The sequence below is a fragment of the Scardinius erythrophthalmus genome, assembly GCF_964197995.2.
Source record: "Scardinius erythrophthalmus genome assembly, chromosome: 18".
NCBI lineage: Eukaryota > Metazoa > Chordata > Actinopteri > Cypriniformes > Leuciscidae > Scardinius > Scardinius erythrophthalmus.
In genome coordinates, this window is record NC_138238.1 from 34601583 (window position 1) to 34877641 (window position 276059).

General features: G+C 37.0%; 15 protein-coding genes across 26 annotated transcripts; 4 read left to right on the forward strand and 11 right to left on the reverse strand.

Annotated features, from left to right (window-relative positions):
• Positions 1–7759: 7759 nt before the first annotated feature.
• slc35g1 (solute carrier family 35 member G1) lies at positions 7760–15818 on the reverse strand. 3 transcript variants are annotated; one of them, XM_081392094.1, is made up of 5 exons: positions 15585–15818; positions 14577–14658; positions 14227–14477; positions 11117–11291; positions 7760–10260 (listed from the first exon to the last, which is right to left on the reverse strand). In XM_081392094.1, exons 3-5 carry the CDS (start codon positions 14414–14416, stop codon positions 9513–9515), a joined length of 1113 nt encoding a protein of 370 aa, XP_081248220.1. In that variant the 5' UTR covers positions 14417–14477; positions 14577–14658; positions 15585–15818; the 3' UTR covers positions 7760–9512. The 3 variants fall into 3 exon arrangements, with proteins under 3 accessions (XP_081248220.1, XP_081248219.1, XP_081248218.1); XM_081392093.1 differs by lacking the exon at positions 15585–15818 and having other exon boundaries at positions 14577–14759; XM_081392092.1 differs by lacking the exon at positions 15585–15818 and having other exon boundaries at positions 14227–14759.
• Positions 15819–16635: 817 nt separating this feature from the next.
• lgi1b (leucine-rich, glioma inactivated 1b) lies at positions 16636–27435 on the reverse strand. Its single transcript, XM_081392253.1, has 8 exons — positions 26874–27435; positions 26633–26704; positions 25808–25879; positions 25645–25716; positions 24544–24615; positions 24279–24448; positions 18557–18721; positions 16636–18012 (listed from the first exon to the last, which is right to left on the reverse strand). The coding sequence occupies exons 1-8, from the start codon at positions 27062–27064 to the stop codon at positions 17195–17197; spliced, it is 1632 nt and encodes a 543-aa protein (XP_081248379.1). The 5' UTR covers positions 27065–27435; the 3' UTR covers positions 16636–17194.
• A 960-nt stretch (positions 27436–28395) lies between these two features.
• fra10ac1 (FRA10A associated CGG repeat 1) lies at positions 28396–43484 on the forward strand. The gene is made up of 14 exons (XM_081393404.1): positions 28396–28528; positions 29926–30005; positions 30545–30637; positions 30717–30762; positions 30941–31017; positions 31167–31250; positions 31347–31431; positions 32221–32266; positions 38663–38776; positions 41415–41457; positions 41540–41676; positions 41968–42012; positions 42862–42946; positions 43076–43484. Exons 1-14 carry the CDS (start codon positions 28490–28492, stop codon positions 43116–43118), a joined length of 1017 nt encoding a protein of 338 aa, XP_081249530.1. The 5' UTR covers positions 28396–28489; the 3' UTR covers positions 43119–43484.
• A 1186-nt stretch (positions 43485–44670) lies between these two features.
• Positions 44671–57258, reverse strand: pde6c (phosphodiesterase 6C, cGMP-specific, cone, alpha prime; the record flags this gene model as incomplete). The annotated part of the gene is made up of 22 exons (XM_081393405.1): positions 44671–47272; positions 47604–47757; positions 47963–48046; positions 48159–48233; positions 48320–48383; positions 48469–48576; positions 48667–48767; positions 48848–48935; positions 49023–49132; positions 49214–49321; positions 49967–50113; positions 50223–50288; positions 50366–50509; positions 50595–50744; positions 50971–51018; positions 51286–51352; positions 53083–53147; positions 53230–53304; positions 53387–53527; positions 53607–53696; positions 54538–54690; positions 56791–57258. 22 exons carry the CDS (start codon positions 57256–57258, stop codon positions 47211–47213), a joined length of 2568 nt encoding a protein of 855 aa, XP_081249531.1. The 3' UTR covers positions 44671–47210.
• Positions 57259–58448: 1190 nt separating this feature from the next.
• Positions 58449–63949, forward strand: rbp4 (retinol binding protein 4, plasma). 3 transcript variants are annotated; one of them, XM_081393407.1, is made up of 6 exons: positions 58449–58585; positions 61253–61372; positions 61453–61589; positions 61676–61782; positions 61857–62069; positions 62189–62389. In XM_081393407.1, exons 2-6 carry the CDS (start codon positions 61271–61273, stop codon positions 62206–62208), a joined length of 579 nt encoding a protein of 192 aa, XP_081249533.1. In that variant the 5' UTR covers positions 58449–58585; positions 61253–61270; the 3' UTR covers positions 62209–62389. The 3 variants fall into 3 exon arrangements, with proteins under 3 accessions (XP_081249533.1, XP_081249534.1, XP_081249532.1); XM_081393408.1 differs by having other exon boundaries at positions 58467–58498; XM_081393406.1 differs by lacking the exon at positions 58449–58585 and adding an exon at positions 61112–61168 and having other exon boundaries at positions 62189–63949.
• Positions 63950–64972: 1023 nt separating this feature from the next.
• On the reverse strand, positions 64973–72887 carry cep55l (centrosomal protein 55 like). Of its 2 annotated transcripts, none has more exons than XM_081393409.1 (9): positions 72776–72887; positions 72404–72617; positions 71948–72208; positions 68753–68797; positions 68510–68660; positions 68152–68414; positions 66890–66961; positions 65617–65742; positions 64973–65516 (listed from the first exon to the last, which is right to left on the reverse strand). In XM_081393409.1, the coding sequence occupies exons 2-9, from the start codon at positions 72596–72598 to the stop codon at positions 65307–65309; spliced, it is 1323 nt and encodes a 440-aa protein (XP_081249535.1). In that variant the 5' UTR covers positions 72599–72617; positions 72776–72887; the 3' UTR covers positions 64973–65306. The 2 variants fall into 2 exon arrangements, with proteins under 2 accessions (XP_081249535.1, XP_081249536.1); XM_081393410.1 differs by having other exon boundaries at positions 64990–65516; positions 68519–68660; positions 72776–72850.
• Positions 72888–76872: 3985 nt separating this feature from the next.
• Positions 76873–86114, reverse strand: prrt2 (proline-rich transmembrane protein 2). Its single transcript, XM_081392542.1, has 5 exons — positions 86000–86114; positions 84750–85035; positions 79642–79949; positions 78439–78568; positions 76873–77079 (listed from the first exon to the last, which is right to left on the reverse strand). Exons 2-5 carry the CDS (start codon positions 84976–84978, stop codon positions 77063–77065), a joined length of 684 nt encoding a protein of 227 aa, XP_081248668.1. The 5' UTR covers positions 84979–85035; positions 86000–86114; the 3' UTR covers positions 76873–77062.
• A 2262-nt stretch (positions 86115–88376) lies between these two features.
• Positions 88377–107707, reverse strand: kif22 (kinesin family member 22). Of its 2 annotated transcripts, XM_081392553.1 has the most exons (13): positions 107549–107707; positions 107107–107302; positions 104862–104989; positions 104552–104706; positions 101785–101994; positions 100511–100904; positions 100305–100425; positions 94864–94984; positions 94407–94584; positions 93429–93517; positions 90260–90481; positions 90083–90142; positions 88377–89082 (listed from the first exon to the last, which is right to left on the reverse strand). In XM_081392553.1, exons 2-13 carry the CDS (start codon positions 107298–107300, stop codon positions 89053–89055), a joined length of 1902 nt encoding a protein of 633 aa, XP_081248679.1. In that variant the 5' UTR covers positions 107301–107302; positions 107549–107707; the 3' UTR covers positions 88377–89052. The 2 variants fall into 2 exon arrangements, with proteins under 2 accessions (XP_081248679.1, XP_081248680.1); XM_081392554.1 differs by lacking the exon at positions 90083–90142 and having other exon boundaries at positions 88781–89065; positions 90255–90481.
• A 458-nt stretch (positions 107708–108165) lies between these two features.
• arhgap27 (Rho GTPase activating protein 27) lies at positions 108166–147171 on the reverse strand. Of its 4 annotated transcripts, none has more exons than XM_081393601.1 (19): positions 146899–147171; positions 143023–143941; positions 124706–124756; positions 119756–120223; positions 118141–118347; positions 117901–117981; positions 116235–116342; positions 115572–115643; positions 114222–114289; positions 114016–114103; positions 113833–113934; positions 113637–113735; positions 113438–113540; positions 112357–112482; positions 112153–112251; positions 110569–110646; positions 110047–110175; positions 109348–109453; positions 108166–109251 (listed from the first exon to the last, which is right to left on the reverse strand). In XM_081393601.1, exons 2-19 carry the CDS (start codon positions 143860–143862, stop codon positions 109077–109079), a joined length of 3000 nt encoding a protein of 999 aa, XP_081249727.1. In that variant the 5' UTR covers positions 143863–143941; positions 146899–147171; the 3' UTR covers positions 108166–109076. The 4 variants fall into 4 exon arrangements, with proteins under 4 accessions (XP_081249727.1, XP_081249726.1, XP_081249729.1 ...); XM_081393600.1 differs by having other exon boundaries at positions 114222–114298; XM_081393603.1 differs by lacking the exon at positions 124706–124756 and having other exon boundaries at positions 146899–147160.
• A 3963-nt stretch (positions 147172–151134) lies between these two features.
• plekhm1 (pleckstrin homology domain containing, family M (with RUN domain) member 1) lies at positions 151135–172883 on the reverse strand. The gene is made up of 13 exons (XM_081393167.1): positions 172705–172883; positions 171233–171321; positions 168094–168338; positions 165910–166542; positions 164422–164932; positions 163942–164110; positions 160771–161682; positions 159439–159584; positions 157334–157527; positions 157168–157231; positions 155196–155353; positions 152821–153779; positions 151135–152005 (listed from the first exon to the last, which is right to left on the reverse strand). Exons 2-12 carry the CDS (start codon positions 171284–171286, stop codon positions 153671–153673), a joined length of 3195 nt encoding a protein of 1064 aa, XP_081249293.1. The 5' UTR covers positions 171287–171321; positions 172705–172883; the 3' UTR covers positions 151135–152005; positions 152821–153670.
• Positions 172884–177985: 5102 nt separating this feature from the next.
• On the forward strand, positions 177986–179845 carry ifnphi4 (interferon phi 4; the record flags this gene model as incomplete). Its single annotated transcript, XM_081391965.1, has 5 exons — positions 177986–178255; positions 179158–179235; positions 179332–179475; positions 179589–179669; positions 179756–179845. 5 exons carry the CDS (start codon positions 177986–177988, stop codon positions 179843–179845), a joined length of 663 nt encoding a protein of 220 aa, XP_081248091.1.
• A 1512-nt stretch (positions 179846–181357) lies between these two features.
• cd79b (CD79b molecule, immunoglobulin-associated beta) lies at positions 181358–187565 on the reverse strand. Of its 3 annotated transcripts, none has more exons than XM_081392259.1 (6): positions 187343–187565; positions 187062–187238; positions 186301–186597; positions 186095–186213; positions 185621–185674; positions 181358–182555 (listed from the first exon to the last, which is right to left on the reverse strand). In XM_081392259.1, exons 2-6 carry the CDS (start codon positions 187210–187212, stop codon positions 182442–182444), a joined length of 735 nt encoding a protein of 244 aa, XP_081248385.1. In that variant the 5' UTR covers positions 187213–187238; positions 187343–187565; the 3' UTR covers positions 181358–182441. The 3 variants fall into 3 exon arrangements, with proteins under 3 accessions (XP_081248385.1, XP_081248387.1, XP_081248386.1); XM_081392261.1 differs by having other exon boundaries at positions 187391–187550; XM_081392260.1 differs by having other exon boundaries at positions 187385–187549.
• Positions 187566–199282: 11717 nt separating this feature from the next.
• scn4aa (sodium channel, voltage-gated, type IV, alpha, a) lies at positions 199283–251211 on the reverse strand. Its single transcript, XM_081392604.1, has 26 exons — positions 251088–251211; positions 233340–233643; positions 231849–231971; positions 231657–231742; positions 231177–231305; positions 230119–230210; positions 229603–229857; positions 228665–228728; positions 228380–228521; positions 228099–228293; positions 227759–227917; positions 218916–219060; positions 217624–217862; positions 216532–216705; positions 215991–216347; positions 208453–208818; positions 207778–207904; positions 207497–207651; positions 206535–206708; positions 206309–206431; positions 204319–204597; positions 203883–203936; positions 202471–202608; positions 202266–202370; positions 201842–202112; positions 199283–200926 (listed from the first exon to the last, which is right to left on the reverse strand). Exons 2-26 carry the CDS (start codon positions 233589–233591, stop codon positions 199626–199628), a joined length of 5505 nt encoding a protein of 1834 aa, XP_081248730.1. The 5' UTR covers positions 233592–233643; positions 251088–251211; the 3' UTR covers positions 199283–199625.
• Positions 251212–254427: 3216 nt separating this feature from the next.
• Positions 254428–260740, reverse strand: ghrhr2 (growth hormone releasing hormone receptor 2; the record flags this gene model as incomplete). Its single annotated transcript, XM_081391966.1, has 13 exons — positions 254428–254520; positions 254610–254651; positions 254997–255126; positions 256749–256840; positions 257739–257805; positions 257906–257966; positions 258055–258208; positions 258317–258449; positions 258559–258656; positions 259290–259399; positions 259541–259639; positions 260471–260588; positions 260684–260740. 13 exons carry the CDS (start codon positions 260738–260740, stop codon positions 254428–254430), a joined length of 1254 nt encoding a protein of 417 aa, XP_081248092.1.
• Positions 260741–263102: 2362 nt separating this feature from the next.
• LOC308706373 (myosin light chain 3, skeletal muscle isoform) lies at positions 263103–267650 on the forward strand (the record flags this gene model as incomplete). Its single annotated transcript, XM_081391967.1, has 6 exons — positions 263103–263369; positions 265431–265458; positions 265541–265690; positions 266896–267069; positions 267202–267279; positions 267565–267650. The coding sequence occupies 6 exons, from the start codon at positions 263103–263105 to the stop codon at positions 267648–267650; spliced, it is 783 nt and encodes a 260-aa protein (XP_081248093.1).
• Between the last annotated feature and the right edge of the window lie 8409 nt (positions 267651–276059).

The window sequence follows — 276059 nt, forward strand, 5'->3', positions numbered from 1 at the left end:
ACATTGTTTGATTTCCTGTTTTGCCGAACTCGATTAACTGTACATTTGCTTTACAATCTCAAAGTGATGCTGGCTGTTTACATGCAGAAAATATTATATTTATTTTGGTCGTTTTTTCTTCATGTTTATTATGCTTTTGTTTATGCATGGTAATTCACACCTAAAAAGTCCAGACAGAGAGAGGGCTTGTGTCCCAGTCCCTCCCACCACTTCACTCATTAAAAAAAGAACCTTAGGGAATATAAAATGGGCTATTAGGCAGAGGCTCATATAGACAAATGCCAATGCATATTCACTTTAACCATGTGTTTGTGTTCTTGGCAGAATAGCAGTGATTTTCCGAATTCTCAGTCTACAAGGAGGGAACTCTTATGCCATCCAGAAAGAATGTGCAATTCTTCCACTCCCAGTCAATCTGTCACATGTAATCCTTCAGCATCTGGAACTATTGCTTTCCAATTGCAATTCATTTACAAAACCACACAAGTAATCCTTTGTATGTTGCAGTTCAGTATGACAGTCTTTTATGTTTTTGTTGTGTATTTGGATTTCGTACAAAGATTTCTGATCATTCATTGTGATCGCACAGCTGGCTGTGGAACTATGAAGGCATATTTTTGTGTTTTTATGTCATGTGTCTGATAATGTTTTGGAGTAGATTAATAAGGTTTCATGTAATTGCAAAGATTCAAATGAGTCTGGCACTGGTTTGTACAAAAGTGATTGTATACTTCATAATCTGTCCCTCTGTGGACTTTTTGTTTTGTTGGAACATCCACAGCTTTTACATGTTTTTCCATTTAAACACCTGCAAGTGAAGGTTTTCATGAACTGAAGTCTCAACAGTTAAATGTGTTGTTGATCGTATCGTCTAAGTTGCATAAACTGCTTAGACTAGTCTTACAAGTTAGTCATCTAATCTTCAAGACTGGTCATTCATTTTTAAGTCAGTTATATAAAGGTAGATAGGTCCAATTTGTAAAAGTAGAACTGATTAGCCCTAACTAATTGCTAGTTGGTCAGACTAGTTCTTAAGCCACGGTCTTAAAGGGATAGTTCACCCAAAAATGTACGTCCATAGTATTTTATTCACACTATGGAAGTCAATGGGGGACCAGAAACTTTTTGGTTACCGATATTTTTCCAAATATCTTTTTTGTGTTCAACAGAAGAAAGAAACTCATACAGGTTTGAAACAACACGAGGGTCAGTAAATGATGACAGAATTATCATATTTGGGTGAACGATCCCTTTAACAGAGAGACTCCGTTCATGTCACTCGCCACTGAACTGTTACACTGCTGCCCTCTACTGGATTGTAACGTCAACTGGCCACTTAATAAATAGATGCAGACAAATCAATTTTGAATATGCTCACTCAAAGTGACTAAGCACTTTTAAGAAATGTAATCACATCTAAGCAATAAGCGTGTTTGTTTATTCGCTTTCTATTTATTTATTAATCTCTGTAACATCTGTGTTATATGTTCCTTTGCACAAACGTTCTTATGATTTCCATTATATAATTTCTTTGGCTCACAGTTGCTAAGTGGCAGAATGTCTTAATTCACTGATAGACTGCTTTTTTAATGCATGCTTGACATGTGACAAACATCAGGGTCAAAATGTCAAACAAAATATAAATAGTTATTTTATAAATTTAGACAAAATATAAATAATATTCTGATACATTCTGATAGATATTTTCTAAAATAATTACTGTCAAAATAATTAGCATTCAAAAAATGTCATACCACGTCCATAAAACAATATACAATAACTTTATAAAACATTTGCCTACTTAATACAAGTAGATATAAACATAAACATTTAGATCGTATAGGCCTACATGATATACCTGAACTCATTTAGTTGAACTAAGTTACAAATCAATATACAGAAAAACAGATTTCTAAAATAAGGTATAGGCCACAAATATGTGAGTTGGTTACTGTTTTCAAAACTGAACAGGCGATGTTGTGTAATAGGCTATTCAGTTAGCCTACTGTAAGAAACCGTTCCAGCGGGTGGAGTTACTGTAGGCCTACTGGATATTACACGTCACCTGTGTATACTCCATTAACTGGTACAGATTTTCACTGGAACTGAATATTACATCCAAATATTGTATTGTAATGTAATCAATCCGCATATTGTTGTGCAACTTCACCTATTGGAACAGCATTTCACAATTTTTCACATGAACTGAATATTACAAACAACTATTGAGAAAGAACGATTTACAAAAAAAATGGGTGTGAAATACGGGAGACTCCCTGGGAAAACGGGAGTGTTGACAGGTATGGATATATTTAAAGCTATAAGCTATGAAGCCCTAAACTAAAGTAATGAGCCCTTAAGGGGCATACCTGTCAACATTTGGGATGTTGGGAAATACGGGAAATCTGAATCCCCTGGGGGGGGGGGGCGCAGATATTAACATAAATAAATACATACATACTATTCAATTAAAATAAACATAAGACTTATTCATGTTTCTTTCTTTATTTTTATCAATTGCAAGAATTAACTACATTAATTAATCACGATTAATTGCCATTAAAAAAACTTACATTTTATAATGTAATAATTTCACAATTAATCTCCAAATTAATGTAGAAAAACATAAAACAGTATATTTTATTTGTCTAACAGGTAGGAAAAATATACAGAAATTGAAGTTATCAAACAGTTTCTACTGCATACAATTTAAATTGTACATAGATTAATCCTTATTAAAGTAAAAAAAGATCTTTAGTCAAGAGCAGTGAGTGCTTTTCTCTGTTACCTTTGTTCTTTGATTAACTTTACTGACAGAAAGCTTTATTGGCTACTGTCTCTTTAAAAACAGCCGCTGACGGATCTCACACGCGTCTCATTCTCTCACAACTCTTTACTTTCATTTACAACTTTTTTTTTTTAACTAATAGACTGCTCAGACTGTTCTTATGAGGATACTCGACAAAACGGACATTTTGACATAATTGCGTGTGTTAATGCCATCTCTCTCATGTTCATCCATCCTCGGATGCTGCTGTTCTTTGCGCGATTTTTTCCCCCAAACTACTTCAGTGGAAATCCCGCCCTGCAGCCGATTCTAAAGATTTTATTGGTCATGTGAATCACAGTACTGATTGCCTACACCAAACACTGACCCCTAAACCCATAGACATAATAAATACATAGACGCCCTACTGACCGCTTTGGAACGTTGCTGCGATACGTCAACGCGTCCGCCATTTTGCGGAGGGCAAGACTGCGCTGTAATCAAATGCAAGTAAACAGGTGAGCTGCGGTTTTTCTGTATAAAAAAACAAAAAAAAAAATTACATTTATCAACCGATTTCGCGTGGTTTGTATGTGGTGTACAAAAAAGTTCCATCTGTAGTTATTTAAACTCTCGATAGTTAGACTTATAATATATATTTTTTTTTAATAAGGAATGGCCAAAGCTCAGGCTTGTCATGTATTTGGCTTTTCATTCTTGGATAAGAATTGTGAACACCCCCATACTGAGATATAATTTAATTTTCACATTAAATTAAATAAATTTTTCTTATTGTGGGAAAAGCATATTCTGTCATTGACCCGATTTTAGCAATAACAAAGATAACTGATGGATCCTTTATGGTAATACACATGGTACAACTACAGTGCAATGCAAAGTAAATATAAGCTAAAGTGAGAGGTAGGCTAATAGTAAATAGTTTAGTCAATAAAATAAACAAACAGTATACAGCAAATAAAATAGTAAAGAAAAGTATAATTATATAATATCATAAGTACTAATATAATAATAATAATAATATATTGATAATAGCATATAGTTTATGTATAATACTATAATAATAGCACTAGAATATGAAATATCAATTACAGAATATAAAAAATAATGATACAATGAATAGTAAAATAATTTAACAGCATAACTATAATAGATTGATAATCGCAAGTGGTATATTATTATAATAACAATAATAAATAATGTAAATTTATACATTTTAAAATATTATTACATAGGCTATATAAAATAAAATGACGCAACCCTGTCTCTTTTTGTTAAATTTCAGTTTTTAAAAGGTAAAAGAAGCTATACAAGTCAAGAAATAAAGTAAACGATTCAGTCAAACATACAGCAGGCTACACCGTTAAAGTTAAATAAGCCTAAATAAAGTTATGAAACTTCACTTTGCCCTCAGCCACAACAATCTGCCAAGGAACAAATTATAGATTAATTAAACCAAAGATTGCCCGTTAGATATACACAAGACGAATTATTCTCACTAGCCTGACAGGAGCGAACGTCAGAACGGCACTAGCCGAGGCAAAGCTGTTCTCTGCGGGGTACGTGAGCGCTGAGCGCCCGGTGATCCCTGGATCTCACAACTCCGAAACCGTCAGATAACATTTTTAAAAAGGCGCTATCTTTATAAATAAACCACAGATTTGAGCTTTAAACAACTTCATTGTCGACTGGAAAACTCTTAAAACTACATTTCGTGACACAGTAACAGTAGTATTTTTAAATTTCGCGGCCTTTCTCCTCTGAAAATAAAAATAGTAAATGAAATACAACCAGAAACAAATTTTCAGTTTTGCTTGTGAAAGGTAATTCCCTGAGACCTGTTTTCAATTGTGTGGCGATTTGTAAATCCCCAAGCAGCACAAGAAATAGGCATTTTTCTCAATTCTCGTTATGAGAGGTATGGGAAAGTTGCCCTCCGCAGTATGGCGGCGCCGTTGACGTACGATCCAGCGGCCAATAGGGCGTCTATGTATTTATTATGTCTATGCCTAAACCTACCCGTCATTGTAACCTTAACCAATGAAATTAGCTGCAGGGCGGGATTTCCGCTTAACTGGTTTGCGCCCTTTGGGATTTTTTAAAAAAAGTTATAGAAAGATTAAAAATACGGGAGAAATACGGAAAAATATTTAAACGGGATGATAGCGGGATAGCAATGTAAAATACGGGAGAATCCCGGGAAAAACGGGAGGGTTGACAGGTATGATTAAGGGGACATATACATGGGTTTCTCGGCGACGTCATCACTGCTTGCGCACGCAACCAGGAGGCAATAGACCCGCGGTCTTCGTATCGGAGTAAAGGGTGGCTAGTAGCATAGTGGTGGTGTTGTCTCTAAGTCAAAATGCAAAGAAGTTGTTGCGTAATTTATTTATATGCAGGCCTATCTGTTGTGTTTTATCTGCTCATTTAAATTATACATGTTGCAAGTAATTCCAAATTTAGGCAAATGGAAGAGTGGGACAGAAGAAGGAAGTATGTTATAGGCTATTCTTTCTATTCATAATTTGACGAGCTGCACATGACCACATAGCACGTAGTTGTATGCATCAATGGATTTGTACGCTCTAATCATTTATTTTGTATACACACTTGGTGTCTGAATAAGATAATTATATAGCCTATATCAGGCCATACAATTGCTGGCCACTATTTGTCATCCGCAATCCAAAGATCGTCATGTATTGCGTAGGGATCCGGCAAGATCTCACCATTGCTGAGAGTAAGTTTTTTAATATAATCGCCACGGTCGGAGGTACTAAGGCTACATAATCCATCGTCAAATCTTTGATTTACACTAATGTAACGTTATATGTGCAGTCATGAAATGCTGCAGGTCGTAAAGTAACGTAACGTAAACAAGGTTAACTTATATAAAAGCAAATGCTGCACTGCTAACATTACATTACTAACTTAGTCTAACATGATAATTCATACATGCATCACAGTATGTCCGGATTCGTAAACAGTTGGACGTTTTACATATGTTATAATAATATGAAACACAAACAAACAGATCCAACTCTGAAATTGCAGTTTATTATTAAGTCAACAAGAAATTACAAACAATGGGAAATCTACGTTAATTACAATATCTTTACAGAATTCGGCATAACAGATAGCGGGTTTTTTGCCTCCTGGATGCGCGCGCATCCGGTATTGTTTGTATACAAGAAACCCGTGTATGGTGGTGGAAAAAATATGAGATACAGTAGATGAGATGAAAAATATATATATTTCTACGGAGCCCCTAAGGGTAAACGGTGGTGGAAAAAAATATGAGATGGGAGTAAAAATACATATTTTAATGTTTTTGCGTTCGCTCGCAAAACTTTTGCGTTCGCAAGAAACTTTGCGTTCACTCACAACTTTTGTGTTCTTTAAGAGCGAACTCAAAGTTTCTCGGGTGAACACAAACATTTTAAAAGCGAACACAAAGTTTCTCAGAAAACGCAAAACATTTGCGAGAGAACGCAATTTATTTATTTTTTGACAAATATGCACATTTTTCCTCCCATCCATTTTGTCCTTCAGTCTATGTCCCTTTAGGGGCTCCGTAGTAGGCTACTAATGATTAACTTTTTTTGTTTGTTTTTATTATTAAAAAAAAAATCACAGTCCGTTCATTCTGTACTGATAATGAGCATGAAAATGAGCAAATGAGCATGTAAAATATTAAATATGAATGGACTCATAAGATTATTTTAACATATTTGGCAAGCTCCGATAACTTGTTAGATGTTACAGCAGATTCTCAGAATTTCATTGCATTTGAATCCTGTTTCAACGAATTTGTAATTCAAAATACAACCCCACGTCGTTGCTATAGCCTACCGGTTTGTTGTGTCTGTTTGCTGCAGTTCACACTGCTCTAGCCGCAACACGCTTGTTGTGGTTTTAAAGTAGGCTAATAGCCCAATTTTAACAAAGCATTCATTATACCCGACATAAGTGGCTGTGATTTAGAATGCTGTCATTATTCTGATGATCACGTTCTTTCTTTTGATTAGCCTACAGCACATTTAACTAGTTTCTATTGAACTTTTCTTTTTTAATTCAGCATACAGATTTATCCAAAGCTATTTACGAAAGTAATTTATCACATATCCAGCACTATTCTAACAATATTAAATCATATGAATTACGTTTTTTTCATAAAAGATTTACATTGATTCATTATGATAAATACTGAATACGTGTATTAAAGACTATCTGTCTTATAAAGGCGTGTAAACATATAAAATGGAAACTGCTTCCCATATCTTTTGTTGATGTCAAAGGTTGTGTGCTCAAACAAATTAAATGGCTTTCTGGGTTTTGATTACGCCAGTCACGATCTTTTACACCAGACTCACTTAATCATTTGTACTGGTGCCATCCAACCAGGGAGTTCAGGACGACCCATTCTACTGAAAATGCTTGTTTGAGGAGATTAGAGTATAACTGAAATACCCAAATCACTTATTTAGATGGGTGGGTGTGTGTGTGTGTTTATTGAATCTATGCTGATCTATCATTAACACCAGCTGCTGTTATCTGTTGATGAATGTACTGCATTGGAAAATGTTCTTCATGTCTACTTATCAAACAGTTTTTTGGGGGCCTTTTGTTTGAGGATAAAGGGCAAAACAGCCTGTTTTTGTTAGAAGGTCAAAACAGTCCAAGACCATGGGCTGAAAACTACAATTTAAAATCTTAATCTTAACTGATGCTGTGTATAGCATTTTACAGAGCATCCCTAAATATAGCCTACAGTGTACACAAAGCATGAAGTTTGAATTAAAATGATGACAAAATAATGAGAGAAAGAACAGAAAATCCACAAGAATGCAGCTGTAATCCTTCTTAACCACTCGGCAGGGGTGAGAAGCACATGATTACCACCTTGTAGTCTACAAAGTTTAAATCTTGGTTAGCACTTCCAGAAAAAAAGACACTGCATTCAACCAGGTAAGAATCTTTCATTTATTTAAATGGCTAAGTTCAAAAGTCGTATAAATATGCAAGGTGAAATCTACAGCAGGCATTATTCAAATCGACAACCTTATTCAATAAATAATATGGAGGGATCTGCTCTTACATAAACGGATATGTCTTCAGATAAAATACATTTAAGGCAGCATGTCTTTCAGTAAACAGTTAAAAGTGCCTTTAATCAAGATAAACTGACACAACAAGTCAGTGTAAAGTGCTTTCAGGTCAGTTTACACAAACAGGTTTAAATAAAAATGTCAAATTAAAATAATAAAGAAAAGAAATGTAAAAGGGAAAACAAATGAGATCCAGTTCAGCTAACTGCAGAAGAACCGAGTCACGGCCTCTTGTAACAAATCAAAATAACTCATCTTAGTGCCAAAGCACATGTCCGATAAATAAACAAGAGAGACTCGTTCTATATCAGGCTAATATTTGTGCAGTGTGTACATCTAAGGTACACAAGGACAGAGTTCAAATCTTTGGTTCATTAGGGTTCAGAACATATGACTTATTTAGCTTTAAGCACATATGATTCAAATTTTTCTAGAACAAACTTAAATTTGAGCACGCAAAAATATTCAGACAAACTGTTGACCCTGTGTCTTCCTCTTAAAAGTAATGCAAGTTACAGTAGTGGTCTGAGCTGTCGACATGACAGATCTCGTCACAGTTGTTGGTGCGTCCTACGATGTGAACAGAGGCCGATCCTCGAAGCACAAGGCCGGCCACAGGTGTCGCACATAAACTGGCTAGATGTTGTTATTTTTAAGGTATTGAGCTTTCGGTGTCATTGTTTGTCTACAGCAACGGTGATCCAGCTGAACTCAAAGGAGTGTATGGCAGTATGGCCATCTCTTGCGACCATCTCTTCAAGCTCATTTGGGTCCATGTTGCATAGTTTCAAACTGGCTTCGAGACCGTCCTTGTAACGTCTCTGGAGCTGGCCAGTTACGGTATATTGTCAGTGACAAAGTGCAAAGGGTTTTAAAGGCATATTTCCCATAAGGTTATGTCATTATTTACTCATCCTCACATTTTTCCAAACTTTCTTCCATGGAAGAAAAATGGAGACATTAGGCAGAATGGTCACGCTGCTCTTTTCCATACAATAAAAGTGAATGGGACACAACAACCAATGACGTTTGACGTCATTCACATCATGTGGATGATGACGAATGGGGTAAATTCAGCAAATAACTTAAATTTCAGTGTTGTCCTCAAACAAATTTATTGTTTGGCTTGGAATAGAGTATGTACGCCATATGTACTCATTTTATGGAGTTTTTCCTTTCCTAAACATCTCATTTCAAGCTCCATGGAAGAGAAAAATGATAAAGGTTTGCAATGGCATGAGGGTGAGTAAAGGATGACAAAATTTACATTTTTGGTGATTTTTACACTCACCAAGCTCAGGTTCTGACCAGCAGTCTATTATTATGTAGTTTACAATAATCTCTATATGATAAAGCAGTATTGTCTCAACAATATTATCTCGATTAAAAAATATCTGTAGCATCTTGATTAACAGCCCACAGTTGGGGTAAGAATATCTACATTAAGAAACTACAAAACTACTGAAAATACTGTAATAAACTGTACATACTGCATACAGTAAGGTCCTAATGGAAACAAATCAGACTTCTGATTACAGCAAATCAGCTTCTTTGGTTATCTAATGCAGCATGTAGGAAACATAAAAAATCTCTTGTCATCTCACTGTAATGCGAGATCAGCTTTTATTTCTCGAGCTGTTATACCACTTCCTAATGGCCACCCCACTAGTGCTGCTGATGACACACAGCGCTCCTCCCAGACTCCACCATGTGGGTGTGCGGTTGAGGAACAGGAACTGCAGGATGAAGGCCAGGACCACATCCATCGTCCTCATCAGTGCAACAGGTCCTGCTTTCTCAATCTGCAGGGCTTTGGTGAGGAACGTCTGTCCGGCTATACCGAGCAGCCCGATGGCCATGAGCGTCCACCTGTCCCAGCCGCAGGACGGAATGGTCCATTCGTCCAAGATGAACAAAACAATGATGCACTCGACGAGTCCCAGGACTGCATAGTACCAGACGGAGAGGTAGTAATGAACACTTTTACCTATTTTTCTCAGAATGACCATAGTGCAAGCTGCTCCGACCGCCCCGGCGAAGGCGGCCGACGTGCCTTTGATGTGATTGGTGTAGTCTCCTTCGATCCCAGACAGCTCACCACCAAAGAGGAATGGAGGTCTGGCTATCAGTATGACGCCCGTAAGCGTAAACACAGTAAAAACGACGTCCAATATTGTGCACCTTTCTTTGAGGAAAATCCAAGCCAGCAAAGATGTGAAGACTGGATTACTGAACATTATAACCGTGGCATCGGCTAGCGGCATCTGCAGAACTGCATAATACAATAAGATCATGGCGTTGGACCCCAGGAACCCTCTGAGGAACAGGTAGATTCGCATACCTCTTGGTCCCAAAAAGCCTGTTCTGAAAAATGAAAAGGTTATTCCAACATTGCTGAATCAAAATAATATTGGATCCAATCACAGGGTCAAGAAAGTCATACTTGTAATATAATGTAGCTGAATAATATAAGGAACCCTGAATATAATTTACATAACTATGTTTTCAGTGGTGTATAAAGACCTTACATAATTAACCGTTATGTTTTAATTACCTTAGAGTGAGCCATTTCTATCTACATACACTGCGGGTCCCCTTACATTGAAATGGCCATTTTGCGCCGCCATATTTCTACAGTAGCCCTAAATAGACAAACTTCTCTCTGCAAAGAAGCTAGCTAAAGTCAGCGAATAAAATACTGACAAAAATACAACAAAATACTGGTTACTCTCTGCTTATCTTTTCCTGTCGGCCACCGTAACTTCTGTTAGTTGCAATTCGCAACCTAACCACTAGATGCTGCTAAAATGTACACACTGCACCTTTAAATATTAATAGTTGTATTAAAGATTCATACTTGTAATATTTCATAAATTCAAACTTGTATGATAGCTTCATCCTTGTAATATATCGGATTTCTACTTTATATTATAATATTTATAGTATTATAAATTCATACTAGAAATATATCATAGTTTCATGCTTGCTTTATAGATTCTTGATGTGTATCAGAATCATACTTGTATTATAGAAACATACTTGTATACTTGTACTTGTAATAAATCAGATCCATACTTGAATTATAGATCCATGCTTGTAATAAATCAGATCCATACTTGTATTATAGATTCATACTTGTAATATCAGATTCATACTTGTATTATAGTTTTATACTGAAAATATATCTGAATCATTCTTGTAATGTATCATAGATTCATACTTGAAATATATCATGGCTGGTAAGACGAACAGCATCTGGAAGAAGCACCGAATCGCACTGATTTGGATGGCGTGTATCCCTTCGATTTTCTTCACAAGAAGAGCTGCAGCGGAGAAGAAGACGGATGCTAACAAGCTATACAGGAGGCCCAGCCCTGGACAAGCTGGTTTCTTTTCTGTGGATGAATATAACAAAACAGCTTAACATCAGACCTGTCAGTCATTTAAACATGTTGAGCAAATTAATTAAATGGTGTGCAAATTGATTAATTAACTGTTTTAACGGCATTAATAAATATTTGCTGAGAAAGCCCCCTAAATGAAAATCTCTATCTATCTATCTATCTATCTATCTATCTATCTATCTATCTATCTATCTATCTATCTATCTATCTAATAAACTTCCAAACCTCAATTTTTATGTTTACTGAACAGAATTGACAATAATCTTTGCTTTTAGGTACTTTTAGGTTAAATTGTTCCTGTACAAGGTTAAACTGTATTATATTTTTCTCTTTTCCACCATGTTTATTCATTGGAGCACCATATGACATCACTTTTTTATCACAGTCTTTGTAGACAGACCGTCTGCACAAACAATGGAAATGAGACATGAGAAGTACACAGCATGATTTGGCTTTTTAATGTATGATCTGAATTTTGATCTTTGGAGTGGAGTGAGATGGAAAAAAAACAGCATGAATCTCAACACACTGTTGATGATTGTGTTTCACTTTGACACTGAAATGATATCAAATGTGACGGCAATTATGATGCAACCAAACGCAACTTTACTACCTGTGGGTGAGCTGAGCTGAGCCATGCTCAATCAGGTTGTGTGGCTGCCAACATTGGACAAACACCAAATTGTATCAAATGTCCCATGAGGACCTGGGCTGACTCAAAGATCATGGGCCCTGGAACATAACACATACCCAACAATACGGGTTTGGTTTAAAATAAACAACTTCACCTGAGCGTTTAGAGAGAACAGAATAGACAAAAGGACATTGTTTCCTGGTGTGATGCAAACAGTTTTTCACATAGATCCAGTATTGCTCATGATGATTAAGCATTTCATGTTATCTTCTTGCTGAGAAATTATTTTATTCCTTTATTTCCTTTGTGTAAAAGACAAGATAACAACTTCAAATTTCAAAGGTACTTTGAAACAAAATACCATTGGATATGTACTTGCCTAGAATGAAAAACAGCCTAATTAGATACAGTAAAAGTGTTTCCCTTCCAAAAGTTACCATGGTCACCACAGTTTCCAACAACATACAATGGACTGCTACAGTCTGAATTCAAAATCCCATTCATTTCCACCATAAAGGAATCTGTTTTTGAACTAAATCAAACTTTAAATGTAGGCCACTTTTAATTTAACCATGTAATTCGCAATGCTTCATAAGATACTAGTTCTTTACCTCATTGAAGCCGTTAAATACACCGTTTTGTACTTTTGTCCAAAATACTTTTTTGCTTCAAATCAAAGTTTGTGATATTGTGATCCACCTTGTAACTGGTTAGTTTGGTTCATGGATTACAACACTTTAATGAACACTTCTATAAATTGCCTACGGGAAAAATACTTCTGGAACAAGTGCCGCAGAAAAACTAGACTGGACATGTTGCAAATTTATTGTACTACTACAGTATACACACTGTGGTAACTTGGAATTAGCCACCACTGTAATATAAAAATACATAACTAAATCCCATATTAATGTATAAGAATTCAACAGATAACACTTTTTTGGATGACAAGTGGCTATAAACCAAGATACCGCAGTTTGTTTTAAACGGAAACAATGGTTACAATGGTAACTGTATGTAAAGGACTTGATACAATGTAACTGTTCTCGTCAGCTATAAAAAGGAGTTACCATGGTAACCCTGCCATTCATTCCACAATTACTTCAGTTAATAGGTTACTGTAAAATCATGAAAAAATTATAAGAGATTTCCTTCAAACAGTTTAAGAAACAATCTGAAATCTGATGTATACATTTTTTATTTATTTATTAGTTAACTTTTTTATGGCATGTGGCTAATACAAAGTTACTGCAGATTTACTGTACTATCGAAAGTATTTAAAAAAAGAAAGGTTTGATACAACATAACTGTTCTCGTCAGCTTTTACAGAATAAACTCTTAAAAAGTTACCATTATCAAAGATAATATAGCTATAATTAAAACTGTAAAATCATGGCAAATCAATATGGGATTAAGTTGAACAAAGTTACTGCAGTATCGATGGTATTTTAAAAGAAGAAACGATGGTTACCACCATGGTGAATGTCCAGTATGTCACTGGTTTGTTACAACATAACTGTAACGTAACGTACCATGGCAAACCTGCCATTTATCATATTATTAAAATTGTATAGTAGGGATGCACAATATACCATATCGGTATTGGCCGATAAATGTTCATTTTTAACGTTATCGTTATCTGCCCGATAAGAAAATCTGGCCGATATATTAAAGCCGATAAATGGATTATTTCCTTCAGCTGAGACTCTACAGATGGTTTTGAATTGCTTGAAATATGATTGAAATCACTTCCAAAAGGAAAATACAGTAAAGTGCAACATGTTCAGAACAAGTCTGTCATATAGCCTAGGCTACATAAAATCATAATGAGAACATTATAATTGTGTGGTTTGAACATGGCTTTTAATGGTGAGACTTTTGTTTTTGTAATCAGGCTCTCAAAAAGTATTTAAAAATGTGGATATGTCGGCTATCGGCTTTCAAATATAAAGAATTATCGGTATGACCAAAACTTTTAAGTCATATGGTAAACTGATATGTTGTTTTGTTAGAACAGTTAAAGATACGATCAGAATGTTTCTTACAGTAGCTGTTTTTAATTTTTATTTATGATACCAAGTAGCTATTATAGTAGCAGTGGTGGTGTTATATGCGGAAACGATGGTTACTACGGTACTTTAAGGGACTTGTAACTGCTCTCGGTTACTTAGCTGTAACACTAGAGTCACGCAGAAGGTCACACAGGTGTAGAAATATACATGAACAGAACAGAAATAAATCGCTCGGAGATCAAATCGAGGCCAACTAGTGTTAGAGTTGAGATCAGTTTACCTTTCTCAACAGTTTTTGCCCCCGTGTCCTCCTCCTCACAATCATCATCATTATCCTTATCCTCATCGCGGTCAGAGTCGCTTCTCTTACAGCAAACCGGCACACACACCCGGTAAAAAGACCCTCCGTTGCCCCGTCGGCGGTCCTCAGCGTCAGCATCCGTATCCCGCACTTCTGGTCGAGTTCGCATCTCGATTTCCTCCCCATCGACCCCATCGTCAACTTTCTGATAAAGCACTCTGTCGTCCACTCTACAAGGGACGACAGATAAATCGGTGTCATTATTACCTATAGAGCCATTGCGCTGTCTAATATCCCCCATGACAGAAGAGAACAGCTGCTGGGCATACCTTAACCACGACCCTGGACACGCGCTTGACTTCGGGGAGGAATGGTTACAACCGAGCAAGAGCAACAAGTTAAATAATTAACCTTGTACAAAGAAAGAGTTTGTTTAGCGTTACTCTGCCGCTAGAGGAAGACAAAATGCATTTGAAGAGGGGCTGGACAACAATGACGTTTCAAAGAGTTGATTCTACCGAGTACAATTCATTTTGAATAAAAATTATATTGAGTTACTACTTGTGTTGAAAAATAGTAAAAGCAAAACGCACTAGGTCTATGTGTGAAGCTTTTACGCAATTTGTATGAATTAATGTACCTTTTGTTGTTTTATTTATTATTTTATTGCTTTCATTTACTTGTATTATTTTATACTGTATTCTCCTTTTCTGTTTCTACACTAAAAATTCCAAAATTAATGACAATTAAGTTATGACAACATATGTTTTTGCATTGCTTTAACGCATAAAAATAAGTTAAGCAATTTTCATCTTATTTTATAAGTTATACAATATAAGTTTAATGTAATTTAAGTTGAAATGACAAACATCCAAGTTGATTGTTTTAAAACTTTAAGGCAGCAACTTAATTTACAGTGTAGGCTATATTTGTTTAATATTTTTACACTGTTGGAAATGTGACTGCATTTAAATACTATTCAAATAATTTTGAATTTGATCATTTAAACTAGTTAAACATGTGGTCTATGCAACAAAGATGTTTCCTCACAAACAAAGTAAAAGAAATAACTTCCCTGTCAAATCTTTTCTGAAGAAAACTTTTCGGATCTGATTTTGACACTAAACGTTCCTTTTGTCAGAATGACACTGAAACACTTCTCATTTGTTTTAGTCATGCACTTATAGCTCTGGAGAGATGTTAGTTTGTCTATCTGTTATGGAACAGAGACAATAATGGTAGAGGTGAGAAACAGGTTTGACAATATGAAGCAAATAGCAGTAGCGGGAACCTTTAAAGGTAAAGGTCTATGAGTAATGATGAACGGAGATACTGACAGTCTTTCCTGTTTAGATGGTTGAGGAGGTCATGTAGGAGACTATAGGAGACTCTAGGAGACTAGGAGACTAGGAGACTAGGAGACTAGGAGACTAGGAGACTAGGAGACTAGGAGACTAGGAGACTAGGAGACTAGGAGACTAGGAGACTAGGAGACTAGGAGACTAGGAGACTAGGAGACTAGGAGACTAGGAGACTAGGAGACTAGTCCTTACTCATGTACAAGACCAGACAAAGTGCCAGAGTGAGGTGTGTGCTTTTAAGTGTTTGTGGTGATGAGCAGATGGTGTGCAGGTGCTGGTGATTAACACTCAGGTGACAGTGATCGTTGTGATTGGATGGTAATGGAGCCTGGCTGATCCCTGACACTATCTCAAGTATCTTACAAGGCTTGTTATTGTTAAACAATCTGTTATTTTTGGATTTTTTTAAGCGGATCCAAATGCTTTGTAATAAACCTAATTCTCTTTCTATGTAGATTTTATATTCTAAATGTACATTTTCAAATTGAAAACCTAATTTGTTTTTGTATTTTTACAAGAGATTAAACATTATTTACACCTGCTTAACAAAAAAGCTCTCAGAACAACTTTTTACTGTATTCAATGTGTAATTTTTATTAATTTGTGTAATGCCCTTTTCTTTTCTTCCTTTTTTAGTTACTGTCTGTTTCTGCTTTGAGCTATTGGTTGTTTATGTTTTCTTTATTCTCTCTATTGGTGTTATTCTTAATTATTATGTTCCAATTTTGTTGTACCATAGTGTAAAAAATAATAAAGCATAAAAAAAATATTTTGAATTCGGTGAATTAATGATCAGACACTTATGCTTATATGACATGGGAGCTTGAGTCTTAATGTTCAGGTCATATTTCACTAATACAGCTTAATGAAACCGACACATTTTAGGACCATATCTTGTTTCTTTGATCTTAATGAAAAATATAGCCAAAGACATAATTTTGCCAAGTTACATGCATGCGATTTACCCTCATAAGCTTCCCACTATAGCAAAATACATGCATCACGACAAAACAGGCTCATATTTTTTTAAGGTTTTATTAGTTCTAACATTAAAAAAAAACAAGTACTGACAACTAACCTTTCTTCCCACAGTTACTTTTCCTCAAGAGTTGAGCTAAATCTAAGTTTATTGCAATCTCATCAATAAAAGAAGTTGTTGAGTCAAGACAAGTTTCAAATCCATCACATCCAATGTGGTTAAACTGGTCGTTTTTGTTTAAAAAAGTTAAAAATGGCTTTTTACATCACTTTAAAAATGTAAACAGTTTATTTGGCAGATTGTTATCACGTCAACAGCTAACTGATTTGACCTTTGTTGTTTCCTTGTTATACCTCTTTAGTGACTACACGGCAAAGCATGAGAATACGTTAACAATAGCTTTTGTTGAAAAGGACAAAAAAAAAAAAAACAGGAAAAAGTAAAAGTGCAGAACAGATGGTGACAACAGAGAAAGACACAAAGGGGCGTTTCTAGAGAGGCATTCATCTGTAATTATTATTATTAGCGCTAGGCTAGATCATGCATGTGTTTTCACAACAGGCTCGGCTGAGCCAGGATCTGGTTCTCTGCGCTTTCAATTGGCACACTAACTGCTTAGGTCGATCATCAAGTGCTCGTAAATCTGTGTCTTCCCTTTAAAGCTGGAAGCCAGCAGGAACTCTCTGTTGTCAATGGACACCAGCGAGAATGCCCTCGGCGCCTGGACGTTGAGCTCCTGGAAGTGCACGAACTGGCTCTTCTTGGGGTCCCACTGATAGACCTGGGTTAGAGAGTAGTCGCTGCCTAGGATGGCGTACTGCCAGTTGCCGATGGAGACGGGCTGGAAGATCATGGAACCCCGCGAGGGCATTGTCTGTATCTCTGTGAACATAGCGCCGTCCCACTTCATCACCTTGGAGTCGCCGATGAAGCGCGTCAGACAGATAAACAGCTCCCCCTTCACCTTGAAGTGTTTGACGGCATAGACGTCCTCCATCTCTGGAATGTCCGTCCGTCTGTCGAACTGCATCTGGCCTCTGCTCCACTGGTAGATAACGGGCCGCTGTGAGCTGCTAGACAAAATAAGATGGGGTTTGCCGGCGATATCAAGGTACTCGACGTCCGTGTCCCGATACCAGGGATGGAGAGACTGGTGCGAGTAGAAGCCATTGCCGTTCCACTTGTACACCGTCGTGGAGCCGGCCTTCGAGCTGTCCGCTATCACGAAGAAGAACTCGCCTTCCACGCGGAAAGTCTCAATGTCGTTGGGCTTCCTGATTTTCAGGATGTCGATGTCCTGGATTTTGATGAATTTATTGGCAGAGCTGTCCCTTTTGTAAATGTGAGAGCCACCGAAAAGTTGAGCGACTATAATGAAAAGGTGGTCTTCGATGACCATTGGCTTGCACACGACCGTGGAAGTGCCTGTAATGACAAAAATGCATTTAAGTTCACCCAAAAATGAATGAATTCTGTCATTAATTTCTTACCCTCATGTCGTTTCAAACCCGTGAGACTTTCGTTCATCTTCGAAACACAAATTAAGATATTTTTGATGAAATCTGAGAGCTTTCTGTCCCTACATTGACAGCTACGCAACTCTCACTTTGACACTTCAAAAAGTTCATAAAGAGATCGTAAAACTAACCCAAATTTTCTGAAGAGACACGATCTGTAGCTGTCAATGGAGGGACAGAAAGCTCTCAGATTTCATCTAAAAGATCTGTTTTCAGAAGATGAATGAAAGCAAGTCTTGTGGGTTTTGAATGACATGAGGTGAGTAATTACTGACAGAATTTTCATTTTTGGGTGAACAAACCCTTTAAAATTCAATTCATTCAATCAGTCTCTAAATTCAAGTGGACATTTGTAACCACTTTTTGTGGCTTCGCGATTGAGGCATGTGCTGGTGCTGTCGGGCCAGAACAGCATTGCACTCTGGGTAGGAGGTGTGATGTGTGATGCTCACTCTCTATGGTGTCATAAGCTCTGAACTCCATGTTGACGTGGTCCCATTCCAAAAAGCTGCATTTTCCAGAGAAAGGCTGGGCATATACGACATACTGATCATTCCCAAATGTAAAGGACTCCACAGACATGGACTCAAAAACAAGGGTTTTCTTTAAAGCAAACTCTGCAACAAACAAACAAAGATTAAGACAAAGAAAAAGCTTTTCTTACTTATCTCCATAACTGAAAAATGTATTAATAACTGCTTCATTGTTTATATCGTTGCCATATGTAAACCATCCTGTCTCCAAGCTGCTAAATGAGGACAACTATACATTTAGCTATAATAAACCTTAACATCATGATTTTCTGTAAAGCTGCTTTGAAACAATATCTATTATGAAAAGCACATAAAACCAACTTTGGCAGTCATTCATTCATTTTGTTTTGTGGCTTTTAGGTCATGTTTCCCAGCCTTTCCATATAGCCAAAGATGTATTAATAATTCCAACTTGCAATATACTATAAATATATCCAGTGCTATCCTCATACATACTGTACAGTCCACTCACACAAAGCAATAAATACTGCAGGATATAGTAATTACAGTTTTTTACAATCACTTTGTTTCTATTTTCAGAACCTTGATGTCATTTTTCACAACTCTAGACACAAAACTCACAACCAATGATCAAAATGCACATTTTTCAAAACTCTAACCCTTTTCTCATTTGCTTGGATACAATACACATAAAACTTAGATCATTTGTTCATTCAACATAAATCACCTGTTCAATATGACACAACTTAACATCAAAGTACTGCTATTTCAAAACGCAATTCACACATTACATTTCAAAAGAGTGTCTATTCATTTCCTTACAATGATCTAACTATCAATTGATACAACTGCTCAAAATGATAAGTAACTATTGCATTACTCTGAATGCATAGTTGTATGGAAACTGACAAACCATCTTCCATGTTTACTAAATCATGAAAGTTTCAAGATAACGAGATTCATTGTCACCAATATCCATGGATGTAGCCTATAATATTTGATCATAATGCTTCATCAGACACTGTGTCTATGGTCCCAAATACTGTACCACCTTTTCAGACTATGTACAGTATTGACAGCACTGCACTGTACAGATCATCACTCCTGATCTGTTTCTTACAGTACAAGCAAGTTGAGGAACACTGCATTTGATGTTTTACAGTCTTTTCTATTTCATAGCTAATTATTTTTGCTTTGATTCAAATAAACCTATGTTGTGATTGTACTGTAGTGTTTTGCATCAATATATTACAAACTTTGTTCAATGATTCCACTGTGTCTGTAGTATTCTCTCTATTTTTACAGAGATGTGTTTACTGTACATGTAGTGCCATAATGAAACCTGTATCAACTATTTTGTTCTACAATATTTAATGATTGTACGAACAATGACACAATGAAACTATCGGTTGCTTGTGTGTGGGTGATCTATAGTTATGTTTCAATGGTATTTCACAGTAAATTTGTTTTTTGAACCAATGATTGTGCAAGTGCAAGATTTCTTTAAAGATGTGAATGCACAATGAGGTGTTTTGAACATTAGACAGCCTGTGTTACAAGTGATAACCGTTTTGAGTTTTGTGTCTAGAGTTTTGAAAAATTACATCAAGGTTCTGAAAATAGTAGCAAAGTGATTGTAAAAAACTGTAATACTGTTTTGAAACAATGTGTATTGTGAAAAGCGCCATACAAACTAGATGTACCGCATGGCGGTACAAAATATGACCGCCACTCAGGCCTGCACTGGCTTTCCACAAAAAGAAATGACGTGGAACAATTTGGCTGTATTGCGTGTTTATGTATATACCTAAAAAAAGTAGTAGTATGTGCATGTCTGTCTGTGTGTGTGTGTGTGTGTGTGTGTGTGTGTGTGTGTGTATGTGTATGTGTATGTGTATGTCTGTGTGTGTGTGTGTGTGTGTGTGTGTGCGTGTCTGTGCGTGTATGTATGCGTGCGTACATGTGTGTGCGCGTGTGTGTTTGTGTGTGTGTCTGTGCATGTGGATTTGTATGTGTGTGTGTATGGGTGTGTGTCTGTGCGTGTGGATGTCAGTGTGTGTGCATGCTTGCGCTTGTTTGTATTCCTGCTTGTGTGTGTGTGACAGTTGGGGTTGCCAACTTCAGAAAAGGAAAATGCGGGACAATCGTGGTTATTTATAGGAAAATGAGGGACACTCAACATATTTGTACTGTATCACACATTGTACGTCATTTCAGTGTCTGCAGTTAAGTTTGTGTTTAAAAGGTTATCAGACATAAACACATTTGTATTGCTTAACCTATTTATGTATTTAATTCTAAAAATAATTTTAATGTCATACATGAAAAAAGTCACATTACAAACAAACCATAGTTCAAAATAACACCATTTATCTAAAATAGAAAGCTTTTTTAACATTATACACTAGGCTTACAGTTCAAAAGTTTGGGGTTAGTAAGATTATTTTTTGGGAAAAAAAATAAAGAAAGTAATTGCCTACTTTTATTCAGCAAGGATGCATTACATTAATCAAAAGTGAAAGTTAAGATAATGTTACAAAAGCTTTCTATGTACTTTCTAAAAGCTTTAAAACATTAATAATAATCAGAAATGTTTTTTGAGCATATTATTTCCTCAGGTAGATTACATGTTTTCTTGCGTGGCTGGATGTTAGACTCATGAACAATAATCACGTTGTTTGCATTCGCCAAAATTGATTAGCCGAAATCAAAACGTGGACAGTAAAAGGAAATTACCGTTAGCGTGAGACGAGTCCGGCTTGAAGCGGAAGCGACCAGACGGCAGAGGATGTTCGCAAATCAAACAATGATTTGTCTCAAAACAGTGATTTAAAAAAGCTGTGATTGGATGATGACATGTGTCGGTGATCATTCTCAAGTGTCGTGGTCAGCACTGCTGCTGTTGCTGTTGTATCAGTCAGTGGTTTATCAGCTTTATCAGCAGGTCACGCACGGGACAAATAAATTAGGCCCAAAATGCGAAAATGAAATTTTTCCGTAAAAGTCTAGTGGGGCTACATGCCCACCAAATTTCATGTTCCCTGGTGTTTCGGTGTCCCTGGTATCGTTGACGAAAAATTCAGTAGATGACAAAAAAAAAAAACTTTGAGAATCCCTATATGACCGCTTTCGCTAGCTACGCTAGCGGCGGTCATAATAACATGTTTGTTAGCGTTGAGGCTAATGGACGATATATTAGCCAGGCCAATTAATCACATGATATTTGGTCATTCTGTGATTAACAGCCTATAACTGTATAATAATTGACATTCAATGTTTTTGTGAAATAATTATTTACAATTTGCAGTGTTGGGGAGTAACTAGTTACATAGTTACGTAATTTGATTACAAAATAAATGTAACTGTAATCAGTTACAGTTACAAAGAAAAAATGTGTAATTAAATTAGTTACTTATGAAAATGTTAACGATTACAAAGTATAATAAATATTTTCTGTAAAAATCTAGGATATGTTGAATAATATTCATTTGTTGCTTTGCCTGTTTTTGATGTGCACGATGCCTCCTGCTATTTATGACCGCCGCTAGCGGGATTGTCAAAGTTTTTTTTTTTTTTTTTTCTATCATCTAACTGAATTTTTCGTCAAGGATACCAGGGACACCGAAACACCGGGGAACATTAAATTTGGTGAGCATGTAGCCCCACTAGACTTTTAAGGAAAAATTTTGTTTGGTCCCCGGGGGCCACTCCCCCCCCCCCCCCCCCCCGCGCTGGGCCCCCCCAAACCCAAAAAATGCAGTTTTTCCTAAATAACTACCTGAACCGTGGCACCGAGGATGAAGAATTTTTTATGGTATGTTGGTCTACTAGACTTTTACGGAAAAATTTCGTTTGGTCCCCGGGGGCCACTTCCCCCCCCCCCCCCCCCCGCGCTGGGGCCCCCGTGAATTTTTCGTCAACGATACCAGGGACACCGAAACACCGGGGAACATGAAATTTGGTGGGCATGTAGCCCCACTAGGCTTTTATGGAAAAATTTAGTTTGGTCCCCGGGGGCCACTCCCCCCCCCCCCGCTCTGGGCCCCCCCAAACCCAAAAAATGCAGTTTTTCCTAAATAACTACCTGAACCGTGGCACCGAGGATGAAGACATTTTTATGGTATGTTGCTCTTAAGGGCCCACATCAGCCTAGCCAATAATCACTCATTTGTGATTTGCGCCCCTCCCATAAAAAATGAAAATGCAATATTATTCTGCTTTAATCGCCCCTATCTTCAGTTGAGATGTTCAGAACTGCACCATATTTCATGTGTATGATTAACTTGACATCCTCTGGGGGTATGCTAAGTTTTGTAGAATTTCATCCATGGGGGGGTATAAAATAAATTCATTTATGTGCACATTTAGTGACTGTACACTCATCGGCCTGTAGATGGTGGTGTTGAGCGAAGGGTTGCTGGTTTAGGATGATACTGTCACACACACACATGCAGGAATACAAACAAACGCAAGCATGCACACACACTGACATCCACACGCACAGACACACACCCACACACACACATACAAATCCACATGCACAGACACACACACACAAACACACACGCGCACACACATGTACGCACGCATACATACTCGCACAGACACACACACACACACACACACACACAGACACACACTATGAATACATTTCATCAGCGTTATGGACATAACATGAAATACACACACTTTACAAGTGTCCTACAAACTCTGTGAATTATTAAACAAACTGCCGATGTAGCATGAAAAAGACTTGCTTGAACCTATTTTTTACAGTCTATGGCTTGAACACAATAAGTGTGTTTTTGAAACTCATTTTTGTAATACATTATGTAGAGAAAACCACTGTTATGGATGTGACGTGTTCACATTATGGATGTTAAGTGTCTAAACTAATGACTTTTGATATAAAACTTAAATAGTAATGGCAAATAATTACAAAACTCTAAATTATCCATGATCCACAGGAATACTCCAGACAGTCTTTTAAAATATACAACTTATATACATAAACACGCAATACAGCCAAATTGCTCCACGTCATTTCTTTTTGTGGAAAGCCAGTGCAGGCCTGAGCGGCGGTCATATTTTGTACCGCCATGCGGTACATCTAGTTAAAGGCCGTTTAGTAAAGCGATGCAATTCTGATGCTTTTGATTGGTTGATTGGAAGAGTTGCCACCATGGCGAGTGATAAAAATGCGCACCAGTGCTGGAAATTAGAAAAGTAATCAAAAAAGTAATCAGTTACATTACTTCAATAAAGTATTAAAAATAGTTATATTACTTATTACATTTTAAAAAGGGTAACTTGTAATCCGTAACCTATTACATTTCCAAAGTATACCTTCCAAAAAATGACAATTTGCATTTAGCAGTTTAGCACACATTTCACTTGTTATCAATGAACTGCACTGCAAAAATCAGCCACCCTGCTCTCTAAATACATCTCAATCACCAATGGCCACTATTTGAAGCTTTTGAGATCTAAACATTCTCTTGTACTTACACATTGCCAACTTTACATTCACTGTCTTTCGGGAAAATTAAAATTGCTGGGGAATTAACAAATGTTGAATATATAATGCCTTTTTATTTATCCATAAGCATTTCAGCAGACATGAGGGATCAGCTTATTTCAAAAGCCAGAATCTACTGAGGAGAGCCCAGTGCACAATTACCTGCTGTAATGCAGTCGAAGGACTGAGGCACTAGGTCGTTGATCTTCTTGCCTTGATGGGCTGAAGGTCCACTGCAGTGTATCTGATCCACCGTTGCATTAGTGCTGTACATCCATTCCACCAGCCACTTCAACTTACAGTCACAGCTGAACATGTTTCCTCTGAGATCCCTGCTCAATGGATTTACAGATGACATTTCAAATCACTTTTTTTTTCTGGTATATTATATTACAAGAATGATGAACTTGAGTGGTAAAATACATACACTTTTGTTAAGGCATCCATTCCTTTGAAAATATTTTTGGGCAACGTCTCAAGATTATTATAGGCAAGACTCCTAAAAAACAAAAACATTTGTTAACACAACTACAGCACGTATTAATCTTAGTTCATTTTAATTTGAACATTTATTACTGTATTTTTAAGATCAAAAGTTGTATCTGTTAACATTAGTTAAAGTCCACATGAAATCAAAATTGACCATATTTACTTTGTTTGCCTAAATTGATCATTTTGTGGTGAACAATTCATCCATGCAAGTCAATCCACACAAAAAAAATTTTGGCTTCGTAATCTTTAATCAAAATCTGAAAATGCCCCTCCCCTCTGCATTGGAGGACCTTCTCTGATGACGTAGGTTTGAGGAATTGGTTTGGGAAACGCTTAACCACTCCCCTCAAACCGTTAGTCTGTTATAAGCAGAGATGGAGAGGAGGAGCGCTAGAGTAAAACCCTGCCCTCTGTTCAATATTCCTTTTCAATGGGAAATACGTCACAACACTGGAGAAAAGTCGTTTGCAACTTCTGGTTCACGCGGACTTTAATGCACTGTGAACTAACATAAACATTATTATGTTAATTTATGCATTAATTAATGTTAACAAAAGAGAACATATTGTACGATTACGGTATTACGAACTCTAGAATAATACCATATATTTAAATAAAACAATAATATAGTAATGTATACACTACCGTTCAAAAGTTTGTGCGATTTTTTTATATTTTGAAAGAAGTGTCTTATCCTCACCAAGGCTGCTTTTATTTGATACAGAATACAGTATAAACTGTAATATTGTGAAATTCCTATTCCAGTTTTAAAGAACTGATTTCTTTTTGAACATATTTTAAAATGTAATTTATTGCTGTGAAGCAAAGCTGAATTTTCAGCATCATTACTCTGATCTTCAGTGTCACATGATTAATCAGAAATCATAATATATTCAAATATAAAACAATTCTTTTCAATTGTAATAATATTTCACAATATTACTGTTTTTACTGTATTCTGGATCAAATAAATGCATCCATAAGAGACTTCTTTTAATATACATACATATATAATAAAAACTTTTAATATACTCACAGGTGTATGAGAGATTTCAAACCTCTAAAGGCATGGGGTGAAATCGACTCAATTTTGTTGTTTTCAATAAATCTGAAATAGAGTGTTGCATTTACAGTAAATCAGAGTGATAATGTAAAATGATTGAATGATGAGAGTTTCGAACACAATAAATCAAACTCACAGATATTCCAGATGTGGCAGGCCTTGGAAGGCATCTTCGTCGATGAAGTCAAAAGAATTGGCTGTAAACAATCTAGGAAATCATGGAACACACAAAACAATTTCAATGGTTTCAGAGTTTGAATCTCTGCATATTAAGCGATGTTTCACTTCTTAACACAATAACTACACCCACAAAACCTTTATAAACACAGATATTTTCAAGCCCAGTCACATAATTAAATGTGTACATGACAATCAGTTTCATCCAGATGAAGACAAAATTACAATAGCATTCTTTTCCTCCATGCATACATTTCTGTTTTTAATTATATTGCTGAAACACCACTTTAGTCTAGCATATGAAATGATACCCAACCAAAAGACTGGTATTTTCAGTCAGACTTAAGACAGGGTGTAAAAGATGAAAGACTGGTCATATTTTGCATAATAGTGGCAAATCCAGCAGTCAGATTTGCATTTTCTTTTGTGTGAGTTTACATTTGCATAGAAACGCATTACTTTCTGCCTTCAAGCCTTTTCCGATGTTCATTTCTAAGGTTTTGTGTTTTATAAACTTGGAGCGAGACGGTGGGATATTAGAAGACCGAGATTTTCTTATTTGCTCATCACGAGGACAGAGCCATGTCCCTCACAGAGCAGCTGCATTGCATAATATTCACAGCAATTTAAAGGCTTTGAGAAATTAGACACGCTGAAGAATGTCCCCAAAATGGGGGGCGGGCTGTAATTGCTTACAACAAACATTGGACCACTTAACATGGTGATCACCCCATCCTAATAAAGAATCCACAACAACAACAACTTGACACTAAAAGAAACTCACAGAAGCTGAAGAGATGGAGTGTGGAGAAAGCTTCCCCCAGCAATCTCAGTGAATCCAGACTTCACAAATGATCTGTTAGGAAAAGAATCAAGAACTGTGTGAGCAGGACAACGATTATACAACAACACACACACAAAGGTTCAGATAGTATATGCATATTCATTATATGCAAACGATTTGTATCTGCATCGTAGTAAATGAATCAGTGCTGCACTTGAATATGAATGTAAACTGTCCTTACAGCGAGACGACATCAGGAGGGAAGCTGTGTGGCACAGATCTCACATTATCACACAAGGCGTTATCTTTGGTGCACGTGCATCCAGAGGGGCATCTCGGCTGTTTGCCTCTTCTGCTCTCCACTAACACCAGCACTGTGGCGACCCACAGCAGAAAACCGTATCCTCTTATGCTCCTGTGTGCATTTCCCATTCTGTCCCGGTGTGTTCCTGAGTGCCGTGGTGTTTTCGCTGGTGATAAGTGCTGGTCTGCTGGACTGACTGGTCGACTCCCCTCAGTTGTGTCCGTGTGATGAATGTCTATGTCTCAGTGTGGCAGGCGCTCATCCAAGCGATTCGTTCTGCTATAAGGAAGATATCCGAGCGGGCTCAGATTTGCTCTAAGTTACATGCCGATTTGGAAATTAAACCATTTTTTGTCTAAATAACCGAGAGAGGTAAAAAAAAAAAATAATGAACAGTACAAAAATTAAAGTGGGGGAAAAAAAAATCACTTGGCGACGCGGGCTCGTTCAGATCCTGGGAGAATCCCTGTTTTGCATCATGATGTACCAGCTGCTATCCAATGGTGTTATTACTGTGAACGCGCATGAACCAAACCCATGAATAAGTGATAGTGAGAATATTCATGAGGCTTTAGAGATGCACCTGCGCCCCTCAAGCAATCAGAGAAAGACATACTAAATGCTGTTCTTTCATTACGCATATGTTTTATTATTATTATTTCATAGTATTACATTTAATAAAATGTATTTTATTCAAGCACTATGGATTGTGCATTATAATAGAAACCTGTATTATAATATAGGTTTATATTATGCACAATCCATTGGATAAATATAAAGTGCTTGAGTAATGCTATATTTAAAATACATTTTATGAAAAGTAATACTATTACTTTTACTATATATTACATTATATATATATATAAGAGAGAGAGAGAGAGAGAGAGAGAGAGAGAGAGAGAGAGAGAGAGAGAGAGAGAGAGAGAGACTTAAGCTTACCTATACAGTATATTAAAAGTGTTTGTGCATATACTGTATATAATGACTTAAAATAGATCAATTTGTTGCATTCTGTGGATTTTTCACATAGCCATTTGGGAACAGTAAAATTCCTGTCCTGATCACTGCAACTCTTTCAGTGCTTTCATTTTTAGCATTTTTCTGAATAAAAGACCAGTTGTTCTTTTTCTGTGAGAAAATGGCACTTCGCCCCCTTACCCCCTCTAATTTCCAGTCACTGAATCTTTGCCAATTTGTGATGTAAACAGTTGTGAATTATGATGCGAATAATAAAGTCTGTTTGAAACAAAGAACAACTAAAATCATATAGCCTACCCAAATCCTGTCTCTTTTATAAGCTATTTTAACACATTCACATTTAGATATATAGTTTTATTCCTAAAATATATAAATAACTATTATTCAGACTCCATTGTAATATGATATTCACACAAATTGAGACAAAAGGATTGGCCTTGATAGTTCCCATCAAAAGCAGCACAACGTAACCATGCATTGTGAACACGGGAAGACGGGTCTACCTTTGTTTTTACCACGTGGTTTACACGTCATCATTTCGCGCCCGTCGGAGGATCAGCGGCATGTAAACACAGATGAGCGGCTCGGACAAACCAGCTCTAGACCTTGTTAAGGTAGTTTAGAAGTCACAAGTTATGTACAGGAATCTGAAGATTTGGTTTAATTTGCGTGCATTGTTGTGTTGTGGCAGCTTGTCATGCGTGACGTGAAAGTAACAGTTAAAGGTTATATTTACTCATGTCGCACAGATGATCCATGGCACATCTTTTCCCTGTATTAATTATACAACTGAAATGCTCGTGCTTTAAAATGTAGATTGTATAACACTAATAATTAGTGTTAAATGTGGTTTGTTACCTTGAAGAAAAACATATTTATTCGTTTGCGCAATAAACCTTGTAAAGCATGCCATATGAAATAAGTCAGAAACGATATTGTACCTTTAATATACATATATATATATAGCATGCATATGTTGCGGATGTTGTTATTTACATGGGCACAAATTACAATTATTTTAGCATATAACTGAAATCAAATCAAATGATTTTCATAAAGGTATAACACAGTTCTTACACAAAATGCATATAAATATCATTTATTAGCATAATAACGATCAGCAATTAGCATAAACTATATCTCCCAATAACATGTTTTATAAAGAGAATATATACAGATCATTGTGGGGGCAAAACATATAATACCATGCAATACAACGATGATTGACTAAAATTGTTATTATAATTTAAATAAAACTTTCTATATTAAATAACTCACTATATTATAACTAAATAATTATATTATAAATACTATATTAATAAAACTGTGTTAAATGTCACTGCATATTTTTGTGATATGCTGCTCATAAGCATATGTTTGCTATTGTTGTTGAATTAGATCATGTTCAAAATAGTTTATTGCAATGATTTTCCTTTTCAGTCTCTGTTGAAAAGCTCATAAGGATGTTTCTTTGTTGCATTCTATGGATTTTTCACATAGCCATTTGAGAACAGTGAAGTGCCTGTCCTGATCACTGCAACTCCTTCAGTGCTTTCATTTTTACCATTTTTCTGAAAGAAAGACCAATTGTTCTGGATTTCCTGTCACTGATTCTTTACCGATTTCTGATAAGAACAAGTGTGGGTTATGACGCAAATAATAAGGCGGTGCCAGAACTGCCCCTCACGTGTTGTGTCCTGCTGCCGTCGACTCCGGGTGTTGTGTTTCCTGCGCTGTGCTGAAGTGGCATCATGGCAGCTGACTCAGTGTATCAAGCACAAGTACTTTCCATCTTTGCTGTGGTCAGCTGGCTCATCTGCCCTTTTCCTCCTGTACTTGTTTAGTATATCACCAGCCACAAATCACCATGTTGGCATTTCACAGATTAACAAATATGTTTAATTGTTGTCCTTTAAGACCAGGTTAGTAACCGGCAGACTACGTAACGGTTGGTGATTCTATGCATTTTGTATGATCAGTGTCCCTTTTTTGTGCTATGATGATGTTTTAGGTCCATGGAGGCGGAGGGTATGACTCTGACTTCAGTGATGATGATGGTGGTGGAGGGCAGTCCAAATATGACGAGAAAAGGTGACATTTTGTTTAATATCACTAACAAAAAATGGTTTTGGGTATCATATTTTTCAGCATGGCATAATGGTAATACCTTGTTTTTGAACATGTAGATCATGTAGAAATCATGTTTTTTAAAGTCTCCTCTGCTCACCAAGGCTGCATTTATTTAATGAAAAATACAGTAAAAACAGTAATATTGTGAAATATTATTACTACTTAAAATAACGTTTTTATTTTTAAATGTATTTTAAAATTTAATTAATTCCTCTTTATGGCTAATCAGCATATTAGAATGATTTCTGAAGGATCATGTGACATTGAAGACTGGAGTAATGATGCTGAAAATTCAGCTTTGCATCACAGGAATAAATTACATTTTAAAATATATCACAATAGAAAACAGTTATTTTAAAATGTAATAATATTTCACAATTTTTACTGTATTTGGTGAATTTATATACATGTAAGCAACAGCAAATAACGGAATATAATTAGAGAGAATGTAATTAATTAGCATTTTAAGTGCTGATCCTCTTGTGTGTTTTTGGCTTTAGGGCCGGTGAAGATGCGCTGTTACAGAAGCCATTCCAGAAAGGTCGACACACCAAGGTGGCCCATAAAAATGTTGCTGCCCATGAATGGGACAGGTACTGCTTTTGTCCATCAAAGTATATTGTAAAAATATCAAAGTATATTGTATGCTGAAATACATTTTTTTCCTGACAGAGAGGAAGCCAGAAACCGACGGCAACACCTGATATCAATGAACGCTGTATCCTGTCAATGGGTGTTTTTCACAGAATTGTGTGGCTTTTGAAAAGCTCTGCATTTCTTTGTGGCTCATTTTAAATTCTATGATTTCATCTCGTTAGATTGACAGACCGAATGAGACTATGTAATCAAGTTTTGATTAAAATGCATCGTATAAATCCTTAACAGTATTTTGTCAGTTTGAACGTCACAAGAAGTTTGTCAGCGACTACATTCTGTATTATGGAGGGTCGATGGAGGACCTCAGACGATCCACGTGAGCAATTTACTCATAGAAACACTCTCACTCTCATGAAAACTAATGAACATTTGAAGTTTGCAATTTTTCTAATATGAAATATATGATGAATACAGTTAAGTGGTGCACACTTCAGCTTTAAGTGAAGTGTGTGTTTCCATACGCAGGTCTAGAGATAAGACAGATCTGGATGTGGTGAAAGAGAACCACCGTTTCCTGTGGAGAGAGGAGGATGAGGAGGATATGACATGGTAATGTCTGCTTATCTATTTATTTATTTTAATCTTGAACATTGTTCTTGACCTCTGCACAGTCACTCTAAGACAAATTTTCTGAACTGTTTTTAGGGAGCAAGAGCTCGCAAAGAAGTACTACGATAAGCTCTTCAAGGAGTACTGTATCGCAGACCTTGGCAGATACAAAGAAAATAAGGTTTGCCTTTTCTTTTTTAACCCTGTAAAGCCTGATGTATGACATAATAGTCAGAAAAGTCTGCATTACTGTAATGTGTTTTATGTTGTGTTCACACTTCAATTCAAAAACACCTCAATTTTATTCAGAGGCCAAAAGCAAAAATATGCAATTTGATGCAGTTGTTGTTGTTGTTATTTATATAGACAAAAATATAGAAAATATAAAAATAAATTTATATAGATGAAATTCTGATAGCTTGTAATGTGAATGAATTCGATTTTTTAACACTCTTGCCTCCAGATGATATGTTTTAAGATATGATAAGATATTTAAATGCTTAGTTTTATGATCAAAGCTTTGCAATTTTAATTCTGGAGGCAAAACATATGATACAATACAATGATGATTGAGAGATGAATAAATAAACGTTCCCCGAAAGCCTTTTGTATGATATTTGATTCTCATATTTTAACATGATTTTTTTTTCTTCTAAATAATATTTCTCATTATAATCAAGTAAATCTAAGTTGCTTCAGTCCAGTAAGTGTTCATCTTGAAATATTACTAACAATATAAAAGTTATTTATATTATAGCCTTTAACTTGCTAAAATAGTATAAACTATCAATCGTGTGCTATAGATTGTTCATGTTGATAATTTTGAGGCATTAGAAAGTCACAGATCAAATATGATACCACAGGGTTCAATGTTTATAATGTTAAATACTTTTCTGGGCATGCTATCTTTTAGTATCTTAAATGCTCTTTCATTTCTGTATTTACTGAATTAAAACTTTTCTGTTACTAGTTTGGATTTCGGTGGCGCATTGAAAATGAAGTAGTATCTGGAAAAGGTAATTCAAAAACATTTTTCTACTTCTATACTTTTATATAAAACTTTTAGGCCTGGTTACACAGACAGGGCTTAGATAAAGCCAGGATTAGGCCTTAGTTAAACTAAGATGTTTAAGTAGCTTTAATAAACGTGCCTTAAAAAACACCATTTCTGGTGTACATCTTGAGACAAAACAATTGCATTGACATATTTAAAGATCTGTCAGTGCAAGTTGCTTTCAGTTAAAACAGCTCAAACTTGCATTTTAGTCTCCGACTAGGCTCAAGCCTTATCTGTGAAACCGAGCATTAATAGGTTCACATATGTGAAGTATTCTGGTTACATAAAGAACAAAACAGGTCTAAAATTCAGAGCAATATCAAACCAATACTGTTCTCAGCCACTAGGTGGTGATGTGGTTTTACCTTGTGGAAAATAACATCCTGATCGTGATCCTGACCAAACCAGGGATGGACTGGGACTGAAAAAAAAACAGCTTTAGTTTGCTGATAAATAGATGTTGCAGAATTGCATAAAGAAAGCACAGTTAATTTACATAATAAATAAATTATTAAACTTTTAAGTCAACTGACCAGATGGTGAAGGCTTGACCATAAATACACTTATTTCCCCCTTTAAAATAGATATGGGGCACATTTGATTACATTTTTATTTAATTTGAGTTAGTAATAAATGTTGAATATGCTTCATGAATTAGCTTTTTTTTTTTTTGTTAAATGTTGACATGTCTTTCCAGAGTCATTTAATTTTAGATTATTATTGTTTAGCATATAGACATGTCTATGACAGTGACCTAATTGTAAGGTTGTGTTGGGTTTGCCTATGTCATAACAAAAATCAATGATTTTGTTGTCCATGGTTCATGGTTCACGGTTATGTTATCTTAGTAGGTAAACAAGGGTGAAGTACGTGTAACAATCATCAAAATACACAAACAAATAGGCAGATCCATGAAGAGGTCCTTAAACGACTGATCATATGGTCACATGCTGTCTGTCACGCTTGTATGTGAGAGACTAGCAAAGTGCTTTATTTTTCTGACTGTCATGGACCATCTGCCATCATTCGCACCCTGAGCCACAGCTTAACCACTGCAACACACACACACATACACTCACACCTGGTTTCCATGTTTTATGGGGACTTTCCATTGACATAATGATTTTTATACTGTACTAACTATTATTATGATTTATAAGCTGTTTCCTCATGGAGACTAAAAAAATGTCCCCAGAAGGACAAGGATTTCGTATATTGCCATCTTTGCGGGGAAATTTTGTCTCCGTAATGTAGGTTTTACTCACCCTCAAGCTATCTTAGGTGTATATGACTTTCTTCTTTCAGCCAAACACAATTGGAGTGTTAAAAAAATATCCTGGCTCTTTCCAGCTTTATAATGGGATTTAATGGTACCATTTTTTGAAGCTCAAAAAAGCACATCCATCCAACATTAAAGTAATCCATACGACTCCAGGGGGTTAATAAAGGCCTTCTGAAGCGAAGCATTTTTGAAAGAAAAATATCCATATTTACAACTTTATAAACCATAATACCTGACTTCCGGTAACAGATGTAAGCGAGTCGAGTTCTGGCGGAAGAGTGACCTCTGACCCGACGCATGACGTATTGAAAAACGTGGAGGCCCAGATGATAGAGCAAAACAAAACACCAGTCATGAATTAAAGTCTAAAAAGAGAATTTTTAAGAGAAATGTCGGAGGAGCTTGAGTTTGTTGCTCAGTCCTATTCGTTTGAACCGCGGAGGCATCTACTCATACTACGTCATACGCCAGAACTCGACTCTCTGATGAACGAGCTGAAGGACGTTACCGGAAGCTAGTGATTACAGTTTATAAAATTATAATTATGGATATTTTTCTTACAAAAATGCAGCGCTTCGCTTCAGAAGGCCTTTATTAAACCCCTGGAGCCGTGTGGATTACTTTTATAATGGATGGATGCTCTTTTTTGGGCTTCAAAATATTGTACTATTCATTATTTCATTCCCATTATGGAAAAGCCAGGATATTCTTTAAAGGGGCCCTATTATGCCTTTTTACGAAGTCTCGATTTTGAACGGATTTCATGCACAGACTTTACAAGCATGGATTTCAGAGTGGTATGTTTTTTTGTTTTGTTTTTTGTAATTTTCTTATACATTTTAGATGCATTATACACTATTTAATCACGATATTTGTCAGAAAACTATGGTAATACAAACAGTAATTGATCACAAAAGCATGGTTAATTTTCCTAAGGGGTGGTGAACAGTCAAAAGCAAGAGCTTACAAAAGCTACAGTAAACACTACATCAATACTAATAGTTAGCAGCCAAGCAGAGGCAAAGTTTGCCCTTTGTTTAAATCTTAGCAACTACATAAATCTTATAAGTGGAACTTTTAATGGAAAACACAACTACAAATAATAAGACATACTTAGAAGTTGTGATCCATAAACACCAGATTGTCCCAACAAAGTGGGAACTGCTCCATTTCAGGAGAAGCTAATGTGCGTAACCTGCATTGTACTCTATAAGTTCCTGGAAGCTGTTCTCCGTAACGTGTGCTGCACACCGATAAACATTTGGAAAAAACAGTGTCTCTTTGACAGCGACCACACTGTCTTCTCTAGCACAGCTCAACCAGGCCTCGTCCGCTTTACTGCGTATTCAGAGGGCGGGGATTATTTACATGAGGATCATTATGATTTCGCAAAGCCCGAAAAAAACGCATTTTAGACCAAACGAGTCGATCGTTGTAGTTCTTGGAAAGTGGATTCTGTTAAATAAAATATCTCTTTTTGGATTGGACTTTTAGCTTTGTAACCTTGGCAGATCTTTTTTTATGCTGTCCTTTTTTTAAAGTGAAAAAGCATTATAGGACTCCTTTAACATAACTCCGATTGTATTTGGCTGAAAGAAGAAAGTCATATACACCTAAGATGGCTAGAGGGTGAGTAAATTATGGGATAATTTTAATTTTTGGGTGAACTAACTCTTTAATAAAATTGTCTTGATAACTTTAGGGCGAATTTGGCTGTGGATTTTTAGTTCCCAGCATGCTTTGCATAGGACTGGATAAGGAGAATAAATGTTGAAATTAAGTATTAATTTACTTGTTTTTTAGTGAAGGGAACGACTCTTTAGTGTTTAATGCCGTTATGTTTGACATTTTGACAAAGAGTTTCTGTAATGTTGAAATTTTATACCATTGTGTTGAAGAGTAGACTACAATACATGAAGGTAAACACTATTGACTCTAAGCAATGAATAATATCTTACTTATTCTTTAAATATACATGCTAAATAAGTTACATTTAACATGCACTGTAAAAAAAATAATCAGTCAACTTAGATGTTTAAGTCATTTCAACTTGAATTATATTAAACTGACTTAAAAACAATGAGTTGAATCTTGTATAACTTGTATAAAAGAAGTTTAAGATTGCTTAACTTATTTTGATGAGTTAAAGCAATTTAAAAACACATGTGTTGTCATAATTTATTTATCATATAATTTTTACAGTGTGTGCTATGAGACCTGTGGATTTAGATAAGATTAACTGGTTCCAGGGCACTCACTGAGTTTTTATTACTTGTTCTTTTTTGTTAAACCAACACATTTTTTTAGAGTGAGTGGCATCGAAATGAATGTCAAGCTTTAAAATATTTTTTGCTGAATATTAAATGGCTGAGGAATCTGGGACCCACATGAATGATACCTTGAATCTTAATGGGGAGAGTTTTGTGAAGATTTCATCTTACCAGCCACCCACACCATCTTTGCATCATAGTGGCAAGTTTTGCATTGGTAAACACCACTCGCATTTTCTTTAGAGAATATGAAACTCATACAGGTCAATGCACATTTCGTTAATATCACTACCAGCTTGTTTTCTCTGCTGCTGAGGGACATTCTAACAGGTCTCTTTAGGAGTTTGTCATGAGGAGTTCCCATCTGCTGGGCATTATTTCACAGTTTAGCATAATAAGGGCTTCCCTGAGACTCCTAATGAGGGCTAACCGTGATGCGTTTTGTCATTTCTCCAAAGACGCTGTTTGTCAGCTTCACTGGCTTTAACAGCTTCAGTGCTGCTCACATGAGCTTAGTTGCAGAGGCATGTACGTCATCAGAGAGACGGGGTAATTGGGCATCGCATTAACCCTTTTACTTCCAACCCTAAAAACCCTTATTTTCTCTTTAAATTCTTATTATTGGACCTCAGGCTGTTTATATCAAAACATGAGTTTATATCTAGAAGGTATCTTAACTGCTCGTTCACACAAATATCTAATCAGCCAACCACATGTGAGCAGCTCAATGCATTTAGCCATGTAGATATGGTCAAGACGATCTGCTGAAGTTTAAACTGAGCATCAGAATGGGAAAGAAAGGTGATTTAAGTGACTTTGAACCTGGCATGGTTGTTGGTGCTAGACGAGCTGGTCTCAGTATTTCAGAAACTGGGAACCCTATAAATGGTTGTGCATGAAGATCCCAGTAGATCAGCCGAGAAGTGTCCGAAAAACAGAAAATATCCAGTGAGCGAAAACTGAAAAGTCCCGTACCTCTATGCCAAAAGCATGGTGAGTATGGAAGCTTGTTTCCACAATGGAATTACAAAATTAAAAACGATAACTGTATCTCACAATTCTGACCTTTTTTTCTTTTTTAAAACTTGCAATTATTTTTCACAATTCCATGTTTATAACTTGCAGTTCTGACTTTTTTTCTCAGAATTGTGAGATATACCTTAGAATTATGAGAAAAAAAAGTCAGAATTGTGAGATATACAGGTTTTTTTTTTCAATTGCGAGTTTATATCTCACAAACTCTCTTTCTCAGAATTGCTTAGTTTATATCTCACAATTCATAGTTTATAACTAACAATTGCGAGTTTCTATCTCATAAAAATCTGAAATAAACTTGAAATTGCAAGAAAAAAGTCAGTATTGTGAGATTAAAAAGTCGCTATTACCTTTTTATGTTTTATTCTGTGGCAGAAACAAGCTTTCATAAGTGGTCCATTTTAGACCTGTAGGAATATCTCTCCCTTTTTACAGATTTTTCCCCACTCAAAGTAAGGTCCATCATACGGCTGAGACATCATTTAAGGGGTTAATCTGCATGTGCAACGTGAGGATGATACCTCAGTGACTCTCTGCCGCAAGATCATCTGCCAGCTACGTCAAAGCTCAAGCCTTTCTCAAAGTTGCAACATGACATAATCATTCTAAACAGAGCCAATTTGTTTTGCTTTTTCACAGTGCAAATTGGACACATTTTATCAAAGGTCTGGAAATTGCAAAAACATGCTTCCTGTTTCGGAGTCACTTCCAGGATAAGAGATTTTCTGCAAAAACATTTTCCAAGAAACTCATTCACAGAAAGGGTTTTCCATACAGAACATACCTGGAAGATTTAATAATATCAATCTCAGAAATGTGAGTGTTGTAAACATTAAAGCAGTTCACTTGCAAACAGAAGTGTTGTCAGGCTCAGGGCGATTGGCCAAAGCCAATCCAGACAGCACACGGTGTGGGAAGCCTGTCAGAAAAACTCCCCGATGACGCACTTTTCTGGAGGATCCCCTTGTAAACCTACTGGAGCTAACGTCAGCCCGCTGATATCTGAGGTGAAATGCCAGGCCAAGGTCATGGGAGGAGAGTGACTTTTACTCTGTCTGTCTCACTAGCCGTTTCCTGTCAGTAACAGCGCAAAATCAGACAGCAGAAGGCGTGTAGTAGATTGTGTGCAACAGGTTTTCATTAAAGTTTTGATCATGTTGATAATTTAGAGGCTTACACTGTGTCTACACCAGACATGAGCAGATAGAACCCATTATAATCAGTGATGCTGTCTACACTGGATGTGCTGCGACATGACCAATTCATGACATGACAAATCTATTTCTGATACGGATAACAAAATACTTTGAAATCAAATGCTTCCCTACTATATAGTAGGCGAAAAACAGTATGCCAGCATACGACAAACAGCTGGCAAAAAGTCCTCAGATGACCTACTACTTCCGACAAAATTCTGAAGTTTGCATGTGATGGACACGTTACTATCCCATGAGGCCACAAAAAAGGTTTATGAATGGCAGTGAAGCAATACTGTTAGGTCATATGATAATGACAGCACTGTGAGTGTAGTATGTCCAGATTACATTCATACTACACGTATTCATACTAGAACGAACGGTTGCACTTTATTTTACAATATGTGAACTTACAGTGTAGTTCCCTTAGAAAATACTGGGTAATATAAGGTAACTACAGGGTTTAAGGTTAGATTTTTCTTTACTGGGCTTGATCATGGCCTACAGTTTATACTCTATTTGTCATGTATGTTCCATGCAACTCACATGTGGATATATTCTGAATCACACAGGCCAGTTCTTTTGCGGCAACAAGCGCTGTGAGAATAAGGAGGGTCTGAAGAGCTGGGAGGTGAATTTTGCCTATGTGGAGCATGAGGAGAAGAGGAACGCCCTGCTGAAACTACGTGAGTGAAACCATGTGGTCGTCTAAACCTTGCATGCTGTAATCCCCTCCGCTCACAGGACAAAGGGGTAGAGCTAATCTAATTAGCTTGGATTTAGGGAAGCCCAAGTCTCTATTTGTGAGACTGCCTTGTTTTAACTGTTAATATGGCATGCTTATTGTTGAATGCTACTTTACCTCAACTGTCTACAGTGCATTAAAATGCCTTTGAAATATGTAATATAAGTGTACTAAATTGGGGTCCAAAATTCTGTGGGGACCACAATGAAAATCTGGGATTCTAAATCAAAATTATACCTGGAAAAAGGTCTTGGCATTCTGATTAAAAAAGGAAAGATACATGACTTAACGAGCATAAGAAATATTAAGAAAATATTAATTCTTGACCAATCAAATAGTATTTTTGTTTACTTGAACTCTGTTGTGAACTACAGGATCATTTTTTTCTAGTTCAACTTTTACTGAAATTATCATGTTTATAATATATTTTATTATATAGCCTGTTAGCTGTCAGTGTCCCACAAGTAGGATTTTATTGCCATTTTTCCCCCCATCACATATTTTAGTAATCATCCTAAATAAATTAGGGGTGGTAATCACAGGGTACCTCACGATACGATACATGGCTCATGATACATCAATTAGACAATCCTATAAAGATACATCACAATATCTGTCTAACTATGAAAACAAAATGCAAGGTGCAGGTTTTCTCTCTTTATTCAAGTCCAAACTATTAGAAAACAGCACTAAAATTTTTTCAGTCTGTAAATTAAATTGAACATTTTAAGTAAATATTTTTTTTTCAATGAGATCAGCGTGATGGCAATGCGAGTGGCATGTTTGTGGTATTGCCCGTGCACTTTACCTTTACCAGGCAGTTCTTGTATATCGGGTACTCTTTGTCGATTTTGTTTGTCATATCAATTGTATAAAAGCCGAAGTGGGTCCAGAAACCATGGAGCCATGAAGTAGCGACGCTGGGAGCAGGGAAATCTATTTAGAGTGCCAGAACTTTAATTCCTTTTAAACGTACAGTATGGCATTTTTCGCCACTAGGGGTCGCTAACCTATTTACAATAACAAAGGCGTAGATTGATGACGCAACATTTGCTAAGAATTATGGATCTTGTCGTCAACGTCAAGCCGACCGATCTAATAATGTTTATGGATGAGGATGACTGAATACATCAATGTTTTTATCATGACTGTGATATGAAGCAGTTCGGGATTGCTAAGAGACAGCTATCAGCTCCACACGCGACGCGAGTCCCGCGGATATAAAAGGAATACGGACATTTCATTCTACCAAACTACACGCAGAATTACTAGTCACAGGTCAGTTTATTAGACAAATTAAACTTGTGAGGTAACGCAGCGCTGTTTCACTTGGTCTAACATTACACTATCACACTAAACTGCATTTGAATGTGTTGAAATGTATGTGTTAGTTTGTCTGTATGAGACTAGCAGTAAACTAGATCAACATTAGAATAACATACAGATCATATTCTAACATTTTATCATTGTTGAACTATAAAACATTGATTAGTTTTATGTAAATGTGCTCACCTGTTTAATAAAGTACATGTAGGAACGGTCGAAGTCTCAGACGTGGAGCTCTCGTTTATATACTGTCTATGGGAGCTCTCGGCATCTCGGAAACACCGCGCTGATATTGATTCTCGTTTTAGTTCTCCTTTTTTATCCAAAGTCTGCTTGCCATGGTCCATAATGTTTGAACGAAACAACAACAGCGTGCAAATAGACATTGCGAACTACAAAGTTGTCCGCTTCAGTCACTTTGGTTACTATCAGTCGGCTCTGGTTGCCATGGCAGCACGAGCGGAAACCAGGGACAACGCGGATATGACGCCATTGGCGGCGACAAAACGGAAATAAAGAAACGGGACGTTTCTCGAATTAAATTACAAATTTCTCCTGGTTTGAAAGTTGTTGGAAACAGTCGGGATAATGTAAGTACACAAAAAAAATATATATAACATAGATATAGTGATTTTTGCTATTTTTAAAGCAAAAAAGTTACATATTGTGCCTTTAACTGGCTCAATTTTTGTGATATCAACTTCAAATTTGGTAAGACATATGACGTATGTATATAGCTGAGGTGACTTTTTAAAAAGAGGACACTCAGCAGATTATTGCAGAAGTGAAAGCAAATTAAACATTTTTATTTTATGCAAAATATATATATATATATATATATATATATATTTTTTTTTTTTAGATAAAATAATTTTTTTTTAATTTGCTTACACTTCTGCAATAATCTGCTGAGTGTCCTCTTTTTAAAAAGTCACCTCAGCTATATACATACGTCATATGTCTTACCCAATTTGAAGTTGATATCACAAAAAACGCAACTTTAGGTCTTTATTCCAAAGCATTTATGAATTACAACCATTTAAGGTTAGATCGATGCTCAAAACGGTGATGTGACAGTTAACAATTTAAAAACTGAGAAAATTTGAAAATAATGAAACCCCACTGTATAATAGTTTACTCAGCTATATATTTTTTCCCCAACCGACATTAAGACACTGTTAATGTTGCATTCACTGTTCAATTTTGATATTCATTGTGAATAAATATTGATATATCATCACATTGTTTTCAAGGTCTGTGTCCAGAGTGTTCATTCAAACTTAACTATCATCACAAGTAAGTACATTCCACCATTACAAACACAATTGAATGTTCAGATATCCTTGGACTGGCTGGAAACGCTTAAACTCTGTTCCAGGAGAAAAGACGTAACAGGGAAGAAGATACGGCGATTGAAAGAGAACGTGGACAAGTCACTCTCAAAGAAATCCAAATCGTCCCACTCCAGAAAGAACAAGCGCAAAGACAAGCGCAAACACAAAAAGAGGCGCAAAGGCAAGCACATTTTCATTGCAGATCAAGCCTCCAAACATGTCCAAGATTCCAAGCTTGTTTGAACAGCTTTCCACTGCATGCCTATGCTTAACTTTAACATATTTTTGTGGCGGTGTTTTGTAGTCTTTAAAAGAGAACATGATTTAAAGTATTTTGACACAAAAGTGTTCCTTTCCTAAAGCAGATTAGCCCATTTGCCATCTAATTTTTGTCACTTCCAAATGAACACTTGGTTTATATTCTAGGTTTTATGTTAAAAAAACAAAACATAAAAAACATTTTTCTTCACAGAATACTCATCTTCAAGTTCAGAGGAGTCTCAGGAGTCAGATAAAGGTATGCATGCCCCTTTTTGCCCTCATTCCCCTAACAATGATGAATGGCCCTCATGTAGTACCCTCAGGCAGAGAATGTACTCAGTACACCCTAATAAATATGTTCAGACCTCTAAGGGTGTGTTCACATTTGTAGGGAGGTTCGCTTGGTTCGTTTGATCTAGACCTAAAAAACCCGAACATTTAATCCTGATCTGCTTAGCATTTAAACACAGAACCTAAAGGCATAGGGATACGTTCACAGCCTGATTGGTCGGCTTTTATTATATTTCATGACGTAAATTATCGAACATCCAGAGCAATGCTGTGTGCTGTATGTACATGGCCTACATATGATGGTATTTTGACCAGCTGAGAACTTGGCTCCTAAAATGTGTAAAGGAGTCAAAACGAAATCTCCAGCGTGACGCGGTTCTGCCTGTACCGAACTGATGGGCAGCATCACGACTATGACAAGAAAAAACTGGTATGTTTGAGCATTCTGTCTTTTTCAGGGTTGCACCTTGTGACATCATGTCCCGTTTTTGGTCTGTTTTCATGTCTTTGGTCATTTCCGGTGGAAACGGAACGAGATCCATCTTTTCAGTGGTCTCGGTCCGCTTGTTTGGTGCGCACCAGGCAACATTCACACTTATTAAAAATGAACCGCACAGAGCAATCAAACCAAACATGCCTAAAACCAAACATCTCTAAAACAACTCCTATATTTAGATAAATCCCGTTATATAATATGCTGGATGCGATAATGTCCCCTGACTTTAAATCTTCCCCCACATTTGGTAGTCATTTTACTACAGTAATTTTATCAGGCAAAAATCCTGATATGAGTCTAATGTGGTGTATTTTCCAGATGCAGAAAGTGAGGATGAAGAAGAGGGTCCTTCAGAATCAGACCACTGGAGAGGTCCAGCTCCCACTGTGGAGGAGAAATCACGGTGCGTATCGACATTATGATACATTTTACTACGATGTGGAGTATATACAAACACGAATGTGAGGAGTGTGTCTGTAAATTTTTCTAAAACGGTGCACTGACCAACCTGGTGTGTCTGATTCTCTTTCAGGGAGGAAGAGTTTGATGAGTATTTTGAAGACATGTTTCTCTGAGACTACGAAAGGAGGATCCAAAAGAATCCCATTCCTACGGTTTTCTTTTTATACCGATTCATTTTGCTTTTTTTTTTTTAGAAGTATATGGTTTGATTACAGTTCAGTAATTGTTATGATTAAACCATTTTTTTTTTTACATATTTTCACTGGTCCTCATTTAAGTTGAAATTGCATATGAAGAATTTTATACATGTGTTTGTAAAACACATCAGGCCTTATTTATAAAACATTACTAGAATTAATTTCAATGTAAACTATATATATATATATGTATATATACATACATACATACAGTACATACATACATACGTAAATATTAGAGCTGCACGATTCTGGATAAATTTAAAAATTAAATAAAATTTTAAATAAAAAAACAAATTGTTTGTTTGTGACTGATTCAATGACTCACTCATAAAGACTTAACTTGTTTCATTACTGAATGAATCAGTGTTTTTGAAGGATCTCGAATGAATGGTTCAATGGCAAATACATTTTAACAGTCACTTGCACACCTAGTGGTGTAACAAATGTAATTGATACAATCGTTATTAAGAGATGGGTAAATCGCTGTAATTTAGGAATGGGTGTTTGAATCTAGATCATGATCTTTTAAAAATTAATTGTGCAGCTCTAATATATATATATATATATATATATATATATATATATATATATATATATATATATATATATATATATATATATATATATATATATATATATAATAATGCAACTATTTACGTAAAAATACTTTTACCTGAGGCCCATAATGTTTACCTCTCACATATTTATTATTAAGAGATATTTGGGTTTCCTCTTAAGTATAGTAAAGGATTTTACTTTTGCAGCAATAAAAACATTGTAGAAACCCATAGCAACTTAACTAGCGATTGAGTTTACAATCAGACACTAACTAGTGTTTGTATTATCTGACCCATTAAATGTTGACAGAATGACTGACTGATGTTTTCTCTATCACTTTTGCCTGGGAATCACCAACGCATTAGCACCAACCATTGACTTTCTGAAATAGACAGGCTTTCTATTTTATAGCTCTCAGCACAAACTCACACGGTCACGGTAGACTGTCAAACTGTCCCGGGCCTTAGCTTACCCGACGGTGGCTGCCAGCCAATCAATGTGAAGAATCAGTCAGGTGGGGGCTGGATACCTTTTGTTCAATGAGATCCATGTCTATCATGCTTACATATAGACAGATGCCCTTGCAATTGGGCTTCTGTTGCATTTCTGTATTTCCTCAAAACATAAAATGACAAATGAGGTGTAGTTCCAAAAGTTGAACATGAAGCGTTTTGCTCTGTATTTATTATAAGATCCACTGAAAGAGAAAAGTCGGCTGTCTCGGCTGTCAGCCAATTACCTGAGCCTCTTTACCTGGGGATGATCCAGCTTTATTAGGTAATCCGCTGCATGATAGAAAAGTCATGAGAGCTTCCTGACATGCCCTCTAAGCAACCTGACAGGACTGTGCGGTCACCTGACCTTAAACTAAAAGCAGATGTGGTCAAAGACTACTCCAGAAAGCTCTGAATAATGTTTTTTATTTGTTCACATGACAATAATTTACAGTATCTTATATGTGTGGTAGTATTCAGTAAATAAGAGGATCGGATATCAGTTCCATTCTCACTCCAAAAGATGCAGTATATATTATTATACACAAGCCTAACAAAGTGTACAAACCTGAGATGAGATTTACTCACTTTTGGCCTCTACTGTCTGATCTGGATTTAGAGGGTTTGACATTTAAATGTAGTTAGTAGTTCCGGTATAGTCAAACGGTCATGGCCCCTGTTATTGGATTAAAGGCCTTAAAGGCATAGTTCACCTAAAAATGACAATTTTATCATAATTTACTCACCCTCATGTTGTAACGTACCTGTATGAGTTTCTTTCTTCTGTTGAACACAAAAGAAGATATTTTAAAGAGTGTTGGTAACCAAACAGTTGTCGATAGCCATTGACTTCCATTGTGTTTTTTTTAAAATCTTCTTTTGTGTTCAACAGAAGAAAGAAACTCATACAGGTATGTAACAACATGAGGGTGAGTAAATGCTGACAAAATGTTCATTTTTGGGTGAACTTTCCCTTTAACAGATTTGTCTAACGAGCGGATGTTGCATAATCATTTTATGTGTTAGTACATTTACTAAATCCCTTCAGTGGTCATTTTATATAGGCTATATTCACTTGTTTGGTTGGTCAAATCGGGGCCTAGTATATTTCCAAAAGCAGAATGAGCTTTTTAGACATCAGGCGATATCAGTGTGCAGCTACCTGAAATAAACAGTTTGTTTACTAGTTCAAATGCTACTGCCGATTCTCAAAACATCAGAAAAAGGAGACTTTGACCTTATGAACTGGGTTAGTGCCTTCTGCCAGAGGAGATATCTAGAGGCTTCAGCAGTCTGCTTTAAATACGCATGGTATTTAAAGATTAAATCTGAGTGAATCTCAGGAGCTGCTCCCCCATCAAACTCTCTTCAAATCTCCTTATAGGTTTACACACGTTGAAGAACTGACCGTTCCCTCTTGGCTTGTCACAGCATATGATAGACTTTCTTTAAATATTCCCTGACATTTTGTACCTCTTGCTCGTGTCTCCATAGAATACCCCTTAAAAGTAATTTAAACGTTTGGTATAAACAAATACCTCTATGTTATCAATTGATATTCTATGTAATACACTCAATGTTATACTTTCGATAATACATTATGGTTGAAAACTATGTGCAATGCTTAGGTATCATTAAATGAATAAAGAACAAACATCAAAGTTCCGGTCGTAAATGTTTCTTCACAGCTGGAATGTTCCTGAATACATAATCCATCGACAATGAATTAGACCGTTTCACCTTCTCAGCTTCATCTTCCTTAAAGAACAGAAAAGTAGAAAAGTGTATCTTTTAAGAATCCAAACGTCCTGTATCATATCCATCCAAACACAACTGCGACAAGTGGTTAACGCCGCACAAGATGTTTAGCATTAGCAGTGCCATCGCCCCTTTGAACAACTCATTGTCAGTGTGAAAGACTCTTTGTGTGTTTTACAAATCCCTTGCTAATAAGCCGTCGGCCACAGCTTCTAAAAGCTCTTATTCAAATGAGTTGGTTCTTCAACTCTAAACAAAGCAACTGATATGTATTAAAATGCTTTTTGGTAGTTTAAAGGTGAAGTGTGTAGTTTTATGGGATGTTAAAATCCTTTCTCTCCTGTGTAGTATGCAGAGATCGCTCTAAGCAAGTCATTTGTAAGTTAATTTCACGCAAAAAAGGTGCTATCAAAACAACAAACAGCCTGGCAACAGCAACACCAATGGCGTTTGTTTGGGGGTGGGGCTATCTGTTTGTTTGACCAATTACAGATGGGGGCGTGTTTAGGAAACTTTCTTGAAAACAGTCAGTATTTTTGCAACTCATTTGGTGGCAATGACACACTTCACCTTTAAATGGGAGTGAAGTCATCAAAAGAAGAAAATTGGAAGCTTCTATGTTCATTTTACAGAGAAGCTAAACACCACATGATTCTGGAATCATTCAAGAATTATGCTATTTTGATCAATTAGTTACTGTCAAGAAAGTTATTAACATTTATTGCTCTAATTCATAATGACAGAACTTTTATGGACTCAAAAGCCGTATACTCCAAGTAAGCTCTGTGAACTACTGCACATTCAACATATGTATAGAGTTGTGTTTCGGCCACCATTGCGTGGCAAATAGTAGTAGTTACATATGCATTACTTCCTCCAGTGTAGTGAGACGTTAAAAGGTACAGTCAAAGTGAAATCAACGGTTAGGAAAAAGCATGAAATTGTCTATATGGTGAAAATTAGCTGGTGCTCTAGGCTGGCACCCCATCAGAAAGAGAATCTGACAGGTACAGTATTTCCATTTCTGGCGAATGCCTACGTGTTCACTTGGAGAAGGTACGTCCAGGGAAATGAGACAGAAAATGGAGGAAACTGGTGAAAATGTAGTGATCCTAGGAGCACATTTCACCTCCCTCTACATTATTGCCAGCTGGCCCAGACTTCTCTGTGGCTCTGAATTTCTGGCGGATGATGTTTAAAATATGGTGCAGGTTTTGGACTTTCCTCCCTCTCCACCTCCATCATCACCACCACCAGCTGTTTCAGTGAAGAAAAGCAAAAAAACAGGGTTTAAACAAGAGAAATTGAAGTAACAAGTTGTGTCATGTACGTTTGGTCTCCCAAGGCTATGATTAGCACAGGATAACACATGCTTTCAATCTTAGTCAGGTTAGACGAATTGTTGAGTTTTATGCCGATGACAACGAGGCTGTGAGAGAGAGACTTTTAGTCTTTACAAAAGCATGCGCGGTGTACAAGTCCAAAATCACTACTAGCTTTACCCTAGCAGGCAATTCTTGCCCTTTTCTGATCCAGTTCATTTATCTACTATTCCTTTCTATAAAAGTGCCAAAAAAGGACAATGCACCTTTTTTAGCCTCCTCCTCTTCTAGTCGCTTTCGTTCGTTCTCCAAAGCGTCCACTTTTGCTTGCCAAATATCAGCCAGTTCCTTCCAGTGGACCCTGTTGTTGTTCAGGCCATCAAACATGGGAGTGATCTCTTTGTGGAACCTTGAAAATTCCTGTATGAGAAAAGAGGCCTGTTATTGCAAGCATTCACAAGCCCACCAGTAATTGCCGATACATCATTCCCTGTCAGAGCATTTTAGCAAAGTTGTGCTGACATTCCAGGAAAGGCCATTATGGACAGTTGTCCCATTTTCTGCTTACATGGATGTCTGTGCAAAAACCCAATTTGATTCCAGCTTGACAGTTTGATGGATTTACCTTGTACACAAACGAGCACACAAAGTCAATGAAACCACACTGCATCTTCGGAAGTTCATCTGACTTGTTCCTGTCCATCATGGGCTGAGAAGAGATTCAAGAGAAATGTATTCTCATTCAGGCACTAGTTTTCTTACAATGCAACCAATTGAAAACCAAAAGCAAAACTAGGTGAAATTGATCTTCACAATCTCACAATGGGTTGTTGATCTAGCACAGTCCTTTCCAGATCTCCCTGCTCCCAGAATTCAGCTGCCACCATGAGAGCCACCTTCAGAAAAAAGAAGAAGCGCCATTTAGTTCAAATAACCCAAGGACTGGATAATCCTGACCACGAATAACCACAGTTGCACATACTTTGCTCTGGACCTCCCATGGCTTGGTAATGGCAGACAAGTCACAACCGGTCATCATCATTGCCCTGTTTGGATTTAAACAACATGTCTTCAAAAGCTCAATTCAGTATTTTCTCAAGTAGCAGGGTTTCAATGAGAAGTGATGCTTACATAATGATTTCCTTCCTAATGGGGTTGTTGGCCACATAGGCGATCGCTTCCTTCTCATCAGACATTGGTTCGGTGGCATCAACAATCTTCTGGAACATTGTCCTTTTTCTGTGTTGGGGAAGAAAACAGGCCCATCATCAGTGTGATATGTTCAAGAGTGGCTCTACTTGAGGTGAAGATATGCTCTCGAGCACTTACTTGAAATACAAGGCCAAGTCAGTCGCAATGATGCAGACATCATGCAAGTGCTGGACTGTCTCAAACTGGCGTTTCTGCAGACTTTGGAAAATATTAACATTCTGTAAAAGAGCAAAAAAATAACGTTGGCCTGGTTATTGCATTAAACTCTGGAACACTTGTGCTTTGTATCCTAACAAACCTCTTCTGCCATCAGCGTCTTGCTGTATTCAAGATGGTGCCTTTCCAAGATGGAGGAGCCATGAAGCTTGGCCAGAGGTGATCCGCTCCTACATTGGAAATGGATTGTGAGCAAAATGTCTTCCTTGCTTTATTGGAAAATATTAGTAGTAAAAATTATATATGTACTGAATTACTTTGTCTGGTAGAGATTGTTAGTTCCCCTGTGGTCAATATCGTGACAGAACGCAGCCGCTACCATCGCAAAGGCATCAAGGTCTGTGTAGTATCTCCTCAGCTTTCCGGTCTGTTAGCCAAGCAAAAAATATTTAATATTATGACCTCTTTAATGGTAAATAAGATGATGTGTGGACTAAAAAAAACTCACTTGCAGGAGACAGAACATGGTCTGGCCCACATTAAACCCATGCCTCCAGTTATGGTAGGTGATATCTCTGTAGCCCTTTCGTACGGTGTACATCCATCTGGTTAGGACCTGGTGTAAGACGGCATTTAAGTCCAAAAAAGTTTCATCCCAAAAGTGAAGTGAATATTGATTTCACAATATCATACACGTGTTGCCAAACTGTTGCATTCAAATGTGTATTATGTTCAGGCCAGGTCCAGGTTTTTGCAATATGTAAAACTTTGTGAAAGGTGGACATTTGATTTCTGTGGCAATTTGCTGAGCTTTCTGTGTATTGCTAATCACTTGCTAAATAAGCATGGGCTTAAGTAATAAGATGAGTGCTACTTGGTAAATCAGCTTTCACACGACACTTTTCATTCCTTTCACTTCCATTCATACGCTTATGAAGGCTGTAGACCAGAAACACAAGCTCATGTGAAGAAGTGTCGCATTTCGCAAAGTTCAAGTTTGGTAGACCAAAAAAATAACGATAAGTCACGGCGTGACCTCTTTTCTGAAATGAAAGAACACAAACTTTAAATCTGCTGCATTGCAGGAAAGTGGAGTAGATTGTATATGTTTTCATTTTGGATTTATTATTTGCTATATGTTGAATTTATGTATTAAAAAAAGATGCCGCAGACATGACGCCATATCACGACCGTTGCAGTGTCCGATGAAATGTTGTGTGCTCAAATTCAATGTGCAAATGCTTGTAAAGTCCAGTCTCACCTCTGCTGGCACTTTGAACTTCTCAACCACTCCAAGTTCAAAGAAACAACGAATGCCACACTTGATAAGGTCAACCTCAGAGAGAGGAAAGTCACTAAAACTAAATAATAGGAGATCGACATCTTTGGCCTCTGGAATGGTGGATCTCTGTGTGTTAAAACACAGGTAGATATATTAAAAATCAAATATCCTTGAACATATCAGATCAATAATATATCACTAGGAGTATATTGGTTCAGAGGGGGGGAAATCATACCAAGAGTTTGTACATTTCTTTCTGATCACAGTCCTCAGGTTCTTGGTCAAACTTCTCCTTTGTGTTCTAACAAGACAAAAAAAAAAAAGTTTAGTCAACACACAATAAAACAGATTGCAGTTTCTTACACTATGATGTCTCACCAGAATCTGTTGGACTTCAACTGGAGTGGCTTTGGTCTGGTACAAGACCATTTCCTGTGCAATTTCTTTTTTCCACTCCATCCGGTTCAGTTTGTCATATGTATCACAATTCAGTACAGACCATCCTAAGAACTGTGTCAGGGCCTGAAACAAAGTCCAAAAAACAGACTTTAGTGTTGCTGCACAAGATTCATGGAGCCAAATGGATGGTGAGCATCTAACGACTCACTTCAGTAATTTGTTCATCCTGCTCGTCGAATGGCTTGCCATCTTTTCGATTGAAGAAAGTGGCAATTCCCACAATTTCTTCTTTCTTGTTGACAATGGGAAGAGACAAGACGTTTTTGATGACGAAACCCGACTCGTCCACAGCTTCTTTCTGAAGAGTTGCAAACAAAAAAAGTCAAATTAAAACAGGTTTGTTCACAGTGTGATCACTGGAAAAATTCCTACAGCAACCTTGCTGATAAACTAATCGAAATTAAGACCAAAATAAAGTGTTTTCCTGCTCAGTTTAGTAGGTAACAGGTTTGTGTCTATTTTAGGTGTGGATTAGGAATAATATGAGCTCTGAGAGGGATTTAACCTGGGATGGCTTACAGTACCTGGAATGTGAAGAAGTCGTCAGCAGCAACATTCATCATGTTGCAAATCTGCAGAAAGAGAAATAACACAACATTTCCCCCATCAACATAGGCAAGAAGGTGGTAAGTTTAACCCATTAAGTATCTCTCTTTAACCTGGTTATAAAACAACTTTAGTCTAAGTGCTTGCTCAAGGGCACAATGGTGAAAAATCAAACTAGCCCTGAGCTCTATCCATTTCCAGCCACACTAACATTATCAAACATGGTTTTAGGATAATGTACTTTCACAGCTGCATAGTTATTGATTTTGTTAAAGAAAATGCTTTGGACTTACAAAGCCGTTTTCAGCCACATAGGTGGGGAGGCCGCTAACAAGTGCCCAGTGGTCAACAGGAGGGCCCCTGGAAGCAGTAACATTCAACAGTGAGACTAGTATGCTAGTGTGTTATATGGGCAAAAGTATGTGCACCTGTTGAGTATTTCACTTCAAAACTATAGGCATTAATAGTGAGTTGGTCCTTCCAAACAGTTTTGACTAGACCACACTTGGTGTTTAAGTTCATTAGATATCAACTGATATTGTTTTTTATAAGCAATGCTGATTATTTGTATGTCCGATAACTGATATGCAGAACCGATATTTTTAAATAACAACAGCAGCAACAGCAATATCAACAACAGTCTAATGTTTTCAAATAAAGAACATGAATAAATGAAAAGCGAGTCAATCGACTTTGCATAAATGTAATCATTTGTTTAAAAGTACAGTTTAAAGTATTGAATGTAAACCCAGGAATAAGTATTAGTTGGCCATTCACTCCAGAGATTTGAGTGTTTTGGTTGGTAATCCTTGTCTCTAAACTTTGTTGTAACAAAGACTTTAGATATACAAAGACCGTGCACTTTAATTACTATGAATGGGAGAAAGTGCAATGCACAATATGGTGGAATAAGTGCCACCTTCTAAATAAAAGTCCAAATCGCGTCACTACAGCATCCGTTAGAAGCTCAAAGCGATTTAAATATGAAATTTAATCATAAGCTTGATGTGCAGCTTTGGAGAAGTTAATGTTTCCCCATTGAAAAAGGTAGGAGCTGTACGTGCATGACTGAAATAGCTGTCCGAGAGGCGTCTCAAAGATGGCCGCCGAGTAAAATGACTTGCCTTAAAGTGACTTTGGTTGTAAGCTTCACTGGGTTTAATAATAACTCGATAAAATGAAAGAGAGAAGAAATGCCCATGTGTCCCGATTCTCCCGACATTGTTAGAAGCAACAAAGAAAACAGTAAATGCATTACATTAGAGTCTCTTTCCACTTAGCCTATTCATGTTTTTGTCGCTGTCAAAAATAAGTTATGAAATACCTGCTAACAGCACTATTTTAGTCTTTTAAAGTGAGTGTGTCTGCAGCAAATATTACGTGCATTACTCTAAAATTGTATTAATTACTATCCACTATTTACACCTTCAACAGTGTAATTTGATTACTAATTACTCTCTCTAAAAAGTAATGCATTACTTATTATAAATGAATTTCTAGTTGAACAATGCAAGCATAAACATGGAACTGCTCTTTTAATTATTTTAAATAAGTTATATAAAATTTCATAAATTATTCTTGAACTGACCAAAGCATTTAAAGGGAGAAGGTTACATTGCAAACATATTTTAACATCAGACGATGTTAAATCCACTATTGTTTTATATAGAATTGCTCTATAGCCTGTACAGCATTTACTGTAATTCCTTAAGTAATAATGAAGAGTAATACAGTACTTTACCTTTTCAAGGGAAAAGTAATTAAATTATAGTAATGAATTACTTTGTAATGCATTACACCAACACTGCTCATAAACACCCTGTTTTAAACTCTGAAAAATGCTTTTATATCGGAATAATTATTGGTCGATCTCTACAGTTCATCCCAAATGTGTCTGGTCTGGTTCAGGCCTTGTGAACAATTCTGTCCAAGATTTGATCTCACAAATATTACTTGATTAGCCAAGCTCATTAGAAAATGGTGTCCAAATAGTTTTGCCCATGTAGTGTATGTGAATACATGACTTAAGGCCTGTGGTTTTTCATACGAGTAAATAATGATCTTTTAATGTATTAAATAATTATGCTTACGGTATGACTTTGATCTCCTCTTTGCCTTCTAGCAGATAATCAATGATCTTGTAGAAGATGACTTCCTGTTAGAAGAAACAAAAAGTTATAATAATACTACTAGCCAGTAATACTGACTTGTTTACCGGAGAGAAAGAAATGTGTTACCCTGCCGTCAGGCGTCTTCGGGCCTTTGTATGGCTCCACGTCTCCCAATTTAACCGGCCACTCATCATAGAACTCCTAAACAATCAAAGCAAAGTCGAGCGTTTTATGAGCCACTGATCAATGACCAAATGGAGGATGTTCACCAGATGTCACAAACCTTTTCTTTGGTCATGTCCAGGAGGCCGACAGAGTACCTATCACACAGGAGGTAGGTCCTGACGGTGTACAGGGCCTTGTGAAACTGTCGCTCGATGTCTGTTAACTCTTCAAACACTTTGCTGGCAGACCATAGAAGAACCTGTGGTGGCGCTTTACAGTCAGAATCAAGATTCAAAACACAGTCAAACATCATTAGGTGCTGTAGTCCACAGCATTACCTGGCTTCTTCTAGATTCCACATTATACATGTATGCAGTGTAGTGCTGTAGGGCGATGACTGTGGCGAAAGTGATGTACTTGGAGAAAAGCTGAAAAACATTTGCAACACATTTACTTAGTCAACATGAAATCAAAATTGAATCAATTTATGGAATATTGCAGTGTTTGTTATAAATAATTTATCTGTGCACATCATTATTGTATATAAATCCATGTGCCCTGCCCTCATAATCTGTAATCCAAATAACTTCCGTGATTACTGGCATGAGGGCGGGACAACCTGTCACTCACATGAGATCGACCAATAGCAAACCACAATCATCAAATCAATTACCGATGGACAAAATCAAGTCCCGCCCAACATTTTTTCTTGTTCGATATGTCGTTTCACTCTTCACAATATGGAAGAAAAGACTATGGCAACTTCTATTTCATGGTGACTTTTTAGGTACGGTCACATTGGCGTAATTTCAGCGAATATAAAGGTCAATTGGATACCCATTGTCAGTTAGCATGAGGCAATGCTCACACATTATTCAAACCGCTTCAAAAGCTTCAAAACCCATGACAAAGTGTAAAAGCATTAACAAATTACTACAGCATCCCCTGATAGCACACAAACATCTCGGAGACGATGTAATTTTTAAAGTGTTTGCTAGACTTTTTTTGCAATCTTTTCATTTTTTTAATTACAAAATAATTAGTTTTACTCTCAAACACAGTATGAGAGTATGATTGAATAAAAAAGACACAAAGGAAACTCCATATGACCACACCCTGAAAACATAACAATCTGGTCATGCCGATTCAGCACAAATTTTGAGGTCAGTATCACAATGATTTCTGCTTTACATCTGTATACCCATTGTGAATGTTTTTAAAAAGATTTTCACATTGATGTCGTATTTCAAGTAGCTATAGCATACTCACGTCTTCGTCTGCTTTGGAGAATTCATTTCCTCCAACTTTATTAATTGCCATAACCACACCAAGTACGTCTTTCCCGCTCATGAGAGGCGCAGTCAGCAAGTTTTTAGTGGTGTATCCTGTCTGCTTGTCCACAAAGTCACTGAATCTGGGATTCTAAGGAACAAAGACAGGAAAGTGTTGTATTCGTTAATGTCCAATACGGCTGTTTGAAAATTTGGATAAAATATAGATTGGTTAAAAACTATTAACCCCTCCGCCATTTTAGACAGTATAGCCAACATCTGGCATTCACGTGAAGACGCATATTTAAAAATGATTTAAATATGTATTTCCACAGAGTTGAATATCATTTTGCTAAAGCTGTTTCAGGTAATCATTTGGTGACATTTTAAAATATGACAAAATAAAGTAAAGGTATTTTGAATAATTAATATTATGCCTATTTTTAAACTGCTAAATAGCCTACAGACGTTTTGAATAACTACATTAACAACTTAATTATCTCTTTTAATAAGCCATTTGGATTTTTTTCTCTTGTCACTGAGTTCTTAAAGGGCCGTTCACCCCAAGAACAATAATAAAGATAGGCTTCTATATTAGCCACCACATCAGCGGACGACATCGCTTTAAATGCTCGAGCTCTTTAATAAAGCAGAAAGGATTCTGATTGGCTGTCAATTTTCATATCGTCCATCAGCTGGATAAAATCGTTTTTTATCGTTAACAGTTATCGTTATAGCTGTGGTGTGAACTCTGCTATTCTTTAATATTGAGAACGATTTTTAAAACTATATCGTTATCGTCCTTGGTGTGAACGGTCCTAATTCTGCCTAAATTTACACTTCTGTGTTTTGTAACGAAGGTTAATACATTTAACCCTGTCTCTAACACTTAAGCTGAGGTTGCACCAGTGTGCCATGATTAAACACCATGCTAGTATAAGTATAGCACATGAAAGCATCTAAAATACTGTTAATTTTTTATCATACTATACTCACACAATACATTTAAGATCTGCTGGATGATGTCAAATGTGTGTCATGTCTCTCAGTGAAGTAGGCCTACTGCACACTTATTTAGAAATCAAATTAAAAGTGATGTTCACTTTTACATTTTCCTTTATTTTAAATTATGAATCTCGATTATAAGTGAACAAATGCAGGCTACCAGGAATACAGAAAATAAGCTGCTTTTCTGCAGGGCGTTGACTGACCCTTAATGACCACGAGACAGAAAAAGTTTAATCTTTTGTCAAACTAACGGTCGACTTTCAGGTAACAGACTCGCCTAAGAAGCCTAAGAAGATGTTTTGCCTACAACATGCAGTCTTTTCATAAACGAATATGTGTAAAGCATATTTCAGCTCTATAAAGAGCGAATGTGGCTTGAGGAGCTCTTTCTCCCTGAACTAATAATGACTTTCACTGCTGTAACCTAATGTAGTCTAGTTGATTAAATCATTTTTTTTAGATGTTACCACATAATATGTTTAGGGTGTATTATCTGCATAAATCGTCATCTATTAGGAATATAAAACACTGGCCTTTTAAAATATATTTTCTTCGATTTTGAACACAATTTACTAAATGCTATTTAAAAAACACTAAAGGGTTTACAGGAAATTACAGTGGCTGTACATAAAAAAATATGAGTTTTTTATGCAAAACAAACAGGTTGAAGTTTTTACACACAAAAAAAGTTGCTACAAGATTTGTGGCATTTAAAAACTACTTGAAAATTTGATTTCAATCCTTAAAGCAGCTGAAAAAAGAATGCCTTGAACTCTCTGAAGTCCCAGCAATATTAACCCAGCTCCCAAAATATTCTAAGAACGTTCTCATTAAGTTGTGAAAACTTTATTTCAAAATGTACGTTTTTCTTGGTTATCCAGGCGCTAAGGGAATATTCCATTTTATGATTTTGCAAGCATTATGGGAACGTTACTTTTGAATGTTCTCTGAAAGTTCTGAAAAAGGTAGTAAAATTTAAAACACAAATTTCAGAAGAAAAGAAAAAAACTATGTATAGATCTTTTTTGAGCTAACATTTGTTTTATATTTTGTTATCTATGATTTTTTTGTTTTTATTTAATTTTTTTTAAAAGTGTAAATAATTTTCTTTTCTCTTTCAACGTATTCTGCTTGGATTTATTGTGTTTAACACGTATGTTTGCTATTTGCAGAGTGTAATTCAGTTTTAAAGAAAAGAAGAACCAGGGGAGCAATGAAAGACATCTTTACTTCTTTTACTCACCTGTTTGACATCAGGAACATTAGCTGGTTTTTTGGTGGTTGCTATTTGGCCAACTATGCCAATGTCAGTAGGGAACACAATTTCAGACTGAGGGTTGACCAGGTTGGCCTCGTATTTGGAGGTAGGGGTGACGTCGAAAAGACACGTAGCGAGCTCAGGGATGCCGTTTCTCGCTCGGTTTATGAAATAGCTGCAGCGGTCGGCGTTCACCAGCATACATATCCTCTGCAGGACCTTGTGCATGGCCTTTTCCATGACGGTCTGCGAATACATGTCTTTGATCATGTCGAAGATGATGCTGGCCTCCTGGATTTTGCTGACATCCTTGAACGAGGTCGGATCTTTGATGTCAAGGTTCTCGTCGAAAGCGGCGGCGAGGGCCTCGCATCGGATATTCTTCTCAAAATACTCTTTGGCGAACTGTGGGTTATTCTCCAAGTACTTTTCCACACTATCCTTGTCTGCCATTTTGAAGTGCGCTTCTCTGCTCGTCCGCTCACAGATTCATTACTTGTGGGATGTCAGGATGGAAAGTGAAGCTGGTCAGTGGCCTGCTTCAGACAGGTGCATCCTCCAGTGCTGGTCTCCTCCAGAGAATAGTGGCTTACAGGCTGAAGGGATCAAAGCGGCCGCTAATTAAAGTGACGTCATGACATTAAACCCCTAAGCTTTCTTAACCTGCAAATCCCCACCCTGATCATTTTATGGTAGACAATCCAGTCAGAGCCAAACTCCCCTGTTTCTCCCGTGGAGAAAGTGTTGGCACATGACATAATATTTGTCGCATCAGTCTGTCGATTAGACCGACGGTGTTTCTGATCTAATGCGGCATCACCATCACCAGCGCTTGAGTGTTCATTGGGCCCGGTATGTGCACAAGGAGAGAAGCTGCAGTCCTTGGACATGCTTATAGATCTTCATATCCGTGCTAAAATAATACATTGGTGGAAAAACGTTTCAACATTTTCATTTTAACTGGCATATTCAGCTACGTATATATATAGTGCTATTTTTTATTTTTCTTGAGCACTGAATTCAGCATATTAGAATATTAGAATGATTTCTGGCGTTTAATTTGACACCGGACTTGATGCTGTTTCCTAGCTGCTAAAAATGAAGCTTTTATACATTTATTAACTGCCGGTCAAAAGTTTGGAATAATTAAGTTTTTATATATATGTTTTTGAAAGAAGTGCTCACCAAAACGGGATTCATTTGATTTAATAAATACATAAATTAATAAATAAATCAAATACAGCAAAAATACTAATATTGTGCATTATGTTATTACAATTTAAAATAAAATAAAAATTCTACTTAATTTCTACAAAATTTTCAGCATCATTACGCCAGTCATCCTTCAGAAATCGTTCTAATATGCCGATTTGCTGCTCTCCATATATATATTTAGCCTATATAATATAATATAATACACACACACACACTCATGATTAAAAATATTGAGAAATCACAGTACAGTCCCTTAAATATGCACTTAAATGTTTAAAACCATGATATTAAATACAAACAAGTTAACAAATGATATGCCAACCACCAAATGCAAATTCTTTGAAGCATTGCCCTTCTTAAACCTAGCTCTCAAGCTCTCCAAGTAAGAAGGGAGATTCTCTAAATCGGGCTATTATTAGCCTTTTTGCCCTTTCTGCACCCGGGAGTGAAGCTGCACACCCAGGATCTATTTACACCGGTAGGATCTGTCAGTCTGCCAGACTAATAAAGCGATCTCTCTCCTTTTTCTTTTTTATCAAGGAAAGGATCAGGTAGCAGGCATACGGTATGTAAAAGGAAAAAGCCTTGCATTATATGTACCTGGCTTTGTAAATCCAGGATTAAGTAAAAGTGATTATCAGGATATCCTCTCTTGAAGGGAGAGAGCTCGGCTTGGCACGTTTAAGTTCACAGTGAGGAGCCGACAGACACAGCAATGCTAAATTTACCACGCTCACCATTCATTTAACTGGATGTTGATGGATAAAATACCACACTCAATGTTTTAATGTAGCCGAATGTGTATGTAGGGTCTGATGCTGACGCAAACAAACAAATGCGTTTATGTATTTATTGAGTGATCTTGGCTTGGAGCAGAGCGATGGTGCACGGAGATATCAGGCCTCAGCCTAACAGTAAAGTCTTGAATTTTTGACCCTGATATATTCAAGACGACGTCAGCAATCCATCAGCATCACCTTTGAGCCGAAACACAGAGTTGTCTGATATTTACCCCCTCATTCCCAAACAAACATCCAAAAAGGATCATCATTTGTCTGCTCATCGTCTGCTCATCGTCAGCCTACAACAATCAAGATCTAATGAGCTGAGATTAGGCTTACTTAGCTTGATATCAGATCTGCTTTACTTAACTTGTATTGGTAACGTTGCAAATAAAGCGTTGGAAGATGAAAGGGTAATGTATACGATGACATCACAATATCTCTGTTATTAGTTTTCCGTTATAGTAGTGACAGATAATGAACTGTCAGCCAGTCTCTTTTTTTACATGGACGCTTACTAAAATACCGGTAAATGAATGTTGAATTGATTAAAACAATTTTATTGTGTGCACAACATAAAGATATGAAAGTCACACAAATTGACCAATCAGAATCCAGTATTCCAGAGAGCAGTGTAATAATACGAAGTAATAATTTTTATATTATATATAGCATTCAGAAGTTTGTGGTTGGTACGATTTTCTCAAACGCACGTCAAACAGTTGATGGACCCCATTGACTTCCATAGTAGGAAAAAAATACAATGGAAGTCAATGGGGCTCATCAACTGTGGTTACCGACATTCTTCAAAATATCTTATTTTGTGTTTAGCAGAAGAAAGAAATTCAGACAGGTTTGAAATAACTTGAGGGTTAGTAAATTATGACAGAATTTTCATTTTTAAGTCAACTATTCCTTTAATTATTTGACCTCAAAATGGCATTGTAGGTCACCTTTACAAATGTTTTGCTGCCTTATGTACCATCCAAAAAAAAAAGAGGTGTTGTAACAAGTTACATAAGTTACTTTTTTTTTTTCAAGGTTTTCCCAGGAATTTAGGTCATTGCAAACCTAGTTTTGCAAAACCAGCTACGTAACTTGACACTAAAAAGAGTCATGAAATACTCTACAGCACAATTAACAGTGATGTTCTGGAGTGGTTATTTGAGTTACTGTTGCCTTTCTATCAGCTCGAACCAGTCTGGCCATTCTCCTCTGACCTCTGGCATCAATAAGGCACTTTCCCACAGAACTGCAACTCACTGGACATTTTCTTTTTCAGACCATTCTCTGGTGAAAATCCCAGTAGTTCAGCACTTTCTGAAATACTCAGACTCATTCAAAGTCACTTAAATCACATTTCTTCCCTGTTCTGATGCTCAGTTTGAACTTCAGCAGATCGTCTTGACCATGTCTACATGACTAAATGCATTGAGTTGCTGTCATGTGATTGGATATTTGTGATAATGAGAAGTTGAACCGTGGAGTGAATATATTGACATATTTACCTTTTGTTCAAATATTACTAAAATAATAGTTAAGGATTTTGTCAGGCTGTCATATAATGAAATTCTGAACACATGCAGAAAGAACCAAGAGAGAAACAACAAAATATTAATAACTGATTATGTTGTAGTCAATGTAATTTTTATTTTTCCTATGAGCTATTTTGCATTTTATTTGCACAGTTTAGTGTTTTGTTCTTCTTTCGTATTTAATATATGTGCCCCTTAAATTATGTTGGTTTAATTGAACTTGTAGGGTCATTAAATACAAATATCTCCTTCCAGATATATCCCCCTCCCCTTCCTTAAAGTCATCTGGTTACTTTTAAAGGCCAAAAAAGATTTATTTTATTTTTTCATTTTGATTCTCTGTTTCTGTTCGAGGCTGGGTTCTGATTCTTTGAATAAAAAAATAAAAATAAAAAAAGATTTGTTTTATATATATATAAGCTGGCAAATATAAGTCGTTTGGTTACAATCACAAACCTGAATGAAATGGTTCTACACTCACAAAACAGAAACGTTCCCTATTGAACAGGTTTCAGGGAACACGAATCAGAAATGCACACAAGCCGGCATGTGCTGAAGAATTCCCTTTATTTTAGCTTCAGCTCAAGCTCTTGCACAATCCAGCTGTAACCTGAAGAAAAACACATTCGGGGGGCAGAGGTCAACACTACCGCGCTCCACACAGAGACCTGAAACACTGCTCTTATGTAATGACTTTTGTCCAATGACAGGGATGGTGGAGACTGAATTTTGGGTCGTTGGGTGGGGTTTTGAATCTAGGGTCGCAGAATCTCGGCCCTATATAAATGCAGCAGCCGCTGAGCCATAGTCACTTCAGATACTGTGATCAAGGTACGCACTTTTGGATGTGTTTGACGGACGACCGAGTGAGCCGTTTGTTGGTGTTTTCCTAACTGTTCTACTCATTTCCCACAGCTCGAGCACAGAAGCACCATGCTCAGGTTCTGCATAGCTCTCTGTGTCCTGGCCACATGCTGGGCGCAGGACTGTCAGGTCAGCAACATCACCGTCAAACAGGACTTTGACAAGATGAGGGTAAGTCAACCAGTATTTTCCTTCAATCCACATCTTGTTTTTGAGCTTTTGTTCCTCACACATTTCCACTGACCTCGCAGTATCAAGGAACATGGTATGCCGTGGCCAAGAAAGACCCCGTTGGTCTTTTCCTTCTTGATAATATCGTTGCCAATTACAAAGTGGAGGAAGACGGAACCATGACAGCCGCCGCCATTGGCAGAGTCATCATTCTCAAGTGAGTTTAAGTGGGATTTGATGTTGATGTCGTGCACTTGCGCAATAAAAAAACGTTCAATTCTCGGATGCCGTTTTACTCTTCAGCAACTGGGAGATGTGCGCCAACATGTTTGGCACATTTGAAGATACAGAAGACCCCGCCAAGTTCAAGTTGAGATACTGGGGAGCCGCTGCATATCTCCAGACTGGATGTAAGTGCAGATTTATTATGTGCAGATCTCATGTTAGGTCATCTGCTCACGACCTGTTCGTGACCGTTTCACAGATGACGACCACTGGGTCATTGACACTGACTACGACAACTACGCCATCCACTACTCCTGCAGAGTGATGGATGAGGATGGAACCTGCTTGGATGGTTATTCCTTCATATTCTCCCGACACCCTGATGGCCTCAGGGCTGAAGACCAGAAGATTGTGACGGAGAAGAAACAGGAGGTCTGCTTCCTGGGCAAATACAGACGCGTTGCACACACTGGTAAGATGGCTGAGCCTCATGAATTATCATCACAAATATGCACTCATGCTCAGACATTGTCACAAAAGATCTAAATGGGCTAATGTGTTTTTGCTTTTTTTTTTTTTTTTATTGTGCAGGTTTCTGTGACGCTGCCTAAATGACCACTGCTCAAAAGAGCTCCTGTGGATGTAATCTGTTATATATTTCAAGCTGATATGTAAATTATTAATCATATTACTTAATAAAAGAGAATGGATAATAATTTTACACAAAGCAAAAGTGAAAATGTGTAATAATCACTTTTAATGCACAATAAGTGCAACTTTTCAAATAAACTTAAAAAAAAATCAAAACTAGTATGAATTCATTATTAAATTCAGTGATTGACTGTATATCACCATAATTTAGCGAGTCAAAGTTCACTTGAACTCATGAACCAACAATACAAACAGCACTGTGGTAAATCAATGCTGTTTGTTGACAAAATGTTGAGCAACTTGCACCATGATACAGAGCAGCGGCTGTCAGCACACACATTACAGGTCAGTATGAGGAAATACATAATAAGATCATGTAATCTGTCAAGTTTTATCTGTTAAGAGTTGTATCAACATGTGACCCTGGATCACAAAACCAGTCGCACGGGTATATTTGTGGCAATAGCCAACAGTATGGGTCAAAATGATCGATTTTTCATTTATGGCAAAAATCATTATGATATTAAGTAGTATTAGCCTATGATCATGTTCCATGAAGATATTTTGTAAATTTTCTACCGTAAATATATAAAACGTTTATTTTTGTGAGTGAATGCAGCACAATCGCGAACATATTGGACAACTTTAAAGGCATTTTTCTCAATGTTTCGTTTTTTTGCATCCTCAGATCATCAAATAGTTGTATCTAGGCCAAATATTGTCCAATCATAACAAACCATACATCGATGGAAAGCTTATTTATTCAGCTTTCAGGTGATGTATAAATCTCAATTCCAACGTTCTGTCACTACGCATCATAATTTGATTGGCTTATGACACACGTCAGTCAAAGTTATGATCAAATGGAAAACGGCAGCTTCAACGGAAGGCTAGCTAGCTAAACTAGCCTACTAGTGCTCGTCCACGGACTGGAGCTGCGTTTAGATGACATAATGGAAAATCCAGCTCAGCCTCACAAAAAAATACAATATTCTTTCTGGAAATATAATCGTAACGTACTGAAATATACAGTAATTGAATTTAGACAAGTTCAGACACTTTAATTTAATTATGAAAAAAAAAAAAAATGTTTTGGGATTTTGACTGGGCCAGCAGAGAAGGCGGCCCACCACTGCATTTATACACACAACCTGGGCATCTCTGAAAGGTTCTGCGAGGAGACAGTGGACATACAAAACAGAGTGTTAAATATACATACATACATACATACAGGGTTTGACATTAAAACTCGATTTCGTGTAGCAGTCTCTCCACTTTGGCCAGTTGAACGCAGGTGGATGCTGTGCGCTGCAGGTTTCAGAGTGAAGCACGACTCTTTAATTATTTACATGTGTGCAGGTTACGCGTTTCTTCCAGCGTCTCAGTTCCCAGTGAACGCTCAATCTCTGCATGTGTTATTTGTTTGAGTTTACAATAAAGTGCTTTTGGGAACAGATATAAAGTCTAACACGCTTTGTTTCATAGTGAAGTGTTGCACTGTCATCATTTCCACTCCATCTCTGCAAATGCTGAGTTTGGGTTGCTAATAACGTTAGCCTGGGAACGCAAAGTGCGTAATTTCACCAGATTTGTTATGCAAATCTTTTGTAAGCCTACGTCAACACAGGAGAATACATAGATATGTTTCTAAATATGCAAATTGTTGTTCATTGCAGTTTCAAAATAAAAATGTAAACCCTCGCTCGGAGTTTGCATGTTTTGATGTCTATGTTATTGTCCAAGAAATTACAGTGCCTGTAGCATCTCTACAGGTGGCCAAATATTAAATGGACATTTCAATTAAATGTTGATCGACCAATATTAAACACGTATTTGATTGTGATGTAAAGTTCAACAATCTATATTGAGCAAATTATTGCCTTGTTATTTTTTGTATATTTTAAGTCATTTTAAAGGCTATTTACTTAGGTCTGTTTTTATTACCACAAAAAAAGATTATCCGATTACTCAATTAGGCTAATTGTCAAAATAATCGACTGATTACTTGATTACCAAAATAATGGTTAGTGACACATCCCTATATTAGTTATACCATTTCAAAACACACCTGCATTGTTTTGGATTTTGTGAATTTTAGATGAATAAAATACTAATAAAAATAGTGTTAAAATATCGTCTCATCTCATTCTCGTGCACCGAATATTGTATATTGGGTTCCCATAAAAAAATAAAATAAAAAAAATGGCATTTTCACTGGCCACATTTATGTTGTCGGGAAATTACAGAGTGGCTTGTAACTCTGGAAAACCACTAGCCAGTGACTGGTGAGCAAAAAAGTTATTGTCAATTAACATACATATATATATAATGTCATATGCCTTCACAGATGACCAGGGATCTATTGATTCAATCTAGATTAGACATAAACAATGTCCTGAGTATATGCTTTCTCTCTCTCTCTCAGGATTCTATAAATTTATTTATTGTTGTTGCCAGTTATCCTTACTCAAATATATTGCTTAACTGGCAATGAAATAATGCATGACACTTCCTGGAATCAAAGAGTTAATTAACTCGTTCTCCTCTGGCTACTGTGCCTTCACCTAATCCAACCTTTAAATAGTTTAATGCAGGATTTACACATGCAGTCTAATTCAAGACAGATTTGGTTTGCAAAGTCAGGACTGATGGATTGGAGTCGTTTCTAGACAGGTAACACTTCAGAGGTGCCATGAGGATACAAGGCAAACAGGGTTTGTTTCTGTCTTTTTCCTTTTATTCAAGTAGAGTTGACAATTCAGTGAAGGACTATGTTCCCGCTTTTTTGGGAACAACTACATATAAAAGAGAAACCTGGTCACCAAAAGCAAACTAAGAAAATAACATACATTTAAACTCATAAATTAAAATATTTTTTAAATATGTCCCATGTAAACAAATACTTTTATGAATAAAAGAAAAGTCCCTTCAAACTTTTCAAATTCAAGAATTTAAAACTGTGACTACTTAAAAAATATATATATGGATGGAACAAGTTAATATAAAATACTGAAACGTTTCTTTAGAATGGTGACTACACACTGTAAATAATGAAGTTTTATCTGAAGCAGTAGTCGAGGTGTGCGAGCAGCTCTCTGTGCTGGCTGGTGGGGTAAGAAGCGCCACAGTTCGGACACTCCAGCATACTCTCGTCTAGCATGTTATGGACTTTAGATGGAGACGTGGTTCGATCTTGAATAGTCAGTCTGTCAAAATCCATCCTGTTAAAAGAGCTGGGCTCAGAGAAACGAGCCTCTCTCTGCTGTTTCTGAGGCACAAGGTCAATACAAGCATATTATTACACAATTACATGATAAAAAATGGCAATGATCATGTCGGGACGCATCAAGGAGCATCTCAGAACTTACGGACGACTCCAGGCGTGTGATCTGGTCTCTGGCCTTCCGCAGCTCTTTCAAAACTTTGTGCAGTTGGTGCTGTGAAGTTTGACGGTCTACTTTTTCATTTTCAGATTCTTTGGCCGACAACTGGATCTGTAGGATGGTCATTGACAAATAAGGGTGATAACACCAATAAAAAAAGAAAAGAAAATCTTCATCAATCTAGTTTAAAATGCATGTGCAAAGTGCATGTCTTAGAAATTCATGTTGGCTTGGTTTAAAAATATGTCATGTGGTGTAACCATTAAAGGTGTAGTAAGTGATTTGTGAGAAACGCTGTTTAAAGTAGATCAGTCCGAGCAGCACAAATCAGCAGTAGGGGGCATATACACTCAAAATACATATTACAAGTCAAAAGCCGCTTTCCGACCGGAGGAACCTTTTCACAGTTCCTAGAACTATTGGCTAAAGTACCCGGATGTCGGCGTGTTCGCACCGCAGGAACTAGGAACGATTTTAGTTCTAGGAACTCCATTTGGAGGAACTAATTTAGGTCTGACTTCAGAGTAGGGTCTAAACCAGCACTATAGGAACTACCCGTGACGTTAGTGTACGCTGATTGACCGAACGCACGCGGAACACCAGCACCGCCATTTTTAAAACAGCTAGAATGTTAATACACAGATTAGAGATTATAGCCTATATTTACTCCATAAACTATACAAACATGGAAAACAGTGATAGATGGGTCTCTAAACCTTTATGCTGAAGAGAAAATCCAACGCAACTTTGAGGGGACCAAGCCAAACATGATTATGTTTATCTGCCCAGCTAGCAACACTGGACATCAACCACACGGCATAGGCTAATACATTTTTTTCATATACTGTCTACTTTCTACAACAGTTCTATCTAATAACATATTAAACAGTACTGTTAAACAGATCGCTAACTAATAAACACAGAGAATGCGAGCATGGTTTGCTCTGGCGTTCTCAGCACCATTAAAATAAAGGTCCATCGCGCAGTCTAAATAAAAGTCGCCGTGCTTGCGTCACTCCCTTACCCCTCCTACCAGTTCCTATGGCCACTTGGCCAGTGCGAACGCAAACAGCGAAACCGAGTTTGGTGGAGACTGGAGAGTAGTTCTTAGAACTGTTTAGAAGTGGACAGTTCCTAGAACTAAGTTCCTAGAAATACTTGGTCGGAAAGCGGCTAATAACATGAGCAAGATAAAAAAAAGATCATCATGTCATTGACCCAGGAATGAAACAGTGAAAGCTAGTGTTGATCTGAATACCTGTTGTTCCAATATGGAGATTCTTTTCTTCTGCTCCTGCTGATTCATCAGAGATTTCTGCAATTGGTTCACCTTTCAAAACAGAAAAAAGAATGGCTCATTTTGTCTAGCAAATACAGTTAATATGTCTGTCAAATGAAATGAGTAGATATATACCAACATATCAACCAAGGATGCGTTTCCCAAAAGCACTGCAAGCCAAAATGGACAGTACTTGGGAAATGCAGCATGGAGCTGGGCATCGACACAACTTTCACGATTCATCGAATTTCATTATAAAATTGACAGAATTTAAAAGGTGAGACTTTGTTTCATATTAGAAGTAGCGATTCATATTTGTATTGGATAAGAGGCGCGCTGCAAATGTTTAATTGTTCAAAATTGTTTCTTGAGATTTAAAATTGATAGTTACATAAAAATAAGAAAATCAATATTTTAATCCAGTTCTAGCCTGGACTGATCAGTCTGTTAATATTTGGCCATTTTGAGATCGGCATCAGCCGTTAACTGCATCAAACCAAAACTAGCTTCTCCACTAATGCTGTATAAACTTTAGACTGAGTTTCTGGTTTAGTATTCTCCCATAGCAAACTGTGGTAGTTGCTTACAAGTCTTTGGCATTTCTAAAAACTATAGATCACAACTCATATTATGAATCAGTATATTATATGTATTATTAATTAATTATAGAAAACATTAGGCCTGTCGCGATTACTGATTAATCAACTGATCGTGGATTTTCAATCTAATCACAATTATTTGAGATAATTGTGCAGTTTTTTCTATTTCAATCACATTTTTCCCAAACAACAGAAAACACAGTTCACAAAGCAAAGTACACAAAGAAATAAAGGTTTGTGGGTTTAATCAGCCTGCGACAAACAAAACTACACAGAATTACAGTAAATCATTAATCGGGATTGTCTGTATGACAATTTATCATCAGCACAAAATTCATGATTGCATGATCACATCAATGACCCCCAATAAGCATATTGCTTCGTCCTGTTCTTTAAGTTTTAATATTGTGGTGGCCAGACTGGCCACTGAGGCTAAACAAGTCCATTGCATTCTGTTATTATTAAAAATAAAATCTATTTTAAATGAAATGTACATGATTGACAAAAATGTCATTGTACTTGCCAACTAAAACGGCATTATGTATATTGGCATGAGAAGGCCCCCTGCTCTCCAAATACGGGCAATTAAAAAGTCCATATTGATCTAACACCCAAAATGAGGTTCATATTCTGCATGTGTACCTGCATGAGTAGTTCGGCCACCCTCTTCCTCTCGTCCTCCAGATCAGCGTGCAGTCGAGCAGTTCGCTCTGATGAACACCTCCTCTCCTCCTGCAGAATCTCTCGGTCTCTTCTCCTCTCCTCCAGGAGCTGCTCCCGGGCCTGAGCCGCTTCCCTCCTCTTCTCCTCATACCTCCCCCTCAGATCCTTCACTTCTGCCTGGAAGCGGCTTACGCGGGCCCGTTCGGCCTCCAGCTCACGCTGGGCCTCCTGCGCAGACTGGTCTGTGGGGCAAGAAGAGAGAACCAATGATGATACTGGGTTATATAGATCCACAATTTGATTCTGTCCACTTTGAGTGTCTTTAAAGAATTTTGACCATCTGAACTGGCTTCTTTGTGCTTTTGCTGGAGTGCTTTATTTGCTTCATTTAACTGCGTCTCAAACTCCTTGGTCTTGGCTAAGACGCCCTGAACATAAGCCTCCCGCTGCTGGTCGTAAACAAGCCAGTTATGGTTCTTCTCCAGAGCCTGTACTCAAAAACAGAGAGAGGTGAAGAACAGATGAGTCTAGCAGAAAGCAGCAGGAACGCCTCATCTGAACTCTTGGGTTGTGAACTCACATCTCGCAACTGCTCCTGCACTGTCGCAAGCTCTCCAGATGAAACCTGTCGGGGAAAAAAAACCCCCACAAAATATTCAATTCAGTTCAATTCACACTGTGTGTATAGCGCTTTTCACAATACACATTTCAAAGTCCATATTACAATTATCAGAGGTAACTGTCTAAGTATTTCAGAAATGTACATATACAAAGTCACAGTTAGCTACAAATTTATTCATTTAAACAATGTAATAATTTAATGCAGAAACAATGAGTTCACTGAAGTAATGAATACTCGTTTGTTAACAAATGATTATGACATTTAGAAAATACAGCATTGGTGCATGTTGATTCAGTGTTTGCCTCATCTGAAATCTTTGCAGGAATTATGATGATGACAAGTATAACAAGCAAAATAAACACTAGATAAATGTGTTAGATTGATTCAAATTGAAATCGCAAAGAAAAATGCATCTTATAAAAAATTAAAAAAGATGAAACCTTTCACATCTTACATAAATTACTTAACTAATAACCTTTTCTTGGGTTTAAACCACCAATTTATGGGTTACTAGCCCAATCTTTAACCAATGACATCAATTTGGATCAATGCACACATTAAATGACTAACAAATAATATGATGTATTGATGCAATGTGCAAAAAGATGTCAGTGTATAAAAAGAGGTCAAACTGGCACTGAGCTGTTTGATGAGGTCATGTGCAACATTTCATTACTTTTCAAATTATTTTTTTGTTGTGGATGTTCCAGTTGAGATACAGGATTCGCAATTTTCATAGAGATCGGTTAAATGTTCCTGTTATATTTTGGTTGCATTTGTGAGCTAATAAAAATATAAACTGATTGTGAAAAATAGGCACATAATAATGTAATATCCATGTACCGATCGCAGGCCTCTGAATCTAATCAAAATGTAACCGTATCGCAGTGTGTTTGGAGGCATCAGCAAATATCATAACGCTGGCTAAGAGAATCAATGTCCGATCGTATGGTGATGACGTGTCAGATTTACAGCCTCATAAGCTAAAACACCAATCTTGTACAGTGCAAACCGAGCACCTTTCTGACCGATGCCCTTCTGAGACCTGTCAAACCAATCAGAACAGGAACTTCAACCGACAGGCTGACAATCTCTGAAAAGGATGAATTGTTAGCATAATCTGATAATAAAAAGGTTACAATGGGAGTAACATGACTGAGCTAAGGCCCACTGCCTTTAATTTAATTCCAGTAAGAGTGTTTATTTGAGATTATTTATATATTCCAGTGTTTATTTATTCAAATGGACGACAGGAATTTGTGCTTTCACAAAGCTCAGAGATTCGTAAGAGTCTGGCTACGATTAATGAATTAAAGATTCTTGATGAAATTATTGAATTTAATGCAAATATATTACCCCTCCCTAACCAGTTATGAGCAAATTCTAAAGATTTCATTGGTCTTCTTGAGAATCACTGTGCCGATTTCCTACACAAACCCCTAACCCGAACATTAACCCTGAACTCTGAACTGAACTGAATCCAAGAAGTCTGAACTCTTCTTGAAGACTGTGAATGAGTCGACCAATGATATCGTCTCAATAAAACAATTTAGATTCAAATATAACTTTTTTTATTATTTCATCATTAATACAATAATTAGTTGTGGTCTACTGACATCACTCCATCAGCACTAGTTAGGCGGCTTCTCGGAGTAAGAAAATAGTTGTTTGAGATGAAATGCTGCCATCTAGTGTATGAACCTCATCATGCACTCATGTGCCTGGAAATACCTCCATGCTAAATGACAGGAAATTGCAAAACCCACCCACACCCACTAAAACAAAAAGAATGCTTATTTTAATAGGCCCAAAAGTAAATATGAGCATAAAAACAAAGTTATTTCTGTAGGTCTTTAAAGAGATAGTTCACCCAAAATGTCATTAATTTCTCACCCTCATGCCGTTTTGACTTTTGTTAATCTTCGGAACAAGGTTGAGCTTCTGTTTATGTTCGCTGAGCAATGTTTATATGTGAAAAAAAGCCTAAAATCAATCTGTTCATCTTATAAAGCGATCAAGACGGGAGGGTTTGTAATGACATGATGGCGAGTAATTAATGACAGAATATTTATTTCTGGGTGAACTATCCCTTAAATTAATAAGAGAGAATGGAAAGTGTACCGTTAAAGAGATACTCCACCGTTTTTTCATATTAAACTATGTTATTCCCTTAACTAAGGCGAGTTGATACATACCTCTCTCGTCTCAATCGCTCTGGCGCGCGGCGACACTTTGATAGCACTTAGCTTAGCCCAGTTCATTCATTAGGATCCAAACAGAGATGAAGTTAGAAGCGACCAAACACCTCCATGTTTTCCCTATTTAAATACAGTTACACGAATAGTTACACGACCAAGTATGGTGACACAAAATAAAACGTGGCGCTTTTCTAAGCGGGTAAAAAGGATAACTATAATGTATGGCAGAATAGCACTTGGGACTCGGGAGCACTTCGACTCGGCGCAGTAAAAAGTCACGTTGGTTCTAATGACAGAAGTGAGAGGGAGAGGGAGAGGATTTTTCAGGAGTGAGTTTTTACTGCGCCGAGTCGAAGTGCTCCCAACTTCAAGTGCTATTCCGCCATACATTATAGTTATTCTTTTTACCCGCTTTATACTTGGTCATGTAACTACTCGTGTTACCGTATTTAAATAGGGAAAACGTGGAGGTGTTTGGTCGCTTCTAACTTCATCTCTGTTTGGCTCTTAATGAATGAACTGGGCTAAGCTAAGTGCTATCAAAGTGTCGACGCGCGCCAGAGCGATTGAGACGAGAGAGGTATGTATCAACTCGTCTTAGTTAAGGGAATAACATAGTTTAATATGAAAAAACAGTGGAGTGTCCCTTTAAGAATTTTGAGCTTGATATGCACAGTGTCTATGGTTATAGACTATGGTTAAATAAACTAAAATATAGTATATAATTTACAATAAATATATATAGGGACCCTGCCAAATCCTGACTGTGTGTGTGTGTGTATATATATATATATGTACACACATTTAATCTTTCATTTTATTTATTTAGTATCTTATTTAACCATGACAGAAGTAGAAACTGTGCATTTTTCAAGCTCAAAATTCTCAACAGTACACTTGTAAAATAAAGTTAAAGAAAGCCCTAATACGAAGGGTCTAAAGTCAGCTCCCCTACCGTTTGTTTCTCAAGTGTGTCACACCTCTCAGAAACCACACAATACTTGTTTTTCAGGTCTTCGGTCTCCTTCGCGAGAGCCTGAAACTGTTTCTCTCTCTGTTCGGCCTCCCGCTGCTTCTCCTCGAGCTGGTTCTGCAGTGAAGACACCACGTCCCCGTGAGCGGAGCGTACCTGCTGTCTGAGGACACACACCTCCTGATCCTTCGCCAGCAGCTGCTGAGAGTTCATCTCCGTCAGAGTCTCCAGGGACAGAATCCTCTGAGTTTTAAAAAGAGATCACATGTGCAGGATGATAATCTTTCACTTCATAACGAGGAAATGCAGAGAATATTACATCTGTCTACATATACACATCTCATTTATAGAATGACACAGACATCTTGATTTTTGTTGTTGTTGACATTTTAAACAAAGCTCCATCAGGTTTCAGGTAGAAAGCAGGCATGAGTTCACCTCCAGGAGTTTGGCTCTGTCCGAGTCTGGATGTGTGTGTTGATGTCTTCCAGCTTTCTTCATGTCCTCCAGACTCTTCTTCAACTGCTGGTTCTCTCTCTTCAGTTTCTCGATCTCCATGTCCGCTGACTTCGAGCTGTTGCTTTTAAAGCCCAGTTTATTCACGAGAGTCTCCTTCGCCCCCTTCGCTGCCATGTCTGGAGTGATGTCTCAGCTTTGTCATGTGTAAAACGAACCATAACAAAATCAAAATGAATAGGACCCGTGAACCTCCCAAGTAATAGCACAGTTACAGAATATCTCTAAAAGCAAATAGCGAAAGTTCTGCTTGATAAAAATAATCTGAATAAAAAAAATAAAGTATTTACTTACGCACACGAATGAATGCTTAGGTGTAGAAGAATAGCAACATCAATGTGAGGAAACGGTTCTGTTTCACTTCCGTGATATTGAAAACAAGTTCAAATATTGCGCGTCCTGCGTCATATCCGGAACGCAGTCGTCGGGTGAAGACAGATGGCGCTGATTCTGTCAACAAATATCTTGCAGTTTTATCTTCAGTCCACATATAGGTTATTGATACCGGTTTAATGTCTGTAAAATGCAGTACTACAATAAAAACAATCTGTAATGCAATACGTAGTCTAAAATATTTATATGCAAATAAATAAGGCACAAAATGTAAACAGCAACAACAAATAGGCCTAATAATAATACATTTCCATTTCGTTTACACTATCGTTATTAAAGTTGGGGTCAGTTTTTGAATGAAGTCTCTAATGCTCACCGAGGCTCCAAGTATTTGATCAAAATACAGTAATTACACATAAAAATAACTGTTTTCTCATTTAAAATATTTTAAATGTAATTTCTTCCTTGCTAATTTTTATGAAAACTGTGGTATTCAAAAAAATTCAAAAGAACAACATTTATTTGAAATCTGCATTATAAATTTATTGTCACGTTTGATCGATGTGCTTCCTTGCTGAATAAAGGTATTATTTAATTGAAGGATTAATTCAAATAAATTCAATGACCCCAAACTTCTGAATCGGTTTTAAGTTATTTATTCTCATGCACAGGGGTCATTCAAATTACAATATAACTGTGATCTTACTCTGTGAAAATGCTATGACTTGCTGAAAATGTGTAAATAAATAATTAAATACAAAAAGTAGGCTAATTTAGGTGGGTCTATTTTAATATGCTTCTATTTAGAATCATTTTGAAATCGAATGCTTTTGATACTCATGTCTGATAGATATGCCTGTTTGTTTCAAAAACAGATGTGTCAGTAAATCTGGTGGTGCTGGCTAATGAGGACATGTTTTAAAGTTGGTTTCTTTACTGTTGGTTGGTTCTGGCAAGGTCAATGTTGCTGCTGTGCGGGGGATGATGTTTGGGTTTTAGTGCTGCATCTGCACTCAACTGCAATAATCTGTACTAATGACACAGCAGGCTGATGCAGCTGTTTATTACACACACACACACACACACACACACACACACACACACCTCGCCCTCCAGAAGTGCAACATGGGCCTCATATTGCTCTGGGTATATCTGGGATTTGGGTGTTGAAAGACTTGGGTTTCATTATCAGAACTCCCCCACACTCTTGCAGCGGTGTTCATGTGTGAATTCAGAGCTTAATGCAAAATCCATCTTCAAAATCCAGCTAACCCAGGATTCTGCCAGAGAGGAGGGAAAAGGCTTGAAGAAAGCTTTTTTCCCTGCCAGGATTTCCACTGTAATAAATAATGAATGACGGGAGTCCACACACAGAGCGTTTAGCAGGAGCGCAGCTGTGATCTCGGGTTCTTAGGATTAACTGAAGCTGTCGTTCACACACTGATCTCATTCCTCCGCTCGCTGATCCTCCAGTTCAGTGTACACATCATTCAAGCAGCGTTAGATGTTCACAGCAGGATGCGGTTCCTCATTAAATATCTATTCCCTCCTGGATGCCTACGACTCCTCCTCCCTCGAGACTTTCTCATTCCACCCCTTCAGTGTTCGCTCCACTGGATAATGGTAGCCATCTTTTATTTCTCTCACTCACTCTCTTATTCTGACCTTGTTTGTTCTTTATTCTAAATTTTTTATTCAGTCTTCAGTATCTATCTATCTATCTATCTATCTATCTATCTATCTATCTATCTATCTATCTATCTATCTATCTATCTATCTATCTATCTATCTATCTATCTATCTATCTATCTATCTATCTATCTATCTATCTATCTATCTGTTTGTCTGTCTGTCTGTCTGTCTGTCTGTCTGTCTGTCTGTCTATCTATCTATCTGTTTGTCTGTCTGTCTGTCTGTCTGTCTGTCTATCTATATATCTGTCTGTCTGTCTGTCTGTCTGTCTATCTATCTATCTGTCTGTCTGTCTGTCTGTCTGTCTGTCTGTCTGTTTGTCTGTCTGTCTGTTTGTCTATCTATCTATCTATCTATCTATCTATCTATCTATCTATCTATCTATCTATCTATCTATATCTATCTATCTATCTGTCTGTTTGTCTATCTATCTATCTATCTATCTATCTATCTATCTATCTATCTATCTATCTATCTATCTATCTATCTATCTATCTATCTATCTATCTATCTATCTATCTATCTATCTATCTATCTATCTATCTGTCTGTTTGTCTATCTGTCGGTCTATCTATCTATCTATCTATCTATCTATCTATCTATCTATCTATCTATCTATCTATCTATCTATCTATCTATCTATCATTTCTGTTATTTGTAATAAAAGTGTCCTCTCCCGTCTCTGTGACCAAGTAACGGCACACAAATAAATGGAAAGACCTAGCCTATATATAACTCCATTTACACAGTTTTCTCCATGCTGTCTTCAATATGTCCAGTCTCATATCTCACACACCTGAAGAGAGGCAGATGGTTTCCCTGGCAACAGAAGATTCAAACTCACTTAGTCCCACTAACAATTCAGGACAAAAAAACAATCCAGTAGTCAGACAACGGCAAGACATTCACATCTGTTTCACATCTTATAATGCTTTATTCTGTTTCCCAAAGGAGGATACATAGAGGGAAATAGTGCTGCTTACAAGACTATCAAAATATCTGAGAAAGAACGGGTGCATGCAAAAATAAGTGCACAAAGTTTAAGCTAAATATTTCATACATTTCAGCTCTTTATCTTTCTATAGGGCAGACTCAAACAAGACTGTAATCCCATGTGCCAAAAGGTTATTAGGAAAAAAATAAGCTGTAGTAAAAATAAATATAAAAAAAGATAGAAAGACATGGATTTAACTTACAGGACCTACCATAAATATAATTATTATAGCATATGCAATACCACTGAATCTAAACAGAAGTGAAATTCACAAGTGACATCCATTCACAACCAGAAAATGATGACGTTGACCGACATTGTTAAAAACCCAACGTCCCGCTTGTCAAAATCTCATCATCTTACATTCTTTTTTTATATACAACTCAAAACCTACAGTAGTGTAATCGCTTCCAGAGCCCCACAAGCTTTCATTACCAGCCAGATGTCCCATTTGGATCTACAGGAAAGTTCATTAACACAACGTTAATATTGCAAGATTCGGTTGCGATTCGGCTACATTTAGCTACAGATATTTCGACTACAGTGTTTGTAAATCACCCAACAACACAGTTCAATACAAAGGTTTGCAGCAGATACAGAGTGTTTTTATAAAGATTATTACTTCCAGAAACACTTTTACCATGTGATGAAAATCCGTCTTGCCTGTGAGTGCTTGCATATTGCTTTATCAAAAGGGGTGAGGATGTTGCAAATTCTAATTTGGGATTTCCCAAAACATTGTTATTAGCTACATTTTGTCTATGCATGACTAAACACTAGTCATGAACACGAACAGTCAAAGGTTTCCAGGTCAAATGACAAAAAACAGAAGAAAAAAGGTTGGATTGTCATTTGATAAAGTGAAACGAAATATTAAACAATAATGAAATAATGAAAACTCAAACAATTTACAGTATAAAATGACATTGACATAATAAAGACAACTCTTGTTACTAAGATACCTCTCCTCTTTACTCAACGGTTCTCTGAGGTTTTGAAAACAGAACAAATGTTGCTAACATAGTGAGAATCAAGTGCGTCTCTGATTTAATGATGTGACTCCAGCTATACGTGAGCTTTCTCACGACCGAGGACGTCCACAGTGCAATCTTCAGAACAATTGGCGTTGGATACTGGAAGGGAATAATCAGACAAACCCGCATCTGTATATTGATTTGGCTTATTTTCTGCTTCTGGAGAAGAAAAATACTTTTGCTCTACCAGCAATTCTCCTGTACAACAGAATGTGAGCCATATTGTGTCCATGTTTAGGTGTGAGAGCTGTTACCCATGAAGTGCACCATCAACCTCTGAGTAAGTGCCAAGGAACTAATCTCAGTTACGTGCGAGACCTCAGTGAAAGTATCCGGCTCCGTCTGTTTGAAGGATGGCATGTTTGTGCAGATTATCAAGGGTTCTTTCAGAGGACAAAGACATCTGATAATCGATTGCTCTCTGAGATGTGATTGCCGTCACAGCAGCAGTGGGGCAAAACAAATGGGCCGTGGCGTTCGGGTCAGTGGTCTGATGCGAAGCTGAAATCCATGGCACGCTCAGCGCTCTCAGGATTTTATATTAACTGAAAATCACAGATAAATCATGTTATTAATGTTAATATAAAAAAACAACACATAAAAGCACACTACACTAACTGTACAGTGCTACTCTTCAAAAGTTTGTGGTCGGTAAGATCTTTTAATATTTTTCAAAGTCTCTTAGACTCAACAAGGCAGCATTTATTTGATCAAAAACACAGGAAAAATGTGAAATATCTATTTGAATATATTTAAAAATGTAATTTATTCCTATGAATTTTCAGCATCATTACTCCAGTCTTCAGAGTCACATGATCCTTCAGAAATCACTCTAATATGATGATTTGATGCTCAAGAAACATTTCTGATTATTAATCAATGTTGATTACTTTATGTAAAACAGAAATCTTTTGAAACATTATAAATGTCTGTACTGTCACTTTTGATCAATTTAATGCATCCTTTCTGTCTTCTTTGCAAACCTTGCAATGGATTTGATGATGATGATGCAAAGAAATTCATGTCATAATGTGGAAACATTCATTTTAAGCAGGAAATTTTGTCCAAACTAAATCAGCATCTGACATCAGTATTTATATATATAAAGTGTATGTATGTATGCAAGCAAAATGATAAAAATTGAAAATACTGTTGATTAGTAAATAAATATTCCTCTATTATTCCTCCAAGACATTAATTCTTGTGCTCGAGATTTAAAAAACAATATTTCAGTGAATATCCAATAAGAATAATATTTCAATAATATTCCAATTATAGTTGTTTACTATACAGGGTAGATATTGAACAAATCATTTGTAATTCATTTTTAAATAAATAAATACATATATACTTTTTATCTTATGTAATATGTCATTTGTAACACTCACTTTATATAATCCAATCAATTCTCATTGGATTAAATCCAGTCCTGTCCTATTTTTTAACTGAAAATCCTGTTCACTCTGAAATACGTCACATATTGGGAGTAAATGGGTTGTGTCGAGTGCCGTTTCATTGACGTTAACGGTGTTTGCAACTGTGACATCTGCCTTCTCAGCCTAATATCGTTCATTATTCAAGTGATTACAAATAAGCTGTGTTAACTGTAAAGGTCTTCTAATCATCTATAGCTTTGTAGAAATTTTCCCAACATTAGAGCAAAAAAGCTAAATGTCCATTGGGAAATTTTTTTAAGTATTTAAACACTTCAAAAGACCAGAGAGAAGAAAATCTCCAGCTACAAATGATTCTCTGGTTCTTGACCTACTTAGATGTCCTATGAATAGAGTTAGGCTTCGGAGATAGAATGCATGAAGAGCATATTTCACATTGAGTGAGTGTGTGTGACCATGAAGTGGAGAAAGTCCCATGAGGCATTGGCGAAGAGGTTAGAGATCGCTTACTTGACAGATTCACAGCGCATGCTATGATGATGAGCGCTCCTCCCACCAGCGAGACCACAGAGAGCAGCTTCGCCACGCGACCCAAACGTCTCGCTCCGTCTACGTTCCCCTGCTCCAGACTGTTCCGGGACTAACAGAACACGACACCGTTCCATTACAGTCTGACTCATCTTACATATTGTATCACACAATTAAAAATTCAGTCTGGTATACTGAGGGAAAAATAATCATTTTGCATCTCCATTTGATATTTATTGCATTGAGAAAATTGCATTGAGACTTTTGATAAAGTCATTTTTGTAAGATTAGATTTCTATTGGACATATAATGTGTTTAAAGGTCAATGTCATGATTAAAATTGAATATATATTAGAATATAACTATTCCTCTAGAAAAGTAACAGGGTTGATGGTAACTGGATTGACATTATAAGTCTTAAGTTTTACAAAATTATATTTCAGTAAATATCCAATAATACAATAATAATACTTCAATAATACTCCAATTGTCAGCTGTTTACTATACAAAATCATGGTAACAGGGTTGACTTTACGATTTCTCCATACTGACAAATGTAACAAAACATTAAATATAGTGACTCAATGCCAATACATGTTTATTTATGGAATAGTTCAAACTTTAAAATGGAATATATGATGGTAACAAGGTTGATACACAACTACTTTTGGTAACACTTTATTTTACAGTGTCCTTGTTACATATGTTACATGTACTTACTATAGTAATAACAGTAGATTATACATAATTACATGCAACTAACCCTCAACCAAACCCTAACCCTATAGTAAGTACATGTAGTTGCTTGATATTACTCAGTACTTAAATATATAATGACACCTTAAAATAAAGTGTAACCCTACTTTGTAATAAAACAATAAACTGAAAACTAAGAAATAATAAAGGCAAAATGCTAGCAGCTCCATATATTGTATTTTTATTATTATTAAAATGTGTATATTTACTAATAAACAAGGAGAATTGGCTAGGGAAAGACCAAAAAAAGCAAAGAAAAAAAATACAAAAAATAAAATAAAACTTTAACCTGGATTTTTTTCTCTATATGTTTGGTGAAATGTTAATATTAACAAATTTTCTATTTACAAAATTCTATTAAAAGTAAGTTATTCATAGCCAAATGCCATCCTGCAGAATGAACCAAAAGGCCCTACAAGTTCTACATACCATGATGGAGTAAACAAATCCCACAATGTTGATTGGCCAGACCGGGCAGAAGCAGGCGATGACCGCCAGGACGAGGTAGTCTTTGGGTTTGGAGCGGTCCATCGGGGGGTTGGTGGCGATGCTGGAGTGGCGTGAGATGGAGGGCCGCGGGGAGAACGCTGTGTAGGCGATGGAGCTGGAGCGGCTGCCCATCCGAGTGCGGCCCACATGTGGATGGTGAGAAGTAGGAAGAGAATGATGCCGGCGAGGAGGAGAGGAGAGAATTGGTTTGGATGCGAAAGCATTGTTCGGGGAACAAATCCCATCACCTGCCAAAAGAAAGAGAGGATGTAAGCGGACAAAAATAATAAAACTAGTTACTTTGTTACTTGATCCTATGATGAGACAAAGGTAGTGACTTGGCAATGTTATCTATCCATCTTAGAGAATACATACACTACCGGTACGGTAGTTTGAAATAATTACGATTTGATTATGTTTTTGAAATAAGTCCCTTATGCTCACCTAGGCTGCTTTTGTTTGATTAAAAATACAGTAAAACAGTCATATTGTGAAATATTATTACAATTCAAAATAATTCATTTCTATTTGAATGTAATATAAAATGTAATTTATTCCTGTGATGCAAAGCTGAATTTTCAGCATCATTACTCCAGTCTTCAGTGTCACGTGATCCTTCAGAAATCATTCTAATATGATGATTTGCTGCTCAAGAAACATTAATTATTATTATCAATGGTGAAAACAGTTGTTCTGCTTAATATTTTGTGGAGACCATGATATACTACCATTCAACAGTTTGGGTAAGCAAGTATTGGTAAAATACTTTACAGTGAATGCATTTATAATGTTACAAAAGATTCCTATAGCATATGATTTCTATTCATCTAAGAATTCTGAAACCAAATGTATCTTGGATTCCATACAAATATTAACTAAGAAGTTAAATATTAACTAACTGTTCATAATAAAAACCATTATTAATAGTTATAAAGCACTAATAATCACATTAATGAGTCCAAACTTTTAATCGGTAGTGCATAATAGGACAATCATTTTATTGTAATACGCACATGCAATATTCAAATAATTACTAAGAACTGTCTGTTATCATTATTGTTTGTCTCATCATGTTTCCCTCCCAATGTGATGATGTGTGTTGCCCAGGATGCTGTGCTCTTGAAAGCAACTTTAATTAAATGGCCCCCAATGCAATTAATTCACTAATCTGTGTCATGCCTCTCAGCTCCTCCTGCCAGGAAGCCCCGTTGGCAGTTTTGATTAGGATGCACAACTTTAATTTAATTAAAAGTATTTACGACACACTCAGCGACTGTAAAAAGAAGGGAAATAAATAATTTGCCATCTCGCTCTTAACCTTACACGAACTCAGAGCATCACCAAGCCACAAAAACAACAAAACAGAGGAGAGGAGTTGTTGTGCTCGTCCACGGCCAGCTCTCGGCCTCGATCATTCTGTGTTTAGTCGACAAAGAATGAGATATACAGAGCATTATTCACAATGATCGGATTTGCAGTGCAGCAAACTATTCCTCTTAACAGGGCTTCTGGGAATGAATCATTTTCACTTTTATTTTCACTTTTTTAAAAGCTATTTGCTCATTACATCTTGAAATTATGCATCATATATTTCTTTTGTATAACCAGGATCAGAAAATAACCAGGCCTTAGAGCAAATATGATTAAAAAAACAAAAAGACGCAGATTTAAAATGTGGGGACAGAAAGTCCGCCTGTAGTGTAATTGCTCTTTTTGATTGGTTATGTAACGTTTATAATATTCTATTCTTGGTCTGTCTATTTATGGTATTAGTGCCTCTGTCGTGTCCTGTAGCTGTCAGATATCTCTATTAGCTGTCTTAAAATTGAGTATTTGTGAATGTGTCGCTAATTAAGTGGTTTTCGATTAAAAAGAAACAACTAGTCAGCTCTAAAAACACTGAATGTGAAGAAAACACACCTCAACAACTCCTACACCTGAAACAGGGATGTGCATATCTTGAATTTACAGCTACTCTTGTATTTGACATTTATCTGGTTCAGTGTTGTTATTGTTAACTAAGAGTAGGGCTGCACATATTGATATTCAATATGCAATACGATAATGTTTAGTGTAAAATAAATTTAAAATTATCTTTAAAATATATTCAAAATTATATTACCTACATATGTGTTTCATATGTGTCTTTTTGTGACAAGAAAGTGAACATCAGTGTTTTACTGTAGTATAAGAAGTGTTATTTTAACATCAGTGTAAACCATTCGGTTTAGGGTTTCGAGTTATCCTACATTAGGATTATTTAACAACAGAAACTCAATAATCAAATGTAAAAAATAAAACACTGCTTAGTTTTCACTGTATGAATTAAATATATACTGATTCTTATTAAAGCTACAAAAGTTATTCAGTGATTTTCTCTCTTTCACTTTCCCAGTTATTGCAAGCCGTTGCGATATGCATATCACGATATATACATTTGCGATATTTCGATATATTGTGCAGCCCTAACTAAGAGTATTAAAAATATTTTTTGTTAATTAAAAAAGAAACAGAAATAAAATATAGTTGAAAATGTAAACTTGAAAAACAAATGAGAATCAGAAATGTTGCCTTAGCAACTGACTGAAATAAAATAAGTTGAAGTGCTATTTACTAAAACTGAAATTAAAAAGTCCCCCTTTAGTCAATAATTTTATCACTTAAAACTCATCTTTGATCACCAAAAGGACATATTTAAATGTTTTTTCCTTGAAGAAAAATTTGTCATGCCTTAAAATAGCTTGAATGTAACTCTAGTCTACACCCTTGTCTCAGGCCTAGTCCACACGGACACAGGTATTTTTATAACCGGAGTTTTTCCTCCTGCGTTTAAAAAAAAAATCCCGTCCACACAAGCTCGGTTTAAAAGAAATCTCCGCCTACATGAAAACGCAAAAACACGCTATCAAGCGCTGTCAAGAGCATGCCACACCAGCAGGCGGCGATATAACCCTATCATAAGCCTGAATCAGAAGCAAAAACCCCGGTTTTATTGTCTACACGACAACACTACAACCGGCGTTTCTGAAAATCCTCACCCTGGCAGGGGTTTTCAAAAATGTTTCAATGACCTGATACTGCGTTTCCATGTGGACGAACGGCCGAACCGCGTAAAAAAAGTCACGGTTATAAAAATACCCATGTCCGTGTGGACAAGGTCTCATTTAGTATACACGATTCTATGAATATGCAAATGAGCCCCGCCTCCACTCACTCACAGCAGCTCAGAGATCCGCTCGTGGACGATCACACGTCACGCGGTGTCATGATTGGTTACAAGGTCATTTGTGACGTCAGAAACACCAGCGATTTCAAACCGTGTTTTTGAGACTGTCTTTGGTTCACAGCAGTTTTAAAGGGTTAGTTCACCCAAAAATGAAAATTATGTCATTAATGACTCACCCTCATGTCGTTCCAAGCCCGTAAGACCTCCGTTCATCTTCGGAACACAGTTTAAGATATTTTAGATTTAGTCCGAGAGCTTTCTGTCCCTCCATTGAAAATGTATGTACGGTATACTGTCCATGTCCAGAAAAGGTAATACAGACATCATCAAAGTAGTCCCAGTGGCTCGATCTTAAGTTTATAAAGCGACGAGAATATTTTTTGTGCGCAAAAAAACAACAAAAATAACGACTTTATTCCACTATTAATTTCCTTCTCTCTGGGCCTCGAGTTTTTTCACGTAGTATAACTGCGTAGCGCATCTGTGTTGTAAGTCACACGTAGGCTCACTATTGGCCGACGCTGATCATGTGTGTGATGCGTGTGACGTACATAGAGAAGTTGCTCCTGCTCCTAGCTCATGGACAGCTCCTACTCACAAGATTCGGAAGGGAATGATTCAGATTTCTCTCGGCACAGCTACTAGAAGACAGACAGGTTGCTCACGTCACATCTACTTCGTCAAGCTCAGTTTGAGTCTGCGCAGTACGCTCAGCCATCAGGAAGTGAGTGCTTCTAATTTGCTTCACTTTTCTCCGTTGAAATCTATGGGGTCGCTGTGTCCATTTCTTTTACTGTCTATGATTTAAACATCAAAAAACGCGAATCTCTGAAGACGATGACGCCATACACACGTATTACGTGTTCAGTCTGTAGTGTTTCATCGCCATCTAATGGCCTGGAAGCAGAATACAGCGTTTTTAGTCGTTTTCGCGGATCAGTGCGAATGGCGATCGTTTTGACAATGGTGTCGTCCGTACGCGGAAAAATCCAAGGAAAAACTTCAGTTTTAAGCATATCGTTGTTGTGTAAACGTACCCTAAGTCCCTAATTTCTCTGCCTGAGTTGTCGGTTATTACTTGTGTTTGGAGTTTGTGCGAGAACACACAGTTACGTCACCTGTGGATGATCTGAGTTTGTTTGATTAAATACTTTTATTTTTGAATTCAACTTTATATGACCTTCTTCTGTGGACTTTATTCACTGAGATCGTGACAGCTACATGAAAATTGTTACATATAGCCCCTTCAAAACTAATAAATGAAAATATGTATAAAATATTAAAAACTAATAAAACCAACAAGCATATAACAAAATTACTTTTGTGTGCTGAAAAATTAAAATGTAGACTGAAGGTATTAAAATAAAAGCTAATTAAAAATATTTATAACAGTCTGTTATATTCAATTTAAGCCCTTGAAATAAATTGAACACATGCTTTTGTAATGGTTTCTTAGAAAGAATATATATGGTTAGAAAACAAATGTCCCTAAAATTTATTTCAAGGGGATAAAAAACAACAAAAAACTTTGTAGCTTTAATTTTTCCCCTTTTTAGTCTGTCTTTGTGTACCTGCCGTTTTTTTGAGCACTGAAAACCCTCAACTCATCTCTGTTGTTTGCTTAATTACATGCCATTTTTAAAGTCATTAAACTGATTGCTGTATGCAAATCACTGTAGTGTGATTGGCATAGCAGGACCTGAAATTCCCCAATGTGTTCTTCCTGGAGGCAAGGCAGATGCTTTCTTATCAATTATTCTTGTCCCCCCCTCCTTAATAAAACCCTTCCAAATGACATATTATTGATGAAATGATGAATTACCACTCTGTGTTTTATCCTTGACCATAACGATGACCTCACCAGAGCAACGTGCCTCCTCAATGGACGGCTGGGGGAACGTGAGGGGGCGCAGACACGGGAAGGAGTCCGATCCCGGTCCGGCGGTCCCCGGCTGATATGTAACAGGGCCCGGGGTCTGGCAACTCATGGCCTCCCCGTCTTGGGTACAAACCAGAGAGCCCAACGACGCCTGATGGTACTCTGTTTCCATAGAGACGGCTGAGGTTGCAAAGGTGGCCAGTGTTGAGATGATGTTCAAATGGTGTGGCTAAAACCGGAGAAAATTTGTGAGAGACAAGATTTATGTTATGACTCTCCTTAACATTGGCTGTGAGTGCATGGAAAAGCATGATGAGATGCAAACTCACACTCCGGCACATGGTGTTATCAACACACACACACACACACACACACACCATCTGACTTCAAATCACATCCTGCAGAATCCAGCATCTGAGTCCTATTTTTCCCACAAAAGAACCTCGTCTGCTTTGTTAAAATGCCGTTTTCATCATATGGTTCGTTCATTAACATGCATGCTTGTTTATCTCACTTTAACCTTTTAACCTAGAAATGTAGGTCATGAAACCGACCGCAATTACAGACATAGATATTAACATTTGTACAGCAGGAGAATTAATCCACAATCTGTCGAAAGATTTGAATATCCTTAACATATTTATTCAATGATAACAGCAATAATAGGACTGAATATGACTATTAAACAAAGGAGAATTACATTTCTCACAGAAAATACTGGTGTTAGTGAAAATAATCACAGGATGTTCCAAAGAATACGCGCGGAGAACATGAGGGCAAATAAACAAAGCCGTGGGGAAAATAGGAGACATATGGAGGGATAAAGAAAGAGAGAGAGAGAGAGAGAGAGAGAGAGAGAGAGAGAGAGAGAGAGAGAGAGAGAGAGAGAGAGAGAGAGAGAGAGTGTGTAAAAAAAAACAAGAGTGTTAATATAATTTAGTCCATAGTCCATGTATACGCTATAATGTCGAATAAAGACGAATAAATAACGACGGACAGAGAGTGAAACATTAGAAAGTCCTCATTTCTATGAGGACAAACATTCTTTGTCCTCATCCATCCGATAAGACAGGTGCCTATCCAGGTTGGGGAAACCCTTTTTTTTTTTTTTTTTTTTTTGCCCTACAGAAAATGAAAAGGCGTTCAAACGTTCATTTAGACACATAACTTATATCATATAAATAAACACCTACCTTAGACCGCGCGATTCAAGCCAATGTACGATTGGACTCGCACGTACGCATTTGCATAAACACACGCAAACGCGATTCTAAAGACAATTCGATGTTCCAGCGTGACATTTAATCGTCGTTCTGCACGTGAAGAGAAACCAGCGCGTGAAGGTGTTGTCTATCAGAGCGCGTGCTATCTCGGTAGGGATCCTCTCAGGTCTGCAGGCTCACACACACACACACACTGGACGGAAGACGGCGTGAAATGAGGAAACTACACGAACTGCGCGCACTGGAAACCCCTGTGATGAAAAACACTAGAGGATGAGTGACACTCTCATTTTCAGAAGGCAGATTATAGGCTTTAGTCTTATAATCATAGGTTATATTAGAGTGCCCTTGCTTCACGCTACAATTAACAAGCATGTTCATGTATTACTCAGTACAAGTTCATGTATTACTCAGTAAAACAAAGAATCATGAACATTACAACGTAAGCTTTGATCCCAAAAAGAAAAACACTGTCAAAGAAAAAAATATGGTAACACTTCATAGTATAAAAATGCATTATAAATGTGTTCTGTGATGCATTATAAAATTATAATCAGTGCATTGTCATAAATAAACGCAACCAAAGTTAAAAAGCATTAGCCTTTATTTGCAGATTCCTTGTTACATCTAAAATTGGTTGTTTGCCATTTGTTTGCATTATACTTTCAAGTGTGCATTCAATTAATAGGCTAGATAAGTATTATGTATCAAAACTGTGGTTACAATTATTTGAGACCATACAATACATTATAAGGTGCATTAAGGCATAATTAATGCATTAAAATACATGCCTTTAGTAAAGTGTTACCCAAAAAAAAAACTTTTGGTGTAAAAAGTATATTTTACAATATATTTAAATGTACTGCCTTAAATAACAGTATACTTAACTGTGAAATACTGTTAAAATTGTTCGTTTGTAACTGAAAAACACTAAAAACTTTATTTTTATTACTAATTTACAGTGAAAACCTGAAGAGTTGAAGAACTGAAACTGCAAAATACAATCCTGTATGTTCTCCCCATATTTTACTGTACTTGTTTTATTTCTTACAGTATGTAAATGCATAGTAATATGTTAAACAATTTTCACGATATTTGTAACTACGGTGAAATACAGTAAAAATGGTTCTTTTGGAACTGAAAAATACTAATAACTTTACAGTCTATGCAACTTTAAGTAGTTTGGAATATTAACTTATCACTTAGATATAAATTTATAAACAGTAAAATATACAATCCAGAAGCCATCCTGCAATCCCTGAAATGTTGTCACTGTATTTTTACTGTAAATTGTACATTTAGTTTTTTTAGTGACATTATCAACATAAGCAGTTCCACAAAATATGAACATTATGCAGTTAGCTTATATAACTCAGTGATTATAAATACACACGACATTGCAGTGTGAAAGGTAACCCTAAAAAGTAAAAGCTTCCAAAAATAGATTAGTGAAAGGTTTTACTTGAAATAATTGATTTTTTGTAAATTCTTTCATAATGTTGTGATTGAAGCAGTCTTGCCTCTGCTCGGTAGTCAATTCTCTTTTCTTCTTGTAAAAAAGGGTTACAAGCTTTACAATGAAAACATGAATCTACACTGTGGTCTTGTCAAGCAGATCTGTGCTTGGTCGGTCTGGTCTGTCAAGCTGGTTAAAGGATTGCATCTCTTGAGTAATAAATAAGCAGTATTGACTGCAGGCAGAGAAGAGCAGACACACTCACCAACAACCGATTTACATTCGCTTTCAGTTCAAAATGCAAATCCTGAATGACAAGTCAAGGATATTCAAAGCCCTCAAAGAGCATATGGCCATGTAAGCCTTAGCTAAAAATGAATGAATATAATTACACTGGATAAAACACCAAACCAATTTGAGTCATTTTTTTCAGATTCATAGGTTTAAGTTATAAAACAATATAGTGCCAAAAATGAAGATAAATGTACTTCTAGAGCTCCTGGAGTCTCTGTCCTGCAGTTTAGCCTGAGAACACATTTCAAATTTTTTTTTGTAAATAAAGCTTTATTTCAGCTTTTACTGTATTAGTTTTGACTAATGAACCCATACATAAAAGGTTCGCTATTTCAGAATTTTAAGATTATAAACCCTGCACTGATTCAGTCTCCCACATACTCTTTAGTTTACAGAACTAAATTAATTTAAACCATCCACACTGGACACCGTAAAACTAAACTGCACCTTATCAATGTTTGGAAGCGCTTTTTGTAACCCTGCGATTAATAAGTAAACCTTCCTTAATAAATGTTCAGATGTTCGGCTAGTCGTTTTCACAAAATGTTGACAGTCAAACGGACATATAATACTTGACATTATATGCTAAAACTACTTGGTTGTTGCATTGACAATATTTTGTAACATTTTGGACAGATTTCCCCAACCACCCGCAAGCAAAACCTCCTTGGCACGCAGGCTAAATAACAGTTTATCGAGAAATTGAGCCTTCGCAAAGCCTACCAACTTTCCGGTCTAGTTTGTTTGTCGGACAAAAGGGTGAATTATCAAAACTAAAAACATTTAACATCTTTTGAAAGTTGCATTGATAGTATTTGCAAAAATAGTCTGAGTTTGAAAGGGCACGACGCCTCTGCAGAGTCAGATTTGCTAATGTGTGTCTACTGGCCATGTGGGGAGAATCTCACGCTGATCTGAAAACTACAGCTCTGTTAAAGGATGTTTTTGAGAAAGCCAATAATGCAGTGGTTCAAGTGAAATAAAACTCGCTGAGCTTCTTTGATGGTGGCATTTATTTAATGCCACATGAAAAATGAAGCAAGTTCATTTAAAAAAGAAAGTTAAATACTAAAGGGAAAATTGGCATAAGTATACAGGAATCAGAAAACAGAAAAAAGCAGTCAAGTATACACAAACTTGTAGACCAAAAAAAAAAAAAAAAAAAGCTGTACACAAAATATTACACATAAAATGGGTGTAAAAACATCTTAAATCACTCTCATAAAGCACAAGCGTTCAAGCGCTCCTCTTCAGACAGCGTGGTTGAAACGCTTCACTTCCCCATACTGCTGAGAATATTCGCCTGCGGAGGGAAAGAAGTGAGAGTGAGTGACTCAAAGTAGATTTCCTAAATCACATTCAATTGTGCTTCCCTCCAGACATTAAAAATCCATAGTAGGGCTGAGTTGAAAACATGTATTTCTCGATTTGAAACGATTCTCATCTGAATGAACTGATATTGATTCTTAAATCCCAAGAATCTTTTAGTCTGTGCTGTTTTCAGTTGATACACGAGCAAAAGGTCACTAAACATTATTTGTAGTGCGCCTCACATCCAATAATTGCAATAATCTTTGCGCTTTAACTTCTGATATGAAACAGGTCTCAGTTTTCCAACGGTGGCAATTTTATTACGAAATTCAATCAATTAATACCATTTCGATGCCATGTAATTTGGCGTGACAGAGCGCAGGTGAACCGATCTTTCCCTCTTCATTAGTTACAGCATGAAATAAATGCTAATGAACATCAGAAGGTGTGTTGAAAGAAACCGTAATGAACTATCATGTCTCATGTAATCGCTCAGTGTTTCAACCATAAAAATACATCAAAACAGCTTGTAAACAATGTAACGTTTACCTCAGAAAAGCCTTTCAGCTAGAAAAATTTACTCTAAAGAGCATTTTTGCATCATATTACATATTCTACTTTTACTTATCCTGTCATTTAATATCTGTATGTTTGAATAGAACTGTCATGAAAACAAGTTTGGAAACAGCCACCTTTTAAATGTTTATAATTCAAAACAAATTGGAGAAGAAACCATTAAAAACTCAAAAACATGTGTTTACAAATAAATCAATTGTTAATTTTAAACTTGAATATCATAATGTACCAACTGACAGGGTTCCCTGTATAGTTTACAGCATTAAGATTTTTCGTACTGTACCTGATTCACATTCAAATGAATCTACGCCGAATCACAAGCTTGTGAATCAGTATCAAAATCAAATTGAACTGTGAAATTTGCATCAATGCCCAACCCTTATCCATAGTAGACATTACTGCAGCAAACCAAATACCTTTATGAAAGAAGAGAAACGTTTAGCTGAAACGCCTTCGATTTTCGTCAGGTCTTCCACCTGCAAACAAGGGGAAAAGAACTCCATATTACATATGTCTCTATGAATCTCTGTGTTTTCACAGGTAAGGACTCAATCTCTACAGGTGGTCTTTGTCAGCATCAGTCAGCACTATACCTGTGTGAAGTCCCCATGAATCTCTCTCCAGCCCATGATGAGTTTGGCTTTCTTGTCTCCGATCAGCTGCAGGCTCTTGAGCTCCTTCAGAGAGCCGGAGTTCAGCGTCTGCAGGATTTTCTTCCTGGACTGCTCCAGTAATGCTGAATCCAGATGGGACTCCCAGTTGACGTCTACAGCGGAGGGTGGATCCACACCTCCATTTTCCTTACCCTCACCCACCTAAAGAGCGAAAAAGAAAGAAAGAAAAAGTCAAATATTATCTTCATGTCAAACATGAAAGTAATAGTAATTTCAATCGAATGTCAATTTGATATGGAGTCTGATTCTTAAATCCCAAGAATCAATCTTTTGATCTATGCCATTTTCAGTTGGTTAATGAACACTGTATCATGCCCCCCATCCAATAAATCAGAATAAACTTTGTTCTCTGCAACTTTTGCAATGAAGAGGTCTCAGCTTTTAAATTGTCAATTTTCAAACAATACTGTTTTGTCGCTCTTAAATGTGTGACAGATCGCTGTAGCGCAGCTTAGTTCAAGCTCGTGAACTGATCATCTCTTCCTCTTTACTACGTTTAAGCATGAAATAAATATATGATTGAACATCAGAAGGTATGTTGAAAGTTACAGTACAACTTAAATCCATTTCACAAATCGCTCAGTGTTTCAACTGCGGAAAGATGTTAATAAAATTATTTTTAAAATTACATCTCACCTAAATGTTTGCTCACTCACTGTACTGTTTTCAGATACAGAAATACTACAGAAAACGTATAAAGTACTCAAATAAAATAACACTGGATAGTCTTTTAGTCCTATATAAATTAAATGGATATAGGCTATTAATCCTGATTCCTTGCAATTAAAGCATTCTTTAGTTTTTTTTAATCAACATTAATGACAGACACACATTAGGCTGCGGTCACTTTAAGAGCTAGTGCAGGATCACATCTGTTTATGTTTATTTAAGACATAACTGACTGTGTTTACAAGGATACTCGCCAAGACAGGAATTTACATAATTTGACCGAAGCAGCGAAAAACAACTAATTTGTTACTCTCGAGCTGTTCGTGAGGCGGCTTTACGCATGTGCGCAGAGAAACCCATCTCTCAGAGAGCGTGCGAGTACTGAATGGTTTAAAATAGCCTGAATGTTTAAACTGATAATACTTAAGGCGAGCAATACTTAAAAAGACGAGCAAATGATAAGCTATTGACGATGCAACACTGGCCCGATTTTGAGTGAGTGAGTGAAGAGCTGAATCACTCACGCTTTGTGAAATTACATCTCATAGAAAGTTTTAAAATGACTGATTTGAGCGTATAAGCTGTGGGGATTCATTTACTCATACAACCTACATGCTAAAGTGAATACATGTTTGCGGGAATTTCCCGCATTGTAAACAAGACATATGGGGACGATTAAAATTATGCCCAATCCCGCACCGAAATTTGAGCTCTGAATATTATGATGTAAAATGCTTTTTTTTTTTTAAAACACCATACCATGACAAATATTAGTTTGACAATATCTAAATAAATATCGACTGTGACAAAATTATACACATGATTTGGACCTGACATGAAGTCATGTTATTTTTCTTCACCAGATGGCAGCAATCTGACCCAGATACATGTAGATTTCTATTGTGGTGAAGTTTGAAAGGTTTGTGAATTTGCTTATTCAAATAATGGTTAAACAGAAATTTACATGTAAGACCTAAATTAGATCTAAAAATCCCAAAAGTGCAAAATAAAATGAAAGGTAAAATAAAGATGTGAACAGACAAGGTGCAACCCTTTTTCAGGAAGCTTAGGAAGGATGATACAAAGCCGCTTTCCGACCGGAGGAACCTTTTAACAGTTCCTAGAACTATTGGCTAAAGTACCCGGATGTCGGCGTGTTCGCACCGCAGGAACTAGGAACGATTTTAGTTCTAGGAACTCCATTTGGAGGAACAAATTTAGGTCTAACTTCAGAGTAGGGTCTAAACCAGCACTATACGCTGATTTCACGCAGCCGTTATTTTGAAATCGAAAGCGAGGCTCCGGTGGGAAGAAAACCGGAAGTGTCGCCTTTAATCACAGGAGAGTCGTGAATGCGATGGCGTATTGTTGTGTTTAATGATGTTGTGTCAATTCTAAAACTGTACATACATTTCTTTCATACTTTAGACTATATATAGTGAAATTCATTTATAAATAAAATATTTTTTTATATAATTCAGAAAGTAAAAAAAGAAGCAGGAATGAACTATATACATATCCTATATTGGATATTAACATCCAAAAGTGTAAATCGCGGCAGCAGCTTCAGGTTGGTAGTCCAAAGGCATTGTTGTTTATCTTTACTTCCGGGGTTTTTCCCACCGGAGCCTCGCTTTCGATTTCAAAATGGCGGCTGCGTGAAATCAGCGTATAGGAACTACCCGTGACGTTAGTGTACGCTGATTGACCGAACGCACGCGGAACACCAGCACCGCCATTTTTAAAACAGCTATATGTAAACACAGAGATTATAGCCTATATTTACTCCATAAACTAACTATACAAACATGGAAAACAGTGATAGATGGGTCTCTAAACCTTTATGCTGAAGAGAAAATCCAACACAACTTTGAGGGGACCAAGCCAAACATGATTATGTTTATCTGCCCAGCTAGCAACACTGGACATCAACCACACGGCATAGGCTAATAACATTTTTTTCATATACTGTCTACTTTCTTTAACAGTTCTATCTAATAACATATTAAACAGTACTGTTAAACAGATCGCTAACTAATAAAGAGAAGAGAACACAGAGAATGCGAGCATTGTTTGCTCTGGCGTTCTCAGCGCCGCCAAAATAAAAGTCATTGTGCTTGTGTCACTCCCTTACCCCTCCTACCAGTTCCTACGGCCACTTGGCCAGTGCGAACGCAAACAGCAAAACCGAGTTTGGTGGAGAGTAGTTTTTAGTTCTAGGAACTGTCCACTTCTAAACAGTTCTAAGTTCCTGTAACTACTTGGTCCTGTAACTAACGGCTCAAGTCTTGTTAAGTGACTATTTGATACAGTATTTGTATTTTTGGGTGAACTATCCACTAAAGTGGCCTTCGTACAATAAACACTGGCATTCAGACCTGCAACTGCATCTTAACAGCACACAATGTTGCACACTAACCTCAGTTTGGGCACGTTTCTTCTTCTTATCCAATAATTGAGAGGGTTTACACACCACAGCACACTGCTGCAACGGCTGCACCTGGGAGACTGAGAAAGAGGTCCTCATTTACTAAACAGTCTAAAATGTTGTACAGTTCTTTCCTAAATGTATCAATTGACAATTCCAAGAGTAAAGGCCCCAATATACTTCTAGCTAAATGGAAGAACTGGTGTGATAGCATTTCAAACAGAAACATGCCAAAACTAAATTTGTTTGGAGTTTGATTCGGGAGTTCAAAACAAACTACCATCGGCCCATGGCGATTATGTAATAGGTAGGTGAGGCTCCACCATATATTTTTTTTACAGTCTATGCTATGGTAAAAACATGAACACACTGGAGAGCTGCTTTTTAGCACAAACTTTAGTTTGAATGCTAAATGAAAGCAACACATACACGGTTTTGCATGTTTCAAATTGTAAAGCTGTTTGCTTTAAAAGCAATCTTTTCTGTAAAGTGCTATATAAATAAACAGGACTTGACTGCTGTCAGTCTTGTTGTGCGTTTATTTTGTTATTGAGGGGAAAAGTGAGTAGCACATATTTACATATTCATCTAAACGTCACTATCGGCAGCGTGGTCAGGATGTTCGCTAACAGTATACCACTGCAAACGCATTTCACACTTTTTACCCCTGAGCGAAGAATGAAAAAGAACTGAGTATATAAGGACCTTAAGATTGCAAAATAAAGCCCATCCGGAAGCACAAAAGCTGACAGTAGCAGGACGAGAGAGGGGACCGAGCGGAATCGCTTTGAGCCCTGAAGAGTGAAGCAACCACAGCATCATAGAAACAGTGCATGCTAACAGAACAAATGAACAGGTAGAGAGGAAAGACCAGGGAAATGTCTCTAAAGGGTCATGAAACATCAATGCTGAGTGCTCATGCATAAAGGGTCCCAGGAGGAGAAAAGGATGAAGTCAGCCTCATCTCACCCTGTAGCGGTGTGACAACGGCCTGCTGTTTGCGCGGTCTGGCAGCTGTAGACTGTTTTCTGTGCAGTGGGGGCAGATCTGTCTTAAAGAGAGCATCTTCGGGCTCTTTCTCAGTATCTTCACTCTTGTTAAACAGTTTTGCTTTGTCTTCCAGCTCCTTCTGTTTCTCCTTCAACATCTTTGGAGAGAGCAGAACATATATTTGAGTCACCCATTGGCAGTTTTAGTTGATGTGGAAAAGGCTTTCCAAACTGAGCACCATGACCACTTAAACTGGGTTACGGTTCATGTGGACTCCAGTACAGTTTGCAGTTTGTATTAGTAATCCAGCCTAATTAGCAATTGATGGATTAACTATAAGCAGGACTGAGGTATATCTCACTGATGCTCATTTTCTTTCTTCCGATGCATTGAAGTTCAGATGGAAATGCTCAAGTCAGAAGAGTGTATACGATACCTGAATTTCTTTACGGGACTGTGCCACAGTTTTGAGAAGGTTGAGTCTCTCTCTCTCAGCTGAGCCCATCATCATCTTCTCCAGGGCCAGGAGCCTTTCCAGAACTGATGAATCTGGTGAACTGAAATACATCTAATCTTTTAGAACATCTACACCAGCAGATTCTTGTACATATCCATTGTGTTTACAATGATTTTACATATTAATCATCACTATGAAAATCACCATACCATTTAACGATAAAATCCCCCCATTAATACACAAACTTTTGGCAGCAAAAAGAGCAATAGTAAGTTCAGTTCACTTCTGATCATTTCAAAAGAATCACTCAAATGCTCAAAATCACACACAATTCCAGTCTTCAGTGTCACATGATCCCTAAGAAATCATTTTAATATGATGATTTGATGCTCAAGAAAATTATTTTCAGTGTTTCAGGATTCTTTTATGAATAGGATTTATTTGAATAATAAAAGAACAGCATTTATTTGAAATAGAAATATTTTGTAACATTACAAATGTCTTTACTGTACCCCAATTTAAGTACTATATTGGCAAATAGCAGGGATTCCCAAAATATTGACTTAATTTAAAGGAACTGTATGTAAGATTGTGGCCAAAACTGGTACTGCAATCACTTTCAAATTACTGTAGAGCAGTGTATCCCCTCCCCCTCCCCCCTGACTCGAGGTTGCCAGATAGGCTGCAGGATCCAGCAGGAACGTAGGCTGACACATTTGTAGCTGCAGCAGTGGTAACTAGAGCAGAGCTGGCAACCCGGATGCCGAAACACTACTGACTTTGTGATTGGTAGATAGGTGGAGGGTGGGGCATCAGGCCAAAACACAACATGACAACATCAACATCAGTTGAGGGCTGCAACTATCACTTTTAAATGACAATATCCTGGCCGGACTACTGTTGTCAGTGATATAAGTATTTGAAATGAACATGATTTCTTAATGTCTAGTGACATATCAGGGCCATTTTATGATTAATTGAAATACATTTCTTACATACAGCTCCTTTAAGATAATTTCAATTATTCGACACCACGTTAACTTGACATACTTTCTGATGTTGGTTAATGGTCATATTACATACAAGTAAACAAAACAATTTTTTTTTTTAAATATACGCATCGCATCAGAAGGCCTTTATTAACCCACCAGAGCCGCGTGGAGCACTTTTATCATGGATGGATGTCACTTTGATGGGCTTCAAAAAATATACACCTTTTCAATGCCATTATAAAGCTTGGAAGAGCCAGGACATTTTTTAATATAACTCTGATTGTATTCGTCTGAAAGAAGAATGTCATATACACCTAGGATGACTTGAGGGCGAGAAAATCATGGGCTAATTTCATTTTTGGGTGAACTATCCCTTTAACTTCAACTCACAAACCCTAGTCTGAAATAAAGGTTTTAGCTAGATCGCCCGGCAATAAAATACATATGTCCTCCCAATGAATGTTGTAAGAAATTGTAGTCTGCCTCGACCCAGATTCCACTCCTAAATATATTTTAGAATAAGCTCATCCCCAAAATGGCTTAATTATCATAGAGATTAAGGCAGTCAAGTTCTATTGTTTCTTGACCATTTGGGTTGATCACATCCTGAGCAAATGGTAGTCAATTGTAGAATGGGACTGGGTGTGGGACACAGAGAACTTTCTCAGACAATGGGGTGTCTCAACTTCATTAACATACAGACCACAGCTGTTGCAACAAGATCAACTTAATTTACATTAAGAACAGGATAAAAGGTTTAAGATTTGGATGTTCTGGGTTCATTCTGACGCCGGTGAACCCAAGGTGCTTTGTGTACCTTGCCACTGCTATGCTGCAATAAACTTCATTTTTGAGATCTTCGACGTCCACATCATTTTTTCTTACATTGGCGAGCCAGGCCCAGGAATCGACGGATTTCCAACAAAAAAGGGAAAAGGTAAGAAAAAGCTGTTTTCTTTCATTTATGCTGTTTTTGTCAAGGAATTCCTCGTTTAAAAAAAATCTAGAAAAGAAAATTTAAGGACAGAAGAGATCGAATTTGGTTTATTCAGTATTAGCAGGAGGAGTTTTAAGCCTATTCCGTACAAATTTGTTTAAGATTCTAACGTAACTGAATAAGCCCGAAGCAGTGTGGTGGCAGACTTGTATTGGAATTGTTGTTTCTAAAGTAATTGAAACAAAGTGCTTAAGTGTAAAGTTTCTAAAGTAACTGAAACTTGGTGTGGTCTCTTATAATTCTGTTAAGATTCTAAAGTAATTGAATAAACCCGAAGTAGTGTGGTGGCAGAGTTATGTTAGATTGGTTGTTTCTAAAGTAACTGAAACGTGGTGTTGGTCTCTTATAATTCTGTTAAGATTCTAAAGTAATTGAATAAACCCGAAGTAGTGTGGTGGCAGAGTTATTTCAGATTGGTTGTTTCTAAAGTAACTGAAACAAATGTGTGTTTCTAATGTACTTGAAACCGATTGTGAAGTTGTAATAATTCTGAGGAAATTCTAAAGTAATTGAATAGACCCGACGCAGTGTGGTCACAGAATTATTTCACAACTATTGTGTGTTATAGCATATAGGCTAGACTAGTGAGTCTGATGTGCCGTGACTTTGTGAAGTTTAAAACAAAGAACCCGAAGCAGTGTGGTTTTGCCCGACGTACTGTGGCATTGTTTTAAAATTCATAAATATTGTTTGAAGCCGAAGTACTGATAAGCAAGCTGTTTTAAGGAAATAACATAAAAACCCGATGTAGTGTGGTTGTGTCCGACGTACTGTGACAGTGTTCATTTTTTGATATATATTGTTTATGCCCGAAGTACTGATAAGCAAGCTGTTTTAAGAAAATAACATAAAAACCCGACGTAGTGTGGTTGTGTCCGACGTACTGTGACAGTGTTAATTTTTTTATATATATATTGTTTATGGCTGAAGTACTGTGAATTATCAAGCTGTTTTAAGGAAAATAAATAAATAAATAAAAATAAAAACACAAGAACCCGACGTAGTGAGGTTGTGTCCGACGTACTGTGACAGTTATTTTTATTTTATTTTTTTTTTCTCTAAACGATTTTGTGTAAAATTTAAGGTCCTAAGGACTGGGACTTTGATTAAGTTTAGAAGGTTCGCTCAGTGTTCTGGTTGTGTTCATTTGCATACAATCTGTGAATAAATTGAATAATGATTATCTTAAAGCATCTAGATATCGCATAGTCATTTAAATCAGATGTTGTGAATACACAAGTTACTGTAAAGCCAGATAAAACTTTAAAATGGAAGAAATGATTGTTAAATACATCGCTAAACACGGTTCTCAGGGATTGTTTGATGGAATAGAAAATGTTAGAAAACCAAATCAGAACAGTGATCGGGAGGTCTATTGGAAAAAAGAAGACCACAAATTAGAATTAGTTTTATGATAGTAACACATTGTAGAAAAAGGTTTTACTATCAAAAGGGGGGTGATTCTTATGATTTATGAAACATGTTTTATTAACATTGATGTGCAGTTGTAATTTATAATAAATGTTTTAATGACATTATGTTTAGAAATGTTTTTTTTTTTTTTAAAAACATTACCGATGTTTGATGTTTTGAGATGAAACTTCCGTGACTTTGATGTTTGAATGTGAAAAGATGCTTGTGGGGGAAAGGGGGGCAACCTCTTCTTTTGATTATAGTTTCAGATATAAGCATCGAGATGTTTGTCTGAAATGTGTAACCTCCTGGAGAAAGATGATCTGGTCGTTTGAAGGACGAGAAGGACGTGGAGCCAGGGGATTTTCTCAAGAAAAAGAAAAGAATAGAGACATCCAGACCTGCAAGATCCAGAACTCCAGGCCTAAAAGACCTATAAACCCTGAGACCCACCATAGGATGGAAGGAACTGATGAAAAGACACAGACTTGAACAACACCAGTGACTGCTTCTTCTAGAAGAATGGTCCAAGTGAAAAAAAATATATAAAAAAAATGGACAATGAGAAGTGAAAGAAGAGGAGATTTCAGAAACAAACCATTTCAGAGACAATGGACAGCAGTTTCTCCACATAGAGGGAAAACAAGTGGATAAAGAATGTCCACACTGAGAAAATGGACACAAAATCACACACACACACACACACACACACACACACACACACACACACACACACACACACACACACACACACACACACACACACACACACACACACACACACACACACACACACACACACACACACACACACACACACACACACACACACACACACAATATTGTCTATTGATTGTTGATTATTTGAGTAATCAAAACTAAACAATATGCTAACATCACTGATGTGAACATCACTGCACATCTGACATTGTGAGAGCCCAACAAGCCCTTGAAGAAAGACAAGATTTTTGCAAAACAAATGCATGATGGAGATATTGCCTATTCTGGTTTAATTTGGAATGTAACCTTTAAAACGGCTGTATGTGTATGTATTTTTCTTATTTGCCAATGCATTATGTTATGTGTTCTATGTTTAAATGTTGAATTGCTGATAACTTAAGGATCGCTTTGAGACACTCCTACTGGTTGTGATGGTTCTTGAATGTCTTCTCACCCACACCCAAGAAAATGTTTGTACATCATATTGCCAAATTTTAGAAGAGTCTCTTTGATAATTCTGCCCAATTGGATGGAGCTGTAACCAGTGTGCATGAGGTGTCGACCCAAAGACGGGTAAGATTCTCCGGTGGCCAGAGGGGGACAACCTAAGGCAGGGCTTCACCGCCACTGGGCACCTGCCCACTAGGGAAGGGAGGTGTAATCTGTGAGAAGGGAGTGGATGTGATGCTTCTTTTGGGCCAAGAGCATCAGAGAGGGGACTGTAAGAAATTGTAGTCTGCCTCGACCCAGATTCCACTCCTAAATATATTTTAGAATAAGCTCATCCCCAAAATGGCTTAATTATCATAGAGATTAAGGCAGTCAAGTTCTATTGTTTCTTGACCATTTGGGTTGATCACATCCTGAGCAAATGGTAGTCAATTGTAGAATGGGACTGGGTGTGGGACACAGAGAACTTTCTCAGACAATGGGGTGTCTCAACTTCATTAACATACAGACCACAGCTGTTGCAACAAGATCAACTTAATTTACATTAAGAACAGGATAAAAGGTTTAAGATTTGGATGTTCTGGGTTCATTCTGACGCCGGTGAACCCAAGGTGCTTTGTGTACCTTGCCACTGCTATGCTGCAATAAACTTCATTTTTGAGATCTTCGACGTCCACATCATTTTTTCTTACAATGTCCAACAAGGCACATTTAGCCTGTGGTTTTCGATATAGGGAGTCTTCATTTGAGCACCAGCTACCAAATCGTGGCCTACCGAACAAAGCCAAGACCTGCTTAAGTGCTCCAGATCAGTAAACTAGTTCGGCTGTTGTAACACGTGCTCTTACCCATGTGGATGTACGGGCGGCGACGTGGACTGTTCGGCTTTCTTTACCTCCTTAGACTTCTTGTTCTGAGGCTCAACAGAACCTCCAGCTTCCCGTTCCTCTCTGGATCTCTTTCCATGAGCTACAAGAGAAGGGACAAATTACTACAATTACATACATCGTTATTCTCAGCATCCAGAAAAACATAAGAATACGGCACTGCTCACCAATTGTAGGGGCTAAAACGGTTTCCTTGACAAAGGGTCGATTGACAATCTGCTTGGACTTGGCGGCGAAGTTAAGGGCTGAGAAGGTGTCAAAATAGTATCTGTACTCCGGTGCGATGTTGGTGACCATGACAGAATGTGCGGAACCACCCAGAGAGTCCTGCAGCAGGCGGGTGAGTTTACTGTCCCTGTAGGGCACGCGGCCCCCGGCCCCTGTGTTCAGAGCGTCCACCACTTTACTGAGAGTGAAGAGGGACAGGTTGATGGCTCCACTCTCTTTCAGACGAATGCCCTGGTTTCCTGTGCGTCGGTTGTCCTCTGAACCGGCCAGGTCAACCAAATACAACTTTCCAGTTTGTTGTCTGTGTGGCGGCCCACGCCGAGACTTCACTACCTGAGAGCAAATGCATGAATTGATGTGACTTGTCAGTCTTTTTCAGAGGGTTGGTTAACCTTTATAGGTCCCTATGAAATCAGTTTTTCCGCAGTTTTCTTTTTTTTTTAACATCTACAATCCATTTTAATAGTTTAATTAAATGTCAAAAAAACATTGAACAAAACTTTAACTCAAACTTTAGCCTATTCATTTATTACATTTTAACAACAACAGCCTATGAAATGTTTATTTTTCCCAGAAAGTCTGTTTTAATTTTTTACTGGATTCTGTGTTTTATGATTTAATTAAAATCCATTATCAAAAAAGTGGTAATCAATTGAATGCATACAATCATTTTTTGGCATACAGAAAATTGTGATATTCCTTAAGACTGTTTTAATACTGTATTACTGTTCTTACTTTGAAAAGTACATTCTACTGTACAATAGTAATATATTGGTCAGTTGCTTTTATTTTGGCAGGTTTAGTGAACATAAAGTAACTGCGGTAGATATGTAGATATAAATATGTAGACTTCATATTTAAATGGTGGAATATTCACAGACACTAGTCCATATCGTAATTTGATAAGGTCAAATTATCCAAAATTTTGCCCAATTCTGTGACATTCTGCATTATACAGTAAATTCCATTTTTAATTCATGAGAGATCTGTGTTTTCCGCATTGCAGAAATCATAGGGCTCTAGCTTTATAATACTAACATAAGTGTTCTCTCTCCCAATTACAACCAGCAGACACAGTGAAAGTCAGTGGTTTTGTTTGAGGGAGAGATTTATTTTCAGCACCAGCTACCAAATCATGGTCTACCACACAGAGACCAGGACCTGCTTAAGTGCTTATGGAGAACTAGAATGAAGTGAAGAATGAAGTTCAAACCTTTATGAGGAGTATAGCGTGACTGCGGCTGGAACGTTGGTTCAGTTTAGTTGAGGCTGTGGTGCGGTTTAGACTCGCGGGGATGAAATGAGTGTCAAAATCGGCAAAGGATGAGAGGGGTGTGTGTGTTAGCCCGGGAATGAGGATGTTTCTGTCTTTGTCTTCACGGATGGGCAGGTCCTGGGAACCTGGAGACAACAGGTCCAGCACCTACAGACACAAAGCTAATCAATATTCCACAGCAGATGCCCACTGAAATACGGTAAAATACATGTGAAATTTTTTAAAAATCAGGCTTGCAAATGAGTTCAGCAAGGATGCATTAAATTGTTCAAGTGACAGTGACATTTGTACTTTTACAAAAGACTTAACGTTGTTTCTATTCATTCAAGAATCTTGTATTATTAAATGCAGGCTTGGTGCGCATAAAATACTTTTCAAAAACATTTACTGACACCAGTAAACTTTGCTCCTCTAAGAAAAAAAAATTTTTTTTTTGTGGTAATAAAAATAGACCTAAGCAAAGACCTAAACCTTTCAAATTACTTTATTATTTAGTGTTCAATTTGTGGAAATGAGTTCAATTAGGAGGTCACACACACAACCTCAATCAGTTCTAAGGTCTGAAGAGACTCATGTAAAATCACACAGGAGAGAAGCCAGTCAGTAGAGATTGTGGCAAAACCTTTCACAGTTCTTGTATATTGTTGTCTTTCAATGCATATGATCATTCACACTCAGAAAGTAGAACAAAAATGTTCTCTCCCGTTTCATTCAAATACAACTTGCCGTCTTGCGTCTCCGTATTTGATTGTGTTGAAAATGAAATCAGAGTTGATTTATTGTTTACAGAGTTTAATAATATTGTTGTGATCATCTTGTCTGGACGATTGTTTTGTACGCTGTACATAATGGATTTATAAAGAGGTAATATTTAAAACATTAATCTCAATTCAATATGTCCCTGTAAATATGTGGTAAAAAAAAAAAAAAAAAAAGGTGTAATAAGTGTACAATGATATACATTATTATCCCTTAAATGTCCCTCTTAATTAGGGATGTGCACGAATATTCGAATTTTCGATCTGTAATTATTATTCGAAAAATAAAATATTCGAATTTTATCGAATTTATGAAGCCGTAAATACTTTGCGGGTCGTAAATGCAGTGAATCCCTGATAAATCCCAAGCACTAACTCGCAGCTATAATTAAATGCACTGGGTGGCACTGTGGCGCGTTTAACAAGTTGTTTATATTTTATCATAATGTTGTCATTGTCTGCCTCGCGAAGTTTGGAATTACTCGTCGAAAATGAGGTTATTAAATGACCTTACAAAATGGAATTACTTTTGATCAAATTAATTGATTAATCTGGAGTTATAATATCATCACCACAATGAGAAATCACATGAAATCCAAACAGTAGTTGACTGAGGAAAGACAGCTGTCCATCACTGCATCACGACTGTAGGTAAGCGCAGCTGTAGTGCGAGTGATCCGAGATGACTTATCTAATAGCAAAATGATTTTGAGACATTCTTCCTTTAAGTTTCGTTGAGGGAGAGGTTTAAGAACAGAAAACGCTAAGTGCTGTAAGAAACTTAGAACTAGAACACCGTTATCTTTGTGTCTCTGCAACGTTTTCTCACTCGAGCATAAATTGCTGGCGCGCCTGCATGTGGATATTATTGTTTTTCTCAACATAAACGTGAAACAATATAAACACGATAATCATATGCTGACTCGAGTGTATGTGTACATTCTGTACGATAACTGGCGCAATCTGCTACTCTGCTTTATTAGCCGTTTTTTTTTCCGTTCGCGCTGCTTGAGCTTAGATCCTTTTGTTCTTTATATTTTTTTGTTTACACATAGGCCTACTGTTTAATGTTTTCAATTAAAAGAAAACTTTAACATATATTGTAAGCTTGTTGTGTATATTGCCTAATCGTAAGCTTCTTCAGAAATGGTAAAAAAAAAAAAAAAAAAAAAAAACTTAAATAAAAGGCTTTTTTGTTAAACGTCATTTAAATAAATGAATATTCGAATATTATGAGACCGAATATTCGAATGCAATATTTTTGAAAAATGTCCATCCCTACTCTTAATAGTCTTGTTTGAACTTGTTAGTTCGTCTTTGGCTCAAAGCCACTTGCTGCGAACGTTTCTTCGCGGAAGCTTCATGTTTATTTCAAGTGAGTGAGACCAAATATTTCAACTTTTAACAACATTTTGTGCCCAATTATTTCCAATTATTATAGTTTTGGTATTGAGGTCAAAGTTAACTTGCGTTCGCTATAAACAGTGGGTGATGGTCACACAAGACAACTCGGCAGGTTTGAAGTGTTTCCCCCCTATTGTAGTGACCATCCTCGATCAAGTTTCACTCAGGACTTTTGTAAAAGCCAAAATATGACCACACCTCAGATTTGGTCCACTTAAAAGGTTGAAAAATCTCCCGAGCACGATCACTGCCTTCCGCCATTCCTTCTCGAATAAAAAAAACATTGCGCGCTGCGCCTGTCTCAAGACTGTTGCTGGCTGGACAGGATTAACAGTGAGTTATTAAAATAGCGATAATCAAACACGATTTAAATAATTAAATTTTAAACGATAATAATACTAACCGTCAGTACGTTTTATCGTGGTTTATAGTGAAACCGGTAACTGTCCCATCCCCAGAACCGTGATAGCCCTATTAAATTTTTTGAAAACTTAAAAAAGCGCATCTATTCTGCGGTAAGCATGCTCACCACAATAGATTACCTTTTCATTGTAGATCTCCAAGTAAGACATCCCAACCGAGTATTCCCAGCCATCCTGGCTCTTTTCCTGAGCTCCAACCAGATTGAAGACCTCCTTCACAGCTCTGGGAATGACCCCCGGCTCCTCTTGACTGCCAAACATGGTGTGGGTCTTTCCTGAAGAGAGGAGGAAGAGAAATCTTCCCTGTTAGAGTGTGAAATGTCTATATAATAGCACATCATGAAAATCTCAATAAGAATCACATCATAAAACCTAGTTCAAATCTAAAAAGGCAAATTAACTGCAAAGGAGATGAAGACAGGAACGATACCTGCTCCGGTGGGTCCATACGCAAAGACACTGGCATTCTGACCATTAAGGATGTGGGGGAGGATGGGTTTGACAGAGGTCAGAAACACCTCCTGCTGTGTGGTCTCTTCACCATGAAACACATCAAACCTACAATCCAACATACAATTCAGAAAAGCGTGAATCAATCACTGCAAAAACACTTGCCCTTGGTTTCACAGACCAGGCTTAAGCTAGTCCCAGATTTAAACGCACGTTTGAGCTGTTTTAACTGAAAGCAACTTGCACGGGCATATCATCAAATATGTCACTGCCAGTGTTTTGTCTCAAGATGCACATCAGTAATGGTTTTTTTCTAAGGCACATTTATGAAAGCTACTTATAGGTCCTAACATTTTGTCCTTAAAATTCTGTCAGTCACTCACTCTCATGTCGATCCAAACCAGTAAGACTTTCGCTCCTTTCGAAACTACGAAATGACGATACTAATGAAATGAGAGAGATTTCTGTCCCTCAACTGAGTCTCTAGAACTCACCCAAAACTGAAGCTTCAAAATGTTCATAAAGAGATTGTAAAATAAATCCAATTTTGTTCTCACACGTCAAGCAAGGATGAGCTTCCGTTTACCAAACTTGAGTGCTCTACGTATGTTTACTGATCAATGTTGATATGTGAATAAAAGCCTAAATTAAATCTGTTCATCATATAAAGTGATTGTGTCTCTTCAGAAGACTTTGATTAAACCACTTGATTCATTTTACAAACTCTTTATGAAAGTTTAAGTATCAGTGGATTTGGGTAAATAGTAGGGCTGGGTATTGACACAAATTTCACAATTTGATTCGATTTCGATTCTGATTCGATTCTCTATTGATTATTTTGGATATCAGGTATCTCTTAACTAATGCTGTAAACTATGGGAGTCAGTTGTCGCCTATGGGCTTCATTAGCCTACTATAATATTGAAGGTAAAAATTAACTGATTTGTATACAAACATTTAAATTACACTTATTTTTATAATAAAGTTATATGAAATATAAACATTTAAATGGTGGCGGTCATAAAAACTTGCCAGATTTATTCAATTTGTAATATGGTGCATTTAAGCAAAAATTTTAATTTTTAATATAAGTTAATTTTTCTAGTTGGGGGGAGTGGAGGAGAGAGAAGCATGAAGAGGGAAGTTAGCTAGAGGAGAGATGTCCTAACGACCAACGTTAAAATTGTATATTGTTGATCATTTTGATATGGCCGACACACGACCAAAGAGATGACATTCCGGTGAACAAAGAACAAAGAATAGGGAAAAGGAGAAGGAACGCGAAATCCCGAATTTACATCGGAAAAGCGTTCAAAAGGTGGCGAGAACAACGCCGGCAGAAGGGCTTCCAACCTGACATTCAAGTGGCTGTTTTTGCTGGACAGGCGGGTAAATCCAGTTTGTTTTTTCTAAATGGTTCATGACTGTTTAAAGAAGTACGGAAGGGATGGAACGGGATGAGGAGGAGGGAGGGTCGAGCTAGCCTCCATTTTGTTTGACAATACTTCGAACGTCAACAAGAAGTGACGTCACCCAACATCGCTTAGAGCACCTTTAATGAAAATCGAGCGCTATATCGAACATTTTTTATATCGTTACCGACAATGGCGTACCCTCAATAAACACAGATACCGTTAAACGGAGGGACAGAAATCTCTCCGATTAAATTAAAAATATCTTCATTTGCGTTCAGAAGATGACTGAAAGACTTAAGGGTTTGGAACGGCACGAGCGTGAGTAAATTATGACAGAATTTTTAGGTGAACTCTCCCAAAAAACAAACAAAAAAAAAAGTACAGAAAATTACGGTTTCAAAAAAGCTCTCATTTGTGGGCTTTAAAAATGATCCAGGAAATCGAATTAAACAATAAGTAAGAAATAAAACACTAGGGATCAACATTGTCATATTATATTATTTTCATAATTGACCTAAACATGGAAACTAATGAAATCAAGTTTCCTGCAACACAGAATCAAGACGTAACAGTAAAACCCTCTTTTCCAAGCAAGTTATAAAAGGACAGTTATGAGTGTTTCTCTTCCTGATTATCCCAACAGGCACACGACGAGCCAGTGGATTTTCATTAAAAGAGAAGATTCATATCAGCACCAGCTACCAAATCATGACCTACTGCACTGAGACCATGACCTGCTAAAGTGCTTAATAATAAAAAAAGACAGAATGAGAGGAATAAATAAGAAAAACTCTAAGGGTTATAACTGACTGGTATTGAAGGGTCTCGGTGGCGTTCCTCCAGTTAATGATCTCCAGCTTTTGAGGGCCCAGGCCCCTGACACAGGTCCCCTCTCCCTTATCGTCCTGCGTGTCCATGTAGGGCCTCAGCCGGACCGCGACACGAACTCTGGAGGTCCGCCTGGATCCAGCAGGAGCTTCACTCACAGCAACACGCTGTGCCATATCTGAGTCACACAACACACGATCAAATACTTCCTGATATCCACCGAGAAATAAATGCAGTATCGATATAAAAGTAATAAAAGACATGTAGATACATTAGGATGGAAGAAAGTTCAGTTTTCTTAATGTGTTTAATAACTTTTGACGGTTGCTGAAGTAACGTTAAAGGACGGACGCGTTTCCCTTTCAAAAGCAAAAAAAAAAACAAGCACACTGTACATATAAACTAACTTTAAAAAAAACCTTACCTATTTACTTGTGTAACTGTTAAACCAGGTATTGGTTTAACTAATCCGCCACAAAAAAAGACGTTTTGCTAAATAAATATAATTCAGTGCATCACAACATCTCTACAAACTCCTCAACAATGGCGCCTGTCGGACTAAGCACGGTTACTTTCAAAAGATAATGACTCCGCCCCTTAACTAGTTTTAACCAATCAACACACCCGAATCCATGAGACTGCGTTCTTCTTTAGGGGTTTAACGGAAGAAACAGAAGCGTCGTACTGCCATCATTCGGCAGTGTAATGGAATAAGAAAAGACAAAAAAATGCTCGTGCACGAAACCATATCAATGTTTACCTGAAAATAATGGGACCTCCTTTTAATGCATTTAATATACAAAAATTAGCCTCAAGAATTCCCGCCCGACACTAAAATTTCCCTATCACCAGCCATTTATTTCTTTTAGCTACTCAGAATTACATTGCTCTTTTTCCTGAAGAGAATTTAAACTCATTTACTTGAAACCTACATTTTCAGCATATAAAAATGATTTGAGCATACCAATTTAGCTGAAATCTTAACAGTTATCAAAGTTATCAGTATGAATAAAAAAGTGAATAACAATGAAGCATTTATTTATAAAAGAGTTACTTTATTAAAAGCTTGCTTACTTCAGGTAATGTACAGCATAAATATGCCTTTTCTATATACACACACCTTTAAACATCTTACAATGATTATTACTGTATAAGTGCCAATTTCCGTAAAATATTAATGCTAGATCTATGTGCAAATACTATTTCACAGATTCTATATTTTGGTACCACAAAATCTAAAATATTGTGCCTTTAATGACAATGTACAAGTCTTACAACTTAGCATTTCCAGTTTACAATTACAGGCCTGCAGTATTTTCTTTGTAAGGTTCTATGTTACAGATGCAAGTTTACAAAGAAGGAAAACTAAAATTGATATCTAAACATAAAAATGTTGTACTTTAATATGATTCATCTATCATCACATTGCCAAGGAATAGGATAAAAACATTCAGTGTTTCACAGGACTCTAGAAAGGCAAAAGACCACCGAAAAGCAAAGTTAAACTAAATTATTATTTAACTGACCTGTTTCGTTTGTAGCAAGAAAAGCCAGTAGTAGCAGATAACTATTTTAAAAAGAAAACTCACTAATATTCTTAGAAAACTTTCTGTGATGGGAGCTCTCCTTCATTCTAAAAGGAAACATCAAAATATTTAAACTATATTAAACTATATCATTTTAAAATGTGTATTGCCCATTCAATATTTAAACTGCTAAACCTTCATTCCGTTTCAGTGATATTAATAAATTAATTATGTAGGCTACTTTTCTAGATTTTTGTTGCATATCTATTCATATTCTTCTGCAAAATGTGCCAGTCAGAGGCTTTCCTTCACAGAGCTGATACATGATGTCCTTATCACTGGACTGAGATTAGTTTTACACCTTCTCTCCCACTATCTCCAGCATTTGAGTTTTTTTTTTTTGTATTCAGTGCAAGTTCATGTCAATCACATGTGGAAGATCGACTCAAATTCATTGAGTAAGAATTCTACAATCTGGTTCTGGAAGACCATGTATGTGGCGATGTTTGCTGTCTCCACCTCTGGTTTGAGTAACGTTGGGCCGAAGACGATAGCCACATTCTGCACAGTCATTCTGTTCTCATTACCATGTTGAACGACCCTGAAAGAAAGAGACAGAGAGACATGCTGTAGATACATACTGTAATATTAATAAAAAAAGATGTAAATACATGCATGTAAAAGAATAACAACATACTTGCGTAAATGGCTGAAGAGGGCCTCCATTGTGTCACGGTTGGGTGCTGGCAAAGACCGCACAACATTTCTCATGTGTGATATTTTATTGAAATAATCAGGGATTTCTGTAGACAGACAGACAGATAGATAGATTAGATAGACAGACAGACAGATAGATAGATATATAGATAGATAGACAGATAGATAGACAGACAGACAGACAGACAGACAGATAGATAGATTAGATAGACAGACAGACAGACAGATAGATAGATTAGATAGACAGACAGACAGACAGATAGATATATAGATAGACAGACAGATAGATAGATAGATGTATAATGTATAGACAGATAGACAGACAAAATATATGAATATGTATATCATTATATTATATTAAATAAATGGGTTCAAAAATTAATGAAAATTATGAATTTTGAATATTATCAGTGAAAAGCTGAATTATTATGAATAACAGATTTCAGAATGTCTTTTTTTTTTTTTTGGAAAGTCTTTTTGTGTGTCATGTTTGAGCTGCATACATTAATAAAACCCAATGTTCATGTTATCTAGTACAATTTAAGAATGATCTAAAGAGCATGTTGTGCTTCAATGGAAGCAAGAAAATCTGACAAAAGAGTAAATCTGGCCACTGAGAAACCCAGACTGGAAACCCACTACAGTCGTACGTCCCCAATCCATTTAATCAGTATCTTACTGATGCCACAGATGAAATCATTGAAGAGATTGTAAGGGAACAGAGGCTCCTGCAGCTCTCTGAAGAAGAGCTTCAGTGCTCCTGTGATCACATGGATATCCCAGTTACCCTCCTCCAGGTCCAGATCCTCTGGAGAAACACAGAGAAACACACGAGTCAGTCAGAGCTGCTGCTGGGAATCATTTCTAAACTGGGCTAAAGCGTCAAGAGAGCGCAGTGAATATAAGTGGAAAATGCTTGGGTCATTCAAATTGAAATTCACCAAATATGAGAGAAAAAAATAATATAACAACTAATAAGTGGTGCAAAAGTTGACAGACTGAAACTTTATTTAGAAGGCGGGACTTATTCAGTCATATTGCGCATTGCACTTTCTCCCATTCATAGTAATATGAGTGCATCTAAAGTCTTTGGAGAAACAAACAAACTATAATACAGAGTATGACATCTTGGTGAAAGACATGAAGTGAAGAACTGAGTTGATGAAAAACTGAGTATAAAATGAATGCAGATTAACTTTACCATGATCTGCTTTGAAACGCAGTTTCTGGATGACCGCCAAATTCCCACTAACTCTGTAGAGTCCATCGATCCACAGACCTGATGGATGACAACAACAAAAATGTGATTTTTTTATTAGACAGGGCTGTGAACACTCAAAATTTTTGATATTTAACTTGACAGCGCATTTTTGACAGCGCTTGTCAGTGTCAAATTGACTGAGTTGACCAATCAAATCAGAGGAGGCGGGCTTTACTGTACATATACAGCGAACACAAATTCCAGCAGGGCACTTACATTTTTAAAGGTGAAATGTTGAACGAATCACAGTAATATCCAGAGTTTTACTACTTGACTTATTTTGAATTAAATAAGTAACTAAATTTTGAATTGAAAATATAGGCTGAATCAGTAGACGTGTTTCCATTACAGATTTGCGCAAAAGTTTTGCGATATGTTTCTAAATTTCGATAAAATACTATTGCGAAATGACAGCGTTTCCATTAACCGATGTTATGCGACTAAAACGTAATTGTTCCTCTAGCGAGAAGTCATTAAATAAATCATGGCAATGGATGTTAGTAGGTTTAAGTATATCGCAGCCACCGCACTCATCATTTTTAATCGAAGCATTAATGGCAAGGAAAACCCCTTATACTTGAGAATGGCACTTATGAGGTGTTTAGGTGTTTCTCCCTCATATCTGTTTCGATGTCTTGATAAATTGGGGCATTTCTTTGTTGTTTAAAATCCAATATTCCCGTAATTCTTTTGTCTTTCATGAGTTTAATAAAGAACTCTGTCTCATCTTCTGTCCAAACATACCGCACCATCTTTAAAGAATGATCGACTTTTACGTGCGGCAGGTGACCTGTTATGCGGAAAAACTGTTTCCATTGCGATATATGGGAGTTTTCGCGAAATTGACGCGTTTCCATTGAGCGTATTTTCAATTCGCAATTTCAGTTTGTGCTATTTGAATGGTAATGGAAACGCAGCTATATATATGAATCATGTAATTCATAACTGAACATTTTGCCTCTTTGCGTTTTCAACATATTAGGCATATGAATAAGAGTGAATGTGTGCATATTCTAAAATAAAAATATAATTTGCAAATAGTTGAAATTGATTACTTTACTTTTCCTGTTTCTTTCTTTTTCTATATTCCCATAAATCCATGTCAATTATTAAGTGCGTTTACAACTGCCTTGGAAGCTGAAGCTTGGGATTGTGGTTAGGGGCGTTACATTTACGACAAGCTCTTGAGGTGTTTGGCCAATCACAATGCACTGGGTCAGCTGTCCAATCAGAGCACTATGGGCTTCATATAAATAAACAGGTTTCAGACAGACTGGGAAGAGAGGAGCTGCAATAATGTACAGTATGTGAAAAATAATGTGTTTGTTTGGGACATTAAGGCATGTTAGCCTATTCTATTACACCCAATAAGCAAAACAACGAACTTTTAAACTAGCATCATATGACCCCTTTAATTATTTAATTCCTTTAAATAAAAAGGCCATTATGAATAGGCCTTGATATTAATTACATAAATCATTTCAATTAGTAATGCTGTTTGGCAGTTGGGTAAAGGTAACAAACCTCTTTTCTCTACCGCCCGGATGCATTTCTCCACAAAGCTGGGCACTCTCGTGTTCTCTTGGTTACAGAGATTGTGCAAGTGGCATCCAAATACATTTTCTAAAATGAAAAGAGGCGAAGGGTCACATTAGAATCATTCCTCAACGAAACCTTGAGCTTCTGTCAAAGTAATAGGAAATGGATGAGGTGGAGTGATGGTCTGACCTCTGATATATCCCTTCTCTTTGACTGACTGCAGGGTGGGCCGCTTGAGGAGAAACTTCTTCAGTTTGGTGCGAACCTTCTTCTGATCTGCTTCAGATGCCGAGCTGGATGAAGGCAGTCGAGATGCTAATGAACAGGAAGAGGGCGTTAAATATTTACACTCATTACCATTCTCTGTTCAAAAAACATCTTTATTTATGGATGAACATGTACTGACATAATTTACTCAACCTTATATCATTGGGTTCCAAACAACATTTAATGTTGGACAAAAGAATTTAAATAATCTTTCAAAATATGTTCTTTTGTGTTCAACGGAAGAAAGAAAGTCACTCAGGAGAGTCAATGATTTTTATTTTGGGATGAACTGTCCCTTTAACTCTGGTGATCTTTGGTAATTTTAGAAAAGTTTTATTATTATTATTTTTTGCTTCATCATAATGGTTTGAAACTTGGTGACTTTTGTGGCACTTGCTATACATACAGAAATATTAATGCTGTCATATCAATTAATCGTAATTAAATCGCATCTAACATAAGAGTTTGAATTTATATAATATACGTGTGTGTACATATATATACAGCATGTGTGTATATATATATACAGCATGTGTGTATATATATATATATATATATATATATATATATATATATATATATATACACACACGTATACAGTATATACACACACACTTTATATAAACACAAACTTTTGTTAGATGCAAGTTGCAACACACACACACACACACACACACACACACAATTTCACCCACCAGATGGCACCAATCTTACTTCCACGCATTACTCTATTTATAACTTTAACACTGTATTAATTGAAAATCATATCAAAATGTTTTTATAGAGAAATAAATGCTGCCTAATTTAGTGAATATTGTCTAGTATCATGAAATCCTCTCAAGATACCAAAGATTAAAGAGTAAATATCATGTAACCAAAATATAGTACATTAAATTCATTAAAAAAAATTATAGGTATTTTTGTATCAACGCTTATTGTATATAGTCTAGTGTGACCCCTAAAAGAGGAAAATCTGAGGGTTAAGAATCATTTGCCACACTACCATTGCTCATAGTTCTTTTGTCAAAGGGTTTTTCCTCTCTGTCTAAGTTTGAGGACTTCTCATTGATTTCCTCCTCTTCTTCAGAGTGGTGCTGATCCAAGTCCTGACGGCCCAGAGCACAAAGACAGATGCGATTATGCAGATTTCATGGAGAAAAACATAACCGAGTGTTTGGTATTGATCACGATGCAAGGCTCACCAGCTGGCTTATGGTATCTACGATGACTTTATACCAGTCAGTGATGATGCTCTCAGTGTCGTACTGGATCAAGTACTCCGCGCCATTCCGACTCTTCAGCTGAATGAACAAATACACAAGGAATGCATCAACAACACACACTAGTAAAGCAGATGATCATCCAGCACAATCTTGGGTAGTGTTGAAACGGCCATACCTCAAAAACATTTTTCTTGCTTGATTTGTCCTTGGTTGCCCAGCCAATTGTAGCCCCTTTCAGATCAACTGTGAATTCTGGGACTATATGATTTGTCTTGCTCTACATAATACAAATACATTCAGTATTACAAAACAAAAATGATATACTTGATAATGCAAATTCTTGGATTTAGATTCTCACCGATGCTCCGGTTGGCGTGGACTTTGGGTCCTTATGGAATGTCAGTATTCCTCCATGGAGAACCGTCCAGGAATGACCCCAGTTCTTCCTGTGGGAGGATTGATAAAATGTTATACATTTACATACAATTGTTATTTTTCACCAATACAGTTATAGCTATCAAAGCAGTACCACCACTGATTTAAGTTCATGATGGAAAACTTTACCTAATTTTCTTCCCGTTTTCAGACACCTTTGTTTTGTTCAGGATTCCAGCCTTTTCCAAGTTTGAAACCTGAAAAAACTATTAATGAGTTAATACAGCCTTTCTGGAAAAACAAACAAACAAAAAAACAGGATAATATCAGGATAATAGTACAGAATAATATCTGACAATATGAAAGTGAAGTAAATGTTAACCTTTGAGTTTCCCCTCAAAATGCAGAACAGAAAAAGTAGATGATTGTTTAGCTATTTTTTATAGCAATGGTTTCATATTTAAGAGAACATTCAGAATATGGCACTGTTTATTATGCTTATTTAATAAAATAAGTCACAAGCAGCCTATTGTTATCCACACAGGTAAGAAGCGCTTGAGCTAAAACTCCTTTAACCATGGTAAAATCACTGTAACTTGAATGTCCTATTGCTTTTATAAAATGGACGAAACATCAATATAATATACTGCAATTTTCAATAATCTGTTAAATTTGTCATTAATAATAGTCAAGTAAATTTAATTTGTATTGCACTTTTCACAACACACATTGTTTCAAAGCAGCTTTACAGAAAATCTTGTAAATATTAAAATATTTATAATACCTTCTTGCCTAATAGTCGCATTTAGCAGATTTGAGCTGGGCGATAATATAGTTTACATTTTGGTACGATACAAGCAAATCAAGCTGTTGAGATTTGCCTTATACAAAACCCTTATGCTAGTATAGTGTATGTATGCTTAGAATACAATCAAAATCGGCTCATCCAATCAGAATTTAGCATCAAAAATGTTGTATAAAACAAACAATCCAATATTACATGCCTACATGTATGAATAATAAAAGCCTTACTGTGGCAGTACCACGGTACAGTGATGTATCAGATGGTAAAACCATGTAAATCAATGGTCCTCTAAGATATTTAAATGGTGCGCATGGTACTACCAGGGTAAATGTCCAAAAACTCAAGGCACAGCCATGAATTTGCATCTAAATCATGACACATTTGGTATTTTTTTGTCTGAGTGGAAGGCAGCAATCAGGCTCTAAGTTCCACTAGGAACCACCAGAGGACAGTGTGGCAAAACAATATTACACTGGGTCACTCTTCTAGTCATAAATCTAACACTTTTGATCAGACATCTCTCCACTAGTCCTAACCTACTTTTATCCAGCATTTACTGTGGAACTGTATAGTAAACATTTCCAGTGTCATTTATCCAACACCTTTATACAGCTAATAATGAGCACATAATAATCACATGAATTATGTTTGAAGACTTCATTCATGTAGTTTATTGTAAAATTTAGATCAACTGGATTTTGCCTTATGCATAAACGTCTGAACTGGAATCTTACATTATGTGGCATCTCAGGAGAGCTGGAGGCGTCACTGTCTGATCTATTCAGAGGGTATGATGAATGACTCTTCTGTTAAGACAAAATCACATGTGTAAATCACACTCTGCATGCCTTCAAAGCTCAAAAAAGAGAGACAAAACCATTTAACTCTCGGGAAATATACAATTTTCAGTATTTTTCCATTACATGCTTTGGTAAACACCACTAGTATAGTGTCAGTCCAGTATCAGTGTTTTAGTAACTGAATTCATTTCCATGGATCAGTTCAGTGAAAACAGAATAAAATGTTTGGATATACTACTGAATGATAGGAAGGACTGGGTAGGTGGGAAGGATTTAAATAGAGCAACACTATAACAAACTGAGTCTCAGGTGCATTCTAGAGCCTATTTAGGAAACATGGTCACTAAGGACACACATGAAGGATCAGCTGTGTGTCACATGCGTCAGGGCATCGCTCTGTGGAAGTGTTTGTTTATGAGTGCGGGTGAACTGCTGGATAAAGTTTGATAGTACATTTTTATTACAGGTATTTTACTCCAATTACCCAGAATTCTCTAGAACACATGGAATGGATGTGCTTTATTCACAAAAGTTTTATAAAATTTTGGGCATTAGTTAAATTCGCAACTTTGGATGGAAACCTCTGTGAGTACATACATCTTCCTGGTATCCTGTATTGTGTCTCCAGCTTTGTGTCGATCCCATTGAGTCGTGCTCTCCCGAGGCTCCATTTCCCACTCCATACTGTCCTGGATTTCCAGAGTACTAAAAGTGTGAGAGAGAATTTGTTTAAGAAATTATGCCTTTATGATACGTTTTTGTACTTATTTGAAATTGCAAGTACACTGTTAATAAAACAACGATTATTGAAGTACGTTTTACAAGAAGAAAAAACATTTCTATCTTTCTACTTCTTCAATGCGTTATTTTTGGCATTTCTTTGTAGGTATTTGTGAAATTTACTAGCAATTTCTGAGTGAAAAGGGTTTCAAAGTAAATCACCAGCCACTTGATTTAAGGAAAATAGCAGCAAGGACATTCTGCTAAATGTATCATTTTGTGTTTTCACTGTGTATAGAAAATTATGTCGGAATGACATGAAAGTAAGTCATAGTTTAGGACAGTGGTTCTTAAAGGAGAACTCCGGTCAATTTTAACATTGAGCTCATTTTTTTGTACATTTGGAGTGCTGTCAATACAGAGGACAAAAATCGGTGTTGCCTACACCGAGTTATTCTATTTTTAAAATTTGCACCCTGTTGACTTTAATGGGGCAAGTACTAAACCTGCTTTTAGCCTCTTAACATCCTTGATGTGTCATTACAAGTGCCCAGCTAATGTGAGTGATTCCTTCAGAGTGAACACGAGTGAATCTGACTGCAGTAGATGTGAAAGATATGTATAAAAATGATGTTATTTCAGCCAGCGCAAATACCTGTGTTTACATCCTGTTTTTCGGTTGAAGTCCAAAGTAGTCGATTGCCGAGTTCACGCGCGTGATCATAGGTACTAAACCAATGCGCGTGAACTCGGCAATCAACTACTTTGGACTTCAACCGAAAAACAGGATGTAAACACAGGTATTTGCGCTGGCTTAAATAACATCATTTTTATACATATCTTTCACATCTACTGCAGTCAGATTCACCCGTGATCACTCTGAAGGAATCACTCACATTTTCTGTGCACTTGTAATGACACATCAAGGATGTTAAGAGCCTAAAAGCAGGTTTAGTACTTGCCCCATTGAAGTCAACAGGGTGCAAATTTTAAAAATAGAATAACTCGGTGTAGGCAACACCGATTTTTGTCGTTGTTCTCTGTATTGACAGCACTCCAAATGTACAAAAAAATGAGCTCAATGTTAAAATTGACCGGAGTTCTCCTTTAAGGGGGTCTTAAGATAACTTAAAATGATTTAAAATAAGACAAAACATCTAAAAAAAACAATATATGTCTTACTGTAGCTTAATTTACCCCCTTAACAAGTGATTATTTTTATTTATTTATTTATTTTGAAGAAGAAGAAAAACCAGGATTCTCATCACGGAAAGTTTAGATACAAAAGAAAGCCAAATTTTAAAAGTATGATTTCCAGAGCTGGAAAAGTCATGGAGATAAATTAAATATTTAAAGTCCTAGGCATTTTTATACAATTTATGAATAAGCATATTTATAGTTATGCCATGCTCTAAAATATTTTACAGAGAGAAATTGTCGGGAGACGGCACAAAGTTATAGTCGGCTGGTTTGGATTTGAATATAGTTCTTGGTGTGAACAGGCCTTTAGGAGACCCATCCAAAAGTTTCCACTGTATCCCACCTCAGGTAAGCTCCACTGGGACTTGCTGCCGTCTCTTAGGTAGTAGTATGTCCGCCCTCGATCATCTAGCGACTTAATCCACTGTCAACAAGACACTTCATTAGTTCACCAAATTACAAAACTAGCCTACAGTCATACTATCATACATCTCACTAATAATAGCAAGTAATCAGCCCAAATATTTTAAGTAAGCCAGCCCAAAACAAGGACACGCCAAGGTCAGTGTCAAGAGTCCTGTACCTGTTCCTGCGTGAAGTGGCTCGTGAAGACCCAAGTTCCTTCAGGGTCAACGTTGAGGGTCCATCCTGGTGGGGTGCTTTGATCCAGACTTACCCTGGGAATGAAGACCTTCTTCAAATTAATCAAAGAATATTGTGCTTGTATAGAGAGAGGAGACGATTCCTCCAGTTCTGGCGATGCTGGGTAGTCTTCCTCAGGAAGCGGAAGCTACATTTTGGGAAGCAAAGAAGGCAGTATAAACATTAATCAAACTAAGGAAATAATGGTAGAAATTAACCAATTATTTTGACAGAAAAGGTTTTGAGAAAATATGATTATCAGATTTATGCAATGCATTATTTTTGCAGTTCCGTTTGGCACAGAAATGACAAACTTAAGTTTTATTTGACAATTTTTTTTGAATGCAACTCTGGTCAATATATATTTTAGGCTCCACAGCATATACTTTCTCCACAACAATATTCAAAGGCATTATGATATTTTCTGTTGTTCATGTTTATTGGATAAGGATTAACCCTTAAATGCATACCAACCCTAAACAATTTAACAAGAAAAAATTAAATGATAAAAGAATGTCTGTTTTAAAAAAAGAGAAAAAAGTGGAGATAAGGTTAGACAGCATGAAGCTCATGAAGAGTCAGAATGCCAGTCTGTCAGTAAACAGTAAATAAATGACTTTCAATTGATTCATTACAAAAGTGCACATCAAAAATGCTAACATGGAAACTCGAATGCGCGTGAGGCGCTAGAACAGACCTCATTGGCCCTTTGCCAAATGGTACCCTAAACGCTCGCAGTCTTCCTCTGAGATGGCACTTTTGTGACGTATTGCCACTTTGACTGTTGGGAAGAAGTCTGCTGTGGAGCTCGCTTCAGTGTTTCATATTGACCGCAAAGGGGCCTTCTGAAACCTAAAATGACAAATCGAACACCCTACGGTCTCTTAGACTTAACGGACACGTGCACGCGGCAGCCATTGTAACTCCACAAGATCAAAAGTGCATATGAAGTGTGCCATTTGGGACAGGGTCATTGATGTGTGTCACGCACTCACATTTGATCTTTTCCTTTTAATGGGTTGGCAAACCCACTTGAAGGTGCATACCGCCACCTACTGGTATGACACCTGCGTGACAGCTGACGTAAAATAAAGGATCGGGCTACGATAGCAGATCAGTAAAAAAAAATAAAAAATTAATCGACCTTGATACCGATCCTTGAGATCAGCTTGGGACATGTCCCAAGTAACTTAATTTAGATGACTTTTTACAGTGATATAGACCTTATTTAAAAAGTAATATATAAAAATTATATATACCTTGTAAACTTCATGTGCATTTTTTAATGAATATATATATATTTTTTAGTAATGCCAAGCTATAAAATACTTCATGGGGTAGAAATTGTAATAAAAAAAAAAAAAGTCATGGGGCCTTCAAATATTGTTGCGGGCTTGGAGTCAAAATGGTTGAGAACCCTTGTGATAACTAATTTAAAACTGAAAATTGTACTGAAAATGTACATCAGTACCATAATATATGAATATGGTAATCATTTAGTACCATAGCACATCTCAAAGTATCATTCGTTTAAATCAGCAGAAAAACCTCCATACCGGGAAATCTTCCAGAATTTTTATGTTCTCTGGTGAGCTGATGTCCTCCGGGGGATCCCATGAGCTCTGACCCGAGACGGAGTTAAAGAAGTAATGTCTGCCAGTATTGTCATCCAGCACCTTCTCCCAGTCTGAGCTCCATCTCCGAGGAGAAGGGCCTGCGGGCGAGCTGATGGGAGACTGGGGGAAAGAGGGAGGAGAACGGGCCTCTTCCGTCGCCACTGACGAATCCATGTAGCTGAGGGGAAAATCCCAGGTGCTCCGGCCCGTGGAGGGATGGAAGTAGTACTCTTGCCCGCTCTGTTCGTCAGTATGGACCTCCCATCCCGCCGAGTCCAAAAGGAGGTTATCGGGAGGGTCCGGGAAGTCCTGTAATGGAGGAGTAATGGGACTGGAGGTGTCAATGGTAGTCCGACGCACACGTGGGATGTTTACATACACCGCTGTGAGAGCGCTGTCATCCTCTACCTGATGGACAAAAATGAGGAGCATTGCTGATATTAAAATAAAGCCAGGATGAAGAGATTAGAATGGCAGTTGACCAAAACGTTTAGCTTAAAACGCATATACTGCAAGGCAGGGGCTTTCAGACTTGATATCAAAGACTCTCAAATATGATGATCTCTTTGAGAGGAACCCCATCCGAAGCAATATTTACATGTATAAAGACCCATTTATACTGTGTAAAAAATAGTATGTGGAATATTAAAGACAACATGTTGTTTAAATAATTAAATAAACAAAGCTGTTTAAATAATAATTCAATCAGGTTTATTGTTGTTAACTAAAACCATAAAAAAACATTTTCATTACTTGAAATAAAACTGTAACCAACATATATACCAAATAAACTCACTTTACAAAAACTATACATATTTTAAAAAACAATAACTAATAAAAAGAAAATAAATTGCACAACAAAATTACAAACAATTGTAACTAAAATTTAAATGAAAATATTAAAATAAAATCCAATTCAAAATATTAACAAAAACTATGATATAGTTTTTGCTATAATTGGTTTTATACTGTCATTGTACAAAAGCCAAAACAAATTATTAAAATATTATATGGAAAATGTTTACTTTTTGATAAGTTGACAGCATAAATATTGTTTAACCCCAGTGTATAAAGTGAGAAATATTATAATATAATCTAGAATAGATCATTTAAATTTTATTTACAAATAATGTTTGTTCTTTGTTATCCAGCCGAACGATGAATGCATAGAAGAGAAAACATCTTTTGCTAAGGATAGTAAAATGAAATGTCAACTGCCCAGAAGCTAAAGATATCATGAAATATTGTGTAATAACAGAGATCATGAAATATGATATAAATATTGTGCATTTGGCTGAAGACATGCATGCGTAACTTGATTCACTGGACCTTTTACAGTGATACTGACCTTATGTAAACAGGTAATTGTGTGATGTCACAAATGTTTACTCAAAGGGCAAAACATACACTGGATGGAGCGTCTGCTTTCACACCCTCCTCCCACAATTATGCAAAACGTACCATGTACCAACATGAAGCTCAGCTCGGAGGGACTCTCCACATCACCGGAAAGAAAAACAAAACAAAAAGCTCCCTAACCTGAGTAACACCCACGCTACTGTCGACTGCATTCTGGAAATGCATTGATGCTCAAAATAATAAAGTGATTTCAACTTTTGGCCTTATGTGCCAATTACAGTAAAAGAGCACTTCCTGAGCGCGCTGATCTCAGGAAACAGAACAAGAGTTGTCAGCCGTAAAGAAGAAAACCACAAACAGACTTTCATCTTTATTGCTTGTCCTATTTAGATGGCCAAAGCCCCACAGGATAAACCTCACATGGTCCTGATTAAAGAATAGAGCATGTTTCATCCCAGAGACTGAGACTATATATCAGCGACAGGGGCCTTTTAATCTAGTTTTTGATTGTCAGTGTTTGCTTTGATGCAGTGCTGCTGCTGTGATGAACATTGAGGTAGTTTTAGACCAACGGTTGGTTATAGCGTGCTGCCATACAAAACGGGTACTTATTACAGATATAATACACTTAAGTGCGTACTGAATGTAATGTTTTATTGAATGTTAATTGCAATTAAATGAAAAACTATTACAGTTAAATTTAGATTAAAAGCAATTAGCTGTGCATTTTAGACCCGTATGTCTTTATATGTATTTTTATAATTACTTGCTATTGTCTTTGAAATATGGTGTACTGCTGAATGTACTGACAAGCATTTACCATATACTTTAATGTCATTTCTAATGAAACTTGCATTTCATGTATTTAAATATATTTGTAATTGTACATTTGTGATGATGAAGATGCACTTAAAATAATGTTAACTTTAAATGTATTATCAGATAACTTTAATTTATCAAATACTTAAAATTATAATCAAGTATAGTTAGTCAACACATCAAAATAAGTGTGCTTCTTTAAAGCACGACAAAGGACTATTGATTTACACATGATTTAAAATATACTTTACAGTAAAACTGTGAAACTATTACAAAGTGCAAAAAAAAAAGTCTACTTAAAGGGGCTTGATGTAAGAATGTTCATGTAATAATCACTTTGTATTGCCAATGTGTGAACAGCTTGTAACAAACTTAAAAACTTAAAAAAAACCCCAAAAAAACCAAGACCTTCCCCGACTTCCTAGTTTGTCTATAAAAACCTGAGACTGAGTTTTATGACTCTGGAAGTTTTTGCTAGGAAAACCAGAAGAGAAAATCAGAAGAGGTATTCTGTACTATAATGTCAATGTGTAATGCAAAGAAAAGGGATTCATTCAAACTACAGTCTTGCATAGTGTATAATCTCAAATATACTTTAATATTACACTGTTATGATAGTTTAATTATAATAACCTCATCTGTCCACATGATGCCGGTGAATCAAAGAGCTGGTGCAAACATTCCACATCTCCATGATCAGACGCTTTCTTAACTGCTGTTTTCTCACTGCTGTCAACTTTGTTCTGTTTATTTCGTTATTGAGACGAAAGTGCACAGCATATATTAGCATACTCATGTAAATGTTGCTCTCAGAAGCGTGGACAGTTGTGTTTTTGTAGCCTAAAATATACATACAGAGATAACCGGAGTAGCCAGAGTGAGCTAAGTGACGCTATCGAGAACGCTGCTGTTCCATTAGCAGAATCACCGGAACTACCAAGGACGCAAGTCCGAACTTTACGCCCATAATCATGAATGTGTACCAACTTTAAGTAGACTTAAAGGGATAGTTCACCCAAAAATTTAAATTCTGTCATCTTATCATTCACTCACCCTCAAGTTGTTTCAAACCTGTATAAATGTCTTTGTTCTGCTGTACGCAAAGGAAAATATTTGGAAAAATGTTACAAATTGGGCCCCATTGACTACTATAGTATTTTTTTCCTACTATGGAAGTCAATTCTTCAAAATATCTTCCTTCGTGTACAGCAGAACAAAGACATTTATACAAATTTGAAACAACATGAGCTTGAGTAAATTATGACAGAATTAAAAATTTTGGGCGAATTATCCCTTTAAGTGGCCTTTTATTTGATTAATACTATGATATCTGCTGGAATAGTGTGCACATTTAGTATATTAAGCACTTCTTTTTCACAAGTGTGTGCAAAGGTCACTGTTGCAATTCCGGGGTGTTGCTATGTGGTTGTTCAGGTGTTTGGAATGGTTTTTAACACATTATTATGTGGTTGCTAGGTGGTTGCTTACTGGCTCGAGTCTCTATCAAGTCTCTTTGATATTCTGGTCTCCAAGAGAAGTCTCAGATTTTAGCCCATTTTATCGTCTGCCAGGTGAAAATGGCACACATGATTTGTGGTGTCATTCATATACAATAATAATTTGTTACATTTATATAGCGCTTTTCTCTCCATTTTAATCGCTTTACATGGAAGGGGGGATCCCATCATCCACCTGGATGATGTGACGGACGACAGCCATATAGTGTGCCAGAACGCCCACCACACATCAGCTCAATGGTGGAGAGGAGACAGAGTGATGAAGCTAATCAGTATATATGAGGATGATTAGGAGGCCATGATGATGGACAGAGGCTGATGGGCAAATATGTTAGCCTAAAAATCCAGACCTAAATCTGAAAGATTAATGGTCTGGCGTCGACTAATGAAAATCGGCCAGCTCGAGGGGCGGCACCAAGCATGCATTTGAAAATCTCACTCCACGCAATTGGATAACACTACGACCAATCACAACAATAAACCCCATACGCTTAGCTACCAGCGGAGCTAACTTGCCGTATCCGGTCGGCAAAACAGCAAAAATGCCCTTCTTGCAAAGGAACGATTCGAGCACCGTCTTCTGTTCCTTTTTTAGAAAAAAAAAGGCAAGTCTAACTCGTTCATTGTAGCGGCCCAAGCCATTTCAAACAACTGGTGTTCATCCATAGCCATCTTGCAATGTTTACTAATGACATCGACATCACAGCGCTGTCGTCTTCTGTTTAGCTCGCCTCTGGCCCGCCTATATCAGATAACCCGATGTGATTGGTGCAGCTCGGATACAAGGGCATATTTAATGAGCATCATTACTCGACGCCAGAGTAAACTCGCTGAGCAAATTCAACTTGTGCTCTCGCGAGAACTCTGGATTTCCAGGGTACAAATATGTAGCAATATATATCAAAGGCAATATATGTAGCACAAGTAGTGCTGGAAGAGACGCATGCAGAAGCTTACTAAATAGGGTTAGGGGTTTGTTCAAATGCTTAACTGTAAGTATGAGAAATAAGCTATGAAAATGACTAAATCTTAAAGTTAAATCTTAAATCCTTTATCCACCAATGCTCAACAGAGATTGCAACAACAACAAAAAATCACAACCCAGTGCATGAGAAGAACACATGAAGTTCCCTGGGCATGCATGTGGAGTGAAGATGGCTCTGGAATATATGACTATATTCAGTACTGAGCTCACCTGTAGCCTCGAGAGAGGCCTGTACGAGGACACACCTCTCCTGAAAAATGTCTGTGAGAGGGAAAGAGACAAAAAGACAGAGAAAAGACGAAAATGAAATAGAAGAGCAAGAGTAGCAATCGAAGCACAACAACGGAAATAAAAGCAAGTCAGCCGGCATGTCATTTCCTGGGTCTATATTTACCCAAGTGTGTGTCAGCCACAACTGCCTACATGCACTTCTGAGAGGAAACAGGTTTATTGTTATAATGATCACAAATACCAGCCGCACAAATACGTCCACCACAAACAACACTGACTTGAGATTATTTGGGGCAATGAGAATTGAGTGATAAAGACAAGGATAGTTCACTTAACAATTAAACTTCTGTCAGAAGATTATTTACCCACCCAAACATAAACATTTGACTTTCTTCTGTGAAATAAAAAAGGAGAAATGTTGAAGTTCTGGTCAATCTATTCCACGTTGTGAAAGTGAATGGGGATCTGGGCTGTCGAGGTCAAAAATGCAATATTCTAAGTTATTAACAGCTTTGTGTGATGAGCAGACTGAAATGTAACTCTCTTCATTATTAATGAAGTTGGCATTAAAGCAAATTGCGATCATATTTACTTCTCTATTATGAGATACTCTTCCGGTCGAAAGTTTGGAATAAAATTAAAATTGTCAGTCTCACTCGGTTTGGACTTTGTTTTTGTTTGCACTTTTCCCCTGTTGAGTTTGTTGTCATGGTTGTTCATTTGATTTCGTCAATCGGTTCAGGTGTGTGTCATTAATTATCCTTGTTTGCATGTATACTTAAGTTCCTCTGTTTCTGTTCATTGCTGTCGGGTCTCGTGTATGTTAGATGTGCTGTACGCTGTTCTCTTAGTGGATTTATTAAATACTGCCTTTTGGACTCATCATCATGTTTGTGTGTGTTCTACAACACAAACTGTGACACCTCTCACCAAGGCTGTATTTATTTGATCAAAAATACAGTAAAAAAAAAAAGTAATATTGTGAAATATTATTACAATTAAAAAAAAAAACGGTTTCTATTTTAATATATTTTAAAATGAAATTTATTCCTGCAATGTCAAAATTGAATTTTCAGCATCATTACTCCAGTCTTCAGTGTCACATGATCCTTCAGAAATCATTCTAATATGCTGATTTGCTAAACAAGAAACATTTCTTATTATTATCAATGTTGAAAACTGTTTTTTGCCACATTTTTAGTGGAAACTGTGATACACTACCATTCAAAAGTAAGATAAAAAAAATTAAGCAAATAAATCAATACTTTTTTTCAGGAAGGGCACATTAAATTGATCAAAAGTGACAGTAAAGACATAGTTACACAATATTTATTTTTCAAATAAATTATGTTCTTTTGAACTTTCTGTTCATAAAAGAATCCTGAAAATCCACAAAAATATTATTCAGCAACATAAACTGTTAATTGATAATAAGAGCCATTAATTCAGCACCAAATCAGCATATTAGAATGATACTGATTCAATAAATTTCATTCACTAGGAATTGATTGAATAATTGAATCGTGGTCGTTTGCTGGAGGGGAGAGATTATTGTCCCGCACACGTCATCAAAGAAGGAAAGGTCGCTGCGAGGAAAAGTTCAAAATATTGATGAAAGATTATGAGGACATTAGGAATTTAAAAACTAATAATGATGTGCATAAACAAATCATATATAAGAAATACTGCAATATTCCATAAGAAAAAAAGAATTGACAACTTTGCTTTCCCTCTGCTGTAGCGGTCAAATCTCATATGAGCTTCTGCATATTCAAACTTATAACATACAGTCATGTGACATTCAGTAGCAACTTAAATTTCTCATGAAGCTATCAATCAACCTAAGAATATAAGTAATATAGTGCACAAGTAATTTGGACTTTTACTTTTGCAACTTTTATGACACTTCGCAAGTACATTCTTCAACATTTTTCCTTTTGTGTCATGCAGGTTTGTAATGAAAAGGGAGAAAGAAAATGATGACATGATTTTCATTTTTGGATGAACTATCCCTTTAAAACATCTTAAAGCAAAGGGAGTGATGAAATCCCCAGCCTTAAATGTATGCCATCCTTTTTGTGAGATAAATTTAGATGATCTGAATGCGCTGGCCAACAGAGACAGCCATACAACCTGTATAAGTCATTGTAAAAGTAGGCTAACTGAGAGCAAAAGAGATAGAAGCAAGGGATGTTTAGGGAGAAGCCTATAAAGGCATTGGCACACACAGTCTGTAGTTCATCACACACAACATTTATGAAAGCTTGCAATGATGCAGACTGAACAATTAAACAAAACTTCCTTTTTCTGATGCTAAAGGTCAGTGTCTTGCAGCTTTTCAGTTGGACAACTTTACAACAGAGTTGGACTACTTTACAGTGACAAACACTTGACCCCGATGATGTCTAACAAGTGTTTTTGATATATCAGCACCAGGGAGTGTCTCAACAGGAAGAAACCACATCCTAGCTGAGAACTACAGAAACACGCATGCACGTAAAGTCCAACTAATGCACAACATTGCTGACATTTTAATGCACAATGCTCATGTATAAACACCACACAATGTGTTATATATTGAACACTCAAGCCAATGTATAACTTTTTACACACCAACTCGTATCAAAATGACAACAAGTGACAGCACTTCCGTGCCCAGAAACCCAGTCTGAAGGGGTTGTGGACGTACCTGCGTGTTCAGAGAGAGGGGCATTGCGCTTCTGGGCCGGTGGTTGGACCGGATCTCAGAGTAATAATCCATCATGTCTTTGTTTTCGATCAGTCAGCAACAGCCATACATCTGATCACACAACAGTCAAACTCCAAGCTATCCAATAGCGAGCATCATGGTAAACAGGCTGAGCCGTACTCACTCTCTCTCACACACACTCATACAGACACACACCCTCTGCGTCTGCAGTCGATGGCACAACTAATGAACATCTGTCTTGAAGCGCTACTCTGCGAGAGTGAAAGGGGGAGGGGGCAAATGAATAGAACGGACAGATGGAGAGAGAGAGAGCGAGAGAGAGACAGAGGCAGGTATGAAGAGTGCTGTGAATAAAGGATGAACATATGTAGATAACGTATGAAACTGAATATATGACAAATATCTGCAAAGAGAGAAGTGTTGACACTGAAAAGGTGTGTAACTGCTAGATTTTAGGTAACAGATGAAGCATTAAATATACTTTTACAAACATGAAAAAGTTAAGTTCCTCTTTTTGTCCATCGAAACAGAACCTACACCAGTCAAAGCCACTGACTTGAGCACATTTCCTCAGTTTCCTCACATTTTGATGTAACACCTCTGACAGGCAATTAAAAAGTATGCTTGCATTTCTCAGTAGCCTAAACAACAGAGAAAAACTTGTTATTGTTCATGGTTCATTGGTGCATATTATTCCTAAGAAATTAAGTCTTTGTTTTGCTTTCTTCAAACGTATATTCACTTGAAACAATGTTCCTTTTCCAATTAATTCCCTTTGGCCACACGGGCTATTATGTTAATAAGTGGCCAAATAGCCATTCAGGCATTGTTTGATCAAACTGGCTCTATTCTGGTATGCAGCATCCACTTTTCATATTACATTAAATTCTCAGTGGATAAATTCAAGTCTCACACTGATATTTTTCTTGTTGAATATCCTCTTTCAAATGGGGTAACAATGTCAATTTGTGTCAAGTCAACTTTCTCCAGACACAATTCTTCACTAGTTTATAGTCATAAAATGAAAAGCATAGCTCAGATTTGTTCTTGCATCATATGATGAGAAACGTTGAGATCCTGAGATCTCTGAGTTTTGATTGCAGACTTGTATTGTAGTGTTATTTTAGTATCATTGAGATAACTATTTCAGTTTTGATTTATATTTTGAATTATTCTTTTTTTAGTTTAGTTTTAGTACATTTTATTTGTTTATCTAATTAGGCTTTTTATTTTTACTTTTAGTACATCAAGTTAAACTAAATGAAAATAAGAAATGAAAACTAACTAAAATAAATTAAGTTTAAGTTTTTTTTTTAATATTTTTTATTACTTCAGTTAACTTTTTTGTACTTCTTTTTTTTACTTCTAGCAATTAAAAATGGTCTGTATATAGCCTTAAGGCCTGGTCACACCAAGAATGATAACTATATTATAGCATCCACACCAGCGGACGATATCGTTCAAAGCGCACGCTGCAGTTTTGTCATCTTGTCGCTTTAAATGCTCGAGCTCTTTAAAGCAGGATGGATTCTGATTGGCTGTCAATGTTTTTATCGTCCATCAGCTGGAAATAAAACATCCTGAAAGTGATTCCAACGATATAGTTTCTCTGTGCCGTTATCGTTATAGTTGTGGCGTGAACTCTGTTAATCTTTTAATGATTTTTAGAACTATATCTTTATCGCTATCACTATAGTTATCATCCTTGGTATGAACGGGCCTTTAATCTGGACGCATGTTGAGATCGCTTCTGAAATTTGTGTGAAATTACTAAATTAACTTCTCATTTCTGTCTAGGAGGATCAGCTGAGACACTAAAAAGATCTCAAGATGTTATTTTTTTCCCTATACAATCAAATGGCTTTTAGAGTAAATATTAAAGTCGCTGTGGAACGTTTCTTCCTTGATTGTGGAGGGGATGGGGTTTAAGGGGACTAAATGACTTGAGAAGTCATATTCATCAGAATGTATCATTCACAATCAGATCCATAACATGCATTTAGAAAATAGAGACAGTGAATTTTTATTTAATGCTGATTTTAACATTAAATAGAGATAACAAGTGTAGCTCAACATTTACAAGCCTCAGGAAGCTGATAGACAGGTATAAAAACATGTATTTTACATGCCATGATGTGGTAGCACGATAAAGATCAGAAGACAAAGCCGCAGTGTTTTGTTGTGAATTCTGATCAGCAATTCGACTGTGAATGTTAAAGCAGGAAATATGTTTAGGATCAGGGGAATTACACAACAATTGTTCATCCAAGCAGTCTGACAAACAAGACAGCTTCCTTGTCTGAAATAGAATCTGCGTTTGCAAATTTTAAAATAATGCTGATTTCCCTGCCTGTGGTTGAGAGAAATAGAGAGATCCTAATGTATGGATATCATGATAAGCCTCTACACTCTTTTTCCTCCTTCTAATGATGTGTGTAATGAAAGTGAGGCAGACCAGACATAAAAAGTTCCTGGAACAAGCCTAAACTAAAAATCCACAAGCCTGTGTTAGGGATCACTATTCACAAAAGTTTTGTTATTCAAATCTTTAACATGGCCGCCTACAGCTATATGACCCGGGAGTTGGATAACTAAACAGAAAAAACGACAAGAAAGTTTAAAATGACGTAAATCATGCTTATAAGATATTTGACCTCAGTGAAAGCCCAAGTGAAATGAAGTTCCTCCTGAACTTTCCTTTAGAACATACTGTATTAGCCGATTAGACACCAAAATGAGCAGTTAATGTGTAACGCAATGTCCCATGCTATTTATAGCACTCTGCAATTTCATTTTTTTTTTTTCCTGAGGGAAACTTTGCATTTGATTGACAGCTGCTACTAAAATATCAATGGTATGAAATCCATTATGATTGAGCACAGGCCATTCAGAAGAATGGGAACAGTCTAGTCCTTATTTAGACTAGTTTGTTTAAACACACACACACACACACACACACACACACACACACACACACACACACACACACACACACACACACACACACACACACACACACACACACACACAGTTTTTCAGGTGCTCTAACACATATGAGATTACCACAGATACTATACGCAGTTAAAAGCAGGGTGTAGACGAAACTATAGTGTAAAAAAAAAAACTTTACAGTGGAAAAAAGAAAGTAGTCAAAAGTTTTACGGATTGAACTTCATTAATTGATACTAATACCAACTAAAGTACCAACATCTGTTTTGTACACTTATAATATTCTGACAACCACCATAAAAACACAGGTGTTAAAGAGAAAGCCACATCTAGAATCCTCAAGCTGAGGTAAATACTAATATGTGGAAGCTGCACGGTGTCACACACAAATACAAAACCATCAAGGTAACACACGACACTAAAATATTGCAATAAACATTGATATAACAACATAAGGTGTTACATAAAACTGATGATAAATAAAAACCTAAGAATTATGATCATTTAAATGAAAAAAAATTTATATACTTTTTTCACTTCAAAAAATGTAGATCTTACTAATTAACAGCTTTATCCCGTAACATTTTTAAAATCTTATACTGTTAAAAGTATGATCATTTTATGGTGTAAGAGCAATAGGTAAGGTTTTCCTGGTTTAAGTCAAAGTCTGCATAAAATTTATCAGAAAAAAAAGGAACAGGATAATTCGGTCTGTTTGAGAGAAAAGTTTGTCTTTTCTTATCTATGCATTTTTGATGCAGTTCGTGGTTTAATGGAAATCAAAAATGTCATGTGTGTCATTGTTTCAACATTCAAACATTTTATCCTATCCCAGATTAGCAGTGGGAACTAAAGCCCTATTCGCATGGGATAAGTAGCCTATTACCTGGTGACCTCTAGTGATTTGTAATAATTGCGGAGGTTGTCTGTGATCTAGCCTAAATCCTGTGCGAATCGGCCATGTCTATAATTTGTAAAGTAAAAATTCCCCCGCAAATGACCTACCGTATTCGCCGAACACCGAGGTCCGAACATCGGCATCTCTGTGACTTGGCAGGGTCGTTTCTATTTTTTTCAAGGTTTTTGTTTCCTGTGCGCTTTTTTATCCATCTTTCGCGAAGAATGGAGGCTGCGTTGGAGTGTTTTGATAGTATTTTGGGTGCTGGGTCATATCGCTATACACCATTCGATATAACTATACAATTTGCCGAAAGAGAAAGCTGAAAACCATCAGAAGCGCAAAAACAAAAAGAATGATTAGCTGGAGATGGATGACATGTATACTGTAGCAGCATGCGGTAAGGTACATTTTTCTGTTTATGATATATCATACAGCTAGACCTATAATAACGACAATACATTTCCAAGCAATAGCCTATTGACATCATATTCGTGAGATAAGTCAGTAAATTCGAGCAAAATCACAGGCTTCGCTTATCCCGTGCGAATGCGCCACACAAAATTCAGATGTGGGTGGGTAATTTCTAAATCACACGAGGTCCCCAGATAATACTAATCCAGTGTGAATAGGGCTTTAGATTATGTCTGTAATTTGTATGATGAGTTCAAATAAATCTACTGTGGTGCTATGAAAACATGAGCATCCCGACCAGCCAGATACAGCCAACATTCCTCAACCAATGGTGTGAGTTTGGGGGTGGAACTATCTATTGGTTTGACCAAAAAAAATTAGGAAACCTGTTCAGACAGTCATTACAGCGATGACTGCACATAGAAATATGAAATGGACAGGTGTAATACTCTGTGTAATTATGAACATTTATGACTAATAGTTTCTGTGGCAATGTCCCATTGGGCAAGGCAAAGTAAACCATGTGTCTCACTGAGTCAGCCTGACTTTAATGCTGCCTTCACTTGCTATCAGAATTATTGTAAATATGAGTTTTGTAGTGGAAAATTGGAAAGGAACAGCTTCTCAAGCCGTATTTACGATTGGGAAACTCAAAGATCATTTTGATGCCTAAAGTTGGGCAAGCCATAAACATGCAGAGGAGAAAACTATCGCTGTGTGACTCATAAGTTTTATTAATTTTTTCCACAACATCTACATTGCTTTCTCTTGCAGTTGCAGTTACAGTCATGTATATTTATGTATATAAATAACCACTTGATGCATATGTTATGTATTTTGCACAGCGAAAAAACATTTACAGTATTTGACCAAAATTCCAGAATAATCTAAATAGCGTGGTGAATGTTCACAATAGGTAAGGTCAAGTTTATATGGTTGCCAATGAATGAACACTACATTTCATTCAAATTCCATTAAATAGTGACTAAATATCTCAATACATTTCAGCTTTAATAAAATTTCCAAAAGAAATAGGCAAGAATGAAACCGGTGTCCTCAATAATTCCTATTCTTTCCTTCAAAATAAAGCACTTATATGCAACTTGTAATTACGACTTCAGAAGTGGGAAGTAGGAAACTTCCAACAGCACATGAAGGAAGCATAGTTTCAAACAAGAATGTTATGATGACCGTCAAAAATAATATACCATCTGTGGGCCTCCTTTGCTCGTGTTTTACCATTTTATATTTGGAAACGTAATTTGTTTTATATACCTTTCTTCAGACTATCATTAATGAATATCTATTATTCATAACACCATCTGATTCTAAATGACACTGAGACTATTTATGTGTGAAGCAGGATGTCAGAAACAAACGTTACTTCTGTTTAACATACTGATAGCCAAGGAATTTACAGCGATAATGAATTCAGAAAGAAGTGATTGTAGGGTGCATAGATGGGACATCATGCTGCTGATTACTTAACCAAATTACTTATCGACCAATGAAATTGAGGTTGCAGAATCAGCAGCTTGAACTCCTACCTCTCTCTCTCTCTCTCACACACACACACACACACACACACACACACAGAAGGGCCATTCAAGGGACCCAGCAGCTCCCCCTCTCTGTTACATCACCAATCATGGCCTGGAATCCTGGATTACCTCATTGAATACTAAAAGTCTGGGCTTGTGAGAGCTCCTAGCACACTGCAGCCATTATCTGCCCATCATTCACACTCAGGTACTTCACTTCCTCCTCTCTCAAAGAGATAACGTTCACATACTGTAAGTAAATGCAACAACCCTAAATACGTCCAACTTCAACACGGTTTCAAGAAGCATCAGCGCTTTCAAGAATTATGAACAAGTGTGTTTGATCATTAAAAAACCTGTTGGTAAGCTGTTGCAATGCAGTTGTGTTTTGGCTGGTTTCCATGTGGTTTATTGGTAAGTCTTTGTGATATTTTGGTCCCTCCTTCAATGCAGGGTTTTTTTTAATTGGTTTTATTATTGGTTAGATGAGAATCTTAAGCCCAAACGGTAGCATGTCTACACTAAAAATGTGCTACAAAGGTCTTGAGAAAAGGTTTCACATCCTGTTCTGAGAGGGGAGTGTATATGAGTATACTCTTAATATTACATAATATGAGTGAAGTGACTAAATTCAACATTAAACCTTAAAATAGCTTCCCAATCCTTTGACCAACACATTTCCATGACTTATCCATGAAGATTAGAGGAAATTATTTTGAAAATAATAATTTTATATAATTCACAAGGGACACTAATTTTAGCCAATCAAATTTTGCTGAGTAAGACTAGCCTATAAACTAGTCTATAGATTAGAATTTAAGCGTAGCGCGTCTGTGTTGCACGTCACCACGGAGGCTCACTATTGGCCGACGCGGGTCATGTGTGATACGTGGTGACGTGCAACACAGACGCGCTACGCTTAAACACAACGTGAAAAGACCCGAGGCCCAGAGAGAAGGAAATGAAAAGTGAAATAAAGTCATAATTTTTGTTTGTTTTTGCGCACAAAAAGTATTCTCGTCGCTTTATAAACTTAAGATTGAGTAACTGGAGTCACTTGGACTATATTAACGATGTCTTTAAAGGTCCCATGACATGCTACTTTTTGTAGGCTTTAATATAGGCCTTAGTGGTCCCTAGTACTGTATCTGAAATCTCTTTCCAAAAATTCAGTCTCGGTGCAGAATTATAGCCACTATAAGCCAGTCCCAGAATGAGCTTCCTTCAGACGGGCCGTTTCGGTGTCTGTAGCTTTAAATATTAATGAGGAGCAGAAAGGCGGCGTAAGGTGGAGGGTGGGTGTGGCCTTGACCATCTGCGGCAACGGTAGACCATGCATGTTTACATTGGATATATTGCAATGGCACGGAGACACGCAGTCGTTCAAGCATTTCAGTTTGACCCAGAATCTGATCCAGATGGAGAAGCAACGGATGAAGAAGTTGCAACTCAGCGGCTCCAGCAGGACATTTCCGAATGGTTAGTTTAAAATATTATGTCTGGACTTTATTCGGATGGTTTAGTTATTATCATGTAGCTAACGCTAACCTACTGTTGCCTTTTCACGAGAGATCTGTAACATCTGTAATTTATCTTATTACAATTACATCAAGCTCTGCGATCTTGAAATGCGGATATCGCGCACGCCGTATAACCAACAGGAAAACGCTATCCAAATAACAAAGAAGTGTACAACACTCGCGTTACAGTGTGTGTATTCACACACATACTTGATGCTATCTAACTTTACATTAGCGCAAGTAACTGCATAGCTAATGTTACAGCCACATTCTACGTGTAACAAGCTAGGTAACCATAAACAGTAAAGCAACAACTTGTATTATTAGTTGACTTACTTGTCCGAGGTGTGTAACGTTAGCTGAGCCAAAGAGAGTTGGTAATGATCCAGACTTTAGTTTCAGACGTTCAGCAAGCCCAGCTCTGTATTAACCCTTCGGTGTTCATTTGTACATCCAATTATTGAGCAATTATTATGCTTCGCTCGCTCAAAAGCCATTATATCTCTCGTGGACAAACTAAAATCGCGCGCGCGCGTTCCTACTTCCTAGCTCATTTTCTCATGGGTGGAAAATATTCTCTGGGTAGGCAAAGCAGAGAAAGGGGAGGTAACATTCCTCCTTATAACGTCATAAGGAGGAGATTCAAGATCAGCGCGGTTGAGCGTCCATTTTCTCAAAGGCAGAGAAAGATAGCAAAAGCTCGATTTACACCGATTAAAATTTCTAGAAACTTGGGGACCATACACAGGCTAGGGGAAGTCATATTAATGTTAAAAAAAACCCAGAAAGTGAAAATTTCATGTCATGGGACCTTTAATACATTTTCTGGGCCAGCAAGTTTCAGTCCCTTAGAAGCCTATGGAGGAGTGAGACAACTCTCAGATTTCATCAAAAATATCTTAATTTGTGTTCCGAAGATGAACAAAGGTCTTACGGGGTTGGAACAACATGAGGGTGAGTAATTACTGACAGAATTTTCATTTTTGGGTGAACTATCCCTTTAAGTCACGTGACACAAAACAGCCAATGAAGTTTGATATTATTGATTTGGCCTCTGTATACATGAGTTGATCACTGTTTTCAATTTGATTTGAGAATGAATAACCTTGGATTACTTCTGCACTTTTATTTCCTGAAACTTTTGCTCCCCATTGACTATTATTGTATTTGTATTGACTAAAAAATTCTTCATATGTTCTTTTGTGTTCCACAGCAGAAAGAAAATCATCTGCTGCATTCGAATATGCCTACTTCCATACTATATAGTAGGTGAAAAACAGTATGTGAGCAGAGTATAATATGTCCGAATTCATTCATTCATTCCAGCGAGATTCTGAAGTTCACATTCGGTTGGCACTTTACCATCCCATGAGGCCAAGGGAGAAGAGTTACCTTTACATTTAGTCATTTAGCAAACGCTTTTATCCTAAATTTAGGACTAAATTAAGGGAGTCATCGTGAAGAGGCAAAAGCAATGCAAGAAGAAGTGCTCAAAATACAAAGTGCAGGCATTGCTCAGAGTAGCAAAAGCCAGACAAGAGAGGATCAACGGAAAAGGAAAGGAATTTTTTTTTTTTTTTAGAGGTTAAATGCTCACGGAAGAGATGAGTTTTAAGTTGTCTTTTGAATGTTGTCAGGGATTCTGCATTCCGGATGAGGGTGGGGTTGTGAATGGAAGTGAAGTGATGCAACTGACACTGTAGGTCTTGTGATGACCATGTGATGACAACATGGTGGATGTAGTATGTCTGAATTTCAGCCATACTACTATTCATACTATATAGAACATAGGCCTACTTTTTAATGGTCACAAAGTAAGTTTAAAACCAAATGTGGTATGAGATTTTGGACGCAGCAATAATTTTGAACAACATAGGGCTGATTATATGTAACACACATGTTCTTTTTAAGGCTCCTGGGAAATAAAAACACAGGCAACTCCCGTTACTTGGGCAATTGTTTCTGGTGCACATGCTACACATGATCATGAGGATATTGTTTTTTGACATTGCTTTAGTTTACAATTTACAAGTCAGAGTGATCACTATAAGAAGAAGACATAAAATGGTCTACAGTACCTAAATTTCAAAGTCTAGTAAATGAATTTGAAGGCACGACACAGAATAAGAATAACACTGCACTTCTGTACTGCATATTGGATTTAATTCTCTAATAGCAAAGACCAAAACTTCCTCTATTCACACCTGAAATCCCACAGAAAGTACAGAGAGAACTGAGAGCTCTTGAGTGCTTTCTTCTCACTATACCTGATGGGGAAGTTTAGGTGTGTTTTTTGTCAGAGAAGTTGTTAGCATTTAATCATGTAATGTAATATAAACTGCTGGGCAACGATAAATCACAATTAATCACATCCAAAATAAAAGTTTGTGTTACATAATATATGTGTGTGTACAGTACTGTGTATAATTATTTTGTATAGAAGTACACACCCATGCATGTATATATTTAATAAATACCGGTATGTGTTATTTATATATAATATAAATGTATAAATATATAGCCTACAGTATGCAAATATTTCTTAAATATATACATGCATATGTGTTTGTATTTATATATACAAAATAATAATACACAGTACACACACTTATATTTTGTAAACACAAACTTTTATTTTGGATGTGATTAATCGCGATTAATCGTTGCCCAGCACGATTTTTGTAGTGTGATTTTTTTTTTTTTTTTTGGTACAAATAGTACAAATACTAACTATAATAATTCCACAGAATATAATATTACAAAAAATGTATAATAAAATAGTTTTAAATGGAGTATACCATTTCACACTGCTGACATTGCTTGACATTTCAAGGCAGCTACTAGCATGCAGACCATCAGACAAACAAGATCTTTGCCTGTGGTATCAAAACAATCTGGTGGAAAAGGAACTTCCCACATTTCATTTAACAGAGCAAGGCAGAATAGTCACGATCACGCAAGGAGATCCAACACGCTGAATGGAGCTGAAAACGTTACAATCGGCACATACACTCAAATTCAAACGCTTAACGATATGTCCCGGATTTATTTGGTCAAGAACAAACAAATATTGATCCAAAGTCTATAATCTGTAAGGTTGTATATAATGTAATGAGTTACCAGAAGAGGGAAATAGCCGAACATTTGTTTTGATAGTAAATGTTAAGGAAATTTGCATCATTAGAGATATGGGCTTCACCACTGCGCTAAAATTAGACGCCCCACCTATAAAGTGCCGTCCTAATTACTAAATGAAGCGCAAAGACATTAATGAGCACATCAGCACAGACTCGCAAAAGCCAAAAGACAAACACTTCAGGCGGACACAGCTCAGCAACAACAGAATAATTAACAGTTAATCACATGACTTTTGCCATTCTTAAAATCATGTGTTTAATATTTATTTTTTTAACATATTTTAAAGTCGTCATGAAACGAAAGTTGCGATAGTCTTTTATTCTCTATTGCGGAGTACATCCGAGTGAAGCGGCTTCTTAAACGAGAAAGATTGTAGGGCGGGGCTTGATTTTTTCCATGGGGAATTGATTGGATCATTGTGGTTTGCTATTGGTTGCCCCGCCCTCGTGCCAGTAATCATGTCATCAGAGAAGAGAAGAGATGTTGCTGCAAGAGGGAGGGGAAGTTATTTTGAACAAAGATTATGAGGGCTCATGAATTAAAAATAATAATAATAATAATGTGCACAAATAAATTATTTATGATAAATATTGCAGTTCTTTAAGTAGAGCAATAGCTGAAGCAAGCACACACGTTTAGAAACACGTAACGCGTTAAGAAAATAGCCAAACTTTGTAAAGATGGTATAATTGACAAGTTAGGCTACCTTGACAAAAGCTGCTTGAAATGTCAAAAATAAAATATACTTAAGTGAATGTGCAGTTACACTCGTCTTTACTAAATCCTGCAATATTCCATGAAAAAATAAGAATTGTCCATTTTGATTTCATGGTGACTTTAAAATAATGTAGTATACACACTGTTGATATTACGATTGCTTGCTGAGCTGAGATTGAACAATGCTTTTGCAATATCTTAATGATTAGGAGAAGAGAGAGGGAGTATGGGATCAGGGATGGGAACATGTCCCAGGGCAGACTCAAACCCAGTCTGAGGTATATCCCTGCCAAATACTTTGGTAAAGATTCATTGAAGCAATATCTCTCTCTCTAAACTCGATTGGACACATACAGACTTGCATCTCTTGTAATCTTAATCTACTCCACCTATGTTGCTCACACTCCTGCTGTCGTGCACATGCACACGGATGGGGTCTTCCAGTGCACTGCGCTGTGTGAGAGGCATTAGCATAAGCTGACCTACATATCCGGGACTGCACACCAGCGCCACACATTGTGCCCGCCGGACTGAATGGCACCTCAGCCATGCCACTGCTGAAACCACCATCACTATGGAAACCAAAACTTCACTGGCAGGCCTCCAGAGTTCTTGTGCCATCCGACCAAACTAAAACCCACAGAGAAGACAGCACACGCTTACAAACCTGCTGAAATGGACACTTCAGGGATACATGCAGAGAATTGCATTTAATGCACAGTTATCAATTACCTAAAAGCAAGACTGAGAGCTCTTGACTCTATGATGACATTTTTATTGTAAACGGGCAAAAACATAAATCTTTGCTGCGTATGTCTTTTATATGTTAATCACACACTCACTGGCCACTAATGGAAGAGAGTGACCTAATGCCTAGCAAAAAGTGATGGTATCGGTAATACTATGGTATTGATATATGGGTCAATAATTAATAAGAATGTCTGACATAAAAAAACATTTTTTAAACTTTATTTTAAAATTCTTATATAATATAATAGCCTATATCATTTTTTTTTACAACCAATTGTTTTCTTATAGTGTAACCATGAAATAAATATTATTATTAAGTTGCAAGGAATGCATTTCAATACTAACTATTAAAAAAAAAAAAAAAAACACATCCAAGCATGGTAAATTATCCATGTGGGGAAAAAACATGCTACTTTTTTGTACTTTGGTACTTGTATTAAATAAATGTACCTATTTAAAATGTTGGTTAATTTCTTATTTTGCTCACATTCACAATCAAACTTGAATATGCTAAAAGTAAGGTTGTGCTAATTTAACTTCGATGTTATCTATTACGTAATAAGATCAATATAATAATAAAAATGTTTATGCATTTAAGGCAAGACACCCCAGGTGAATAGGGTAAAAAAGAAAATTAACTATGGTACTAGATATCCCCATACTTCCCAAGATGATTGATTACATTAAGAATTGCAAAAAATAAAATAAAAATTGTTTTCTGAAATGTTATGTGCAAATGAGGCGTTATCTAATTAAATATACAATACTTTACATACATTTCCAGAACAGAGATCTGAACACTAGATTAAGCCAGATTCAAAATTATTGTTTCATTTTGTTGACATATAGGGGACTTTGGATTTCTCTTTTTATCACTATGAGGTGAATTCTGTCAAAATGTATAACATCAGGCGAATTACATATGAACAAACCCCTCTGTATAAACCTTCGGAATACGGATAGGAATAAAACTGTAAAGTGTTGTGTGTGTAAAGCTGCTGAACTGGAGATTTCTCACTCTGTGCAGGAGGGGAAAAAAACACATTTTGAGAAAACGGCCTTTTAAGGTTTGCATTGTTGGCTAATTGAAATCTGCAAATACATGAAGTGCAAATAAAAGCACTTACAGTGGGTGTTTTCTTTACACTATGAGACAACACTTTATGAAAAGTCAAAAGCCTAAAATCGCAAAATAACAGATGCATGAAACATGTTTTTGTCGGTAGCGTCTCATTCTGTAAGTAACACACACACGCGATAGTATTGTCCGTCAAACCACCTCAGATTCCTCACCGCATCACTCCCAACCGGAAGCGCAGGATTATTCTGTCATACCTTACGTGTCTGCACAGGTGAAACCTTCCCGTTACAAGAAGATGAAAAGATAATCCAACTGGCAGCAAAACTGATGTTTAGAATCCATCTTTTTAACGCTGAAGTGCTTTATCCGTCACTCCGCAGGGAAACAGGTGTGTTTGTGGGAGTGGTTGTAGTAAACGCCAGGTACTGTACCTCCCTTCAGTGCCACTCACACTCATAAGGGCACTTGGCAGCAACTCACCTAACCTGTTGTGCTCTTCATTTGACTCTGATAGAAAACCCCTTCCCCCTACACAGTCAAATTAGGCTTATACTTCGGGATCACGCATCACGTTTCGACTCCCTTAATAAATAACTAGGTAATTAATGATAAACTCGGTACCTACTAACGTTACTAGACAAATAAAAGTTGTCCATACGCACCGCGTCTTGTTTACCGGTGTGGAAGATGAAACGGATGGAGAAGCCGGTTCGGTGCCGGTGAGGGGTAGCGGCCGTACACACAAATAGAAGAGCAAAGCATTGACATGCAGATCACTTGGCAGGGAGCTCCAGAAATTGAGTCTGACTGGGCGTTTGAAGAGGGTCGAAACGTTGCTAATAAACACTATCCGGGTAACTTACGGCGCTTCAAACGCAGAAATATAACAGCTAGCCTAAGTTATATCAGCAAGTTGTGTCAATATTAGGACGCATATAACGAGGAGTTGCTTGACTCTTCACAGTTACATTTTCTTCATTTTACGACCAGTCTAAACAAATTTTAATTTTACATAGTTAACGTTACATAAGGAAAGTTTCAAACGTCGTTATTTCACAACATGACTAGGCTCGTGAGGCTTAACTATAGCAACAGTAGTTCGCGAGCGTTTAGGATCAGCACGGATGGAACAGTCGAAAGAGTGTGTTACTATTTTTACTAGTAATTTACATACGTTTACATATCTTAAGTAGGTATATACCACAAAACGTACGTTTAGTTACGTGTATATGTATATAGGGAGGTAGATGGGTAGATGTATATGAAGAGTTCAGATGCAAAAGCCTTTAAGTGCCATCTGAAATTTTCTTTTTGAATGATAATTTTTATCAAGCTCGTATATTTAAGTTCAGTAATTTCACTTAAATGGCAATGAAAATGACCTATTATTGCCATTTAAGTGAAATTACTGAACTTAAATATATGAGCTTGGTAAAAATGATCATTCTAGAAGAAAATGTCAGATGGCACTTAGAGGCTTTTGCATCTGAACTCTTCATATGTAGATAGAGAGGTAAGAGCTTGATACGCGTTTTTTAGCCCATTATTTTCTAAAAATCAAATCTGAACAAAATCAACGGTAGGCAACGAGTCAGAGACAGACAGAGCACCAGTTACATTACATAGGCCTAACTGTACAGCTTGACATACGAAATAATGGTCAGAAGAAATAGTTTAAAAAAAATGGAACAATTTACTGAACCTTTAGACATTTTTTTAAAGTGTTTTAGCAGGCTTTTATGACCCATATGGTGAGAATATGGAGCTCACACTCAGCAGGAAAAAATAATTTTTACAAGGGGTAAAAACTATGGAATTTGGGGCAAACTTTCTTGTTTATATCTCCAAAAATGAAGATGAAATTCTGATAGCTTGTAATGTAAATCAGTGAGCCTTTTATGACAGTATAACAGACTATTTGCATAAAATGCATATAAATATCAGTTCCCACTCTACATGTCCCAATAATATGTCTTAGTAGATGATATTTAAAGGCTATTTTATGATCAAAGATTCAATCAGATTAAAGATCAATCAGATGGCATGTAGGCCTAATATATTTTGTAAAACAGTTTTCTTATCAAAGTTTTGATCATTTTGCAAATTTAGTGGCCTTCAGAAATGCAAAAAATTAAAGTTCTTATCAACCAATTGTTCAAGGACAGCTAAAGTTTTAAACTGATGCAATTATTGCTTCAATATCATTTGATAACGATTTTGACACCCGAGACATCAGCACTTCTCTTTGGTTTCGCTTTTGTAGGCTCAGATGCTAATTTGCATACAGCGCCACCATGTGTTCAAGAAAAAATCTTGAATAAATCACTCAGATTGTGAGCGATCCAAGTCATTATGAGATGAGTATACTAAAGTATACGGGGTCATCACTTAAATTCACAGACATTTTATAAATAAATGAATAGGCTATACCTAGCCTTTGTCACTGAACAACATTGCTGTTGTTACAAACATATTTGGAGAATGGAATAAAATAGAAAATTGTTTTGCTACATACAGAAATTGCTGTCTTATGTAGGCTAATGCAGCTTTACTTTGCACATGAAGAAGTATTACTTACCAGAAGCTTATCTGGTGTAACAGGGCTTGGGACTGGGGAACTCTGTGTCTTTACTGTCATATTATCATCAGGCTTTGAGGATTCTGGTTCTCTCACTGTATTTATACTCTCATACACATTCTTGTCTTTATCCATGAGGTTCCACATGTCTTCACTCCAGCCAGATCTAATGAGCATTTGAATATCTTGATCCAGGCTCTTTGAGTCCACCCGAGGTCTCTCTATTGACTCTTTTGGACTCTCAACTGATTTGATCTCCAATTCTGAGGTGATATCTGTAAACGCAGGTGTCAATAAGATAGAGGGTGGTGTTTCCCCTTTAGATGGAGAACCAGGGTTGAAAGAAACATTGTCATAAATCTGGAGTTCAGGCACAGGACCGGCCTCTGCTTCAACCTTTAGGGGATCTGGATCCAAACCCTTCAGTTCAAAGAATTCCTTTGGAATAATATATGTTGATATTCTATGTCCGTCTTTCTCTGAGTCTCGTTTTATGGAGTCAGGGACTCGAAGCGTGACCTCAGGAGGTTTAATGTTGGTGGGAAGACTATCAGGAGCTGTCTCTGAGCTGGGCTTGAGGGGTTTCAATCCACTAAACTCTTCTGGAGGGTCCAGTGGAGTTTGGTTTGTTTCAGGTGGGAGCTCGGTCACATACATAGCTGGAATGAAAAAAGGCTTGTCCGTCTCGTGCCTCCGAACGTGCCACCAGGTTTCATTGGTCTTGGCTACCAGGGTGTAGTGCTCGTTGGGTTTGATGGACACCATCCTGCCATCTCGAGCAGTGTAACTGTATTCAAATTTCACCAGAACCTGCTGTGAAAGTGCCATAGTGGCCCACATCTGCTGATCCCAAACCTGTTAAGTGGCTGGTGTTCGGTGCAAAGAGGAAATCAAGGCTCATATATAATCATCATGAGATCTGAAGATAGAGGAGAAAAAAAAAAACAATAGGTCATTTGTTTGAAACAATTCAGATCTGAAGCTCAAACAAACATATACATCTACTTAGGACAAAAATATGAAAAACAAATCAAAACAAAAAATAAAAAAAGGAACAAGGAACAAGATATATATATATTCTTATATTATATATATTATATATATATATATATATATATATATATATATATATATATATATATATATATATTGTTACTAGGAACAAGAATATATATAAAAAGCAAAACAAAACACAAAGAAAAAACTTTACTACGAACAAGAATATATAAAAAAAATCAATACACAAAACAAAACTTTACTAACAGATTTACTAGGAACAAAAATATAAAAAAATAATAATAATAAAATTAAAAAAACGCAAAACAAAACTTTAACAGATTTACTAGGGACAAAAATATAAAAAATAATAATAATAAAAGTTAAAAAACGCAAAACAAAACTTTAACAGATTTACTAGGAAAAAAAAAAAAAAAAAAAAAAAACTTTACGTATACATTTACTAAGGACACAAATATGAAAAACAAATACACAGATTTGCTATAGGACCAAGAACATAAAAAACAAAACAAAACTTTACTTACAGATTTACAAGGAACAAGAATATAAAAAATAAAATAAAAACTTTACTAATAGATTTACTAGGAACAAAAATATATAAATAAAAATAGAAACCACAAAACAAGACTTTAACAGATTTACTAGGAACAAGAATATATATAATACAAAATACAAAACAAAACTTCACTTACAGATTCACTTGGGACAAGAATGTAAAGAATGCAAAACAAAAAGCCAAAACTTTAGGTGCTTTTTTTCTTGGGACAGTAAGTAACAACCTAGAAACCACCCAGAACACCTCAGCAACCACATATCAATGCCCTAGCAACCACCCACAGCACCCTATAGCATCATTAAAATGTAAAATTCTAAAAAATAATTATTAGCCAAAGAGAATATGTATATGTACTGTAAATTAAATTAGTGTCACTAATAGGTGCACATAGGTGAAAATGGCAAAAAAAAAAGCATTACATAAGGTTTGTTTATTGCAACTAGGGCTTTTCTGATGGGGTGGAACAAAATATTTGTGAAGCAGAGGAATGCAGATAAACCAGGGGAACAACAGGTGTGTCGGAGTGAGAGATGAGAGAAACCTGACAGCAGACAGCCTAAAACTGAATATTTACATTAATGAAACCAGAGAGCAGAAAACAAGTGATGAAAAGATGCAGGCATGAAGAAAGAGAGAGAGAGAGAGAGAGAGAGAGAGAGAGAGAGAGAGAGAGAGAGAGAGAGAGAGAGAGAGAGAGAGAGAGAGAGAGAGAGAGAGAGAGAGAGAGAGAGAGAGAGAGAGAGAGAGAGAGAGAGAGAGAGAGAGAGGGGTAGAAAAAGGGGTAGCAGTGCTGAGGACGGCGCATCCGGCCCATGAGTTCCCCCGACACTAAAAAAATCATCATATAAAACAGGACAGGAACAAATAATGATAAATTAACTGCAAATGATAAATGTTTATAAAATAGCTTTTATAAACGTGCCTTAGAAAAAAACATTACTGATGTGTGTCTTGAGACAAAACACTGGCAGTGACATATTTGAAGATCTGCCAGTGAAAGTTGCTTTCAGTTCAAACAGCTCAAACATCCATTTTAAAAGCACTGATTTTCAGGATGACGTAAATTTATTCGCCATTCAATTGTGTTATCATTTACTTACCCTCAAACCTGGAACTTTCTCTCTTCTGTGAAACACAAAATATGCTAGAATATTATTTTGGCAACCAAACCATTTTAATTAGGCTACCCTTGACTTCTATTGTATGGACAAAAAAGCAGACTCATGATTCATATAAATGAACCATTGATCATTTATATATATGTTATATACTGCTATATACTACTTATATACTGTTATATACTTTTTTTTTTTTTTGCAGTCGTTTTAACTTTTGGTTTGTAATTTGTAGTGCAAATTACTACAATATTGCAATTACAATATTTGTACAATTAATACAAATAATATTTTGTAATATTGCTTGTCAAAAGATTCATTTATTTTGCTATAAATGTGAATATTAAGATAAATTATGATTAGTTCCCCATCACTACCTAGAGGGAAACAGCTATGCTAAAAGCATGAACATTTAAAGCGGCGGACAGCTCTTCTGCACAGCACTTGCTACAGGAAGTGAGTGTATTTTGCAGAGGAACGCTGCACTAACCCCAAACCTACACAGAAGAAGAGACGCCAAAATAGGGGAAACATCAACTCGTAAAACAGGAAAACATCCATCATGCTATGTGCAAACTGCAATCTCGGTTTCATTGCGGTCGTTGCAAAATACTAATGACATAATTGCTAAAGCAGATTTGATGTTTCTGTGATGACTGATTAACTAACATCTTATTTTAATTATAAAACTGCCACACCAACAGCAACAGACAAAGACATGAGCGTGTGTTTTCATGTGCTGTGTCTCCGTGGAATGAACTACAGCCAGTCAACGCCTCGTGTCAAGAAAAATGCATCCGAACCACTCATGAAAACATTCAAGTTAGAGTGTTCACACACGTTTGTATATAAACACATACAGACCTAAAGTGAGATTAATATACAAACAATTATGAGATGTTAATTACATTTGAATCATTTTAATCTTTTGCTTACATCCTAACATATTTTAAATTAAATTCTGTTTCATAAATAAAGCACAGCATAACAATCAAAACTCTCCTTTTGGTACATGATTGGGAAAGTACAACTATTGTCATCAGTCTCTGAAGAACATTGCACTTATTACTGCATGAATATACAGATTGCAGGAAATAATGTTGACAGCTGTTCATAACAAAACCGCATGCATTAACACAGTGAGATGAGGTATTCTGGGTGAATGAAACGCAGATAAAAGTAACTTACCATTGGAAAGGAGAATTATCCCTCGACTCCTTCTTCTGTGAGCTCTGGGATAACTGGAGAATTCACATTAGTAATGAACTATCACCTCTGTCTCTCCCTCGATTAATCCAGGATGTGTCAGCCCCATACTCTAGACCTGTAGTGCTGTTGAGTCAGTGTGAGAGAGAAATGTGCCCAGATTTGTGTTGCTAGACGGGTTTGAGTGTGGCTGAGTGAAGCGAGCAGAGGGTGTGTGTGTGTGTGTGTGTGTGTGTGTGTCTACAAACAAACACTGATCCTCATATGATTTACAACACAACTGCTTATCAAAACCACCAGTGCTTTTGCATTCACCAAGTGAGGGAACAATTGTCAAAAGATGGAAAAACTGAGAAATGAGGAAGCATGAAATAAAAAAAAAGAGAAACGTTGAAGAGAACGTGCCAGTGCTAGTGTGTTTTTAAACATTGACATGGCAACGCCGGCAGGGGCGTGAATATAAACTGAAGGCCTGTGTACTTTGTGTTTCATTAAAGCCCTTGTCGGCATTATGACTCATATTTCCGAGTCATATGGAATCCACAGACTTCAAACGTGGGTGTTGGCAGGAATGCTCTGACTTTAAGGAACCTTTATGAAGGTTTTAAGGTTCACGCATCAGTCAATGATGCTAATCTCTCGTGTGTTTTCTTTCGCTCTGTGGTCTGTGTCGTGCTGATAACTGGTCCGGGGTCAACAGGAAACGGCATTACAGCTTTTGAATACTGGATGGTCTTAAAGTATGGGGTGCGGTTGAGGTAGAATAGGTTATCATCGAGAAAAAGACATCCGCATATTCAATAGACGACTATATCACCGTTCCCCAGTTAATTATAGTGACGAGTCGTTCATGAACTGTCATGTGACAAATGAACGAAAGACTCGGAAGGTAAAGTAATTATTTATGTTCCCTGTAAATTACTTTTGACTGCATTATAATGATTTCTTAATTCAGAATATGATCAAGATTGCGTATGTGGATGTGTTCGGGGAATTTGCCTGTTAAAAGAATAACATTTAAAGCCCCTTGAACGAAATTACTCGAAAAAAGATTTGTTCATTTTGATGAACGAGATCGAACAAGAGAGTCAGTAAAATGATCCGAACATTTTCTGAAATACCCTTTTTTTTAATATTCAAATGAGGCATCATCTAATTAAAAATGCAGCAATTTAAATACATTTCTAGAACAGAAATCTGAATATTTGATAAAGCCAGGGCTTAAAATTATTGGTTCATTTTGTTGACATATAAAGTTTTGTTTTTTACAGAGGGGACTTTGGATATATGCATTTTCACTCCATAAATCAGAAATACTGTCATATTACCATGTTAGGAGTATGTAAATCAGGTGAATGATATGTTAACAAACTCTGTCAAAACCTTCAGAATATAGATAGGAATACAACGGGAAAGTTTGTTGTATGTAACTGCTGCTAAAGTGGAGATTTTTATATACAGTGAGGAAAATAAGTATTTGAACACCCTGCTATTTTGCAAGTTCTCCCACTTGGAAAACATGGAGGGGTCTGAAATTGTCATCGTAGGTGCATGTCCACTGTGAGAGACAAAATCTAAAAAAAAAATCCAGAAATCACAATATATGATTTTTTAACTATTTATTTGTATGATACATCTGCAAATAAGTATTTGAACACCTGTCTATCAGCTAGAATTCTGACCCTCAAAGACCTGTTAGTCTGCCTTTAAAATGTCTACCTCCACTCCATTTATTATCCTAAATTAGATGCACCTGTTTGAGGTCGTTAGCTGCATAAAGACACCTGTCCACCCCATACAATCAGTAAGAATCCAACTACTAACATGGCCAAGACCAAAGAGCTGTCCAAAGACACTAGAGACAAAATTGTACACCTCCACAAGGCTGGAAAGGGCTATGGGGAAATTGCCAAGCAGCTTGGTGAAAAAAGGTCAACTGTTGGAGTAATCATTAGAAAATGGAAGAAGCTAAACATGACTGTCAATTTCCCTCGGACTGGGGCTCCATGCAAGATCTCACCTCGTGGGGTCTCAATGATCCTAAGAAAGTTGAGAAATCAGCCCAGAACTACACGGGAGGAGCTGGTCAATGACCTGAAAAGAGCTGGGACCACCGTTTCCAAGGTTACTGTTGGTAATACACTAAGACGTCATGGTTTGAAATCATGCATGGCACGGAAGGATCCCCTGCTTAAACCAGCACATGTCAAGGCCCGTCTTAAGTTTGCCAATGACCATTTGGATGATCCAGAGGAGTCATGGGAGAAAGTCATGTGGTCAGATGAGACCAAAATAGAACTTTTTGGTCATAATTCCACTAAACGTGTTTGGAGGAAGAAGAATGATGAGTACCATCCCAAGAACACCATCCCTACTGTGAAGCATGGGGGTGGTAGCATCATGCTTTGGGGGTGTTTTTCTGCACATGGGACAGGGCGACTGCACTGTATTAAGGAGAGGATGACCGGGGCCATGTATTGCGAGATTTTGGGGAACAACCTCCTTCCCTCAGTTAGAGCATTGAAGATGGGTCGAGGCTGGGTCTTCCAACATGACAATGACCCGAAGCACACAGCCAGGATAACCAAGGAGTGGCTCTGTAAGAAGCATATCAAGGTTCTGGCGTGGCCTAGCCAGTCTCCAGACCTAAACCCAATAGAGAATCTTTGGAGGGAGCTCAAACTCCGTGTTTCTCAGCGACAGCCCAGAAAACCTGACTGATCTAGAGAAGATCTGTGTGAAGGAGTGGGCCAAAATCCCTCCTGCAATGTGTGCAAACCTGGTGAAAAACTACAGGAAACATTTGACCTCTGTAATTGCAAACAAAGGCTACTGTACCAAATATTAACATTGATTTTCTCAGGTGTTCAAATACTTATTTACAGCTGTATCATACAAATAAATAGTTAAAAAATCATACATTGTGATTTCTGGATTTTTTTTTTTTAGATTATGTCTCTCACAGTGGACATGCACCTACAATGACAATTTCAGACCCCTCCATGATTTCCAAGTGGGAGAACTTGCAAAATAGCAGGGTGTTCAAATACTTATTTTCCTCACTGTATATATAAAAAAAAAAAAAAAAAAAAAAAGCAATAAAAACTCGGTGAGTGTTTTAGCGCAATTTTCTCACCTCATGGGATCACAACACTAAGAGATAGTAAATCTTTTCCTGGATTTTTTTTTTGTGCGTTCCTGAGATTAGACCTTCCTTAACATAATGCCGAAAACCTGAAGTCTCTAGGTGGTCTGGTTGAGGAGTAGATAGAAGTGCAAGATTGGTGCGCACAGACCAGACATCATGAGTTAACAAGCGCAATTTTGTCCGGTGGAAAATTGCGCTAAAAACTCATGCCCTTTAACTTAGCCCTCTAGCGATTAAAAAACAAAACTGCATGCATTTTGTGGAAGAACACTGTTTTGGTTGTGCTTTGGCCCTGCGTGACTGTGCGGATGAATATGACCCTTCACAATAGATCAATGCTTTACAATGAACTCAGAGATCTACATGACAATTTATCTCCTCAATAAAATACTTTACTCACATGTGTAGTAAAAAAAGCCTTCTCCGCGATGCTTTTTTTTTAAAAAAATCCATCACCCATCTCCGAAAAGCCTCAGTTATTAGTCAATGTTAGTTGCTACTAGTCAGTGTTGATACCCGTTTTATTACGAACTCTGTCGCCTTCTCTTTTTGCCAGTAGACTCTCCTCTGTTCGGCGTTTGTTTAAAACGGGTGATTTCCCAGCAGTTTGAGATTTAGCATGCTCCATGTCAACCTTTCTAGCCCTTTGTGACAACTAACCTATGCCACTACCACACCATACAAGCCTCGAAGGAGCCGGAGCGGAGCAACGTTTCTCTATTTACGGATATGAGTCACACACGGGCGAGTGACGTATGTACACAATCTCCCGCGAAAACCATCCCGCACGCACGGTGTAAAATATAAACACCAATTTGCTTACCAAAGTGAATCAAGGTAAGACAAAACACTTTGGAAAAAGTACTGATCGTGTATTGACTTTGAATTTGAAATAAATTGTAATTGAAATCCATGCAGATGTAAACAGAAGAACTGTAATAAAATAAACTAAACACTTAAATATGCATTTTGGATGCTTTCTTTCATCTAGTCTGAAAAAAGACATGGCATGGAAGCAAAATCGTTCAAAACTGACCAGTGCATAAAAAAAGTTTTTCTCTGTAGTATCTAAAGTAAAAATAATTTATTCACACTCTGATCCAGGTTTAGTTACACAAGTTGGACTCAATTTAAGATTCTAACATGCTTACAAACACATTTTTAGATGGAGTTTGTTTGGTATAGACTGGTGTATACAGATGATGGATGGAAAGAAACAAACACAGACAGAAAAAGAGTGCCAGGAGGAAAGAAAACAAGAAGAACCAGTCAGAGACAAATGCAGCGCAATGTGGTTTGAGGAGAATGACAAGTTAGACAAAAATATGTATCCATCTTTCTATAGCTGATGATTCTAGGGAATGTTGTTTCTTTAAGTTACATTGGCACGAACATACACCTGTAGACAGTACGAGATCAGAGAGCAGCTTAAACACACAGAAGCACAGACAACATTTCCAGGTAGTTATGTGTACTGTAAATACTGGTGGCTTTTATAAACACTTCAGTTAAAAGCGTCTGCTAAACGACTAAATGATTATCATTACGAGGATAAAAACATTTACTCTGAAAGAATTATTAATAATAGAAGAAAAGGAGTTAACATCAAATCTAAGCAAAAGCTTCAGTATTCATGACTGTAAAAAGAGTATCTGCCTGCCAATTTATGTTGAGAGACTTTTGCTTATAGGTGACACTGCCCCGAGTGGAAAAACAGAAGATAAGAAAGACAGAACGTCATCTGGGAGTTTTTCCTTTAACAGGTGATGTAATGAACTTGTCATAAACATACCAGGAAAAACAGCATTGTTAAAAAAAAAGTACAAAACAAAAAGTACTCAAAAAGAAAAATGTAATCTCTCTCATTCAGTTTCCAATATAAAACAAGTGCTTATGAAGCAGCGGTCAACCTTCATAGGCAAATCAATTATTAAAGGAACACTCCACCGTTTTTTTAAATAGGGCTTATTCACCTTCTTTCCTACATTTAGATAGGTGGGCAAATGCATTTTTGTCTGTGCATGCATTGTTTTAGTTTGACAGGGTCGGCGCTAGCTTAGCTTAGCATAATGAATGGAATCCTTTGTTGCCAGCTAGCATGTCCTGAGTAAAAGTGATATAAACAATAAAAAAAACCACCTAATTACTTTTTGTGGCCTGCGTATTCACAACAAGTATAAATAGCGATGCAGATTAACACTAGGCGATTTCCTAGGCAGATATTGACTTATATATTAAGGACTATATTAGGGGGAAGCACAGGCGAAGCACTGCTACTTGGGCGTGATATCTCTGCGCCCAAGTAGCAGTGCTTCGCCTGTGCTTCCCCCTAATATAGTCCCAAGTCAATATCTGCATAGGAAATCACCTAGTGTTAATCTGCATCGCTATTTCACAAGAAGTAATTAGGTGGGGTTTTTTTTATATATATATATCACTTTTACTCAGGACATGCTAGCTGGCAACAAAGGATTCCATTCATTGTGCTAAGCTAAGCTAGCGCCGATCCTGTCAAACTAAAACAATGCATGCACTGAGACAAAAATGCATTTGCCCACCTATCTAAATGTAGGAAAGAAGGTGAATAAGCCCTATTTCAAAAAACGGTGGAGTGTTCCTTTAAGAATGGACATTCATTAAACCAAGAATCAAATATATAAAAAGAGTTGATCCTTTTTATCATCCACAGAGACTTTCTGATTTTGTGGCACACATTAATAATTCACATTGGCTTATAATAGTTACATTTTTGGAACAATCCATTTTAGTGATAATGAATGCTACAACAAAAGTTGAAAATAAAGGCACAGTATAGTACAAAAATGACCCGTTAAAGGAGGTTGTAAGTGTTAGTACGTTTCATAATTTCATTAACCACCTTCTTTAATAGGTGCGTACAATTCCTGCATATACAAGAATATACTTATTAATGCACACAATGTTTTGTAAACTAGTAATGCTTCATATAAAACTTGGCATGTGACATTCAGATGTAAAACAATAGTAAAAAAAAAAACAAGAAAATATAAAAACAAGAGCTTTAAGATCCTTGGCATTTAATTGTCTTAAGTTTCATAAATATGATTTTATTGGCTGGACTAAATCAATAATTTAGTCAAAAAAAAAAAAAAAAAAAAAAAAAAGAGAGAGAGAGAGAGGGGGAGAACTAGGACTTATGATTCCAAACACAAACCTGAAGATAACAAGTGAAGGCCAGAGAAATAGATTAAACGTTGAATGTTGGTGTGTTTATAAAGTTAAAAAGCAAAAATCATAGCTTTAATAACAGTTCTTCCACCATTGTTTGTTTGGCATTGTTGACATCTCAGGAATGAACATACATGGGTGTTCTAATGCGAGTTAATATGTACATATGTATGTGTAAATAAGTGCACTTAAGGCGAGTTTCTGATGAGTCCAATAAACTCTTAGTGTGAAATACAGATCAAGCGCTTCCAGTTGGTCAGCTAACTGAGACAAATAAGATAACTTTACAATAATATGGTACTAACCCTGGATTTTGAGCTCTGTAGATACGACAGCAACAGAGAACTTAGCACACGACAGTTTTCTTAGAAACCTTCATGTTTTTAACAAACAGCTAACTCAGTCCTCCAAGTCCCTCTCCAAATACTTTTGTATTCGAACGCAGCGTGGACAGACCGGACACTTGGCCTTACAGGAGGAATGAAACACCGTCTTGCAGACGCTACACCTGAGAGACAGAAAACACACAGTCACACCATCATTCTCATGATGAAAAGTGTCGGCACAGCAATCTAAAAAAAATGGTGTAAAAGTGAAAGTACACACATCTACTTGAACTTTTACACCATTTTTTTGAGACTGCTGTGCCGACACTTTTGCTCCCTGGTGGAGTCATGTGAATGTTAAAGTGGTGGGAAAAATCCAGTCACAGGCAGAACAACAGTGTGTGAATGGTGTAAAAGTGAAAGTAGATGTGTGGTGTTTTATATTCAGTGTTTTTCTAGCACATTTGGGCTATTTTGAAAATTACAGAGCCCCTAAACAGACCTTTGCAAAAATAAAAAATATACAGACTTTTGCATGCTGATGAGAAACTTTTCATGTGAGCGGGGCTTTTTTTTTCTGTGTGCCCACGCGTTACAATTTCCGTTTTATGTATACTGTCTATAACATATTTCCTTTGAGAGTCACTGCCATTTTACCATGAAGAAAACGAGAGTATGGATGCGCATGATTTAATAAAGATCTATTTGCTCTAAATTTGGCTTTCGATATGGCAGTATTGTATACCTCTAATATTACAGCCTTGTGTCCGTTTAAAAAGGCTGATACAGTAAAAAGCACTTAAAATGTGGCTTTCGTCAGAGCAGTGCGTCATATTTCAAGGCCTTATGTCCACTTTAAAGAATTGAACTCTGTGGCGGCTGAGAAATGTTGCAAAATGGGCTCATTGTGCATTGTCATGCAAAGTTTAATGGTTCATGAAAAAACATTGGTACAGTAAAAAATTATATAAACTTGGATTTCGGCAGTATATTTAGATTGTTACAAATGAAAATGATTTGAACAGTAAAATGTACTAAAATTTCGTATTTCAAAAGATCGAACCCCCTTTATTAAACCACTTCACCCTGTTCTGTACACGGTCATTTATAGGAGTGAGAGCCACATTCTACAACCAAATTAACTTTACATTAATTCTACAGTGTGTGTACAGATCTGAACTGACCAACTGATTGTTAATGACGTATAAAAACGCACATCAGAGATTTGTCTCTCTTCTGTACGTGTGTGATGAAAGAAATCACAGGAAAAGAGGTAGCCTACAAGCCTTGACTCATTCGTGTTGCTAGATCTAAGAAATAAGACTACAATTTCACGACCTGCAACTGCCCATTTTACTAACTACTTGATCGCTCTATGAGTGAAGCTTATAAAACGCTTATAATAAGTGGACATGGCAACACTACAAGAATACTGCAATCGTCACAGTTTCGGTTAGATGTCCCTCCTGAAACTTTATTGTATGCACGTGGCCATAAACTAATCTAGCTAAAATCATCTAAATAAAAACTGATTTTTCTGGGACCTGGCAACCCCGTTTATATATATTTTAGGTATAATGTGTGTTATATGACAATACCTGGAGGTGCTGTCAAACTGAAAAGGGAAGATGATGTTGTCAGAGTTGCAGATCTGACATATAAAGCCCCTCTGGGTGCAAAGGTCACAGTTGTGCACGTGCTTGGACCCAAACTCAATCAGAGACTGCAGGTAAGATTCATAGTGTCCGTCTGCTATCTGTGTGCAAGAAAACACAAGTCTGATCATGTAAAGTAAGGTGTGCAATATTGACAAAAAAAAATAAAAAAATATATACACACACATACATATACATATATATATATATATATATATATATATATATATATATATATATATATATATATATATATATATATATACACCTCAATATTTTCTGGGATTTTGTTGATTATGATTATTAAATATTTTGTGCTGGTACCTTGGCTGGTTTAAGCCTGTTGTGGACAGCTGACTCCCGAAACTTTTCATATTCTGTGCTATGAGGCAACATCTGCCCCCTACAACTAATTTTTTTTTTTTTTTTTTTATATATGAAACTAAAACCTGAATCAGAGTTAATCAATCAAATGATTCATCAAATGGCTGATTCATTCAGTCATTAAGACATTCATTAAACTAATTTGTTAAACACATTCAGTAATGAAGCGCCGCTATGTGTTGCTCGGACACGAACAACAGATCTTTTCAGAGGTTTCATCTGGAAATTTTTGTTGACAAAACAGCAAATACAGAAAATGACTTCATTCTCAAAATATAATTGAAAATGTTATGTTAATTCTAAAAAAACAGTATGACTTTCGCAATCATGCAGACATTCAGGAGAAACAGCACTCACGATTTTGTGAAATGGCTGAACTGTGACAGATCTTGCGTTCGTATGCATGGTGTTTGGGAACAAAATCGTGCGAGACAGTTCTGGGAGGTAAATATAGTCAACCATTTTGATGACAGACTTTGGCTCAGACATTTTAGAATGACCAAACCAACATTTGAGATGCTGTGTGATGCAATTGGTCCGCTAGTTAGTCCAGTTATCCAATCACATCCTCTGTTAACGCAAAGTCACGTGAGTGTTTTGTTGCACATCGAGGGATGTATTCGGTAAATGTGTTTCCATCGTAGTTTATGTGCACGTCTTCTTATCGTATAAAAACACTATCCACCTCAATTGAGTGCATATGTCTTTTTATGCAAATGTTTTCATTTATACGCATCTTGATAAAGCTGGGTCAAGATACGTATAAATTTCCAGCATGTTTTTATGAGATATCCCAAAATTCGCATAAAAATAGGTGGATGGAAACCTAGCTAATGTCAGTTTGCACATCAATTAAATAGGTAATTATGATATTATCATAGATCATACCTATCACACACCCCTAGTTCAAATTATAAACAACAAGAAAAAGATTCCATGAAATATGCGGTAAAAAAACTGGCAGCTGAAACTTACCGTGAAAAATAAGGTTTTAACAATTTAGGTTTTACAGATTTAGCTTAAATTTACAGTAAAAAAATGCATTTCATTAACTGATATTTTAATATACCAACCTATACTAATATCTGTTTTGTAACTTTGTAATACACTGACAACCACCAAAAACAGGTGGTGGTGAGAAAGTCACATGATAATCACAAGCAGCTTTTCCACAAGCTGAGAAAGTAAATACTAATATATAAAAGCTGTGTCATTCACACAAACACTAAACACCATAATGGTAACACACATGACACTAAAGTAATGCAATAAACATTCAACAACATTAGGTCCCTAATCCATAACTGCTAAGAAAAAAATAAGAAGTCAATTTTTCACTTCACTGTAAATTATACAACAACTTCTTTTCTACTTCTAAAAACGGCAAATTTAACAATATTTTAAATGTAAGGTTAGATCTATTACAGTTATTCACTGTATATGGTATAAGGAAACTTACTGTTTACCAATTAACAAGTTTTTTTACAGTCTTCTACTGTTAATATCATGATTTTTTTTACAGAATAAATACCTGCTGCAAGTCCAATACACTGTATACATCACTGTTATCCAATAAATAAGTCCTCTGCTGGAGTCTGGAAATAAAAAAAACTTGTTACGGATCTGTTGCAAAATCTATTAAAGTTTTAATGATGTGCAAATGATCAACATGCATCTAAGAGCACACACAAACACACCTCGGCTGGACTTGTTTGCCGATCCCGCTGCGGCAGATCAGGATGTAGTCTCCGAGGAAACGAAGTTTCTGCCTCAGGGTTTGCACTTTAGCCACGGTGTCAGTGTGATCAAACAGGTCAGGATTCAAAACGTCAAGGTTCAGAAGCGGCTCGTGCTCTATTTGAGTCAGCAACTTAAAGGCTTGTCTTGAAACCTGAACATAGACATGCACAGTCACACACAGCTGAAGGACATAGAGACTGTAACAAATAAGCATGAGAGAAGCCGCTTCTCCTGATCTCATGAAATCTGATGTTATATGTTATTGCAAGCTGAAGAATAATAATGTCTTTGAATCAAAGCACAATTATTTGCGTATACTGTACACGCCATCGTTCAAAAGTTTGGGTTCAGTACAATTTAAGGTAACACTTTACTTGAAGGGGTGTGCATAAGACTGACATGACACCGTCATAATCATGACATGACAGATGTTATAAATATGAAGGAGGTTTTATGCATGTTTATGACAAATGTCATTAAGTGTCATTCGCTCAATTATGACATTTTTAATGCAAATATGACATTGTGTGAGATGTCTTTGTTATGGCAACTTTACTTTACTAAGACAACACAACCTGTCATAAATATGTCATAAACATGGCATAGCAGATTAATCATCAAACTGAAGAAACCACTTAGCTTTATGGGTTAACATTTCATTAAACTGTCATGTGGTTGGTTTTGACATTGGCTGTCATGAAGCCATTATAACATTTTAATGACAAATTAAATTTGTACCACTGTAGTTGAGGTCAAGAAAAACATTCATGACACAGTTATAATGGCCTCATGACAGCCAATGTCAAAACCAACCACCTGACAGTTTAATGAAATGTTAACCCCTAAAGCTAAGTGGTTTCTTAAGTTTGATAGTTAATCTGCTATGTCATGTTTATGACATATTTATGACAATTTATGTTGTCTTGGTAATGTCAAGTTGTCATGACAAAGAAACTGACAGGTTATGATGTATTGGTTTATATCAAGTTGTCATAACAAAGACATCTCAAACAATGTCATATTTGCATTAAAAATGTCATAATTGAGCGAATGACACTTAATGACGGTTGTCATAAACATGCATAAGACCTCCTTCATATTTATGACATCTGCCATGACATGATTATGAAGGTGTCATGTCAGTCTTATGCACACCCCTTCAAGTAAAGTGTTACCCAATTTAAAATAACTGTTTTCTATCTGAATAAATTGAACATTTTTATTTTTTCCTGTGATCAAAGCTGAATTTTCAGCATTATACTCCAGTCTTCAGTGTCACATGATCCTTCAGAAATCATTCTAATATGATGATTTGCTGCTCAGGTAACATTTCTTCTTCTTATTATTATTATTATTATTATTATTATTATTATAAATGTTGAAAATAGTTTTTTTCTGCTTAACATTTTTGTGGAAACAGTGATCCGTATTTTTCAGGATTCTTTTATGAATAGAAAGTTCAAAAACATCATTTATTTGAAATAGAAATATTTTGTAACATCATAAATGTCTTTACTGTCACTTTTGTTCAATTTAATGCATCCTTGATGAACAAAAGTAATATTTAAAAAATCTTACTGACCCCAAACTTATGAACAGGTGTGTATAAATCAGCATATCATGGTGACACTTTACAATAAGGTTTATATACAATAACTATATTAGTTAACATGAACTATCAGTGAAAATACTTCTAAAGCCTTTATTAATCTTCGCTATTGTTAATTTCAGCATTTACTAATACATTATTAAAAATCAAAAGTTGTATGTTACTATCATTTAATGGACCTGAGCTAATGCTAACTAATGTTAATGAATGGAACCTTATTGTAAAGTGTTACCCGTTTCTTGTGAATTTTATCAAATGAAAGCTTAAAAAAAGAAGGAAAAATGATTGATTGGATCGATTATTAATTTAATAGCTGTAAAATATGACAATAAAAATGAAGAAAAATGGGAAGTGAATGTTAATTAAAAAAAAATTTTTAAAAGCAAAAAAATTCATAAAGAAATATATATTTTTTTAAATAATAATAATTGAAATGAAGTAGTTCGTGCTCACCTGGCGTGTTGTTAGGTCCCAGTTGTGCACCATGCGGGAGGGGATGATGGTTGTGTCTCCTTGGTGACAGGAATCACAGTAATACTGGCCTGAGAACTCACAGAGTCTGGCTCTCCCGAAAGACACGCCGATCTGCCGAGGGCAACCTGGGTACACGTTTACAAGAGCTTTACTTAGTGCCAGAGAGAACAGGTACAGTGAAAAACACTTCAAGATCGACATAAGGGACTCATTTCCTCAGTCTCACAAAGGAAAGAAACACGTGGATGATAGCTCGTTTCTGGGGCGATGAAAAGTAAAGACTAGACAAATCCATTTTTAAAGTGCATGTGCACAGCTCTAATGTAATATCTGCATTCTTGTTGGTTTCATACATTTCTGTCAAATGTATAGAAAAATGTCACGTGGTGTAACCAAGTAAAAATAGAATTTTCTCCAATTTTTACTTTTCAAACAATGATTAAAGAAATATTTTAAATCATGAATATCATGTTGTCTATCACTATGAAAACTACATTTGAAATGTAAAAACCTGAAGTAACCTTGCCATATCATAAAATATTTAAATATCTGATATATACACTATGGGTAAGATTTAAAAAAATAGAATACTACTACTAATAATATTTTTATTCAGCAAGGACACATTAAATTGATCAAAAGTAACAGTTAAGACATTTATAAAGTCACCACTGATTTTTATTTCAAATAAATGTTGTTCTTTTAAACTTTCTATTCATCAAATAATCCAGAATATTTTTAATCCTGATTTCAACATTAATAATAATAAGAAATGTTTCTTGAACAGCAAATCCTCATATTAGAATGACTTCTGAAGGATCATGTGACTAAAGTCTGGAGTAATGATGCTGAAATTCAGCTTTGATCACAGGAATAAATTATATTTAAAAAAATATTAAAATATTTTATCAAATAAATGCAGCCTTGGAAAGCATAAGACTTCTTTCAAAAAATCTTACCGACCCCATGATCTAAAAATTACAGTTACTAGAGTTTACATGGGTCTTCTTTGTGGTATCATTTCCTGTTTAATGGTTTTCTTGTCACATGACAACAAAGTGGCTTCCTGCATGTTACACCAACTTGATTTGATAAATATTTTCTTCAAATATGAATGATAAATATAACTACTTTGATGCTTTTATTTTCAGGAAATAATAATACTAATATATAAATAACAAAATAATTATACCTTTATTATATTTAATAAAGCCAAACCGTTAAAGTCATTGACTGTATGGATTTCATTAGATTATAATTCTAAATAATTTACAGGTAAAAAAGAAAAGTCATCATGCCATCCTCTCGTACCTGCACATTTGTAATTTTGCGCGTCTAGTCCTCTTTCCTTGGGGACCTCAGACAAGTGAGACAGCAACTCCCCGTCTCCCTTCAGTCTGTGTTGAACCAGTTTGTGGACGCCGCCGGGCGACGAAACGCCCTGAGGCGCTCCATCATCCTCCGTCTCCAGATACGAGTCGAGTGCTCCTCTGATCAGACTCCTCCATCCTCGGGCTTCCTCGCCGCTCTCTGCCCTCAGCGTCAGTGTGTCCCGCGCAGTCAGAACCTTAAAAAATGCAGGACTACCTAGAGAAACATCTGGAACCACATCCCTGATGTTACTAATGGGGTGTGAGAAAAGGGGTGTCTTGGAGTCATCTTGGACCAGGAAACCTTTGAGGGTCTCCAGGGAGAGTGAGAGCACAAGAGACCGCCAACCCTTCTCCTCCAAGTTCTGATAGACCACCGCTTCCTTTATGGCATCTAGTTCTGGGTCCTTATGACGGGTCCAATCTAACTGAGGGGGATCTGGAAGTCCTGAGACGGTGCGTTCGGGGCTCGAGGGTGCTGGCGAGGGGATCTCCTGATCACTGGAAGTATGCAGCACCTCCCACTGTTCGTCTCTCATTATGGGACGGAGTTTGCTGATGGCCTCTATGATGCGATCGACCCAGTCCTCAGCCTCCCCATGAGACGGTGCCCGCAGGTAGATTCTTTTGCTTAGGAAGGACAGCCGAAAACGGCCCTCGGAGCCGGAGGACAGGCGGACATCTTCGCAGCGCAGCAGGGACAGGTTTTCATAGCAGATGCGCTCCTCTGCATTGACGTACAGCCGTAACTCAAACGGAGAGAGCTCGCAGTAGTAATCCCACCACATGCCCACCGCACTGCGGCGCTCCAGCTGACCCAGCTTCAGCAAACCCCTGAACGGGTTAGGAAGACCTGAGAGACACACAGATGATCTTATACACACACATCCACGATTTCTACTTTTTATTAAACATCTGTCTTTTTCATCATATTGCCGTTTTCAAGGTTGAGTGTAACAGCGTTTTTAAATATATATTGCAGTGGTATATTTGCAGCATATCTATATATACATATACATATATGTGTGTGTATGTATGTATAAATATGTATGTATGTATGTGTGTGTATATATATATATATATATATATATGAAAATTAACTTTCATACCAGAATATATTTATCATTTATATATATATAAAAGATAAATAGATTCTGGTATGAAAGATAATATTCGAAAAAGTTATAATAGGGTCTGAATATTATTGAATATTATTATATAATACTATATAATATAATAGCTATAAACTTCCTTTTTTTAAACAAGGGTTAAGTCAAAATTATGTCTATGATATTAGGTTGTATTGAACCCAGAACATTCTCTTAATAATCTGTGAGAAGGCATGAAAAGACAGATAGTAAATATGACAGATATGTGAGGGTATTTTAGACAGAGATGGTAAAGCTGTCATTTTATAAACATTTGCAGTCTACAGGCCTCTAACTTGAAAAATGGCAGATGATTTGCATTCAAAGCAACCCAGAGTATACTTATTACTAGTGCAAACTTCAGGATCGCCTGGAGCTTTCCTCGTACATTTCCCTGGTTTAAACCCCAATCATACCTGGAGTCAGACCTCAAACCTAAAGTTCAGTGCATGAACCAACACTTAAAGCATTTCAACTACTGGAAACTTTTTTTATACCAATATAAATTCAATCTAGCACTAATCTAGAAGACAAGCAAAGGAAAGTGTAAATACACTACCAGTCAAAAGGTTTGGATCGGTAAGATTTTTTATGTTTTTAAAAGAAGTCTCTTCTGCTCACCAAGGCTGCATTTATTTGATTAAAAATACAACAAAAAAAAACAGTAATATTGTGTCATTTTATTACTGCTGTTTTCTATCTGAGTATAGTAAAGTGTAATTTATTCCTGTGATCAAAGCTGAATTTTCAGCATCATTACTCCAGTCTTCAGTGTCACATGATTCTTCAGAAATCATTCTAATATGATGATTTGATGCTCAAGAAACATTTCTCATTATTATCAATGTTGAAAACAATTATTTACATTTTTATATCAGGATTCTTTGATGAATAGAAAGTTTGAACCTAGCATTTAACAGCATTTATCTGAAACAGAAAGCTTTTGTAAATGGTAAATGGTAAATGAAAAGTTTGGGGTCAGTAAGATTTTTTATTTTATTTTTGGGGGAAAGAAGAAATGAAAGAAATCAATGCTTTTATTTACCAAGGATGAATTGAATTGATCAAAAGTTACAGTAGAGACATTTATAATGTTACAAAAGATTCTGTTTCGAATAAATGCTGTTTTCTTTATATTCATCAAAGAATCCTGAAAAAATTGCTCACAACTGTTTTCAACATTGCTAAAGGCCTGTTCACACCGGGACGAATTTCGCGCGTGATATTCGCTGACGTTTAACGCCTCGTGACTAAACAAAGGGCGCCAATGTGAGTGTGCACACCGACGCGAAAAACGGCACGCATAAAAGCGTCATTCTTTAAAAAACGAAAATCTTGATAAAAGAGAACTGTTATGGAGTGGTATTAAGCGCCATCTAATGTCAGGGAATGAATTTGCATGTTCACTCGGCTCATCGTCAGCGAAAATCGCTTGGGTGTGAACACAAAAAACGCGTTGAAAAACGCTGGCGAATAACGCGCGCCGATATTCGTCCCGGTGTGTACGGGCCTTAACAATAATGAATGTTTTTTGAGCATCAAATACACATATTAGAATGATTTCTGAAGGATCATGTGACACTGAAGACTGGAGTAATGATGTTGAAAATTCAGCCTTGATCACAGGAATACATTACATTTAAAAATATATTAAAATAGAAAACAGTTCTTTTAAATTGTAAACTTTTTTTTAATCAAATAAACGCAGCCTTGGTGAGCAGAAGAGACATTAAAAATCTTACCGATCCAAAACTTTTGACTGGTAGTGTATGTCTGCAAGTTTTTTACGGTCATTATTCTGCAAGAAGGAAATAGTTCAAGTATAAAGCACAGATAACACATCAGAGGCAACAAAAATAGACAGATGAAATAGCACTTTTTTGCAGCTCCGGGCTTCCAAAAGTCTTCCAGCAGTTACTAATCAAGAATTTGGCATAAGCAAATTCCTCTTTTATCCATCTTACCGTTCTGTCTCCGGTGCACTACGCTCGGTGGGGGCTGGAGAGTGTCCGGTTCAGAGGTGGGCGTCACCTCCCCGTTCAATTGCGTGATGTCAATGACGGCATATGCTTCAGAACTGCCCGCTTCCTCTGGCTTGTAAAAGTCATCCTCGGATATCCAAGATGTGGATTTCTGAGAGACAAACAGATTTTAAGAGACCATTTTACATGTTCTATTAGCATCCATTCTCAGGGTCAAATAGGGCTAAGTTTTGACATGAATATTAATTTCACGAATCAATCAAGCTTTTGATCTGAATCCGATTCGATTCGATTCAATATCTTTTGGATATACATCAGATATAGTACAAATCAATTGTTCTTAAAAAAACTATCGCTCAATTAATGATATAATTATACAGGATCCCTGTCAGTTGGTATATTAACATTACTATAATATTAAAGGATATTATAGAGAGAATATGATTCTTTGAACACACTCACACAAGAGGAATACAGAGAGTCTGAGGATATTTTCCTGCTGACGGTACTTGCAGAACGTCTGTATGCAGCATTTCGGGATTGTTCTACTGCATTAGGGGCAGCAGAGGTCCCTGGAAGAACAGTGTCAGGGTCTTTACTGAGGTCAGAGGTCTTCTCAACAGTAGAAACTGAAGGGGACTCGACAGATGAGTCTCTGTTCTGTCTCTTCTGCTCCCTTTCTTGAGTCTCAGTGACTGCATGTTTGACTTTTAGTCTTGTGCTTATAACTACAATCTCAGATTCTTCCGTTGTTCCTTCTTTTGTCTCCAGTAACGCTTCAGCTGATATCTTTTCTGAGCTTTCTTTAGATCCCTCTGTGATGTGTGCTTCCGATAGATGTGTGTCCGTGTCCATGTGCGTTTTCTCATCAACAGCATGTTTGGCAGAGTCACTCTGGAGCTGAATATCCGGAGCTGGCATGAACGCATCAAAGTCTTCCTTCTTCAGATCCTGACTCGAGGAGTTGTTCTCTCTACAAAAAACAAGTATGTTAAATAAAAACTTCTTTCAAAAGTGAATTTTTCAAATAATTTTTCTGCCATTTCCTTTAGGAAACTTTATCCTAACAAGAACCTTTGCAACAACTTTCAAAACATGGAGGCAAGTTTTCTGAGCTCCCTGTCAGTGAAATGCTGCATGAAGTGACAAAATCCCAGTCAATCAGTACATATGTGATTCTTAATATACAGCTGAGGAAAGGATTTTGGATGGTTATGAAAATAAAAACCAAGCAACTGACAAAATGTCTTATAGCATGACGCTGTTGATGGTTGCAAGTGGTTAGCTGGCCAACTAGTTGACCAACACCTAACAAGTCAATTAGAGAAGGTGACCATTTAGTTTTTAAAAGGAATGTAGCCTATTTAAAGCAACTAGGCAGGTTTTGGTATATTGCTAAATATGACCCTGAATCATTGCCATTATATGGCCAAATAGTTGATTGATTATTCAGACCAATTATTATAATTATAATAATTATTAAGTTACTCAACTTGTTGATTTTGAAAATATGTAGTCCTGTACAACTCTGATTAAAGTCATCATGGAATCGACAATTCTTGTTTGCAGTATTGATTATAAATGATTTATTAAATTAAAATTTATGTGCCTCGTAATCTTTAATCAAAATATCTTCCCCTCCCTCTAACAGCAACATCTCTTCTCTTCTCTGATGACGTGTTTACTGGCATGAGGGAGGAACAACCTGTCACTCACATGAGATCCACCAATAGCAAACCATAACAATCCAACCAATTACCCACGGACAAAATCACGTCCCACCCATTTTTTTCTTATTCAAGAAGCCGTTTCACTCAGATGCACATCAAAACATGGAAAAACTTCCATTTCATGCCGACTTTAAAACAAGGTGATTTATCACTTGACACTTTATTGCGCTTGGTTGAGACATGTCGCAAGACTTAACAGAATAGACTAACTTTTACTCACTCTGTGACGGTGTTCTGTTGTGCTTTGTGGCTGATTTCCATGTCACAACTCCAGCGTTCCTTTTCAGGACTCCTGGGCTCCTGACCCTGAAGCAGACTATCAGAGCTCAGGCTGGAGGACAGCTGTGACGATCCTGACGTATTCAGACTGAGGTTTGATGAGGTAAGCGGAGTGTTCGTTTCACAACCCTCGTTTTGCTCTTTCCTCGACTCCCTCTGGATCGGGTCCTGAGCCCAATCTGAGCTTCCAGACCCCGCAGATGACTGTGAGACTGTGTCCCAAGACTCCTTGCGCTTGGGGCCCAGAAGGTGCTCGTCGGCAGGCGTGAGGGGGCAAAGGCCTGCGAGGACCAGTGGTGTGTTGGTCCACTCATTCAGCACAGCTGATTTATAGGAGAGCTGGAAGGTCATCGAGGCCAAACCCTGCAGCAGGGTGAGAAGAACCTCGCGATCCTCCGGGTCCAGCAGAAGAGCCCCGGGCTGGTAGTAGGAGCCCAATTTGGACCCCTCGCGAAGCATTGAGGTCAGGTAACACTCCAGAAGCCCGTCATTTAGAGCCAGGCGAACCCATGCTCTGCAGCGACCAATGTCTGAGTTTATGAAGCTTAGACGTTCCAGTTCTTGAACTACATCCCTATAGAATCAAAAGAGTGGCATGTGATCACTCAAAGGGTTAGTTCATCCAAAATTGAAAAGTCATGGTAAACGGAAGCTCAAACGTGCTTGCTTGAGGCTCGAGAACCAATAATGTTTGTTTCTTGCGCGTAAAACAAGAATGTTTGATCTTCCATTTACCACGTTTGACGTGCATTTATCAATGTTTATAAATGAATAAAAGCCTAAATTAAATCTGTTATCATTTAAAGCGATTGTATCTCTTCAGAAGATTTGGATTAAACCGCTAGGTTCATATGGATTACTTTCATGTCTTTATGAACTTTTTAAAGCATTAAAGTGTTGAAATGGATAGACAGAACTCTCTGATGATTTATCCTGATCTTTTTTTGTGTTCAAAGTTTGGAATGACATAAAGGTGAGTACTTGATGAAATTTTCATGTACTGTAATGCAATTCTTTTTCTCACAACATTGTGTCAGTACTTATTTATTTGTGCGCATTCTTATATTTATTTTTCCAGTTTAGAGAAGATCATCTAAATAAGTGAAAACACTGACAAATACAGGCATTTCTTTATTCTGTCACTTCTACAAGGCAAAGTGAAATGAACCACACAAGAATTTACATCTTTATGCATGTAAAATTATGCATTGTGATGTACGGTACTGTGATTTCCATACTAGACATTTTGTCAGTACTGTCTTTATCGACTTCCTCCTCCTTCACTCAAGACTCAAAACAAAGACTGAAAACTTTCCTACTGAGTTAACTATGGAAGAAACCCTCAAGCATGAGTCAAAGTGCCTCAGAGTACCGAGTGAGTGAGTGTCACTTGACTATTGCCCATAGGCTCTGGAGCCAATTACTAAACCACATGATTCAACTAATCCTACAAGCTTGTCACAATCCTCACAGTCTCTCCCTGACATGCCTATTTCTGTTTCCAAACGGGTGACAGGTTGCTCACTTGGAAAGACTTGGTTGAAATTATTTTGAAGCATGAACCAACATCAATCGACTTGGTTAGTAAAAAAACAAATGCGTAGGAATCATTTTGAAAAGAGTGGTGTATACTTTAATCCAATAAGGCTCATTAATAACATTTAGTTCCCTCTAGCATCCAATGCATCAAAAATTCAAAAGAGACATGCTATCCCTTGAGGCCATGGGAGCCAATGAAAAAAAAAAGCCAAAAATGGGAGCCAAAAAAGTTATGTGGCCTTCGATAACTGATTTGCTGAAAGGAGGAAATTGGTTGGTGGGTGCACTACCATTTAAAAATTTGGGTTCATAAGATCTCTTATGCAGGTCCAGTTATGACATTTTGAATTAAACATTACAGGTCAAAACATGCTATAAAAAAGATCTGTGGGGTATTTTGAGCTAAAACTTCACATACACACTCTGGAGACACCAGAGACTTGTTTTACATCTTGTGAAAAGGGCATTATAGGAACCCTTTAAATGCACAAATAAATTGTTCACAATAAGACCTAAAACATGCATTTTAAAAATAGATAGGGTGAATTTTAATTTACAAATAAATTTCAATTAACCTATGACCCACCTGTGTGTGACGGTCTTCAAAAGGCTCCAGAAGACAGGTTGAGGAAGCACTCCTCGTGATCCTCCTTTGCGCAAGTTACCTCCATCAAATCTGATGAACTTGCTCTTGATTCCATGGATGAAAACCGCCTCCAAAGCACAACACAGCAGGTTCGCCTCCAGGTCCTCGCTGGTGACCGCCGTGTCTGTGGTGATGTAACGCTTCTGCAGGGCTTTTAGCGTCCGTGCGATCTTTTCCTTGATCCACTGAGAACAACAGAAGGGTTAATATCGCTCTGTTTAATATTCAGTAAATTAGACTACACTGACATGAACTGAACTTGAATTGAGCTGAACAATGACACTATTGTCTTCTGCAGAGCTGCTTATAGCTGAATTGAACTAGCCTAGAAATCTAGACGCACCCTAGCGGCAGCAACTCTCCATTGAATTTCGGAGCTGTAAAACCTAAATTGGGTCAGGCCAATCATGTCATGTATAGAGTAGGCGGGGCGGGCTTAACATAATGACGACAGAGTTGTGACGGTTCCCTGCTACTTGAAAACAAAGAAGAGCTGCTGCTGGAGAACAGTCTTTCGAATCGGCTTTGGCCGCGACTCTGGAGGACTTGGAGTTAAGTTTTTCTTTGAGAAAAGAGCACTTAAGAACGGCACTTAAGTCATTCTTAAAAAAGGAAGATGTGTTCGTAGTTTTGCCGGCCAGATTCAAAAGTTGAATCTATCAACTAAGCGCCGCTGTTGGGAAAACGCTCTGGTTGGTTGAAGCGCTGTCCTGCGAGACAACCACCATTCAACCCGAAAAAAGTCATATAACTATTCCAATGACTCTGAAGCTGTTCGGTTAAGGTAAAAAAGTTACTTAGTTCACCTTTAAACTGACTTGGAACAACCTGTGCATCAAACGGTTTTAATGCACACCTTCCAGCCAATCAGAATCGAGTATTCAGAAAGACCTTGGTATAAAGCACTATATAAATAAAGGTGACTTGACTCTGTAATGCATCTGTTTAGACATCTTTCCTTTGACAAGATGTCAAAACAAAGAAACCATGGAGGAAAATACCAGGAAACGCATGGAAGCAATAGTCTTTTATTTAGTGATCCAGCAAAAACGTCAAAGTCAATAAAGTTTAAGGGTGTGTAATTTGCATTGATTGTAATGCATGGTTGGTTTGAGATCAGGTCACTGAATGGTCGTGACATTTAGGTCAGCAGAACGAATCAAGAAAAGCTCTTGCAACAACAAAACAACTTTACACAGTGCTTTGCAAGCATTAGGCTGCCTCTTGAGGATCTAAGAGAAGAAGGCAGAACGGAGAAGTCATTGTGTTTTACCATGTGAATGTGAGCAATACCTACAGACAGACAGTCACCTGATGTCAGCTGACTGATTACAAATGCGCCAAAGCACTGTCAATCAAAGCTGTGGAAATTCAACATGGCAACTTTAAATAAGTCAAATAGCATGAACACCTCAGTAGTCACGTTTCTGGGAAGAATGAAGCCAAGATGACTAGAAAACACTGAGTTTGTGTCAATCATGATAAACGAAAGAGGAAACGGGCACAGATTAGATCTTGTTGCATGTGTATAAAGCATAGTATAAACAACAGCAAACACATCCTTTTTCTTTTTAATCTGATCATCTGACCTACCTCTTTAAGAAGATATGTTAGGTCTGAATGAATCACTTATCAAGTCGATATTAAGATAGAAAGACAATTTTCATACTCTGTGGTGTTCATGTTAAAAGCTTGCAAAATATTTTAGATCCTTTATAAAACCTTTTTAAGGGTAACATTTTTGGATTTTCAGATTAAATCAATTTTATAAAAATCCTCCTGTTCAGAAGAGGAGGAAGACATTATGCATTTATTTTGATATTGCCTTTTTGTTGTTGTCTATTGGTCTTAAATTACCACTGAATTCATATAGGGTAATTTCGGATGATCATACACACAGAAAAAACTCTTATTAAACTCAAGTATTATTTTTGTTGGAAAGGTAGTCTTAAATGTAAAATATAAAAAATATATTTGAAACAATAATAACAACAATACACTGTCAGAAAAATGTCAAGAGTTTGAATGGGTAAAGAATATATGTTTAAAAAGAAATGGGCAAAATTAGAGAGTTTCTTGGGAGATTAAATAAGTTTAGCTTTTACTGAAGTAAATAACTGATCAATTAGATAAAATCATTTTTATTTGTAAGCCTAAATGTACAATGTTTGGGTAATTGTGTGCTTCAACTTTTTTTTATTAGATTATTTTGCTTTATTTTATTTAAATATAATTTATTTTATTTGTTTTGAAAGATAAAATGTGTATGTATGTATATTTTTATATGACAATATATATGTATATTTTATATTTGTATGTTTGTATATGGTTAAGTACAGTATGTATATATATTTTTGTAAATGTTTTGTTGTTTGTTTCATTATCGTAACAGTTTATTAAAAATAAATAGTAAGAATTAAAGAGCTAACGAAACAGCTGCCTGAGTGAATGTAGCCTATCAGATATGAATCTGATTGAATCTGTGCATTAAGTTTTGTGTAAATGGAGCGATTGAATCTGAACAGTTTTGTACACATTTTCCTCCATTATTCCTGTATGTGAAATCTTTTGAATATAAAGTGCTACAGAACTGCAGCTAATAGCAAAAGTCTTAAGCAAATAAAGAGGAAATGGCCAGAAAGAAAGCATTATCTCTTGAGCAGACACTTCTCTCACGAGCTCAATACTGGTCTAGTTTCCATTCTATGTGTGTGGTCTGACATCTACAAGACAACACGCAAACTGTGGCTTCCTATAAACTCCATTTAACAAACCGTATTAAAACAGAACGAGAAACAATGTTATGATAGTGCCACAGTGTTTACATGCAAATCAACCTATGCATGGCTTACTGATAGTTTTCTCTGCATACAAGCTGTGATAGGAGAAAGTGTTTTAACATTCATCAAACAACACACATCATCTTTGATTTAACGCAGGTTTACAAGAAAAAATCCTGGTTCCCGGAAATTACATTTCCTCCAAGAACCTGCTCAACAAAAAGTCAAAACATTCATATCAATGACCTTGTAATGTCCACAATCCAACTAATCTTCAAAAAGATGAGGAAGTTGCAAACCTGTTTGACATCTTTTGCCTCTGGGCCGCTCTCAGGTGTTTGGGTGGCCAGCATGGCTCCTCTGGCTTCGATTAGTCGTGCTTTACACACTGCAAAAGAGACAAATGACTATAGAGGAGATTGGGAGTGTTGTAACATTTTGTAACACTACAGCACAGTCATTTTGTAACACTGCAATCATTTTGTAACATTGCAGCACAGTCATTATGTGTTAGCCTCAAACTTAAATAGTTTCAAAATCTACAACTTATCAGTGTAAATCTGAACATCTGAATCAGAGCAAATTAATAGTAAAAAGAGTGCTGTTGTTGCAACCGCATGGGATGAAACACAAATAATGAACGCTGTTTCTAGGTACCATTTTCATTCAAAACACAAATAACACCAGAAGCAAATAAAGAAACACATAAAACAACTCAGACAGACAGTGTGAGTATATGTTGGTCGGTCACTCTTTCATTTTGTCCCATCTTTTGTTCTACGTTGGAAAGTGTTACAGCCCTCCGTGTTTCTCAGACATGATGTTTTTTAAACATGTACATGATTTTTTTTTTTTTTTTATCAAAATATACATGAGAATCTGCTTATTTAAATGCCATTAATTCGGTTCTCTCAGCTCATATATAATAGTGATTTCATCTGTAGATCTTTTCTAGGTTGTTCACAGACTGATGGTGTTACACTTCCCTACATGTTCATATAATAAAGGAGATTATAGGGTAGCTAATAAAAACACAATGAGGAGAAGAATAGCGTAATTACTGGCAGTCTTTGTTTAGGCAGCGAATAGTGGAACTGATACACACGAGCCTACAAGTTTCCTCTTCAGATAGATTCTTTCACACGTCAATGAAGTACATATGCATGTGTTAACATGTTCATTTTACATCAAATTAAGTGCATCCAGTCCAGTAAATGTACATTCAGCAGTGCACTTCAACCATATTTAAAAGAAAACAGAAGTAATTATGAAATTACATTTAAAAATGTACTCAAGTCCTACTTAAGTGGGTCAAAAAAGTATTTTTTAAAATATAAATTCAAGTTATAATACATTTAAGTGTCCAAACACATTACATTCACTTTGCATTTAAGCATGTTACTAATATTAACTACATTATTTCAGTAATCAGTAGCCTACTCTTTTTTTCAAAGTATATTACTTCTTTTAGATGTCATTTGCTCTAGAGACAACACAGAATTCATGACAGTTCACTCACTGAATATGAAAGAATAACACGACAACACACCCAGAGCATTGTTTACATGGTCAAAACAGTAGCATTTCATCTCGAAAAAGTATTTAATTTAATCTCCATTGGGAATGAACTTAATCATGAGTTCAGAAGCATCCAAACATACGAACATATACAGACTTATTGCACACGAATCTGGCATTACACAACATACAGTAATGCTATCGTTATTGTTATTCCAAATACATATACAGCACAATAAGCTCGTCCACTCACCATGTTTGTTCTGCGTTTTTCTGTCGCGCTGGCGATTCAACAATGCACGGTCATGGCCGATGTGTTATCTTTCCTCTTACCGAATCGACATGAGCACGAGTCGTGTGATATCTGTCACTCTCGTTCGCTGATCCAGGAAAACAGAAGAGCACAGGCGATGTGAGCAGATCAGCTGACGCGAAAGGCAGGATGGGAAATGACCGCAAGGTTCATCGTGTTCCTGTTTTGACGACTGGAGCGATTGCGCAACTCGTGCGCAGCGTTGAGTGTGTTGAAGACTCCAGCGAGATGATCAACAGCGTGCTTTTCTAAACAGACGGCGAAATTATCAATTATTATTTTCTTAATGCTGGATTTATGGCTGATGAAAATGAATGAAATATTTCAACCAACAATCAGCATAGTTAAGTCAAACAGAAAAGTAATGTAAAGTAGAGGAAACAATCAAATTTACAATTTGTATAAAAGTGACAATAAAAGTTATTCATTAATGAAAAATAAAGCATAAGAAAAATATGGTGGTTCTACAACCCTTTTGTGATGTATAGGACATTGTACACATGAGTTTCAAAACAACTAAATTAAAATTCCAAATAAAATAACATATTTTCTATACGCACTACTGACGTATAAAAATAAAGCCTTAAAAGCTGACTATTTTATATGTCTGTCTTCATTTATTTAAGGTCAGAGTTTATTTGCTATTATGCTATTTTCCATATACGTTTATGTATTTGGCTTATAGGGTGAATGCAGGTAAAGTGGGTCGTTTAAGCTCGACTGCGCTGTGCTGCTCAGTACACTATTCTTTAAATGATAAAATAGTTTTCTTGTGTTTAAATATTGCTGGCCCACTTTGGCTGAATGTGTTAGATAAAGTGGGACAGTAAAGTGGGATTCATGTAAAGCGGGGCGACCTTTAACCTTCAGTAATTATTCTCAAATTGACATTCACTGGTTATTTTATAGTTGACATGTATCTTTTTTTTTTATGTAAACAAGGAAATTCAAGTCAGAGACGGAAGAAAGGAAAGAAAGAACAGAAGGCATTAAATTCAATCTGTGGAGGGAAGAAAGGACGAGAGGAGCAACATAGATGCATATAAGATATGAACATAATTAAAGTGAATTTAAAGAAAATAGACAGAAAAAAAAGCTATAATGAATGGTCCTCTTATTCATTTTTTGGTAGCCTTGCATGTTATAGTCACATTTTTATTAGGTTGTAGAGTTCATTTTCACTTCTAAACATTCCAATATTCAGATTTCATAAAATTGAATGTCAACGCAACATGTTCTACCCGTGTTTTTAATTTGTACATATGCATTGAGTGAACTGAATTTTACTCATAGCCTGAGCTATATGTTTTTGGGTTTGTTTAATGTTGTTGAATATCCTTTTTTTTTGTTTTTGTTTTTCGTTTCGTTTCGTTTATTTCACACATCATCATTGTATCATAAAACACAATTACAGAAATAAACAATGGTCATATGTAGATTGCGTGAAATGGGGAACCCCAAAGAAGCTACTAAAAGCTTTTAGGAGGGGGCCGATATCATAACATAATATACCAAAAACTCAATATACCATAAGCAAAAATATATATAAATACAACAAAACAAACACTACAAACAAACACACGATCCCAGCACAAGTATAACACATTTCGGAATGTTCAACAATCATATGTTATGAGCATTTTATGAGCATTAGATTTTTCTTAAAAATGGAGACAGAATGCAACAATTTCAAATTTTCTTCAAGCTCATTCCAAATCTGCGGTCCCCTACAAACTACACTCAGGCTCGTACATTTTAGTCGTTGTATTTTGCCAGTAATTAAATGTTTTTCCCTTGTGTCATATGTGTGCTGGGGACGACTGATTGGAACATAATCGAAAATTGAACTTATGAATGACCTGGAATATCATACAAGCATTATGAAAGACATTATATTCGGAAAGCCTTAATAAACCAAGGCGACGAAACAGAGGACGAGAGGGGGTAAAGGGCTCAGACCATGTTATTATTACCCGTATAATTTTTTTCTGTAAAGTCTGTATCTTTTTCAGGTACACTGTAAAAAATTAAACCGTGATTTTTACGGTAGCCAACAAAACCGGCAGCTGTGGTTGCCAGAGCTTTACCGTCAAAAATACGGTAGCAACGTTATTGGTTTTACAGACTTAACTTAAAATTTACAGTAATAAACCGTATTTTATTATCTGATATAATGTGAATTTACCGTCCAATTGAAGTATTAATATCTGTTTTGTACTATTGTATTACACTGATAACCACCAATCACAGCAGTGATGAGAGTCACATGATCAATCACAGCTCATCTCAAGCAGTTCTTCCACAATATAGTTTATACTAATATTTATATAAGCTGCACAGTGTCATTCACACAAACATTAAACACCATCAGGGTAACACACATGAAATTTTAAAAATGCAATAAACATTAATTTAACAACATTAAATGTAACATAAAACCCTTATGTACATAACTTATTAGAAAAAAACTAAGAAAACTATGAAGAAATATAGTTATTTCAACAAAAATACATCAAATGTGAAGTGTCACACAGGGAATTGTGGGAATGTCAATTTACGGTTTTTCACTGTAAATTATACAATGAGTTGTTCTTTTTCACTTTCAAAAACTGTAAAATAACGGTATTTTACAGTAAAATTACATTAAATGTACCATTAGATCTATCACAGTTATTTACCGTATATAGTACGGAAACTTTCTGTTAACCAATTAACAGTTTTTCACTGTAGCATTTTTACCGTTAAAATTACGATCATTTTTTACAGTGTATGACAACTTTATAAATGAGATCACGAACTCCATTTATTGTACCATCCCAGAAAAGGATACAGCCCAACTGGTCACAAGCCTTGGCTTACAAAGGGTATCTTAAAATCTATCACCCACAAAAATAAACTTTATAAAAGTTCCTTAAAAAACCCAAGTGCTATAAACAAGGAAATATACACTAGTTACAGGAATAAACTTACACATATAATAAGGAAAAGTAAAAGTAACCATTATACAAACCTCATAAAAGCATCACAGGGTGACTCTAAGAGAAAGTGCTAAATGAAGTTCTTAACAAGAGCAAAAACAGCACTGCGCTCCCAAATGCTGTGGGCGTACACTCACATTTAGATAATACTTTTAAAAATGACACTGATTTAGCAAATAATTTGAATAATTACTTTAACTCTATTGGGGAAAAACTTTCTAACAAAATAATTCAACCTCAGGGTATTTCTTTTAACCATTACTTCTCAGGCACTTATGTCAAATCCTTTTTTATGGTTGGGATGAAGTCTATAAAATCATCACAAACTTACGAAGCTCGTACACTGCTGGTGAGGATGAAGTCTGTAGTAAAATTCTGAAAGCCATAGCACTTGATATCATGGAGCCACTTACTTATTGTATTCATCTTTCTTTATTATCTGGAATTGTGCCGAAAAGAGCAAATATTGCGAGAATTATGCAGTGTCAGGATCATTACAGTCATAGACTGCTTCCCATGTTTTAGCCTGTAAACTTTCACTCAGCTGTTTCAGAGTTCTCTCATTTAGTACTTTAGATTTTATTTTTCGCTGTGGTAAATTGGTTTTACTAGCAAGATCTAAAAATAATACAATTGGGAAATGATCAGTAATGTCAGATAACACAACTCCAGACTCTAGCCTAGTGTTTCGAATGTTTGTGATGATATTGTCAATAGCTGACCTAGTAGTATGCGTTACTCTGGTAAACTGATTTATGGTACAAAAAAAAGAGAAGATGATATGTGCTAATAAATCATGTTCTTACAGGATAATTTTTGATAAACCAGGGATGGCCCATTTACCAGACCATCTGGCTAACATTGTCACGGATACATGATCTCAAAATGTTTATACCTCACAAATAATATTTATATGAACTGTAGGCTATTCAAATTGAAATATCTTACAGATTAAAGTTAACAAAATTAAGAAAAGAAAAGAAAAGAAAAGAAAAGAAAAGAAAAGAAAAGAAAAGAAAAGAAAAGAAAAGAAAAGAAAAGAAAAGAAAAGAAAAGAAAAGAAACATAGAGGTATCTAAATCACACATTTAACAAAAAGTGTCCCACTTTACCTGCATTCACCCTTATTTTAGGGTTTTGGAATCTATTTAAACCAGATTATTATTATTTTTTAATCTTCTTCTTAGTCTTATTATTACTATTATTATTATCATCATCATTATGTTTTTTTCCTCATCATTTCATCATCATCTGTCGTGTGTTTTCAACTCAAGGCATTACGTCATCAGCATTACCTGGCAGCATTTGCTAAACTGACAATAGGCTATTTCTCCTCATAATTGATTTATATGGAGAATTATTAGAATTATTCCCACAGAATTAGTCTCTTCACTGACTAACATTCTTGTAATAGCTAGGCTAATTGTAATGTAATAATTCTTGTGCATTTCAATGATGAATTGAAATATGAAACAGGTAGCCTATGTCGTCACGACTCATGACGTCACTGGCTTTCGATTTCACTTTCTAAGGTATTCAGCTTTGGAATTTCTTTCTACAGTAAAAGTCAAGTTCACACGCAAAACACAAAGAAACATGACAATTCTTCTTCTGCAAAACACGAAAAAAACAAACAAACAAACAAACAAACAGACAGACAGACAGACAGACATAAATTAGCCTACTAAAATAAATTAATAAACAAAACACTCGCTGTAGTAGCACATGTAAACATTTGTGTAATTAATATATAGGCTATATTTACGGTGTCCAGCATTGATTTATGCTTTATTCTGATAAACAGTAGACCTATCGTGTAATTTCTTTGTTTATGTATTTAGAAGTCCTGTTCGTTATATCTACAAGGCAACGAGTCCATTCTCTCTCTCTCTCTCTCTCTCTCTCTCTCTCTCTCTCTCTCTCTCTCTCTCTCTCTCTCTCTCTCTCTCTCTCTCTCTCTCTCTCTCTCTTAATTGTTATTGTAGGGCTACTGTACATTACCAATGGGTCTTCTGTGGTGTTTATACTGTATTTATTCAAGTGGAATGTATTTGTTATTTACTTGTGAACACAATGAGAGGTCACTGTAGGAATTCTGATGAAACGCCAAACTTTCCCCCGCTCACTCTCGAGCGTGCGCACTGTGGTTTACCTATCGCTCAGGTGTGTGGCCGCTGACATCTGAAAAGTGAATCTCATATTCGATTCATGAGATAGGGACATAGCATATATAAGAGGACAGCATGGAGGAGAAGACACAAGATCATCCAACAGCAGTAAAGAACAACCTGAGGACTGAAACAGCAGCAGCTCATCAAGCGGATCAACCTGTGGAATCACTGATCATCACTCGAGACATCAGAATGAATGTTCGTCTGGATCTTCAGCTCTGCCTTCTTCTGGCAGTGTGTGTCAGCTGTGTGCTGAGCTGCAAGTGGACCAAACATAGTCGACATGGTCCATCAAAGTTTCAGCGCCAGCATGGAATCTCTTTGGATCACATCAGAACGATGGTGAGTGTTTTTTCTACTTACTTTTTTATATATATAATTATTTTTCATACCTATATTTTATGGCTATTCACTGAGAGACTAATATTTGTATTAAAAAAATTGTCATGGTCGTGTAAAAAAAAAAAAAAAAAAAAAAAATCGAAAGGTTTTTTGATCCCTATACTGTGTCATATTCGATACATGACTTTATAAGGTCTCTAAATGTAGCTGAAAAGACACAATCTTCACATTGATAATTCCCACATTTAGTAAGTAAAAGGTCTTTTAGTAAAATGTAGAAATGTCCAGTGTGTAAAATAAACATAAGAATATCTTTTATATTGTTAGGGATTTTTCAAGATGAACACTTTCTGGACTGAAGTAACTTAGATTTGCTTGATTAAAAAAAATAAAAATCATATTGAAATGTGAGTATCAATATGATGCACCTGGCTTTTGAGGAAAGTTTATTTGTATATCTGTCAATCATCACTGTATTGATGATTGATTCATTGATTGATTGAATTGTTTATTTACATTGTATTTTAATATTTTGCTCCATATCTATGGTTCATAAAACTAAACATGTAAATATCATCCTAGACATATTATCGTGAGATACTGATATTTACATGAATTTTAAGTCAGTATCTGTTACGCTGATTTACATTACAAGCTGTCAGAATTTCATCTTACTTTTTGGCCATGTTAATCTCAACCTCTACAGCAACTTTCATATTTCTGCTCAGTTTTTGGCGTTTGAATAAAACCGATGAACTTCACATTCTTAATATCATACTACATGACCCATAACAATCAAATACGAAACAAAAAAAATAAAATAAAAAAAGCATTCAGATCTGAATCTGTTCACTCTGTTCAATATAGTCTCTTCATTAAATCTGTTTCTGAATATTTTGCAGGGTGAGAAAATCCATAATGACCATGAGGACATCAACCCTATCCCATATGAGCTGATCAATAACCACAGAAAAGCAGAGGTTAGCAAAAATGATTTTTCAGAAAAAAACAAACAATCCTGGTTTGTGCTGCTGATTATGAAGCTGTATTCATATATGTATCTCTGTTGTTTTCAGCCTGAGAAGCAGATCCTGTTTGTCATCCAGGCTCTGCAAGAGATCACTGGCCTCTTTGACGACGCCGTCGTGCCCTGGGATGCTAAAAAATTCGATGATTTCTTAGCCATCGTCCATTCGCAGATTGATGGACTGTGCTCGTGTGTGAATAGTACTACTGAGTGTGTGAGTACAGTGTGTTTATATTTGCATATATACGTAATGTCATCAGCAGTCGAGCCAGAGGAACTCATTCTTTTCTTTCTGAATGCATGCAGAGCGATTACAACAAAATGAAGAGGAACAAAAAGCTGCATCTCTATTTTGGAAGATTGAGACAAATGACAGACCCGAACAAGGTGAGATTCTACTTCTAATATAGAAAGATGAACCCTCAGCTATAAATGTGGAAACTCATCCTAACGATGCATTACTCTCGCAGGAGGATGGAGGAGAAAGCTGGGAGATCATCAGAAAACGGGTCATAAGTCTGATGAACCAGCTGGAGTATTTCCCCTTCAACATTCAGGCTTAATGACTGCACTTCTAGAAGCTTCGCATTAACAAAAGAACATAAAAATATTTCAGTGTTATTAATCAATGTTTACACTCTTTTTATTACAGTAGATTCATTGTTATACAGTTGAAAAAGAGTTAGATATTGTTTATTTATTCTGTTTAGCTTTTATTTATATTAAAGATATTACATTTGAATAATTATTTAAGATATTTAGAATTATTATTCATTGTAATTTAATATTTATTTTTTATATATTTATTTTATTTAAACATATTTTATATGATATATTTTGCATAGTTTTATCCTTATTTATTTATTTATTAATGGATCCTTTATTCTAGCTGTGACATTAATATGCAAAAATTCAGTGATTACTGATTACATAAAAATATGTATTTTGTATTTCTGACATTCAATAAAAACTTGAATTTTTTATATATTTTGTGAATTTATTTATGAAATATAAAGAAAGTTTATAAAATCCTTTCAAAAGAAAATGTTTGCCGACTACAGCACTTTTCAGAACATCACACACTTGTGGACTGTTGAAGTTAAAGAAAAACCGGACATCCAACTGAGGATCTCACACATCATCATCATATGAATATGGAAGCCCGTTTAATGCTTTGAAACGTCATAATTATAAAATGTTTGAAATTAAAAAGTCAAAATGATGAGTATTTAGGACTTTAAAAGTCGAAGTTATGACATAAACCCCGGTTTCACAGACAAGGGACTAAAATGCACGTGTGAGCTGGTTAACTAGAAGTCTCTTGTATTTTAAAACATGTAAGTGCCATTGTTTATCTTATTGATGCACTCCAGTAATGTTTTTAAGGCACATTTGTAAAAGCTACTTAAATGTCATAGTTAAACTTAGGCCTAAGCCTGGCTTAATCTAAACCCTGTCTGTGATATCGGGCCAGTATGTTGTGGCGAATTTCGACACCCAAATTATTATCACCCTAGCATTGGTAGGTTTAGGATTAGTTGTGGGGGAGGGGTTAGGATTAGGCAATGATGTACTGACTTCAACTAGGGGGGGTAATAATTTGGCAGGGGGTCGAAATTCGGCACAACAGGTGTTAAATCTGTTGAAAAGTCGTGTGTATTCCTAGCCTGGGAAAACCCAGACAACTTCCGGCAAATTTAGATTTGTTAATACTATTTAGGTACTACTGAGAATGGTCTGGTTTTAACCAGGCTAGTGTATTCCAGCCTGAAAATGATTTCGACTGTTAGTTTGTCTGAATGGCCATAAGATGGCGCGCTTTCCCTGCAGCTCTTACAGCACTTTATTATTAGAAGACTAAGCACTGTCTCTTTCTGTCAGTCTGTGTCTCTTTTTGTATTTCTTTCCCTCTCTTTTCCTCATGTGTATTATCCTGTCTCAGTCTCCATTCAAGTATGTAGGCCTACTTAATCCATATATAGGCCTACTGTACAGTCCAAACTGACCAAATGTGATCTGCTTTCTAGGGTAAAAAATCAAAACAAATACTAACATAAAATGAAGAACACATATTTAGGATTTTGCAATATTTTACTAGTCAAATAGCAAAAAACACTGACAATGTTAAATCCTTGTACAGACGGTCAAATGTTCTTTGCAGATGCTCTTTCAAATGATCATCAGACTTGTGGAGTCCATATCAGAATGCAAAGAAAATATACCAAAAAAAGCTGCTTTGTGGAAAACACCTGATGCTTATTTTAACAGAAATGAAGTGAAAGTAGACATTTGATTTGCAGGTTCCTTTAGCTTTGAGCAGTTCCTTACCACTAGTATTTTTATTTCCACATACACAGCACCTTATTATCACGAAAGAATAGCCAGAGCCAGTGCATTTATAAAACAAACACACTCACAAAAAAAAAAAAAAAACTATCACATAACACAATATCAGTTGATAAACTGAGTAATAAAGAAAACAAACTAGCAAACAACAATAAAAACATAAGTTAAATGTATTACAACCCTGCCAACAAAAATATGTTCCATGAACATTCTGCTAACGTTCTCATTAGGTTATGAAAACGTTATTTCTTAATGTTCTCAGAACATAAAAAAAAAAAAAAAAAATCGGTTATGTGAGCATTACTGAATATTTTCTCTATTTTATCATTTTGCAAGTATTATGGGAATGTTACATTTGGATGTTCTCTGAACCATCTGAAAAAAAGTATAGGCTAACATTCAAAAAAACATTATATTAAAATATTTCAGAAAAACGTTCCATGAATAACGTGTAAATAACTATTTTGCGGGTAATGTTTTGATAATGTTATTAAAGACCATAACATTCTATTAACATTACTGGAAGAAGTACAGTACACATCTGAGAACGGTCCCTGTTAGCTGGGAATATTGTTATGGAAATGTGTAAATTCCACAACATCATCAAAACTCATATAAACTTAGTATATAAACGGCATGGTTACTCCTTCCGAGATAACAGTTTCATGCTTTCAAGTGAAATCTTTTTCAAACATACACTCACACTCAGTGACATCATCAGTGTGCATACAGCACAAACAGATGTACAGTCGTGATATGGACTGAACGTAATCATTGTTCTGGTGTTGAAGCTGACATCTGGATGTGTTTTTCTCACTCTTGGTCTGGGGACTCAACTTCCCATGCTGCATCTGTGGGCTCACTGGGCTGGGCGTAAACAGAGATGTCCTCGTATACATCACCACCACAATGCTCGATTTCTAAACCCTGTACAGCACACAGAGAATCAGAAAAAAACAGAGGGATTTCAAAGAATATTAAGAGCATGTGATGTTGTTAAAGTAGTATACTATAAGACATGGGAAGCCATGCATTTCATTCATGAATTATTACAGTTTTTCTCGATTGATAACACACTATAATAACTGATTCAGTTGGCACAATTTCCCAAAGCATTAATTCAGTTCTCGAAACAAAGACACATGTCATAAAACGTTTAAAGGGATTATTCACCCAAAAATTTAAATTCTCTCATTAATTACTCACCTTCATGTCGTCCCAAACCAATATCGGACTCATCGGAGCACAAATGAAGATTTTTTTGATGAAATCTGAGAGATTTTTTTCCCTCCATTGACAGTCTATGCAACTTCCACTTTGAAGCCGCAGGGACATCATTAAAGTAATCCATGTGCTTTGTTTGCGCAGAAAAATGAATAAATTGTCATTTCATTTAATATTAACCATGAGAACATGCACCAAGATGCATGTGTGTTGTGTTGACGCGAGAACGGACGTTGTTGCTTGAGCGATCTTTTGAGATGAATATTTTGCAAATAAAGTGGTAAATTATGTTTTTTCGCAAACAAAGCATTTGCATCGCTTCATAAGTTGAGGTTAAATCACTGAAGTCACATGGATTACTTCAATGATGTCTGTCTTTACTACCTTTCTGGGACTTGAAAGTGGAAGTTGCATAGGATGTCAGTGGAGGGAGAGAAAGCACTCAGATTTCATCAAAAAGATCTTCATTTGTGTTCCGAAGATGAACGAAAGTTTTATGGTTGTTGGAACGACATGAGGGTGAGTAATTAATGACAGAAGTTTCATTTTTGGGTGAACTATCCCTTTAACACGTCACCTGTTTTATAGGTTTTAACCATGTTCTCATTCATAAAACATAAACAATGATTATGTGCTATGTACATCCACAGGCTTTTCATACAGTTTAATTACAGAACTCAGTACTTTAGATGAGGGAAAATTTGAGATGATCCTCACTGCAGAACACGAAATCCAGGGGGAGTAGTTGGATCCAGATCCAACTCCTCCCACCTTACATATACCTAAACCTACCAATCTCCACCCCCGATCCTTAAACCCACCCCTAAACCTATCAATCTCCACCCCTTAAATCTGGATCCAACTCCGCCCCCTGGATCTCGTGTACTGCAATGAGGTGCTACTGGAAAATTCACTATTTTATGTACAGTAAACTGTCAAACGTACACCCTCAGACGTGTGATTGTCAAATTTATTTGTTGCCCATTTTTTTCACATGTATTGTATTTTTGCAGAACTGAGAAATTCTTGTCAGAAGACCAAGAAACTACTAAAATATTTGATTCGACATGATGATAGTTTGAGGGTTGTACGAGTTGGTGTGTAGTTATGAGATTGTGTTTACAGTTTGAGAAAACAGTTTCATGAATTATGTGTTAGCAATCGAGAAAAACTGTAATATAGACAGAAAGATCAATTCCTACACCAGGAAAAAAGGTCTATAATTCATTAGTGCTGGTTACTAAGTTCGTCTATTTTGAAAATTATTTCCAAATGAAGCCAAAGCAGAATTAACTGTTGAGTGTCTACTAACAACACCAAAGCCCAAAAGACCAAAGACTTTAGATATACAAATACTGTGCACTCATATTTCTATGAATGGGAGAAAGTACAATGCACAATATGGAGGAATAAGTGGTAAAGTCATTGCATCACTGCCGCTGCTTTCAGAAGCTCCAGTTGCTATAGAAACAGTCAGTGTTTTGAGACACACGCTTATGACTGCACATGTGCATTGGCTGGTCCAGCCTGAACATTTTTTAGTGTTCAGAAACAAAATGAATGAGACAGTTGTTGTCAGATTTCATTGGTGATTTTAAATATGAAATTTAATCGTGAGCTTGGTGAACAGCTTTAAAGAGTTTGATGTTTCCCCATTGAGAGAGATAGGAGCTGCACATGCATGACTGAAATAGCCGTCCGAGAGGCGTTTCAAAGATGGCCACCGAGTGAAATGACTTGCCTTAAAGGGACTTTGGTGAATGAATCAGGGTTACAATTCATTTTGATGGTCCCCTTTAGACATTCTGTTTGACTCTAAGTAATGTCACACCTACATGTCTAACTCTCATTATATTCGATTTTTAGTTGAGTATTAGCAAACTGTTAAGTTAGGGTTAGGTGTTAGGGTTTGGATTAGTAGAATCAGCTGACATGCAATTGCAAAGTTACTTAAGGCCCGTTCACACCAAGGATAATAACTATTTTAATAACTAAGTTAATAACTAAGTTACTATATTGGTTAGGGATGCACCAATATGAAAACTTTGGCCGATACCGATAACTTTATATTTGAAAGCCGATAAACGATACATTGACCAATAAATGTAAATCCATATTTTTATATAATTTTTGAGCGCCTGATTACAAAAACAAAAGTCTCACCATTAAGAGCCTTGTCCCAAGCACACAATTATAATATTCTCATTATAATGTTATGTAGCCTATATGACAGACTTGCGCTGAACATGTTGCACTTTACGGTACTTTCCTTTTTGAACTGATTTCAATTATATTTTTTGCAATTCAAAACCCATCATGTCTCAGCTGAAGGAAATAATACACTGCTTTAATATGTCGGCCAAATTTTCTTATCGAGCTGATAACGATAACATTAAAAATGAACGTATATCGGCCGATATATTGTGTATTCCCTAAATTTTGTATTGCAAAATAAGTCAAAAATACTAAGCAAATAATTTTTTGCAGTGCAAACTGACACAGACTAACTGAACTCATGGAACGCCGCTCGGCCAATCAAATTCGATGACCGGAGCTTGTAAAGTTTAGAAATGTTCCTATTTGTGTTATGAAATCGCATTGTACATCACAAGTATAATTTCAAGCATTGTCTATCACAACAGACCATGTGTGTTTTCACTTCCTGTAGTGCATGCAACAATAGTTGCAGAACTCTGAGCTTAAAACTCAACCAACCATAAACCAACACATGACAGTAACAAGCAAACCGAATGAACCAAAACCGTCACCTCATATATGTGATCATCCTCAGGTTCTTCATAATCCGCTTCTTCTTTCTTCTCCTGAAACCAAACACAATGAGAAAGTGTTGTTTTTGCTTATTGATAACTGAAAGTTGTTTAAACTAATTTCGATGGTCCACTTTAGATATTCAACTAACTATAAGTAACTACATGTCAGCTAGAAGTCATGAGAGTATTAGTAGACTGCCTGTTTAATATCCGCTAACACTTTATTTTGATGCTCCTCAACCAATTTTCTAGTGACTATAAGTAACTTTGCAACTACATGTCAACTTATTCTACTAAACCAAACAGTCTAATACTCTAATGAGAGTCAGTTGACATGTAGTTGCAAATCAATGAGTTAGTTCACATACTGTATAGTTGCAAAGTTACTCACAGTTAGTAGAATGTCAAAAGTGGACTTTCGAAATAAAGTGTAAAGTGCACATAGTCATAGAGAACATTTGTGGCTCTTACCAGCTTGTAAAACTGAACCAGAGGAACGACAATGCACAAAATCAACAGAAAAGCCTGAAGGAAAATGATAACATCCTTGACTCTAGATCTGCGCAAGATAGCTTGGGGATCACTATTTCCTATGGAAGAGACAAAGAAACACAAGTATGGTAAACAGGCTAGCGAAGAAAGAAAGTGAATGACATCAACAACAAATCATCACCTACTGGACACTTCAAGCGCAGTTCCCGGTCCAAGAGTACCATTCAGCTTGCAAAAATAAATGCCGCTGTCCTCAACCTCCACTTTCTTTATGAGAATAGAGGCATTTGTGTTTTCACTCTTCTCCTTTATATGTATTCTTTGGCTGTTCTTGAGTGTGTCTTTGTCAGCCCGGTCTTTGAACCACACTACACGAGCCGGCATAGACGACTGATACGACACACAGAATATCATCACATTCTGATCTGTCTTAACGCCAAGAAATCGTGGCTTCTGGTACACATGGATATGTTTTGCTTCAGCTGAAATTATGAGATGGACAGAGAGAAAATATATAAGACAGAACCGGTTTAATATTGCAATGGCCATTTGCTGTAAGTTATCAGCAGAAGTAAAACCATGAAACATGCTTGGCATTATCAAAGATATTTAACAGTGTGTGCATCCCACATTATAACTGTTTATTTTTAAGGTGGCACATGCAAACTTGTTTTGAAGCGGTGGGACTTCCTCTTTCACTCACAGATGGGAAGGAAGAACAACGCTGAAAACAAGTCTAGGGCAACTGTAATATGCAAAGTGTAATCCTGCAACTTTTAAATGTAAAACAAAAATCAAATCAATCGGTTGTAAAGAACTGCTGTCTTAAACAATTCCTCCCATATCTTAAAAAGTGCATCAAAAAACGTGGCATTTCAGAGAGTACCATGTTTAAAACTTTTTTAAACCGAAAATGCAGTTTTTAATGTATAAAACAGCCATTTACCTGAGAGGAAAATCAGCGCCATGACTGAACATCCCAGCAGGAAGGAATGCATGATTCTTGGTCTTGAAATGCACCTCTCCAAGAAAATGTAGAAGTCGGTACAGATCAGAAAGACAGAACTGAAGGAAGCCAGCTGAAGGGTGCGGGTCATGAAGCTGTGATGATACAATTCCGTTTCTGAGAAGAAACATGCAAATCCATACACCCATGCATCAAAATGATAAGGAGCAAGTGAATCATCTCGATGCAAAATACATTAAGAATGATATAGGCTGCTTTACCATTTATGTACAAAAATGACTAAATGAAATACAAATTAAAACCTCAACTGCATGCATCACTGCACTGTAAGATACAAATCTGTAGAAAAACAGATCCTGTCCTGGTAGAATTTTTTTTTTTTTGTCTTGTTTTTCAGACCAGTACATACATCTAAACAACTAACAATAGGCTTTATGCCCAGCTCAACTACTTCCTGAACTTCAGCCAGCTCCTTTGTTTCCTGTCTGCCATTATTGGACAAAACTGATTAATCCAGGTGTGCCTGATTATTGTTACTGAGGTCAGGCACACCTGGATTAATCAGTTTGTCCAATAATGGCAGACAGGAAACAAAGGAGCTGGCTGAAGTTCAGGAAGTAGTGGAGCTGGGCATAAAGCCTATTTGAAGTTAAATTTAAGAGCTTAAAACAAGAAACATCCCCCAGTGAGGTAAGACAAATATTACTGTTTTCCTTTTGAAAAAAAATGTTTGGACCTCGCTGGCAGGTATTTCTTGATTTAAGATTTTCTTTTTAGATATTTGTAATGGGATATGATATCAATGTGTGATATCAATAAAACACATCAACAAACTATGAAAGGATTATTATTGCCGCTTCCATAGACATCAGTGTGTATTTTACAAGCTATTATTGTAAACATATAAATGTAGAAATGTATGCATTCTCTACAATGGACTGTTTTTTTTTTTTTTACTTTTCTTAAAAGAAATTAGCCATTGTAATATGAATACACTCAGAAATAGTTCAATCAAAAGCCCTGTTATATTGCCTTCTGCAATTACTGATTATAAAGAAGAATCAGCCTAATGGCTGCAAACAATATATGTTAAAAGCAATAATTATGAGAAAATTTAAAATAAATCTGCATCTGCATTGTTTGCCAGTCAGTGAATTTGTTCTCTGCATGTAACCCATCCAAGTTAGTGCCCACACATTAGGAGTAGTGATAGTGAACACACACACACACTGCATGGACACAATTGTGGGTTACTCATTTCCTGCCTGTATTGAGAATCGAACCCGCAACCTTCGGGTTGCAAGTCTCTAACCATAAGGCGACGACTGCTCGCAGAGTCAGAGTTCTCTGAAAAGTTGTAATTACGAGTTCTTCTAGGACGTGAATGCATTTTGGAAAATCTCATAATTGTGGTACTCCAACATGACGTGAATGCACCTATAGTCCAGGGTGTTCAGTCCTGTTCCTGGAGACACCCCTTCCAGCAGAGTTTAGCTCCAGCCCTAATTAAACACATCTCAACCCGATCACTAAAGCTTCCAGGCAGGTGTGTTGAGCTAAACTTGTCCTCCAGCAGCGGGATTGCACATCCATGGTCTATAATCTTCATTTTGCGTTTTTACTGTTGCTGATGTTTTTTGTTGACTTTGCTGAGTGTTGCCATGCTGAATTTTGTTGTGTCCCATACGTGTCTTTAATTTACATGCATAAGTTGGTGCTTTCCATGCGCATCTGCGGTGCAGTCCATCACAGTGGGTGGAGATAGCAGCAGTCGTTGAGCTGTGTGAAGTGTACTGCACTCAATACAGCTGTAACCACACACACACACACACACACACACACACACACACACACACACACACACACACACAGACTCTATTATCAGGCAAAGTCACAACTGTTTGAGGGGGCAAGGGAAGTGGTGTACCTTCTCAAAAAACTCAGATGTGAAAATAATCAATGGTACAAAGATAAAAATAAACGTCCCGGTTTCACAAACAGGGCTTAGATTAAGCCAGGATTAGGCCTTAGTTTAAATTAGTAGCTTTATTAAATGTGCCTGAAAAAAAAAAAAAGAAAAAAAAAAACATTACTTGTGTGCATCTTCAGACAAAACAATGGCATTGACTTATTTTAAGATATGCCAGTGCAAGTTACTTTCAGTTAAAACAGCTGAAACATGCATTTTAGTCTGCACTGTTAGAAATTTCTTGTAATTTTACAGGAAATTCCTGGCTAATAGTTGCCGTAAATTTACTGTAAACAGTATACAGGACTGTTATTGTAAAATAAATACAACAAGGTACTGTACTTAATAGAATTTCCTGTAATTTTACAGGATAGAATACTGTAAATATTACAGCAAAATTTTATATTTACGGCAACTTAGTAGCCAGGAATTTCCTGTAATTTTAGGGATTTCCTGTAATTTCACAGGACAGAATATTGTAAATATTACAATTAAATGTTGTAACTTCGATAAATGTCCTCTTTCAGACTTCTGCAAAGAAAAACAAAACACTTAGTATTTTTTTTTAATATTTTTATTTTCTCTTAAAACTGATGAGAAAACAGAGTGCACAATGCACAAACAAACAATCTATTACTGTACCAAACTGGTTAAACATGAGTTGTCAAACATACTAATGTCCCCTGCCCACTAATGTCCCCTGCCCACCAATTCCTCAAAAGTGTGCAAACTGGTGCGTTCAGCCCTCGTTTTTTTCTCTGCCTTGCTGCCCGTCTGGGGATTTATGCCGCAAAAGGCTCTGAAAACAGGGGGAAAAACACACTTATCAGGTAACATTTAAGACTGATATGACATGGTCATAACCATGACATGAAACATTAAGGGATCTTTATGAATGAATGAGTGCTTGTGTGTGTGAGACTGAGTGTCATTGTAGGCTATATGAGTATGTGTGTGTCTGTGTGTATATGTCTGTGGCTTGGCACGATCGATGCAAGGGTCTGCGATGCGAGTGCACCGGTTGGAGTGGAGTGCATCGAATAGAAATTGGGCTGAAACCATGATGCATCTCCCTTTAAAGCTTTGCATCGGTAAAATCTGATTTCCTATTTTATATAAGCCTTTATATTTTTAAATGATTATTTTCATTCAATTTACTTTAATAATTATCTCAGCCATTTCCCAAACAAGCAGACTATTAGATGCGGAGGGGTAGGTCTATTTTCAGGTCGAAATTCATGAGCATTGTTTACAAATAGAAAGATCTCTAAACCGTGATTCTAACACCCGAGCTACACCGGGCCTCTACACGCGCGTATTACGCTGAATTCTACGCACTCGTAGATTCAACTGATGTCAGCGATTCTGGCTACACCAGGAACACGGACAGCGCAGACCCGGCGCATGTGTACTTTAAAATAGAAATTAGTTCTATTTTTCCACGCACTCGCACATCACGCATCTGCAACACAGAGAAAACTTTCATCTTGTTGGATAGCTGCACGTTGTTATAGCTAGCAAACACAAGTCCCACCCTACTCTGCTTCTGATTGGCTAAACACGTTTTTTTTTTTTTTTTTAAGTGAGAGCTGCCATAGGTTTTGGGGAACTCAAAAATGATAAACCTTTTCCGAATTTCTATCCTGATGAAAATTTCTTCACAACCGTGTCACGCCGGAATACTTTAACCCCTGAGTGTGTGCCTGTGAGAGATTGAGTGATCCCTTTCTCACTAAATTGGATAGCATAATTTGAGTTTTTTCTTATACCTGCAAAGCAATGTGTAAAATCTGATCACTCAAAATGCGAAGTAATATGTTTTTGTATTAAGTGGGCCAGGGTGACTTAATGACATCCCTAACTCTAACAAAAAATGTAAATTACAGAAAAGTTATAAACATTGATTAAAGGGATAGTTCGCCCAAAACTGATATTTAACCCATGATTTACTCACCCTCAAGCCGTTCGAGATGCATATGTCAATCTTTTTTCAGATGAACACATTTTCAGTTATTTTAGAAAATGTCTTAGATCTTTCAGTGGTTATAATGTGAAGTTATGGGGTCCACCTCCTTCAAGTCCCAAAATGTGCATGCATCCTTCACAAAAGTAATCCATCCGGCTCCAGGGGGATAAACGAAGGCCTTCTGAGGGTAATCAATGCGGTTTTGTCGTAAAAATATACATATTTAAAACTTTATAACCGAAAATAACTGGCTTCCGGTAGCGGTCGACGCGCGTTCACGGAGATGGATGCTGGTGTATGACGTAGGACGAAGCGTAGGAAGCGTCGTGATGTCGAACAAACGTAGAGTTTTGTTTTGCTCTGCTCTCTGGCTGCGCTGTCACATTCGTTCTACGTCACGACGCTTCCTACGCTTCGTCCTACGTCATACACCAGCATCCATCTCCGTGAACGCGCGTTGACCGCTACCGGAAGCCAGTTATTTTCACTTATAAAGTTTTAAATATGTATATTTTTACGACAAAACCGCACGGATTACCCTCAGAAGGCCTTCGTTTATCCCCCTGGAGCTGAATGGATTACTTTTGTGAAGGATGCATGCACATTTTGGGACTTGAACGAAGTGGACCCCATAGCTTGACATTATAACCACTGAAAGATCTAAGACATTTTCTAAAATAACTGAAAATGTGTTCGTCTGAAAAAAGATTGACATATGCATCTCGAATGGCTTGAGGGTGAGTAAATCATGGGTTAAATATCATTTTTGGGCAAACTATCCCTTTAAGATCCCTTCATGTATAAAGTCGTTGCTTATGGAGGTATATTTGATTCAAATCAACTGAACACCTGTGACAGCGTGATTTGTAGTTGTAGAGAAAAGCCACACATGTGTATCAGTAAATTTGAAGTCAAAGAGAGAAATGGTTTAAGAGTTGCAAACTTGTAGACTTTTTTTTCTCTCCCACAAACACAACACAACAGTTACACCTTCTCAAATTCTTCATTGCAGTTTCACAAATCCTATTCTACAAATCACAAATTAAGAAACCCATTTTGCTCCCATTTTTTATACAATTGTTGCAGTGAACATGTCCTTAAAACAACCTTTAACGGTCGTTTTCAAAACTGTGCAATTCACCGAGTGATTAGTGATGTCCGTTGATGTTCTAAAACAAGTAGCGTAGCGAAATACAGATTTCTGTTGGAGGACTCATTGCTCGTTAATATTACTGCGCTTCAGACTCAAATATCGAGTGGAAGTTTATACGCGGTTGTGAGGTATCTGAAAAAAATAGTTCTACTATAGCAAATCAGACGGATTGAAATCATACATTGCGCCGATATATTTGTTTTTAATCATCAACGAACACCACTAACCACTAACCACTAGTGAGTTGCACAGTTTTGAAAACGAACGTTAAGGGTTGTTTTAAGGACACCAAAACAAACCAGAAAAGAGACTCAAAGTGCTAAGTACCGGAATTATCCTTTAACCCCTCAGAGCCGCGTGGAGCACTTTTATGATGGATAAATGCAAGTGACTTTTTTGAGCTTCAAACTGATCTACTGCCTTTATAAAGCTTGGAAGTGTCAGGTTTTTTTTTTTTTATAACTCAGATGTCATATAGAAGAAAGAAGAAAGTCATATACACCTAGAATGGCTTGAAGGTAAGTAAATCATGGGGTAATATTCATTTAAAAGTGAACTACCCTTTTAACAAAATAAGGGAAGAATATACCTTGTACAGTTAGGCAAGCTGTGCTGGGTAGAGTCTCTCTCTGGATGTCAGCAGCTGTGGCAGAGGGCTAGGGAATAAAAAATGTAAACATTACCAAAAGTATTACCAATTACACAACAAATACCAATTACAAATCTATTATTATTGTAATATTCCATACAGTTTGCCAAGCAGCCACATATAATTTAAGACAAACAAAATGGTTAACTTGATTTTAATACAACTAATAATCTGCTGCCTTCTCTGAAGACAAAGAGAGCAGTGAAAGCCTTTCAACAGAACCCAGGCTCCGAAAAAAATATTTAATGACGGTGCTGGTCAGTTTATTTTATATAAAGACAGCTTAACGTTACATGACTGCTCTTTCACCTTGGTTGGCCAAGCACAAAGTTATAACATCTGAACATACCAGATGCTATATTCAGCTTTTATCACAGTTATAGCTAACTTACAGAATTAAATGAAAATACCTTCAATTAATTCTGTAAGTATTCAGTGACCGTAAAATCTACAAGCTACGTTTATGCTAGTGTGCAAACCACGATTTCAAGACAGCAAAACAGAAGTCATAATAACGTTAACTGTTACAACAGCCGGTAGCACGTGTAATCAATAATAATAATAATAACCTGAGCTAAGGAAGCTTACCGGGCGGGCTCACGTTAAGTTAGCTAAGTTAATGCTTATGTTTACAGTCTGGGATAACGTTATTTGAGCGATCGTCATTGTGGTGGTTTTCCATTAACGTTACGTTACAAGCTCAGCTCGACTCGATTCTACTCACCATGTTTGTTTTTCCATTGTGAATATCTAGTGTCTTGTACCTGATGTGGTAACTTACCTTTTTCGTTATGGATTGAGTAAGACGCCGCCACTTCACCGGGGTCAGTTTAGGTTGTGTACGTTAAGTTATACCGGGAGTGAGCGAGTCGAGTCGGGACGAGTTGAGCTAACGTTATAGGGATCTAACGTTACTCTAGATATTGTCACTGAAATATACCAAACGAAAAATTGTGAATATCTCGTACCTTGCACCTGCATGTGGTTCCTTTTCCGTATGGATTGAGAAAGAAGACGCCACTCCACCGCGGTCAGTTCACGTTGTTTTTAGTCGACTCGGGGCGAACGTCACTTAAGCTAATGTCACTGAAATATACCAAACGAAACAATCAGCAGCACTCACTCATATCAACGTTATCCATATACTTATAAAATAGATTTCATGTTAACGTTTCATACCTGAGATGTGTTATTCTTTCAAAAATGTTGGATTCTCTGGTACCGTTGGCCGCGCAATTTCAAAATTCAAACAGCAACGATCCCACAATGCTATGCGGCGGCTGTAAAATAATGCTTCTACAGTGTAGATACAATAAAATTACAGGACTGTCCATAAATTTCCCATCATGCATTTGCATTTACAATAAAAACATGAATACAACATGTTGTTGTAAAATTTATTGTAAAAATTACATCAATTGCTAACAGTGTGGGACTAGCCTTTTCTGTGAAACCGGTCAAACAAGTATTATGAAATATGTGATTAAATGAGATGAAGCAGTGCATTCAGAGTGTTTTAGGCACCATGAAAGTGGCTTACGCTCCAGGGCAGGTTTTGTTCTGGGTAAGAGATCTCAAACTGAAGTGAGCTGAGAGCAAAGTGACACATCTCTGATGCAATAAAGTCACTCCCCCAGTTTCTCTTGCTCCACATTAAAGGTCACTACATAGTAACAGATTTTTGAAGACAAAATCGTCTGGCTTTTAGCAATGTCTGTTTATTATAATTATTTTATATGATTTATATATTATAATTATTATACGCTTAATCCATTACACATGGGCAAATTTAGTCTAACAATTATTCTTGCACATTTTGTTTAAATTTAAGCCTATATAAATACAGTATATACAGATGATATGTAATATAAATACGCTTTAGTATCAATAGATTAAGCTTTAAAAATGATTACATGTGAGCTTACATATTCAAACCTTTATATACCTATATATATAGACCTAACTTCACAACTTTCACTGATATAGCAAGATATTTTCTTCTTGCTGTGTAAATACATTTATATACTTCATATTCTTCAATCTTTTAATCTTTGGCAGAAGAGAGAATTGAATCGCACGTGAGAGGCATTTGATTGGCTGTTCGCTACTGATGTCACAGTTTCATGTGCACGCTCTCCATGAACTCAGGATCAAAGCTTTCAGAGAAAGTTGATGATCAGCATCATGGTCCCAACAGAGCCTGATTCGATTGGTTTGGGTTTGTCAACTCAAAACTAATCCTGTAACCCCGAGTTTGTTCAACTACCATCATGGTACAGGCCTCTGGTATATGTGTAACTAAAACTAGTCCTATGGCCAATCAGAAATATCCCAAAATTCCAAACTCAAAATTTGCTGTTCCATTAATTAATATTATGCTAAATGAAATAGTATCGTATATTGTATATCGTAGTAATTTTGGGGTGTGATCTGAAAAGTGTGACAGCCGACGTGAAATATTTGAGAATCAAAATGACAGTGGAAAAATAACTAAAATCATTTGAATGTTTTAGAAAAATGAGGTAAGCCCTGTGATGGACTGGCTATCAGTTCTGCGACACTGGGATGGATGTAAAAAAAAAAAAAAAAAAAAAAAAAAAAAAAAAGAATACTTAAACAACTCTAAAAATTACTATGTGTAATGATTTAGAAACTGTCTGCTAAAACCCACGCACACAAAACACACTTCACTGCCTCACTTTCTGATTGACTCAGATGCTGTGGGAACACTTTCATGACTTTCACTTAAAGTTGTCCTAAGACCCATAACATTTTTATAAAAGTTATGTGTCCAATAAAATCTTTTAAGCATTTCTAAAATAAGTCAGCATTCAGAACAACCACCTCAGTTTATAATTGTTCTTTCTCCCACTATCAGTAAATTTGTTTGTGAAAAAGTCGGCATGAGGGAAGTTGCGATAGGCTCTCGGAAAAAAAGGTACACAAATTGTCACTGGGGCGGCATCCTTTTAAAAGGTACCTACACTGTTGTACCTAAAAATGCATATTCGTACCTTAAAGGTATATTGCTACCAAAAGTGTACATGTTAGTACCTAAATGGTAGGCTACATATTAGAACATTTTTAAAGGGTACCGTCCCAGTGACAGCTTTTGTACCATTTTTCTACGAGTGTAACGTACGCTCACCGGCCATATTGTCATGATAGCATCACACAGTCGCTGAAGATATGTCGACTGCTCATCCATGATGTGAATCTCCTGTTCCACCACATCCGAAAGCTGCTCTATATTGGACTGAGATCTGGTGACTGTGGAGGCCATTTGATATGGTTACAATGTCCTGTTAGAGAAACCTGTCTGAGATGATTTAAGTTTTATGACATGGTCACGTTATCCTGTTAGAATTAGCCATCAGAAGATGGCTTCCCCTCCATTCTGATGCTTAATTTCAACTTCAGCACATCGTCTTCCCCATGTCTACATTGAGCTGCTGCCATGCGATTGGCTGATTGGATATTTGCATTATCAAGCAGTTGAGCAGGTGTACCTAAAAAACGGCCAGTGAATGCATTTCCAAGCTAAACGGCTTCACAAACAAACAAATGCAGGGCGGGACTTTTTGTCCATGGGGAATTGATTGGATGGTTTGATATTGCTGTGATGTCATGTGAGTCACAGGTTGTGGGTAGGGAAGTTAGTTTGTTTAAAGGTTTACGAGAGCACATGAATAAAATAAATCATATGCACATAAAAATATTTGAGCAAATACTGCAATATTCCATTATGAAATAAGATATGTCAATTTAGATTTCATGACTACTTTACTTTGAAATTTTAAAAATGTAAGTTGCCTATTAAATCCCCATAACACAAATGCCAATGTAGACCACTGGATTCCAAACTTAAGACTGGTTACCTGAGGTGAAGACATCTCTAGCTGGGGGTAAAAATAGAAGGTGTGAAATAAGAACAGCTATCCGATAAGGGGCCACTGTGACACACAGAAAAATTCATATAGAGCACAAGTCCAATGGAAAAATGGGCTTGATAAACACCTCTGGGAAGACATATACACAAACAACACATGATAGCATGCTAAGACTGCAAACGTCACAAAACTGGACATGAGATGAACCGTAATATTTATCTGAGACTGCAGTTCAAAACTTTAAAGCATGAAGAGACCCATGTTTATCTTATCAAATTTATTCTATGAACATTTTAAATGCACATTGAATTAAATGTTAAGTTATGATACAAAGAAAAGACAGCATCCGAGAAGTTTGCTTCTATCTGCAAAATGTATATACAGGCAATTAGAGGCGAGCAAATCCTAAAGCACTGCAATGTCTCTCTGCTTGATAAAAATGTAAACAATAGAAAATTATTTGCATATTAACAATATCAATATGAAACCAAAAAGTGCACAAAACTGCACACAAGATTTTTTCTCTCACCAAAATTCATTCTCATTTAAACATATACAGTAAATTAACATACGAGAGATAACATAAGTGTTAATGCTTTTTGGTAATAAGAGACCAAATCTAAAAACTATACAAGAGGTAAATATAATTGTCTCAAAAGTGCTTAATTTTTACATTTTAAGAAATAAGACATTTGCAGTCACTTTAAGACTTCAGAGGAAATCAATCATAAATGTCTCTAACTTTTAGCTACAACTCACAACATTGAATGTACTTGGGGGAGAATGAACTTGATAGGGTTTTAAAATGACATTTTAAATTGGATGAAAGGAATTTAAAAAAAGGTGTGTAAACATCACCACCATATCTCCACTAACAAATATGAATTTCAGTTGAAGATTAATTAGGTAAGAATTGCATGTGGCATCTACAGGACATTTCAGGCTCTTTTTGAAATGAAGGGATTCAATTATAACTAATGGGTAATGCCCTTGTCACCAAACACATGTTCCTTTCTAAGTTTAAGTAACATCTGGACAGAGAAAAAGAATCTGAATTTTCACAATTTAGCTATCAATGAACGATGACAGTATGACACTTAAATCAAATGGGACATTTTAGTGCAGATGATGCCTGTGTGTTAAATTACAGTTTAATGGGTGGGGTTACTTTAACCTGGTTACTTTAATAATGTCTCATTAAGTACATGAAAACCAAATAAATTGTATTTACTTTAAAGGCATTGTAGATTTTCAACCACCTGTTGTGACTAGGGAATTAAAAGTAAGTGTTACAACTGCACTGTGCCTTCAATGCGTCAAGTTATTAAGTGGTAGCTCTGTATATTTCTATGGCATCGCTGTCGAAGAGTAATTAGCTGATGAAGTAGATTTACTTATTGTAGAGCTTACTACATGAGCATTGTGATGTTTAAAGCAGTTGTCTTAACATATGTCAATAGACCGGGAAGATTTTAAAACGGCCAGTTCATTCATAAATACTTAAGATCGCTGTGGAAATACAAACCGGAAGACAAAAGACAACAAGCGCAGCGCTGAAAAGGGGCGGGGCTACATGAGGTTTATACAGGGCATGAAACAGCTACATCATAATAGTGTTTTCATTTCCGCCATGATATATTTTCCACCATATTGGATTTTTTGGAAAACCTACTTTTGCAAACTAGTCCTAGGTTTTTCGTCCAATAGGAACTAAACCAGTGAAGAAAGATTAAAATTCGTTCGATGTGGGTGTAGCCACTTTTACTTAAATGACTATGGCGCTGTCCCAAATGGCACACTTCATATACACTTGCGGTCTTGTGGACTTACAATGGCCGCCGCACGTCCATGTGTCCGTTAAGTCCATATGGTGTCCCATTTGTCATTTTAGGTTTCAGAAGGGTGCTCGCGAGCGCCCCCCGTTGCAGCCGATATGCGCCCTCGATGCAGACTTTTGCTGGGGCCGCGAGCTCTGCAGCAGACTTCTATATAACAATCAAAGCGACATTACGTCACGAAAGTGTAGATTCGGAGGAAGATCGAGAGGGGTTAGGGCTCCATGTGAGACAGGGCCTATAACTATTGAATGGAAGGAGATATTGTAACCAAACCTGGCACATGTGTGTATGGGCTCAATCTGACATAAAAAAAACAAAACAAATTGCGGTGCTTGTCCACTTCATGGCACAATAACAGGATTCACGAGTTCACACTTGCAAACAATCAGATAGAGAAAAAAGTATGCGTATTTGGCGTGCTGTCCGAGGGAAGGGCTCCGAGCTCTGAATTTGGCCCGAACCCAGAGTACCCTTGTATCTCTGGTTAACCAGGCAAGTGTGAGGAGACAGGGTGGTGGCGGGATGGAGGGTACATAGGAACATAGGTAAGTCGGCTATGTAGCTATATATATATATATATATATATATATATATATATATATATATATATATATATATATATATATATATATATATATATATATATATATATATATATATATATATATATATATATATATATATATATATATATATATATATATATATATATATATATATATATATATATGCCTCCTCTCGTACTGATTTGAATGTGTTCCTCCCGAACTTTGTTAATAAAACATCATAAAATGTGGAAATGGCTCTAACTGCTCAACTGTAAACGAATACAAGGGCAAAACAACTTGGCTAAGTAATGACATATACTGGGACATTTCTAATTGGGAACAAATAAGATAAAAAATGTAAATAATAAAAAAACAGTACTCCCAATAAATGGCATTCCAATGTCACATCATAGCAGTCCTGTGTAATCCTTTAAGCCGAGCATTTTTGGAGCATCTGTTGTTCAGTGCGTGCAGGTGATACTCGATTTTACACCCAAGGGTTACCTAAGTCCAAAGACATTGGCTGCCAGTTATACTATTGTCTCTTTTAATGTTGCATTCTCTGAACTGCACAGCTCATGCATTGTAGGTGCAGATCGAAGGATCATCTCCCTTGTGCACTCCACTGGGATTATGAGTTGTCCCTGCGGTCGAGGGTAGGTCACTGATGCTCCATGCTGCGGGACCGAGGTGGGCTCAGGTGGCGGTCCATTAGATGGCATAGGCCTAGCCTGCAACTCAAGAGCCATGGCAAGTTCTGGGTTGCTACCATACAAGGCATCCATTTTCCTTTCAATTAGCCCTTGGCTTTCAGGAGGTTCTTCATCGCCCTGACTACTAACTTTTCTCTTTGAGCGACGCAAAAAGCAGGCATGGCGGATAGCACGTTTGAGGAGATGTCTACGGTATGTTCGTTGAACCGCAATGGCTGCTCGCTCTTCCTCCTTCCTCCTGAGAGTGGTGGTGATTGGCTCAAATGAGGCAGATGTGGGGTTGTTCATTATGAACTTGGCTTCAATGCTCTTCTGCATGGCAGTCATCTCGATGGTGTCGCCAAGAACCTCACGGGTAACTGCCAGAAGAATATCCAGACAGTGGATTTTGTCTCCGCTTACAATGGGCAGATCCATGGTGATTAGTTTGAGGCGGTTAGGTTTGGCAATTCGCAGAGGTTCCTGCAAGGTATCGACAAAGTCAAACAAGCGGTTGTATTCGATGAACTGTGTAGCATCAACGTCAAACTTTTCCCATGTCTCGTCGAACATTGTAAAGTCATCCTCGCAGAGTGGGTCTCCACTCTCCTCTTGAGCAACATTGAAGTTCTCAAGAATGATGGCAATGTACATGTTCACAACCACCAGGAACGACATGATTATGTAACTGCAGAAAAACATGATGCCCATGCCAGGATTCCCACAGTTACCCCGAACATCTGTACCAGGGTTCTCTATGTCAGGGTCACAATCTGGAGGGCCGCTGTTCATAATAGGCAGCAGAAGCCCATCCCAGCCTGCCGAAGTTGTGATCTCAAACAGACAGATGATGCTACCGCCAAATGTTTCAAAGTTGAAGATGTCATCGATGCCTGCCTGCTTTTTCACATAGGCAAAGTTAGACATGCCAAAAATTGAGAAGATGAACATGATGAGGAACAGAAGCAGCCCAATGTTGAAGAGGGCAGGAAGTGACATCATCAAGGCAAACAAAAGAGTCCTAATGCCTTTCGCACCTCTGATGAGACGTAGCACGCGGCCGATCCTAGCAAGTCGGATGACACGGAACAAGGTGGGAGACACAAAGTACTTCTCAATGATGTCCGATAACATCAGACCTTGGGAAAGAAGAAATATGGGTTATTATAAACAATTTACCACAGTTACAGAAGGAAAGTATACACATAGAAGCACTAGTTTATTAAAATCATTATGATCAATGCTTAGATATTCTATATAAAAAAACTCAGCAACAACAATCTATAATGGCATGATGTTCAATCTCTAATCACAAATCTACACTTTTGCAGAGCTCCAAAAATACAAATACCTACAGTATACATACATTTAAATGCAAGTTTTGGTTGAAACAAACAATAGTGGCAGTAGAACACCAACAAATTTGATTCATTTTCACACAAATTATGATTACGGGGGAAGATTATTGATTAATAGACTTTTAACGTGGTTCCTTGCGTAATACTATGTTAAGACCTCAAAACACTTTCCATAGTGCATGATATGTACACTTTTACACGATTTTGACACTTGCATCACATAACTAGCTCCATATGTATGGCTTTTCTGACATAGTAAACTAGCTCACCTAGTACAAGTCCTATGAAACATGAGATACAATAAAAGAGCTCAAAGACATGTAGGAACAAGCCAAATGGCTTGGTTAAGTCAGAAAATAAGTATTTGTCCCGTTTGCTTTTGCTCACACTCTTGGTTAGGTTTAGGGTACATTTAGTGAAGGTGCTACATGATTTTCAAACATGATAGATCATTAACCTTTTAGCACCACTAACTAGACATTTTATTTCAGAAAACATGCAACAACCAACGTAATAAAAAAATTCCAGATTCACGTTCATCTATTTTGTATAAAACTGAACGTGGTCTTAGCGCCACTTGGTTGAAATTTCACTTTGAATGTGCTGCGAAATGTGCAAGAAGCAACTTAATGTTATTTTGCAGGAATGTTGCCACAGGCATGTCTTTCCAATGAGCCTTGGTTGTTCTACACTTACCTGCTACAGAAAGGATGACCACAACAAAATCAAAGACATTCCAGCCAATAGTGAAGAAGTACTGTCTAAGCGCGATCATCTTAAGTACGCATTCCCCTGAGAAGATGATGATGAACACCAAATTGATCAGGTACAGGATATCCTCTTTCTCAGTACTCTGGTCATCTGTCTCTATCATCATGGTCACCATATTGAGGCAGATAAGCACCATGATAAAGATGTCAAAGAACTGTTTTGAGATGAAGTCAAACACCATGCCCTGGATACAATTCTGTTAGAAAAGCAATATAGTAGATTCGTTTTTAAAAACTTTTTAAAGAGATTTAATGCTGATTTTAAAATAAAACATTTTGTTGACAGTCAATTAGTTTTAATGGTAAAAAAACAGCAATGGAAGATTGAATGTAAGTAAAATGGTTCATACCGAAGGCCGAGGGATTGGTTTTGCAGGCTTTTTGGAACCCAACTTCTTCATGGCATCATAGTACTTTTTCTGTTCCTCTGTCATGAAAAGGTCTTCCCCTCCAAAGTGCAGAAGAAACAAATATTAATTATTCTTTCTGGTAAAGAACAATTCAAACGTGCAACACAAATTAATTTGGAGGTTAGTTAGAAAAAGTGATACTTATCTTTGACTTTTGCTGATTAAAGTTGTCAATGATGACACCAATGAAGAGGTTGAGAGTGAAAAAGGAGCCAAAAATGATGAAAATAACAAAATATAGGTACATGTAAAGGTTGATCTCATATGATGGCTGCTCTTCTACCTGACAAGGAAAAGAAATAATGAATGCTCCAATAAAAGTGTCATTTTGAAGTCATTATTTACTTTATTATTCTTAACCTTCGCTACAGAACTCAAATCAATACAGTACCACAACTTTGATGTCATGATACTTTGGTAACGAGAACCAACAATGCATAATGTTATTGACGTCCAACCTGTGCCATATGCACCATATTTGATTTAAGATTTGCACTGGCGGAGAAGAATGACTTTACTCTTTCCCCGACATTGACGGAATTGTCCATCATTTATGAGACAACGCTTCCCGCCATTGACGGAATTTTCCGGCTTTCCGTGTTTTCACTGTTATACGGTAGGGGGCGCTATAACACATCTTCTGAAAAAGTACAGAATCGCCGGATCAAAACAAAGTTGAAAAAGAAGCAGAAACAAGCGATAGCATATGTAAGCAGATGCATGTGAAAAATAACGCGATCATCATTAAACAGCATATAAATCGAAACTGCCCAACGTTACCGAATGAAATGTTGACCCAGGACTGTCATTCAACACCTTGGGGTGTTGATGGACTAGATCTACTCCATCTAAGTTTTGATCATCGTCCCGAATCCGATCCGATTTGACAAAAGAGCGATTTTCTCAGCTTTTTGCTCAAAATGTTGCTTTTATTTTAATGAAACTTACCCTAGTGTTGATAAAAAAAAAAAGAATGCATTAAGCTAGAATAATTTTTTTTTTTTGGGCGGAGGCTCTGTTCTGATATTGCATGTTTAGATATTCCTACAACAAAATATTCTGGGGGCCATAAAAGTTTTGTGAAAATTATAAAAAATGCTGGCGCTGGCGCATGCGTTTTAAACGCTGTCAGGGAAAGAGTTAAATGTTTGTTGGTTCGTTACACAAAGCTATTGAATGGCTTCAGAACACTTACACTATAGTGCACAAGTTGTATGGACTACTTTTATGGTTCTTGTATAATGCACTTTCGTCCTCTTTAACAGCATAAAGGGTTGGAAAGACATGAGGGCGAGTATATAATGGCGAAATGTTCATTATTTAGATGAACTATTCGTTTCACTCCAGCCAAGAAATTTGTCCATGAATTAGACAGCACATTGCACTGTTCGTCTTTACAATCAGCGAGGACAACATAACGGAAAGTTGTGTTGACTATTTATTGTCAGTTCACAAGCTCACAACTCACACTTCATTATATGCATACAGCATTTAGAATTGCTTTGTTGCAGCTGAGCACTGTAAATGTTACAGGCGGAAAGCATGTCGTTCACATACCTCTCTAGAATCCACTGCAGCATACATGATATCCATCCAGCCTTTGAATGTGGCCTATGTGGAGAGAGTATTTTCTGAATATCAGCATGTCAAGTTAAACGCATTGATTCATTATGGATTTGTACCGAATTACCTCTGTGTCCTTTGATGCAAAAAAAGAAAAGGACATGAAAATATATTCACAGTCTGTAAATATGCTAACTGATGCATATCTTTTTCTAATGTCACAAAGTTGTGGAAGTTTTTTTTTTTCTTTCAATGTTACTCTTTTGAGTTCTGAATTTCTGTTTTTTTTTAATGGAGTATATCAAGCCTTTTTTATATCAAGCAACATTTGATTCCTCATGATACAGGTATGGCTGTTTATGGCTGCATGTGCACCATACACTGTATAATGAACTCTGAACTGAACTCTGCAAGTAATGGCAAAACTTACAATTTGCAGTAGAGAGAGGTAGCCAAGACCCACGTTGTCATAGTTGACCTTGACATTAACCCAGCGCGCCTCATTGGTGTGCATCAGTGCCATGCAGTCACTCCTGTTGTTGACCACATCCATGGGAAAGCGTTCCTCTGTGGTTGTGTTGATGCAGTGGTAGAACTTTCCAGCAAATAGATTGACTCCCATAATGCTGAAGATAAGCCAGAATATCAGACACACCAGGAGCACATTAAAAATGGAGGGAATTGCACCAACCAGTGCGTTCACCACCACCTGTATGGAGTATGAAGACAATCATGATTTAGAGATTACTTTAAGAACAACTCCAAAGTTAACATAAAAATACTAATTCAGTTAGAGGAAATGTTCTGCCCCTTAGGATGAATCAAATAAAAAAATGCTTCAAACTCTGTCAAATCGTGCTTTAATTACCTTTTTTTTAATTACCTTAAATTACTTTAATTACCTTTTCCTAGAAGTGTTGAAACCTTAAATACAGTTTTTATATATATTTTTATATATTTTTTATTTTTATAAATACTGATTTTTGAATTTTCAATTTTCAACTTCCCCTTTTTGCGTCTCAATCAGCTCCCTAGCTCCCTACATCATAAATCAGTATATCGCGTACATGAATTTGGGCATTGGCAAGGACAGTAAGGACTCTGGCTCACTGCATATTGGGACACTGATGGTGACATGGCAACATCCTCTTAGTGCAAAACCACTACTGGTATTTATAAACAACAGCAGAACTGATATTTTTCGGACATTTTTTTAGTGCTGTTAATTGATTAAACAAAATTACTAATTAATCGCACGTCTTTCGCACCTAACATTAAAGTTTTTAATATATTTTTATTTGTAAGAATTTCACAATCAATCTCCAAATTAATATAAAAACAAACAAAGACAAAATATTGTATTGTCATGCTTTAAGAAGAGCGTGATTATTTAATGAAATCATGCTAGCTAAAGGATGTCACGGATAGCTGGCTGTAGAAAGCGTACAACGAAGGAGATGATGAAATACACAGTCTTACTAGCAAACTCAGAGGAACATTCACGTTCATCTTCAACACAAACAATAACCGATGAGGACTGAACAGAACGAGGAGTATAAATACACATAGTAAATAAGGACACTAAACAGGAACGGCTGGACAGAGATTAACTAATCAGACACCATGAGAACTAGACATGACAGAAACAACTAAACAGAACATAATTGTGACAGATGGAAAGAAATGCTGCGTTAATCGTGTTAATTTTGACAGCCCAAATTGTTTTATGTTATTTCAATTACATTATGATAAATACATATACCTGCAACATGCAGCCATAAATTAATTATAAATGTTAGCTAGATTATGTTCAGTAAATGTTTAGTGATATATGTTTATGCTAAAATATAATTAAAACGCTGTTTGTTTTTGTCAAAACATCTATTGCATGTCATTACAATATGTACAGTGAGTTTGCTCATGTGATTTATGTTTCGCGCTTAGTTAAAAGAACATTAGTTGCGTCCCAATGACACAGTCTACACTATGCACCTTTACTCTGTGTACTAATACACTATATATTCATCTGTGTAGTGTGTGAAATTTATAAGGTTATTTTGTAATTCAACATCGGGGCCTGATGCCCCTCCCCCTCCGCTACGTGATTAAAGTTGCTTCATAAATTGTCCAACATTCCACACTTTGTATTTTCCTTAAAATGGCCGACTCCCTCATCAGTGTCCTGACTACTGAACTAGGGAGCCGATTGAGGGTTCAGTTCGCTTTCAAGGTTGAACAAATAATTCTGAAAAAGTAGAAAATGTCATAACCATCCAACCACGCCATTAAACAAAATCTACACCACATAAAATATTCTATCAAAATTCTCTTAAAGGATAATCAAGGTCAACTTCAGATTTTTATTCCAGAATTGAAGAATCACACAAATACACATAAATGAAAAGAGAGTCATTCTTTACCCTCATTCCCTCAAATCTCGACAGAGCTCGAAGTGGTCGAAGAGCCCTGAGTGTTCTGAGAGATTTGATTGGTCCCAGCTCAGAATAGCCCATTAAATTGGCTGTTAAACTGATCAGAGACACCTTAAATAAAACAACAGGTGAGCAAATCAGTACACACAAACTTTGGCATCCAACAGGTATTTGCTTATAAGGGTTAAGATGCAAATTTTACAGGTAAACTCACATCCACAATGAGGAAGTCCAGCCAGCACCATGCGTTAGTGAAGTAGGTCTTGAAACCATATGCCACCCACTTCAGTAACATCTCCACAATGAAAACGTATGTGAAGACTTTATCAGCATACTCCAGGATGATCTTGATCACTCTGCGGCGCTCAATGTTGATATCCTCAAAAGCCTGACAGAATGAAAACAATGATGCATCAAACAAGCATTAATGGATTTATAAGTTCCCATTTCCATCAAATGAAGCTATGAACAAGGTTCATAAAGGGCTTTTTCAAGGACTTTTCAAACTCTACTTTTTTGATTTCTAAGGACTGCAGTCAGAGATCTCACTTATCAAATAATATCTTTATTATCTTTTAAATTCTAAAAAAGGTAAATAGATAAATAAAAATAAAAAAGCAAAATAGTACAAATAAAAGTGCAGCAACCATTGAAAGGATACTATGACAAATATATTGCTTTCCTTATTCAAACTGATTTTTTCCCCCCATGAATATATGATTGACCTGAAGAATGAAAGTTGTACCATATACTTGGATATTTATATGAGCAATATCATGCTCATAGCCATGCAATTGGCTATATATCAGATGGGCGTTAATTTTGCATGAGAAGATTCGTTTATCGATAAAATTAAACACTAATTTCACATTGTCTTTCAATAATTCAAACACTTTTCGAGGTCCCTTTTCATAAATATGGCTGTTTTCAATGGTTTTCCAGGACTTCAATTTAAAAAATTTCAAGCACTTTTAGCACCTTGGATTTAAAGGATTTCATTTCGCATTAATAACATAAGCATTGACAGACATACCAGTGCTCCACTGCTGAGGAGGATCATATGGCTGTTTTCAATGGTTTTCCAGGACTTCAATTTAAAAAATTTCAAGCACTTTTAGCACCTTGGATTTAAAGGATTTCATTTCGCATTAATAACATAAGCATTGACAGACATACCAGTGCTCCACTGCTGAGGAGGATCATAAAGATGATGAAGGTCTCAAAGTAGTCATGCTCAACGATGGTGAAGCATGTTCTTCGCAGGTTCCACCACTTTTTCCCCCATCCTTCAGTGATGTCTACACTCAAACATGTACATCGCTTAACACAACCTAGGTAAAAAGAGAAAAACATTATGACCTTGAAGAACCTGCAGTCTTGTAGTGGTGCCTTGAACATTAATATTCATTATGAGTACTGGTAATAAAAAGTGAGAAAAATGAAGCATGCATGCTCACCCTCTGTGAAACAGGACTCTGGCTCTTCAGGCTCAGGTTCTTCTTCCTCTTCGGGCTCAGGCTCAGGTTCTGGAGGTCGGTAGTCCACTGTGCTACAAACCGAAGAGTCGTCATCATTAAGAGTGGCCTGTGCAGCAAAAGACGTAAAGAAATGAGAGAGAGCGAACAACAAAACTGAAGGGAACAGTGTGAGCTGTGCTTTTAATTTCATGTGGTAAATATATTTGTTGAATAATATTAAATAGCCACTGTTGTCACATGGACTATTTTAACAATGTCTTTACTAACTTTACTGGGCCGGCAGTTGCAATTACCTAGCAGCCTATGGAGGTGTGAGCCAGCTCTCAGATTTCATTAAAAATATCTTAATTTGTGTTCCGAAGAGGAACGAAAGTCTTACGGGGTTGGAACAACATGAGGGTGAGTAATTACTGACAGAATTTTCATTTTTGGGTGAACTATCCCTTTAAAACTCAATACTTTTCATGGTAAGTAAATTTGTAATAATTTCTAAATAATTTCTTCACGATCATTTGTAAAGGCTTATCTAGCATCTAGGATTTGTGCCTTTAATGCTTTTTAAAAAAAAGTAATGGCACACTACAGTGTACACTATTCTATATTTTGATGGAAGGAGAGTGAGGTAGAGTTGATTGCTAAGTTCTGACCCCTCACCTTTCTGTCCTCCTCATCAGAAGATTCATCAGAGTCCTCTTCAACATCGGACTCAAAACGAGCAATGGGCACAGTCAGTGTTGGAGACAAAGAGTTGGTCAAGCCATCTGCCATTTTTCCCTCATCCAGGTGGTTTAAAGCATATTGTTCTACGTCTCCTTCCACTACTTCCTCATTATTGTCAGCAGGTTTCTTTCCTAGAATCTGTCCCACCATACTGGCGACGAAGGCTTTGAGCCAATCTATACCCCTGGTGATTCGACCAATGGCGATTTGAAGGTTGTTCATCTCACCATCGTCATCACCTGCAGACAGGTTATCCCCACTGAAGGAGCTGAGCAGCAGGGCCAGGAACAGATTCAGCACCTGAAAAGTACAGGTAAGAATGAGCTTGGCAGGATTTTAGATAGATAGAAGACGTTCCTGCAGATAGTAGTGGAGCGTGGTGCTAACAATACCAAGATCAAGGGGTTCACAGTCACACACATGATAAAATGCATACGACGCAAGCAGAGGTGGTCAAAGTACACAACTTCCTTACTTGAGTGAAAGTACAAATACTACTTGTCAAATATTACTCTGTTACAAGTAAAAGTTGTAAAGACCGATTTTTACTTAAGTAAAAGTACAGAAGTACTAGTTTTTAAAAGTACTCAAGTATCAAAAGTAAAAAGTAAATGTCAATGCATTGTTTTATTATTTTTGCATTGTCGTTGCATTGTTGTATGTAATACTTACTGTACCTTATGCCTCTGAATCTATACCTGCCTAACTACCCTCATATCAATATCAAATTTATTTCTAGAACACAGTTCCAGTAGCGGGATTGATTGTGAGATTGAATAAGTGCACTCAATAACGTCCAAAATGGTTCCAGACACCCAAATGGCTGTTCCCTCAAATAGTGCCCGTCTGTCCGACGTTGGATGTTGACGTCAATCTGACACCAGGTTCTGACGTCAACCTGACTTTCCTTTCCAACCAAAATCATCCCCTGACTGACGTTACTACTTTCTACTCAAGGACCTTGATAGAAATGTAGTGGAGTAAAAAGTAAGATATTTGTCTTTCAAATGCAGTGAAGTTAAAGTAAATAGTTTCCAGAAAAATGTATACTCCAGTAAAGTACAGATACTCAAAAAGTGTACTTAAGTACAGTACTCAAGTAAATGTACTTTGTTACTGTCCACCTCTGGATGCAAGTCACTTTGGATAAAAGGTGTTCTACTAAGTACTAAAGATGCTTGCCATGAGGGGGTTGACTAATTTTGAGACTGCAGAAGTTGAATTTGCGGAAACCACTTGAAACATTTGTTGTGTCGAGGTATTTCAATTACTTTTGTTTGATTTCATCATTGCAAACAGCTGAAAGTCTGTAAGTTTTGCTAATAAACCTGATTTGCAATGGGGGTTGAATAATTTCGATTACAACTGTACATCCGAATGCCTGCCATGTTACACGTTAATTGTAATTTAACACAGTTAAAGGGTTAGTTCACCCAAAAATGAAAATTATGTCATTAATGACTCACCCTCATGTCGTTCCAAGCCCGTAAGACCTCCGTTCATCTTCGGAACACAAATTAAGATATTTTAGATTTAGTCCGAGAGCTTTCTGTTCCTCCATTGAAAGTCAATGGACGGCATACTGTTCACGTCCAGAAAGGCAATACAGACATCATCAAAGTAGTCCATGTGACAGCAGTGGCTCGATCTTAAGTTTATCAAGCGACGAGAATACTTTTTGTGCACAAAAAGTAAACAAAAATAACGACTTTAGTTTATTCCACTATTCATTTCCTTCTCTCTGGGCCTCGAGCTATTTCACGTAGTGTTTTTGTGTAGCGCGTCTGTGTTGTACGTCACACGTAGGCTCACTATTGGCCGACGCTGGTCATGTGTGATCCGTGTGATGTACAACACAGACGCGCTACGCAAAAACACTACGTGAACTCACTCGAGGCCCAGAGAGAAGGAAATGAATAGTGGAATAAACTAAAGTCGTTATTTTTGTTTACTTTTTGTGCACAAAAAGTATTCTCGCCGCTTGATAAACTTAAGATCGAGCCACTGATGTCACATGGACTACTTTGATGATGTCTGTATTGCCTTTTTGGACATGGACAGTATGCCGTCCATTGACTTTCAATGGAGGAACAGAAAGCTCTCGGACTAAATCTAAAATATCTTAATTTGTGTTCCGAAGATGAACGGAGGTCTTACGGGCTTGGAACGACATGAGGGTGAGTCATTAATGACATAATTTCAATTTTTGGGTGAACTAACCCTTTAAGCTAAAAAGTGATCAACTTTATATTTAAATAAATATAATTTTTTTACAACTGTCTTGGATTTAATACCACATATGGAAGTGGCCCAAATCAGAATTGAAAAGATCAAATTTCATGTGGTTTGTGCTGTTCATACACACACAAAAAAACAGCAGAATCACATATATGAGCAAAAAAAAAAAATCTGATTTGGGCCACATTTACCTGCAGTCTAAATGTTGCCTCAGTAATAAAAGCTAGTTTCACAACTAGTTGGTTTCCAAGTTATACGCAGCCAGGTTTATCAGGTTTAGGTAGGCTCTGTTGTAATGAAGTTTCATTAAATATTATCTTGTCTGGAAGCCTGAGGCAGGGATGCTATCTTTAGGATATAAGCACACTAGATATAGCACATAATTACAGCAGCCATGGCTGTTCTCATTTACACAGGCTGAGAAATATAAATAAAATAAGAGAGATCAGATGGGTATAAAGGCAGAATGTCGTTGGTTCATCTATGATCAACAAATCTTGGTTCATATGAACATACGAAAAGCATCAAAACCAGGCATTCTTTTATGAAATTATATCATTCCAAGAAAAAAAGTTGTCAGGCTTATTTTATGAGAATTAAGTCATATAATTTTAACCCCATCAGTTTTTTCTGATGTCACAGTATGGTTTATTTTGTAATATTACCTATTCCACTGATGCAGTACTTAAAATATTTTTGACACTTAACTTGTAAGGATATGTGGGTGTATTTAAAGCTCCAAAACAATAATACATCATTACCAATTTATTTTGCTTAGTCAAGTTACTTAATACTATATTAATCATAATAGTGTCATGATACTATATTAATACCGAGCACACATTATTTGGCACTCAGTCACCTAGTGCAAAATGCCCAGACCATTTGACAACATATCAGCCTAATGTATGAAATACGTCAAGCTTCCTGAGAAACACACCAGTAGAAGCAGGTGCTGTGATTTTCACATTGCACATCAGAGTTACATGCCAAATGAGGCCACTGATATTTGGTTTCCCGTGTTACCCTCCTCTAGCAAACTTTTTTCATCCAGCCCACTAAACTTGGAGCGCAGATGCAACTCATGCCAGTTCTCCATGCTCTATGATTTGTTTGCACTCCATCATGTGGAGTATTCTGCCGATTTTGCTTCAGGACCCTCTGGTTTTCCTCAGTAAACCCTTTTAACATACAAATGTAAAAAATAATTTAAAAAAGTTATTCAAATTTAACATTGGAATTTACATTTAGGATTAGGGTATGTCCCTCTGTCTGTTCCCATTGGCATCTAACAATATTTTTGCCAAAATACGGTAAAGTTTGAAGCACATCCTTTGACACCAGCAACAAACCGAACATCCAAAACAAGGCTGTGTGCTGGGCTAACCGAACTGTGACGGGCAACATCACGACTATGACAAGAAAAAACTGGTGTGCTTGAGCATTCTGTCCTTTTTAGGGTTGTCCCGTTTTTGGTCCGTTTGCATGTCTTTGGTCCGGGTTACATTCATATTTCATTCGAACCGCACCAGAGTTCGTTTGGAAGCGGAACGAGACCCATCTTTTCAGCGGACTCATGGTTGGTGCGCACCAGGCAGCGTTATTCAAATAAACTGCACTAAACAGAGCAATCGCACCAGGGTTCGTTTTAATCGAACCAAACAAGCCAAGTGTGAACACACCCTAAATTTGCAACTAATACTGCCATTTAAAAGTTATGGGTCAGTAAGATTTTTTTTTTAAAGAAAGTAGTCATTTTATTCAGCAAGAATTCGTTAAATTGATCAAAAGTTACAGTAAAGATATTCCTAACGAGGCAAAAGATTTCTGTTTCAAATAAATGCTGTTCTTTTGAACTTTCTATTCATCAAATAATTCTGAAAAAACAAAGATGTGTCGGTTTCCAAAAAAATATTAAGCAGCTCAACTGTTTTAAACTGTGATCGTAATAAGAAATGTTTCGTGAGAAATTCAGCTTTGCACAACAGTTAATTTAATTGGTAATAATATTTCACAATATTACTGTTTTTACTGTATTTTTTGATCAAGTAAATGCAGCCTTGGTGAGCATAAGAGATTTAAATTATTATTATTATTATTATTATTTTTTAAATCTTATCAGCCCCAAACTTTTGAATGGTTGTATATTGTCAGCTGCTTTTTTTTATTTGCATTTAGCATTGTTTTCCTCTCCTTTCAATGACCTTATCAGAACAGGGAGCTGTGACATGGATCTTCAGCTTCTATCACTGTGTTTCTTAGCTGTCCATGTTTGTTTCTTGTGCGCCAAGACATTCACTTGAGCTGGGTCTTAGCACACAGCCAAGATCAAAACCGGTGTTTGCTGGCTCTAGTCATACTATGTAAATAGAGGACAGCACCAAACATGTAGCTGTGGCTTGCAATGCCTGTTTGTCCAGAAGACAAGTGCAGTAGATGGTAAATACGAGAAGAGTGTGTGTGCGTGTGTGTGTGAAATGTATGTTAGCCATGGGTTATATTGAGTAATAATAGTTTTGCTAGCTCGGCTCGCTAAGACAGGCCATTTCCTTTTCTCTCTATGTATAACCTGAGAGGAAGTGTATTCAGTCAGCAGCTCCAATATGGTAATTATGTGCACAGCTGCTAGCAGCTCATCTGCATCTCCTTCTTCTGTAACAACACATGAAGTTAGCAGGCTAGTTTTCACTTAAAAAGCCAAGTCAAGTCAAATTTATTTGTATAGAGCTTTTCACAACATACATTGATTCAAAGCCGCTTTACAATTACCTGCCTACTTCCACCAGAGCAGCGGTGTCTTTAGCCATTTTCAAGAAACCGCTAAAGACATCTCTTTCGTGAACACTTGACCCATTAAAACGAACACACTACTGTACCTTCACCTTAAACAAATCCTTGCTGCATGACCTGTGCTAAACTAAGAGAGAATTAACTCAGCACTTATTCTATTGTTGCCCTTTTGTTGGATAAATTGCTTTGATTGTTTTTCCTCTTTTGTAAGTTATTGTGGATAAAAGTGTCTGTTAAATGTTATGTGAATGTAGAGCTGGGCGATAATATAGTTTACATGTTGTGATGACGTGAGCAATCAAGCAGATTAGCTAGTGTGAATCGCTTTATGAGAATGTACTGTATGTATGCAGATATAGTTTAAAATATACCATACTGTGACGTCAACATGCATGTGTAACATTGGGTTTTGTTCATGTCCTTCAATTTTGTAATTAATGCTCAGTCTTAAGCTGTGTTCAAAAACATCCACAATACTCTCATTCACTGTTTCCTACATTACTCTATTAATATAGTCCACTTGAAGGAGTGAATGAAAACGAGCGAGCGGATTCAGACACTGAGTGCGCTGGAAGGGCTGCTGTTTTTGCATAGTTTGTGCTTGCTGTAATTCTGTTTAATAATCATTTGAAACTCAGCAAACTGGCAGCTCCATTAGTAATGAGAAGATTTATCTTGAACTCTGGTTAGGGCTACATCTAACTCCACTTTTAGACATACACTTGCAAACTTCCTTAAGCACTTCCCCTTGAGGGAAGTTTATTTTGAACATCCCCTCAACCCCTCGATTTTGACCAAAGGAGCGAGTCAACTCAATATGTTCACTATACAGGCAGATTCATAGACAACAACGCAACACGATTTTGACGTCACAGCAGATTGCGTTTAATTTTCTCCATCCCACACAACTCTAGTGTATGATATTGGAGTTTTTTTGATAACTGCATAATTCTTCTAGCTACCTTAAGCTTTACACAGTTTTAGTTTATTGTATTGTTATCATTTTCGTTTGTGTAATTTTTTATATTGTCTCCAACAGCCCAAGCACACACACAGGCCTATAGAATGGTGCATAAAAGGAAAAAAAGGAAATATACGGAAAATACTGTAAATAAGCTCCATTGCGGATTCCAAGTGATCAAGGGCTTAAGGGCGTTCCATTTAAACACATTGCAAGGGTTCCACCAGTAGTGTGCACTCATGACGTTAGCGAGGGAAGGGCATAAAACAACCTTCCATGTCTAAACAACCTTAATTAAACACTTTATTAATCAATTAAAAAGGAATTTATACCTGTAATATATATCGTTGTACCCACAATGGAGCAGCGTTTGCAAAATGGATGGATGATTCAGTTGTGGTGCATTATGGGATTGAGTGAGTGCACTCAATAATGTTCACTATAGTTTCGGACACCACTACCCCAGATGGCTGTCCCCTCAAATAGTGCCCTGTTTAAGGGTATAGGGAACACAGCCTTTGGCTTAGTGGTTTCTTACTCAGTATTTTTGTCTGGTTTACCGGACAACATTTATCTAATCATTCTTAAATCAAGATACATTTTATTTGAGATGCAAAATGTATCACAATAAAGTGAGTTTATGCTTAAATTAAGAAAAAAAAATGTCCGTAGGGTAAGAAAATAAACTTAATTTAATGGGAAAACAAGATTATGTTTCCTATTCCATTGACAGAGGTTTTTTTTTCTTCTTTTTTTTAAGCATAAACTCACTTCATTTTAATACATTTGTCAGAAAACAAGACTTAATATCTTACGGCGTATTCCTTCTCAAGTAAATGTATCTGGATTTAAAAATATTTAGGTATTTGTACTGGAAAACAAGATAAAAATACTAGGTAAGAAAATCCTTTTTTTCTAGGTAAGAAAATCTTGAAAATAACCCTAATTAAACATTATAATAAATAAATCTGATTTCAGCATTTATTTCTCATTTAAGAGACATTTAAAGAATGTTTTCCATTGAAATTCAGCAAATGGTTGTACATTACAGGTTGCCCTACATATGAAAGTTGAAATGTTATGACTTATTAACACCTGGTTACACAGAGGAATCAGATGCTAACTGCTGTGCCACCTGAATGTCAACAACAGCCGGACTGCCATCAGCTGTGCTGAAAATCCTTTGGGTTTGGCTTGGTTGCTATGTTAAAGCTTCAGATCAGGACAGCTTCAGGCTAACAGTTATAAAGATTAACAGCTTAGCAGTGGCAGCATATGTAATAATAATAATAATGATGTTCCCTCTCAGTGCAAAGGAAAATAGTTACATACCAGAGCAGTGCTGTACTGAAAGCTTTCTTGCACATGCAATGTCAGAGATACGCTGCTGTCTTTTTACAGAACACTTCTAAATGATGATTCGCCAAAAATGTTCTGCCAGAATTGATTCTTATCATGTTTGTACAATCTCCGCTTCACTTACCACTAGGTTTCCAATGACCATGACCATCATGAAGACTATCAAACACATGTTTGCTCCCGCCACCTCCATGCAGTCCCACATGGTCTCGATCCACTCTCCACACAAGATCCGGAAGACGATGAGAAAAGAGTGGAAGAAGTCGTTCATGTGCCAGCGTGGAAGCTCGCAGTCCTGAGAAATCTTACAAACACAGTCCTTGTAGCTCTTGCCAAAGAGCTGCATGCCCACCACGGCGAAGATGAAGACGATGATGGCCAGGACAAGCGTTAGGTTCCCCAGGGCACCAACTGAGTTGCCGATGATCTTGATCAGCATGCTAAGGGTGGGCCAAGATTTAGCGAGTTTGAAGACACGTAGCTACTTCCAGCATATCCGTCAGAGATGGGCACAAACATACACATAGGGACACAATTACATACAAAGTTAAACCACACACCGTTTTTATGTGGGGTTGGAGTATTTCATGAATTTTAACAGAGGATATCAATCACACAAACCATAAAATAATGAAACAGATCGAGGGGTTGAGATTCAGACTTACCAAACGGAAGGACCTGAGAACGGACAATCCCTGAACATTGGCCAGTCCCAACTCTACCAGACTGAGTGTGACAATGATGCTGTCAAAAATGTTCCAGCCCACCTGGAAGTAGTAGTAGGGGTCCAAAGCAATAAGCTTGAACACCATTTCAGCTGTGAAGATTCCTGTAAATACCTTGAAGAATAAGGTTTAATCTTGTGTGAGATAAGAACGGAAACATAAAGGGTCAATTTCAAGGTACACTATGTAGCTCTTGGTGCTCTAGCGGTTAATAAATAAAACTACATGTATATGACGAGTCAGGTACTACGGTTGTTGTCCCACTCGGTCTAAAATAGTCTGAATAGAAACACTTATTATAGGCGTACAGTCATTCAGGATGGATTCAAGATGGACTCGCTCATTATATACATACATTTTGAACAAAAAAGTTATATAGTGTACATTTAAAGGGATACTCCACCCAAAAATGAAAAGTTATCTTATCATTTAATCAACCTCATGCCACGAAATTATATTAAATTAATGATTTTAAACTTTTTAAACAATAAACAATCGCTTCAGGTAAACTGTCAACAATGGGATGACATGAGGGTGAGTAAAGGATGAGAGAATTTTCATTTTGGGGCAGAGTATCACTTTAATACAATTAATGACCAAAATGAATGACCTGATAATCATGCTTTGCTGTTATTAACAGTTGCTTTGTCCTGATGCTAATGACTTTACTAAAATAGGAAAGCTTTTGTCTGCAAAGATGTCTGATTTCTCAGGCAGGCCCAGAAAGGGAAGATACACACATTCAACCTATTACCGTTTCTGTTCACAGTGATTCTGATCTTCTGATCTTATTGATTTAAGGTTCCATGCTAGTTCAAGCTGCAAAAAAATGCTGGTCAACCAGCATGGCCCTGGTTAAGCTAGTTAAGATGACTGGTAGGGACATCAGCATAGGGACCAGCATCCAAAACACAACTGATATATGCTCTATCTGACATACAGAATGCATAGATTTTCAGCCAGGTAAATTCTCAAGATTAATATTTCTACAGAGTTTTGACAGTAATCCAGAAGTATTGATGTAACACTAACCAAGTTGCCCACTGAGAGAACATGTTCGAAATCCGGACTCATGGGGTAGTGCTCCATGGCCATGAAAAGAGTGTTGAGCACAATGCAGATGGTGATACCTAGATCGACAAATGGGTCCATCACTACAAAATGAACCCAGTTCTTAAAGATGATCCAGGGAGCCCAGCAGTCCCATTTAAGGAAAATATCAGCGAATTTATACCAGCCTGGGGGACAAGGCCTCTGAGCATCTTCAAAATCTGGGGAGACAAAGAAATAGAGAAAGAGATATTGAAAACGTTTTTTCGTTTACAGTGAGCGGTAATCGCATTAAGAGCAATGAATGAACACCAGAAGAGTGACAGCAACAAGCTCTGCCAGTCTAAAGTCAGTCCATGGCTCTGAAATAGCCCAAAGATTAGCACCACTCTGATTAAGTTAACAGGAATTTTCTCTACACATAATGTGACCTTTGCTTGGTATAAATCTCTAGCTCCAGACAATAGACACACTAAAACAGTTCTGTCACACCATGGCACACTAATCTAGAAAACTGCACTTTATATTAAAATTCAAGAACATAGGGCCTCATTTATAAAAAGTGTATGCATTTTAGCATACGCACACTCTAAATTCAATTCTGAGCATACGCTAAAATCCACACCAATGTCAGTGTCTAAGCAGACACAAAGCACTTTTCCTTGTGCCAGAGAGTCGGAGTACTGCAGGTATCTTAACTTAATGTTAATGACATTAATTAGGCGCCGTTTACAAGCCGGAGATCTGAAATCATTCAGCTGCGCACAATTTCAAAGTAATTTACGATTCACATCTTTAAGAGAGGTTTTTTCATTGAAGAAATAATCGTAAGATCAAAAGTAGGACAGTTTCTACCCAACATTTTATAAATGAAGCCCATAGAAAATGCCTGTGGGTATTTAGCATGTCTTCGATGTTTTAACCAGATCATTACAGAATGTCTTGCAAATCATTCCTTCCAAAAACAAAACAAAAATTAATTTCATGGTTATAAATGTATTAATTTGTTGAGCCTGTGCAGTGATGGTAATATTAATAACATTTTTGTTTTCTTTTGTATAACAAACCATTTTGGTACTGTGTTGGGACACCACTTGATGTTCAACATAAAGCCCTGACATTCTGGGACATCTGGAGAAGCACAATAAATGGAAAAACTCTAAAGGCTTCTAGACATGCTCCTCAGTGACAATAGCTACTTAATGAGGTATCCGAAGGAACATTCTTTTAATTTGCAGGTAATAAACTCTCAAGGTGTTTCTTCAAGCTAGTACCCTCCATTGTGGCCGTGAGCACACTGATGGCACTAGCTGTTCTCTTGGAGAGTTTCGGCTGGTCCAGGAACTGCATGCTGTGTTTGGAGCTCATGGACCTGTCATCCTCTTCAGGAGGATCTCTTGTGAATTTCTCTTGTGATAACTGGAGGATAAATGAAACAGTATGAATGTCAAAACGGATGTCAAATAAAAGCTTTTTCAACAATCTAGAGTGAAGAGATTCTAATTTTCTAATGAACTATTTCTAAATTACGTGAAAATAGACTTCTATTTACCTTTCAGTTATTGCTGTACAATAAGCATGATGGCATGCATCAAAACGTCATTAAGATCATACGAAACATACAGTATGTTGAAACTTTTGACTGGTTGTGTGTCATGCCGCTTGAAAATGTGTTTGTTTCAGCAGTTCAGTGTGGTTTGTTTATCTTGTAACCATAGTAACTTAGTACTAGTGCATGTTGGGAAATAGGAAGTAAAATTGCCATGCGGTAATCAGCTACAGGAATGTGTGAGCTCTATCAGTCGTTCTGAGTCGATCGCTTTTCCTTCTTCCTTTTTGCTAAGGCAACGTCTGTAAGTATTTCTCATAGTGTAATATTTGGTTACTGCTTACTTTTAAGTTAGTAAGATTATTGAGACGGTTAAATTAGTTTGTTTATTGCTGCTGGTTGTTTCTACTAGCTTGATTGTGTTTATCATATAGGCTACACTGCTATGTTAGCTAAGTGGTGCTACTTACACTGTTATTGTGTATTTGAGTTTGATTAATAATATAGACATCTCATTGTACTGTATTGCAGTTTCACAAAATTCCCAGTAAACTTCATGGAAATGAATCAACTGTGTCCTGGAGTTTCTTGGGAGTGTTTAAGCTGAATGGAACATAGCCCATGACAGTGAAAAGACGGCATCACAGCTAACGAGGGACACAAGGATTGCCATCCTACAGAGCAACTCAATACCAAGAGATAAGCGGCTAACGCTACAGCTCCCTGTCAGCTACATACTAGCTTCCTTCTCCTGATATTGAAAACGCGGCGAGTCACAATGTCACAACGTAGCAACAATAAAAAAGGAAATGGAGATAACTAGTCTGAGACTGTGCGCTCAAGAAGCAGTCGCTCATCTGGTACATCGTCCAGCTCGAAGATTAGCATGGCCGTCGCCATGGCAAAGGCAAAGGCTGAAGCAGCGCAAGCTAGAGCGGTACATGTGCTAAAAGAAATTGAACTTAAAGTGGAGCAGGCACGAGTTCAAGCTAATCTTGATGCATTAAATGAAGAAAAAGAAAAGGATGCTGCCATTGCAGAGGCAAATGCTCTCGTGGCTGGTTTGCAAGATATGGGCTTTGAAGTATGCAGTAAGGCTAACAGCCCAGTCCCCCAATCGGTCAAAGACCAGCTCGTCGCCGCCTATGTGTCAACACAAGCCAGCCTATGCAGCAGGGGTCTATCTGTCAGAAGAGGGAGTGACTATGCTTCGCCAACGCTTCATCCTCCACACCACCAACCAACCAATGTTATTCCTTCAACACTCCACCCACTCAATGCAAGTAAAACCCAAGCTGCTGCTTCCGCTGACATTATGCCACACCAAGTTCCTCAGAGCAGTGGGGCACTGCCACAACAAAGCTTCAAGCAGCCTCTCAACTCCTCTCCAGCTCCTCAGCTTGGTGGGAATCGTCCGCAACAGAACATCAAGCAGGATTCCTCATCTCCTGTGCACCCGCCTGCTCACAGGACGCCTTATGGAGGTAGCTATGACCATTCTACGTCCACTGGAGACCTCATCAAATACCTGGCTCGCAGCCGCCTGGTGACTTCAGGCATCACCACATATGATGACCAGCCAATGAACTATTGGGCCTGGAAAACATCGTTCCTGAACGCTATCGCCGATCTAGACTTGTCTGCTGCAGGAGAACTCGACCTCCTCACCAAGTATCTGGGAAAAGAGTCAGCAGAACAAGTAAAAAGGATAAAAACAGTCAACATTAAGGATCCAGCGACTGGACTGAACATGGCATGGGGGCGCCTCGACGAAATATATGGCTCGCCAGAGGCCGTCGAGCAGGCTCTGTTCAACAAACTAGAAAACTTTCCAAAAGTCACAACAAAGGATCCACAGAGACTCAGGGATCTAGCCGACCTGTTGTCAGAGCTACAAGCTGCCAAGGAAGACGGCTACCTTGCAGGCTTGTCATACTTGGATACCTCCAGAGGAATTAAGCCTATCATTGAGAAACTCCCATACAACATGCAAGAAAAGTGGCTTTACTTTGGTACCAGATACAAACAGGAACATTTCGTTAGCTTCCCACCCTTCTCCGTGTTTGTAAACTTCATCGCCATGGAGGCAAGGGCTCGCATTGATCCAAGCTTTAACCTCTTCACGCAAGCTCCAGCAGAGAGAAAGAGTAAATGGGAGAGGCCCATAAAGACATCGGTTTATGTTCACAAGACGCAGGTCTCAGGAACTGCTAAGGCCGAGTGCAGAGAAAGTATGGAACGAATTGATCCAAATAAATACTGCCCTTTGCATAAAAAGCCCCACCCTCTGAGGAAATGCAGAGGCTTCCGTGAGAAGAGCATAAACGATCGCAAACAGCTTTTGAAAGAGCATTACATCTGCTTTCGCTGTTGCTCCTCCACAGAGCATCTTGCAAAGAACTGCACTGCTGAGTTAAAATGTACAGAGTGTGAGAGCACTGCTCATGTGACAGCGCTCCACCCCTGCCCACCTACCTGGAAATCTAAGTCGTCCCCTTCCACTTCAGAGGACGGCGGCGAGGAGGACAGAGCAGACATCCAGGAGGTCAAGTCGACGTGCACTCAAGTATGTGGTGAAGGATTGAGTGCCAGAGCATGTGCTAAGATCTGTCTCGTCAGCGTGTTCCCAAATGGATGCAGGGAGGAGTCCAAGAGAATGTACGCCATACTGGACGAGCAGAGCAATCGCTCCCTGGCGCGGTCGGAGTTCTTCGAGGTTTTTAAGATCTCCGGAAGCTCCTACTCATATACTCTCAAGACCTGTGCGGGGCGTTCAGAGACAGCGGGGAGGAGAGCCAGCGGATACACTGTGGAGCCGGTGGACAAGAAATTGAGCATTCCTCTGCCTACACTCCTCGAGTGCAACCAAATCCCTAACGTTCGCTCCGAGATTCCTACGCCGGAAGTAGCCTACCATCATGCCCACCTGAAGCGCATCGCCGACAAGATTCCGCCTCTGGATCCAGACGCCAAAATACTCCTCTTACTGGGTAGAGACATCTTACAGGCACACAAGGTCCGAGAACAGATAAGTGGCCCAGGAGATGCACCGTTTGCTCAAAGGCTTGACCTAGGATGGGTTGTCGTCGGCGATGTGTGTCTTGGAGGTGCCCACAGACCACTTGAAGTGAGGAGTTACAAAACAGCCATCTTAGAGAACGGTCGTACGAGTTATCTTCAGCCATGCAACAACCAGATCAGAGTGAAAGAGGTATTTGGTCAAGTGCCTAAAACTCAGCATCATCCTGCACCAACCTCCACCTGTGGCTTAATGATGCTCAGTGGAGACTGCCTGGGGCAGACTGTCTTCGCTCGTACTCCCGACGACCACAGACTCGCTCCATCCATGGAGGATCTAGAGTTTCTGAAGATAATGGAAGCTGAGTGCTATCAGGACAGATCCAAAAGTTGGGTTGCACCTTTACCCTTCCGGTCGCCAAGACAGCGGCTGCCTAACAACAGGAAACAGGCTTTCGACCGTCTTGTCTCACTCCGGCGCTCATTGGAAAAACGACCACAGATGAAAGGCGATTTCCTAGAGTTTATGGAGAGGATGCTTAAGAAGGCACATGCAGAAGTTGCCCCGCCAGTGCAGCCTGGACAAGAGTGCTGGTACCTGCCCCTGTTCGGTGTGTACCATCCTAGGAAGCCAGATAAAATCCGTGTGGTTTTCGACAGCAGCGCGTCATGTGAAGGAGTGTCACTCAACGATGTTTTGCTCACTGGGCCCGACCTTAATAATAGCCTTCTAGGTGTTCTTATGAGGTTCAGGAAGGAACAGGTGGCGATCACCGCCGACATCGAGCACATGTTCCACTGCTTTGTCGTTAAGGAGGACCACCGCGATTTTCTCCGCTTCCTGTGGTATAGAAACAACGACCCTACCTCCGACATAGTGGACTATAGAATGCGAGTTCACCTCTTTGGGAACAGTCCCTCGCCTGCCGTTGCAGTGTATGGTCTGCGACGGGCAGCTAAGGAAGCAGAAGCCGACTATGGCAGTGATGCAAGAAGATTCATCGACCGCGAGTTCTACGTTGACGACGCTTTAAAGTCCTTCGGCACAGAGGAAGAGGCCATCAGCGTCCTCGGGCGAGCACAGAAGATGCTTGCAGCTTCTAACCTCAGGCTGCACAAAATTGCTTCAAATCGACTGGCAGTCATCGAAGCATTTCCAACCGAAGATCGCACCAAGGACGTCAACAACCTAGATCTCTTTGTTGATGATCTGCCCATTCAACGTAGCCTTGGATTGTTCTGGAACATGCGCACAGACACCTTCATGTTTCAAATCAAAGATGATCAGAAGCCATTCACTCGCAGAGGGGTACTCTCAACCGTGAACAGCCTCTACGATCCTCTAGGGTTCCTTGCACCCATCACGGTTCATGGAAGACTGATACTCAGGGAACTCACCACGCAATCAGAGGACTGGGACTCACCTCTTCCCAAAGACATGGAGATTGAGTGGACTAGATGGAAACAGTCACTCCAAGACCTAGAGGGGCTCCAGATACCACGCCCTTATACATCCTTCTCCACCGCAGGTGCGCTAAGAAGAGAGCTCTGTGTCTTTGCAGACGCATCAGTCAAGGCTATAGCAGCCGTTGCCTACATAAAGGTGACAAGCCACCAAGAACAGACTGAGATTGGCTTCGTCTTCGGGAAGGCAAAGTTGGCCCCCCAACCTGGTTTAACTATCCCTAGACTTGAGCTCTGTGCGGCTGTACTCGCCATTGAGATCGCCGAGATGGTAGTCACAGAGATGGACACAACATTCGACAACATCACCTACTACACAGATAGCAAGGTTGTATTAGGGTACATCCAGAACCAGACAAGGAGATTCTATGTCTATGTACACAACAGGATCCAACGAATCCATCAATCACCTTGTTCTGGTCAGTGGAAGTACGTCCCAACGCACCTCAACCCAGCTGACATTGGGTCAAGAACTGTGACACCAGCTTTGCTTAGCAGCACAACTTGGCTCAAAGGACCAGCCTTTCTCCATGATGCATCTTCGTATTCACCTGAGCTTCAAGAGACTTATAACCTTATTGACCCTGACACTGACTCTGAAGTGCGTCCTCAGGTGGTGACAAGTCTCACACATGTTACCAGAGATGTGGTGCACCCACAACGCTTTGAACGCTTCTCCAAGTTCAGCACTCTCCTCACGGCCATAGCGCACCTCATCCACGGGGCTCGTTCCTTTGCCCACTGCACCCAGAATGAATGTCAGGGCTGGCACATCTGTCGCTCTACAGAGGAAGAGTTGCTAAGGGCCAAAGTGTGCATTGTGAAGAGTGTCCAGAATGAGTGCTATGCAGAGGAACTTAAGTGTATCAACTCAGGATCCAACATCCCATCTTCCAGCAGCCTGTGGAAATTGCACCCCATCATAGACCACGATCAACTTCTTAGAGTGGGAGGTCGGATTGGAAAGTCAGATCTGAGCACGGACGAGGCTCATCCCATCATCATTCCTGGCCGACATCATCTCGCAACCCTGCTTGTGTCTCACTATCATGAAGCAGTGAAACACCAAGGAAGACATCTGACCGAAGGTGCCATTCGAGCGGCAGGGTTCTGGCTGGTAGGAGCTAAACGCTGCATCAGCAGTCTGCTTCACAGATGTGTCACTTGTAGAAGGCTGAGGGGGAAGACTGAACATCAGCAGATGGCAGCTCTGCCGGCAGAACGGCTACAAGTAGCACCTCCTTTCACCTACGTAGGTGTCGACGTCTTTGGACCATGGGACATTGTCTCACGCCGCACAAGAGGAGGAGTCTCCAACTCTAAACGATGGGCTGTGATGTTCTCATGCATGTGCTCAAGGGCAGTTCACATCGAGGTAATTGAAGCAATGAGTACCAGCAGCTTTATCAATGCCTTGAGGAGGCTCTTTGCAGTCAGGGGCCCTGCAAAGCAGATTCGCTCTGACTGCGGAACTAACTTCGTCGGCGCCTCTCGTGAGCTGGAGATGGACAAGACTAATCCAGGCTTCAACAGTGTGGAAGAGTACCTGGACACACAGATCTGCACCTGGGTATTCAACCCGCCCCACGCGTCTCATATGGGTGGCGCCTGGGAACGCATGATTGGCATTGCCCGCCGTATTTTGGACTGCATGCTGCTTGAGCAGAGGAGGTCTCACCTTACACATGAAGTTCTGACCACACTTATGGCTGAGGTAGCTGCAATCATGAATGCTAGACCGCTCATCCCAGTATCATCGGATCCGGAATCGCCTGTCATCCTCACCCCAGCAATGCTCCTGACTCTCAAGACAGGATCTGCTCCTCCTCCTCCGTCAGGAAGCTTTGAGGAAGCGCATCTCATCAGAGAGGAATGGAAGCGGGTTCAGGGCCTAGCAGACATGTTTTGGAACAGGTGGAAACATGAATACCTCAAAACATTGCAGCTTCGGCACAAATGGCAAGGAAAAAGGCAGAACCTCCAGGAAGGAGACATAGTTCTCTTGAAAGACAATCAGGCAAAGAGAAATCAATGGCCTACGGGCATCATCACAAAAACCTTTCCAGGAGAAGATGGATTGGTCCGGAAGGTTCAAGTGGAAGTCGTCAAGGATGGAACCAGAAAGGCTTTTTCTCGGCCCATTAAAGAAGTGGTTCTGCTTCTCTCTCCAAAGACTGATTCTGTTAATTAATGTGGGCTCTTTAAAGACCCCAAGCGGGGAGTGTCATGCCACTTGAAAATGTGTTTGTTTCAGCAGTTCAGTGTGGTTTGTTTATCTTGTAACCATAGTAACTTAGTACTAGTGCATGTTGGGAAATAGGAAGTAAAATTGCCATGCGGTAATCAGCTACAGGAATGTGTGAGCTCTATCAGTCGTTCTGAGTCGATCGCTTTTCCTTCTTCCTTTTTGCTAAGGCAACGTCTGTAAGTATTTCTCATCGTGTAATATTTGGTTACTGCTTACTTTTAAGTTAGTAAGATTATTGAGACGGTTAAATTAGTTTGTTTATTGCTGCTGGTTGTTTCTACTAGCTTGATTGTGTTTATCATATAGGCTACACTGCTATGTTAGCTAAGTGGTGCTACTTACACTGTTATTGTGTATTTGAGTTTGATTAATAATATAGACATCTCATTGTACTGTATTGCAGTTTCACAAAATTCCCAGTAAACTTCATGGAAATGAATCAACTGTGTCCTGGAGTTTCTTGGGAGTGTTTAAGCTGAATGGAACATAGCCCATGACATTGTGTATAAATAGTACAGTAATCAGGGGTGTAAATTGTACTTTCGTTAAAGTACATATAGCCTACTGTCAAAAAATTTAGTCAAATTAAAATTCTGTGTATCTACCAAAAAATACTTGAGTAATGGTAAAATAGTATCTACGTTTAATTGTGCTTAAGTTTTTAAAAGCTGAAACTTTGGAAAACAAGAGGCGTATGCAAAAATGTATATTTTCAATTAAATTACTATTTTCTCAGTGTTCTGACCACGTAAAACTCTACAACACAGCAGATGTTAAAGTAAACCAATATCCTGTAACCTATTAGCTGAATATTTTGATCAAATATTCTCAGTAGATGATTATACAGTGGTTTGACATTTGAATATAGTGATTTTTAGACTAATAATCAAGACTAATCATGAACCGTGTTCACACTTTCATGTTCATGACTCAAGTTCATCCTTCTACATCGATGGTTATTACAAAAACACATTACTACACACCCAAAAATGTACGCTCTGTCATCATTTACTCATCCTTATTTTTCAGTCACAAAATACTATATTTATTTTTAAATAATTGAGAAACAATTTAAGTCATATGACACGTACTTTGTAAAGCTGCACGATTCTGGATAAATTGAGAACTTTTTTTTTTTTTTGTCATACAGAGACAAACGTATAACAAAATAACGTAATTTACTAGAGGTTTTGACAAAATGTTAATTGCTGCAGTCTTTTTAAAATGTTTAATTAATCTTTTTTTTTAATCAATGACTCACTCATAAATACTTCAGTTGTTTCATTGCTGGATAAATCAGCGTTTTTGAACGAATCTTTTTTGAATGAATGATTCAATGACAGATCCATTTTTTAACAGTCAATTGTTGCCACCTGGTGGTATAATTGTTATTTGAAGTGCCAAGTTACTTTCAAAAGGTAATTTGCTCTATTTTGATCACTTCTGTAGACATCTGAACTATAAACTTTTATCTCAGGACTTCTGTGATGATAAGAATACTGGTAACACAGCAATAACAATACTGTGTGGTTGAAAAGTTTGAATGTTCCGGTGTGATTTTGCCAAAGGTTTAATAGACACAGGTGAATCACTGTCATTTAGGAATGAGATGACATGGGTGAGATTGCGATCTGTTAATGATTAATCGTGCAGCTCAAATATTTTGTACTTTTAAGTCTACTTGAAATTGTTATAGAGTAAAAAGTATTATTTTTACAATGTAAATTTTACTGAGTAAAAGAACTTGGTTTTAACAGAACTCAAGTATTACAGATTCCCCAAAATAATAATGCTAAACATATTGTTAAAATGCTCCTGATCTGAAAGTTTTACATCACCTCTCTGTCAGAGGAGACTCTGTTGATGACAAGGCGAGGCACAATCCGGCCATTACAGTCCTTTATGGCATCATCACCATCAAGACTGTGCAGGGAACCTGTCCTGTTTGACGCTCGACTTCGAGTTGTCTGGCTGGCCAGAGATGCTTTACTGCCTACCTGTAATTTGTGATATAAATAAATCATTATATAACAATATATCAGTGTGATGTGTATCAATATAAATCAATAAATAATGAGTGTTTTGCAGTTTTGATATGCATTACACTATCAATTGAATCTGTTCATTTTAAATAATGTAACCATATTTCAATGTGAAATCATATGGTAGTCACCTGACCTCTTGGTTCCTGAGCTGCTCTAGCAATCTTTGAAACTTCTCTTCTTTCTCAATGGCCTCAGCCAAGGTGGCCGCATTCTGCTCATCATATGCCATCGCAACCACAGCCAAGATCAGATTGATGAGGTAGAAAGAGCCCAAGAAGATGACCACCACAAAGAAGATCATGTAGGTCTTCCCAGCAGCACGAAGGGTCTAAACAAGATGGAAAAGATGGAATTTAATTTGCTTACACTATTCCAGATGAACACACATAAAAACAACTAGTGTAGTTAACAGACCAACTGGAAGAGATTCTCCCAATAGTCCTGAGTCATGACTCTGAAGAGGGCGAGAAAGGCCCAGCCAAAGTTGTCATAGCTGGTGTAGCCATAATTTGGGTTTCGCCCAGCCTTCATACATGTGTATCCTTCTGGACACCTCCTATAAAAACACCAGACAACAAATGTCATTCATTTTTATCTTTTCATACATAAATCTGTATTGCCTTTATGTGACATTACAATTTGCTATCAGAAATTAAAGCATTTTTAATTACTGCTAAATAGGAATGAAAGCAAACTTACCCAGCATCAGAGCTGTTACCACATATTAAAGCATCTAAACTTTCTTCCAGAAAGTATTGGTTTTCTGAAAAGTAAAACAAGTATACCAATTTTATAGTAGACAAATTGGTACGTTCAAGTCATGTCGAAAAGATCGTATTTACGAGTTGAATGCACATGAACACCACCACAAAGTTGAAAATACGAGAGGGAAGCTTGGGATTTTATTTAGGCCTCAGACTGCTTGACTGTTGTGATGTTATTTCCATCAAGAGGTGCATACATTTTTGGTGGAGATCTTGTATTGACAATGCAAGAGTCCAGCACTCTGTAAAGACTCCTCCAGCACATCCCAAAGACTTTCAATGAGTTTAAGATCTAGACTGGAAGTGCCAATTCATGTGTCAAAATGATTCGTCATGCACCCTCCTAAACATTTTTTTACAATTTGAGACTGATGGATATTGACAGTAATCCTGAATGTAAAGTTTAAAAACCTTGCTGTATTTTAGTGTAGTTAATTAAGAGAAGGTACACCACCACCTTGCTCTGACGAAAGTATATCTTGAACGCACCTGACGTCGTAAACACGACTTCCCAACTCGTAAATACAAACTTGCCAGGAGGACTTGAACGCACTAAAAGTTTATAGCAGACAATACATTTACATTTTCATTGTAGGATTTAAAAAAAACAGTGACTTATAAAAAGAATCATTATATTTAACTAACATTTCACACATTTTGTCACAAAACACAGCTCAAATTCAAATAAAAACAGCACAACACAGCTGTAAAAAATTGATGCCAAAACCATTCTAATACTTTTCATTTACAAAATTATTATTATCATTATTATTGTCCTGGAATTACAAGTACTGCTAGTACTAATTGTAGCACTAACTATGCAATGACATAGCTTAAAATTGGAAATATTTAATAACCTTGACCTGCATTCACCTTCATTGTCTATGTATGCCTTGAAATCGAAAGTATCTGTGACGTTGAGGGTGGTGTCATTGACCATGGTGGAGTTGTCGACATCAAAGATGGTGCTGTTGGGAATGGGCCAACGGATGCACTTATGACGTAGATTTCCCATGAACAGCTGCAGGCCAATGAGGGCAAATACAGCCAGTGCAAAGACGGTCAAAATCATTACGTCTACCATCTTCTTGACTGACTGAATCAAAGCCCCGACAATGGTTTTCAAACCTGAGCGGAAAGTACGTACAAGGAGAGATTGAAACAAATTAACAATTCTTTTTTGGTGTACGTTATGCATTTTTCAGACATAGGGTGGAAAAAAACAATGCAAACGTGTTATCATAAAATCAAAACTGTAAATAAATGTAGTTGCATCCAAAGACATTAAAGAAAATACCATTGAAAACATTTGTGCTTGTGTGGTTTCGTGCTTTTCCATTTGTGTGTGCCTTTTAAAGAACTGTAGCATTACATACAATTATTACATACCAGGGATAACTGTGATTGTTTTGAGAGCTCGAAGAACACGAAACGTCCTCAGTGCTGACACATTACCAAGGTCTACAAACTCTGTGACGTACCTAGAAACAATCAAACCACAAATCAGTGTCAAATAGCCACAACAGACAACACCAGCTACAATATGATTGAAATAAAGAAAACATGACCCACTTTTAATACTGATATTTATATGGTGCTTTTGCATCCTTTTGTAGTCCAAGAATTTTTTTTTTGTAACACTTTATTTTAGGTGATGTATTTACAGTGAATTTACATGAACTTACTATAGTAATAACAGTAAATTATGCATAATTACAAGTAACTAACCCAAACCAAACCCTAACCGTAACTTTATAGTAAGTACATCTAGTTAATTAATATTACTCAGTACTTATTTGAGTAAGTACAATGTAACTAACTATGTCACCTTAAAATAAAGGGAGTTTTTTTTCATAGAAAAAAGCAATCAACAGGCTTCAGCATCTCATATTTTGGTTAAACATTATTTTACAGAATGTATACTGTACTTACAGTGTGGTTACCAAAGAAAGCACTGATAATATAAGGTGACTACATGGGTTAAGGTTAGGTTTACTGATAGGTTCAGGGTTAGTACCTAGTTATAACCCAGTTATTGTATTGTAAGTACATAGTATGTACATGTGAAACTGGACTGTAAAATGAAGTGGCACCCATATTTTGTATTCCACAGTATAAATAAATATTAGTATAAAGAAAGTTGTACTGGTTTAGAATGACAATTTCAAGATTTAAAGAGATTATTCCTCCAATCTTTTCTTTGTGTTAGCTGTTCCTGGCAGTGGAAAGTGATTGGTTTTTATATGTTTTATATTTAGAACTGTCAACCAATGTGGCCAAGTGGAAGCATTAGCTGACAGTCACTGAGAAGGTGTCTGAAAGATTCATTGCAAAACATTAGATCAAAGAAACGTTCTTAATATCAGTTGTATGTGTGTGTGTGTGTGTGTGTGTGTGTGTGTGTTTCAATCATAGGCCTATATATGTGTGTGTATTGAAATACTCACGCCATGCTAATCACCATGAAATCAAGCCAGTTCCATGGATCACGAAGGAATGTGAAAGGTCCCACGCAGAAGCCTCGTGACAAAACTTTGATTGTTGCTTCAAAGGTATAGATACCAGTAAAAACATACCTGCAATAACAAATAAATAAACAGAAATAAATATGTTTCTTGTGAATGAATTAATTATTATTAGAAGGTGCTTCAGAGTCACAATTACATAGTACTAGTATTAATACTGAATTAAATCAACATTTTGTACACAAGTATACAACATTTTTGGGATACAAATATTAAAAAAATTTATATAAATAAAACCAGCAAGAAATGTGTTGTTAATTCATATAGATATTTTAAAGTTGTTTTATTTACTGTCTAATCTTTTCATCTTTCAAAATTATTTGAGGATTCTGCAAGTACTCAAGAGATTCAACAAAGTCATTGCCACTAAAAATGTGTGTGTTCACACAAGGCAACTCTTACTCGACAGTTTTACTCCAGGCTGGAGGGTTACTCATTGTCATGAACACGCAGTTGGACAGGATGGTGATCATGATGAACAAACTAAAATATTTGAAGCACAGTCAAGGTAAATATGACAAACTAATTACTGTATCAATCATGATAACCATTGCAAAAAAATGTGATTGTTATCAAAATGATGCCTTGAGAAGGATATGAATGTATAAGAATTTTGATGGCTCCTCTTCTGACAGGACTAAAAGGACTGATACAAAACAATGCTGGTTCAGCTGCAAACCTGTAGATTGTGTTTCCCTTGCTTATGACAATAAACGTCTGCAAATGAGAAAGAGGTTAACACAAAGGCAAGTTGAAAAACATTTATAGACACTAGGGCTGGGCGATATACCGGGAGACATGATTAACCGGTAGGAATTTGTCAACCAGTAGAAATTTTGGTCTATTATATCTGAGCACATTTACACTAATTACCAAAAATGTGTTTATTGAAATAACCCTATTTACCAGTTTACATGCAAATCAATAACCTGGCAATGCAAGTACACCGCGTTTACAAGACTGTAATAAAAAACTTCCCAGATGGTGACTTCAAAATGTAAGCATATTACACTCAGTATTCTATATTACGTGAGTTGTGATGCTAAATAATGCATTAAAAAAACACTGAGTGCTTTTTGCAGACTAATTGGGCTTGAACTGGTAAATACACATACTTATGTGTCAACGTGACCATGTCTTTGCAGGTAAACACAGTCATTTATGTCTTAAGTGAACATAAACAGTTGAGAAAGAAAACGCATGAGTATAATGGATCTGTGCGGTTGGTCTTAAAGTGACAGCATCCAAATGTTTCTGCTGTCGTTATTAATGTTAATCAAACAACAAAAAAGAGAAAATCTCTGCTCTTCAAAGAATCACTTTTGTAACTTTAATAAGAATAAATGTATATTTAATTTACACAGTAAATTGTGTTTTTTATACATATGATTAATTTATACAATTTATGTAGTATTTCATATTTCTAGTGCTTCAAATTTTCCAGGTAGGTCTATTTCACTTGTCTTTGTTCTATTGTAGTTTGTTTTCCAGTAATTAGTTTCTTTGTTCTTTCTTTATCACTGTTTATGTAACAGTTCATTGTGTTTGAATTTTGTTTTCTGTTTCCACCGTCGCCCTCGCCCAACCTGGGTTATTTTGTTAATTTGTCACCATGGTTTTTAATTTGATTAGTGATTGTTTTCAGCTGTTGCCTAATTTGTTCTCTTTTCTTTTCTAACAGTATACATGTGTTTCAGTCTTGTTGGTTCTCGTTTATGCTATCGCCGAGTTTGGTTTTGTGAGTTTTCCGTTATTAAAGCCTTTTCAGCATTAATCGTCTTCATCGTGCTCTTTCACACACCACTAGGCAGAGCGTGACCAAGAGAGGTTTTTTTGTTATTACTTAGGGTAGTATTAGTTTTTTGTGATATTGAAAATGGTGACAAGAATCATGAAATTTCAATGGTATAAAACATTTTTATATCATAAAAACCTTATTTAAAGCAAAAAGAACTATATTGTGATATATATCGTTATAATCATACCGTAATATAAGATTTTGGTCATATCGCCCACCCCAGATGAACACAGGTTTAGATTTAAAAAAAGGACAATCTATTTAACATTTATGGGTGTGAGACTGACTTTCTGTGCTTTATAGAAGGGGTCTAGATCCTCCAGAGGCGTATTGAGGAGATCCTTTGGTGGTTCACCATAGATCATGGGCAGACACTTTCCTGCCTCCAGATCATTGCTCGGTGCCAGTGGTTCCTCCTCAACCCCTTCTCCTTCCTCCCTGGTGCTCCTCTCCTGGATGAGCCTTTCGATCTCCGCCAGCGACTCTGGGGTGAATTTGCGTAAGGTGTATGAGCCTGTGCGAGGGACCAGGCTTGCCATCTTGGCATCGCGAAGAGATACCACCTCAATGGGGAATCTCTACACCAAGCTCCTGAAAGAGAGAGAGGAAAAATACATTTTAATTATGATGAATGTTACCATGGACTTTACGTTTTGGACAGTTACATTTTGAGGAAAATTAAAATAAATAACTGGTTCCATTTCAAAACTGGCTTGCATTTGTCTGCTGCGGATGTATAGCAAGAGATTCAAAAAATGCAAAAGCAATTAATTCAGAGTTAAATATCTATAAGAAGTGCAGTCAAGTCACATTTATTTAGCCTATATGGCACTTTATACAATACGGATAATTGTTTCAAAGCACCTTCACATTATTAAAACAAGAAAATAACAGTGTTGTTATAAAATCGATCATTTATGAAACAAATTTAAGCTGTAAAGCAGCTCTAAAATCTGACGACAAACAGTCTTGGGTGTGAACCAAAAGCTGTGGTGTGTAAGTACCATAAATTTACAAATAAGTGAAGTACATGCACTAAATCATTTTTTTTAACAAAATTTACACATTCCCCAAAACATGAGTTTTTGGAGGCCGTTCATGACTTTTGAAATAAAGAAAACTTTTTGGGTGTGCATTCTCTTGTATGAGACAGCGTTTCCTCTCACTGACATCCTTGTTTAATAACATCTCCTTGTGGTCATTAATACAACTGCAAAAACACTCAGTCATGGCTGTTATACATGCATGATATCAAAACATCATAAGCCAACACAGATTATATAAGATGTGCATTATTGTAGCAGTAAATGGCAAAAAAAAAAAAAAAAAAAATCTGTGCCACTGGTTACACAGAATGGAAAAGACAGAAAGACCGAATGGAAATTATGATATAGTGAGAATATTGAGCTCACACTCGGGGGTAAAAACACCTCTTACACGTTTTATTCAGAAGCCCAAACTGAGCAAATGTAAAAACAATTTTATGATCAAAGTTCTGTAGTTTTAATTGGGGGGGGGGGGGGGGGGCATAATGCAATACAATACAATAATGATTGAGAGATGAACAAATAAACGTTACTCAAAAGCCTGATGAATTGGATACTTACATTTTAACATGAATTTCCAAAAAAAAAAAAAAAAGATTAATGGATAATCAAGTAAACTTTCAAAAACTTCAAAAAGTTGCTTCAGTCCAGTAAATGTTCATCTTGAAATATTACAAACAATATAGAAGTTATTCTCACGTTTACTTTATAAATAAGATTTTACAGTGAAAAAAAAAGCATGAGTACCTGAATTTTTCAGTGAATAATAATAGTGAATAATTGTTACTTAGTAAAAAACGATAAACTATAAATCAGACAAAAGAAGGCAGTAATAGATGTACAACAGGTTTTTCAGCAAAGCTGATAATTTAGAGGCCTTAGAAATCTGCGTATCAAATATGATACAGTAGGCTTTATAACAAGATTAAGACCCTGCATTGATATCAGAATAGTTGCTCATTTAAAGGGGTGATATAATGCCCTTTTCACAAGATGTAAAATAAAACTCTGATGTCCCCAGTGTGTGTATGTGAAGTTTTAGCTCAAAATACCCCACAAATATTTTTATATAGCATGTTAAAATTGTCACTTTTTGAAGGTGAGCAAAAACGCACCATTTTTGTGTCTGTCCCTTTAAATGCAAATGAGCTGCTGCTCCCGCACAGAGCTTCAACAGCTTGTGTCCTGAAAATGTAAAAAAATTATAGCCTTTTATGTTCAAACCGGAGTCAGAAAAAGATGGAGTGACTCAAGAAGAAGTGGCAACATGTAGACAACATTTCTGAATGGTTAGTTGATGAATTTATGCAGATTATGTGTAGTTATCTCCTAGTCATTGATTAGCATATTCTGTCATAATAATCTATAAATCGCGCTCCGGGTTTATGTAAATTTTAGGGTTGGTGATGTCAGTAACCCGGGAGGAATTGTAGTCCCTACTAGCCATTTGTTTGTAGTCTTTAAAAAGCAATTTCTTTCAAATAAAATATCTCCCTTTGCTTTGTACTTTGAGCATCGTAACTTTGCAGATGCTGTTTATGTTTACAGGAATGTAATGTTCTATAAGTGTGTAATGTTAACAGGAACATTACACACTAACTGAAGTTTAAAAAAGTATTAACCACCCCTTTAACCAATGGTAGAGAGTTCTGATATTAATGTGCTGTGCTGAGAGTCACTTCAGGTCACATAATTTAATGATTTATAAAGTATCTCAGAACAATAAGTGTACACCACTGAGGTTTGAAATGTCAGTTAAGATGACTGTGGACTGCCAAGGAAAGGCCACATTACAAGCTGACCTTGAAGATGTACGCTTGGCAGACTAACACTCCCTCTAAGACATGAGCCACGACCAGTCGAACCTCCAGTCTGCCACACTCCACCTGTGAGATCCCACCCTTGAGACTGAAGCATGAGGCAACCCAAATAAATGTGCCAAAGCAATGACAAAGTGTGCTTGGGAGCGACAGCAAGACACTTTCCCACAGTACCAAAGATAACCAAATATTACTCTAGATAGAACATCATATTACTTATTAATTTAGCAGACACAGTCACCCCCGCCAACTCACATAAATCATGATGAGTTCACAGAGACACAGTCAATTGATGGCTGCCCACTACTACAGAGGAGGTGGTTAAGTGTGTCAGACCGCCATTTTGTATTTTTCTCTTGAATGTGAAATCAAACACTATAAGGGTAGCACATTACAATAAGGTACCATCTGTTAACAATAGTTAATTACATTAGGTCACATGAACTAACAATGAAAAATAATTCTAAAGCAGTACTTATGTTAATTATTTATATGTAAGTTGCATCTGTCAACATTATTTAAAGGGATAGTTCACTTTGAAATAACCTTTTGGGTAACACTTTATAATAACGTTCAGTTGTAAGTCATTTATAATTGGTTAGTTAATGATGAACTAGTCATTTACAGAACATTCATAAATGAATAGCAAGTGATATACTAACATTTTATGCATGTTTTGTAAATTCCATTACAAGTCATTTACATGTGATTAGTTAATGATTAACTAATATTTACGAAACATGACTATGCGTTCATAAATGATTAATAAGTGATATGTTCATTATTGGATGTTTGTTTTGTAGATTCAGTTATAAGTAATTTACAATTGATTAGTTAATGATTAAATAGTCATATACAAAACATGAATATGCATTTCATAAATGTTTAATAAATGTTTGTTTTTTTGTATATATGTAGCAATTAGAGGGTGCAAAAAGTGTTGTAAATGCCTTGAATACACATACAGATCATTTGTAGGTATATGTAACACATTTACAAGTGATGAATAGTTTACACTTTAGATTAGGGGATGCAGAAAGTGTTGTAAATGATTTACAACACTTTCTGCATCCCCTAATCTAAAGTGTAAACTATTCATCACTTGTAAATGTGTTACATATACATTCATAGATAACATTTGCAGACCTTATGCCTTTTTGATTCTTGAAGTGGTAATCTACAAATGAAGTGTAAGACATTTACAAGTGATGAATAGTTTACACTTTAGATTAGGGGATGCAGAAAGAGTTATAAATCATTTACAACACTTTCTGCATCCCCTAATCTAAAGTGTAAACTATTCATCACTTGTAAATGATTTATTCATGCGTTTACACATCTATAACAGGTGTTGAACACTGTAGTGTGTACTGCAGTGTAAGTGCTGACTGGTGAGGGTATAGACAGCTGTCTTCTCTGAAACGCATGGAGTCTTTAACCACTGTGCACTTGATGTGAGCAAAACATGCAAAAAAATGTAACATCATTTATTAAACATTAATAAATGCATAGTCATGTTTAGTAAATGATTAGTTAATCATTAACTAATCTATTGTAAATGACATATAACTGAATCTACAAAACATATAATGAACATATCACTAATTAATAATTTATGAATGATTAGTCATGTTTTTAAATGATTAGTTAATCATTAACTAATCAATTGTAAATGACTTGTAACACAATTTACAAAACATACATAAAATGTTAGTATGTCACTTGCTACTTATTTATGAATGTTTTGTAAATGATTAGTTCATCATTAACTAATCACTTATAAATGACTTACAACTGAACGTTATTATAAAGTGTTACCGAATCGGGGTATGTTTTAGCTTCCCTCAAGGGCATCCAAGATGTAGGTGTCTTTTTTTCCGCAGTAGTTTCAATTTTGATATTTTTAGGTCAAACCGTTCTTGTCTGACAGTCATATCATGCAGGTCTATGGTCACTGTCTCAAAGAGCATGCACAGAGTCCAAATTAAAACAATTCCCCATCGTCCAAATTAAACAATTCCCCATCGTAAGTACACATTGATGGCCTAAGACACGAAACGAGCGGTTTGTGTGAGAAAACGAACAGTATTTATATTGTTTATACCTCTTGTAACACAGCCACGTCCAAGTGATCTGAGGGCGCGAGCGCATCCTGCTGTGTGACGTGTGCGCAGACTGGTGCATAGATCATCTAGTGTATATATATCTATGCACCAGTCTGGTTTCGTGTCTTAGGCCATCAATGTGTACTTACGATGGGGAATTGTTTAATTTGGACGATGGGGAATTGTTTTAATTTGGACTCTGTGCATGCTCTTTGAGACAGTGACCATAGACCTGCATTATATGACTGAAAGACAAGAACGGTTTGACCTAAAAATATCAAAATTGAAACTACTGCGGAAAAAAAGACACCTACATCTTGGATGCCCTTGAGGTAAGCTAAAACATACCAAAATTTTATTTCAAAGTGAACTATCCCTTTAATGGACCTGAGCTGACATGAACTACAGTATAATAGGCATGTGACGGTATAAAAGTTTCATATCACAATAATTCCCGAAGCTTTTATCACTGTATTGAATTAAGTCACAAAAAATATAAAGTAAACAAATATTTCAAACAGATTAAACTGCAAAAGAACTATAAAGAACAATAGATAACGCTTTATAATAAGGTCCCACTAGTTAATGTTAGTTAATACTTTAACTAACATTAACAATGAGTGGTTACACTATTTTTAAGGTGTCATTGTTACAGTGTAATTATACATGTACTTAGGGTTAGGACAATAGGGGTTAGTAACAAGGACACTGTAAAATAAAGTGTTAACAAATGAGCAATACTTAATTCATGTTAGCTCAATTAACATTAACAGTAAATGTTAGTAAATAATTAATAAATAAGTAGTAAATGTTGAAATTAACAAAGACTAACAAATACTTAAATGTTTTGTTAATAATTAGTTATAGTTTTAATTAATGCGATAACTAATGTTAACTAATCTGACCTTTATTGTAAAGTGTTATCAAAATTGGTAAAGAACGAAACACAGCCTTGATTATTAATTCTGTAATGCACATATTTTACTACATATTTCTGATTGAATCATAATTCATTTTTTAAGTTCAGTGGAAATGAAGTTTGCCTTTGCAGGGCAGCATATACACAACATGGGCACAACTGGAAAGCACACACACACATACGTACACTTAAAGGATTCAGTGTTTCTTTATGGGGACCAAGTATACAGGGCAACAGGGGCTGGGAGACTTACACTCTGTATCACTCTAATACACATGCGTACCACACAAACACTGATATGGTTGCTGCTCAGCTGCCGTGGGCCATCACGGTTGAGCATCGAGTTACAGAAGCGAGATGACTCTGCTCATTCCAGCCTCACTCGCATCGCACCAATAAACAGGCTAACACGCCAACTCAGCTCCGACCCATCGCCCAACACCTAGTCTTATGCATGAGACTCCTTTACCCATCAAAAACAAATGGTCCCTCACTTTGATCCTTCCACCCATTACAGCGCACAACATCTTGAGTTTCACAGCAGGTCAATGTCACTTCATTACATATTCACTGTAATTGAAGTTAAACTGTCTCTTTTCTTACGTTTTCTAAAGTTGCTTTTAAAAGTAATGCGTTACAATATTGCGTTACTCCCTAAAAAGTAACTAGTCTAATTGTGTTAGTTTGTTGCTTTTCATGAAAAATAATGCATTGCGTTACATTTTCTCACCTGTTACTTGTTTTTTAATAACAACATAAAAAAAGTTATGTTTTTGGCAAATGTGAAGGCCCTTCCATGCTGGAAGTGAAATGACTCAGGAGAAGAAAAATGAACACTTTACGAAAAACAAAAGGTATAACACTGTGATGTTTAAACAAAGTCATTTTGCTTAGTATAGATGAATTGGATCATCAAAGGTCAATAGCAAAGACACTGGTTAATAAAGTGAGATTAAATACATAAATTATGTATTATTCAACATTTTAATTATTGCAGGTTTGCTTAAAGGGGTGGTATAATGCCCCTTTTTACAATATGTAAAATAAGTCTCTGATGTCCCCAGAGTGTGTATGTGAAGTTTTAGCTCAAAATACACCACAGATCATTTTTTACAGCATGTTAAAGTTGTCACTTTTTGAGGTTGAGTAAAAACATGTTGTTTCGTGTGTGTCCCTTTAAATGCAAATGAGCTGCTGCTCCCGGCACAGAGGGCGGAGCTTCAAGAGCTTGTGTGTGTTAGCAGTTCCGATTACCTCACGCAGCTAAACCTCAAGCACTAAAATGTCAGAAACTGTTCTGCCTTTTATGTTTAAACTGGAGTCGGACAATGATGGAGAGACTCAAGAAGAAGTGACAACATGTAGAATGCAACAGGACGTTTCTGAATGGTTAGTTGATGGATTTATGTTGCTGATGTGGAGTTAACTATCTTCAAGTCTTTGATTAGCAAATTCTGTCATGATATTCTATAAAATCGCTTGTGTGGGAACTGTTGTAAGATGCCTGCAGAGTAACATGCTATTGCATTTGTATTACGTATTGTATTGCATGTGAAAAGACGGATGCGACAGCTTGAGCAGACTGTGGTGGGAAGAGCAAATGACAGACACAGTGGGAGTGGTGTCAAGCCTCTGAGAGGCATTTATTAAAATAAATAAAAATAAAATTTCCAAAACTGGGGAGAAATAAAGTGTTAAAGGTGCTCTATGCGATGTCACACGTTTTTTTAGGCCGAAACATTTTTGGTCACATCCAGCAAACATCTCCTCACTATCCGCTAGCTGCCTGTCCCCTGAACACACAGTCTCTGTAGACAGACCAGGCTCCACAAACGGCAACAAAAACAAACTGGCCCAGCCTGGACCACGAAACATAACAAACACTGTTCCAGCCAATAATGATTTGTGGTTGGGGGTTGGGGGGTTAGTGCGTGTGCACATGAAGGGGGGGGTGGGGGGTGGAGGAGAGAGAAGCATGAAGAGGGAAGTTAGCTAGAGGAGAGGAGCTCCGCAGTACTTGAGCGAGCTCTTAACGCATTATAGTCCGTCACGTCTATTGCGATCTCAAAATTCCGGCCAGTTGATAATACCTACAATATCAAAATCGACTGCTGGCGGTAGATCCTTTTCCTATTTAGCACCAAAACTTTGGAACAGTCTTCCTAACATTGTCCGGGAAGCAGACACACTCTGTCAGTTCAAAGCTAGATTAAAGACACATCTCTCTGACCTAGCATTCACATAATACACTATAGACTTCTATAATTCAATGTTAGACTGCATAGATTAGGTCAGCCGGAACCGGGAACACTTCCCATAAATCCTGATGTACTCGTTACATCATAAGAAGAATGGCATCTACGCTAATTTTAGTGTCTTTGTTTATCCCGAGGGTTTTCCCGCAGCCTGCCGGATCCAGGCCGTATCCAGATCTGACGAAGGACCTTCGCCTGGACCGATGACAACGCAGTGCTGAAGTGCCAACTAGTCTCTCCCTATGGAGGATCCCTTTACCACTCTACAGATAAAGCGTTGCCGGAAAAGTCGTTTCGTGTACCTACCCCGAAGTGATAAAATAAAATAAAATTCTGTATCAAAATTTATAAGGAAAGACCAGTAGTTTGTTTAGGCTTGGTTTGTAGGGAATTAGAAATATATTGAAACGCACATAACTATAGACCCCTTTTGCGCCTACGTCACGGCGCTAGCTGGAGGCAAAACAAACGGAAAACTGGAGGCGGTTAATACAAACCAGCACAGATTCGGCTACATAATAAGGAGCTTAAATTATTATTTTTATTATTAAAAGTCATCTTGTTGTGTTCTTGGGTGCAAGAATCAATGAAAAATGAGTATGCTGTATCTGGAATTTTTATTTCTAGAAAATATTCATATCATTAAAATTGCACCGTAGTGTCACTCTTTACATTGTCGTCTTGGCGCTGGCTAGGCAGAACTGCGGATTGAACCACACAAGTCTTTACATGACCATTCAGCACATAGTTATATTATTATAGGCATCTAAATATATTTATATGTCCTCAGTTTCTCTTTACCCTCAGTTTCTCTATCGGGTAGGTGTAGAAGTCAGGCCACTCAACCGGAGGTAGCGTTAACATTAATCCTGTCAGTTGGTCCATTGACTGAGCGTGTACGGTCATCTGGTTCCGTCCGTTAAAATTAACTTTTGCAAATAACAATCGGCATCCTGGACAGTGAGTGACCTTGCACATTAAGACAAAATCGGATTTTCTCCAGTCATTGTTAAAAAACAAGCTAACAAAACTTGCAAACTAACGTTAGTGAAGCGGCCAGAGGGATCTTTCTGCCTCCAGCTAAGCTCCGCCCACACAAATACGTCACCGTGTTTACCAACTGTAAAAGGGTCTATAGAACCAATTCTTAATGCGCATGTGAACGCCATCAGCGTTTATCACAGGTTCGCGTTTAAAGTCTGTGTAGAGAGAATGGTGTCGTCTTAGCGGCCCGCTGGCCCCTAATTTAATAACAAATGATCGTTGCGACCGAAGCGAATCAATCAAAACTAACTTTAGCTGGAAAAATAACTTTATTAAAGAACCGCTATAAAGCCAAAACAATCTCTGTTACCTTAAATTATACGTTTATCTCTGTAAAGCTGCTTTGAAACAAACAACAACTCTACTACAACTCTTCCTCTTCTCAACATGGACTGCGTGTTCCCGGGGGCGGGGTTTATGTCAATTTTAGGGTTGGTGATGTCACTAACCCGGGAGGAATGTCGTGTAGTCCAGCCGTTTGTTGTAGTCTTTAAAGAACGATTTCTTTAAAAGCAAATATCTTCCTTTGCTTTGAACTTTGAGCGTTGTAACTTTGCAGATGTTGTTTATGCTCAAACAGCAACATTACACACTAAATAAAGTTAGAAAAGTGAAATCATAATCAACCACCCCTTTAATAGTTTGCAATTCCCTGTTTTTATTCATTTTGAGGAATACAGAATTTTTTTTGTGGAAGTGAAATGAGTAAATGCCTCCTTAAAATTTAAGTCTAGAATTACAATAACCATCATGTTCACACGCCTCTGCACTTACTCACGATTTCTCTCAACACGGGAACAGGAGAAGTGTCAATCAATGAAAAAGTAATAAAAAAAGTGATTACGTAACTCACATTAATGTGTTTCCCCCCAAAACTGGTTGTGGCATCATTAGCATTTCTAGGTCACCATTTCTGACCCATTCTTTGCCGTTTGCATCCAACAATTTGTCAGTTTGTTTACACTGTCCAGCAAACTTTTTCAAAAGAGCACCTGCCAAAAAATGGAGGGTGTTCTATGTCATTTTCCCACCAATATTAAGCTTCACTGTGCCATCCTGGATGGGGCTATAAAGCCGCCATCAAGATATACTATCAGGGGTTTTCAAACTGTGAGAGAGGGAAAATGTGGGTCGCGCAAAGTCACTTGGCTGCAGCTAAATTTACGTTTCAGTGAATGACACACACATAAACAGACACAAGTAGTTTAGTTCGAATCGCAAAGGCTGTGATTTAATTATGTCAATATATGCACTGCATGTTTCAAAGTGAAACGTGCACATGCAACTTTGTAATGATAGTGTTTTCAGGGTCTCAGAGCCACTCATGAGACTGCATTACACCGGAGAATTCAAATGTCATGAAAAGCATGTATTTGACTACCTACCAACACAAAGGGAAAATATATCTTTAAAAAGCATTTCACATGCACACACACATGAGCATGAGGGCGTTTTCTGTGCTGAACACCACAATGAGTTTAACAGCAATCGCAGCGCGGATTACAGTTCATATCCATTCCATGTTTTAAGTTTTTATGGACATATTTTACATAATCTTTAGTGTCTGTAAATGGAGAAATTGAAAGGTGACAATGTTTACAGTTGGACATTTGACAGTATTTTTTTATATATTTTTTATTGAATAATTAATAATAATTAAATATTTTTTATTAAATACTCAATTTCTGTCCTATCAAATGTTTGATACAACCATCTAAAACATTTTGGTGGGTCTTGAGATAGATTATACTTGTCTAATGTCCTGGAATGGAAAAGTTTGGAACTCCTGTCTTATTTCACTACCGGATGAGACAGCGCCACCCCCTTAAAATATACTTCTTGCAGAGTCTTTACTGAAGACATTTCATGATTGCATTATAGCAGATCAGATCTTCAACATGTAATAACTACACCTCTGAATAGTCCGGCAACTTGCTCATATACAGTAGCTGTCAACAGAGATTGTTGTAAAGCCAGTACACAGGGCAAGATTAGTGACACTGACTGGAGTCTCAATTATAGGACAGAAAAGTTTATAATGACATGCTAATATTTGTTGCTGGTATTGCATCTTACTGTACCTACACCCAAGAACAACAGGCAAATAGAGATTGCATACTGTTATGCACTCAGAAATATAGTGAAAGATTCTCTTCATTTGAGTGATCCAAGCTTTTTCTGATGACTGATGCTCAATATTTGGCAGCAGAACACAGATGTAAAAGATAATAATGAACCACCATATAGGAAATGTCCACCAATATACATACACATAATTGCATAGATTAGAAAAAATCTGTCATGTATGTTTTTTAGAAAGGTATCATAAACACACATTCAAAATCAAATAATTGTGTTATGGTGTCAATTATAAAGCAATATGTTCAAAATGAAGATAAAAAACATAGAACTTGAGCTGAGTTAACTCTCTAGAGATCTGTACCAGATCCAAATTGACACCGAATCACTTCTTACCCAAACCTTACATGCATAAATTAGTTTTGTTACAAAAAAAAAATTATAAAAAAACAACAACTCAACCTTAGATAGACCCGAGTCCGACTCAATGACAACTTTTTAGAACCCGCCTGAACCGCAATGTAAAGGGAAGTGGCGTCAGTCTCCAGGAGGGTTTGTAATTTATAGATTAGATGTAGATTTAGGGTGTATGTTAATGTTGTCATGTTGTTAAATGGCAAAAAAAAAAATTATAGAAAGTTGGCATTATTCATTTGGCTCCATTTGGTATAAAACCACATTTATTTAAAATTACTCAAGGCTACGGACAACTAATATCATGTCCGAGGTACCTGCAACGGGTTTTCAGGTGCAAGTAAACACATGAAGACCAATTCTAATGCTTAACTGCAAAAATGGCTAAAAAAATTAGAGCAGCTTAAGTGTCCAAATAACTCACGGGGTAACTGGACACATGCAAGCGCTTGAGTTTTAACACATGATCGATGTTGCTCATAAAACAGTGTCACTGACTGACATCCAAAGGGGGAAAAATCTACTGAAAAGCATAAATAGCATTAAAACTAAACAACTATGCTGACGCCACTGATATATTTTATTTATTACATTTCATTTAAATAAGACCAGGAATAGCTTGACTATATCCATTTGTGACCTCTGACACCTGCACTTATGCCTGATGTGGTAAGTTGTAAAAAAAAAGATCAGCAGTAAAAACAAGAGATTTCATTACCATACCGTGATGACATGAGGCGTGCTCTGGGCCTATGTCTTCTTTAACGCTGCCGTGCCCTCTTAACCTTGCTCTCTGGTCTCTATAAGGCTTCACACAAAGCTCTAATGAATGTTAGAGCCATACTGACAAAGATGTCTCCAATCCACTGCTATCAACTGAAATCACTTTGTAAATCATGGTAATTTCTTTCATTCCAAATATGAGGATTATTCATTTTCTAAGGTCTGTATCTATTTGCTTAATTGTGGAACTCAATACAATGATTACTAAAAAAAGACCTAGACCCAGATATAAGTTAAATTATTATTATTACCATTGGATGTAGACTTGTATGGGATATTTATGAAAATAGCTGTGAAAAATGTCTATACACATTTTAAGGAAAATGGTAAAGGGTTTACATGTAGCAGAAAGCCACAGCAGGTCAAGCATACGAGCATGTTAACACAACAGAAATCATTTACTCCCCCTTATGCCATCTGAAACCATTATAATTTTCTGTCTACAGTGTAACATTAAGAAGATATGTTGCCTAATGTCTTAGCTTGTCATTTCTCAACAGTGGACAATGACCACAACAAACAACACAAAAAAGCATAAACTAGACCATATAATGATGAACTATATTTGAAGTATTCTGCAACAGAAAATCTTTCTGTGAGAAACAGACCGACATTTAAGTTATTGCTGAAAATCCTCCCTCCTCTTTACCTCTCAAATCACATTTACACCTGCACACATTCGAGACACAGCAAGTTTGAGTTTAAATTTGAACATATTGAACAACATGATACAGAGGAGAGTTTGAGCTTCAAAAAAACAAGGTTTGCCTACTTTGATGTATGGACTACTTTTCTTGTCCTTTTTGTCACTCTTTGATTGACATTAAATTTAAATAACATTGTTGGACTATAACTTTTACAAGAAAGTTATAGTCCAACAATGGGGGTGTTAATAATGACAGAATTTTTATTTTGGGGTGAAATATTCCTTGAACTGAGGAATACTAGCACACTGTAATATGGTACACTACAGTATAGGGGCTTTCGACTGGGTAGTTATAGGAACTCGGTTACAGGAACAGAGGAACTAGCCAGGGGTGCGTTTCCCAAAAGCATTGTTAGCCAACTATGTTCGCAAGTTCCGTCGTTATCAGCATAGTTCAACGAGTCAGTGTTTCCCGAAACCATCGTTCTGACGAACATTCGCAAACAGCATCGCAAAGTTGTGTAGTTGGAACGACAGCTCTCGACCTGTGGTTAGAAGCAGAGTTTCTAGTTTGCATGACATGTGGACTTAATAAATCCTTATCTTGAGCAAAATAAGCAAGCTGACATTCAGTACAACCTGTGTCTTTTATTTAGAATACATACAAATGTAATTTACATCTTTTAGTTTGTCAAGAGATTTAAAGCACCGTTTTTGAAGAGTGCGCATGTGCGAACGCGCTCTACTATGTAAGAACGAGCCCATGATTGAATCTGGAAATAAAGCAAAATAACTGAGAAAAATGAGAAATAGTCCTCAGATGTCATGTCTGTAATTTATGGCAAAACATCTAGCGTTAATTCGATCTCAAACAGATGCATTAAAAGTAGTTATTACTCAACCACGTGCATGGCGTCATAAACCAACGTGGTTAAACGACCACTTTGCAACAATACAGTTTCGGGAAACAGTCATGACTAGCTAGTTGATTTCTTCAATGATGCATCGTAGGCTACTGTGGTATTTAAGCAGCGAGTTGCGTCGTTGTTTGGGAAACGCACCCCAGGGCAGTCCCCCCGAGAACTACATTTTCTCCTAAGGCCATTTTCCTGGTAAGCCGGTCAACAGCAACATCATTTAAACGCGGCATTCAATAACGTCTACAACTAGAGGATGGAAGACGCCATGATCAGAGCTGTGTTTTTATTGTGTGTTATGGGTTTCATGATAAAGGAAATGGAACGTAGACGTACAAGTTATGTGATAGAAAGAGCAAATAGGAAGGCTAAGATATCAAATCTACTGACAACTTGCAGTTCTACATCTGAGAAAAAAACAAAGCGCCGCAGACAAAGGCAAAAGGTAAATGCTACCTATGACTGTTTTCCATGTTCGTGGAGTAAGTTTAAACTGTGTGTTTACATTGATTTTTAAAAATGGTGTGTTTCGTATGGCATGCGTTCAGCCAATTAACGTACACTTACGTCACAGGTAGTTTTTATTGTGCTGGGTTAGACCTACTCTGAACTGTAGTAGGACCTAATTTAGTCCCCACAAAAGGCGTTCCTATAACAAAAATCATTCCCAGTTCCAGTGGTGTCAAAAAATGGGTATCTCTGCCAATAGTTAGAGCTACAAGATTAATTGTTTAAAAAAAATTGTGATCTTGATTCAAACACGTGTGCGATCTTATTCCGTAATAACAACGATTCACCTGTGTCTATTAAACCTTTGACAAAATCACACCGGAACATTCTGATCTGTGTTTGCACTGCTGTAGACCCAGAGAAAAGCATTTATCATGTGTATAGGTATGAAACAGCTTCACAAACAGTCTTTTCAATCACACAGTATTGATATTTCTGTCTTGCAATAATTCAAATCATCACAGAAGTACTTGAATAAGTTCACATTTCATATATAAACACTGATGCAATCAAAATAGAGCAAATCCCCTTTTGAAAGTAACATGGCGTTTCAAATAACGATTGTATAGATCGTTACACCAGTAGGTGGCGACAAGTGACTGTTAAAAAATGTATTTGTCGTTGAATTTTCATTCAAGAGTTTTGTTCAAAAACGCTGATTCATCCAGTAATAAAACAAGTGAGTCATTTAATCATTCATTCAACCGATTTAAAAAAAATAGACAGCAGCAATTAATATTTTGTCAGATCCTCTAGTAATTTACAGTAATATTTTATTTAGTTGTCTGTTCAGAACTGTGGGAGAATTGTGATTTCTACTTGAAACAACTACAAAATATTGTGATTCTCTATTTATCCATAATCATGCAGCTCTACCAAATAGTTATAGGAACTATGAAAATGTTCCTGTGCGAAAGCCCCTTATATGTGCAGTTTCAAAGTAATAAATGAAAATTAATCAAGACCAGGGTGTCGTTAGACTGTTTTTACTGTAAAATACTACTGATAAGTCGGAAGTCCTTGTCTGACAACGGAGATTACAGCATCTGGGGTGCGTTTTGTCAAAGCCAACTATTGTCTTACAACACAATTTAACGGAACTTGCGACCATAGCTGGCTTTGGGAAACGCACCCCTGAGAATCATTTTCCCTAATAAGATTTCAGCAATCATGTTGTGTATTTTTAGAATTAGAACTAATGATGCCAGATTTGGAAATAAATCACTCTTTTGATCTAATCTGACAAAACTGTTTTTTTATTAATTTGGACAGTTCACTCACACACTAAAATCTTTTCACACCAAAATAGTAACAAGATACTTTATAAGACAGAAAACAAAGAGAGCACTGCATGAGACATTTACCTACTATTCATTGTAGGAAATGAAACCTGCAAATGTCTTATCATTTGAGTACAAGGAAGCAGCTCGGCTCTGTACTGCAAAGCCAATTTATATAAATATATCTGTAACAGTATCCGAGAAAAAAAAAATATTGGGACACTTTTTGATGGAGGTCTGTGCCTCAGTACTGATGAAAAGCTAAAAACGCCCTTGATCGACACATATCTCATAGTGATGATATAATATCTCAAAGATATTAAAAGTCACAGCACTACAAACTGCGGATGCTCGAAAATGTGTGGTGGCTGAAACGGGTCAAATTAATGTTTGCACTTTCAACACAGAGTGCTGGTAGGGGGATTGCCAGAAGATCACATGGTTTCACCGGTGAAAGAAACCTAAAACCAACACCTTTTGCGTCCAAGAACATGTGACGCCCAGCACTCGCTCATACACACACACACACACACTCTCTACATAATCTAATTCAGCAGAATCTACACCAAATAATTAGTATGTCACTGAATGATGACATAAACAGTTGCTCCATCCATATATCCATGACAGTATCATATACATGGTGTTGTCACCGTTTAGCTCCAAGTAACCACAACCCGTCCACCCCGGGCTAAACTCACAAGTTCCAACCTCAGGTTTCAATCTTGCCCTTAGCAATAAAACTAAAAACAAACATCTTGTTTTATTTCGATCACAAGCAATATCCAGTTTTAAACAACCTTTAGTTAGCTGTGGCACCTCTGTGAAATGAGACAACTTCTTACAGGTACCTCTGTGAAAGGCAAGTGCATAAATCTGAAGGGGGTTTAAGTAAAATCCGATCTGAGTGCTTCTGACAAGCGTCTCGGGACCAACAGTCCAAGAGTCTCCAACATCCTACACCTCTGATCGAGGCAACATGGATTAACATTGGAGGAATGGTGGGGTACAACCGAGTATTACGAGCATCATCAGCCGAGCCCTGAAATGAAGACCCAGGCTATATTTAACTCTGACTCCATACTCTGTTGGATGGGAAAAAGAGTATGGCAGCACAGTCAGCATCTGCTGGAACAATAGACCTGACACATTAACCTAGCCATAGGGGAAAACTTGTATAGTCTTCACATATAGCCTACATTTATAGAAGTATGGTGGAGAGCAAATAAACATTGAAAAACTTTGTGAATATGTAAAGGATAATGCAAACTGGTCACAGTTTAGATTAGGGTCCAATTCTCACTAATAACTAACAATGAACTATGTCTTCTGCCTCAATAAACTCCTAATTATTGCTTATTATTAATAGTTATAGGGTAGTTGTTAAGTTTAGGTTTGATTAGGGATGTAGAATATGGTCATGCAGAATAAGGCGTGTAATATGTGCTTTATAATATGTGCTTTATAAGTACTAATAAACAGCCAATATTCTAGTAATATACATGCTAATAAGCAACTAGTTAATACTGAGAGTTGGACCCTAAACTAAAGGGTTGACACATTATCCTGCTTACTACACACCCGCTTACAAAATAAATAAATGAATAAATAGACATGAATTTTTAATTGAGTTTCAGTATTCATTTATTATTTATTTTTGAATTATTTTATTGTTTGAAAAGAAAGACCACAGCATTATTTCGAGACATGAAACCAGCACAGCTACGGAGGAAATAGTTAGCCTGGGACAATGTTCAATTCAAATTTAGTGGTCATTGTACAAAAATATTTGCCAGCAGAATGTCACAATTGACAAATCAAAATCAAGTATTTCAGAGAGAAATATTTTAAAACCTTTTCCAACTTCCCATATGAATTATTTAAAATTCCACTTATCTAATTTACTAGCTACTAAACTACTGGACATATTTAAAGTATATGTCTAGCTATACTGTGTAGCCTACTGTAGCTCAACTTAAATCATGACGAATTAACATTCATCACAGTTTTAAATCCCAATCCCTCAATATTCTATCACATGTTCATATCAAGCTAGACACTTCTGTCAAGTCAAGGTCAACAGCATATTAAAACAACACTGAAATCCAAAAATTTGGGGGCCAAAATGAATCCTGCAGCTTTCCAGATAGAGACACAGCATTGCCTTCACTCGACTGACCTATGCATCATGCAGTGCGCTCTTGACCACAGCTTTACCTTTTACAGTGAGGTAAATATTTCCACAAACCCTTCGGTCTTTGGTCTTCCTTCCAGCTGAAGTCTTGTCTCTCTTGCCCGAGGCCAGCGCGAGCTCCAGGACAGCTGTTGCTGACACATAAACGTCTTGAATGAAACCTGAGATTGAGCCGCAGGTATAGAGGATCATCACTGGAAAACTCTTACATGTGCGGGTGTTGAAATACGCTTTCTACTTTACCTTCCTGGAGCAGATGCTTTAATGGGTTGTTTTTACAGTAAAACAATTTATGTATTGCCTATAGTCTAGACTACAGAATGATTCGCCCTCCCCCACGGGGGTATTTAAAGGTTTTGGTTGTATTATAAAGGAATAGGCCTATTTAAACCGCTTGTTTAGCTTCTTTGTAAAATGAATCTAACGAAAAGAACCTACACCGTTAAGGAAAATTATAACAAAGCTTACAAGAAGTGCACATTCATCAGTATCGCACAAATAGTCAGATAATCGAATGCGAAAGTTCACACACGAGTATTGTGATCAAAAAGGCGCGAAGAAAAAGTTAAATCATACCAAGAGTAATCGATTACTAAATAACTAAATTTCATTCAAATTAAATCAGTTGAATTAGTGCATTGTTAGCCCATTGTTATTTTTATGTTTTAAATGCTAAATTTGTCATGAGTAGCCTAATAAATGTATATATATATATATATATATATATATATATATATATATATATATATATGTGTGTGTGTGTGTGTGTGTGTGTGTGTGTGTGTGTGTGTGTGTGTGTGTGTGTGAAACAGATATAGGCTAAAACACACACACACTCACACTTTCTCTCACGCACACACCGACTGTTTAAAGTAGATCATGCAGCTGAACAGAAATTTAATATAGTTGATCGCTCCTACTGATAATGTTGCAGATGCTTCTTGGAAGGGATGAATGAAGAACTGTAGGCTAAATGCTAATAACAACTTTTTTCTGAAAACCTCTGAACCTATTCACATCACTATTTGCTCACCGTTTAATAGTGAATGTCTAATGCACATTATTCACATCATGACATGTTACTGTAAATACTGAAAAGGAGCTCATGTTTGAAAACTGATATTGATGACGTAATACATCACACTGAATATTGAACATGTAGCGCCATCCTCTGGTGTCACAAAAATAAAATATACAAAAAATTAAGCATTATTTTAAATTTTATAAATTCTATTTTAATATTAACACATGGTTGAAAATAGTAAAGTATAAACCAAACAGGATATTAAAATTTGTCAACATGCCAAAACACTTTGCCATACATTAGACAAATGTGGAAACAAATATACAGTGGCCACAAAATTGGACACAAGCCACTCTTAAATATGTATGAATGCCATTGCATCAGATAAAATATGTAACTAAGTGGCAAAATATAAATCAAGTGTCTTTTTTCACACCTAACTTTTTAAAACTAAATTGCAGCCATTTTTGCTTTTAATCAACCAAGTTTTTGCAAGTGATTTAGGTAATCAAAGTTACCCTCCAGTTCACAGTGTCCAATCAGAGTTAAAACTGGTGCATTTTCATCACATAAGCTATGCACTAATGTTTGACAACAATAAATATGTTAATAAACATATACGGGCCATTCTACAGAATTGGTTCAAAGTCAGAGTTGGAAACATCTTGAATTTATTTATTTTTCCCCCCAAAATTTTTGTTTGTATGCAAATTATATAATATCCAAGGTACACATTTCTAGTAATTGTGCAGTTAATTCTCATATTGCATTTTTAGAATGTTTTGGAATATTTTTCCTCTCCCCAAATTTGTCACTACCGAAACACAAAAATACATAATTTAATGAGAAGGCTTATAAAGGCAATAACAAAAGCCTTTTAATAATTTTAAAACTATTTCAAGTGTAATTTATGAGATTTGTTGTATTTTGAATCCAATCTTTCTTTGTAAAAGGCATAAAGTTTATCATACTGATTTCAAAGTTAAGGATTCATTAGTTTGACTATACATTGAACCAAACAATATAATAACATGTTGATAATTCAATATACTTATTTTTGACCAAACATTTCGGTCATGACTGCACATTTTCAGTAGCGGCCACATCACATTAAATAATTTTAACTCACATACTAAAACACTACTAAAACATACTAAAATACTAATGATTTGCATGACTGTAATAAAATGTAGTTTATTTCTCCCAAATAAAGGATTATGTGTTCCCTTTTGTCACTACCAAAACAATGATGACATGTTTCGGTCATTACTGTTTCGGTAGTGACAATTGTAGATTCTTTTGAGCCTATCTCAAAGATGCTAATTAGTACATGGTTACCTAGCACAGTTTTGAACAGTTGTACACACTTAAAAACAAATTTTTATGGACTAACACACACAAAAAAAGTTTGCTTAATTGGAGAAAAAGGGTGTTTAGCAGTGACGTTCCTTAAAGATTTTCAGACTTTTGAACACATTCATCTCAAAATAATGGGACCTATCTACTCACCATGACGCTATGAGAAAATCTAAAAGTTTTTTTTTTTTTTTTTTACAATGGGGAAAAAATTGCAAAAATTATGCAAAAATATCATTTTCACAAGTTGAAATTTAGGGGTTAGGGTTCGGGACAGCCATCTCCCAATTGAAAATACCCAATAAAAAATGATTTTATATACATTAAGCTTACTGATATTTTAAATATTGTGCGATTATAGAAGGATCTTAGTAAACATCAAAGATTTGAATACTTAAATTTTTTGGTTGTGGGACAGCAGTTTGCACCAATTCTGTAGAATGGCCCATGTACCAAATAAACAATAAATATACACTATGGACAAACATATTGGGACACACACACCTCTTAATTATAGAATTCAGGTGTTTCAATCAGACCCATTACCAAAGGTGTATAAAAGCAAGCACCTATAGGCATGCAGTCTGCATTTACAAATATTTGTGAAAAAATGGGTCGTTCTGAAGAGCTCAGTAAATTCAAGCGTGGTACTGTGATGGGATCTTCAACAAGTCAGATTTTATCCCTGCTAGATATTCCACGGTCATCTGTAAGTGGTATTATTGGAAAGTGGAAGCGTTTAGGAACAGCACCAACTCAGCCATGAAGTGGAAGAGCACATAAAGTCACTCCCTGTTGGTGTAATGTTTATGTGTCCCAATACTTTTGTCCATATAGTGTATATAAATGAACATTTACATGACCGAAAAAACAACAACCATATGTGATGTGTGAAAACATTTACGTAGTTATCATGACAGTGGAGTAACAACATAACATGTCAGAGCAAGCTGAAGTGCATTTGTCATAAAATGTCCTCAAGTTTATGCAGTAAATTCTTGCGTTGCCATTTGGAGAGTGTTGTTGTCAGTTCGAGACTTGTATTTCTCAATCTCTTTTCTTATTTCATTCTGGACCTATGAAATCCAGTAATTAGTTTATCACAAGAGGTCATAAAATATTTCTTTATATCTTCATTTGCTATTAAAAATAAATTAGATCTTACCTCAGTGTTCATGAAGCAGTATAACAATGCCACGATGAAACCCTTAAAAGAAATGGCAAAATTAGTATGAGTCATGCCTTTTTTGAGAGGTGTTTATTTATGATAGGTTTTTTTATTGAGACTTTATGAATTTTATACTTGACTATGTTTCTGCATGCTGTAGCTTTTGTATTTCAAGTGTATTTACTGTAGAGGGCACAGTTTCACTTATGAACAAGCTCCATAGAAGCATCTCTTAGGCTCTTCACCACCTCTCAAATGAGAGAGATAATAACAACACATCTTGACAGCTTATTTCTTAAAGATGGCTATATTGTAGGCTGCAATATAGTTGACATTCCTGGGCTACACTGTAGCTTGCATTAACCCATAGTGCCTGAACTGTACCTGGAAGGAACCTAGCACAAGTTCAAACAAGAGTCTCGCCTCTAGACCCACATGCTCGGGAAAAAGAGCAAATACGGTGTAATGCACTCCAAAAAGAGGGATGAGCAGAAGAGTTGACTTAGCCAGTCGCCTACAGAACACAGTGAACACAAATTGTAGTTTTAAAAAAAAGTGAATGGTAGATAATAGAGATCAAGGCTTCTTAATATATATAATGTGACGTATCTGTAACATTGCCTGTAACACAGTAAAAGGGGCCATTTACACTACACCATTTTCAATTAAAAAGTAAACTTTTTATGCTGAAAACGCAAACCTTTGAAAACTGGTTTCAAAGTGCAAGTTTTTAAAAACTATACTGCTATCTTCGCCATGTAAACTACAAAAACGCAATTTGTGCGCATGCTTTCTTCTTTACAAAGTGACATTGCCAAACTACTGGCCTGGCAGCAAAATACAGCGTTTTTAGTTTTCATGGGTCCGTGTGAACGGTGATCATTTGACAATGGTGTCATCTGTACATCATTGTTGTGTAACCGTACTCATTGGCTGAATCTGAAATCGCCCCCTAAACCCTCTTTCAATTCACTATGTTAGTCCACTAAAACAGTTCACTTGAAGGAGTGAGTGAAAACGAGTGAGTAAATTCGGACAGCCGTTCAGTGTACATCGGCTGTACACTAGTTATTGCAAGTGCAATGCGGGATTGAATGAGTGCACTCGGTAATGTCCACTATGGTTTTGGACATCACTGCAAATGGCGGTCCCCTTAAGGGTAGGGGAGAGCAGGGCACAAAGTAACGCTTTTTGACTTTCTCAGTTTGTGTAAATCTACTTATGGTTCAGAGTATTTATTTTTTTCCCACATGTCTAGTACAATTATGTGGTTTTGTTTTATTAATACAGTATATACTTTTTTCTTGATATACTCCGAAAGAATGGAAGTGAAATGTGACAACATGCCCCATAGGTGGGGTACATTGTAACATGTGTGGGGCACATTGGAACATGACCATATGACAGCTTAAAATGTTATCTGATCTAATAATAAAAAATAAATAAAAATAAATATTTTCTAAATAAAATACAATTAAAAAACTTTTTCATATAGCCTAAAATAATGCCAATTTTTAATAATTAAATATAAACTCATTTTTGAGTTTTGACTACGAACACAGGAAAACACAGCTATACAACATAGTTCAAAACATATAAATAATTAGTAATTTCTGAACATTTACTCTCAGTCTTTATTCACCTTTTTCTCACGTTTTCTCAATAAAATTAATAAAAGTATAGAATATAATAGCATATTTCTAATAGGGGCACATTGTAACGCAGTGTTACAACATGCCCCCGCCTGCACAACTGGGATTTAAACCCTGCTAGTGGCTTCAACTGTTAAATAACATCTTGGAGATTAAAATAATATCAGATTTGTCTTATTTTAAATAAACACAAAAAATAGAGATGAAAAATTAACTTAAGTAGGAAATTTACTTTTGCTATGGTTTAATAAATGTCTATGGATAACAATTTTGGCGGATTTTTTTCTCTATATAGTGTTGATATGGCAACTAGTAAATACACAAAGTTTCGTCATCCAAGCATGTGCGGAAGTATTTAAAACAAGCGTGTTACCACTAGCCCCGCGTTAGGTTGTGCCCCGCGCTCCCCTATATTGGGGCGATTATGGATTCAGCCATAGTGTGCTCTATGTGAGATCTATATTAATTACTTAATACATCTCACCTGTAAAGCCGCCTGTCTCCTCTATTTGATTCTGGGGTTTTTGTCTTCACAACTATCATCCTGCTTATATTAACAAACACTACAAAGTTCACCTGTAAAGTTTAAAAGTACAAACATTTTTATTATTTTGATTTAAGAAGTATGATGTTCAAATGTAATTTTTGTGGTAAGACACTGAAAAATTGTAACATCTAAATTAATTGGTCACTGAATCAGCCCAAATATGTTCATTTATACCCAAAAATGTTCTTTATAGATTAAATCAGGTAGAAATATTTTTTTTGCATTGACATGAAAATGCACATTCCGAACTTAAATGGTTGTAATTCAAGAATGGGTTAAAGGTACACTATGCAACCCTCTAGTCTAGCGTTTAAAGAACAAAACTGCATGCATTTTGCAGAAGAACATTGTTTTGGTTGTGCTTCGGCTCTGTGTGACTGTGTGGATGAATTTGACCCTTCATAATAGATAATGCTTTACAGTGAACTCTGTCTCTTAGAGAGCTACATGTGGCAATTTATCTGTTTAATAAAATACTAATCGGAGTAATAAAAACGCCATCTCCACGTTGCTTTCTCAACCTTTTAAATCCCTCAGTCCTCGCCATCTCGGAAACGTCAATGATTTATTACGAGCTCTGTTGAGTTCTCTTTTTGCTAGCAGACTCTCTGTTCGCCATTTTAACCCATTTTTTGTGACTATTTGCCACGCCCACACCATACACGCGTCAAAGTGACAGGTGTTATAGACTTACCATAGTGAATCAGGGTAAGACAAAAACACGTTTTGGAAGAAGGATTGGTGATGTATTGATCATTTAAATTTTGTGAATTCTGAACAAAAAGTTGTTACACCTTACACCATTTTTTACAGTGCACTAAACCAGAGCCACAGTTTTAGGCATAAACCTACAAATACCTTTTCTATAGTTTTCACTGAATATTAAACTGGGATAGGAGTGTTTCATTGTTTTTTGCATAAACTTACAAATACAGAAAGCAAAATGGGAATTTTGATGATCCACCAGTAGCCACTGTCCATGTCATCCCAGCACCTACCAACACATATAAACACAGGCATTTATGATACACTCAAGTACATAGATAAATGTTAGCTGCAGATTCTAATGTTCTCCACAATAATCTCATCCTCACCCATAATTGTCATATTTCTGCTTGAGGAATGTCCATATGATTACTGTGACAGATGGAGTCCCTGTAAGACAGAGAAAAGAATCAACGAACACTTCAGAATAAGCTTTGTGTGTAAAATATTCTTCCTGTCATGTAAAATGTGGTTTTACCCCAGCCAATAAGAGTATACCACCAGAAGAATGTTCTCTTGCGGGCGAAGGTGAAAACTAGCAGTGTCTGGAGATAAAGTCCCTCAACGAGCAGCCAGTAGAAATTTGATAACACACAGTACTGGAAGAACGTCACCACAGCCTTGCACAAGACCTGGCAGATGAAATACAGCATTCGGTTATAGAGGATCAGATGATCTGATTTATGCTATGGCATTTATTTTGCATTGATCTTATCATTCATTTCGTCGGTGTAATGTACAGTGGAGACTGTGCAGTGATTGATTGTCTCGTCGGCGAATAACACAGCATCTTTCACAAACACTGCCAAAGCCCTCAGGATGAATGTGGAGAAGAGGTTGAGGTGGATGTAGGTCCGTGTGCATAGAAGCTTTCTGTTGGATTAATGAAAATGCGACACTATTACGTGATATCAGCATCCCTTGAAGCATGAATAATATAGAAAAAAAAACTTCACCAGAATTGAATTCCAGTTAGAATTACCTAAAGATGCAGAAGATGAAGACCGCAATACAGAGAGAACCAATGGACACGCCGTACCCAACGGTGTATATCAACTTCACCATGGCAAAGTACTCTCGCTTACACAGTAAAATGGAAAATATCAAGTTTAGATGCCACTTGATTCATCTTGGAGTATCCATTTTATCTAATCTAAAGTAATAAATTAACTTTTTCTTTAAAGGTGATGTTTGTAATTTTTTTTTTCCAATATTTAATAATTGCTTAGGGCAGTAGTTAAACCTATCCACATCATGATTTGCACAGTGAGCTGAACAGCTTAATTCTTAATACTGAGCTCATATTGATAACTTAATGCAAACAATGAATATCGAACATGTAGCGCCATCCTCAGGTGTCACATACAAAGCATAACAAAACAGTTTAGACACAAAAAAATGTATTTGGACACTTAAGCCACGCTTAAATATGTATGAATGACTTATCCAATAAAACTTCAAACCAAGTGCCATTTCTCACCTAACCTTAAAAAAATAAATAAAAAAAGCCAATGGGGGAAGGGGAAGTGTTTAAAAACCATTCAAAAAACAGATCATTTTTATGTTTGATGACGCTGGTGGTGAAAAAAAGAAATAAAAATCACACACTTCACTTTCCACAACATTGAACAGGATTCTATAGAGAAGTGCAATAATCCATAGCATTTAGTTACGTTCATTTAATATCAAATACGATTTCTTCAAGGTTTTTACTCTGTGTCCAGTGTCTTCCTGCTCTGTGCTGTTGTCCTGAAAGCAGGCGCTGTAATAAGGCACACTCAGCCTACTCCATCCCTCAGTAGTGCAGGTGCGGGTGATCAGCTCTAAAGAAGTCAATCATAAACACTTTTACATTTACTGTACGTCACAGCATTGGACTTTATGGCCACAATCCTAGAAAGAGTACAATTAATGTGTTGAAGCTTTGATGTGTGTTGGGTCCTAAGAGAGAGAGAGAACTTTACCATGGGAGTTCAGGAGAGGAGGTGGACAAGACACTGAGACTCTCTCTCCTACACTGACTGCAGGCCAGCAATTCACTCCATCCCACTCAACCAGACAACCTGAAGACATCCACAATTAAAGATGACAGAAGTCTTCTTAATCAAATTATCAGCTACATTAAACTGATTCTCATCATCATATCCTGTGAACTCCTGTAACTGTTAATGCTAATGACTTATGTAGTCTTATAGCAATGCATCTTATAGTTCTGTAAAGAGGTTGCATAAAATAATACAATGAAAAGCAATGGACTATGGTATGCAAGATAGCAAAGATTGTCTGTGATTAATGACTTCATGCAAAGCTGTTGTTATATGGCTTCAGAAAACATCTAGCGCACAAATTGACAGGACTGCTTTTATGGTGCTTTAACAATGCAGGTTGAATTTCAATCTTTTATAAATCTCAGTATTTAAAAGGGAATTGAAAGAGGAAAATGAAATAATATGTTAAATGCTTTATCCTTAGTCAGTCCCATATTTGCAATTGATCAGAATCAGGAGCTCTGGGTATACATATATAATACAAGAGAATAAAAAGAACATTTAAATAAGTAAAATGAAGAAAAATAAAAATACTTAAAAAAAAGAAAAGAAAGAAAATAACATACATCTAGATCGGAAAACATATGTACAGATTTTTTTTTCAATTTTTACCTTATCATTTGTATTTACATGTACTTAAATCTAAACTCTAAACCCTCAGGTTGACAAATGCCATAAGAGTACTGAATTATGAATTAAAAACATGTAGTAATTGGTGTGCTGTATCTGTAAGCCTGAGGATATCAATTCATGCAAATAACATGATAAAATCAAAGGATCAAAAGTGTGAGTCGACATCGTGATGAAATGTTATCAGTATCAGTGCTTATCTGTGACTTAACTCACCTTTATCAGTAGCGTTAAAGTTTAACAAAGACTGCGTAAAACCGATTTTGAGCTGACATTCAGCTTCATTCTTCTGCAGATGCAATACTATAGAACATTCAGGATGAACGGTCTTCACCTGAAAGGCATAAGTGCATGCACACTATAAGAACTTCACAGAAACATTGATCTTTTGAAATAGTTTTGAAAAAAAGATAACAAATAATAACTTACCCCTTCACATGTACTAACTATAAGAGTCCAGATGACAAAGCCATGATTAAGGTCCATGATGTTATTTCTATTCAAGTCACCGATGTAAATAATTCTTGGTCTGGTCAGTTATGGTGAACAAGTGTAGCTCTATTGCCCGTTGTTTTTGTCAGTAGCCTTCACACATATTCCAATGCTTATTCAGTAATTCTCATCTATCTCTCCAACCTGTTTCAAGCAGCAGATGGTGAGATATACCCAGATGGTACAGCCCACTTTTCTGGGTGTACAGGGCCCTTATCACCTCATGACATTAAAGTGTCATTGTTATTTTAAAACAAATCTAACAGTAGAACCCTAACTAAAAAAAAAGATTTCTTTCTATTACCTTTACAACATTCAGCATCTAGAACATTGATTCTGAAACTATCCCTTGCATTTTGTTAATACTGTAAATAGGCTGTTTTTTTGTGTGTCTACCTTGGCATTCAAGGCAGTCATCCGTCTTCTACCTGCCTGCTCTATCACACTAGGGAGCTTAAATGAGTCTTTTAGCCAGCACCATTTACTGCATGAGTGAACGTAAATCACTTGTTCTGAGTTAAAAGGATGACATTACTTTAGAGGTATGCAAATGACAAAATCCCTCCAATCCACATTGTAATTAAACATTTTAAAAAGGGTTGATTAAAAAACCCCAATTATGATTCTAATGCAGTTTAGTGTCTCCTTCACAGGGTTAGGAATTGAACCGATTCATTTGCTTGTTATAGTATGGACAGCAGTAAAGTTTTTTTGTATGGTGCAGATGGACCATGCCACTTTATCCATCCATTTTTAAAGCATGTCCTTCCCCTGAGGAGCTGAGGTTAGGCTGAAAGAAGACAATCATGAAAGATACATTCATACAATATTCAGAAAGAGAGATGTTCTGAGGGGATGAAAGTGAGAATTTGAAAATGACAGAATGAAAATCTACTCATATTCATTGGTGTGTGTGTAGGAACTATAGAGGCAGCGATGTGTTTACTGACAGTTATCGATTCATAAGTATCTTTGTGTTTTTTTCAACTTCAGGCACTTAAATAAAACGATTTAAACTAAAAACTTTAAGACTTTATTTATGACACCCATAAACCAAAATATTTTTAAAGGGATAGTTCTGTCATCATTTACTCACCCTCAAGTTGTTTCAAATCTGTATGAGTTTCTTTCTTCTGTTGAACACAAAAGATATTTTGAAGAATAGTTGACGGTAGCCACTATGGAAGTCAATGGCTACCTTCAACTGTATTCTTCAAAATATCTTCTTTTGTGATCAACAGAAGAATGAAACTCATACAGGTTTGAAACAACATGAGGGTGAGTAAATGATGACAGAATTTTCATTTGTGGGTGAACTATCCCTTTAAGTGAAATATTCATAATCCATTTCATCGTTTATTGTAACGATCACCCACAAATGAAGTCCCCCCCCCACCCCCGATAGACATATCGTCAGCTGAACAGTTGCTATGTTGTTAAACAGTTCAATCCTTCGTAGGCACTGTAATTCTATCCTTCACAGCTTTGTTTTTATTCTTGTTAAAATGTAAATATGGGGCTACCCTGAATGCCTATAAAGTTTTATCAAAAGTTAGTTTAACTTTTCCATCACAGTGTTATCAAAAACAATGTATTATGTGAAATGTGGTGGAAAAACGTGAACATTTTGACTTTTGGAGTTCTAAGGTTGGACATTGTTAGCAGCAGATTTACTAAGTGGAGCGTCTACAAGTTCACAGGGTCAGAAATGCCTTTCATTGAAGAAAAACACATGTTTTGGAAAAGCGGAGCAGGTGTGAATGAGGTGTTAATGTTTGGGGGCACAGTTAAGCTACAACATTTGTGCCTATTAAAAGCAGCAGCACTGTACAGTATCCCTACTCCTATACTGCTGTCATCCTTGTTGCTTTTTATGTCATGATGATGATGATGATGATGATATTAATTAGCAGAACACAAAATGTATCCATCTACCCATCTATAGTGCTATACAGTAGATAGATAGAGGGATATTACATTTTGTTTTCTGCTAATTAATATCATCATCATCATCATTATCATCATCATGACATAAAAAGCAACAAGGATGACAGCATAAAATAGAAAATACTCACATGAGATACAGGACGAAGAGGAACATGGATGATGGTGCTCTGAACAGGCAGCAAAAGGTATCTGAAGTGGGTAGGGGATATGTATATCCTGTGAAGTTTAATGCATGCACTGGAGTCACAGCATTCTTTCCTATTTTAGAAATGTGAGTAATATTGGGGAGGTGCAGCAGATTTAGTGCAGAGTATATAACATTTAGGGCTCCAATCCATACCATTCAACAGCAGTCAAACATTTGCATAAGACTCGATTTTGTCCATTCACTTACTGTGAATACATCACCATGGCTTCACAAAAGCAAGTGGCCAAAATAGGAGGAAAGCCAGCCCCGGCTCCAGAGGAAGAACCAGCTCCCGGAGCAGCAGAATCAGCATCAGCAGCACTGGAAACGGTTGCTTCTGCCCTAACTGCAACACCAGAGTCAGCTGCAAAAGAGTCCGAAAAAGCCAGCACTGCACCTGGGCCAGCCCCAGTCGCAGCAGCCGAAGAACCAGCCAAAGCACAAGCTTCTCTTCCAAATCCAGCTTTCAAAAATGATCCTGCTGCTGTAGTAAGTCTCTGTTTGGCATATTATTTTTTTATGGTATTTCAGTTGCCTGATGGCCTGGATTGATGCGCCCACAATAATGGTTGACGTCTACATTTAAATGCATACTTTTCTTTTAAGAATAAAGACTAAATGATTCAGATTACTTTATTGACAAGCATTTGGGTAATTAAACTTAGTGTTAATCAATTGAAAAGTTCAAATAAGGCACAATGACAGAAAGATTTTAAAACAAAAGGTCCACCTTTTTAAAATAGGGACGTATTGATATATTCTGTCCAAATAAATAAATATATTTAACCAAAGCTTAAATAAATATTATGCTGCAAGGGTTCGTTCAGCCAAAAATGAAAATTCTGTCATTAATTACTCACTCTCATGTTGTTCCAAACCCGTAGGACTTTCAAACCCATAAGAACACAAATGAAGATATTTTAATGAAATCTGAGATATTTCTTTCCATCCATTGACAGTTACGCAACTACCAATTTGACGCTTTAAAAAGTTCATAAAGATATTGTAAAATGAGACACAGCCGCTTTATATGATGAACATATTTAACTATAGGCTGTTATTCCCATTTAAACTTTGGTCAGCAAACAAAAACAGAAGCTCAACCGTACTTGCTTGATGTAGTCATATAGACTCATACGTATGTATTCTTATTATTATGTTTTATTATTATGTATTGTTCATTGCCATTTATTAATTATAGATGTCTATTTTAACATCACTTAAACCTGTGTACACTGGCGGGTGACGCTAGGGGGCAGTGGTGAGCCACATTGAGTTTCACTTTTTGATATGAAGAAGTCACACTGCCAGCCATTTCAACACTGTGAAACAAAAACCCAATTTATTGTTGTCTTTGTTGAATTTGCAGATTGTACAGCATATGACAGAAATAAAACGTACATGTGCTACCAGAAAACAGCCTCTTCTGTATGTGCAACATTGACACGCGAGAACAAACCTCATTGGTTCTTGCTGAAGCTCAAACGTGCTGCGTAACAAGAGAATGAACCTCATTGGTTGTTGCGGAAGCTCAAACTTGCTGCGTAACACGAGAATGAACCTCATTGGTTCTCGCACGTCAAGCGAACATGGTTGAGCGTCCGTTTACCTCAACTGATGTGTGAGTTGATGAATGTTTATATGTGATTAAAAGCCTGAATTAAATCTGTCCATCAACTGTTAAATTCATATGGATTGGTTTTATGATCTCTTTATGAACTTTTTGAAGCATCAAAGTGGTAGTTCCATAGACTGTCAGTGGAGAGACAGAAATGTCTCAGATTTCATTAAAAATATCTTCATTTGGGTTCCAAAGATGTACATAAGTCTTACGGGGTTGGAAGGACATGAGGGTGAGTAATTAATGACAGAAATATATTTTTTTTTTGGTGAACTAACCATTTAAGGTACAACATTATAATGTACAGCTAAGCTGAGCACAATAACTAACTCATGCTCACCTAAATCATTGTCTCTTCAAGTTAGTGCTGATGATCTTTAAAAAGGCGGAAAGTAAATAAAAACCCAGGCCAATAACTCTAATATGGTGCAATACACATCTCTAATTTAAAAGGTCATAAACATTAATGTGCTTAATAAATATTTAATTAATCCCAAGTTATCATTGCTGGAACATTTCTTTCGATTTTTGAAAAGCAGTTGTAATTGCCTGGACATGAACTGCACAATATTACAAACAATATATGCTTCATGGCAGGATTCCAGTAGATGTGCTTTACTTGGATCTACACACACCTGCTGCGGGGGTTGTCCCACTCTTCCTAATACACTTCCTAAGTTAGACTCCCTAGGGAGACAGATATGGATGATATGATCTCATAAACAGACTGTGAACTTTGAGGGGAGATTATTGTTGGTGCCAGGAAAAACAATGGCAGAACAACTGCCAGAGTTTTAACTTACTGTATGACACTAATATCTGTGCATTAAAGTACATAGTAGATCAGCAATGAAGCTATCAGCTATTATGATACAAATAAATGCCTATATAAAAACCTAAAAAAAGAAATCTCTTGTTCTGTGTTTCAGGGTAATCTCAGTGCTGAACAACTTGAAGGTAAGGAACAGCCTAAAAAAGCTCATCTGATCAATTTAATTTTAAATGAACTAATTTTTTGGGTTATTTTGCATTTATACAGAGTTCAAAGAAGCGTTCCTGTTGTTTGCCAGGACTCCCTCAGGGGAGATGAAGATATCACTAGCTCAGTGTGGGGATGTGATGAGAGCTTTGGGCCAGAACCCAACTAATGCTGAAGTCTTGAATGTTCTAGGGAAACCAAAGCCTGAAGGTATAGACACACAATGGAAAAAATACAGCTGCATGACTTATCAGGGCATTGTACAAGGTGCATGTCATGATCTATATAAAATTACTCAAGCTATTGCTTCCCTGCATCCCACGGGATCATTCATTAGAAAACAAAGGGAAAGACTGAACACACTTCTGTCACAGAGATTACTGAGGTGTTGGTTGTCACAAATGTCAAAGATTATAATTAACAGCAGACAAATTCTCTGTGACGTTTGCAAGTCATTCTCTGAATACTGAGATCCTTGCCATAATGACTCACTAAACGTCAAAATACCATTCCAACCGCAGGAATGTAGTATTTTACCTTAACACAAAAGAGAAAAGGGTAGCCTGACAAGCCAGACCTACATCAAGATGTTTGGTCTGGCAACTCACCATAGACACGGCTCAATCCGAGGGGCGGGATAAACGGCTGTCTTTCAAATTCACTCTGCACGCAATAGGACAGCGCTTCAACCAACCAGAGCGTTTTCCCAACAGCGGAGCTTACATTAGTTGATAGATTCAACTTTTGAATCTGGCCGGCAAAACTACGAACACATCCTCCTTTTTTAAGAATGACTTAAGTGCCGTTCTTAAGTGCTCTTTTCTCAAAGAAAAACTTAACTCCAAGTCCTCCAGAGTCGCGGCCAAAGCCGATTCGAAAGACTGTTCTCCAGCAGCCATTCTTTGTTTTCAAGTAGCAGGGAACCGTCACAACTCTGTCGTCATTATGTTAAGCCCGCCCCGCCTACTCTATACACGATGTGATTGGCCTAACCCAATTTAGGTTTTTCCAGCACGAAAGTCAATGGAGAGTTGCTAGAATACCCTAGCTGCAAAATACATTTTGCTGCCGCTAGGATGCGTCTAGATTTCTAGGCTAAGAAAAGGGTGATAAAGGACTATAAATATAACATTTACTTTTTGCAACGGTGCTATTGAAGCTAAAGGAATAGTTCACACTCATTGTCTTGTTGTTGCAGACCTGTGAGACTTTTTTTCTTCTTCTGTGGAACCCAAATAATGATATTTTATTTATGTATTTATTAGCAAATAAATAAATTCAATGAAAGTAAGTGGGGTCAAATGTTTGGATTTTTTTTTTGTGAACTATCCAATTAAATATTTTTTCCAATTAAATATATTGTCAAATAAAATCTAAGAACCTACTAATTGCTTTATTTAAATTGTGTCGTTCAGAGATGGAATCCAAACTGATCGACTTTGAGACTTTCCTGCCTATGTTTCAACAAGTTTCAAAGTCTACTGAAAGGGGCACATTTGAAGATTTTGTAGAGGGCCTTCGGGTCTTTGACAAAGAAGGCAATGGAACAGTCATGGGGGCTGAACTCCGCCATGTGCTTGCTACTTTGGGTAGGATGTTATGGAGGAAAAATATGCCAAATTCATATATTTGACCAACATTGACCAGTGTAGTCAAATGTTGAAAACATTGAGAACTAAAAATGTATAATTTTACTCATTGGAACACTGTTTGAATTTCAGGAGAGAGGTTGTCTGAGGGTGAAGTGGATCAGTTGCTGGCAGGGCAAGAGGACACAAATGGTTGTATCAACTATGAGGGTAAGATACATTTACTCAAGACTTCCCTCTACTGACAAAATGAATGACTTTTTTTTTTTTCCTCTACTGACAAAATGAATTTGACGTGTCTCATTGAAATTAATCTTATGTTCTTTCTCCAAGCTTTTATAAAACATGTCATGGCTCGCTGAGTGATCGTTTCTGGTAAGTTTATGTAAATCAGGGCTTCCCAACCCTATCAACATTTAACATTTCAATAAATATATTGATTAAATAATAAAAGCAACTGATTTTTTTCCCCCAGTTTTAATTATATGCATTCAGTTCAGCCAGTTCATGACCTCATGAACCTACAGAACTTCCATCATGAACTCCTACAGAATCACAAAGCCCTGGTTGGGAAGTCCTGATCTGAACTATAATATGCTTTGCTGGTACATTTTAGACTTTAATTTATTTTGCATCTTTTCTGTTTGCCTAGGTACCGTGGCAGCCTCACATTGATGTTTCCAGAATTAATCTGAAGGTCATGTGTGAGAGTTGACATCAATAAAACAACATTTTTGTTAAATATTATATACAGTAACTGATTAAATTCACTTTGTTCTTCAATCACCACTTTGAAGCCGTTTTATATCAAGTGCAAATTATCAAGTAGGCAAAATGCAGGAGTCTGCTATAAACTTTACTTTATGCCAAGAGAGAATCAACACAGCTGTCGGTGGATAAAACGTTGGCTTTGGTGGGGCTTGTGCACTGAGTTTGCTCTAATCCCCAATGTCAGGAACTTTTCTCAGGCACATATGATAAACCCATACGCTTTGTCTTTGGACTTCTCTCAAAGGACTTTTCTAAGAAAAACCTTGTGCTGTAGCCAAGTGTTACATTCACTGTGTGGATTTACAGCATCTCACAATGAACAAATGGGCTTAGTGTCCAGTCAAGTAATTATTGGAAAGACATGAGTCAAGTACAAAGTTATTTGTGAGTGTGTTGTGGGAAAAATAAGAAACCTTTTCTACTATAAAAAACCTTTTGTCCAGTTAAAATGTTACATGCAATTTATTCATGGATCCATCAATGTCAATAAAGAACCTTTATTTTAAGGATCTAACTATCTAGCATCTGATCTAACATAGAATAAGCTGACATGTACAGTAGTTGCAAAGTTACTTATAGTCAGTAGCATGTCTGTTGAGGGGCCATCAAAATAAAGTGTTTGCCAATATTAAGCAGATAGTCTACTAATAATGACTGTTGACTAACAAAGTTCTAGGCTCAGGGAAGGAGGAGGCAGGAACCAGTGAACGTTCTGTGAGCTCATAGACAGCAGCGCATAACCGAATTGAATTCTTTTGCGCATCTTCTAGCACTTTAATGTTTAAATTTACAAGACTTAACCCCTAAACAAGCAAGAGTGGAAAATTATCAGCAAAACATCATTTCATGTCACTTTTTATATCATCTAGATCAGGGATGGGCAACTTTGGTCCTGGACAGTTTAGCTCTAACCCTGATTAAAAAACCTCACCTGCCTGTAGCTTTCTAGTAATCCTGAAGACATTGATTAGCTTGTTTAGGTGTGTTTGATTAGGGCTGGAGCTAAACTCTGCAGGACAGCATGGCCCTCCAGGACTGAAGCTGCCCTGATCTAGACTTAAGCCGGGCTCAGACTACAGGGGTTTTAAATCTTAACCGATTGTGAAATCTGGTTGCTTCACAGATATTCTTCTTTCAAATCTCAAACCTGCACATACAAGATTTGAAAATCACACACTACAATATATTCTTAAAGGGCACCTACTGTATTATACAAAATTCACTTTTACATGGTGTTTGAACATAAATGTGTGTTGTCAGTGTGTGTACACAACCACCCTCTAATGATAAAAATCCACCCAGTGCTTTTTTTAATCCCCATAAATCATAAGCACTGTCTCAGAACAACCTGTTCTCAGAATCGGGGCAATGTGATGTACTTTAACACAAGCACCTCTCACGACTGTTGACTGACACTACAGTTTTAGCATAGACCCGACCCTGAGTGAGCTAAACACAGTCCGCCATTGTTTCCACGCCGGAGCAGCTGTAACGTTAGACAGTGATGATATATCTTAGGTGGGGCTGTGACATATTCAGTCAGTTTTAATAGTCTGGTAACCGTAGGAGCCAAGCCATCATGTCTTTTAGCGTTGTGGCTCTTCCTCAAGACATACGTCAAGCATCCCCCCGTCTCTCATTCAAAAACCTCTTAAAAACATTTTTTTTTCTCTGAATATTACTCTTCTAAGGAATATTACTCCTCACGTACCCCAGTTTGAGAACCACTGCCTTAACCTATCTTTGTAAAGCGACCTTGGGTGTTGGAAAGGCGCTAGGCCTATATAAATAAAAAAATTATGAAAAAGAAGTATAGTTCATAATTACGTTTCTCATTTGTACTGCAAGTGAACTTATGGGTATACTAGTAGTTTACTATTTTAATACTTGTAGCAACTTTGAAGTATACACTCAGTAAACTGCTAGTTTAGTAGTTTTATACTGCAAGTATACTTGCAAGTTTTCTTTTAGTGTACTCTCAGTAAACTACTAGTTTAGTAGTTTTATACTACAAGTTTTCTTTAAGTGAACTTAACATTATACTTATAGTTTACTATTTATATATAATTTTTGCACTTGCAGTAGGCCTATACTACTATGTTCAAAGGCTATTTTTTTATACTTGAAAAATACCTTTAACTGTACTTTAATTTTAAAAACATTTTATTAGCTTCATGCATCCTTTTTTATCAACACTTGAATGTTGGTAAGTTTCATAAATAAAGGTAACATTTTAACAAAAAAGATGAGAAAATCTAATTTTTGTCAAAGACTACGCCTTGATCAGATTCAGAAACGTGATCAAAACACAGATGGAGTAGATCGAGTCCAACACCCCCAAAGCTTCACAGTCATTTTCTCTTCATGGGTTACGCTTCATTTCATTTGGAAACATTAAGCAGTTTTGATTTACAGGCTGTTTAATGTTTGATGATCACATTATTTTACATTTGAGTGAGCAATCTCCTGTGTTTTGATCCAGAGATTCTGTACTAGAAGATGTGTCATAGCGCCCCCTACCGTATAACAGTGAAAACATGGATAGGGAAAGAGTAAAGTAGAATTAAAGTAAATTCCTATGTGCACTACCAGTGGACTAGCCTATCCAAAAATTCAGATATGCAGAATTAGAAACATATCTGTTTTATATCAATATTTTAATCAATATCTTCAAATAATGTAAGTTTCATGAGACTGTATATGAAAAACTTTGTAAAAAAAAGTATATTTAATAGGCTACTCGATCAAAAGAGTTAACACAACTACAAGCCAAGTATACTTTGAATAATAAAACTTTTAAGTATATCTCCATCAAAAGATTGAGTACAAGTACAGGCCAAATATACTTGGACTTTTTTCTCAGTATAACTCAAGTACACTTAAGTATAATTAAGTATATTTCTGACAAGTACATAAAGTATATTTTTGAGAAGTATATAAAATGTAGACTGAAAGTATGCTTTCTTCTTTTTAGTTTTAGTTTAGTTTTAGTTAACTTATTTTTCGTAAGGGAATTATCGCTGTGTACAAGATCAGGTTCAGTTCCATGCTTATTTTATGTACTCTATAAGCTATTCCAACCGAAAGCTTGTTACTGTATCAACTGAACATGTTAGTTTATAAGACAGTGTATAATATTATGTTTAAAAAAAAAGTATTTAATGAGCTACTCAATCAAAATAGTAAACACAAGTACAAGCCAAGAATACTTAGAATACTTAATTATACTTTTAAGTATATCTCGATCAACAAGTAGAGGCCAAATATACTTAGACTTTTCTGTCAGTATAAGTCAAGTATACTTAAGTGGAATTTGAAGTATATTTCTGAGAAGTACATAAAAAGTAGACTGAAAGTATACTTTCTTATTTTTTAGTTTAAAAGAAATATACTAATAGCACACTTGAATAAACTTCTTCAGACAGGTGCTTCATATCCCTCACTCCGGTAACTGTCCATGCTGGATCTGTCCAAGCAAAATAAGGCATTAGCATGACCGTATCCAGCTAGCCAGGCCTTTCTAGTGTACTTTATTAATCAATGTCTTTGCTGCTGACCTTTGATGATCCAATTCAACCATATAATAAACAATAATGACTTTAGGTTAACATCACACATTTGTGTTTCTTTTTTCTTTTCTTTTTTCTTGCTGAACTAAGAAGGCAAATTCCAAACTGAAGTGAGCATGCCCTATACTCCCTTCGAAGGGCAGAGCCCTTGAAGTGGGGACTTTGGAGTGAGCACACATGGCACTTGCATGCCATTATGTAGCCATTTGGAACGCACTTGGGGAAGGAAGCAATGAAAGAAAACGTAATTTCCACAGCTTATTAGCTGTTCTTACGATGGAAATATCTTATTATTGCTGTTAACATAACTGTTGCAAATAAACATTCATTTTATATAAAAAAGGTTTTAAAATATGCGTTATAATCAGTGTATTTCTCTGCTCTAAACTTAAAACTTTTCGTCTCATCTCCTGCATTACCTACAGTAACACATTTCTTACATATGAAACTTATTTAAACAACATGATAAAAATGTAAGACATAATCATCACAAATACTTACCTCTTGCTCCATTTCTGTAAATCCATTTTTATGAATGAATGACTCTCTCTACCCGTTGTTTTAGGCCACATCCACACGAAGCGTGTTCCGTAAACACGGTGTTGTCTCAAGAAATATCTGCGTACACACGAAACCACTGAAACCGACTCAAAATGATGTAGTATACTATGCCAGACCAGTATGTGGCGCTGTAATTCAGCCACAGAGATACACTAAAAATTGAGAAGAAGACTTAGAGAATGCCGACTGTATACAATAATATTAGGCAGTAGGCACAGTAGCTTCTTCTTTTCTTTTTTACCAAGAACTTTATTGAACAATATGAACAGCCATAAATGGCCTGGTACAAAAAAAATACATAAAAACCCTCAAATTTACATAAACCCCGCCCCTGGGAACATGCAGTACATGTTGGAGATTATGAATTGGTAATCTTCTGATATTCCTGCAGTTCCCGGATGTAAAATGTTGAATTTTCTGTCGAATTTGAACCAGGGGGCCAATGTTTTGGAAAACATTGAAGCCTCCCCGGGCGCCGCCATTGATTAGCAGACCATCACCTGCTGTTAGCATTCCATTGACTTCCATTCATTTTGGCGTCACTTTGACAGCGAATAACTTTACATCTGAGGCGTTTAAAGACTCCATTTGTCCATTATTTATTTCTAAAGAAACACGAAAATGTATAAAAGGCTCCATTACCTTGTATCTTACGTTATGGCCCCGTAGAAGCCATTTTGTAAAAATAGGCTAACAATTGCGTCATAACCACGTGACTCTCTGTCGCACAGTAGAGAAATTACCGTACGGACAGGAGGAGAAGCTCGCACGTAATCAGGGGGATGTGGAGGCAAAATGACAAAATAATTCATCAGAATACTTAGCAAAAGTTTCTCCTGCTCCTAGCTCATGGACAGCTCCTACTCACACTCTCCGTCTCTGCAAGTTTCAGAAGGGAATGATTCCGATTTCTCTTGGCACAGCTACTAGAAGACAGACGGGTTGCTCACGTCACATCTACGTCGTCAAGCTCAGTTGTAAGGCTTGTTCGACTTCATGCAGCTCTGCGCAGACCGATCGGCGGCTGACTTGAAGCAGTGCATGCCGGTTAGAAATTTTGTCCGACTTGATCCAGCGCCGACGCCACGTGACTGTGACGTATGCCATTAAAGTACCGCGAGAGCGATTCGAGAGTAGCCGGAGAACTCAGCCAGCACAGCTTCCCAAGAGCGGCTGCACTGGGCTGCATGAGCTCTGATGATGACACAGCTGTTCTACGATTAGCCGGATTCATTGCATGACAACGATCACATGTGTTGCGTGTTTATTCAAACACCGTTAGGTGTGTTCGACATCGGCTGCGGCTGGATGTATCCGATCGGCGAGAGTAGCCGCGTGCAGGCGGGGAGGAGCTGCAAACGGAGACGTGAAGTCGGACACTTTCTGGGTCCCGTAGTGACCGCTCACGTGGTGTTTGCATACTTTACCACAGCTGAAGTGAAATAAATGCAATATTTGCCAAATAATGTTTCAGAGACATTTTCATTCAATACTTTATGTACTGCTTCTTACAGCGTCTGTTTGAACAAGAATAAAGTTCAACATAAGCTACTATCAATGAAGTGGAGTCTACGTTTTTTAATCAGTTTTACTTTGATAAACATGACACAATATAACATCACAAATACATGAAAAGAGTGTTTACTGTTTTAAAAAACTGATTTGTGCGCTTTAGAGGAACTAAAGGTGTTTGAATAAACACGCAACACATGTGATCGTTGTCATGCAATGGATTTGGCCAATCGTGGAACAGCTGTGTCGTCATCAGCCCTCATGCAGCCCAGTGCAGCCGCTCTTGGGAAGCTGTGCTGGCTGAGTTCTCCGGCTACTCTCGAATCGCTCTCGCGGTACTTTGATGGCATACGTCACAGTCACGTGGCGTCGGCGCTGGATCAAGTCGGACAAAATTTCTAACCGGCATGCACTGCTTCAAGTCAGCCGCCGATCGGTCTGCGCAGAGCTGCATGAAGTCGAACAAGCCTTTTAGTTCCTCTAAAGCTCACAAATCAGTTTTTTATAACAGTAAACACTCTTTTCATGTAGTTGCGATGTTATATTGTGTCATGTTTATCAAAATAAAACTGATTAAAAAACGTAGACTCCACTTCATTGATAGTAGCTTATGTTGAACTTTATTCTTGTTCAAACAGACGCTGTGTGAAGCAGTACATAAAGTATTGAATGAAAATGTCTCTGAAACATTATTTGGCAAATGTGCATTTATTTCACTTCAGCTGTGGTAAGTATGCAAACACCACGTGAGCAGTCACTACGGGAACCAGAAAATAGGCTTGTTTGAGATGCGCCTTGCCTCGCCTGAAATGTAGTCGAGAGTAGGCGGCTGCAGTGAGGGGAGGAGTGAAAAAAGCGCAGGCAAGCCGGACAGATCTCTCTTCTCGTAGTGGATCTGACACCTGCGAGATCAAAGATGGATATCGCGGGATTCACGCTCGTGCACAGTGTTGCTAATAAACTGGATGTAATTCAATTTATGTTGCTTTTATATGAAAATAAATAAAATGAACAAGACACCCAAAGTACTTGTTATTTAATTCCATTCCAAATACATGTTTATCAATATTTTTTTCTTTAATACAGACATACGTGTTTTTATTTATTTATTTTTTATAAAAATTAAATTGCATAACCCATAGAGATCGCACTGTTAGATAGTTTGGGAATATTCACACATAACGTATACACATAAAACATGATATCAGAGTTTTAAAATCAAACATTTTAAAAGAGGACAATACATCACGGTTGTTTAAACCAATGAACATTAAGCTGTGTCGTCAGCAAGTCGTTTCCCATCATGCTTCTGATCAGCGCAGTCGGTGGAGAGCAACTGCGCTCGACTGCAGAATCCGACAGGTGTGCCTTGCGCTCGCGAGAGATTTTTGACATACGTCAGCATGACATCAGAGCAAGGCGGACCGCACTCGGACACATTTCTAACCGGCATGCATCTCGCGCTGATCACCGGTGATCGGTTCTGCGCAGATTTTGCTAATCTCAAACAAGCCTAGTGTCCGACTTCACGTCTCCTTTTGCAGCTCCTCCCCGCCTGCACGCGGCTACTCTCGCCGATCGGATACATCCAGCCGCAGCCGATGTCGAACACACCTTGAGTCTGCGCAGTGCGGTCAGCCATCAGGAAGCGAGTGCTTCTAATTTACTTCACTTTTCTCTGTTGAATCCAATGGGGTCGCTGTGTCCATTTCTTTTACTGTCTATGATTTGAACCACTGAATTTGTGGAAGCAAATTTGTAAAGTTAAATAAAATGGACTGAAAATTGTCTGTTGAATTTTATAGGTTGTATTTTTAAACAGAATGAATATTTTGGAAGTGAATCTGAAAGGTGAATATGGATTATTGAATTTTTAATAATTAAAATATGTGTAAAATGTTTTGAATTGAAATATTCACAGCTTAAATATACAACCATGTTGAATTTCAGCCCATAAAAGTTCAAGCCCTAAAAATACAATGCATTAAAATGCCAGCACGGTTAATACAATGCATATTTTTTTCCAATTAGTGCATTTCAACAAGCTTTTTTGTTTCAAAAACATTTGCCATTGTTTTACTTCCATAATCTAGCCTATTAAAAGTTTCTGTACTCTTAGCCACAGGTCAAAGGTAGATTTATTTTCGTTTTTTACTACATAAACTGCACTCTCTCACACCCCAAACGGTCAGACTGAGCATTGTTAAATGGGACGGTCCAGCCTAAGGAGGACTGTTCTTGTCGCCTAGCAACTGTGACAGCTGCCTTTGATAAGTGACAGTAACGTGTACAAGACTTTTTTGAAAGTTATATATTAAACTTTCTGAAAACAAAACAGCTTTCACAAACTGTCTAAATATGTTCACCATGGTTCATTTCTGTATATAATAAAGAGTATAAACTATATAATTGCATCTTAATTGCAATAGCCTAGTAAAAAAACATTGACAATCGGGACAATGGAACCGGAAGTGCTAAAATGCAAACTCGTTTCATCATTTTGCTCATAACTGCACCACTCTGGACCCTTATCACAGACTGCGATGACGGGTTTTAACGGTCATCAACACCGTAAAT

What these genes read in the sequence shown, in the direction of transcription:
- slc35g1 (XM_081392092.1), bottom strand. Translation starts at nt 14,548, where the DNA reads ATGGGGGATATTAGACAGCGCAATGGCTCTATAGGTAATAATGACACC. An exon ending in GGCAAAAACTGTTGAGAAAG is followed by an intron (nt 11,292 to 14,226) that starts GTAAACTGATCT and finishes ATTCATCCACAG; the next exon opens with AAAAGAAACCAGCTTGTCCA. An exon ending in CCAGCCATGATATATTTCAA is followed by an intron (nt 10,261 to 11,116) that starts GTATGAATCTAT and finishes TTCATTTTTCAG; the next exon opens with AACAGGCTTTTTGGGACCAA.
- lgi1b (XM_081392253.1), bottom strand. Translation starts at nt 27,064, where the DNA reads ATGGGAAATGCACACAGGAGCATAAGAGGATACGGTTTTCTGCTGTGG. An exon ending in CCTCCTGATGTCGTCTCGCT is followed by an intron (nt 26,705 to 26,873) that starts GTAAGGACAGTT and finishes TTTTCCTAACAG; the next exon opens with ATCATTTGTGAAGTCTGGAT. An exon ending in AGCTTATGACACCATAGAGA is followed by an intron (nt 18,013 to 18,556) that starts GTGAGCATCACA and finishes TTGTCATTACAG; the next exon opens with GCACTTCCACGGTCGTGTGC.
- fra10ac1 (XM_081393404.1), top strand. Translation starts at nt 28,490, where the DNA reads ATGAGCGGCTCGGACAAACCAGCTCTAGACCTTGTTAAG. An exon ending in GCTGCCCATGAATGGGACAG is followed by an intron (nt 30,638 to 30,716) that starts GTACTGCTTTTG and finishes TTTTCCTGACAG; the next exon opens with AGAGGAAGCCAGAAACCGAC. An exon ending in ACTGTGGAGGAGAAATCACG is followed by an intron (nt 42,947 to 43,075) that starts GTGCGTATCGAC and finishes ATTCTCTTTCAG; the next exon opens with GGAGGAAGAGTTTGATGAGT.
- rbp4 (XM_081393407.1), top strand. Translation starts at nt 61,271, where the DNA reads ATGCTCAGGTTCTGCATAGCTCTCTGTGTCCTGGCCACATGCTGGGCG. An exon ending in AGGACTTTGACAAGATGAGG is followed by an intron (nt 61,373 to 61,452) that starts GTAAGTCAACCA and finishes CTGACCTCGCAG; the next exon opens with TATCAAGGAACATGGTATGC. An exon ending in TGCATATCTCCAGACTGGAT is followed by an intron (nt 61,783 to 61,856) that starts GTAAGTGCAGAT and finishes ACCGTTTCACAG; the next exon opens with ATGACGACCACTGGGTCATT.
- cep55l (XM_081393409.1), bottom strand. Translation starts at nt 72,598, where the DNA reads ATGGCAGCGAAGGGGGCGAAGGAGACTCTCGTGAATAAACTGGGCTTT. An exon ending in TGCAGGAGCAGTTGCGAGAT is followed by an intron (nt 68,661 to 68,752) that starts GTGAGTTCACAA and finishes TTTTGAGTACAG; the next exon opens with GCTCTGGAGAAGAACCATAA. An exon ending in TCACACGCCTGGAGTCGTCC is followed by an intron (nt 65,517 to 65,616) that starts GTAAGTTCTGAG and finishes CTTGTGCCTCAG; the next exon opens with AAACAGCAGAGAGAGGCTCG.
- prrt2 (XM_081392542.1), bottom strand. Translation starts at nt 84,978, where the DNA reads ATGGAAACAGAGTACCATCAGGCGTCGTTGGGCTCTCTGGTTTGTACC. An exon ending in CAAGGATAAAACACAGAGTG is followed by an intron (nt 79,950 to 84,749) that starts GTAATTCATCAT and finishes TTCTTTTGGCAG; the next exon opens with GTGATGGGATTTGTTCCCCG. An exon ending in GATTTGTTTACTCCATCATG is followed by an intron (nt 78,569 to 79,641) that starts GTATGTAGAACT and finishes GTGTTCTGTTAG; the next exon opens with TCCCGGAACAGTCTGGAGCA.
- kif22 (XM_081392553.1), bottom strand. Translation starts at nt 107,300, where the DNA reads ATGGCACAGCGTGTTGCTGTGAGTGAAGCTCCTGCTGGATCCAGGCGG. An exon ending in ACGCTATACTCCTCATAAAG is followed by an intron (nt 100,905 to 101,784) that starts GTTTGAACTTCA and finishes ATTTGCTCTCAG; the next exon opens with GTAGTGAAGTCTCGGCGTGG. An exon ending in TTCATGGGGACTTCACACAG is followed by an intron (nt 90,143 to 90,259) that starts GTATAGTGCTGA and finishes CCTTGTTTGCAG; the next exon opens with GTGGAAGACCTGACGAAAAT.
- arhgap27 (XM_081393600.1), bottom strand. Translation starts at nt 143,862, where the DNA reads ATGTGGGCCACTATGGCACTTTCACAGCAGGTTCTGGTGAAATTTGAA. An exon ending in GCGTTTCAAAGCAGATCATG is followed by an intron (nt 110,176 to 110,568) that starts GTAAAGTTAATC and finishes GTGTTTCTCCAG; the next exon opens with AGGATCTGGACCTGGAGGAG. An exon ending in CTCTTCAGCCATTTACGCAA is followed by an intron (nt 109,252 to 109,347) that starts GTATGTTGTTAT and finishes TCTTTCTTTCAG; the next exon opens with GGTCGTTCAACATGGTAATG.
- plekhm1 (XM_081393167.1), bottom strand. Translation starts at nt 171,286, where the DNA reads ATGCTGGCCACCCAAACACCTGAGAGCGGCCCAGAGGCAAAAGATGTC. An exon ending in GCAAAATTACAAATGTGCAG is followed by an intron (nt 159,585 to 160,770) that starts GTACGAGAGGAT and finishes ACGTGTACCCAG; the next exon opens with GTTGCCCTCGGCAGATCGGC. An exon ending in CAGTTTGACAGCACCTCCAG is followed by an intron (nt 153,780 to 155,195) that starts GTATTGTCATAT and finishes TCTGTCTCTCAG; the next exon opens with GTGTAGCGTCTGCAAGACGG.
- cd79b (XM_081392259.1), bottom strand. Translation starts at nt 187,212, where the DNA reads ATGACCCGCACCCTTCAGCTGGCTTCCTTCAGTTCTGTCTTTCTGATC. An exon ending in GGCGCTGATTTTCCTCTCAG is followed by an intron (nt 186,598 to 187,061) that starts GTAAATGGCTGT and finishes TCATAATTTCAG; the next exon opens with CTGAAGCAAAACATATCCAT. An exon ending in TGGTTCAGTTTTACAAGCTG is followed by an intron (nt 185,675 to 186,094) that starts GTAAGAGCCACA and finishes GTTTGGTTTCAG; the next exon opens with GAGAAGAAAGAAGAAGCGGA.
- scn4aa (XM_081392604.1), bottom strand. Translation starts at nt 233,591, where the DNA reads ATGGCAAGCCTGGTCCCTCGCACAGGCTCATACACCTTACGCAAATTC. An exon ending in GAGTCTCCTCTGACAGAGAG is followed by an intron (nt 219,061 to 227,758) that starts GTGATGTAAAAC and finishes TTTATCCTCCAG; the next exon opens with TTATCACAAGAGAAATTCAC. An exon ending in TTCTCTCAGTGGGCAACTTG is followed by an intron (nt 216,706 to 217,623) that starts GTTAGTGTTACA and finishes TTATTCTTCAAG; the next exon opens with GTATTTACAGGAATCTTCAC.